We start from the raw sequence: 235,991 nt of genomic DNA on the forward strand, positions 1-235,991 counted from the left end.
CTTTGCCAGACAGACTGGTTCCTCTGGCACCTTTGGCATGATGAGATGTCTGGAGGCAATGGAGTTATTGGCTGTTTCAGCTCTGGCCGCTGCCTTTCCAAGGTCTGGTAATGCCTCTCAGTGTAGGCATGCTGCTCTGGGTCTGTCCTATGGCCTCCTAGGTATTTGGCTGTGCTTCGAGTGAGATCTCTCCTCCTACAGCCTCTTCTGAGTAAAGAGACTATTTTTGGCTTTCCAGCAAGGAAGCAATGCTCAGCCCAGCAGAGTTTTGGAGACAATCCCTTTTCCTTTCACCTCCCTGCAGGATCCCCAGACATCCAGCACAGGCAGGGATTTGCTGCCTTGCCTTCCTGTGTCCAGCTGCCCCTTGAGCCCTGTCCTGGTGTGTTCTGGTCGGGTGAGCCCTGCAGCCCCTGTGGCAGAGCTGGGAAGCACCACTGGCCTGGCCCTGCTCCAGATGACAGGTCTGGGGCTGCACAGCTGTGCTATGGCTCAAGCCCAAACTATTCCAGGCAGCCTGAGGTTGCTGTGCCAGGAGCAGCTCAGGAGCCCCCAGCTGCCTTCCTGGGGTAACTGGAGATGACTGCACTCCTGCAGGTTAAGGGCAGAGCTGGGCTGAGGGAAGCTGGGGCTGAGGGTTCATCTTACTCAGAGAAAGAAGTGGGGGAGAGCTCTCCAGTGTCTGTCCCATACCTTCAGCTGAGGCCAGTGAGCTGCTCCTGCCTTCATGACCCCACGTGGGGCATTGGGGTCCAGTGCTCAGAAGCTTTTGTCAGCCCAGCTCAGGGACAGGCAGGGGGGCAAGAGCACTGCCCTGGAAACCATATCCCTGTGGTCTGCCAGCACCCTGGGCTGTTCTGAGGTTTCCTGCCCCCCAGCCCCTCTGCAGTGGGTGCCTGACAGCCCTGCTTGGTGGGAGGAGGTGGCTGGAGCCCATGGGGAGCAGAGAGATGGACTCCAGCCTCCCTCCAGCCTCAACCCACCCTGGCTCTGGGATTCCTCAGGGCTGTGTCAGACCCCAATAAAGTTGTACAAGTTCTCATGACCTCCTGGCCTTACAGCAGTGCCAAACACAAGTGCTGGGGCTCCTGGAAACAGAGCAGACATTGCCTCTGGTGGGCCTGGGAAACCCCCTCCTGACCCACACTGTTGCCTGGCTTAAACTGAGAGACAACTCTGGGCTGGGCTGGTCCCAGCCTGCCTGGCTCTGTCCAAGCATGGCAGTGCAGAGAATAGCCTGAAAGGCTATTTCCCTTTCTAGGCAGGGAATATACCCTGAAAGGTAAAGATGAGGCTGAAAACCTTCCCTCTTGTCTATAGAGAGCCACTAGAAGAAGCAATCCCCTAGGCTGGCCTGGGACAGCTCTTGGCATGTCTGCTCTCATGGGGAGATATTGGGTGAGCACCCTTGCTTAGTGCAGGCTTCTGGGTCAAATTCCCCCCAAAAAGGGACTCCAAAGTGTCATCCAGGCTGGAACTGGGGTGTGGGCAGATAGCCTGATGCACTGGGGAGGTGACAGAGGTGGGGAAGAAGCTGCTCCTTGGGCTAGATGGGAGTGGCACAAGGGTGGCAGCAAGGGTCACTCTTGCAAGAGTCCTCACATGGGTGAGGACATCTCAGACATGCTGTGACACTAGAGCTTGGTCTGGGATCATCCTCAAAAGCAGCTGAAGCAATGGCTGCTCCAGGAGATTGGTGGAGGCTTCAGCCCTAATCTCCCTGGCCCAGCATGCCTGCAGATATTGCATTGGCAGCCAGTGTGAGCCCCAGAGAAAGCCTGCAGTGTCCCCTGGGGCAATATGGCTTTGGGACTGACATAGGAGACTCCTGGCAGGCACAGACCATGCCTGGCACGGCTAGGTGGGTGCCAGGAGAAATGTAAATCCAAGCACCTTTGGATGCCCATTAGACCTGAGCAGTATGTCACCTGGAGCATTGCCAAGGGCTATAAAAAGGGTAGGGAACTGAGCCGAAGCTGGGCTGTGCCTCAGTATGGGACACAGCTCCCTCTGGTGAAGATGAGCTGTGACAGGCACCGGGCGCTGGACTCCTACAGCCGTCCCGTGTCCTTGGCCAAGAACTTGCAGGGAGCGATCACATTAGCTGGAAGCTGCAGGCAGTGTCAGGGCATCATGAGTTTTAGGGGGGGCTCCTGAAATTAGGTGAACTGCATCATTTTGGGGCCAAAAAAAAAAAAATTCAGCTGAAAATCTGCTGAAAATCACAGAGACTGGGGTGCTCGTGCTCAGCTAATAGAACACAGCAAAGCATTGCTCGCTATCAAGGCACCTGCACGGTGGCTAGAGGCTGGGAAGGGACACTGGCCTTGTCCCCAGCTATTACCTGGCAGCAGGTGGGTGTATGCACAGCCGCCGGTGATGCTGCCCGGTGCAGCAATGCTCCCGCAGGGCTCTGCCGTGGGGAGAGCCTGCCCAGAGCCCACCAGCCATCCAGCCTTCCCATCCAGTCTGTCCCGCTGCCCTTCCTAGCAGGACAGCACACCTGCCCCGATGCTCCGCAGCCCTCCACGCCTCGCAGGCGGACTCGGGCACCCCCAAAGCTGCAGAACCTCTGCGGCGCGGCCGGGCGGGGACAGGAGTCTGTCACTCCCTGTCCCCGGGCGCTGGCCGATAGATGGCGGTGGCGTATCTCGCTTGGGGACAGGTCCCGGGAGCAAGTGTCCCCGTCCCTGCTGGCAGCACCTCGAGACCCCCCCGGGACCCCGCCCCGGCACCGCCCACCTGCAGCAGCCCCGGGCAGGGAGAAGGGTCGTCCCCGGGGAAGTGTCTGTGGGTTTTATTTATTGCCTAGACTGAAGATAGTGGCATGATATCCCGAGAAGGGCTCTGGCAGGACACAGCTTTGACCTTCAGCAGCACTCTGTTCTGGAGAGGACGAAGATTCAGTCCCCCTCTGTGGACAGATCACTCGGATCCTTAGTTGAATCAGAGTGAATCCTTCGTGGGTCACCTGGATCCCTAGTGGCAGCACTGTGCCTGATCTCACAGGAAGAAGAAACTGCTAAAACATACAAGTCCTGTCATCCTGCTCAGTCAGGTGTAGTCATGTTGTGATGCAGTGACTCACCCACGGAAGGGAGGCAGGTCCCTGCCCCTCGTGCTGCAGGCATGTAGTGGGAGAAAGCCTCACTGGAGGTTCCATAGCACAAGTACCAATATTTTTAATTACCTGATCCATGGATGGCAACAGCTTTCTTGGCACTGGAGAGTTTCTGTGTGACAACTCCATATTGCTGTTGCCAGGAGAAGCTTCCAGCATCTCCAGCATCTGATGGCTCCACAGAGCCCTAGTGGCCAAGCAGCCTCAGCAGCTCCCAGCTCAAGGGCTGGGGTGGCTGCAGTGGGAAGCTCTCCAGAGCAGGAGCTGACACTCCAAATAGAGGAGCAAGAGCTGGGCACCACACTAGCAAACAGCTGGGTCTCCAGGCTCCCAACCCAGGCAGCAGGAGGTGGTTATGACCAGGTTGAAGCAGATGAGACCAGAACCCAGTGATGCCTGCCCAGATCCACAAGCAGCCTGACCAGCCTCACTGGAAGCAGGCATCTACCTCTGCACCTAGGTGAGCTCCTTGCTGATGGCCACAGGTGGGTGGTGGAGACAGAACGATGAAGGATAAGAGGGGGAGGGATGACCTTGGCAGTAGAGAGGGACAGAGGAAGGGAAAAAGACATCAGGAAGGAGAGGAAACCAAAGCATATCTGTGGTGTTGCAGAAGGAACAGCACTGCTTCTGTGTGATCCTGAGCATGATGGAAAGGCCACAGAAAACCAGCAATAACTGAGCTTTGGATGGAGTCTCCCTAGGAGCCACTGGACGCAGACAGTTCTGCTCATGGGCTCCTCCTTGTACAGGAAACTTGAATAAAAAACACAGCTGGAGCCTGCACACAGAATGGGTCTGAGGCCTGGGAGTTAAAACATAGCTGCCCTGAAAGTCCCTGCTTTCCTTTAAATCAGTGCACTTAGAGAATCTCATTCCTGTTTGAAATCAATCAGCACCTTCAAAGCTTGATTCCCAAATAGCAGTAAATCCCCCAGTCAACCAGGAAGAAACATGCCCTCTGCCCCTCGTCCATGGCCATCCTTGTCACTCCCTCCCTAACGTCCCTCTGGCTCTGGCACCACCACAACAGGACCATGCCGAAGGAATTTCCACCCGAGATTTCCCTGTGCCTCTCACCCTGCTGGAGGCATCCCGCTTCAACCTGGGCTGTGGGGGACAGTGTGCATCATGGGCGGGTGCTGCTCTAGCACAGCTACGCAGCAACTTCCCTCCATTGTGTCTCCCCTCCCTGGGCAGCCGGTCCAATCTGCAATCTCCCACCATCTCCCTCCCACTGGCCTCTGCCGGCTGTTCCTCCTCTTTGGAGTGTTCCACTTCCGCCACCCTGCTCTGGGCCCTCCAGCATCGCCGTCTCTTTGTGCTGTTTTGTCCTCCCCATCAGCTCAGGAGTTTTGGGCGAGGCTCTGCAGAGGGCTCCCTCCCACTAACCCCTTGCCCTTCCTCCAGTCTGAGCTGGTGGGACAGCTGGTATCTGTCCCAGGAATGGGGCTTGCTATGGTGGACATCTAGAAACTTCCAGCGCCATGTGTCATCAGCCCACAGTCAGGCTCTTGGAACACCCCGAACGGGCACTGTTCCAGCTCCGTGGAGGGACAGAAGGGTCAGGATTGTGACCAGGCGCCAGTGGAGAGTGCACTATGGCTGGGTACTATTGGTGCTGGATCATGCTGGTACTGCCCAGCACCACTTCTTGCAATATGGCTGTGAGGTCCCCGGGTGTCCTTTTGCTCCACAGAACTGTCTGTGCTCTAGAGACTGTGCCTACAGACCTGGGAAGCCTGTCCCATGCTGGGGCTCTGGTCTCAGCCAGGGGCTCTGGGTGCTGCTGAGATGCAGTGGATTTCTCATCAACTGCCATATAGTTTGAGGGGATGTGTTAAGCTGAGAACTCCTCTCACACACCCTGATTTTGGAGGAGCTTCTATTGTGGTTACAGTTCCTCTGGTTTGCATGCTGAAGTATGAACTCACACGGGTCCCCTATTTTTGCAGACAACAGTCTGGCAGAACATGGAGGAAAATGCAACTCCTTCCTATGGCAGAGACAAATCTCTCCAGCCTGACTGCTGCTGTGAAGAAAGCGCATTACCTTTGTTCTTGGCTATCCTGTTTCTACCCACGAGACCACAGGGCCTTAACCACTCATCTCTGAAAGCCAAGAGCAGGGCCTGGGCTTCCTCTCCTGCGACACCTTACTGCCATCCAGCAAACAATCAGCTGGGCGTGCCGCATCCTCTCCCAGCGCCGGCCCCGTGAAGCCAGCCGGCCTCGGGGTGGCTTACGGGACAGCGGGGTGCCGTGCCGAGCCGAGCCAGGCTGGGAACTGGGGCCTGCGGATTGCCCATTCTGTCCCCGCAGTGGAAAGAATTTCTCCAGTTCCTTTCAAACAGCAAACCCCGAAGGTGCACGTTCAACTTCAATTGTGGGAATGTGCGTAAAACCCGGGGTTAGTAACGTCAGCGGTGGTTACCTGCGTGCTCCTCTGCTCAGAACAGAGGGACTGTCACAACACACACAGGGAGGTCACGAGGAGGACACGGTGGGCAGCGCTGGGTCGAGGGGTGGCATAGCGAGCCCCTGGTCTGCGTCCGTCGCGCCGGCTCCAAGAAGGCTCCGCTGGAAACACCTTCGGAGAGCCAGCGTCGGGCAGATGTGCGGGACGGCATGGGAGAGCTACCGGTGCTTTTGGTCCTCCCTGCTCCCCAGGTGTCCCAAACAGCCGGTGCTGCCGCGCCGCTCTGCATGTCCGGCCCTCCCCGGCACGGCTCCGGGGCTCGGCAGGACCCGCACGGCAGAGGCAGGGCCGCGGCAGCGGGGCCGCCACTGCCCCAAGAGCGCCTCGGTGGCGACAGCGAGACCGGGCGGCCCGGGACGGGGCGGGCGACAGGCGACCTCGCGGCCGGTCCTGTGGGACTCGGGGGCCTCGGCCGCCCCCTCCCCCTGCAATCGAGCGAAATGGCTGAACATGTAGCAATAATGCCCCGGCATTCAGGCTACCCGGCCCGGCCGGCCCTAATCAGCGGCCCGCGGACCCCCCTCCTCTTCCCCTGCGCTCCCAGAATGGGGAACAAAACCCAGCACGTTTCTGCAGCCCCCGCGCATAAAGCGCCGGGCCTGGGCCTCAGTGGGGGGCAAAGCGGCCCGTCAATCTCGGCGCCGGGGCCCCTTTGTCCCTCGCCTCCCTGCCACACCTTTTGTTCCCGAATCCAATAAGCGCCTATTCTCGCTACCTTCCTCGGCGGCTCCTTTCAGCGCCGGTCCGTCTGCCACAATGGGCCCGGCTCTGAGCTACGCGGCCCCATTCAGCGCCCTTGGCACGCTCACAAGCCGGCCGGGCCGCCCTGCCCCGCGGGCACGACGCGGCGACCGCCCCGCCGCCGGGCACGGGCCCCGGCCGCTCCGCCGGGCACCCGCCGGTGGACGAAGGAGGATCGGGCGGCGAGTATTGCACCTGGTTTATTGACTGACTGGGCGAGCTGGCGCTGGCAGTGACCGATACAGAGTAGATAGAGGGGCCGCGGCACTGGCGGGCCCCGCCGTCGGCTTTTTTACAAGCAAAGCTGCTCCGCTGGCGCGGCGCGTTCGGCTCCGGCCCGCCCGGCCCGCCCGGCCGTCGCGGCGGCTCCGCGGGGCGGCGGCGCTTCGCTGCGGATTCGCGCGGTCCCGTCCCGCCGCGCCGCTCCACTCCGTCCGTCTCCGGCCCCGCACCGATGCTCGCGGGAGCGCCGGGGTCCCGCCGCGCCGTCCCGCCGCCGCCTCCGGTCCAGGGCGCGTAGCGCGCAGCTAGGCTGCGGGTGCGGGTGCTAACGGGGCCGCGGAGCCGCCGGGCCGTCCTGTCGGTCCGCTCCCGACCCTCAGTGCGTGCGGGCTACCAGGCCCGGATGCCCTGCAGTGCGCCCTGGCCGCAGGAAGGCCCCGCCGCCGGCTGGTGCAACGGCTGGCCGCTGCCGCTGAAACCCCCCAGGCCGCCCACGTTCACGAAGGGGCTGGCGGCCGCCGCCGGGCTGCAGGCGGCTTGCATGGACGCGCCGCCGGTGCCCGCCGGGTAGGTGCAGCCGTAGCCGGGATTGTAGGAGGCAGCGTTGCCGTAGCCGTAGGCGGGGAAGCCATTGTAGGAATAGGGCGCGTTGTACGCCGAGCTGTAGCCCTGCGACCCGCCGAGGCACGGCTTGCCGTCACGGACCAGCACGGGCACGGCCACCCTGCGCGGCGGCGGCGGGGCCGCGGGGCCGCCCAGCTCCAGCGACTTGTCCTGCCGCTGCCGCTTGCACTTGTAGCGCCGGTTCTGGAACCAGATCTTCACCTGCGTGGAGGTGAGCTTGAGGCTGCTGGCGAGGTGCTCCCGCTCGGGCGCCGACAGGTAACGCTGCTGCTTGAACCGACGCTCCAGCTCGAAGACCTGCGCCTGGGAGAAGAGTACGCGCGGCTTCCTCCGGCTCCGCTGCTTCGGCCTCTCCGTCTCCTCCGCCTTCTCCGCTGCATCCAGCGGCTTCTTCAGGACGCAATTCTCTGTATGGGGTAGCACAGGTCATAGGTGCGCCTCGTCGACACCGGGGGCTCGCTGCTCCCGCTGGGCCCCACCGGCGGACGAGAGCTCCGCGCCGCGCCCCAGCCGTTCCCGCGCCGCTACGCGCCCGTCGGGGCACCGCGGTGCGGGAGGGGAGGAAGCGCTTGGACCGGCCGTCTCCGGCACCTCCTGTGTTTGCGAGGGCCCGATTCGGGCGGCGGGGCCGGGCACATTCCCGCACCTCCGGGCCGGCTACGGCTTTACCGCTGCAGCACCGCGAGGAGAGCTCCGAGCCGCGTCGCGCACAGCGCCGGGCACCTGCTCTGCCGCCGGGCCCCGCCGCAGCGGGTGTGGATTGAGCCTAACCCGACCCGTTCCTCCCCCTCCGCTACCGAAATTGCAGAGCGCGGGCCTGATCCTCCGGACTGGGGCCTTGCAGAGGCACTCCCCAGGGAGGAGGAGAGCGAGGAGCGGCGGTGGCAGCCCCGCGACGTGCCCGTCCCGGCTCGACATGGCCAAGGGACGTGGAGCGGGCTTCGCGGGGCGATGCCCGAGGGCCGGGAATGCACCATGGCAAGACAGCGCGTGGCCCGTCCCGGCGGGGCGGTGCAGTGCAGGGAGCGCGGCGGAGCCGATACTCACTTGGGTCTCGGACCGCCGGGTCCAGCTCTTCTCCCGGGCCGGGGGCCTCGCAGGAGCCGCGCAGCACGGCGTGAACGTAGTTGTCGGCGGAGATCCGCGCGTCCGCCTGGCTGCCGGGCGCTGCCATGGGACTCAGGTAGGAGAGCTTTTCCTCCTCCTCTTCCTCCTCGCCGTCGGAGAAGCGGGCGCCGTCGGCAGCCGCCAGCAGGCAGGCAGCGGGGTGGAAGTGGTGCTCCAGGTGGTGCGGGAGCTGGGCCCCATAGTGCGGGTCTTGCTGCTGCTCCAGGTTGAGGATGTCTTTGACAGAGAAGGGTGTGGAGGTGACGGGGCTCGGTAACATCATCGGGGCAGCGCAAGCGGCCAGGCAGTCCCGCGGGCCCGGCGGCTCTCGGGCGGCTGCTCGGCGGGGAGCGCCGCACCCGGTGCGGGGGGAGCAGGCAGCGCCGAGAGACGTGGGGCCGCGCCTGCTTCTGTCTAAGTTGCCTCCATTAGCTCGGCGCTGGGGGTCTGCGTTTTGTTACAGCTTCTGCAGGGACAGCCAAAGGCTCGAGAGCCTCCTCTGCCCCGGGCCGGCACGTCACGGCAAGGAGGGGCCGGGGGCGGCCTCGCCATTGGAGAGAGGGGGAGGCAGAGCCGGCCCCCTGCCCGGCTCCGGCCGCCCGGCCAGAAATAGCAATGTATTAAGGCTGTACTCGGGGAGGCTCCTTCCCCGCAGAGCGCCCCGGCGGCCCGGCACCCGCCCGGCGGGCGCGGGGTCGGTGCGCCGGGGTCGGGGTCCCCGCAGAGAGCCGCGGCTGCCGCCGCCGCGCCCCCCAGTGCTAAGCACGTGTAGGTAGGTAGGGACCCCCGCCCGGGCGCGCCCCGCTGGCCCCTGCCTGCACACGGCTCGGTCCGGCCCCGGCAGGACCGACACGTGCGGCCCTGCCGGCCCGGTCTCCCCGCCCCACCAGCACGGTCCCGCAAGTTCCTCCCGCGGCCCAGGACGCGCAGCGGAGGGGAGGTTCGCCTCCGCCACCCGCACCCCTCCCGCAGCCGACGGCGACCCCGCCGTCCCGGGCGGGCCGTAGATATGCGACGTACACGTAGCCAACCCCCTCCTCATCCCCCTGCACCCCCGGTCCCTCCGCCGGTGCCCCCGCAAGTACCCCGCGACCAGCCAATCTGCAGGCCGGCCCAGCTCGCCGCAGCCGGTGCGACACTCGTTCGCACGGGGGAAAGCGCTCTTCGCCGCCGCCGGATCGGGCCCCGCAGCCTGCGACCGCAAGGCCCAGTCGGGGCCGACCGGGCCGGGCAGGGTGGGCGGCCCGGGACGACGGTAACACGAGGCTGGGTGGGCAGCGCGATACTGCGATCGTCGGTGTTTCCTTTCGTTGTTTTTCGTTTTCTTTCGTTTCGTTTCGTTTTGTTTCGTTTCTCCCGCCGGTAACGGGCGGCCAGCGGCTCCGCGGAGCCGCTTCGCCTCCGTGCCGGCGTGTGACGCACCGAATGAGCTCCTGTCGAGCTCTTCCGCACTGAGGGTCCCCCGGCCACAGTGCCCCGCCGGGCACCGGCTAGCCCCGCGGTGATGCGGGAGATGCCGCGGCCCCTCGGCGCTCCCCGCAGCCCCGGACTTTTGCAGGGGCCCCGAGCCGCCGCGGCGCTGGGAGCGGGTGCACCGAGGAAGGGGCAGGGGGTCCTTGGTGGGATTTTTCGTTGTGATTAAAATCCTGCTGCCCCGCAGGGCTTGGATCGGCGACGAGGGGAGGCCACCGGAGCCGGGCGCGTACGCCGGGCAGGTGAGTGTCCCGGCGCCGGGGCTTCGCGGGGCCTTCCCGGGAGTTTCTCTCGTGTTGCTAACGTCCGGCAGCTCCACCGTTTAGCGGCTCTGTCGGTGCTCTCGTATCTTCGTCTTTCTGCACGCCTCAGAGACATATTTACTGGGGGCGCAGCCCGGGACAGGAGCCCGAGTCCCGCGCACTTTGCCGCAGCTCGTGTATTACCGGTGCCGCAGCGGGGCTGGTTCCCGTTCCACTGGCACACCGCAGCGCTGCCACCACGCACCTTCAAACCCCTCGTCATATAAATACGACGATTCGGTCCCTTCTCGCCGCTCCCCGTGCGAGACGCCTTCCTGCCGTCCGGACTGTGGACGGGGAAGGGCGCCTGCAGTAAGCAGGCCTGACCGGGGCCCGACTCTGCCCCGTGCCACCGGTGCGCAGAGAAGCTCGGCGCTGCCTCGCTGCCGGGATACCCCGAAAAGAATTAGTAACAATTAGCTCCTCATTCGTGTTACATATCTTCTACCGTCCCGGGCCACTCCCGCCCGCCTCGGGGCCCCGGGCCCGGGGAGGTGCAGGCGCGGGGCCCGGTGGCAGAGCCCGGCGAGCGGCCGGGCTCTGCACAGCGCCGCGCTGCCCGGGAGCTCCATTGCGGCCGAGCTTCCCGGCGGGGATAACAGCCTCAAGGGCCGGTGCCCTCGGTGGTGGCGGCCATAAGAACTGCAGGGCCACCGCCGATGTCCTCCTGCCGGTCCGTCTGCGGAAGCAGCAGCCGCTGTGCCGAGGCCCGAGGCCGCGCCCGGCAGGGTCTGGCTCGTTTGGCGCCATCGCTCCCGCCCGCACAGGGATCCCGGACGGGCCGATCGCCCGGCGCAGCCTGCGGGCTCTGGGAGCCCGGGTCGGGTATAAACGATGTATCGGGGCGTCTCCCCGGTGGTACTAGTGGTTCTCCCGCTGGGACCCACTCATTTGTGCTGCTGCCGGCTACACGGACTGCTCGGGGAGCCCACGCCCGACGGAGGGAACAAGGCGCGGCCGGGCCTTTTCTGGGCCGCCTTATCCTCCGCCGGTCTCCCGGTACGGTTAACTGAGCCCGCACTTTCTCCCCATGCCAGCATCCCCTCTTTTGTGGAAACGGATCGGTGGTTTATTCCCGGCTGGGAAAGCCGAGGAAGCGGGGAGATGGTCGGACCCGACCGTGCCCGTACCGAGGCGGCTGGCGCCGAGGAGCACGACCGGACCAGGGCGAGCGGTGCGGAGGTACAGAAGCCGGGGGGAGGAAGGAGCAGGACAGCCCTGGTACCTGCGGCGGGTCTCAGCCCGAGGTGCGGCTGTAGGGCTTTCCCAAGCCGGCTGGGCTGGGGTCACCGGGCTATTAATGGTTATTTTATTTATATCATTAGCGGCGTCCCCTGAGCTCTGTTTACAGCAGGGCCTTGTTGTCCCGGCCGCTTCTGCGCTCTGTTTAGACAGGGGATTATTGTAATGGATGGAACTCGCCGTGCGGATGCTGCAGCGGAGCCAAGAGAGCCAAGAGCTTCCCCCCCGGGCCCGGGGACCGAGCAGCAGCCCCGCTGCAACCGCGCACACCGCGGCGGGCGGGCGAGCGAGGGAGCGAGCAGCCCGCTCCCGCCCGAGGCCCCGGCCGCAGGCGGCTCGGTAGCAGCGGCCGAGGCCGGGGGTCTCTCTCGGGGCGATGCTATCAGCGCCAGGGCTGCTAATTGCTCCATTAGTCTCGCGGGTGCGGAGTGCTGGAGCCGGCCCCGCACTAATGGCCGTAAACAAACAAACGCGCTAATCCGGCCCTGTCTCCAGCCCCCGTGCTCGGGGAGCCAACGGGGCACGGCGGCGGGAGCGCTGTGCGGGCGGCACCCACCTGCCCGCCGCCCCCGGAGCCCGGCGGCCCGCGGGCTGGGGCCGTAGCCGGAGCGGACCCGCGCCGCCGGGAGCTGCCCCCCGCGCCCGGCTCTATTTACACAGAGCCTGCCCTTGTGTAAACGCTGCGCGCCGTGGTTTATCTCAGGGCCCGTCTGGTTCTCGTTCTCTGTCAGCAGCGCCCGGTGAAGGATGGCCCTTTCCCAGGAGTTCGGTCCTGATTTATGTGAGAACCGCAGTGCGCCGGGGACGCCCCCGCACGGCGGGGCCGGCGACGCGACGCGGAGAGGCGGTGGGTCTCGGGGCAGCGATCCGACGCCGGGGCTGCCGGTGGGGCCGGGCCCGTGCAGCCCGCACCGGCTCCGCACGGCTCGGTCACCTGCCAGCAGCGGACCCCGTGGTCCTGTCCGGTCCGGCACGGCACGGCACGGCGCTTCGCCCTCTCCCGGGTCCGGCTCTCCTCTCATGCAGCCCCTCACGGTGCCCAGCGGGCGCGCCCTGAGGGGCTCCGTGAGGAGAGCTTGGGGTGACTCCACTGGCAGCTCCCAGCTCGGACTCACTCCCTGAGTGCACCCACCTGGTCACAGCTCCCTGGGGAAAGGATGGCGTTTATCCCTGCCCTGCCGCTTGCACAGGAATGACTCTTTTTCACAACTCTGAAAAAAACCGTTCTCTGTATTCCTCAGGAGAGAAGAGGGCTTCTGCAAGCAGCGGAGCCAGGTCCAGGCAGGGAATGCAGCATGCTCACCCAGCAACAGGCTGTCTCCATCTCCCACTGCTGTGTCTCGTCTATGCCCAGGCAGTGCCTAGACCATCCTGTTCATTCGGGTCTGTCACTTGACACCTGCCTGCATTTTTCCAAATCCTCAGAACCAGCTGGCTTGGTTTGGCCAAGAATCACCCAACTAATGCCCATTTTCTTGAGAGGTACATCACTGCAAATATCTGCTTTCTTCTTCAAAAAGAAGCTTTCTTCTTCACTTTTTTGCTCCATTGACATTGGCTGATTTACTTTTGCTCACAGTTCTTGCAGGGATGCATGGCTTGGAAATACCTCCTGAAACAAAGCCTCAGTGAAAAATGAATGTGTTTTTTAAAGGTCAGAACCAGATTCTATCATCCCACACATATGTTTTCAAGGTGGGAGGTTGGTTTGAGGGGTACTAGTAGCTGTGTAAAACATTCAGTGTTCAGCACTTTGAAGGATAGAAGCAGCAAATGCAAGGGTGCTGCCCATTGCAGCAAGTGGAGCTCAGTAGGCTTGGACACCAAAGGGGAGGTTGCCCTTCATTTCAGTGCCTGATGGGTCTCTGAAATTGAGGCTGACATGTTGAGCTTGGTGAGAGCCAACCTGCAGGAGCAGATAAAGGTCACCCTTCATCTGAGGCAATGCAGGATAGGAAATGCCAGTGCCAAGGACCCCCTCCTGCCTGCTTTTATTTGGCATCTCTTGTGCACAAAGGATACCCAGGCTTCACAAAGCTACCCTGCTGCACAACACAGCCCCATGACTGTGGACGTGCAGAGGGTAGCAAAACACCTCTTCCTCTGGAGCTGTGTCATACATAAATCACAGTTACTGACGGTGCGATGAGAGGGTCCCCGTGCAGCAGAGGGAGGACACTGCTGCAGGCACACGTACACCACCCTGTTGGCGGAGCACACCCCACAGCCTTTCTGGGAGTACTTTTGCCCTGTGTCTTAGAAGCCATTGCTGTGTGTTTGTGTCCGTGAGGTTGAGAAGCTGAGCTGAAATTCATCCTTCAGCAGAGGCCCAGCACGAGGCTTGCTCACCGCTCACATCCACAGGCCTGCGTACCACTTGCATCCCATAGCGCTTAAGTGGAGCCTAAGTGGACCCTGGGCCTTGTGCTGGCGACCTGCCCAGTGGTGGATTTCAGCTCCGAGCCCAGGCCTGCTGCTCTGATTCATGCACGTAATCCCGCTGAGGTCAGCGGGTTCCATCCTGCTCCCACCACGGCCCGCGGGACAGTTCACACGAGAGTGGCAGGGTCAGGCTCTGTGTTTGCATGTGCCATAGAAAATGGAACAATTAAGATTAAACCAATTAAATTTTAACAGGTCTGGAAAGCGTTTTATTACATAATAAACTGGAGGGATTAGCCGTGTCGGGCTTTGCTGTGTGTGTTCTGGCAGAGTGGTTCCTCGCTGTCCGCAGCACTTGGTGTTCCTCGGGGCTGGGGACCTCCCTGCGCTGCTGCTGAGGCAACACTGGGGGCTGGGAATGCAGCTGCGTGCTGGTTCCTGCTCCTGTCCAGCACTGTCCCCCAAAGCATTCTAGGTGTAATGCTTTTCTTAGCCCAAACAAGTGTTTTCTAGAAGAAATTTTGCAAATTATACTGTGGCTACTTCTATGGCTTCCTTCAGGGAGAGGGAAGCCCTCATGCTTCTGTACAGGCATGCTGGTGAGGAGCAAGTGTCTGGGCTGGCTCTGTGCAAGGTGGTGACAGATGTCTCATCTTGGAAACGGAGCTGATAAGTTACTCTTGTTTAGGGCATCTGCCTGGCAGCCAGTCTCCACTTCTCTCCCTGCTTAATCAAGATTCCTCTGGCTGTTCCCATGCAGATGAAGCCATCCTGGACATGGCTACCCCGGAGCTGGCAAATTTGTGCAAGAAATGGTACACAGCTCTGGGTTTGCCAGGGTGGTTTCAGGGTAATTGAGCTGAAAAAGGATGCAGGAACTAGCTTTGGCAGAAATTATGCTGCAACCTGGGCTGAACAGATGCATAGGGCAGTGCACAGGCCTCTGTGTGGTGGCATTCCTCAGTTCTGCTGGCATTTGTCTATGGGGGCTGACATTTGCTCCGAAGGGCACCCACAGCCAATGGCTGTTTCATCTCCTCAACTGTAATTGCTGCTGACCAGCTCAGGAGCATTGGACACAAATATCGTCTCTCATGCAACAGCCTGCACTGCGGGCCTGAGGAGGAAGATGAGAGTGGGGAAGCTCATAATTTCTGTCTCTTCTGGGTATACATGAGACAAAAGCCTGTCAGGTTCAGCCCAAAGACATTTTGCACTATCCTTCCAGAGGCCAGAGCAGGCCAGCTTCCAATGCTCTCGTGGCTTTTTCTCTCGAAGTAGAATAGCTACTGTGGCTGGAGAGTGTGGCATGTTCAGTGACAGTGAAGGCAAACTGCTCCCTGGCTATAAAGGTTAATGGCAGAGCATGTGCTTGGCCTGCACGTGTCCAATAAATACCCAATCTTTTGTTTTCCTTTGAAATACTTTTTGTATTTAGCCATGGCTGCTCATGTGGTTCTTTCCTGAACCCAAATCCTCACCAACAGCTGCTGTATAAATAGGGCAGCCCCTGTGTCCTGCACACGGGAAGGCAGGTAGGAGATTTGAAAGCTTCTGTTAATAGTTTATCTCTGAGTCCGCCTAATGAATTATCCTGGCAATTACTGTGCAGAAATTGTTAGTGTATCCTGATGATTCAGAACTTTCTAACAACAACTGTGGACTAAACTATAAACTGTTTTTCTATCTTGGAGTGGAGACTTGAGAGAGGACTCCTAATTGTTCTCATCCCCTCAGGGGCCAGAGCTGGATTATCCCACACAGGCTTCTCTGCAAACTTGTTTTTAGTCTATCAGTGGGCCCTTTGCCAGACCAAAGAGATGGGGAACTGTTTTCCAGATTTAAATCCCCCCCCCACCCTTCCACTCCACTTACACCTCTGAGGATTAGAAAGGATTTGCCCTCATGGGGCTTTGGTTTGGGTTTGTGAAGATCTGTCCTTAAAAGCATTGCCTTTTTTGTTTTATCCCTATGTAAACCTGACTCCCAGCTTTACGTAGGGAATGGGCAGAAGTGAAGTGCTGTGTTGTTCAGAGTAGAGATCTCCCCTTTCTTTTGAAATACCTGCCTTTAAATGGCATTTCCTCTTGGAGACAATGGCTTAACATGAAGGACAAGCAGGTGGGGATGGACAGGGGTGGTGTTCCACCCAAGACATGGCTGGACCCCTCCTGCTGTGGTTGCTGTGTTTCAGCCACGCATCCAAGAGGCAGGATGGCTCAAAGGCTCAGCCAAAACACGTCCCTGTGGCAGCACTGATGGGCCAACATGGATCTCTTGATAAGGTTCCTGTCTTGTCCTTATGCTGTTGCTCTCCCAGCACACTGGAGACCATGGGTATCCATCCAGGCATGTCTGGGATGCTCTCCCCAGAACCCATCCTGGTGCTCTCCCCCAAGATCCATCCTGCACTGTGAATGACCCGTGCAGCAATACTGTGTCAGGACAGCAGTTTGCAGGTGCTGGGGCCGTAGCAAAGGTGGTGGGGAGTTCACATGGGGCCAGAGTAGTTCTTCCCTTCCTCATCCTTCCCTTGGCCGGGTGGCAAAAGGCCACACACCGGCCATGCCCTGTCCCACTGGAAGCACTGACGCCTGTCTGGCTGCCAGGACACCCCGCCAGCCCTGTCCCAGGCACATTCCCTGCGCCCAGCAGTGGCAAGTGGGCTCTGTGCCACATCCCAGGGCCGCCTGGGCCCAGGCTCCCTTCTCCAAACATCCCTCCCACCGTGCACCCGTGGTACCCCCGTGGCTCACCCATGTCCGCCCCGTCACCCGCCCTTGCTGACGGTGGGGAAAGTAGGAGCCGTGTCCTTGTGCTGACCTTCATCTGACCTTCCAGTAACGCTCGAGAAACCCTCGGAAAGGCTTTCTCATTGTGCAGCCCCAGGGTTTCCAGGGAATTAGTCAGCAGGCTGGAATTGTGCTCTGTGTATGTGACCCCCCCTTATCCCCCCCTCCTGCCTCTCCCATCCCTGGAGCCGGACCGGTCCAAGAGATATGTTGCCAGGGTGACAGCGAGGTGTGATGGATGGACAGAGAGTGGCTGTGGAGTGGCAGGGCCGCTGGTCAGTAACCCAGAGCTGTGTTTATAAGAAGGAAGAGGCTGTTTCCTGGAGCTAACATAATGCAGCTCTAAAAAAGGCAGGGGAAATACATCATGCGAGGGGAGCGCGGCCCGGGGAGGGGAGGGCCACGGGGAGCTCAGCACCACAGCGAGCCTCCAGGTCAAGGTGCCTTTGACAGGGGCCTTTTTTATAGGCCATTTGCGTGAGAGTTCGCTGCTGTTTCTCTGCAGCCCTGACAGCGGCTCAAGGCCCAGCCGGGGTTTGGGGAGGGTCTAATCTAAACTCGCCGATTTCCAGCCCTTCTCCTGCAGGACCCGCTGATTTATTTGGAAAATAAATAATCGACACTGACTATTGTTTTGTGTCTGTGGAGTGACAGTCCCCCGCCCTCGGTCCCACAGTGGACACTCAGAGAAGCAGGGAGCTGTGGAAGGACCCTGATGCTCAGAGAGAGGGGCTGAGTTCACTGCTGCCATCTGCCCCCAGCTCACCATGCCCGGGAAGGGGCGATTCCTGTGGCCATGGTCCCTGCATGGGGCATCACTCATTGTGCTCATTGTGCTGGACTCAGAGCTGGGGCAGTGATGGCCAACTGGAAAGGCAAGGGAATATCCCACCCTCCTTCCCAAATGCCAGCTATGGCAGTTTTGCAGGTGTGTGAGGCTGTTGTGCCAGCACTGGCATCTCCCCCAGTGTGGAGCCAGGGTGTCTGCAGGGACACACACCTGATTCTGCCACAGCAGTGGGGCCATCCCCATGGCTCATGTCACCTCTGAGCCCTGCAGCCATGCTCCCATTTCTGCTCGTGGGTCTGGTTGCAGGAGAAGCTGCTGTTCCTGGTGCAGCAGATGAAAGTTTTCACTCCCCAGCCAGCAGCGTGGGAGCTGAATCCCCCAGGTGGGTTGGGACCCCAGGGCCTTAATCATCATGACTAATCAGAAAGCAGCACCCCAGAAAAACAGACCCCAATTTTTCCCTATTACCAAAAAAAACCCCCAAAAACCAAAAAAACAACAAGTAAAAACACTCAACCAAAAACCAAAAAATGAAACACAAAATAACCCCAAAACCAAAAAACAAAACACAACCCCCAAAAAACAAAAAGCAAAAAAACCCAACCAAAAAAAAAAGAAAAAAAACCCCAAACAACCAAAAAAACCAAAAACATCTGAAGTATTTCAGAAAAAAATCTTCACACAAAAAAACAGAAAAAAAAAATCAAGGATCATTTTGCTGTAGGTCCCACTGTATTCTGAGTAGGCATAATTGTTTCTACTACAGCTAACAAAATATTTAAATGTTGACAAATTTTTCTTCTTTCTTCTATTACTTTTATTCTTACAACTCTTCAGTGGCTGAGGAAGCAATACTGCATTTAGGGCTTTTCCTTTTTTCTTTTACAAGAATGCTAAAATTTTGTAAAGCTTGGAGTAGGGAATAAATTATTAGAGAAGAGGAGGAAATCCAGCATGAATGTCAGCCATCATCAGGCAGCTTCAGGGCAGTGGAGAAAAAGAGGACAAGGAAAACCTGGAAACACAATGCTTGCAAAGTTCGAACGGCATTCTGCTTTAGAAAACCGAAAGGAAAAAGTTGTTTCAAAATATCCACTGAAGTTAAATGAAATTGGTTTCCATAAAATAGTTGTCAATTTAATTCTTTTTGAGCAAGAAAATTTTAAGCAATTTTTTTACAGAATAAGTGTAAGTTTTATTATTTATTTTCTGCATCATTAATAATTCTACCACAATATAATAATAAAAATCACCAATTTACATTTTTCCAGTGAATACATGGGTTTGGTCCTGTCTTCACTTGTGTGGGAGTAATTTTAAAGTGGAGCCTTATTTTTGGCTGAGGTTTTTGCTTGTCCTGTTTTTCGCTGGAGGAGTGTCCTGTCTTCGATGCTTTCATACTTCCCCTGCTCTAATTCATGCAAATACTGCCACATGCCCAAATTCCTCAATGAGTTCAATATTTATCAGCAAGTAATTTTTTTTCAACCCCGCCTGTTCACTGTCTAAAGCCACTTCCTAAATAAGTATTTGATGAGTATTTGTATATTTAATGTTTGCATTGTTCTAAGTGACTTTCAACATCGGATTCTCTCACCCACTTTCCCTTCAAATTAGCACATTCACAAGGCACTTATATATGAATTTGTATTTGCCTCAGATTTTATAAGGCTGTATTTGGACGACTTGAAAAAAACCACCCAATCTGTATTTTGAAGTTACTTGGTTTTGTCTGACATATCCGTCACAGCTGCCAGTGCAGGGAAAGGCAATCCATACTTCTGGAATCCCTTGTGCTGGCAGGCTGGGGAAGTGCTGTCTGTCCAGGGGCAGTTTGATCCCACTGGTCCCCAAGCAGCTCCATCCCCATTGCATGGATGTCTCAGATCAGCCGTGAGCATGGGCTGGTTTTTTGTTTTGTTTTGTTTTGTTTTGTTTTAAAAAGCCCACTCTTTACTATCGTTTTCATGCCCAGTTCTTGCTGGATTTGTGTCTGCCTTCTGTGGCACCCCGGGACACGCGCTGTCCAGGGAGGAGGCAGGGCTGGGGAGGGGCACAGGGGGCTTGTCTTTCCAGCACTGCAGATTAAGGCTGCCTGGCTCCTCTGCAAGCCTCCCCAGGTGGCCCTGATATTTCTAAAGGACTTGTCCCTGTGCTGCAGTAAGCTCATTAGCTAATTCCCTTATTACGCAGCATCAACTGAAGCATGTGTGTTTAGGCTGCCAGGGAGCCCCTCTCACCTTTCTCCACAGCTTCTCTCCCTTCCTCCTTACCCCCTTCTCTTTGTTTTAGCTAAGAAGGTGGCCTTTTAAAAGTCCCCTTGCCCAGCCATTTGAGGTGCAGGCTCCTCCCTGCCGGGCTGGTCCCAGTCTCGGGGCACCCGCAGTGATGGGGTGGCCACGGGCAGGACCTCACTTACCCAGCATTGCAGCAGAGCACTCTCGCCTCTGCACAAGTGGCTTTTTTGGGGCCATTCACATTCCCATGCCAACCCCAGGCAAAGGCACCGAGGGGTTGATTCAGGCCAAGAGAGGCTTGGGGAGGTTCCTAAGAAGAAGGCTGCGGCATGAAGCAGCCATGGTGGCGTGCTGCTCTTTGCATAGTGACCCTGGGATTTGAGAGGGTCACTGGGCTCTTGCCCCTTGTCCCCTGACCCCAAACCTGTCGAATTCTCACCTGGAGGTGGAGAGCCAGAGTCTGTGGGGCCAAGCCTTTTGGCCTCAAGAATGGAGAGCCTGGGGACCCTGTTCCCTGACTGCCTGCTCCAGGAGAACCCGGTCACAACCCCTGCCTGGGGAAGAGGGATGGAGTGGCAGCCCACCCTCTTCCTTCTGGGGGGCCACACTCCACAAAATCCACCTCGCGCCGGCGCTTTCCGGCCCACTGTGAGAATGTACAGTTTGTGGCTCCTTCATTGACTTTGAAGAATGTCCCTTTATTCACAGTTATTTCCTTTAATCACTGTGAGGTTGCAGGAAATCTTCTTGGAAAATTGTCTCAGATTGGCTGGAATAACTGTACTGTTGCAGGGATGGAAAACTCACTTGAACTTGTTTTCATTTTACCCTAAAAAGTCACTGTCCCCAGAAGGTTCAGATGAATTTGGATAAACATGTGAGTTCTGAGGATGTAGTTGTTGTTGAGCATTTCTTTTCCCTCCCTTTTTTTTTTCCCAAATGAATCTTTGTGGCTTTCCAAGTTCCTGAGCTTTACTCAAGACCAGGGGTGCAGAAGTAAAGGAAAAAGGGACCTTTGACATAAACAGATCATAAACAGACTGAAGACAGGCAAATACATCATTAAGTGACATATGAGAGCAGAGATAACAAACCAGTAAGTGACAGCTTTGGCCATCAGCTAGGAGCTGAATCAACCAAATTTTCCACCTAAGGAGTTCTGTGCTGGCTGACATAGGAAAGACAAGATGTGCTAAGTCTTGACTTTCACAGGAGTTAGCCCCATTTCCACATGACATTCTTGAATTCTTGTGAGTAATGGAGAAATGTGGTCTAGGTGAGTGCGTGGCTACATGAGAGCACAGCTGGCTGGGAAAAGGTATTGGAAGGGCAGTTTCCCATGCCCAGCCCTCAGACAGGGCCTGGCCTTGGTTTAGGAGTAGTCAGTGTTTTCATCGGTGATCTTCACCTGCAGCACCAGTCTGCTAGAACTAATTTCTTGAGAAAGTAAAGAAACCTGAAATAAACCTGTTGATAAGAACAAATATAAGGCTGTTCTGTGAGTTGGGGAAAATCAAAATTGCAGGCACTGGCTGGGGAATGAGCTTTGTGGGAAAGTAGCTGGAGGTGACAGTGTGTCCTGCAGAAAGAGTGAGACAGCAGCAGCCCAAGTGAGAAGAGAAAAATCAGACCAGGACATATGAACAAGGTGTTTGTAAGACACCTGATGTGATCCTGCTGCATTTAAAGAGTGTCAGACTCAGCACTGAATCCCACTTGGGGCTCAGTGTTTCAAGTTGCTGTTCTTGGAGAAAGCCCAGGGAAGAACAAGATCAGAAATTCAGAAAACATGACATACTGGAGAAGGCTGAAGGGTAGCTTAGTATCACAACACAAAGACTACAGGGAAGTAAGATAAAAGTCTTTAAATGCATAAAGCCCTGCTACAAAGTATGAGATAATGGGCTATTCCTTGTTTTCAGGTGGGTAGAAGAAGAAGCTGTAGACTCACCCTGCAATGATTGTGGTAAAAGGGATTAAAACTTGTTTTTCCTGGGAGCCGTCGTCACCACTAGAGGCTTCTTTTAGGAAGAGTTTAGACAAAAGCTCCACCAGGGTTTGATTTGTTTGGGGGCAGGCAGACAGGCTAGGTGACCTTTAAAGGGCCTTCCAGGCTTATTTTTTATAATTCTGTGAATACAAATACTAAAAAGAGGGAAGATCATTTTGCCTGTGGCCAGTCTATTCAGGACTGGTCCTTGCCAGGTGTGTTTTGCTTCACCTGTGAATGTTTCCATTCGCTTTTTTTTTTTTTTTTTTTTTGGTGGTATTTACTCCTAACCATTTTTTCATATTTTTTTCCCTATCCAAATTTTCCTCTGTTTGTATATGTCACTCTGATCCTACTTTTCCTGGAATGGTCATATGCCTGGTGCAGTCTCCTGAAGTGCTGCGATTGTCATGGGTTTAGGTCTTCAAAAGAGCAGAGCAGTTGCCTCTGTTTTGCACACTCCAACACCGAAGCCCTGTGCAGAGACCATTTCTTCCCCACACAATGTGCCATATGTCTAATACACAGTAAACTGGGGCAGACCTCATGTCTCTCATGGATGTGCCTGCTGACAGACTCCTGGTGTTCCAAGCTCATGGCTCACTCCTGGTTTCAGTCCTGTCTCAAGGCCCCTGCGGGTTGTCCGTGGGCTGGCTGTTTTTCTGTTTCTAAAACAGGAGTAACAACTGTCACCCCCCTCCATCCGTGGGATTGCAGATGTCAACTGCCCAGTGTTTACACTGAGTTTGTGCAATGGGAATTTTTCTATGTGTATTAGCAACACGATGTATTTTTACTCACGATGTTTAAGATCAGAGTTAGTCATTAGATCACCTATGCGATCTCCCTGACTGCCTTGTCTTGTTACTTTTTCTGGATCCAAATAGCCTGGGGTTTCACTAATGCACAAAAGCATCTGGTCTGGAGGTGCAAGGCAGTTCATGGTTTGGTCTTATTTAATCACTGACGGATAATCCACCAGCTAATCAGCATTGCTCAGTAAATGCATGTCGTATTTCTTATGCAGGATTGTCTGGCTTTTAATTTCCAGCCATTGATTCTTGTTCTGCCTTTTTTTGGCTGGAATAAAAAGATGTCAGCACATGGTATTTTCTTACTATGAGAGTACTTGTGCATAGCAGTCAAATTTCTTGAGCTTTTTTAAGAAGAAAACAGGTTGAGCTTGATTCTGTCACTGTGGGGTGCATTCTCCTGCAATTGTGTCTTTTCTGTGCCTGTTTTCTGCACTCTCTCTCATTTCACAGAATAATTTTGGCCTCAGGAGCTCTGGCAGTACAGCCCGCTTGTTGGGCCTTGATCCATGAATTTTGGAAATGTCTGAAGATGCAGATTCCATCACTTCACTCAGTTTTCAAGCCACCTTGTGTCTTACCCCTTCCAGCCCATACCTCCCCACTCTGTCTGCAAGGATGCTGTGGGAAATATGGGGGGGTGGGAATCACATTTACATCTCTCATTTCATCTGGATCGTTTTAAAGCAGGACACCAGGCTAGTCACAGTATCTCAGGGTTAGCATCCCATCCTCTGCTGCACAGAGCACTGCCTCACTACTCCCATTTGCTGTACTCCCAGCTCTGGTGCCCAGGACTGCATTTACCATATGGTCCCAGCATTGAGCTCACATCCAGCTGCTCATCCTCAGGATCTCAAACAACCTGACCCTGCCAGAGCCAGTCTTCTGTTAGTCCCTGCCACCCAGAAGGGTAGCCCACTTTCTTTATCAACACATCCAGCTTGGATTTGGCTTGGTCAAAACCCACAACCAGGTGCTCCATCTTTTCTGTGACTTGTAGGGCTGCAGCCAAGGTTGGCAGCAGTGGTGCCAACTCTGAGCTGGCCTTTGCCTGCACTGCTACCTGGAGACCAGTGCTGACACTATTGCAGGAACACCTCCCTGTTGAGAACAACTTCTGGAGACCAGTCAGGATGTAGGTAATGGGTGAGCAATCAATATTAATTAAGACAAATACTTAACCAGTATATTGTTAGGCACCTCACAGATACCCAAGGGTCTGACACCTCACTGTCCCTGTTTCTTTGAAGCCATTCCTTTTGGTCCTGTGGGCAGTTCAAGTCCCTGCTTGAGACACAGTCAAGCCTCTTTGCTCCCCGTTTTCAAGCAGGATTTCCTCAGTGGATCCTAGGGAGAAGCTATGGACTAATAATACCTTCACCATATATGGTGCATTTCATCTTTGGTTTGTGAGTGTGCATTGCCCTGCGTGCCACATGCAGCTGGCGAGTGCAGAATCCAGCCCAGCACTGCCGGCTGCTGCAGAGACCCAAGCCCCGGGTACAAAATCAGGTACATTTTGGCCAGGCTTCTGCTTTTCCTTCCGTGCAGTGTCTACACTGGACGAGTTTGGCCTGTGCAGTGCAATGACTGGTGGTGCTTACGTGTGCTTTTACAGTAGCATTTCAAAGGGCTGGTTGCAAGGAGGTGCATGCACATTTCCTGAATGTCTGGCCAAAAAGCTGATACTTGAGAGCGCCGGGGAACCCTACAGCCCTGCAGAACATGCCAATTTAATGTTCACAAAAGACAGAGTTTTGTCCAAACCTGGGAAACATCATGGAAGGTGCCAGCATTATTTTCCAGCTCCTGGATTTACTTAGTTTTATTTCTCATTCTGCTACTCCATGACCATCCAGCTGGCTTATTCCTGCACTGCATGAGTCCTAGCCCTGTGAGATGTGGTGGCGAGAAGTGCCTCATTTGGGATGGGAACTCAGGTTTAGCCTTTCTCTCTCCTGGCAGCTCAGAGGTGGCCAAAGTGTGAGTAACTGCTGCAGTGTTGGTGTGACAATGATAGGCTGGGGGAGTGCGGGTGTCCAGCTGCAGAGTCAGGTATATTCCCAGGTGCCAGCCGTGCCATCAGGGACACCTTTTGTACAGGTCAGCCTCCTTAAACCTGCCCAAACATGTCAGAGAGTCTAATGGCCAGTCAGGAGGACAGACCCGGTGCTTCCAGGTCTCCTCTCATGACATCCGCCGAGTCCCCTTCCCGCAGTAATCTTGTCCTTCTATCCAAAACAATTACGGAGGGCTTGTTGTTTTTGGCACAGCTCTTTATTTACAAATCCCATCCTGCTTATAGCTCATGGTTTCATTATCCTCTAGATGTTTACAGAGCTCCTTTTCTTAATATTTGTGCCATTATTTTACTAGGGATCCGGGTGAGACTTTCCAGACAGTAATTGTCTGGCTCATCCTCTCCCCCACCAGCTCCTTCTGCAGAAGTGCACATCTCTCCACTGTCCCTGCCAGCCCAGGGCACCCAGAGGGACAGGGATGGGCAGGACTGCGGGCAGTAGAAGAGAGTTGCCCTGTTCTGAGGCTGTGGGGAGGGATGTGCAGAGGGAACAGCTGCCCTGCTGCACCCTGCTGCCCATAGGCCCTTGCTGCTGCACCTGGATCTCTGATGTCCTCTTTAAACTTTGTGGTACTAATGAGCCCCTCCCAGCCCCCGCTGCCCCTGCACCCCTGCACTCCCCTTCCTTAGGCTCAGGGCACAGGTGCACATCCCAGGCTGGGGCACTATCCCCTCTGCAGGCTTTCAGCTGGCTGGGGACTGCGTCCTGGGAAGGCAGACAGTGGCAAACCTGTCGCTGGGATTTTGGGGTCATTAGCATGGTGCAGACGTGGGTCGGCGGCTTACGCTGTGCATGGCTCTGATGCTGGTCCCTGCCCCTGGGCTGTCTGTCACAGGGGCTTGTTTAACCTTCTTTGCAACAATATCACAGTCTTTAATCTGTTTATCCTCATAACCCTGCTATGAGGTGAAGGATAGTTATCCTCATTTCAGAGGTAGGGAACCGAAGGGATTCTTTTCAAATGTAGATCAGTGTGTAATGATGCAGAGATAAAGATTTTAAAAACATGCCTGAGACAACAGGCGTATGGTGTGTAACTGAGCTGTGTTTCTGCAAATCCCATTAAGTGCCTCAGCCTTTTTCAGCTGATGCTCTCTTGGGGCAGACCTGACACGGGAAAATGCCACGCAGGCTCCAGCCTCCTGGTCCATGAGTGTGACCCAGGCAGGGCAGGGGGAGACAGAGCTGAGCTCACACTGCAGTTCAGTACCCTGGGTGTGCTCCGGGTGTGTGGGGCTCCAGGCACTCACACCTGAATTACACCAGTGAGTGCATAAGACCCTCGGCTGTGTTTGGGAATGAAACCTAAGGCCTGTTTGTACTGCAAATGTGCAGATAAAAGTGTGAGGTAGGAAATACAAAGGGGTGCTTGTACAGCATCCCTCTGGCTGTGCAATGCAGCAGGGCCAAGATGCTGAATGAGGAGCAAGCAGTGACAGCGAGCTCTTTGCTCTCACTGCTCGGCCAAATCATATGGACAGTAGATTTGGTTTAAAAGCCCGGGCTGTGGTTTCTGTGCAGTGATCCTGGCAAGAGGAGCTCCTGGCTGCTGCGAGGGCCTCTCCCGGTGGGCTGGCCAGTGGGGCTGGGTGCAGGTCTCAGGGCTGCTCCTGGGCAATTGTTGCTGTGCCTGTGGGAATGCGGCAGCTCGTGCAGTGAGGAGGTCAGTGCCTTTGTCTTGCTTCGGGGAGTTTATCTCTGCGGATCTTGCCTGCTTTCCTGGGTCAGGCTTTACCTCCGCTGTTATCAGCAAATGCAGGAACAGCCCGCTCCAGAGCCGGGCTGCTTAGGAACCTCTCGACCCCCTTGCAGGGGGAGGCAGCACTTTCACATCTCTCCCACGCTAATGGACACCCAGCAGGCCGGCGATGGGATGAGATGTGCCATGCCCTGCGGTTGCTGTTCCTCCTTCCCCACTTTGCCAGCGCCATTACCGTGCATCCCGGCGGGGTGGGATGCAGGCAGCAGTGAAGGAGAAGGGTGAAGGAGCTGGCAGAGCCCTGCCTGCTCTCACCTCCCGCTGGGCTCTTCACCACAAACACGGGACAAATCAGCAGTGGCAGCTGATTCCCCCTTCTCCGCTGGCCTGCCCTGTCCCAGTGCACCCTCCCCTTCTCAGCAGCTCCGTCCGGACCCCTCCAGCTGTCTCCACAAACCCAAACCATTAGCATTTCCTGTTCAAACATTTCCAATAAATAAATGGAGACATCATGCCACAAGCCCGCAAGTGACCCAGAGGCGGGTCCAAGGCCGGGATGGACACGACCACCCAGCGCCCGACCCCCTGGCTGGGCGCCAGCCCTGCCTTTGTTTGAATTCCCGGGTGAGTAAGCGCTTGGCTGACGCCAGCTGAAATGCTGTAAGAAATTATTTTTGATATTAAATAAATTGTTTTCAGTAAATCTGCTCCTACACCAAGGTCCAGAAGCTACCCGCAGCACTGGGCTCCTTGCAAGAGAGCTGGACTCCCTTTTCTTGTCCTTGTCCTGGCTGTACTGGGGGACACCCTGTCCAGAGGGGTCCAGCTGGGCCCAGCTGTGCTGCAGTTGCCTCAGCCCCATGGGTACAGCTCCCACAGCTGTCCAGCAGCCTGGGTACACCGTGGCAGAGCAGCTCCCTGCAACACACCCAGTGTCTCTGTCCCAACATTTGAAGCAGGCTCACTGGTGAGAGGGCACAGGCTTGGCCAGGAGGTTTCCTGCCTTTGGGAATGGCACCTATCTCTTCATGCCAGATGTCCCAAAATGCATTTTCTTTGTTGTGCTGAAGTCCATGCCCTGACATAAAAGTGCCTGTCCTTTCCCCTACTGGTCTTCCACACCTTTAGGAAACCACCTTCAGTGCACCAGGGTACCAGGTGTCAGTGCCTGAGCAGGTCACAGTCCATGGGTCAGTTCCCTGACATCTGCCACCAGGTGCTGATGCAAAAGGAAAAATTAGGGGAAACTCCTGAGTGCCTGTGGGAACGAGTAGGCACAGAATAGGCAAGCCATGAGTGGTCCATAAGCCAAGCTAGGATTCCTGGGACCCCAGAACTAATGAATTTTAGAGAAAGAGCAAACCTCTGGCTGTGCCCAAGAAGCTGCACTAGCAAGAGAGGTTTGAGCCTGATTATGTAGGTTCTCCTTTTTGGGGTGCACAGACTTTGTCCTTGCTATCTTGGGTTGCTCTCTGGCTTTGAGGTGAAAGCAAAGATGAAGTTGAAGCTAACCAAGTTCTGTAACGGTAGCAATTAGGAAAAATACCAAAATACCAGGAACATAGCTTTCACTATTTTTTTTAATGTATGTTTTGCTGAAGCCAAAACTTCCTGTAGGAACATGATGTTTAAAGGAAAAATTTTGTTGTTGAAATTTTCTGAAGCATTTGAATGAATTGAAATATTCTTTGAAAGAGAAGACAGATATTCTGCTCCAGCAGCATTCATTCAGTGGGGTGCTATGCTCTGGCTTTATAAAACCTCGGAAATTGAAATGCAGTGAAGCCACATTTTAAATAAGTTGTTTTATGGAGAAACAATAAAATATCTTCTGATTTTGATTTATTTCATGATAGAGCTTTTGCTTTGCTCCAGGGAATCTCCTGTTTCTCCCACCCACAGCATGTGAGAGAGGAGGTGGGATGACATGTCAGGGAGCAGGGTGCCACAGGCACAGTGCCCGAGCAGACAGCCTCTGAGCACCCAGGTGTTGATCCATGGTTCAGCAGACTGAGAACTGATGTTTTTGTGCCAGTGGGTGAGAGCCCTGGCACTCCCTCTGTGTGTGTGCAGGGGCTGGCGGGGCAGGAAGACAGGAGGTAGATGCTGCAAGGTAGCACGGCCGGGAGCTCAGATTCTGGGGCACCTGCAGGGCTGTGCAGGGCTCGTCCCGGGACCCAGGCTGCTGTCAGCGCCCCGGTGCAGCAGGGAGGCGGTGGCAGGGCCCTGTCCCACCCCCTGACGGTGCCCCCGGCAGGACCTGCAGCCCCGGCTGCCACCAGGGCCCGATGCCATCAGCACTCGCAGGCGCTGACAGATGGACCCATGGACCCAGCGAGGGGCTGGCGGGGGCCGGAAACTCCTGCTCCCTTTTTATCTGCCCCTCAGCCTGCTCTCTCATCTCCCCGTCATGCTCTGTGTCTCGCCTGGTATCTCACGCTCCTATTCCTGTGCCTTGCCGGCTGCTGGGGGCTGCCCAGCCTCACAGCACCCTGAAGCCAGGCACAGACCCGAGGCTCCTGCATGCCAGGCACAGTGTGAGGTTCTATACCACCCTCCCCTAGCACCTGCTGGGCTTGGTACCTGCAAGCACCACAAGCTCTGAGCGAGGGAAGGCACCACAGATGCCCCCATCCCGTGTCTGCATGCTGAACATCAGCCACAGCAGCAGGCAGGTGCCTGGGACACGGCTGCATGGCTGCTGTGCATTGCAGGCTAGAGTGGGAGGGAAGGATCAGGCCCAGCTCAGCATTACTGTATGCTCTGAGGTCAAGGAGCCTTGCTGCTGTCTTCCTCAAATGTACTGCCTGTTCCTGGGCCAGGGTACAGTTAGGTACCAGCTCAAAACTAATCATGAGAGTTTCACTTGGCTCTCATGACATCTCCAATCCCCACTGCTCCATTGCAAACCCACTGTCCCTGCTGGGCAGTGTGGCAGTGGAGGGGTCAGGATCCACAGTTAATGTAGCTGCCCCTAAATGCACCGCCAGAGATCAGCTAATCTGATAATTACAGCAACAAAAGCCATTTAGACAAACCATGACCTGACCTTCGGAGCTTGGAATGAAAACATTTTACCCTCCTCTGTCTGGATCCTGCACTGAGAAAACATCTGTATTTGGAGGATGCTGGGAAAACAGCCCCTGCACGGCACCCGCTGGGGACAGCCTCAGCTCTGCTCCGTGCCACACACTGCTTGCACCCAGCCTCAGACTGGGATGGGCAGGCTGCTAAACCCTTGCTGTGATGCCAAGATCGACAGTGTCCCAGTACTGGACAGGGCACTGTGGAGAGGATGAGGCAGAGGCCAGAGGGGTGTGAGGGTGACTGTTGCTAGAGGCAGTGAATGGGATGGGGTCAGTGGAGCTCACCCTCATAAAAAGGGCTCTTTTCCCAAGACCACGTGAGGCTCGATGGTGTGGGGAGGCCATCGCCTGGTCCCCAGTGGTCCCTGTATCCCTGCAGCAGGCTGAGCTCTGCCGGAGCCAGGCTGGCTGCTGAGCCCCCTGCCTCTGGCTCCCAGGAGGAGCTGAGTGTGGGGGGCCCTGTCTGCATGCAGCGTGGCCGTATGTGCCCGGGGGCTTCTTCGCTCTGTGCAAGGTGTGCAAGCTTTCCCACTGAGTGGCAGGTCATTGCTGGCTGTCAGTCCAAGGCAGGAGATGAAGGGAGGGATGCCTCAGGGCTGGCTCCCATGTTCCTCCCGCTTTTACATAAGTGTTGGTGGCACCCTTTGTGTAGGCTGAGGAGATGAAAGCTTAGGGCCAGAGGGATCTTGCTAACGCAAAGCCACCCAGCTCGGGGGCCCGACAGCCTGCTGCTTTGTCTCTTATTGTCTCATTCTTGCATCTCTTCCCAGCGGAGTCCCACTCCGTGCTGTCAAGGGCACGGGACACCGGCTGAGCCGGAGGCACCAAGCGCACTGGCAGGTAACTCCTGCTGGTGTTACCTGGTGTTCCTGCTGGTGCTGTCAGCGACCCCAGCCTCACAGACACAGGCAGCTGCACAGACGGTTTGCACCAGACTGGCAGCACTGAGCTCACACTGTCCAGGAGCTCCCGAGGAAGGGGAACAAAATGGTGCTGATTTGGGGAAACTGCATTTTTTTCCTGCAATGAGCACTGCTCAGCCTGCTCTGGCAGTTTCAGGCAGCAGCTTGGTGCAGCCAGCTTGGCAGGCAGCACCCCTGTGCCTTTGTGACTTCCCTGTTCTGCACTGGGAAAGCACTTGGCCATGTCCCCAAGTATCCCAGTGCTCTTTGGAAAGTGGTAGGATTAGAAACCAGTAAGTGCAGTGAGAGCCTGATAGTCTGGGGACTCCCTAGCACTTCTGTCTGCTCCAGAAATAGGATGCTTTAAGCAGCCTCTGTCTGTTTTTCCCATTGCAGCATTCCACTTGTGCAGTGCTTTACTCTTTGTGAGCAGAAAACATGACTCACCCTGCAGTGGGCTACCCCCAGATCCCTCTGATGCCCTTGTTTTCATCAGCTGCTTCCTTGCCCAGCACTGCAGTATCTCTCATTTAGCAGAATCCACTGATCTTGAGGAATCCGAGAGTTCCTCATCCAGTTGGGATTAGAATTAAGATTAGGGCTATAGTTAAGGGTAGAGTTAGGTTTAAGGATAGGGTTAGGGTTAAGGTTTGGATGCCCTGACAGCAGCTTGGCCAGGTCAGGTGTTTACAAAGATTCACATCTATTGCAGAGAGCAGATCTGAAGCTCTTCTGGGTTTTCCATGCAGCTTTTTCTCAAGGTTTGAAAGAAATTTTGTCCAAGTTGGACTAATAACGTCAAAAGGGGGCAAAGCTTTGGTCTAGGCTTGCTGTCTTGCCCCTCTGCCTTTCCCATTATTCTGTTTTCTCTGAAAGCTGAAGTGCTGGCACACTACTGTGCCGACAGACAGCTCTGCCTTTTCCCCACTCTCACGCTAAGCAAAAAGTACACTGGGCAGTTCTTCCAGGTGCTGCCCGGAGCCAGGGGAGGTGAGGACTGTGCCCCTGGGCTCCCTCCTGGGCAGCCGGGCTGTGGAGCCACCTTGGGCATGGGAGGGGGGCAAGGAGCCAAACTGGTTTTCAGAGGGATCTTGGCTGGGTTAACAAAGGGAGTGTTTTAACGCTGGTTGTCTGCAAAAGTATTTGAGGACAGCATGGCCTTTCCCGTCCTGTACCCCCCACGTTTTATGTCACGAAGGGAGGTATGTGTGGCGTGTGTCAATTTGTCGGGGCTGTTATTCCTTCCCGTTTGCCTCAAAGCCTTTCCCAGACGTAGCAGGGTTGCGGGTGGATTCTCACAGACTTCAAAAACCACTCGACATAGGTGGCAGATTCCTAACGGAGCCGGCCACGCACCAGGAGGCACCGACCCCTCTCCCCAGGAAGGAGTGGGGCCAGCCACGGGTGGGATGTTCGAGCAGCCCCAGGCCGGGCCGGGGCCATGGGTGCCGCTTCCCGCAGGGGTTACGGGATGAGCGCGGGATGAGCGCGGGATCAACAGCGGACTCGGCGGCGGGATCGGCGGCGGGATGCGCGGGCCGGCTCTGCCCCCTGCAGGCACCACCCGGCACTGCCGCGCCCAGGAACCCCGGGGGTACCCCCGGAGGAGCCGCAGAGGGCCAGGGACATCGTGGGAAAGCGCTGTGCCTGCGCGAAGGGCGTGGAGTTGGGCAGCGAGGCGCTGCGAGGAAGACCCCATGGATCAGTGCCATGTCCCGAGCTAAGCAGTGGTAGCGGAGACCCTCACAGGTGACCCTTGTTTTTCCCCGGGGCTAGGAGGTTCTCGGGGGGAAGCCCACAGCGTCTGGCCTGCAGGTGACTGTGAATCAGGGAAGTGCCTTTGGAAAACCCACTGTCCTCACAGCGGTCCGTGTCCCGCACCCTGCATCCCGTTACTGCGGCCCTGGGATCACCCCCGCCCGGACCCGTCACACCTGGGCACGGCCCCCCGACACCTTCCCGCACTCCCCGAGCATCCCGGCACCATCCTGCACCCCGGGCACAGCACCCCGGGCACAGCACCCCGGGGCTGCGTTCAGCCCTGATTTGCGCTCCAGGGTTGATCTGCAGTTCCAGGAACTGTGCTGTGACCCCGAGCACGGCACCCCCGAGCACCGCCGCAGCGCAGCGCTGCCTTGGGCACAGCATCCCCCGCAGCACCCCGTACTGCACGGGGCATTCCACCTCGGGACCGCCCCGCCACGTCTGTAGCTGCGGGAGTCCCGCAGCACCGGGCTCCGCACCCCTGCTGGCAGCTCTGCACACCCGCCCGCGGCCGCAGGCCCGGCCCCAGGCAGAGAGGAGCGGAGGTCCGGGAGCACGGCCGGCCATGGGCGGGCCCGCGTCCTCGCGTCACCGGGCGCGCTCCCGCCGCCACTGGCCGCCCGCGCGGCGCCCGGGACAAGGCGGGGCCGCCGTTGGCTGGCGGCGGGGGCGGGGCCCAGCGCGGCGCGCTGATTGGTCGCGGCCAGCGGCGGCCCCGCCCCGCCGGTGAAGGTGAGCGTCTCCTCCAGCGCCGCGCGCCGCCCGTTCCGAACCGGAGCGGACCGGACCGCTGTGCCTGCGCCGCCATGGCCGCCTCCATCTTCGCCGCCGTCCCCCGCGCCCCGCCTGTCGCCGTCTTCAAGCTCACGGCGGATTTCCGGGAGGACGGCGACTCGCGGAAGGTCAACCTCGGCGTGGGCGGTGAGTCTGTGGCTCGGTCCTGCTCGGCGGGGCCATTCTCCGCGGTTCGGGCCCGCCGTTGTCTTTGCGGCGTCTTCCGCAGCTGCTGCAGCGGCCGGGCAGCGGTGGCGGGCCCCGAGCCCCAAAGGTCACCGGGCCGCGGCCAGCGCCCGGCCGGGCGCGGGGGAGCGGGCAGGCAGCGAGGTCCAGCGGGCGTCAAGGTCGTGGGGCAGCCCGGCCCGGCCTCAGTGTCCCGGGCATGTCGGTCGGGGAGCCGGGCGGCGCAGCGTCCCCCCGGTGCAGTAAGGATGGCTCTCCCTTCCCGCAGCCTACCGCACGGACGAGGGACAGCCATGGGTCCTGCCGGTGGTGAAGAAGGTGGAGCAGATGATCGCCAACGACAACAGCCTGAACCACGAGTATCTGCCCATCCTGGGCCTGCCCGAGTTCCGGGCCAACGCCTCCCGGATCGCCCTGGGTGATGACAGCCCTGCCATCAAGGAGAACCGGGTACGTGGTGGACGCGGAGCACTGGGGTCCCTGGGGTGTCTCTACAGCAGATTGAGTAGAAGAACACAGATGTGTAGAGGTCCTGCATTTTTGCAGGATTTGAGAGTTTCTCAGACATGGTCTTTCTTGATTGTAGCTTGCTTGATGAACCCATGCACTTGAAACTGTTTGTGCAAGGAATTGTGGTTTTAGGAAAAAACTGAATATAGCCTGTGATTGGAATCTGTGTTTTTCTTCAACTTCATTAGTTTCCCCACAGGAAACCCAGATCAGATAATATACCACCTTTCCTGAAATAAACTACTAGCTGAGATTCTGTTCTGTGCCAAAATGTAACAAGGATGGCAGGAGTCTATTTATAATGGTAGAAGTTGTCAGGATAGGCCTGAGCACTGGAGGAAGTTGAAGACCACTGGAAGGGGATGGCATTTTGACTCGGCTGACCCCAGCCCACAGCTGGGATCCTGTCTCACTCTTGCAAGCACCTCTGTTTTCTATGCACTGATAGTGGTGCTGACAGATGTCTCTGTTGCAGGTCGGAAGTGTTCAGTCCCTGGGCGGGACGGGCGCTCTGCGGATTGGAGCAGAGTTCCTGAGGCGCTGGTACAATGGCAACAACAACACGGCCACCCCAGTCTACGTCTCTGCTCCATCTTGGGGTGAGTGCTGCTCTCAGGGAGCCCTGTGGATCAACAAGTGAGGGAGGCACAGCCTGGCTCCTTTCAGGGGCCTGGGCACTGAGGGAGAGGCCTTCTTGTATGTGTAATGGGAGATGCTGGGGCTGGAGAATACAATTCACTGGAGATAGGTGTGCTTTTCTGAGAAGTTATTTCTTTCCTCAGAGAACCACAATTCTGTGTTTATGGATGCTGGCTTCAAAGATATTAGAACCTATCACTACTGGGATGCTGCTAAGAGGGGTCTGGATCTCCAGGGGCTGCTGAATGACATGGAGGTGAGTAAAACTGACATGGGATGGGCTGAGCTTGGTGCTGTACTGTCAGTATCTGCAGCTGGCTAGGCTCTGGTGTACTGTGCTGGGAAGTGGATCACTGCAAAAGAGGCTGTTGTTGCCCAGAGCAGCTCCAGGCCTCTCCCTGTGCTGTGTGTGCCCAGTCTTGTCCATGTGTGTATGTAACCAAGACATGTTCTGTCCTCAGAGCGCCCCAGAGTTCTCCATTTTCATCCTCCATGCCTGTGCGCACAACCCAACAGGCACAGACCCTACTCCCGAGCAGTGGAAACAGATTGCTGCTGTCATGAAGGTATGGGCTGCTGCTGGGGCTAAAGCAGTGCTGAGGGGGCAAATAGCTCTTGAGCCAGCCACAGCATTTTCATCTGAAATGGCCTTTGGGGGAATGGCATGAGATGTGGCAGAAGCTGAAAGAGTCCCACAAAGCTGGTGTTGAAGGCTGAGGTGGACAACAGAATGCTGGTTGTCTATGCTCAGAGGAGAGATGCACTGCAGTTCTTGTGCCTCCAAGTTCTTATTTTCGTACTCTGTGGAATGGGCCATAGTGAGATTTATCCTGCTGGAAAGATTATCCACAGGCAGGTGCTGGATAGTAGCATATGAAGTGGTGCACTTTTTGTGTCCTCAAATGCAGTTTTCTCCTGCATTAACTTTTATTGACCGCTTTAGTCTTTCTATAGAAAGTCTTTCTATAGTCTTTCTGTAGTAGAAAGAAAGTATTTCAGTCTGGTGTTGCTGGACCATGTTTCCTTTGAATTTACACAGAAATTCACTGGTCATTTTTTCCCTCCTACGGGTACTGTGCTGGGTAAAAGATGTTGGGAGGGGATTTCCCTCTAACACTGTTCCTCCTTGCAGCGCCGGAGCCTGTTTCCATTCTTCGACTCGGCCTACCAAGGGTTTGCCTCTGGCAGCCTGGACAAGGATGCCTGGGCTGTGCGATACTTTGTCTCCGAGGGCTTTGAGCTCTTCTGTGCACAGTCGTTTTCCAAGAACTTTGGGCTCTACAGTGAGTGTCTGGCAGTAAGCTGGCCCAGTAGCATCATACCCAGACAGATGGGGCTGGCATGCTGAGTGAGGGGTGGGGAATTCTCTGCTTTGCCACAACGTGTGGAACCAATGGCTCACATCTCTTGGCTTGTCCACAGATGAACGGGTGGGGAACCTGACCGTGGTGGGGAAGGATGCAGACAATGTGCAGCGTGTGCTATCCCAGATGGAGAAGATTGTACGCACCACTTGGTCCAACCCTCCCTCCCAGGGAGCGCGCATTGTGGCAACTACACTTTCTTCCCCGCAGCTCTTTGATGAGTGGTACGTGTTGCCAGGGCCCATGGGAGAGGGCAAGGGAGGGAAGCTGTCTCCCTGAGTGTCAGGCTTGGCCAGATGGCTTCAAACCGAATGGGTGCCCATCCTCATGCTCTGCTTCCTGCCTGCTGCAGGAAGGGCAATGTGAAGACAATGGCAGATCGGGTCTTGCTGATGCGGTCAGAGCTCCGGTCTCGACTGGAGGCCCTTGGGACCCCAGGCACCTGGAACCACATCACAGAGCAGATCGGCATGTTCAGCTTCACAGGGCTGAACCGTAAGTATCAAGTGGCCTGTTGAAGGGAGGATTGGGTGGGGACAGTTTTGCTGTGGATGAACTAGGCTGAAGCAGTCCAAGCAGGAATCTCTCGGTGTCACTGGAGCTTTGGCATCACTGCATCTGTGGCTGGGGAGGGATGAAGCACCATACAGTATTTTAGTGGCCAGTTGCTTGAACTTTGTGCTTCTTGTGAAAGATTCAAGCATCCCTGACTAGGTCTTTGGGCTTTTCTGAGCTGTGGGTCACTGCTCTGACCTGATGTCCAATTGTTTCCCCAGCTAAGCAGGTGGAGTACATGATCAAGGAAAAACACATCTACCTGATGGCTAGTGGGCGCATCAACATGTGTGGTCTAACTACCAAGAACCTGGACTATGTGGCCAAGTCCATCCATGAAGCTGTCACAAAAATCCAATGAAGCACATGAACAACCAAACTTACATGAAGTCACCAAAGCTATAGTGTGTAGTCCATGTCTTTCTCTGCTCATGGCTTGCCTTTTCCCACACCTCTTGGGGTTTAATAAAGATGGGAGCAGTAGCTCAATCAGGGATAATCGTCTTCTGACATTTTTTGAGTGGTCCTTGCAATATGGTAAGCCAATGCCCCCAGGAGGTGGGGGCAGCATGAGCCACCTTGACTCTTGTTTCACAACAGCAGCCTAGTCTCCCGGCTCTTAGAGCTGCATCTTTAGCACGTCCAAATCAACTCCACATAACTGATCATTTTGATCATGGCAAAGTCTGGTGCTGGTGCAATGCACTGTGGGATAACAGCACAGTGGTTGGTATCTCACATAGAACTAAGGTCACTCAGTAGTATTTTGGAGAGGGGTAAAGCTGTTGCTAGCTTCCTCTCTCCACCCGTCCCACCCCTTCCCAATTTCTGAGCCTTATACGAGCAAATATTTGTAATTGTGATAATTGCTTCTTTGTGTTGCTGACATGAAATTAAATGAATGCTACCCTTGCCTTGTGTGATGTCATGTCTTCAGACCATAGGAACCTCTCCCCAGGCTGAGATTAAAGCCTCAATATCCTGGTTTGTCCACTTTACTCACTTTGTTTCAAGGCTGTCCCTTTCTCTCTCAGGGTATGTTGCATCTCTGATGATCACAGCCACCACTGAAGGGGGAGTCTTACCAGGAGAGTGTTGTTGAGAGCTCCCTGTGACTACATGAAGCCAAACAGTTCTTCCTGTATTCATCTTGTGTTCTTTCTGCCCCGCTGCCCTGTGCTGCCCAGCTCATCCTGTCTGCCTATGTGTGGTTGCTTTCTGGATGGTGAAGTGTTTCCAGCCATTTGGCCATCCCCCGCTGTCCCAGGACTCCTGGGCTGCCCCTCGGGTGTCAAAAAGCAGAAATCTGTTCATCCTTTTCAGCAGGCCCCTGGTGAACCACCATCTACTTCCACTGGCTTCAGCGGGGCCTGCCAGCAACAGCCTGTTTTTCTGGCACTGAAAAAGAGCTGAGACCATCTGTTTCTGCTCTGCAGTCACTGCAGATCTATTTGTGAGCTGACAGAGCAGCCTCTTGACAGGATCTTGTGAAGAAAGGGGACAGCTCCTTTCCTTGTGTCAGGTAGCAGTAGTCACTGTTACCTTGATGGATTTGCTTGTGCTGCAGATTAGACAGAAAAAGCTGAAATGATGCCTTATTGCCTTGTTGTGTTTGTAGAGTGCATGGGGTGTCTTGTTCTTTTTGGGTTAGTATTTATATAAGAGAGTGGGCCAGAGGCAGCCTTTCCTCCTCTCTGTACGTGGGGATGTTTTTCTCTTGGTGTCCATTCACAACAGGGATGGTGGGGAAGTGGTTAAAAGGTAATTTCTAGCGGTTATCTCAGGTGGGTTTAAGAAACCAATTCTGCTTTTGTTATTTATGATATTTGCTTACACTTCTGTCCTTACAGACCTCCTGGTGTGAAGGCTGGCGCACCCCTTGTGATCTATATCGGTGTTTTGCTAGTCTTACCAGCCTTGTTTTTCTTAGCAAGTGACCTAAATTTCTCCTTTTCTGTGGTGTAAGCTCATTACCAATTATCCCATTTACCATGGCAACAGAGAACAGATTATTCCTTTCCTCTGTACAACAGTTTTTTATGTATTTGAAAACTTCCTCTCTCCCCTTCACATCCTTCACCAGTTCAGATTAAGTGACTCTATTTCCTCAGCTTTTGGGTGGGTTGTTTTCCAGCCCTTGCTTTCCTCTGACCACTTTTCCATTGCTCTGTGTTTCCTTAGAAGGGCAGTGCCCAGACAGGGCTGCAGTTACTCCAGCTGAAGTTTTATCAGCATGGGTGGACTATGAGATTTCTTTCATTATCTGTCAAGCTGTACTCCAGCACGTGTATCCCACTATTGTGTTTGCAATGACCTGATATTAACTCCTGTTTTTCCCCAGTCCTTGTCTGCACTGCTGGGGCTTATCTCTCTGCTTGCCGAGTGCTCTCCTGGCAGCAGGAGTGACAGAGAGCCCAGCTTCATGGCGAGAAATTGGGCAGCACTTGCTGACCCGTTCTCTTGCTCCCTTCAGTGAGGCTGAGTCCTGCTCCTCCAGCCACCTCTGGCTCTAGGTTTGAGGGCAGCCTGTCCTGGTGGAGGGCTTGCATCTTTCCCTACACCCATGGACACAGAGAGGGCATCGCTCAGGGAAAAATCACTTTTAATGTTGATATTCCCGTTGCGTTGAGCCTCTACAAAAACTACTGACTGGTCTGTCCCACCCCGAAGTCTTGGTGCGAGCCTCCCTCACAGCAGCAGGCATGTGTGGAGAGGAGGATGGTCCAATGCAGCATGGAGAGGCCTCCCCAGGGAGGGGGCTGCACTCGGGGGTGAGCGGGGCTCCTTGCCCTGTGCCAGGCAGGGCTTCGGGAGTGCTGGGCTGTGTCGATGGTCAGCGTGAGCGAGGTGCTGCAAGCGGGCATGTCACACAGATGTGTGCTGGGGCCCTGAGCTGCGCGTGGCACCCCCAAATTGCACATTCTCCTCACGGTGGAGACCACATCTTGCAGCAACCAGCACTGCGGGGCTCCGGGCTTCGCTGGGATGGGGATGGTAGATGATGTTAAAGGGCAGTTCTGGGTCGCGCTGCCCCTCCCTGCACTGCTTGCAGGGATGCCGTGACAGACACTTTTTCACCTTTCCTTTTTCCACCTCTTCCTTGAGACCAGATGCTACCAGGGAGCGGCTGGGCAAGGGCCCTGGCACTCCAGCTAGCTGGTGCAGGCTGCCTGGGTGGTTCAGCCCTGCCGGGGGTTCATCCTTTCTCGCCTGGGGATGGGGCTCTGCACAAGTCCTGCAGGGAGGGGCGGCACAAGCGGGTGGACAGGCAGCGAGCGAGTGCAGACCTCCTGCTGCTGGACACGAGCCTCATGGCAGGAGACCCCCATGCTGCAGACCTGGAAAACATAAATACATCCTGGTGGAGGTGGCCAGAGCTTGCCCTCCCCGACCTGCTGCTGCTCAAGCCTGCAGCACCTTTGCTAGCCAGGCTCAGGGGTACATTGATGCAGACACAGGTTTCTAGTGAAAACATGAGCCAAGGTCTCACTTCAGTTTCTGACATCCAGTCTGCTGTTGAGAGCAGACCCTACTCCATATTCCTTTAACCTGCTCCAGCCCCCACCAGCACACCTGCATGGGCTCCAAACCACCCCATTTGGCTTTGTCGCCTGAAACTTGATTTTACACTCTTTAAAATGAGTGACCTCCCACTTGCTGGGGAAGGAATGTTGCACCAAGAGGCAGGTTCCTACCTCCAGTCTGCATGGGCCTCCAGCACTGTGCTCTGGCCACGCTGCTGCTCAGGTGATTAATGGGGCGAGATTGGAGCTTTCCTCTGGTGACTTCTCACCTTCTGATGATGTCCGCTGCTTGCGCCCACCTGCAGCAGCAAGGGTGCTTAGGGCTGGGGTGCTGGGAGCCAAGGGTGCTCAGAGCAGGGGTGCATAAGGCTGGGCCAGGACCTAGTGGCTGGCTCTGCCTGAGCTAGCCCTAGGTGGTTTTGCCTGCTGCTGAGGTACTGACAGGAAACTAGGCTGTCCCCTGTCCTACACCAGCCCCATGCAGGGTGGGTGTCCCCAGGACAGGGCTGGGGAACAGTGACAGAGGCAGTGGGGTGCCAAGGCAGAGCTCTCCCCTGCGTGTGCCATCCCTGGGTCAGTCACTCACTGAGGGATCTCAGCAGCCTCTTGCCCAGCGCCTCCTCAGAGCTGCTCGGTGATGAGCTGGTCCCGGCCTCTCTGCCCGGGGACTCCACTTCCAGGACGGTCCCGCAGCACTCACTGTCTGCAAAAGCCCAGCATGGCTGCAGCGCCTCCGGGCACCGAGGCCTCGCCACCCCCGGGGTCAGGTGTGTGTGCCCCCCGGCCAGACTCACTCTGCCGCTTGCTGTTCTCCTCGTTGTCAGCCAGCTCCTCCTGGATGAAGGGGATGCCCTCCATGCGCAGGAACACTGACTCGCTGGGACTGCGCAGCCCCTCAGAGCGGCTGCCTGCAGGGACACAGGGCAGGGAGCTGCTGTGCCCTGGGGCAGCACGTGGCAGGATGCCAGCCATGGCAGCAGGTCCAGCTGCCAGGGACCCCGGAGGACAATGAGTGCAAGACAATGAGGAATTACACGCCTGCACACTGGCAGCTCTGTGGATCCACAGATGCGTGTATGCGAATGCCTGCACTGTATACGAGCCCCACTCCATGTGCAACTGCATCCCAGAGGTGGCGTGTGCATCATGCCAGAGGGTCCCAGCACAGACCCCCCTAGGGGACATGCAACGTAGCCTGTGGCAGGGAAGGAATGCTGTTGGGTGACTCACACATGATGCTGTTCCTCTCATTCAGGAGGGTGGCAGGGTCCTCCTTGGGTGTCTGTGGGGTTCCCCGCGCAGTCGAGGCCTTGGTTGAATCCCTGTCGAAGGCCTCCATGTCGGGGGACTGGGGTGAGCTGTCCATCCGGCTGGCCACCAGCGCGTTGTGGTACTGCTGCCGGGTCACCTGGGCACACAGACGTGCACCCAGCTCAGTGGGCACCGAGCCCCACCAGGACCTCTCGGAGACTTGGTGGCTCCAAACCTCCAGACAGCAGGAGTAAGTGCAGGACTCCTCAGCACCCATGGGGCACCCACCAGGCTCCTGGGGCACAGTGGGGCAAGAGGGCACCTGGACAGGGGTGGCCAGGGTGGGACAGTCCCTGCCAGCCCTGCCCATACCTTGACGAACTGCACGTCGCAGAGGATGTGCACGGAGTAGTCGGGCGTGTAGATGTTGTTGCTGCTGCTGTGGAGCTGCGTGCTGCTGCCTCCATAGTCCTCCCGGTTGGGGGACTCAGAACGGTTGAGGCCACTGCAGCGTGACGGTGACCTGTTCACTGCAGGAGGGGACAGCAGACAGGCAAACACTCACTCTCGCTCGTGGTGTTGCTCGGGTTCCCAGTGCTGGTGTAGGGCTAAGGTGGATCAATCACCTCCAGCAGCTCTTCCTCAGGACACAGGGCTGGCAGGGGCCCTGTGCTCCTCAGTGCACACCAGCGTGGAGCCCATGCCAGGTCAGCCCCACACAAACCCCAGGGACTGGGCAGCACTGACCCGGTGCCAGCAGCAGAGGTTAGGGCAGCTGCCTGTCACTGACAGCTCTCCTGTTAACGCTGGCCCTCTGCACCGCGTTTGGCACAACTTGTCCTGGTTGCAGCTGGCAGCCTGAGAGTATTTGCTTAACCTGTCTCAAGGGCATGCTCCTGTTCACCCCAACTCTGACAGATCAGAGGGAGAGGCTGCCATGGCAAGCTGGCCTGTCACTCACGTTGACAGATGGCCTCTGACACACGGCGTGGCCTCTGGCAAACAGGATGATGGATTTTGTCTAGTCAGTGATTTATTAGGGAACAAGGGCAGCTTGTTCCTTGCATAGGTGACGTTGTGCTGACTTTGCTTTGCCTTTTTATTACCCGGATCAGCAGAAAGCATGGGGGGCAGGGCAGCAGGCATGCAGGGCTGCAGGTTACTGTCACCAAAAGCAGCAAGCCAAAACCCTAAGTGCTAAGTGCAGGAAATTACAGGAAGTGCACACCAAAGAAAGCCCAAGCTGTCCATGGCTCCCCCTTGTCCCTCCCATTCTTCCAGAGATTTGCATTGTGCTGGGGAGGCTGTGGCAGGACTGCTGTCCCCAGTCTGCCACCAATGCTCCGACCAGTGAGGGGCTGCCCAGGAGTGCTGCGGGTACTGCCCAGCATGCAGGGTGGAGGGGGCTTAGGGCACTGTGGACAGGGTGCTGGAAAGAGGCTGTCCCATGGTCCCTGGCCAAAGCCATGCCTTGTTACCTGGAGAGCCAGCCAGGGAATCCCCTCTGCTGAAGGCGAAAGTACGGGACACTGAGACAGGCACTGCAGAGAGAGGGAGGGAGGAGGAGGGAGGGGACCCAGGGGAAAGGTGAGGGATGGAGGTGAGGGTGGGATACAGACCAAGAAGAAGAATGAGAAAAAAAATCATGTGCCAGCAGTCCTGGGCTGAGCTCCCATTGCTGTCTCCAGCATCCCCTCCCATCCCTTTTACGTCCTCCTGCTTCTGCTCTGGAGAGGTGCTTGTCAGTCCTGGGGACAGGGCCACCAGCAGGAACACAGACTTGAAAGTTGTAGATCAGCACGTTGCTCTGTGATGAGGTAAGGGGAGGTGAAGCTGGCAGGGGGGGGGCTGCTCCTGCCAGGCCTGTCTGCAGAGCCACACAACTTCCTAGAGCCCTGGCACGGATAGAAAGCATCTTTCCCCCATAGGTTAAGTGCCAGCACTTGGCTCTAGCCCTTTACCAGCCATTGCCAGGATAGGGGGCATTGTGGTCAGCTTATGCCACCTGGGAAAAGGGTGGAAGCTAAATCACAGCACTTGGCATCTGAGATGCTTCTGTGTGTGCAAGCACATGGCAGAGAAGGAATATGCTCTGCAAAAGTCTCTGCCCCAGCCCCACAGAAGCTCTTCAGGGTGATGCAAAGCAAAGGAATTCATGCCAGGCTGCCTGCAGCTCCTTGCAAGGTCCTGGGTGTCAACAGCCTTCAGGTGATGCCAAGAAGAGGCACCCACTGAGGGCTGATCCTTGCAGGAACTGCAAGAAGGATCCTGCATCTGGGGCTGCCTGACCCATTGCCATAGAGAAGGTAAATCATAGACACTCACTTTCCATGTTTTATTACCATGGGTTACAGCAGCAGTGACAATTTCTAGGGCAGGCCATTCCCCCTCCCAGTGCTTGCTGCCCTCCACAGCGTTCCTGAGGGAACGCATGTCACAGGGGATGGGGGAGCACAGAGAGACCAACACACAGGGTGAGTGATGCACTCCTTAACACTTGCCAGTCTCTGCTTTCACCACTACCACTGCCCGCCTTGAAAGCAGTGGAAGATGTGAGCCTGCTGGCTGCCAGCCCCTTCCTCCAGCCATTGCCATGATTCCCTCAGCTGCCAGCCCTCCTGCCTGAGGTGTCCTGCCCTATCTCCAGCCACCGTGCCCGAAGCACAGCTGCAACACTCGAGGAACTATCTGCTGCCTATGTGATTAATATTTTAAAATTGCTTCAAACGTAAAACCCCCAGGAATTCCTGTTCCGTGTCCTCCCCTCAATCAAAACCTTCTGCAAATAAAAAAGATACCAGCAGGAAGCACTGCCCGGAATGACCTTGTCCTGATGGGAGCAAAGGATGAGTTGATAACCACTAGTATTGACTCCCACTGCCTGACCCTCCCACAGCATTTTTCACCACACAGCACAAATGCCAAAGATCAGCTGGAGATAAAACAGTTACAATACAGTTAATTAATAACAAATTCTTAAATGGTCTAGGTTTATGTCTGAATTCTCAGCCGTAATACTTCACTCACACTCCTTTCTTCTGGGTTTTCCTTCAAGGAGGAACGAGGACGCCAGTCTCCACCACAGTGGAGATGCTTGTCATTCTCTGCCTCTTAGCCTGCTTCCTTGCTGGCCAGGGGTGGGACACAGGTCTGTCCCACTGCAGGCAGGAATGGCTGCATGGCAGAAAACACCTCCTGGCACTGTCAGGCGTGAGCACTGGAGCAAAGGAGCCCTGAGCAGCAGTGTCCCGGCAGGCGGCACTGCAGACATGCATGGATGTTCTGGCACAGCTCCCACTTCTGCCCTGCCTGGCCCAAGGCCCGTGGGCAGCACTCACTGCCTGGGTCCTAGTGGGCTCGTGAGGATTGTCACCTGGGATACAGGACATCGGGCCATCCAGCAACACCCTGGCACAAACTGGCCATTTCACTGATTTCCTCTGTCCAAACCAACTGCACTGAGGACACACAGCGAAGAAGGAATGCTCACTGAGGGGTTAATCCATCAGTTCAGAGCCAGCCTTTTGCACAGAGGCAGAGCAAGCAGCAGGAAATAGGTGAACCCTAGAGCTGCAGAAAGACTGGGACCCACTGGAGTGAGCCACGTGCCCCAAAAGACTCCCCGTTCTCTTAATGACATTCCTCTTTACATCTCCCTAAAGAGAGAAATTAGTGAGTCCCAGTTTTGATTAGGCAGGTAGAGCATCTCGGCTTACCATCAGCACTGCAGATCTGACTGCAGCATCTGGGGTTTGGATGAGGACTGGGTTTGGGCAGCACCTTGACCTATTCCTGAGCCACACAGGACTAAACACTTGTAGGAAATCAGAGCTCCCTCTTAACTCCTGCAAGCAGAGGATTTGCATCTTAAGCCATCAGCTCTGCAGGCAGGGAATTTATTTGCCCTTGACTAATTTCCCCCCACTACGTGCAAATAGCTCATAGGTAAATCAACCCATCTCTGCAATTCCCAAGCAGCCCAATGCAGGGCCCGTGTACAGGTTGTGCCCTGAGCCTCAGGAAGGCAAATGGGTCTAGAGGTGTTATGCTGAGACCTAGAATAACATCCACCTGTGGGCACTGCCTCTGGCAGCAGCAGCCGTGCTGGGACCCACCAGCAGAGACCCAGAACATGGTAGAAACTTCAAAAGGACATCAAAGGGACCTCAAAGGGACCTCCAAGTCATTCTGTGGGGACTTTGCTACATCAGCCCCTCAGATGTTGTTTCTCTATCTACCTTGGCATAGTCTGAACTATGAGTTGCACGAGGAGAAAAGCCATTGCTCCTCCAGTCAGCCAGTGATGCAGAGAGGTTTTAGGGCCTCAGCCTGTCCCAAAATACTTACGTAGGAAGGAGGATCCTGCCAGGCTTCCCATTTTTCGCACATCGTTTTCTGAAACAACAGTTGGAGGTGTGGGAATAGCAGAGGAAGGGCTCCTGCCCCATGCCCCAAAGCAGGGCCACCCCACCCCATGGCCAGCCCCTTCTCCTGGTGCCAGCTGGTTTAGCCTCCGTGGATGCTGCTGAAGCAAAGACAGGGCCAGAGGGAGCCCACAGAGGCCTCACCTGAGGAGACAACAGCCATGATGGCAGGGACACCATAGTAGGTGAACGCCCCATTCTCAAACCGCAGTCCTTCCTTGCCAACCTCCACCTGCACCTTCCCCTGGAAGGAGGAGGAAAACCCTGTCAGACAGGCACCTCATGATCCTGACCCACCCAGGGCTGCAGGGACCCCTGCCATCCCATACAAGAGGACGGGCATCTTTGCTGACAGAAGCAGCCTAGAACAAGGTGGCAAGGAGAAGACAGGGCCATGCCCTGCCACCTTCTGCTTGCTGCTGCCCCAGGCACCTGCAGGATGAGGACAAAGTAGTCGACAGGACGGTTGCGCTGGTAGAGGTAATGCTCTGCTGCCTTCTTGTTCTTTCGGTCATACTTGAGCTCCTGGATGACATTGGGGTGTTTCAAGAGCCGCAGCAGAATCTTCTCAGAGAGGTAAGGGGACTTGAAAGGCTCCACTTCTAGAAGGGAGGCAACACACACATGCTATGCTCAGCAGGTCCGGGACTGATGGGAACCCCTCATCCTCGGAGCTGCTCCTGCAGCCTAAGCACCCAGTGGCAAGAGGGGAGCCAAATGCAGACCTGCTACTGGTAGGGCACTGGAATGTCCAGGCTGTAGGTCCAGGCACGTGGAAATTGCTCAGTGAGGGGGAGCCCAACCCAGGAATGGCTTAGGGATGCCCTGTGGGGCTGGTGCTGCAGGGCTTGCACAAGGGCAAGTGTACCTGTTGCCATGAACCGATGGGTAGCCAGGAGGAGCTGCGGGGAGATCTTCACCTTCATCTCACTCTCTGAGAGCCTGAAGATGGAGAAATCCTGGGGCTTGCGTCCCCGGTGTGGAACCCGCTCCTTCTTCCGATTGTCAGCTGCAGGCAGAGCAGAGCAGAGCAGTCACTCGCCTGCAGCAGCCACAAAGCTACTGCAGCTGCAGGGCCCCGTGTCACATGCACACGTATGGACAGGCATGTCTTGCTGCAGCCTGTGGCAGGCTGCTGTGGAGCAGCAGATGGAGCAGTGGGGCACATAAAACCTGCTGTGCATCCAGCCTTGGGAGCAGCTCCTGGGGCAGGGAGCAGGATTGTGAAACACACTTATTCCTCAGGAACAAGCCCTGGGTTGTCCTGCCTGGATGCATCACCCAGAGTTGCAAACGAGCTTGGGAACCACCCATTTCATGCCCAACATAGATGTTCCTAGGTCAGGCCCTGCCCAGCCACCCACTGCTGATGGTGGTACTTCTCTATCTTGAACATTCAAGACTCCCTGACACTCGACCAGCATCTCCCCATCATTCTTATCTTTCCCATCATGACAGCAAATTACTCTGGGGAAGGACCACAATTTGCTTTGGCCTGTTTCCTACCCACATCTGTCTGTCTGTCTGTGCAGGCTCCCACCCTGGCTCCTGCAACTGCAGTAGCTGCTCTGGGACACTAACTGTACAGATCTGTCTCATCCAGGATCTCGGACTTGATGATCTCCTCAATGACATCTTCCAGGGTGACAATGCCCATCACCTCGTAGAACGGGTCTCCTTCCCCTTCATTGTTCACCCGCTGCACGATGGCCAGGTGGGACTTTCCTGCAGGGAAAAGCAGAGTGGCAGTGAGACACCTGTCCCAGTGATCCTGAGAGGGGTCCCTGGTGTGGTGGCAGGGAGGTGGGCAGGGTTTGGTGTGAGGCACAGATCAAAGCAGACACTGTCACCCAAACCCACCCCACCTGCGCTAGCCCAAGGAGAAGGGCTGGACATGCAACCCAGCCTAACATGGCAGCTGCTGTCCAGACTGATCTGTAAATGTAGGCTCTTTTTTGGGGCCACCTTCTCTCTCTTTACCCAGGCTGTGAGTCACTCTGTTCAGCTCTTTGAAAGCCTCCTGTGCAGCAATGAAAGGTACATTTTACCAGCTCTTCCTTACCCTCAGCTTCATTGGCATGAAATAACTCTTAACAGAGCAATGAGACAATGTTCTCCAACACAGAAATGTGAAAGTGTCCTTGGCTCTACTGATTTCCCATACCCTCCTGGTGTTTTCTTATTCTGTTGCTAATTATCTTTCCTATTAAATTGCCAGGAACAGCTCCCCCTCATCTTTCTATCCATCACTGTGTAGATCAATACTACAGTTTTTCTTAAAATATGGGCAAAGCCTCCATCTCCTTGAAACAGCAGCTGGTTTTTATGCAGAAACACGCATGTTTGTTTGCAGCTTTCAGCCCAGCTCCTGCACAACTCTTGGGTGAACCATCTGGATACAGACACTGAATACTTTTCAAGCCATCAGCTTGCACCTGAAATTCTTCTCCAAGCCCTGCCATTAACAGGATCTTCTCTATGTTACCTTAAACAAGCAGAGTGGGATCAGGACCATCAGCTACAATGATGGTGACTCCTACTGGGAAGTTCCAGTGTTCCTGGATCACAGTTTCAGCTTCCTCACTTGTCCCTTGTAAGCTGGCAGCTCTGCTGACACATTCTCCAGTTTCTTGGTTTTGGCATACTTGAAACATTTCTATTTGTTTTTTCATGTCCAGCTCTGTAAGCTCTTTTGACTTTTTCAACATCTCCTTTCCTTTACTGGCTGTTCTGATTTATGGTCCTGCTCAGCATCTTGACCAGAACCCAGCATCCAAGCCACAAACAACTTCTGGGTTTCCAGCTCCAACATGTTCTTGGACCTGTCAATGAACAGCACTGGGTTTCTTACTGCCTGTGTGGCTCCCACATCGCTCAGCAGTGCACACAGATTCTGAACCTCTAGTTTTACATGAAACCACCCTCAGTGGCACCACAGCCAAAAACTTCTGCTCCCTCTGTTTGCTCTGCATCCCTGGGGTCTCCTGTTGCAATGCCTGCACAAACCCAAATGTGCTGCAGTGACCTCTGGAAAGCTGCTAACACATTATTTTCCCCAGGGCCTTGGAGCCGAGCTCCTTTAGCACCCAAAACAAGGGCAGGTCCCCTCTGCTATGCAGATGCTTCTGCATCCACTTCTCCCATAAACCCATCCCAACAACCTCTTCTGCTGCTCCTGACAAGGGATATGGACAGTGTTCATGCATAAGGATGTGACAGGGTGTGCTCCTGCCTGGTGCACAGCTCCTTCCTTACCCAAAGTGCCTCCTAGCTTGTCCGTGCAGAGGTGCAGGGACAAGCACACCCAGAGCAGCCTGGCAGTCCCACAAACACGTCTTGCTGGGGATCATATGACCTTCAAATAACCCTGTCCTGGATCTGAGACGAGCAGACAACATTTCTCAGCTGAAGATCAGAACTATACATTTCTCACAGCAAATCTTGGGCATTTTCCACAGTATAAATTCCCTCCTCCTCATACCAAGCTTTTATTGCAAGATTTCAGAGAGCAGCTCACTGCCTCCCACGCCTACAGATTTAGAAATGAGAACATAACATTGCAGCAAGTAGCACTGAGATGCACTTTAAAAAACCGAATCAATAGCTCTGGGGTACTGAAGATTCAGCATGTACTTTGGACTGGGCTATTTCACTCCTTTCATACACAGGTTTGTACATATTTTCTGTTCAGTGGGTAATAAAACAACACAGCATTTAAAAAGAAAAAAGCAGAGGAGTTGGCTGCAAGACAGCAGCAACAGCTACGTTTCATCTTAGCAAAGTCCAGCTTTTGAAAATGTCTCCTTTGCCAAACTCTGCTCCCAAACACTGGGGCCATCTGGTCTCCGACAAGTCCTCGGGTGAGCAAGGAGAGGGAAAAAGTTATTTCTTTTGGCTGAGAGCTTGTTGTTAATGACATTTACATGCAACCCAAAACCACCAAGTCCTTACAGAAAGCTTAGGTGCTACTTAAAGGCAGTCAGAGAGTGATGGAGGCAATTCTTTTTTTGGCCAAACACCTACATCGACAGTGCAATTTACACTCGAAATGTGATTCAAGCTCCATGTTCACATAGCTGCAAATGAGATTATTCAGAAATAACCCAGCACCATTAGCCTGGAAGGAGACCCATGGTTTCACTGTGCTGGGGGCAGAGCCAGTAGGGCTGTTAGAGCACTCCAGAGTTCTTTATTTTCACAGAAAATAAACACTTGTATTCACACTCCAAACCCCCAGGTTCATGTTTCCAAGCTAATACCGACGTTAGAAATGGAGCAGGTACCCAACAATGGAAAATTGTTGCAGTTCAGTGGGGTTGCTGCTGCCCATACCAAGAGGGCTGATCCCAGCCCATGCCTGGCCAGCTTATATCCATGTCACAAAAGCCCTGAATGCCAGCCAGCCCCGGTCCTTTAAGTGAGTGCTGCTCGCAGCTGTTCCCCTCTGGAAGAGGGCTGACATGCTCTGATTTCCCACCTGAGGGACACGAGCTCATTTGCAAAGTTGTGCCCCACCCCTCTGACCTGACTGGGTCCTGTATCTCCTCCCATCAGCTTTTTAACAGACCCCATAAATTCTGGTCGGGGGTTTGCAGGTGCTTTGCCTGTATGGTTATGGCCTGTTTCCTCCTGGGCAATGCTGCCAAGCTTAGCTATATCCTTTCACCCAGCCCTGGGAGCTGCTACACTTGCACAGGAGGAAAAACCGTGGCCTTTACAGCATGTACAAGAATCTGGGCAATGAGATGGAAGCAATGTCTGAGGGAGGTTGGCATAGGGACAGACCTGGGGATGCCAGAGGGGTCACGTTTGCCTCTGCAGCCATTATCCACCAGGTCAGCCTCAGTGGGAGCACAACGGAGGGAGGTAAATCATTTAAACAAACCCCTAAACTTGATCTAAAACAGCTTTAAGAACTGTAAAACTGATTCCAAAAACCGTGCTATTGTAACCACTGGTTGATAGCTCAAATGAGATGAATTATTAGGGTGAGCTGCTTCCCCACTAGCAAGCTGTCACATGTGAACTTTACAGGGCTATGGCTGATGCAGGAAAGCACAGTGAAACGCTTGAGAATCAAAGCCTTGGTTTGGCAAATGCTAGAACAAATGGGCAATTAACTTTCCTTGTGCGAGCAGCTCTGCCGGGCTCCACAGGACTGCTCTCGCACAGGAAGTCTATAGGTGATTAAGTGTCTGCTCAGCATGGGATACAACGGCACTAAATTCTTTATGAGCTACATGAAATCTGCTCTTTTCAAACAACAGCTTCAGTGGAAAGTTAATGCCTCAAAATGCTAAATTACAGAGCTAATATAAACAGCTGAGAGCTTCCAGATGGAGCAAACATCTGAACAGATATCCAAAGCTTTTATGCCCATTTTTAGGAGCCTTGTTTTTCATAGGCACCTAAATGACCTTGGGCTCATGGATCCACCTCAAAACACCTTCCCCAATGAGGGAAAGAGGTCTGAATACATGGAAACGCCTTGACTTCTGGGAAAGAAAGTGCTATTGGGTTTAAATATAGCCCAGACTACTTCTTTATAATTTTTTTTATATAGGTACCCTGCCAGAGGAATGTTAAAGATGTTTTAGCCTTGTCTCTTGTTCCCCAGAATTAACATCTCAAGCATGAAATTAATTTTAATAAATTTTATCGTAAGATCTGAAGTTGTTATTAGGAGATCAAAGGTACAAACCTGTGCCTGAATGATTTACAGCTACAAAATGGAAGAAAAAAAAGAGGCAATTTATAAAAAGGTTGATTTGTGAAACAACATGATGTAACTGAAATCTATTTTCTGTGTGCTTTTCTTCAGAGCTCTTCACAGGGGCTGCCAGCATTTCTGTGCCTTCTTGCTGACCTGCATGTGAAGAAAGTGAGGGCCCTGATTTGAAAACCTTGAACTGGAAATGTGTATGAGTGTCATCCTGTGTTACCACAACTCTGCACCATGGGTGAAAGCACACATTGTGTCTAGAGGAAATGCACATCTAAGCAGGGGGAAAATAACCAAGAGGGCTGCAGGGTCACCCAGCTCTACATGCATAAGAACTATGTAAAGGAAAAACTGTAAATCCTAATCTAAACCAAACTTTTCTCGGAGACAAAAACTTCACCTGCTTACATCTGTCTGTAGCCTTTCTCATATTCTCTTTTTGTGCTTTTCTTAATCCTAAGGAAAACTGTAAAAATGATGGAATATTTGGAATAGCTGATCTATTACCATTGCAGATGAGGAGAAGAAGATTAGGGGGGACATGGCACCTCATCTTCCATGCGTTGTGCAGCAGGATCCTGACCTCCTGGATGAAGTGCCTTTGACAGCTCTGAAGAGGGAAGTGGGTGGCAGGGTGCCCTCTCCCCCAAGGACTTGGCTCCCTTCTTGCTTGCTGAATACCTGCCCAGAGCAGGCCTGATCCTGGGATTATTGGGGTGGGGTAGAGCAGTCCAGGGTTTACAAAGTAAGATTTGGCACAGTTTAGTGGGAAAAGCCCAGTAATGTTTCAGGCAGAATTATAGCATGAGATACTGAGGCCAGTTTTTGTCTATCAGCAATTCCCTTGCTCTCAGCCTGGCAATCACATTCCAGGGGACACGTAGGTGATAGTTCCTGGGTAAAACTGGCTCCTTAACCCATACAACTGCCTTGGGAGGTCATGGCTTCAGGTCATCAAGATGCCCAGCAGAGTGATTATAACACTTGCAGAAACCTCTTGAAGGCTGAGTTAAATCTGAAGCAACACTGTGTCCTAACAATGCCTGTGGGATCAGAAAGATGGTACAAAAAGCATCTGAAATTGTATCGACCCCAACTCCTGGCAAATGTAAGCACCTTCTCTAGCCACATTCAATTTGCAGAAGTCTAATAGAGACTGTGGAGTGTTTTGAAATGTAAAGACACCCTAGGGCAGAGCTGTCTTCCACAGGCCAGGCTGTTTTCCCTGCTACACCTGAAAGTTTGGGCTTTGGAGGATTTATTTTTGGTAGCTCTTAAAAGATGCCAAGCCACAGAAGGCTAATTTGAGTTGCAGCTCAGCCTCTGCCCTGCTGCAGGAAAATGAACATTAAGAGCAAATTTCTACTGTTCCTCTAACAGAGGAAAGTTACTTGCTAAAAGGTGCCAGTGCTGTACATAGACCCCTCCAGGAAATCAGTCAACAAAACCCATAAACAGCCTGAGGAAGGGACAAGACTATGACTTCCCAGAGGCACTACAAAACAAGGGGGTGGCCCTCACAGAACAGGTTCACATGAGGAGTGTTATCACTGGACTGGAGCTGCAACATGCATTATCTTCAGGAAAGGAGGAGAAACAGATTGTATCACCCACAACATTTCACACTGAATAAATGCATAAACCCTTCCTCATAGCTCCACAGTCCCTAGGTAAAGTTTATCCTACAGAAAGCTCATCTGCCTCCCAACATAGCTTTAGCTTGCTAAATATGCTGCAATTATTTTTTTTGGTGTATTAGGTATTGCGTCCTGGGAGCCCAGAATAAAGCCGGGTACTCCAAGGTTTACCAATACAAATTGCCAAGAGATTGTCTCCCAATTTTTTCGTTCCTTCAGTATTTTCATCTTCCTTCACCAGGCTGCAGGTGGTAAAATTACTGTACTGGTATGTATTTTCTTATTTCTATTGAAGGGGGGACACATTTTGTGCAGGGTCCTTAGCACTTCTCAGTTAATGCTGCACAACAATGTATGCCTTCTACAAAAGATGGCAAAATGGGGGTCCAGCCCTCATTATTCCTGAGTTCTTTTTGCTGAGAAGATGAAGTCAAAACCATATTGCAGCACAAGTATTTCCTTTCTTCAGCTGAACCTGTCTCACACTGCTATAATGTTGTTTTTCAGCATGGTTTTTGCAGCTGCCCTGCTCATTTGGTCTGTGGGTTGAAGTCTACACTATTCTCTTGCAGGCCAGATCACCCCTCTGGTGCTGTTTGGAATCTTCTCCGGGTTTTTCCCAGTTCCCATCAGGACGCTCCATTTAACCACCTCTGCAGGAATCACTACTGAAAGAGAAATCAAACAATGGCCACAGCAGCAGGGTTGTGAAAAGGCAGAGGTGAGGAGTTTGGCCAGCTCTGCTGTGATGGTGTGGGGGCCAGGTTTTGTTAACCAGGAGCTCATAGCTGCTCTTGGGTGCCATAACCACACTGGCCAGTGGCTCCCTTGGTGCTACTGATACTGTATCCCACTATTTCATACAGTTTAAATGTTAAATTAAATGGAAAGCTGATGCTACAGGTCTGTGGAAGGTAATCCCTTCCACACAAGGTCCTGCTGGGGGAGAGGCAGTTTGTGACACATCTGTGGATTAAATGCATCTTAATGGAACTACACTCAAATGAGGTTAGTGTGAGCATACCTAGAAACAAAGGAAGAAAGCTTCCCCCAACCCTGCTATAGAAGACCAAAGAGGAAAAAAGGCTGATTGTCTTCATAGCTGGGACAGAACAGCAAGAGAAAAGAAATGCCTCAGGTAAACAGGGATAACAGTGAGATATTAGTGAGTAGGAGACAGAAAATGAAAGTGCTGTCTGAGGTGTGAGCAAAAGTCCCAAAGTTCTGTATTTAATAATCCCTTGACATTTTCAGTAAAAAAGAACAAATGTTTGTGTACTGTGGCAAGGAGCTCTGGCAGTAAAATTGTGTTACTTACATATTATGCCAAAAAAATGACATTATGGGTATAGTGGATGTGGCAGAACATTAATCATTAGTGAAATAGATCAGAAGTACACATTGCTATCCAAGAAAGAAGAATATAAAATGTTATAGTTATTTTGAATAAACATTATAATAATAGAAATAAATAAAAGACACAAAAATTGTTTGAGTAAATTATGAGAAAAGGAAAGAAATGTTGGCTTGTGAGGGACATAAGGAGCTGGAGGTGATTATTAATGCCGATCTTTACCAGAGACTTTAATTTCCTAGAAAGAGGCTGGACTTTATCAGTGGGAGCATTTGCTGTCCTGCAGGCACCTTGGAAGTGTGAAGTGATGAATGCCTTCATTAAACACTCGCTGAGCCAACAAGCAATCAGCCTACTTTAATTAGTGAAGGTGTCTCAGAAGACCTGGCCATGGAAAGCAACCTTGATTGGATCAAACAGGATATTTCAGCATAATTCAAATGGACACAGAAAATGAGACAGTGATAAAGATTCTTAAATACAAACGGGAAATCTTTATTTTAGAAATTAAATGGTCAAGTGAACAGGGCTGATGCAGCAGTGGATGGGAGCTGGGAGCTAACATCTGTCACAGTGTGGGATCCAGTACAAGAACCTGTATTTAGAACTGGAAAAATAGAGTTTAGGAGGGTTCAGGGCTGGGCTAGGGGGTAACTATTTGCAAATTCAGGGTGCTGGGGGTGACCAAATGCCTACAAATAGAGAAAAGATGAATCAGAAGAAAACATTGATTCTTGGGAAGACGATTTGGAGTAAGAGCTGGAATTGCTAAACACCAAGCAGAGTTACATACAAAGACCAAAGGTAAGGCTTTTCAGCCATGTAGCTTAGAAAACACAAGGAGAGGTGAGGAGGCAACAGGAAAAGGGTTTAGGGAGAGCTCTAAATAGGGGCAGTAGCAAAACACCCCAGAAGGCCACAATGGCAGACGGATATAAAGGAGGAAGAACCTGAAGTGATATGCCAAGAGTTTAATAGAACACACTTAAAGAAGGATGGATAATCTTCATCTGAAATGAAGACTAGCATATGAAAGTGCAGGGCAGGTAGCAAGGTTTGTTACCATTCCCATGAGCTCAGGAAGCAGCACACACCAAACAGCTCTAAGGAGGGCAGAGGGGACAGCAAGCAAAGGGCAGGGCACTAAGCAACCACAAGTCCATTTTTATAGGTCTATTGATCCAAAGGATACTAGGTTGTAGAAGAAATTTGGAAGGGGAAGTGTGTCAAAGTAAATCAGATAAATTGCAGGGGAGCCTGACCAAGGGAGGGTGTTCCAAAATCATCTGACATTTCTAGACAAGAGAGGCAGAAGAGACCTCAGGTGAACTTCAGTGCTATTGCAGGAAAATACAGTTAGGAAGGAACTGCAAAGCACATAAGGAATTAGGAAGACAAGAGACAACTGGCATGGGGGGAAGTGGGTGGGCATGGACTACTGCAGCTCACCAAGGTTGAACCCAGAGAACAATCTCAATGCTTTTGCTAACAGTCTTGTATAAAAACCATGAATTTTCTTATTTTCTCCATTGAGAGTCTCCAGTCCTGCTGAGGGCAGAGAGGGCGGGTAGTGGTACACAGAACTTCTCCACCTGCGATCCTGAGTGGTAGTGGGAACACAGCTGAACATCTCTGGAAGAAGATGCTGACCTGCGTGTATCTGATGAGCACATTCCTGGCACACTGAGAAATGTCCCATCCTCTCCTCCTCCCACCTCTAAAAACGAGCAGGAGATGATGCACAGAGAGGCTTTCTCTGTAATGTGGAGTAGACCAGGTTGGCCTTTCTCACATGATCAGCTCTGCCTGCGGCAGAGCAGCACCAGGCAGCCCAGGAGGCAAGCGCTGCCCTCAGGCATTACATAATGCAGCCTGTCACTGCTGCAGCCACTGCTTAGACTCACTCACCACAGTATGACGTAGTGAGGAACACGCGGCAAAACACAATTCCCAGTGGGAGGGAAAAACACATGCTGTGCGTATTCTCAAGGTATGGTTAATGAAATACAGCTCTCAGCATCTCTCGGGCTGCTGGCAGCTGCTGCATTATGAATGCTGTCACAGCTGCAAAAAAAGTACAGCTCTTTTTAACGGCTTAATCTTTTCTTCTTCCTTTAAACCACTTGCATAGAAACACTTTATAGACCTCCTTCTCACTGCTAAGCTGAAAACGTGAAAGCTAAGTAATGAGAAGTGATTTCCTGTCATAAACTCCTTCACACAAAACAGAGCAGCGAATGCTGTCAGGGCAATGGTGCAAGGCAGGTACCATGCCCATGCTGCCAGGCCACTGCAGACACATCAGCCCGAGGGACACGCTCACCTGCTGAGCCAGCAACCTCCGAGGCCAAAGGCTCTTACAGTCTTCATAACATCACAGGTACATCAAGGACTGCTGGCCCTCAATCCACCCGGGGATGTTCCACCAGGTGACACCAGGGCCATCAACACACCAGCACATGCAGGGACCAATTCCCCCCAGCATCCCTGGTACCTGCCACATCCTGCCAGGAGGCCATGCGGGGCTGCCCGTGGAGGCTGCTGACCTGGAAACCATTGGGGGTGCAGAGGGGTGCAGGGAAGCCCGAGGGGGTGGGGAGGGTGGCCCGGCGCCCTCACCCTTCTTGAACTCCTCAAGCAGCGTGTCGAGGCGTGTGTCATTGAAGACGCAGTGGAGCGGGCGGCGGTAGAAGCGGGTGACAGTCTGCAGGGGAGTGCAGTCATCAGGGTCGACAAAAGCCAGGTCTTTGACAAAGAGCAGGTCGACGATGTTGTCGCGCCGGTCACCCTCATAGACTGGGATGCGGGTGTAGCCAGATCGGAGGATCTCAGAGACGGTGGCGAAGTCCAGCACAGCATCGGCCCGGAGCATGAAGCAGTCGGCCAGCGGCGTCAGCACATCTTCCACCACCTTGGTGCGTAGCTCCAGCGCGCCCTGCACCATGGCCAGCTCCTCCCGCACCAGGTCGCCGTGGGGGCCAGCGGCTCGCAGCGTCTCCAGCAGCCGCTCCCGCGTAGAGAAGACGCTGAGCTCCTGCCGCAGCGCCCAGTCCAGCAACCGGCTAAGCGGATAGCAGAGGGGGAATGCGGCCAGCATCAGCAGCCGGGTGAGGCAGAGCGTGCGGGAGGCGATGGCCAGCCCGTGCCGCGAGCACACCGAGTAGGGCAGCACCTCGCCGCCCAGGAAGACGGCTGCGGTGCACAGCAGCACCGGCAGCCAGGGCGCTCCCCGCGGCCCGCCGGCCGCCGCCGCCGGCCCGCCGCCGGGCAGCGAGGCGCAGAGCCAGCCGGCCAGCGCCGCGTTGGCCCCCGCCTGCCCCAGCAGCAGCGTGCACAGCAGGTAGGTGCCGCCGCCGCCGCGCACCGCCTGCACCCGCCGCGCCTGCTCCCGCTCGGCGGCCGAGCCGCTGTTGCGCAGGACGCGGAGCTCCAGCGGGTCCAGCGAGAGCAGCGAGAGGCGCAGCCCGCTGAACAGCGCCGACAGCCCCAGCAGCAGCAGGGCGCCCAGCGCCCGCAGCCATCCCGCCTCGGGCAGCGGCAGCAGCCAAGTGCCGAGCGGCGGGGCGGCCGGCTGCACCCGCAGCAAGAAGCCGCCCGCAGCACCGTGGTGCGCCCAGGCCCGCCCGTCCCAGGCGCACAGCGAGAAGAGCCGCCCGCCCGGCGCCGCCGCCGCCTCGCCCTTGCGCGGCTCCCGCACCCGCACCTCGGCCAGCGCCGAGCCCGCCGCGCCGCCCGAGCGCAGCGGCCCCACCACCTCCACGTCCGAGGCCCAGGCGCTGCGCTCCCGGCACCGCTCCGCCGGGCCCCGCGTCGCCGTGCTCCCCGCCGCCGCCTCTTCGATGAAGACCAGGCGCGGCTCCCGCTCTCCCGCCGGCCCGCGGCTGCCGTTGCCCTCGGGCGGCGGCTGGAAGTAGAGGCGCAGGAGGAAGCGGCTGCCCTCCGCCGCCTGCACCGCGCCGCCCTCCAGAGACACCCGGCCTGGCGTCGTGTCCTCGGGCCGCAGCCCCAGCAGCCAGGCGGCCCCGGCCGGCGGCCGCGGCGACAGCGAGAAGAAGAGCAGCAGCACGGCGCCCCGGCTCCGGCCCCAGCTGCCGCCGCTGCCGCCGCGGCCCGGGCCCGCCGCCGCCGCCATGCCGCTGTGCCGGCACCGCAGCGCCCGCCCGCCGCCCCGGGACTGCAGCGGGGAGCCGGCACGGCACGGCACCGCACTGCACGGCGCGGCGGCGGCACACGTGGGCCGGGGGGCGGGCGGCCGCCGCGCCACGTGCGACCGGGAGCCGGCCTGCGGCGCCCCGGCGGGAGGGGCCGGCGGAGCGGGGCCGCCAACCGGGGCGCTACGCGGGGCACCGAGGAGTTCGCTCACCCGCCCCGTGCGGGAGCATCCCCGCGGCGGGCGGCACCGCGCGCTCTGTCCGCACCTGGTGAGATGCTGGCGGATCTACACCGGAGCACATTGGCGGGGATACCGGGCAGCCCCAACCCCGGCAGCCAGAGTGGGCTGCGGGCCCGAACAGCGAGCTCTGCCCCCAGGTACCCGCGGCCGCGCTGGCTGCCGATGTCAGCCCAGGGACACTGCCTGCGGGCTGCGCCTCCCCTGCACTGTGCGGTTTGCTGAGGGGCTTCTGCCAGCAGTCTCTGGAGCTGGAATTCGCATTCAGCCTCCCTCTGTTATCTGTCCAGGCCCCACTCTTCAGCTTTTCAGTTCAAATTATTTCCCTTCTTTCCGTGGGAGTGGTTTGATTGTTTGTTTGTTTGTTTGGGCTTTTCTTTTTAATGGAGGCTTTTTAAAGTCGTTAGATTTGCAGTCTTTCTAGGAAACAAATGCACGACACTGTAACTACATTTATTCTCATGTCTAGACCTGATGGGGAATGTTGCTAGGGTTTATCAGCTTCAGAAGTATGTGCTCAAGAATGCACTTAGGGACTCTCTAAACTTTTGTGTCCTCTCTGGACCAACATTCACGACAAACTTGAAACGAGGCTGGGGAGCTGGAAAGCACTTGCTTACAACTGCAACAGGCTCAGGAAGCTAGAAAATGTCATGGAGGTAAAGGAACTGCCTGAAAAATTCTGATTATTCACTCGTTATTGTTCCTATGAAAATAGGTCACTTTCTGTGTCAGTGTGTCAGCAGGCAGACAGGCATGAAAGCTACCAGGGGGATCTGTGCTCCTTTCTGTGTTACGAGACACTCTTCTCTCTCTCTGGGAGAGGCAGCTATTTTTTTTTTTTTTCCAAATGTGATAAATTCACTGGGTGTTCACGGGGCTGTGTGCTGCTTCACAAGCTCTTGCTGATCTTCCTCTTTCTCTCTCCCCTTTAGTACCGCTGGGGAAATATTACCTGATGCTCTACCTGGGCATGATTGATGAAGGAGCCAGCTGATAAGCTACTTGTGCAGACCTTGCCCCAGGTTATGCTACCTGAGGGACAGATCTCACAAGCTGCCCTAAAACAGTACCCAGAACGACTCGGGACCAGCACAGCCTGCTTCTGCCTTCCTATCTGCAAGGTGAGGGGGATGAGCACATGGCTGCTCCTTCCTTATTAGGACCTTGTGGGAACTACTGTCTGACATCACCCCATATTTTAGCAAGGGAAGGCTGTCATCAGCCCTGAATTTCTCGCAGGCTTCTTGGTGTGAGACTATTGTAAAGACGGTTTGATTTTCTGCATCGCTGCCATAGCTTTTTGTATTTCTATTTGGGAGCTGTGTACCCATGCCAGTAGTTACTCATGGTTTTTAACTTGCAAGTTAGATCCCTGAAAGGTTTTCTAGTGATAAGTTTCTCAGCATAAGAACTGAAGACTGTCAATTACAGACGTGCTCTTTTTAGTTAATTAAGTATTTGGAAAATATTCTTGTCCACAGTACCCTTATCACTAGAAATCCCTGGACAGCGGTTTGGAAACCACTGGTCTAGCCTGGAAGACGTGGGAAAAAAACATGGCAGTGCTGGAGAAGGAACCACAAGGTGGCAATCTCTCGCCGCACTTCTACTGGCAAAATAAAGATCTGGCCAAAAAAACCCGCGGACAGTAACTGTGTAAAGCTGCAGAGGCAGTTAGTCACATCTTGTATCTTCCAGAGTCACAGCAACGTTCGTTTTAATGCTGGGTTTTCTCTTCTGAACGCTTTTCCCTTTAGTATGAGAATCTCAGTCTTCAGGAGCTGGCACTGTAGGCTACTCTTTGCTGGCTTTTCCATCCTTTGCCCTCAAATAGGCAGCAGATGTTGCTTGTTAGATTGCTAACTACCGGTGCTGCTTGCTGTGCCTGCAGGCAGAGCTACTGTGTGCCTGGAGAGAAAGTTTCCTCCTGCTCTGGAGGCACTGTCTCGCTCAGGGCATTGCTAACCTCATGTTATACTGATGTACAATATAATGGTTGCATCAGCACCCTGCTTCATGTGCTGACATGCCTCAATGGGAGCAAAATCACCTGGATGTTAGGACTAGGCAGTGACCTGCAGGTTGAGAGTGTATTTGGTCTTGAGGGGACTGCAAAGCCATGGTGACAGTGGCTCCATTCAGAAGAAGATGTGGCCAGAGGGTGTAAAAACTCAGAAGAGAAATAATGCTCAGTTTAAGGTAGAGCCTCTCTGGTCCTGCAGTATCAAACACCATCTGTTGCTATGAGCTCCACCTCGATCAGGACATAGTTGTGTTCTTGCCAGATGTTAGCTTACATGTGCTACATGTAAAAGTAAACTGGTGTGAAAGCTGTGGTCAGATGTGCTTTCAGTAGGATTTGCCCTGCATAAGTGACGACGTGCTAGCCAGCCTCTTGCTGAGAGGATGCACTCCAGAAGTTGCAGGTGTGTGGTTGGAGTGTGTTCAATGAGTCAAGATAGGAAATATCTTCCAAAGCTCCAAATAAGACAAAACAAACTCAGCTTTAGCACATGCTCAATTGATTGAGTCTTTGGCAAAGTATGACATGAATTTGCAGTGTTCTCACTGAGGCCTGTCCTGGCTGCATCCTGCCTGCTGAGTCCTTCAGCAAGCACAGCATAGCTGTCCTTCTCTTACGCTGAACTTCTTTTACCTGTTCTTCCCTAACTCTTCAATTAGGAATGACAACCCGATTCCCACTCACCAGCACTGCTCAGGTTCTGCTGTACACTGTATCTGCCACCACTGAGGTCCCTCTGCAGCTTGTAGCACAGCCTGCAATATCCACAAACCTGCCAGTGGTGACTTCTCTTGTCACCGCTGTCCTCTTCCAGCTCTGGCTGCTCAGGTCCAGACAGGACTGGAGGAATGGGAAGCATGGACATGGGGAGTTTCCTAAAGTCTCTTTACATCACCTGACTCCAAGGTCAGAATTCAGAGTCTGGGAGGCTGTGGGTTGCAATTCACTTCCTTCCTGGTTGATGGGAGCCCAGGGGCTCTGCTGTCCGCTGGTCCTCTAGAAAAGGGCCAGGAGCCACCAGGGACTCCTAGTGGGGATAGAAATGTTAGCAATCCAAATCATGATGGGAAACAGAAGGAGCAAAAAAAAAGAATACAGATTTTCTTTTTTTTCTCCTCAGAAAGCAGGAGGAAATTTAGCAAGGGCAAGGCTGGCTTCTCCTGGAACATATGTGCAATCTGATTGTCACTAATGCTCTATAGCCAGCTTAGAGAAGATATTTACCCTAAGTAAGTGAAATAAGCGCTGTGATGTGGGATATATGATAACTTCAGAAGCAGAAGGAATAAGACCCCAGGCAAGACAGCTTCAAACAGTGTCTTTTTTTTTTCTTTCCTTTTTCCATCTCTAAGTCTGTGGTGTTCAATTAACCCTCTTTCTCTATCCTGGCCATGATAGCTGCAGCTTTGCAAGGCTTTACCCAGCCTTCTGGATGATGATGTGTTAAGCACTTGGTTTGTGATAACCAGTTTTCTCCTGAAATGATACCAAAAGTCTGCTGTTTTGATTTAAACTGTTTTCCAAGCATTTTGGTTAATAACAAAAGACAGTCCACTCCAAGAGAATCTAGCTGGAGGAAGCCATGAAATTTAATTCATTTTTGCAACTTAAATATATAATCAGTGACATATGGTAATAGTAAATACAGGGGGAAATGTCGTTGTTTCAGTCAAATTTCTGCATTCAGTCAAAACCTAATAGTTGTAACATCAAACTGTATTTTCCATTGAACAGGAAATAAAGCATCATTTTTTTCAAAGAAAATAGACATGCAATTGCATGCCTATTACATTGCTTATATAGCTTTTATTTATAGCTTTCTCCATTGTTGCTATTCTAAAGGACTAACAGAAGGGAAACTGGAGAGTGAAGATACAAGGCAATACCCAGTTGCCCGTGGTAGAAAAGACAAAGATGTCTGTGCTATGAATGAATACACTCTCCCTATAGTTTTTTTCTGGGCAATAAGCTTTTGTGCCTGGGTTAGGCGCTCTGCACCTCGCCTCTCACTTCTGCTGACGTGCCAGCCCTTAAGCAATGCTGAGGATGAGTTCCTGTAAGGGCTCTGGAATTTATGCAGAAAGAACATTGTTTTTTCTGGATTTGAGAGCTTTTTCTGGGCAATGGAAGCAGGGTATTTGGTTTAAAGTCTATCTGGCATCAGCCCATTTCCTCCTCCCTCCATGAGTACAGGTCGCTGATGAACTGCTTGCCTTTCCCCCTCATTCAAGTGGTGCTCTCTTCTGAGCCTCCAAATTTTGTGGTTCCTTATGGGCATTTAACTCTATTTCTACTTCATCTATTTGTCTGGTTTTCAGGTATGACCCATAGTTTTCTCCTCTTGCTCTCTAGCCGTGAGTTTCATGTATTGCTTCTGATTTCTGTAATGCACACCAAGAGTTTGCAGCTTTGATGTAGCTGATTTGTCCTTTCTGTCTGTAGCAGTGCCATGCTCAGATGTCTGGATAGAGCTGGTGATAGACAGCTTATTTGCCCTATGCAAATAAATACAGAGGACAGGGGTTTACAATTTTATCATTACCTGAAATATTCCAATTCTTTTCCGTCTCTCTCACTCCAGCAGCATCTCTGATTTGAGAGCATTTTGGCTGCTGTTTCTTCCCCTGAGCTCCATCTCCTCGTTGATTTCTGCACACAGTTCCTTCCTTTTTTTCATAATTGACTCGTTTGCTCCTCCAGTCTTGCACTTCATCCATCTTCTTACTTCCCCTCTCTGATCTAATTCTCATGTCCGCTTCCTCCATTTTTGCTGCTGGAATGTAAAGCATTCCTCCAGAAAAATAGAAGGTCGCTGTCAACTTTTACCATCCCCCTCATATTCCCTCTTCCTTCACCTCTATCATCTCCCCCAGATGGTGGGACAAATACTCACTTGCATTCATTCTTTGGCTTTAAAATTGTCTTTCTTTTTCACATGATGATGTGAAACAGGGATAATTCTACACATTTCTCTGCTGTTCAGGGCTGGGCTCAATTTGAGGAAAAAAGGTTTCCGAGGCTATTGTGGTCTTCAGGGCACTGCAGAGCTCCAGTCTCACTGCTGTGTTCTCACTCTGTATCTCTTTGACTGTGACAAATTGCTGCTGCATTTGCTGCTTCTCAAGATACGAAAGACAGAAGTGAAATCAGACCTGGCCGCTGATGAGTACAGAGAAGTTAATGGAGCCAAAAAGCATTCTCTGTCCAAGGGCATTACTGTACACTGAAATGTTCTCAGTCATTATGTAGATTTTTTTCTGTTTGCTGAGGAGGCACTGGGCAAAGGGGATTTCTGTGTGCTGAGATGGCACCTGGTTTGAACCCCCAGAGCAATTCCTACAGCTTTATGGAAATCGTGTATATCAGTCTTTCAAGGACCTCAGAAGTCCTGCTGGGAGTTGAACACTTTGGGATTTCACAAGTTCTCTCCACGGACAAATCTGCAGAACCAGGGTACCCTGGGCTTGTAAGCATTTTTGAGACCATGCATCAGAAGTCAGATAAAGTAAAACAATAAGGCAGATTAAGGAAAACAATAAATGCTGTTTATTCCAACGGAGTACATGGTATCTAACTTCTCACAGAACTGGAAATTGAGTTACAAAAACTGAAAGAAAAAAATAAAATCCTTGATTGGCAGCTGTTTAAATCTCTGTTTCATCCCCCCAGTGGTGTGCCAGCTAGGGAGAGCCCACACTCAGAACCTTTATGGCACCAGTGCTTCTTTTTGTCCCTGTCCCAGCCACCTTTTTTTTTTTTTTTTAACAGGTTTCTTTATTATGCAGCTAGTGAGAACAGATTGACTCTCAAAGAAATGTTCTCTATTTTCCTATGGCTAGATTTGGAAATACCAGCTTGTGTTCCTTTCACACTGGCAAAAATGCAAAGACAACATTGCCAACTGTGCTTTTCCTGACCAGGCTGTTGGTTTTGATCGATGCCTTGACTTTTGCACGTATGGAGGGAGGAAGCTCTCTCAGTGGGCTTGCTTTCCTCCTGCTGTGGCTGAGCTCCCTAGCCAGCCAGTCCTTCCAGCTCAGACAGAGGTATTTGCTTTTTACAGAACTTCCCAGGTCACCTACATTAAAGAGCAATGTGTGGATACTGTATTAAATCAAGCAACTGTCCTGTGTCTGTTTGATCAGGTTAGACATGATACATAAACATACTAGAAAATGGTTTCAGCAGTGGAGTTCAGACTGTGCAACACCCACCTTGAGGCACTGGCAGTTTTAGGAGGTTGCATTCCAGACGTTAAAGCTCTTGTAGTGAAAATGATAGACACTGCATTGCAGAAAGAGCAAAAAGCTCAGTAAAAAGAATCTGTCATGCAGCTGTATGCTCTGATGATCACAGCTTTACCACATACACTGGTCTTGCTCTTCTAAGAAATTGTCATACCATGCTACAGGGGCCTGAAAAGAAAGTGTACTTTTGGGAAGTATGGATAACACTCTTAATTTTCACTTGCTGAATTTTCTCCTTGCTGGCTTCTTTTAGAGCATCCATAACTCAGATTTACTTGACAGCACTACAGAAACAGACATGGTTGATATCTTGGGAATCAAAGACATGATGATTTTTAAGGGCTGTCTAGCCTGTTTTATCCTTCCCAGCCTAATGGAGGTTTGTTTGGTACAGGACATCCTCTGATGATAATAACTTTCATCATTTATGAGCAAAGTTTATTTTTTAGTGAGCTAAAAATGTTCCTCCTAAGGAGATTTCCCCCATTTTCTTTTGGGCCAATTTGTATAGCCTGAGATCTGAGTTTAGATTTCCATGGTGCTTTTTCTTCTCTCTCTCCCACTCTTTTTTTTTTTCCCCATCTGAAGAGGTTTCCTCTGCTGAAAACCTTCAACAACTGCTCAGACCATTTACAAGAAGCACTTTCTCAGGCAGTAGCTCTACAAAAGAGAGGAAAAATCGAAGTGACTACCTATAATAATGAAGTTAAATGTAGTTTTAAGTGTTTGTGAACTGAACTGACTGAAAGGGTGCCAAATATTTTGCAAATATATACAAAAAGACAGGCCCCTGCTCTAATCAGCTTGTAAATTAAAAGGAAAGTACATTGGCAAGAGCAGAAGAGATGATATGACATGCTTTAAATAGTTTATAGGGAGCTGGAGAATTGTTGTTTATTTGGTGATGTTGGGAAAATATTTAATGTGCTTTGGTTAAGCTCTTTATAGAAATGCTTCTCCTCCCCCAGTTTTCTTTTCCAATGACTGAGTTGGAGATTAAAACCAGCAAGTTTAGAGTAGGTGGAAAACGGAGAAGCCTATTTCGAAACTGACAAAACCGCGAGTAAATCTTTATAGATACTTTTTATGTGAGTCAGGCTTTCTAAAGTAATTATCGTAATATAAGAAAGGATCATCGCTTCGCCGCCCCTGCGGACGGCGAGCCAGTGTCGCAGCTGGTGTAAATAGCTGCTATCTGGTGTGCTATGTGGCTGGGGAGGAGGTGGCCGTGGGCCCCCCTTTGCGGCTTCCCGGGCCATCCTCGAGCTGCGCCGGGCGGCAGCGGCGGCTCCCGGGACTCCCCGCACCTCCGCTGCTGCCCCAGCGCTCGCAGATAACCAGTTGTTAGCGTTTAAAGGTTTTCTGTAGCAAGCATACAATTTATTGAAAAAACAGACCAACAAACAAAAAAGCCCAAACCACTTTATTTTTAGATTTAACTTGCCGCTGCTGGAGTCAGACCAAAGTGGGGTGCAATTGCATTTCCGAGGACGCAGGGTTGGGACAAACTCCCGGTGTTGGTTTGGAAAGCTCAAATAGGTAAATGAATATTTCCTTTAACGTCGTGTTCCCAGAATTTGGAAGGTGACTCCGGCATCTGGGAGGTTTTTTGCCTCTTTCCCTGCTGTTTAATGTTGTTGGTGATATCTTCGCAGATAAATGACTTCAGTGCATCCGGAGTTTGCGTTCAAAGCAGAGACTAATTGTGGGGAACATTTCAGAATAAACACATTTCTTTCCGAAGTAATGTGTTTGTAAGGAAAAAATAGATAAAAAGGAGGTTAAAGTGGATAATTTGTTTAGTTCTTGTTTGTGTTTTTTCCCCCCCTTTTACTACAGAACACACTGGAATTTCGTTTGAAAATAGAACCATCCTTGGAGGGAGGCACGATACAAAATTTCGGCCTGCAATCGCAACAAACACACCTGAAGCCTTGCTCACTTTTTCTGAAAGCATAGAAAAAAATTATTAAAAAAGACTTATTTTCTCAGACTTATTAAAAAATAACGAGATAATTTTAAAACTCGTGTTACTCACTTGGAGATGACCCAAAAAACTGCGCAGCTTCTGAAGCGGAGGCTTTAGGTCCTGGGTCAGTTTTAAGTGCTATTGCAAACCTCGGGAGAAGTGTTTGCAGCCGAACACAAATTTCCAGGCTTAAATTGCCTTCTTCCTGTGCTGGGATGCCAGGGCTTTGCACAGCTGAAATTGCACAGCTCTTTTCCCCGGATCCTCTTACTTATTCCAGCGCTCAGAGCCCGCTGCCCCGGGCACCCTTTTGCTGCTCTGGGTCAGCCTGACTGCGCTGCTCTGGGCAGCTTTTTCCCAGGCGCAGCTTGAGCCCTGCTCCCGTCTCCGCTTTGACGGGAGGGTTTCATGACAAATCCTAGTTAGCGTATTCCCTGCTCACCTCTAGCAGAGCCAGAGATATGTTTCATCCATCCTTCCCCACGCGTTACCTCTGCGGCTCCGGACCGCCGCAGCCCCTGCCCAAGTGACCCGGGGCTGGCAGAGGCGGCTGCCCCTTTTGTCTTGAAACGTTTCAAGGGCAGAGAGACGGGGGGAGTGGATATTTCCACTTCAGACAGCACTGTCCGCGGGCTTCACCGGGGCCCAGGCCCGAATGCTTCCCCTCTATGCGGGGCTCCGCCGAGCGCACCGAGCTCCGGGACTGGCCGCCGGGTCACGGGGCCTCTCCCGCCGCCCCTCAGGCCCCGACCGGGGCGATCGGGGCCCGCAAGTAGCTCCGCACGGACACCGGGAGAAGCTGGAGGGGGTTCCCAAGGGCGGGGAGCCCTGCCGGGACAGCGGGCTGCCCGTGCGCTCGGAGTGCCCCGGATCCGGCTGCCCGGGCCGCTCCCGCCGGCTTCCCCAAGGGCGGCTGGCGGGTCCCCGGCGCTCGGCCCGCTCTTGCGGCGAGATTCGTGCCTCGATCCCGAAGCCGCGCTGCTGCCCGCAGCCCCGGCACGTCCCGTCAGCGGCGCTAAGGGTATCCGCAGGTGGGTGCCGGCTCCCCCACCGCGCCGGGCCCCTCACCAGCAGATGGTGCTGCGGCCGCCCCATCCCCGGGGCTGCGGGGCCCCGACGGACCGCACCTGGCCCGGCTCAGCCCTCCCGCCGGCAGCGGCACCGGGACCCCGCATTGCCTGGGCGACACGGGGACTGGGGGGGGGGGGCCGAGAAGCGGCTGCTGACGGAGAGGATGTCCGATTCGGATGGACATTCCTTGAGGCTCCCGGGATTGCCGGCAGCCGCCATCGATCCCCGGCCCGGTGCCACGACCTTGCGCCCAGAGCTGAGAACCGCAGCCTCCCGCACTTCTGCAGTGCGCCGAGCCCGGTTCGTCCTGCCCCGGTCCGTGCTGGAGGCAGAGACGGAGGGCTGGCCCCGGCACGGGGCTAGTCGTCAGTGCCATCAAACTTTGCTGTCCTTTCCACCCCCAATACGGACGTTTCCACACCAGGCATTGCCGCCCCCTTTCCCTGCCGCTGGTCGGACACCGATGGGCAGGCGGGAAAGGGCGACCGGCGGCTCCATTCCCCATGCTCCAGTTGCCCGCAGTGCCCGACGGCCTTCGTGCGAGGACCGGCCGAGCCCCAGCTTCGGGCAGGGCGCACCGAGCATGCAGCGCCAGGGCTCCGGGGTGCTGCCGGCCCCCAGCCCCGCTGCGCCCGTCGGGTCCTGGAGAGCCACCAGCGCTCAGCCCCGAGGGCTTCGCCCAGCGCCGCGGGTGCCGGCGCAGTTTGGAGCTAACTCTTTCTTTCCTCAGCTAGTGTTTGGGTTTTTTCCGGGGTGATTGCCCCCCCCCCCTCCACCCCTTTCCCCAACAAGGGACGTCCTCGCTGCCTTACCATCACTGTAGCTCCTGCAGCCGGCGACCATCTCGGGTCGTGCTGGCCGGCTCCCGAGCTCCGGTCCCCGTCCTGAGCTCCCCGGTGTCTCAGTGTCCCGACTCTATCCCGGTTTTGCGTGGTGTGGGAGCCGAAAACGTCCGCCGGAGCCGGCGCAAAGCGAAAGTTCGGCGCTGGCGGGGCTGCGGCACGGCGGCGGGCCCCGAGCCGAGGGGGTTAAACCAGGAGCCTCCCCTTACCTTCAAAAAGTTAAAAATGTCTGGAGCCTGCATCTCTTAAAGGGGCGGTGCTGGCTGCAAGGAGTCTTGGCACCGGCTACGAGAAAGGCTGGTCAGGGGCGTGAGTTCCCCTCCACCAACACCAAAACATTGCAAAAAAAGGCAGAGCGCCCCACACTTTAGATAAGGACAATTAGCCACCAGCGAGCCCCTGCAGACAGCGAGTTAATTAGGGGTTTCCTGCTCTCCGGCATGCCCTGTCCCAGCTCTTGCCCCCCAGGGCTCTTAGCCCTGATGGCACCTGGGCTGGCCCTCATAGCCACCTTCTCGCTGCCCTCCCAGGCTGGGGACAGGAGAGCACTGCCGGTGGAGAAACCTTCAGGTGTGAAGGGAAGAACTCTCATTCTCCTTGATGTCAACACCAAGAGCCCTGTCAGGATAATCAGTGAGAATTTCCTCTCCCTGCAGCTGGACCCCTCCATCATTCATGATGGCTGGCTCGATTTCTTAAGGTAAGGCAGGAGCCCCCCGGCGCCCTCCCCACGCCGCCCGCGGGGCGCCCCGGCGGCCCCGCCGCCCAGCCCTGCCTGGGCTCCGCGCTGCTGGCGGCGCTTGTTGTGACGGAGGGAGCGAGGCCATGGTTTCCATTAAGATGCACATGTTTGCAATGGAGAAAGCATTTCGGAGACTTATCAGTTATGACTGCAAAAATGTCGTGCTCCCCTCGCTCCAGCAACCGCTCCTCTGCAAAAAGCACAACACGGGGCCGAGGCAGCACGGGGGAGAAAAAAAATTCAAAATCAAACAAAAAACAGCAGTAGGAACGGGGCCGCCTGCCGAGCCGAGCCTTCCCCGGGTCCCGATGGGCAGAGACCGGGTGTCGGCCAGGTCTTCTGAGCCCTCCGCTCCCCGGATTTGCAGTCCCGCGCGGGGGGCAGAGCGGGGCTGCAGCTGCGCTGGGTTCCACCGGCGGTGCGGAGCGGCCGCGGCCTGGAGGCGCTGGGACGGCCAGAAAGGCTTCTCCCTGCTGGGTAAGTCGGGGAGGGAGAGCGGTTCTCCTCCGCACGCCCGCTCCGAGGGTCCTTTCGGCAGCCGGGGAAGGAGCAGGGCGAGGATGCGGGAATGAGCGAGAGGAGCGGAGCCGGGACGGCTCCCGCTTTTCTCCCCTCCCCGGCGGCTCGGCCCGCGGCACGGTCCGTGGCGCTGAGCGCCTCTGCCTCCTGGACGCTGCTGCACTTGTCCGGAGGGCGCCGGCAGGACGGGGGGCAGCCGGGCCCGCCGGCCTCCGGGCCAGCACGGGCGGGCGGGGCGCTCCCCGCTCCAGGGCCGCGCTGCTCGGCCCGCGCAGAGCCCCGCAGCCGCTGGTACCGCGTCGCACCGCCCCGGGCGGGGCAACGGGGCCCGCCAGGACAGCGGCGGGTCCTCGAGCCCCGTGGTTCCCGGTCGTTGGCGCTCCTGGGGAAGCGAGGGCCCGGCCCGCGTTTTCCTCAGCCTTCTCTCTCCTCTCCCCAGCTCCCGGCGGCTGGTGACCCTGGCGCGGGGCCTGGCCCCCGCCTTCCTGCGCTTCGCGGGCAAGAGGACGGACTTTTTGCAGTTCCACAACGTGAAGAACCCGGCCAAGAGCCGCGGCGGGCCCGGCCCCGACTACTACCTCAAGAACTACGAGGACGGTGAGCCCCGGGGCCGGGGCGGGGGGCGGGCGCTGCAGCGGGGGGCTGCGGGAGCCGGGCGGTCCCGCTCCGCCTGCCCCGCTCTCCCCGCGCCCGCCGGGGCCGTGTCGCGCCCGGGCACGCTGCCGCCGGGCACCGGCCAGGGGACAATTGCCGTACCCTTTCTTTCCTGAGAGAGGGGAGAGGAACTCGGCGGAGCTCGCTCCCCCAATTGCCGGTAGATTCGGCGGGTGTCGGCCCCCGGGAACAAAAGACCAGCACCGGGCAACGGGAGTTTTCATATTCCCCCTCCCCGCTGCGTCCTCCGTCTCCCTCTGCCCCCGAGCCCCGGGCGGACAGCGCCGGCCGCAGAAGGGATTTTGCCGCGGCTGCAGGCGGGGGCCAGGCACCGGAGTCCCGGGATGCCTGTGCACGCCTCGTCCCTCGCTTCTCCCGCGGCTCTCCAGCCCTGCCTTTCCCCACGGACCTCGCCGCCGTGCGCGTTTCTGTGCCCGCCGCAACCCCTGGGGCTCCCCGCTGCCCCTCCGCGCATGGTGCCCGCTCGGGGCTGCTCCCCCTTCGAACCGCTCGGCCATCCGAGTTCTTTCCAAAGTCACTGCCTGGCCCCTGCCTTTCCGCTGTTCCCTTCTTCATCGTCTGTCCTTCTCCCCATCGGACCTCAGTACACAAAAGGCTTTCACCTTTCGTGGCTCGTAATTCACACAAAGAAACTGCGTAGAAAATTTAGGGCCGTATTTCCATCCTAAGGCATTTCTTTTAAGAAGCAAAATACCATGTCCACATGCAAGAATTTATTGATTTTTCTCTCTTGCTTGGTTTGTTTCTTTTTTTAAAGAAACAAGCTTTTTTTTTTGTTTCCTACTCAACGACTTACAAAAATTAGTTTAAGATTTTTCCATAAGTAATTTTGAAGGCCAATTAATGCCAGACTGATCCCACTGGGCAGGTCTGTGCAACAGAGGAAATTTTGCAGAGATCTAGTCAGCAGCAGTCCTGAATGGAAAAAGCAGATGCATTTGCCAGTTTTCTGATGGCTCTCACTCCCGCTGTTTCCCTACATAACATCTCTGAGATAAATATCTTTCTATTCCCACACGCAGGCAGGTGGGTAAGTTTTTGTGCTCCATCTTTCACTTGGTCTCCTAGCTGGGGCAATTTCGATGTTATTCTTTGTTTTTCTTCTTGTAACAAATCTCAGTTGAAGGGTTTGTTGTAAGCTTTGCCTGCTGAGATGCACTTCAGGAAAAAATTCTGACCATACTTGCCGCAGACACCTTGTACAGTAGAAATTAAGTGTTGTGCATAAAATTGTGGATGGGACTCATGCAAAACATTTGTAAGAATAAATTTTCCCACCTTCCATATTTCAACAATTTGCAGGAGAGCACTTACTTACTAAATGTCTTCACAACAGTTTTCATGTTAAGGAAGGACTGAAATATTTTTACTTTTTTTTTTTTTTTCACTTTTCCTCGTGGCAATAAAATTGAAATGTAGCAGCCTTCAAAATGAAGCTTTTCATAGAAGTTGTAACCACAGGTCTTAACTTTTCATCACTTAAATATGGAACAGGACCATTGTGAATGTGGATGAAGGAAGGGGAAGACACATGTGGTGTGTATCAAGCATTGGTGTAAATCAGAAAGGTGTGGTAAAAGGGATTTCCTGCCTGGAAGCAAAGCTCTCGTATTTGTTCTTAAGATCTGTGTGCAAACTCCGGGGTCATGGAGTTTCACCCTATTTGGATAAGGGCTAGATTTGCTAGTAGCTCACAACCATTTGTGCTGAGGCTGCACTAAGTGCTTCACTAGAGGGATCCAGTTCTCCAAAATAAAGTCCTGATGCCACCATAGCTCTTTGCCCTGCTGTCCTGGCTATGAGCAGCCACCTTCTCCATTTGGTCCCATTTTTGTTCCCCATCTGTGGCTCAGCCAGGACATGCAGTTTGCTCTTGCTGATGAGGACGTACAGCCTCAACAGACAGCAGAGAAAAACGATGGCAATGAGCACCTGAGCATGGGGGAAGCAAATAAGCATCCTGCTAGGTACCCTTCCTTCTCCCCAAGCTGTCTGGGGTGGTTGGGGTTGTTTTCCATGTCCATGGGCTTTTATATGTCCAGTACCTATTTTCTGAAATTTCTTATAATGGCATGGGAGTGGGGAAGATCTTCTGGGGCTTGATTAGTTAAAAAAGTCAGAAAACATTTAACAGAGAAATCCATTAATTTTAAAGTCTTATGCAGCACCCTAGTGATTTTTAGTGACATGACAAGTGATTATCATTTTTTGCCACTTCTGCCTGTGGGTGCACACAGACTCCAGGCCTGTGCCCAGAGAGTCTGGGTTCTCTTTGCAGTCTCCATGGATGTTCCTGTGCCTTGTGTTCCTCTAGGCTGCAGCAGCTCACAGAGTGCAGGACTGAGAGGTGAAGGGCACGTGTGCAAGATTGCTCAGAGAACTGCAGTTACAAGTGAGTGACTGTGAGTGGTGTTCACATCACAGGCGTTGCACCCCACTGTGTGCTCACAGGCCACACTGGTGTGGCCCTCAGGCATTCAGATGGGAGGCAGCAACAGCAACAGGGCTGCTCTGCATCACCCTTCATGGATCCTGTGACCATGCTTGCTAAGGTTGTAATGAATCTCCATACAAAGATCTTTTTCTGTATATCCCCCTCTGCTACCCTGGTGCTCTTCAGAGCAGGTACTCCTCACCGTTCCCTTTGATGGTTTTTCCTGTCTCTGTGGGGCTCTGGCTTCCTGACTGTCAGACCTCCTCAGAGATTCGCCTTACTCTTCCCCTGCACTTAAAATTGTATTTGATTCCCTTTTAAATGGTCTCAACTAGGTACTCCACCTTCTGAATATTGCTTTTACCTAGGCTTGCCTTCGGGCTCAGCAACCCATTTTTTCCCACTTCTTTCTTTCACAGAGAGTATGGGTTTTCTCTGAGGGTAGTAATAGTTCCCTTTGACTTGTATCTAAAATGTACTTAGTTTTCCTGAAATAAGGTGTCTCCTTTAGGTTTCAGGGTAACTCATTTCTCGTTCAGATTTTTCCTGGAAACACAGACCTGGAAGTATTGTGTGTTACCAGTGGTGTATGATTCCTTTCCTTTGTATGTGTGGACAGCTTCATCCCAGTCTAAACCATTCGGTTTGGGTAGCAGTGGTAACAAAGTGGTGCATGTTCTATGGTTACTGCCTGTGATGCCCATGAAGAGGGTGCATGTGGCAAGTTGTTTCAGCACTGCATATAAAACTGGCACAGCAATTTCATCACTTGCTGGCTGATTTGTCAGTACCTGACAGGGCAACTCCTAAAAGTGGATGCCTATGATAGATGGTCTTGGTGAGCCATACATAGGGTGTGCAGTCCCTGTTGATGCTATAGCTACCTCCTGGACTTTGCTAAATATTAATAGGTCATCTAACGTGTTATATTAACGCCCCACTTATGTGGCACACCGGGTGGCTTCCATCCCATGCAGCCCCTACTTTGGATGGTCGGTCCTGGAGTCCACCCTGTTTGGATAAGGCATTGGCCAGCCTGAGGTTTGTTAGAAACAGAAACTCAGTTTAATGTATGTCAGGCTCTATGGTACCAGGAGGTGGGGCTGTGCCGGAGACTTTTTGACATTTTATGATCAAGAGGTGTAACGTTTTTAGCCTGCGACTTTTCCCTCCCTTAAATGGTGTTTCTCTGCATGTGCCCTGCTGAGTTAGTTTTTTCTTCCCTAGCTGTGCTCTGCGTTGTGTTGTGTTATCTGGAGATGTGTTTCTCTGCTGCCATAGGCACAGGTCTGATTCCTGGGCAGGTACCAAGATGTAAAGATTCATGCTCAGTCTATGTAGTAGGTCTGCTTCTCCTTTTGCTGTTGGGTCTCCTAACGAGCAATCTGTTCAGCCTGTCCTTTCAACTGCTTCACATGTGCCAAGGACCAGTTGGGTCTGAGGAATGGGACAACAAGAAACACTGGTCTCTAGGAGAACAGGCTTGAGCAGCTCCTCTTTGGAGCAAAGGCATGGGTTGTTGTCAGTACAAAACCTCTTCTGAAGCTGAGTTTGCTAAAACCTGACTTGCCTGCTGTCCCGGAGCTTGGTGTTGGAGTGTTATGTGTGTGTGGAGTCCTGGTCTTGTTTCATCAGGAGATGCTGCAGGTCTCAGTGCCTGAACCTAGAGCCCATCTTGGAAGCTCCTTGCTGGTGCTCCAGTATGAGTTTGGTGGGCTAATGTGGAGCCTCCTCACCTGCAGGGTGATCCTCGGCTGCCTCTCACCTCAAAGCCACGGAGTCAGCTTTGGACAACCTGTGGTGACATAGACATTGCTATAGCTTCCCCCTGTGCAAATGTGCTTCTCTCTCCTGTACTCCAGCCTTTTGTAGACTTTTGTAGCCTTTTTATGGCCGAGATGAGACCAAAGGACACTTTGTGTGGCCCTGTGTGGGCCATGGGAGGGAGAGGGGAAGGGGACTACATTTGCATGCTGTAGGTAGTGCATCAAAGAAGTTTCTAAGCTGCAGTGTGTATGGACAGCACATTTCAAAAATACGCTTTTAATTGCTGATAAGTTGCCTCCTTCTATTTTATCTCCTTTTTTTTTTTTTTTTTTTTTTTAAGGGGATACCAGGCATCTGGAAAAATGGCCAATTACAACAAAAAAAAATTACAAAGGCATGTTTCTTAAGCCTTTCATACTAGTTAGGGGATTTTGCAGTATAGTGTGGGAAACATCATGCTATGTAATAATGGCACAGATTTTCTGTGTATTCTTTCAGTGTTGGATCCATCCCTTCAGGCATCCTTAGGTACCCAACACTGCATCTAAGCCTCAAAATTTGTCTGTCAGTGAGAACGTATTTCCACCCTTGCTCAGTCCATACTGCACAAGTGTCTTCTAGGATGCCATGCTGTTACAACATGTGCCAGAGTATTCAGTGGAAAGAAAGAGAATAAACTGTTAAATGACCTGAGGATTCATTTGTGTGGCTACACAGGGGTTGGAGCTGACACCAGCAAGGGATGCTGTTCCCACTCCTCTGCCCCTTCTGGTATATTCCTGCCCTCTTCCATGTCTGGAGCCTGAGTTTGTGTGGTGAGTCAGTTCAGAGATCTCAGCTGACCAAAACTTGATGGTGGAGATGTGATTGCATTTCAGCTTGTTCAGCTGCCAAATTCATTAATGCCTCGTGACCAGGCAGAGGTGTAGAGGACAGTGCTGGCAAAGGAAATCCTGCATTGAAGGCAGATGGGACTGCAGCAGTCTCAGTCTTGGTCAGATTAAATCTTTCAAATCTATGTCCTGAAGGCAGGAAATCTCACCTCGTGTTTCTCTGCCATCAAAAGGGTTGGTTGGTCCCCATGCTTTCTTTATGATCTGTGCACTGTTCTTATGCTGCTTCCCTTGTGCTGGCTCTGGAACATTTCTGATCCTCTTCTAAGCCAGCAGAAAATTATTTCAAGTAAAAAAAAAAAAAAAAAAAGCAACAGCTTTACTGTGAACTTAGTGAACAGGATTATGAGGATGATCATGGGGTATGAGGATACCTGAGCTGGAGAAAGCAACAGAGAAGTTATTGCCATGTGTCTGGGAGTGTCCCTTTGGCTCTGCCAGCTCATAAAACTGCAGTAGATGTTTCTGAATGGAGAGCCATCCTGTGGTCCTGGTAAAAACAAACAAACGAATTTTCCTTTATGCGAGGAATCATCTTCTGTTTCTGGTCACCCAGGGCCCCTTTTCTGTCTGCTTTGTGTCCCTCGACAGTTTAGACATCTGTCCTTTCAGACCTTGAAGAGGAAATAGTTGTTTTTTTCACCCTCCAAGTGTTTCAAACACAGCCCCTTAAGGAGGGCTGTAGCATTTCAGGCATAGCAAGAACTCAATCCCCAAGATGGGAAGATCCTCTGATGTTCTTTGGACTTCTGGGATTTACCAGACCTCTGTTTCTCAGCATGAGCTCCGGGACAGCCTTCTGCTCCCCAATTCCCAGGCACTACGACTGCAGGAAAAGAGCTACAACCTGCTCTGCCTGTCTAAGGAGTCCCAGGGCTTAGCTCTTTCCTTAGAAATTAAAAATAAAATAAAAAGGTTGTAGAAATCACATTACACAAGGTAAGGGAGATAGAGCTTGGACAGGAGATACTTCCAAAGATTACCTGTTTATCTCCACTTTTTAATTAGAAACTGTTCTTCTATAATCATGCATGAAAAGTGCTTTAATAACTTCAGGAAATGGTGCAATCAAACAATTCTGATTTATTAGCTATTTGCTAGTGTATTGGTGACATAAAAAGATTTCTATGGTTAAATATTTGTTTATAATAAGCATCCTAAATTCTGTTTTAAAATTACATATTTTTGTTAGTTTCAAACTTCTTTCCATGCTACATCTACTTTGTATGAATTAAAAGTGATTCATGCAAAATTATATGCATGGGGAAAGATGTGACTTTTTCTACACAACTATCCATTCTAAATTAGCAGCTGACATTCTGGGAAAATGTTCTGAATACACTATGGGTTGGTCTCTGAATACTTTTAGGTAAGTAAAAAGTGAATCTAATGTTAAAGATATTAGAAAATAATTGGAAACACTCAGAGAGCATTCTTATGCTATAAGTAAATTAGGTGCTGACATACTAATCAGTGTAAAGAATATATATGTGAAGAGTAGGATGATGGAAGTGATTAAAGTTGTATCTTTCAGTCATAGAGATTTTTCATCTTGGAAAAAATGACAGACATTATGACAAATGCTATGAGCTTGATGTCACACAGAGAACACAATTTGGGAATGATTATTTCCTTGTTTCATGACACAAGAAAGAAATAGGGAGCATCCAGTGGAATTATCACATATAAAATGAAAAAAGATTACTTTTTTTATATAGTGGGAAATCACTTGTGGAACTCATTGTCAGGGAATTTTTCCCAGTTAAAATAAAAGAATGATACTAATGTGTCAAAAATTTGCCCTTTAAAGACAGACACGATGAGGATGCAGTTTGTGTCTTGAGAAATATTCTGTCTTTCTAAATAAAAGTTGGGTTCCCAATTTCACAATCACCAGGCGTTTTATAATAATTCCAGTAGAGAAACCTGGTTTTGAAGGCATTTTAAATTTGTTGATTTAAAAAGTAAGTATTTTACAAGTAAAAATCATAAGACTTTTGCCTGGTCACTCATAAAACATCTATTTAATATTGGTACTAAAATAATTTCCTTATATTCCATTTTTTGGAAAAAGTGTTCAGGTTTTGTTTGGGCAAAATCGAGGGGTTTTTCCCTTTGGAATTCACTTTTCAAGACCGGAAATCTGAAGCAAACAGTCACCTGAGGAGGATGGCCAGACTCAGCTTGTTGTGGTGCCATGGCAGTGGTGACTCTTTTGCTGGAGCAGTGATTGCTGTGGGCAGTGCCCAGTTTCACACACACAGACAGAGAAAGATGAGTGAGTCACTTCTCCTCTTTACCTTTCTGTCACATCTCTCTGACAATAACCACATCCCTCTGCCCTGTCCACGCAAAGCTGGGACTGTGCCTTCCACTTCCCATCTTCAGGTGCTCAGCTGCAGTAGTCTGTGTCTGCTCCACGACTGGAATGGAATTGCCTGTGGGCAGATGGTGGCATGGGACAGGGGATGGTCACTTCTGGCACTGTGTAAATTCTCGGCTAGAGAAGCTCACTCTGTGCAAGGGAAACCCGGCCCCGGCTGGGAGCTGTCTCTGTGCTGTGCACCGTCCTCGAGGTCTCGCAGCTTGGAGCTTCTCTGCCCTGTAGGAAATGGTTACTGAAATTCCTTGGTGCAGGTGGCTCGCAGAAAGGGACTGGTAGAGCTCAGCTAGTCCTGGGATGCCCGGGAAAGAGCATCACTGCTGTTGTGGGACTCCTGAAGGGTGCTTTCTAACTTGTTCTTCAACATTTCCTTGGTAGTTTCGGTGACCTCCATGGGCGGCGAAATCGCAGGAGCTATCCCGAGGCGGGACAGGGATGTGTGCGGGCGCTCAGAGACAGCCCAGCCTCGGCAAAGCAGCGTCCTCCGCCCGGCCCCGCCGCCTGCCGAGGGAAAAGCTCCGGTGGATCCCGGCCGCTCCCGGCGGGCAGTGACCGGCGCGGGGCCCGAGGCTGTCCCAGGGCTCCGGTACCGCCGGCCGGTGCCCGCCGGCAGGCGCAGCTCACCTGGCCGCCACACGGGTGTGCTCCCGCCATTCCGCTCGGCGCTGCAGGGCCCGGCCCCGCGCTGCCGCCGCCGCGGGCCCCGCGCCCGCCGCCCCGGAGCGCCGCGCCCGCCGGGCCCGGCCGTGAGGGGCAGCCTGAGCTGGCCAGGGTACTGACCCGGCCCGCCCGGGCCACGGCTCCGGCCCGCCCGTCTTTGGGAAACATTTGGCATCCTCTGGGGCTCTCACATCTGGAATTCTTCTTTCGCACTCCTGGCAGAAACTGCTCGGTCCCATGTTCTGCTGAGCAGTTTATCGCCTTTTTTTTTTTCTTCTTTTTTTTTTTTTTTTTTTCTATTTTTTTTTAAACGAGGCTCAGGAAGGCAGTGAGTGCCCTTCTCCTGCCCAGAGCCTCCGGGGTACTGTCCTCCTTCTTGGCTTCCTTGCATCTGTCATTTTTCTTTTTAAGATGTGAATGCTGTGAACTCCTCGCTGTCTGTGTCCCTCGGGTTGCTCTTGCTGAGAATTCCCCATGGCTTTCAGAAGCTGTGGTCTGCCACTCCTCTTCCCTTCGTGCTGCTGGTTCAGCAGTGGTGCAGAGCTGCCTTTGGCTCCTTCCCTGTGCTGGGCACAGCTTGGTGGAGTATGAAGCACCAGGCACTGAGTTCCTTGGTGAGCTCCATATCCCAGACATCTGCCCACAGTTTAAGCTGGAGTAATAATGACTGTGAAGTCCACTTCCATTTTTAGGTCTTGGGCAAGTTTCTTGGGTCCCTCACCAATCCGAGAAGACAGGACTTTGCATGTCTTGCCTCTGCTTTGTGAGTGTCTGCAGTGGCAGCTCTCAGAGAGCCCTATGCAGGTAACTCTCAGAGAGTGCTCTGATTTCTGTGCCCTGCATGCCTTCAGCATCACTCTTCCAGAGGTTTGACTGCATGTGACTTGACATCCTTGTGGTAATCCGTGTCACAGCAGCTTTATCAAAGCACTGCTCCTGCTCTTCATTCCTGTGCCTGCCCTCTGTCCCCAGGCCTTGCTGACAGTGCATGCAGAGCCATCCCTGTGGTCCCCAAAGATGGATGTCACATAGACACACTGCCATGGACCCTGCGCCCTCCAGGGTGCTGGCCCCTGACCTTGATCCTGTGGTTCCTCTACATGGGTCCACATTTGCCCTGGTTTGAGTTTTAGAAGTCATCCATTCATTTTAGGAAACAAACTTGTTTTGACCCAGCCTAGACATCCTTACAGCAGTTTGAAGAGAACTGCAGACAGCATATTGGCCATCTAGTTTCAAACCTGTCTGCCTCCCAGTATTCTCCTCCTTCAGGGCCTCATTGATGTGTTTGGCTTCATTTTACTTAGGGAGTGGGGGGTGTACAACTCTTGCCTTCATTTCTGTAGGAAGGGAAATCCATCACCCAGGAGGTTCATGGGCTCTAGATGACTCCAGCAGCCCATGGCAGCAATAGTCTATCTTGTGTGGGACAGATGTAAGGCTGTGTTTCTCAATCTTCAGTCCTCCCAGTATTTCACACAACAGGGGCTCAAGATTTCATCATTCATTAGTTGGACAAAGGTTGGGTAGGCCCAGGCTTCCTCAGTGCCTACCTAAGAGAACGTTCACTAAAGCACACAGTTGAGGGCTCCATGCTCATTTACTGCAGAGGAACATTAGTGCTTCCTCTTGCTCCATCTAACTGGTGCCCTTGTCCTGGATGTAGAAATATTGAACCATACTTTCATGGTATCAGGATGCTGCCCAGTATCCACTCCTGAGTATGCTAGCTGTGGGTGGAGGAGACAACTCATGTGGATTGAGACCCTACAGACCATGGGTACTTTAATGACATCACTGTTCTGAGCAATCCGTTTTAGACAGGCTTTAGAGAAGCTGTACTAATCCCAAACTATGCAGAAAAGAGGTAGAACACAGCCCGGACAAGAAAGTGTAGTGACTCTAGGATGAGGCTCGGAGACAGGAAGATAATGTGGCTTCCAGTCATCCCCCACATGTTTGGAGGCAGTTCCCTGCCAACCCAAGACATAGCAGAGCTTTGAACCTAAATTTGCTTAACTTGAGATTGGATACCTTGTTAGAAAGGAGCATGGCTTTTGGAAGCAACGTTGGTGTTTCTCGATGTGAGTAACAATAAAGGAGCTGGAGAGTGTGTGTGGAGCAAGGTGGGACTCTCTTCTGACAACAAGCTTCTTCAGCAGCTTCTAGCCAGATGGGAATTGAACCAAACAAAGATCAACCTTGTGAGGCAAAGTGACCTTATGCAATGTGGTGGAAGAATTCCAACTTCAATCCTTGCTTATCAGAGCTGGCCTGAGGTTTTGCAAGATTTAGACACAGCATCTGGTGCCTGTGGATCTGAACATGTTACAGAGTTTATTAAACTCATAAGGGACCTAGCAAGGACTAGTTTGCACCACTCCCCTCCTGCTCAGACTGACAGATCTTACTTGATTCTTGTTCTGCCTTGCTACTCCATCATTCCCTTTTCCCATGAGGTGAGTAGTTCTAGGGTAGGGAATATCATTGTCTTGTCTCACAATATGGCTTAGTGAATGCTCATATGAAGAGAAAACAATTGTCAAATAATCCTTCTGCCTCCTGAATGTCAGGCATTAGAAGGATTCAGACACTTGTTCAAAGAGTCATAAGCCATGCTGACCTGTGATAGCTGCAGTGAGGATAAACAAGGTGAGAACAAGCCTTCTTCATCACCTCTTTGACAGGCAAGGTTAAGTGGAAGCCAGGGGTTACTGGAGTGGGATTTAGTCTTTTCTCATTATTTAGTGTCAAATACACATGTAATAGGGCTGTAATATAAATGTTGGGAGACATTTGCACTCTCCTGCAAGGCAGGAATCAGCATTGTAAGAGAGGAACAGCTAGGCAGGTAAAGGATGGAAGGGTCAGTAGGTTCTGTGAGCATATAACTTGAGCTTTGTGTGGGAGAAAAGGGCACTAGGGCTGGGGAGGGTCACTTGATAGGTGGATCCAAGGGGTTTGGATCCTTTTGTTGGGTTGCTCTTGCCAAGTGATGATTGTGTGACTGTCATGTTGGCTGGACTGATCCAAGCATCTGGTGAAAATGAAAATGAAAGCTGAGGTTTGGCCATCTCCCTCTTTTCTTTCCCTTTTGCTGTAGACATTGTTCGCAGTGACATTGCCCTGGATAAGCAGAAAGGCTGTAAGATCGCCCAGCATCCTGACATAATGTTGGAGCTACAGAGGGAAAAGGCAGCTCAGATGCACTTGGTTTTGTTAAAGGAGCAGTTTTCAAACACATACAGCAACCTCACACTAACAGGTAAGGCTGCAAGACCAGCTCTGGAGCCAGGAGCTGAGTCTGGTTCTTGCTAACTCACAGGTGTGTTAAAATCTTCAGGTTCTTCACCTCTGTGTGAATCAGCATCTCTCTGGCTGCCTCTGTTTCCTACCAAAGTTACTGGGTTTTGGGAGGGAAAGGACCAGCAGGAACTGGAGGGGGACTCATAAGGCCTCCGTAGCTGGCACCTATGCAAACACTCCAGATTTGGTGCCCCTGAACAGAACATTTTCTACAGTCTGACCTAAGCAGAATACCACGGCATGTGAAGTGCTGGAGAAATCTCCCTGCTAACTGTTCACGTCGATGGGGCTGCAGCAATTACTAAATTTGGAGTCCTTTAAGCCGCAGCTGATTTTTTTTCTTTCCAGAGCATGCACTTTGTGTGAACCCAGTAAATATTAAAGAGCAAATATAAAGGGATAATGGCCTAGACAGAGATGAGAGGATACTCTTTTTCTGGCAACTGTTTGTATTATCCAGGGAACAGAATCTCGATGGAGGAGACTGCCACATTTTGGATACACATTTAATGATGCTTGTAAAGGACTGATATCTTCAGGCAGTGAGTGGGCAGAAGGATGGTATTCCAGCAGCCAACAGGGTCCTCTCATATCTCTTCTCCTTATCACTACAGCTGGATGAGCCACAGACGATGGGAAGGAGGAAGAGACTAATAAATCAAACAAGACCCCTTCTCCTCTTGACAGGTCCCTGTGAAAGGCAGGCATCTTATTTTTATAGGAGGGAGGGCCCTGCACTCTGTCTGGGGAGGAGATGGCAAACCCCATGGTGGCCCTTCCCAGCTGCTGGGCTGGGAGAGGCAAACTGGTCCTGCACAGCCTCCCCCACTCTGCTGCCACCCCTATTTCAGTGCCCAGCCCCTGCCTTGAAGCCAGCATGGGTCTGCATCCTCACCAGTGAGCTCTGGCTCTCCTGGGGACATCAGCTGTGCTGGAGCTCTTGGGGACCCCATGGAGGCTGGATAGTGACACCAGCACTGTTGAAAGGCTCAGCCCAGGGGGTCACTGGGTATCAAGGCCATGGGTGTAGCTGAATCACATCATTCCTGAAGGGCCAGCATTTAAATGGGATCCTCAGAGCCGTTTCTCATTCTCTGTAACGTAATCCACTTGGCTGTTTATTCCCAGTACAACTGCTGGAATCAACATTGTCAGCTTTTCCCCTGACAACTTGCTTACTTTCCACTAAACAAACTTCCCTCGAGAAGTGAAGCTGCTCTCCCCTATCCTCCTTCCCTTGCTGCTTCAAAAGCTCTCTGGCATTGCTCACATTTTTTACAGAACCTGCAGAGCAGAGGTGCTACCTGGTTATCAGCTTAGCTCTTAGCCTTTCCAAGTGTGTTTACAGGATAGTTCAGAAGGTTTTAGCTCTAACCCTCCAGGGTGGAGAGAGCAATTTCACCAGAATATTACCCAAAGAACTATTTTAATGTTCTTTAACTCCCTTTGAATGTGAGCAGAGCAACTTCATAATTGTTATGAAGTTTAATCTTTTATTTCATAGACATAGTCTGAGAACATGGTCTCTAGACAGCTAAGCATAATATTTAACTGGAACTCTACTAACTTGTGTAAATATTTCCCTTCTCTGTGATGGATCTGGTGTTTGGGGTGGGTAGAGGGGGTTGTACATCTGTTGCAGAAGGACATTTCTTACCTTCAAAATTCAATCAGACAGAGTTTGCTTGAGGACTTCTTTTTGTTCTGCACAGTGGGTTTGTACAGTGCTGTAGGGAGTCCCCGGGTCATGAGGCAAGGTGCAGGAGCAAGAATGCAGATGTGGTTTAGGCAGTCCTTAATGAAGGACTGAGTTTGCAGGGATGGAGTGTCCAGGAGATCCATGAGAACAGGGCTTCCTCCTGGGGGTCTGTATCGAGGACTCACTTGGCCTCATGCAGTGCACACGTACTGTGGATGGCCTTCAGTGTCCAGCCCAGAGTGGAGCACTATTGAACCCCACACCTGTGTGTGAGAGGGCTCCTACTACTGCTAGTTTTTCAATCCTACCCAAAAAATGTAAATGGACTATCCTGCCTAAAGTCATATGAGAATAAAAGTGCTTTATGATGGGATAGCTCCTGTAGGAGAGCTTGAGAGTAGAAATACTACTGTGTGGCATTTTTATTCCCATATCACTACCATTACCACTGTAGTGATCTGGATAAAAAGTCCCATTCTCTTCCCCCTCACAGATAATACAGTTACATGAACAATTTGAAAGACTGTCAAGCCTCCCACTCTGCCTGCAAGTGTGGGCAATGGATTCTGCCAACAAACTTTCAAGCAGTACCCTCATGGGTTTAGGAATGAAAGCTCTTAGAGTGCAGGGTATGGTTCTGCAGGCTTGTGGCATCAATGTAAGTTGATGGCTTTTTCAAATCTATTCACCAGTTGCACATAATTCCCAGTGTGTTCCTTATTTCAGGCATCAGGCAGGGCTATGTTATACTGGGATTTAAGCTGCTTACAGCAGCAGGTACTTCCAAGGTAAGAGGGTGTCTTAAAATGAAATGTGTGTTTTTGTGCTAAGACACAACTGAGACTGAGTGAAACCAGGCAGTCTTTCTGGCTCTCATTCCTCCAGGAACACATGTGAGACTCTGGCTTAGACCCCTTTAGTTTTTCTCATCGAGCCTTCCTCGGCTCCTGTCTGCAGGCTTTCTCTTGCATCTTGCCTCTGCTTTTTGTATGTGATCTTTCCAGGCTTACTGAGCCTGCCCCCTGACATGAGCAATTGCCTTTGATCTGTGACCGTGCTATTTAAATGCTGTAAAATATTTTGAGGTTTATTAATCTTTGCTGTTTCCCCCACGGTGCTCAAAGATGGGTATCTCGTTTCACAGATCGGCATCTCTCGTGCTCCTTGGTCAGTCCGTGGTAGAGCAGGGGGAGAGTGCAGAGCACTGCCTGCTCTGCTCTGGGAACCAGCCCCCTGAGCTCAGTCTGCCGTGGGACAGGGGAGGAGAAGGAATCTTCCCCTGAAACACTGCTTTGCTCCTTCACAGCTTACAGAGCAGGCAGAGATTCTTTTTGTGTTTTGTATCAGCTGGGCTAGAAGTTGCGGTAGTCACAGCAGGCTCCCCTCCTTTGCAGCCCTCAAAAGAAATGTTCAGGGACAGGAAGGTCATTTTGGAGTCCTGGGACAGTGTGGAGGTGGGGGGGCTGGAATGGAATGCACAACATTGGGCTGGCAGCAGGTGAGGTGTGAGGAATTGCCTGGGGCAGTGGAGACACAGCGTGCATGCAGATTTTACAGTGAGCTCGTGGGGAGTGGGGCAGCATCAGGCCTCAACAGACTAAACCCAAATTCCTCCACCTATGTTGCCAGTTTGGGCTGATGTAGTGTACTGCATTGGTAGCTTAAGAGACTGGACATCCACAGGCTTCTGCACTGTTCTCAAGTAAAGCCTGTTAAGCCTGTGGAAAAGTGTTCAGGTCAATAGACACATGTGAAACACTGGCCCCTCCTGTATTGGCATGAAATGTTAAGTGCAAGTGAGGCTTCCCAAGAAGCGAGTATAGACTACAAATTTCCCTTTGGGATTCCCCATCCAGAGGAAACAAAATAGTGCCCCACTGCTCATTCTGAAACATGGAGAAACACCTTTCTGCTGTACTTTCTGTCTGAAACTGTGACACAGATTAATTCACTGCATCAAGAGACTAATGATGACAGCTCTCTAGCCTGTCCTGCCATACCACATCTGCACTGAAAAGCCAGTGAGGAGGCTGGAAGGTGTGTGGTGGGAGCTCTCCATCCTGTAATATCATACAGCACAGCCTCTAAAAGAAGTGATTAAGGGGGCAGACCTTCCTCGCATGGCTTGCAACGCTCTCAGGTGACCCTCTGTGGTCCCATCCTGCTGAGGGTGTCATCAGTGTCACATCCACTGCACTGAGAGAGACTTTAAGGGACTAAACTGAGATGGAACTGATAGGAACAGAGATGAGAGCTGCTGAAGAGTGCATTTCAATGTCTGTGTCCAACACTGCAATCGGGTGTTTTGCACTGGCATCCCACTACCCCATCAAGCTAATTAGATAGCTTAAACTCTTCCATAACAGCAGTTGTGATCTCTCTGTGAGGTTTTTCCTTTAAAAAGTCTACTTTTGGAGATGTTTTCAGCCACGCAAAGACCCTTTTTGTCCAAGGTAAGTGGTTTGGGGTATGAGTTGGTGGTGACAGAGTGCACACCCACTTTTGAGTGGAACAAAGCAGGGTAGGGGAGTAGAGAGTGTGTGTGGCTACTGCAGAACACATGTGTAGGGGGCACAGAGCAGAGATGGGGCCAGTGTGTCTGCATAAAGAGATTGCTAACGAGATACTGTTCCACAGAAATAAGTTTTTTGCTTCTCCCCAAAGACAGCAAGAGCCCCAGTTGTACTTGTCCTTTGGCAGGGAATCACAGGGCTCAGGTCGAGCACCTGTGACACGTGGGTTTCCTGCACTTGTGAACCTCCCTTGGTGGTTTTGTGATTCCTGCTGAATGCTGTGGCTCTGGGAGACAGTGGTCCTTGAGCAGGACAGGTTTGTGGGGTCTGAGGCCCATCCCATGGAGTGCTGGGTCTGAGAGAACCATGGCTCAGAGGCTGCCCTTGCAAGAGGGTGTGTGTAGGAAGCAGAGCATGGGGTTGGGTGTGCTTTTGGTGCCTGTGCTGCCAGGCAGCAAAGCCACTGTGGTTAGTTTGGAATGGGTTTTATCCACCAGCTACACCAAACTGCATGGGACTGCAGGGTGGGCCACTTGGTGAGATGGTACCTGACAGGGTTGTTGCAAAGGTAAGTACAGCTTCCTTGCCTTTTTGGCATCTTGTTTGGGATCAGCAGCCTAAATGTCCCGTGGTCTGCACAGCAGTGATATGTATCATGTATTTTGCTAGGTGCTGCACAGGGGTGGTCTGCACTGCACTGGCTCTCCAGATTTCCTTCAAGGAGTGTGTCCCCTGGGCTGTGTGACAGGTCTGGGTGTGTCTTTTGGATCAAGCTCTCTGCCCTTCTGTCCATCACTGACCCTTACATTACACACGTTATCCACAGCATCGTACAAAATAGATCTGAAAAGGACCTCAAGAGGGCATCTTCTAGCCTTTTCCATGGCAAAGCTGTACCTGATCTCTGCTTGGGGAAAGGTGTCTGGGAAGAGGCAGTATCTATTGTGTACACTGGTACACTTGGAAAGTCAGTCAAACTCTGGGGGGCTTGAACCCTTCAAAGAAAAAAAAGTATCCTTCAAAGCAAAAACCAGAGTGGAAATAGTTACCCAGAACTTGTCACCTTGATTAGCACAACTGGGGTATTGGTGGAGAAGTCCTGTCAGCAAAGGGAACACAACAATGTCATCAAGTCCTGTGGGAAAGAAGGGGAGAGAACTGCTGTGAAACACAGGAAGCTTTCCTGGGAGGAAGGGACCAGGAAAACTGTAATGTCATTAGAACACTATCTGTACTGAGCCCACAGTTAATGACCAGCAGAGGTGCCAGCCTTCTAAGGATAGTTTGCAGGTGCCTTCTGAGATCTTGGGATCAGATCCAATGAAATGATGCTGGGAAAAATAACTCTTGGAAAACAATCTCGGGTAACTGAGTGTTTTTGTGCCATTATCAGTTGTTTATATGAGCTCATTCTGAAACCAAGTGGCTATTTGTTTTTACTACACAGCCTTCTGAGGGTGTTTGCTGTAGCTGCAATATATTGTGTTCCTGGGCATGTCCTGTAAAGCCTGCAGGCTGCTGGGCTCAGCTGCCAGGCACCAGCATTGCTCAGGATGTGGGGACATCACTGTTAACTGATTCAAATGATGTGGCTTTATCCTTGTTTTGAAACCTCCTGTGATGGCAGTGATGTGCCCTCCTCAGCAGTCAGCTCTAGGGCGTAATTAGCTATATCATTATGGAGTTGGTATTTTTAAAATCTCTCACTTCAGTTTAAGCCCGTGATGGCATGTCCTCTCCCTGTGGACATGGAGAATAGCTTACAGCACTCCTTTCTCTTTGCAGAAATCTTTTACATATTTGAGGCTTGTTATCACGTTTCCCTGAAGACTTTTGTTCTCTGCACTGAACAACTGCCTTTCATTTGCTCTTTTCTCATGTCCATTTTATTTTCAAGTTGAATGACACCTGTGTAGCTAATTCTGCATCTTGATATCCCTTTCTACCTTCTATAATATTTTTGTGGGTCTGTGTTTTTTGGGGTCCCTTGGGCTCTCTGCATTGGGTCTGGGATGTTTTTTAAGTGCATTGCCTTGAAATGAGACCAGTATTGTAGCTGAGGCCTTTATTGACTGAGAAAAGCAGCAGGGTTATTTCATGTACCTGGTGCATGACATTTCTGTCTGTACAATCATGGATTTTTTGCTACAATATTGCTTGTTCATGCCTGCAATTTTGTGTACCATTTCCCATCCAGCTGTGCATTTCCCACATGGAATTTCATCTAGACTATTTTCCTAATTTTCTAATTAAAATGTTGCACAAAACTGGAGGAAAAGCCTTGAGAAAGTAAAGGTACAGAACATCTGTTGCCTCTATCTCATACATGAGACTTGTTGCTCTATCAAAGAGAAGTCAGGTTGCCTTCATGTGGCAGGGCTATTACTTCCAGCCCTTCCTTGCAGATGGATTGTTTGATGATTTCTTTCAAAATTTTTCCAGGAATTGAAGTTATGTTGGCTGGCCTGCAATTTCCTTGGTTTTTCAACCTATTGAACATGGTTCAACACTGTATTTGCCCTTTTCTGGTCTTTTAGAACCTCATTTGTCTTCCAGAAATTCCTACAGATAGTTGCTGATGGACCTCCACCTATTCTAAAACATGAAACTTCTGTAGTTTTCATTCTGCTAAGGTGCAGAACAATAAAAGGGTAATAAATTACCCTTCTACTCTGATTTTTAAAATTGCATTAACTTTGTAGTTCTAATGTTTTCCTTCTTTTCATGAAGTCTGAACCAACAAAAGCATTAAGCATTCCTGCTTTAACTCTGTGAGTTGTTGACTATTGTGAAATTCTGTCCCAATTTATACCTCTTTGCTTCCTGAGACAGCTGTGAGCCAAACCCCTGGGATCCCCTGCCTTCTCTTACCCTAATTAGTAGTTTTACAACTCGTTTTGTGCTGACAGCATGTGTGTGTGTGAGAGAGGTCATGAAGGTGAATCTCTTTTTCAGGTGACACCCTCTAGTCTGTTAAGCCACACTTTGGCTTTCTCATTATCTGATTTGGTTATTGTTTTTGTAACTGTGGGAAATATGGCTTCTTGTGACGTGTTCAGGATTTATTAAATTCAATTTTCTGTCCAATTTAACTAGCCTCACAAGAGAAGATATTTTATAAATTGTGAATCTTAAAATTAGCAGTTATACATACATTATAATATGTAATGTCATTACCAGAACCAGCCAGTTCTGGGTGCTGTGTAGAGAATAAAGAAAACACATAAACCTAACAGAAAACAGATTTTGGTGGAAGAGGGGGAGGGCTGACACGCACTAACAGCTTTGGAAGGGCTTGTGGCGTGTTCAGTGTCATAAAGCAATCTATTAACCTTTTCTCCCTCCTCAGGAGGTGCTGAACTCTTTGGTCTGTCTCTTCCCACCGATGTAGTTATCAAATGTCTCCTGGTTACTGCTGGAGCAGTTTCTGTGGAGCACCCGGCTCTTTCGCTCTGTCCCTCTCTCCTGGTGCTGTTCCTTTGTGCTCATCCACAGCAGCCTGATGGAGCTGCCATTTCTCCTTTGCATGCTTCGAGCCACGGAGGAGTCTGTGAATTACCCTAATCGTACCCCTGCGTTGAGATAATTTACATCTGTTCCCTTATCTTGCTGTGTGTTTACAAAACACTGTCTTTCCCAAACTCCCCTTTCATTTGGAGCAAAATCTCACTTGCCAACCCTCTCAGATTACTGAAGTCTCTGTCCTTACAGAGTACTGTTTTTATCCTGCCACTATTTCCTGTTCTTTTTCAAACAAGTACAAACACTCGTTTTGGGCTTCCCTGCCTATGGTGCTTTCCACCTTCATGGCTTTCCCCAGTTTTTCTCTGTCGATGGGAATCAAACATCAAGGAGACTCCTTCCCAGTTTTGTTCCTGTCGCTTCTTTCTCCTTTTTTTTTTTTGTCGATGCATTCCAGGAACTTGATGCAAGGCGGTGTCTGATGTCTTCCTCTCCCAGAAAATGTGTGGGCAGTTAAAGGTCCCTAATTACCAGCAGGTTCTGTGTTTCAGATGCTCCCAATAAGCCTATGCTTCCGATCTCCCTGGTTTTGTAGCCTAAAGCAGACCCCCAGTGTGCCAGTGTCTGGGCTCCTTCCAGTCTTACGTTACACAGCAGTCTTTAACCTGCCTTTTGTTCTGCTGACTTTCACCCCCTGCCTATATGCTGGGCCCCAAGATCATTCAGAGCTTCTTGTGTGATGTTTCTCATCCTCAGATGAGATGATGTTACTTTTCCTCTTTGTCAGCACCATGTTTGACTCTGACTTTCAACTCCTGGATCTTGCTTTGCCTCTTGCCACCAGGTCAGAAACCCCCTGTCCTCCCACGCTGACATAATGCTTACATGCAGCAGTCAAACCTTGTGGATTTTTCTTCCAAAAGCTGAATAGATTTGGCTCCTCAAGCTTCTTTTGCCAAAGTCCTGTCATACCTCCTCCTTGGTCCTGTGGCCATACATTTCCATCCCAGAGATACAAGCCCTATATTGTTTTCCTGTACGTGCATTATCTTGTGCTTGGCTGAATTAAAGCACGCTTGGTTGGATGGTGGCCATTTAGCCATACAAATTGGATCACAGGATAAATGAAGGCTGTTTTGTTCGTTATTTACTAACCTTCGTTTGTGCTATCTGCAAGATGCCTCTAAGGATCTTGTATTATCTGAATAATTGGTAAAAACACTGCGTCCTGTGGGATGGGAAACAAGCAGTGGATAGGTTTTTGTCTCATTAGCCACTTCTGTCCATCTACTTATTTCAAATTACTTCTATTAATACAAGTCCTTAAATCAAGCTGTAACATCAGTTAGACGGGACTTGATTCTGTACAACATATGTTGGCTGGTAATTAGCTGAGACATGAATATAATGAATTATTGGTAGATTCTCATATTGTCTTTTAATTACGCTGTCAAGTTCTGCTGTCAGCCTGACTGGCTGTTGGTCCCTAGTCAGCAAGTCCTGCCGAAGCACCAGCATGGGGTTAGGGCTCACCTACCCTTCTAGAATTACTTGGCATTCCAAGATTTATTAAAAATTAGCATCAACAGGTCAGAGATCTCCTTAGTGCACTTGGAGGTGCAAATTATCCAGGGTGGGTGATTTAATAGTGTTTATCTAAAGCAGATGTTATCTAATTCATGTCTTGTTCATTAGTAAATGGTGATATATATATAATCATCTTATGATGAATTCATCATAATATTTTTTTAATAAATACAGAGGGCCTATATTTATGTTTTTGTAGTTACATTGATAATTTTACCATGTGCACAAAATAACAGAGCTATGTCTCCTCATTTCCCTTCTTTCCTCTATATTTTCATTCCCACTCATAACTCATCAAGACATGGATTTTTCCATCATACTTTTTAAATACAGTATTAATTTTCTATACTTTGTAATTTGCAGTTGATTGCCATTTCTTTAGCATTACAATCATGGGTTATATTATCTTCTGTTATTGCTATCTATACCACTGCATAAGGATGGGTTTCCTGCCAAAATCCCCTTCCAGCATAGTGGTGGAATATGCTGATTTTAGCCATCAACTAAAAGCAAAACAAACAAAACAAACCAACCAAAATCCCCTTTAAATGTTCCTTTGGTTTCTTTTTTCCAGTATTTTCTTCCCAATAACTAATTTTATTCCCAATAAATATTTTTTCAGCCTGGAGATGTTGAAGCATTTTGTGTATGTATTTTTTGATTATGATCCCACTAGCTTTGCTCAGATACAGATTTGAGAAGGTAGATGCCTATGTGGACAGAGCAGGAAACTGTGCCTGGTGAGTTCTCAGCATTTTTAGAAACTTTTCTGGCTAACTGTGAAATTGTGACATAGCAGCTAATTTTGCTGCAGTTGGAGTATTGCTAGTTTCAGCCCTCCAGCACCATTCCTGTGTCTTTGCTCCCTGTGAAAAATCCCAGGAGTGGTATTTGCATGCTGCTGAGGAGCTTGCAGCCGGGGATCTGGGATGTGGGACTGTGGCACGCAGGATACATCGGACAGACCAAAGCTTTGTGGCTGAGCTAACTCCGGGAGAAAACAGGGAGGCGAAGGAAAGGCATGGCTGGCGAGCCTGGCTTGGCAGGGAGTGATGGGGATAATCTCTGTGGCTGGGATAATCTCTGTGGCTGGATAATCTCTGTGGCCGGACCCTGGCTCCTGCCCCACACTGCTCGGAGGGGGCACTGCCTGCTGCTGGGAACTCCGTTTGCTTCCCGAGGCTTCTTCTCCAGTTGCTCGCTCTAACCCTTTTCCCATCTGTCTGTTCATTTATTATTTACTGCTTTCTCTTGCTCTTTTCTTCGTTAGCTGGTTCCCAGTGCTCCTGCCTCTAGGAAGGGCTGTGTTACAGGGAACACAAGGACAGCAGCAAATATTGCTGCACTGCTTCTCTGCCAGCCCTCCTTGCTGCACGGATGGGACTGTGTGGCATGCACTGTTCATTAAACTGTTTAACACTTTTTCCAAGTTAAGAAACGGGTCAAAATCCTGTAAGTAAGAGCCCCTTGAGTCTTGGAGCCCCCCATGCAGTCCATACTGTGCTTTTTCAGAGGCTCATACTGGGGATGGATACACGGGGGTGGGAGAGTAACGTGAGAAGCTCTGGATATGCATGCTTTGTGCAGCTAAGAGTGGTGGGGGAAAAGTGAGGTTACAAGGTGTTCAAAAGAAATTTTGGATCTCTCTTTACTTCATTAAGTTTTATATTGGATTGCTGTGCCAAGAGACACAATCATTGACTTTTTTAAAGAAATGAAAACCTCTATGAGTTTAAATTTTCCTTTTTTTTTACTCTGATGAAAAGGTGGCAAAAACAAAGATTTTGTAGGAGAAACTGAAACCAGTTCAAATATAATTCTATTAACTAATTAGGGGAACTCTGGAAATGGGACTGAGACTTGCAGGCCTTTTTTTCTTCTCTTTGCTGGGGCACTCCAAGAATTGGATCACCTGGGGAAAGCATGTTTAAGAAATACCAGATGGTCTCTGCGATGCTCCAGCTGTGGACAATCACTCCCAGCCAGGCAATCTGCCTTGCTGTCGAAGCCCTCTAAAACTGTGCTGCCCATTTGTCATGCTTCTCCAATTGCAGCGCTCTGGATAGCTTCTTTTTTCCTTGTCTGGCTCTTCCTTTCCAGTTTTTATCACCCACCCCCTCCATGAGCTAATGTAGTAACATCCCTTCATTGGCTATAAATCCATTGAAGAGCCATATATAAAATATTACTTTGTTAGGGAAGATTGGGAAACATCTGTTTTTTACCCATAAGAGTCAGTCTCTACTTGTCTCATATGACGATGTGACTATTTATATATTTTTAAGAAAAAGAAGTAGAGAAAATGGGATTCCTAGGAAAAACTTAGTGGAGCCTCTAAATAGAGGAAACTGATTCAGCTCTGGGATTTGTTTGGAGGCTTTTTGGGGGGGGCACAGGCCAAGAAATTGCTTAGATGTCTGACAAAGTAGCAGTCATATCAACTACAGAGAGTCCTGGAAATAATTCAATGTTGTATAAGTTTCTAGGTTCCAACACATACTTGCACAGGAAAACTGTGAGTCTATACCATTATGTATTGTCTACTAGACAGAACAGAAACCTGGGAACAGTGACAGTCCTTGGATTAGTGGAAGACTGTAACTGCAGGGGTGTGCACATAGAGCAGAAAAAATGTGTAGCTCTGGAAGCCTTGCATTTAGGTGGCAATGCACCTAATTTATGCACCTGATTTAGATGGTTTGCCACCAGGGCTTGCTGTCTGAGCCTACTGACATCAACAACATCTCTTCCAACCTGCTCAGCCCTACTGCCTTGCTGAGCTGTCTGCTTTTCCTCACACATACTGCATTTAACCTGTGTCTCTATCTCCTTGCTGGACAAGGCTATTGCTATCTGTGAGTGCATGTGTGGGGAGAACTGGCTCCGTCACTCCCAAGGTGACGGATGCCAGAGCTGGATGTTGGGGCTCCATTGTGCCTGCCATGGGGTGTGACAGCAGAGTTTGGGTGGATGTGGGGCCTTGGACTGGTGTAGAAAGGCTGTACAAGCAGCCAGGCAGGCTTGGGACACTTAGTTCATGCTACTGGGGTGAGCTGTAGAGAAAGATGCTCTGCCAGCTGTGCTGAGGTGCCAGGAACAAGAGCAAGTCTGTAAGGAAGGAAGGCAATTGGGAGGAAGGATGCTGCTTTGGCTGAGCTGTGTAGGAGAGAGGTTGCACCTCCAGAAGGCTGCCTGTGCTGCTGTGTACCTTGCCTGCCAGGCAGGCACACTGCCAGTCTCTGAGCCCCTCAGCATGTGAATATGGAAGAAGGAAGAGGAGACATTGTTTTTTTCAGGTGGTTTCAGGATTTGCCACAGCTGCTTTCTGTGCCTCGCAAGGCTGGCATAGAGGAATGAAGTTCTAGAGCCGCTAATGATTGATGGTGTTCCACGTACAATCATAGGATTGTTTGGGGTGGACAGGCCTTAAAGATGACCTAGTTCCAACCCCCTTGCCTTGGACAGGGACATCTTCCACCAGACCAGGTTACTCAAAGCCCTGTCACACTGGTCTTCTTTCCTGGCTGGATTCTATGCCTTCCCCTGCCCCTTTGCTGCCCAAATGTGAGACTCTCCAATTTCCTTTCCTCAGGGTTATGGATTGCCATGTTGGTCTGGACCCAGCTCACCCATATGAGGTGAGAAATGCCCCAGAAGGGACCTCTTTCCTCCCTCTGCCAGCCAGCCTTGCACATCCCACATAAGCCCCACAATGGATGGCTGCCTGCTGTTCTCAGGCTGGCCAAAACCAAACTCCATGTGTGTCTCCCCTGCTGATCCCTCTCATGCCTTTCTGCAGGGCTGTGGTTGACAGCTGTGTCTTCCCTGTGGACTCATAACAGGCTCATGCTGCTCCTTCTCTCCCTCTCCCACACACTGGCTGCTGTCCCCTCCTGCCACACTGGAGCTCAGCCTGTTCTGATGCTTATCTGCCCTCATTGCAGCCTTGTACCCTTCTGCTTGGCTCTTGCAGCTTTTCCTCTTCCAAAATCCTTCTCATCCTCTCTCCCATTGTGAGCCCCCTTTTCTTCCCCCTGCTCAGTTCACTGACCAGTTGTTATTGAGCTGTGCTCCAGCCACCATGGGCACTGGTAAAAACTCCCCAGACCCCACACAACACCCACCTCCACCTGGTGCAGCTCCCTTGTAGCACTAGGGGCAAGCAAAAAGTTATTTTTCAATGGTAAGATATTACACAGATAAGGCTGCTCTCTCTGTAGCAGCTGCTGTATCTTTGTGCTCTCTGTGCCAAAGCCTTTGGTTATCTCAGTTGGTGTGCCAGGTCTAAAATCTGCTGCTTGGCTTTGGCAAGCTCCTATGATAGCAAGCTCTGTACAGCTCTGAGCTTGGGACTGGCATCTGACAGTTTTACAGGTGAACTAAAGTTCCTGTGTTTTGATACTCAGTATAGATTTAGACTTCACAGGACTAAAGAGAAGAGGTTAAATATGAGGTGGAAGCAGATAAATAAAAAGGAATTGGGGATGTTGCAAATAGCTTGGTGGTCATGAACTCCATGGGCAGAGCAGCAGCTGGGAGGACAGGTGTACCCAGAGCCCTGTAAGGGTCAGTGGGAAGCTCTGGTATTGGAAATGGTATTGGGAAGCACTACTGGCCACCATGTCCAATTCTCATGCCAATTTTAGCCAAAAAACTATACGCTTGGGAAAGATTCAGAAAAGAGCAGTAAAAGTAACCAAATCCTGGAAATAGCGTGCTATAGATAAAATTTCACTACTATTCATCTACTTAAGAAAAATTAAAAGGAAAACCATAATGTGCAAATACCAACAAGAGGAAGAAAATATACAAGGGAAATATCTTGAAATATTAGAGAAGAAAGGCAAAAAAGTAAACTATGATTTAGAACCTAGTGCAGAACAACCTTGAAGAAATAATGTGCAGATTTAAAATGCTGAGAATGGTCCTATATAGGGTTATATCCTTATAACCTGTATAAATGTGTGACATGAGTGTTGTGCCTCCTAGAGAACAGGTGATGGCAGGAATTAAATAGTCCTGAAACCAAACTGAATTTGTTAGCCTTTGCTGATAACTTGGCCAATGGGACCTTTCACTCATCTGGAAACTAAGCTGAGCTTGGACTATGGGCTCTGGTTCTCTTCCCATTAAAATATGAGGTGAATTTAGCCCCTGCCTATGCCAGAACCTGCCTGGCCTTGATGTGATGTGCTTTGGTATGAGAAGAAAGATCAAGTTTAGATTAGGGTTTTTTGGACAGAGGAGACTGAATTTAGGAAACCTCAGCTACATTTCCTTGATACAACCACCCCCCAAGGAGGAGCAGATGTGCTGACCAGGACAGCAGGGAGTCTTTGCTCCCTGGCACCAAATCCTTCCCTGAAACAAGATCCAGAGAACCAACTATCTGAAATGTGAGTGCCTCCCCAGGAGGACCCTGTGTTTGATACAGTAGTCTTTATTTTCCTGCTTTATTTTAAAGCTTGTTCATTCCACCTCCCAAAAAAGATTTAGCAGATATTTCATTGAATAACTCGACCTTGGGTGTCCAAAAGTTCATTTATGATCTTGCGGTATATAAATTTCCAGATATAGGGTTTTGACACAGAAATAGTCATCCTTTGATAGAATGTAACAAATTCAAGTTTCAGAAATTATCCTCTTGAGCCATCTCTGTGGTGTTTGGCATCATGACAAGTAATTAGTCAATCCTGAAATAGTCATCAAGCAGAGAAACAGCTTATTTTATATACTGTTTCTTAGAGAGTTAAATATTTCCACATATTCAGGCTCTGATTGGAGTCTTGGATCCTTTCCAGATGTTCAACCTGTAAAGATATTTGAGAACACCAGGACTTAGGCTCTTTCCAAAAAATGATAGATTTCACTTGAATTTTCACAAATGGAAAACCACAACTCCCCATAGCTGCAAAGAAGCAGCTGTCATACCAGGTACGGAGTATGAGAAAACACTTTCTAAAAGCTTCAGGGACTTCCCATTATCTGGAAGTTTTTAGTGCTCTTAAAATTCGCGAGGAAAACAGCGTTTCTTTTCCTGCACAGCGCTGCCTGAGATAATCGGCTGCACCTGTTTGGAAGCAGCGCTTCACGTTGTTCCCTTACACACACCCTTGCACGTGTTCCTGGTAATTTTTCCTAGAAACCCAAGTGTCAACAAATTGGAGCCCAGCATTGCAACTCTGTTCAAAATCCCAAATTGATGTTTCTGAGCACTTTGCCATGCGAAGGCAGTGATCTCAGTGACTGAATCGACTTTGAAGTTTTGAAGTTGAAATCCTGGAGTGTTTGGATACAGGCAAAAATCTACTGAAGAAATCAAAAACACCAAATCAACAGCTCAAAACCTAAAGTTCTGCTTTTTGTTGTTTCTGCTCCATTCTTAAAAAAAAAAATTAAAAAAGAGGCAAATTTCCCAATTGGAAATTGACTAACTTTGGGAAGTTTTTTACTGTGATTCAACACAGGCATGCGTGATGAGAATTTGGGAAATAAGGAGTTAAGTCATGATGATGTAAACCATTGTTTCACATTTAAAATAATAGCACTTGGATAATTCCGAAGTTGTGGCTTCTGCTTTTATTGGCTGAGAGGTTGCCAAAACATGTGTGTGTTGCTCTGAATTGGTAAATGATTCCTATTTATAGGACAGGTGTCTTCTGATGTCCCGAGTCCAGTGTGTTCTGTAATCCTAGATCCTATTTTTGATCTGTATTTAATAATGTGTGACAGAAGGAGATAGGAACCTTGCAGACCAAATCAGGCTTGGAATGTTTTGAGTTTAGCTCTGCCCAGCTCTGTCCACTTTTAACGCAGGCTATCTTTCCATCAGGGTCTTGCCCTTCTAAAATTAATTTTTGTACTTTTCTTTCTGAAACACATAGCCTTTGGACTCATTTACATGCAGCCTCCTGAGCGTGCCAGCCTCTTTCTTTCGTGTTGACTCAAGAAAAAAAAAATGCTTTCTCACCTATTTTTAACACAGCTTTTCTAATGCAGAAACTGCAGTGAGGTAGCGCTACAGGGAGGGATGTGGTGGCACCAAGACAGTCAAGGTGTATGTGATGGCAGTCATGGAAATAAACCTTTGTTTCCACCAGCATCTAATTTAAACTGTGCTTCCCAGCTGTTGGTTTGGGCTATGCCGTGTCACTGAAAAAAGGTTGGATTAGTATCAATTAGTTATGTGACTGTCAAAATCACTCTTTTTCATTATCTTGCAAGCTGCTGGTTGAAATGAATTAAGAATCATGGAATCATGGAATGGTTTAGGTTGAAAGGGACCTTTTAAAGGTCATTTTTTCCAATCCACCTGTCATGGGCAGGGACACCCTCCACTAAACTAGGTTGCTCAGAGCCCCATCCAACCTGGCTGTGAACACTTTTAGGGATGGGGCATCCACAATTTTTCTGGGCAAACTGTGCCAGTGTCTCAGCAGCCTCATTGTAAATGCAGACAAATCTAGTTATTATGTTGCTGATGCATCTGGTCTGGTCATGATATTGCATTTAAAAAAGAAATTTTAAAAAAAAATTTAGAAATATGTCCAAGCTCCTCTTCTATAGAGGAGTGCCGATCTTGGAGCTGGAGGCTCAAAAGAGACACAGGCTGTTGATAGAAGGGAGAGAAATGCAGGTTCATGGGCAGGGAATCTCTTGAGATGCCTAATTCAAGGGAAGAGATGCAGCAGCAATGACAGGGACCAGGATGGAGGGACAGATGGGGTTTCCTGCCATGCCCACTACCCCACCACCCTCTGGTCTGGCCACCACAGAGCCAGGCGTGTTGTTCTGTGTCTGGGATGGAAAAAGCGCAGAGGAGCCCCACCAAGTGTGGCAGGGTGGGTCGGCAGAGCAGTTAGCGAGGAGCAGCTTGCTGTCAGCTGAGCACTGAGGATACCATCATGCCAGAAAAGGAACTGGGTCTGGAGGGAGGTGGAGGGGGCCATGAGAACTGGATGAGAGGCTTGGCTCTCTTTCAAGCAGTTCCTGAAGCCAGATTAGTCCTCTTCGCCAGCTGGTGTGAGACGTTAGGTTTGTGTTATTTCTGGCAGCCCCATGGGGACTGGGAGTAGCTCCATGCCTCGTGTTTCTCTTCCTGAGGACAGGACAGTCCAGAAGCAGCACAAGTTTTGCATTCCTGTCCCCAAGAGATGCAAGTGCCAGTTTGCCCTCAGGTAGAAGGTGTGAGGAAAAGAACCCAAGCTGCCATGCCTGTCTTTCACCTCTGATGCCACCAGCTTCCTCTGCTGGCTGCTCTGGGCTAGTCTGCTCTTCACATGACCAACTGCCCAGGTTTCCCCAGATGTGTTCTCTTGTCTGTCACTGTCTAGCCAGACTTGGGGGAATTCATATGTCTCCTGGCCTTGCATGCTGCTGTGCGTGCACAGAAACTCTCCACTGCCCCATGTCTGGAAGCCCAGATGTGTCCACAGATGCAGGAATTTTGAGGGGCTGCCAAATGTCTGGAAATGTAGGATATGCCCCCATGCATAGGAACCTTGAGTTGTTCCTTGCCTGGAAATCACTGATACTTTTATGTGCAAGGGATTGGACACTCAGGGAATTTTGGATGGGCAACTGTACACGTGTGATGTAATTGCTTTTAGTGCACTTGAAGGAAATGCAGGATCTCAAGGAGGAGTTGGTGTGTGTGTCCTGGTATGCCCACAGAGGTTTAGGATTAGTTTTGTTGCACATGCACAGGCTGCTCTGTACAAGCATGCATACTTTGGAAATCCCTGCCAGACTGTCCTAGTCCTCTGCATTCTCTTACTACAGGGGACTATTTTCCATCAAGATTAGTAGGAAGGCCCTTTGTGTTGTGGTCTTGCTTTGAGGCAATTCCTTTTTCTGCTTGATCTTTGTGCTTCCTTGCTGGGCTCCTCAATCCCCTTCCAGCACAGGTCTCCATGGGGATCTGTATCTTCCTATTCCTCTTTGCAGCAGAGAGGAGCAGAGGGTGGGACAGGGCTGCTCCAAAGTTTGTCTGACATGCTGCTCACTTGCACTTGGGACATGGAAGGACTGGAACTGGCATGGAAGCTGCTGTGTTGACACTGTGGCTTTTCTGGATCAGGATCCCAAATTTTTGTGACAAGCTGGAGAAGGAAAGGGAGGAAGGTTTAATAGTTTTCCGCAGGTAAAACACAACCAAATTCACTGGATTTTACTCGGTGGCATTTTTTTTTGCTTTTCACTTACAGGGCCATGATATTTGGTCCTGACTTTGGCAGCAAGTGAACCTGCTCTCCCAGAGCCACTGCTGGGTGTGATGTGGGGTGGATGCCTCACACCTTTCCTTCCCAGCTGTTGGGTGACATGTCCTGGGTGTGGCTGGTGCAGAAGCTGCCTGAGCCCCTGTTCTAGGGTGACTGAACTCCGAATACATTCCCTTTTTTCTTCTGGTAAACAGATTTATTCTGGCATTCACCCTTGACCACACACTCCCCCTAGTGAATTCCAGGGTTAAAAAATCATGTAGGCTTTTCATAAGAGCTGCCTCACTTGTCGTTTAATGATTCCACCTCTGAACTGGGACCCTGCTGCTTCACTGGCTGCCTTGACAATATCTCATTTGTCTTTTCCTCTTTTATTTAGTTTTTCCTACATTTTTCGCACATTCTGTAGATTCTCCTGCATTCCAACTGTCTTATATTTTCATGCCTCCTTTTATCTCTCTATTCATCTACCCCAGTATAGACAACAGAAATGCTAAGTCCACATAATCTGTAGAAAGCATGAACTGGGTTGTTAGACATTTTCCAAACATTACACTTCATGGAAATATTTTCCTGTAAGAAGTAGAAATGAAACAGCTGTCTCCTGCTCTTTCCTGGGCTGTTCCTGTGTAGACTCTCCTGCCCTCTGAATTTACAGCACCATTGCTTGGACGAGTGTCCAACAGCCAGCTTCAAGCAGTTGTATTTATGATGTGCCAAGCAGTGGTGAAGATGATGGTGTTTATAAGCCTCTCAGATCTATGTGGTGGGATTAACGTACCATGAGAACTGTGCTAAGGCTTCCAGAGTCAGGAGCATTTCACCAGCAGGATTGTCACTAGGAAATCTGGTACAAGTCATGACTGATGACTCACGGCAGACTGTGGGACATGCAGGGATGTTCCTTACTCACACATCCTCCTGCTTGCCCCTGTCCTTCTGGCTTTGTGCTTGGCCAAATGGTAAAACCCCTCCAAGCTCCTGCCAGGAGCTGAGTACATGAAAGAAAGGCATAGGTGCCTCATATAACCCTGCTTGCTGGATGACAGTGGGCACCTGGCTTTTTTTCTTCATTCCCTGGCTTGTTGAAGGTCATGTTGAAGGTCACCTTCCAGCTGATCTTCCACGACTGGCCCAAGCATAGAATGGAAGCCCAAAACCCATCCCAAAACTCTGCTGGGGTCCCTTCTGGATGTGGGCATGGTTCTGCTCCCCCTCCCTAAAGTTTTTATTCTACTGGCCTGGTGCCTGACCTCAGCACATGGTTGAAGATGTATTGGTTGCTAGAGAGTAACTGTTTCTTGAGCCCTATGGAAATTGATGGGAACCTCAATGCATTAGTGGGGTTGTCTGAGCTGGAAAGGTAAATCAGGGAAAACACAGCAAAAATATTTGGCCTGGAACAAGCAATCTTTCCTCTTCCACATGGAGATATGAACACCAGGCTTTCTATACAGAAGTGTGAACATCAGTGTTACTGTGAGCAAGCAGAGAGTAGGCTCCTGAGCAAATGATGGAAAAAGAGAGAAATAGTGGAATTTTTTACCATCTCCAAACTGAGCAACTGGAAAAAGAGTAGGAAAGACCAGAAATTATTTGAAGATTCATTTCCCTTCAGTGTTTTGCTGGAATTGTGCAAGCAGATATTCACAGGCTGTATTCCGAACTGAGGTTGTTCCTTCAGAGCATGTTCTGGCAAAGGAATTTTGGCCATTCTCAACCCATTCTCAACCTGAATGACTGTGTGATGCCATGGGGAAGAAATCAGCTAACAGCAAATCATGGATCTCAGTTTCAGGCAGTCGTTAACTGTGCATTCATTATGCTCCTTCTATATAACTCCCCATATTGCAATACACTGCTTTTAGCTTTGACCTTGATAGGGTGAAGCAGAACTACTCTTGCCCTTAAATGCTGCTCCATGAGAAATGTGGTGCCTTTGTGCATCAGCAGCAAGGGTGCCCTGCTTCCTGGGAGGATAGAATCACTCATAGGTGCCTGAGAAATCCCTCAGCATGTGTCACCCAAGTGTGCCATGGGGATCTCACAACTTGGGAGCTACTCTGGCATGTGAGCTGATGAGTCACAAGTGCAGCTGGGGAATACTAAAGACTTCAAACAGGAGCACATCTGGATATGCACAGAGCACATCTGGTGCATCACAGTTGCTGTATGTTTGCAGCATCACTAAATTGTGTGTCTTGTGTAATGTCAATGTGTCAATGAGCCACTTTCTACCCCTCCTGTATTTTCTGGGGAAACTTTTATCATATTTATATAAAATAACATTTGGGAAACACCTTCCCTTCTTTGCCTCCCTGACAAGGCTTCCCAGGTCACTCAGTGTGAGCAGCAGGAAGGATGGAAGGATGCATGGAAGGGTGAGTTGTGTCAGGAGTCGCTCTGAGCACTCCAAGCCTGAATAACTGCTTGTTATTCCATGTGATGTCCAATGCTCAGGTAATCCAGGGGTGTCTCTGAGAAACATTTGTCAGTGTGTTTTGCTGGGTATCCTAGAGATCCTCTCATGTCTTTGCCAAGAGCTGGTCTGTTGTATCATTTTTCCAGGCATGATACAGCACTTGGCACAGCAGCCCTCCAGGCTTTGCCCTTGCAGAGTCTCCTGAGTTATTCCCTGGGGTGTGGCTGTCCCTGAAAGGGGGGTTTGAAGGTTGACTACTCTACCAATGTGTATCTACATAAAGCAAGGGGGAAAAATCAAGTTATGTACCAATACCAAATTCTTCAAAATGTGCTATCCATATGCACTTTGAGCATCTTCTATCCCTATCCTCTAATTCAGAGCCTCTTGATGTCTTGGGAAGAAATGAGGGATGTGGGATACTCCCTTTTCAACTATGTCTGACTATATAGGATGATGACTATGGTTTCTTGTACACCTGATCACCTTTCTGGGGCAGTTTGGGGGATTTATGCCATCCTGTGTGTACAGATAGACAGTACTTCTCAAAGTGCACTGGGTACATCAACATTCCCAGTCTTGGTGGGAGGGTGGCTCTTGTTCTTCCAGCACTTGCCACTGTCAGTTGTGTTGTTGCCCAGCCTGTGTTGCCCTGCTGCAGTTTGAGGAGGCTGCAGGAGGAAGAAGTAGGGGGAGGCTGGACTGGGAGCAAAGTGATCATGGATGTAAATATTCACAGTTTGGTTTCAAATAAGTAGAAGAAAAAGTAATTTTCCAAGCTTACCTGAATACCAGGGCTGGTTTGACTGGTGATCCAATGATTCCTTGCAGGAAAGTAACACAGATTTTATACTGGGATTGAAATACATTACTGGGTTTGAACAAACCCACTCTCAACTGCTATTTAAGAAGATTTTCAAAACTTCCCTGGTCTTGTACTAACAATGTAAATGAAGAAATAAAAAAAGTAAGTGCAAGTATACTGCTAATTTAAAATAAATATTTCACCTTTACTGTTTTAGAGCATTTAGGAACACTAATTTCAGTTGTTTGCTTCCTACATAATCAAAAAAATGCCATTCTTTCTATATCTGTTTCATGATGGTAAAGTTTGTAAGTCGGCCTATCTCTGTAGGTATCAGAAACATCACACATGGCACTGCCTTAATGTCTTTTTTTCTTGCAATTTCCTGGATTTCCTGCTATGTCTTTGTTGAAGCAAAGCATATTCAACCAGTGGAGAGACTTGTAAGAGAGCCAAATTAATCTTTTCTCCTGAGCTTTGTGAAATAGGTTAAACTAACACACAGTACTCATGGATGTTAAGTTCTGATAGGCACATAAAACGTGAGGCTACTGAATTAAGAAAAAACTGTTGTTCACTGTTTCAGCATCTTGCTGCAATTACATTTTTATTTTGTCTGCTATTTTTTGCCAGGCAGAGATTATCAGAAAATTGAAAGTGAGTTTGATACTGAAATATCTGTGTTACTGTTTGTGCAAAGCTCAAAGTTCCTTCAACACTCGAATAATGCAAAATTCTCAAGCTGAATTTGAGAATACGTAATGCAAAGCACATTAACTTACTGGAGACTTGGGCACAGGAGTTGTTCTTTGATATGCCCAGCCAACCCCAGTTTCCACTGCTCTCAGTGAACATTTCACAGAATATTCTGAGTTGGATGCTTCATCTGATATGACTAATGAATTTAGCCTTCTGAAAATGCTGGCTTCACTTCAATGCATGAAAATGCTTGTGCTTTTAAAATTTGATACTAATACTTTGCCCCAGTAAATGCTCATGTGGGACTCCCACAAGTTGCCCCCGTGTCACTGTCACAACTCTACTGATGTACTACCCTACTTTACTGATGTGTCTAGCTCCTGTTTCCCTATCCTTCAATTTATGACAAGAGCTGCTATCACATAAGTTACTTTATATGTTGGGGTATTTAGCAATCATAGAATGGTTTTGGTTGGCAAGGGACCTTAAAGATCATCTAGCTCCAACTGCCCTGCCATGAAATCTTTTGGGCACTCATGTCCTGTGAAGAGTCAACCAGACACCTTCAGGTCAACCCCTCATCTCTCCCGAATCTCAACGCTGTGGTCTGTAGCTGCAGATCTGCCCTGAGAATGGCCTGTGATGTACAGTCTGAATGAGAAGCAAAAGCCACCTTCTGTAAGAAGTGGATCAAACAGAGGGGCTTTGCATTTTGGCTTCAGCTCTCCCACCACAGAAGAGTGGTGTTAACCAGTCATAGGATGGAAACTGTCGTGAAGGGGCTCAGGAGCAGATATGTGCACAGATATGCCTCAGCCGTCTTCCTAAGCAGCTCTTTGCCCTTGGTCAAACCAGGCAGTGCCTCTGGATGAGTTGCTTTGATTTCAGGAAGGGGCCTCCAGGACTGATGCAAGAAAAATTAGTCCCTCCTTTTCCTCCTCTCCCCTCAGAGCTGCATGTATCCCCATGATTTATGTGACTCTGGATTTTAGCTCATGTTTACCCTGCAAAGAGCCTTATGGCTTCTCTGCTTGCCTCAGTGCTTGCCTTAGCACATTGTTCTTGCTGCTGACAGTTGTGCTGGTGGAGGTTTCATGTGGGAAGAAGGGGGGATGGCAGTGAGGAAGACAGCCCTGAGGAAGAGCTGTCGTGCTGTGTGGAGCCAGTGCTGCCGGCCGGGCTTCCTGAGCCTGGGCAGGCAACTCCCAGCAGCACTGTGCTCCTCAGTGGAAAATACAGAGACAGAGAGATGTGTTAATGGGTCAGGAACCAAACAGGTTGAAAATGTTTGGAGCATTTCTGCAGGGGCTGGAGAGAAGTAAAAATCTGCCTCCCTCATCCCTGGCTGCTACCACTGGTGAAAGGAAACCGATAACTCAAGTTGAAGAAAATGAAAGCTGAGAGAGGTGAAAGCAGCTCCTCGGATGATGTGGGATGCAATCACTACTCTGCAAAAGCTTAATTGCTGGAGGTAACATGCAGAGTTCTGCAAATGGGAAAGAAAGAAGCACAGGGGTTTGCCAGAGGCTCATTCCCATCAGTTTGGTTGCATTTTGTGGCACTTTAGGGAAAAATAGAGCAGGAAAAAGTTGGATCTTCTGCAAGCCTGTGGAGATCAGCAACTTCCACCCAAGCTGGGAGGAATTCTCCAACTCCCAGTGGGCAGAAGAGATTTCTGTGTGAGAGGGGCTTGTGCAGGCTCTGCTGCTGAAAACACATCTTGAAGTAATATATGACTCTTGATGACACCTCCTCAACACTTAGTAAATTTGACCTTTTCTTTCATGTGCCATTATACTGCCTCACATGGCTGCACAGGCAGCTAGCACATTGAATCCAAATTTTACATTTCCAGGCAAGGAAAATGTGCTCTTTCAAATTGAACAGTGATGCTACCAATGGCTGGCTCAACTTCCCTTTGCCTGGGAAGTGGGAGGTCAGTTGACAGGAAATCTCATTCTCTGTCATCCACAATTGCCATCCTTCACACGAAGGCAGGTTTGGTTTGGTTTAAAGCCCTGTGCGTGCTGAGCAGTGCAGGTGTTCAGCCTCTCCTAGAAGCATTTTAGCTGTAAGTGCAGTCTGCTCATCCTTGGTGTTGTTAAATAGCTTTTATAAACACTGTCTGCAAGTGCTCTGATTATAGACGACCTTCCCCTTCTGCTTAGTGTCATCTCATTAATCTATCCATTAGGTGAATAATTCTGGTTTGGGCAACAGAGCAAATATAGAAATTGCACAATGAAGCACATTTAATATACTCAAAAAACTTTTTCTTAATATAAAGCCAATCATTTGCTATTCATTTTTCATGTTGTGTTGAGTATTTACAGGCCAGCACTGGAAACAGGCTGGTAATTTGGTCCTCCTTAATTTTGGCACCTGTGGTTATTTTAGAACTAGAGGCTGTTTTCTGTGGCTTTACTACTCTGTAATTCAATACCCTTTCAGGACCTTAATGCTGCCATTACTAGTAAATTGGCCTCTATTCTGAATAAAACTCTTTATTACATTTGTTTGTTTAATTTTTATTAGAGAAGAGTTACCCAACAACCACAGGGAAGGAATTTCCTAGAAGGTACAGGGGCAGTGCCTGGAATCCCTTTCCCATTATTGCCAGTGTGAGCAGGAAAGCCCAAGTCACTCTAGGGATCTTTAGGGTGCAGATGGTTCACTCTGGCTTTTGAGTAGCCAGGCTGATGGTGGTGGTAGCCCCTCATCCCACGAGTCCCCCTCTGAATAATGATCTTGGTTAACTACTCTGTGCACAACTGGGGGCTCAAAGCTCTGTATGTACTTCTCTACTGACATGGTTTTCATTTTTCCTTTTAATTTTATTTTCTTGAAATTATTGACACTTTAATTTCTTCATCCATTTTTTGGACCCTTTTCTTTGCTCCTGTATCTTGTCTGTTTTTCCTTTGTATTCACCTTAGCAGGAGGAGGATGAGGACTGGAACTGGGGTTCCAAAGGGAGAAGGGGATGATATCTGTGCCCCTTCCTTTGTCTTGGCAACTTGGGAAGATGGGATGAGATGGGAGCAAGTAAATCCAGAAAAGCGTTTCCTCCTCTCTCTGTGTAACATTTGCTCATACTTTTGCTGGTCTCTAGCACACAAAAATTAGTTCTTGTTCAAGCAGCATATGAGAACGAGCATGCAGTGCCTGTTAATGCCAGAATGCTGCCGAATGCTTCCAGCACAACAAAGAGCTCAGACTTGCTAATTTCCAGCATCTCTGGCTGCTGGAAGGGAAAAATCCACCTAAAGCCCATATGTAGTGAAGCTCCTGTTATGTAATTAATGCTCCAGCCATCTGCTCCCAGAAGTTGCTCTGTTTGCTAAAGAGATGGAGGCTGATGTTGCTCCTTGAAGATTCTGAGTTACAGTTCTGCTGCAGACTTTTGCAAGTAGTCTGGTATGTTTGCATAATTTCATTTCTATTTCTCTTGTTGCTGTAATGAAAAGTAATCAAAGACAACATATCCAAAAGCTCCCCTGTAAAGCTGCAGAAATCAGTCATACAAAAGTTAGAAAATACCCAGGCCCATGCACCCTTAATTCAGTTCTGTTGCATATATGCATTACAAGAGTATGTGATCATGTAATTAAAAACTATTGGCTTGGCAGGACCTTGGCTTACTCCTTGCACAGAATAAGATAGAGGACTGCAAAAGAGAGGGAATGTTTACTTGTAGTTAAGGCACTGGTGAGGGATGTGGGAGAACTGGATCCCAACCCTGGCGCTGTCACAGGATTCCTGTGTGATGCTGGGCAGAGCCAATCCCCCTGCAGCCACAGAGGGTGTTGAACTCCAGTATCAGCAGCTCGTCTACCCTAGAGTTTTGAGTGTTCAACTTTCCAGCTAAAAAAACCTGTTAGCACTGGCTATTTGTATAAGATATGAATCTGAATAAACATATGTGCAGACAATTGTAGGGAAAGGATGGAAACCTCTTATCAGAGGTTTTATCCCAGATTATTTCCTTCTGTAGCCAGTCCAGAGCCCATGACTGAGGCTGGCTGTTTTCATGTTAGAGCTCTCAAGCTTTAAGGGCTCTCTGTGTCCAATTAAACAGTAGCATATCTCTTGAATATTAACACATTAAAAGCAATATACTTCCAGCAAAGAAATCTGATCCTAATTGGCCCTGGAATATTTTATTTTCCAAACTGAGCTGTGAGCCATTAAGCTTCCTTTTTTAAGATTAAGCAAACATTACATTCTTAGGGGAAAGTCAACCCAAGCAATGGGGAAAAATAGACTTTCAGACCATACCTGTCAATCTTCTATTTTCTAGTGTTTTGCCCAGAAACAGGCACAGGAACTAATTGACTTCTACCCCTTCTGTCTTTTTTTCCCCTTAACGTAGTGACTCAAATTAAAACAAAGATAAAATTCCAGGGGAAGCTGGCATTAATCAGGATTTGGATTAAATTAAATTAAGCTCTTTTTATTGAACTCAGCAGTATTAGTTATTAAAACCAGAAGGACTTTCCCAACTAGTGTAAAAAAGCAAACAATGACTCATACTGTGGCATAGATTTTATTGGGAAATTAAAATGCTCATTTTCTCTTGTTCTTTCCTTTTTCCTTCTCTTTTTTTCCCCTAACTGCAGACAAACACATGTAAACAACTGCTGGTGAGCCCACACTTGCAGACCCTTAGCCTGAAGCCACATTGTCATTGCTGGCCCTGATCTGGCTCTGTTCATGGTGGCCCCCGATGGTGACAGTGAAATTGCTTATCCAGAAACTGCTTCCACAGGTCTCCTGTGCCCTTAATATCAAAGGGTCAGTTTTGAAGAGTATGCAGGTAATTAAGCCACCTTTAGCAGTCCATAGAGGAAGGTTGTGCCCTGGCAGAAAGAGCACAACAAGCATAATCCTTCTTCTCTAAGATGGGAGACGTGGGTAACTATAAACCAGTCATTTTCACTTGGATAATGAGGAAGATACTAGAACAAATTATGAACCAATTTAAAAACACTTCCAGGATGATAAGATGACAAGAAACATTGGTTTAACCTAGGCCAGTCAAGAACAAATTTGTTTTCCTTTTTGACAGCCATTGATCTGGGAAGGTAATAGTAGCTCTGATATATTTTGACTGTGAGGTAGTACTTGTCTCTAAAGCAAACCAAGGACACATGGTTTGGATGAAATAATTACAAAATAGGTGAAAAAATTATATTCAAAGAAATAAATACCACTAGTTCTCTGTCGAACTGGGAAGAGAAATCATGCAGAAAGCCTCAAGGGCCAAGTCCAGAGTTGTTCAATAGTTTCATTAACTTACTTCATTCCTTCCATTCCGATTTAATTTAGAGGGGTTGCAAACAAGCTCATATCCCTTGTTGATTCCCTGTGGCATGTGTTTGTTAATGAAGACAGCTGAGAAGAAGGAAGATCAGTGGGTGAGGATGTGCAGATCTCCCCACTATTAGGGTGAGGGTGATGTGAAAAGCTGAAGTTACTGATCTGGACTAGTCCAGGTTTAACTCCTCCTTCCACGCCCAAAACAGAAATAAATTACTGAAAGGGCTTGGAAATTAAGAAAACAGCATAAATAGATAGCTTTTCACCAGTCAGCTCTATTGTTTTGCAGATTCAAAGATAAAAGGCTTTGAATATAACATGGCTGGACTGAGGCACTGGAAAATTTAGCTGTAGATTGGTTGGTTGAAAAAATATGTATTTCCCTTGGATGCTGGGCAGTTTTACATTACCAAAGCAGTGGCCATGCATAGATGTAAGGTGTTACAACATGGCTGGGGTAGAAGCAACTCTAGGAGCACAGGAGTCCACTGTGAGATTGTGGACAATGCTCCTGTGGGCAGTGCCTGATTTTTCATTGTCCTTTTGGGCTGTTCATGGCCAGTTCATGTAGCAGTACCTTTTAGCTGAGCAAGAACTAGGCAGAGTCTTGCAATGTCTTGCTGCAGAGGAGCATGCCTGGCCAAAAGCCACCTTTGTGTATCTGCCTGCTCTGGGGTGGTGCGCTCTCAGGTGTCCCGAGCTTGTACATGAAAAAGGAAAATATTTAAGAATCCACAAAGCCTAGGAACATGTGGCACCTTGCGTCTGGATTTCGTTTAAGGGAATTAAGAGCTGATCCTTAGCTGGAATATGAATCAGATCTGATTGTGTCTGTGTTGTCTAAAAGAGGTTGAGTGGTGTGCATGGGCTGGAGCTCAATCTAATGTGGAAAAGTTTGATCTAGAGCTCTGTTTAATTTAATATTTGACTATTTTACCTATTTTAGTTCTGACTCAAAATTCAGTGTTCCTTCTCGTCAGCAGTTGTTTGTATTAATGGAGGACATGTGTGAACCAGAGGAGAAGGACCTTCATGCATCCAGACCTCAGCAAGTCCAGCAGAAATTCATTACTGTGCTCTAATATGTTATTTCTGCTGTTAGAGGAACTGGAGGAGCTTTCCCTTCACCCTGCTGCTGTGATGAAGAGGGAGTGGAAATTAATATCCTGCAACATCCCATCAAATCCCCAAATGCATTCATAGCACTGACTTAGTAATCCATAGTTTTACTAGGTTTTAAACTTCTAATATACTTCAGATATTTTACGTGCTTCAGTAAGTCTATTGTGCTATATTAAATACATGTTAACGAAAAGTTCCATGATTAGTTTTAGTACCTTTTTATATCTAAATAAACACTGACTGAATAAGAATATCTGTATCAAAGCAAGAATTTTCAGAGTGGTTCAAAGAAATACAATTTAATGCCCCTAATAGAATTTGTTTTAATGGGAAACCTCTCTCATTACAATCAATCTTGACTGTTAAGGTCACTAGGCACTAATACAATAATCTTGTCTGTTTTGCATAATAACATTGAACAAAAAAAATCTTATTTAGAAATTTCTGCTTTAAACTCACAGCTTCTGGTTGAACCAGAGCAGATTTTAATAAAATTTTCCATTCTTGCCTTAAAAAGATAACATGTGATGGAGAATCATCCACAATGCAGATAAATTGTTCCAATGATTAACTGCCTTCACTGTATGTATGTATAAAAAGGAGGCTTATTTCTAATGCATACATTTGTCTTGCTTCGTTCTGTCTCTAAAAACTGCCCTGGCTTTGATAAATTAAAATGCAACGTATAATTACCAAAAAAAAGTCTTTTTAACGTATTCCGGTGCTTAAGAGTTGATTGGCATGCTATCTGTCACTAGAATAAATTGAATAGCTTCAAGTTCTTTGGTATCTCGCTGCAGAGTCATTATGCCAGCGTTTCTAGGAGCAAAGCCATCTTCATTCATCTGCAAATTTCCCCTTGCTATAGCCAGATTGAAAGCCTGCATTTCCTGTCCCAAGGAAATCAAAGTGAATAAGAAAGTGAGACTTAATTTTTTTTTCAGAATAAATATGTGAATATATAATCTGTAAGCTCTTTATTTTGGTGAAATTTTGAAATTTTCCGGTGTGCTGTGTGGCAATTAGGCTCAAATACAGAAGATATCAACCTCCAGGTGTTTGGCTTCCTGGGTTTTTGCCTACAGAGCTCCCTTAGGTGCCAAGTTTCTTGCAGGTGTCAGGGGACCATGGTGGCTGTACAGAATCCTCTCATCCAGGAGGCTCCACATGCCCTAGTAAGTTAAATTCATTTTTATAAGTGTGAGAAATGGATCAGGACTTGCCTCTGACCCATAGGGAAGGTTCAGTGGTGAAAAAAACTGCGGCTGGAAAATGCACCGGGGCAAGCAGTTGTTGAGAGGAAGGGGCTTGTGCAGTGCTCAGAGCAGTCTAGATATTAAAACAAAAAGTCCAGTTATAAAATTACACCTCTCCTTAGTCTATACATTTCCACCTCCAACCCCCCAGTTTTCCCACTGCTCTTGTATTTGTGTTCTTCTTCTCTCCATGAAAACAATATTAGGCTCGATAATGCAGCCCTGTCACAGACAGCATTGCAGCAGGCTCTCCTGGGAGGCACCCTGTGAGGCCAACAAAGTGTTGCTCAGGATAAGCACCCTGGTCCTAATTTCATCATCTGGGATACTGTGATTTGTCTTCACAGCCATGTGAGTGATGATGACAGGGTATGCTTGCTACCAAATCACATGAAATTTGTGTTGGAAGCAGCCAGGACCTTGAACCAATGCATTGCCCAGCTACTGGTGGTTCAGGTTTGATTATGACCAAGCTTTTCCAGTGTGGTTGTAGGCACACACCTTGACGTCTCTAGCACCCACAAGCGAAATTTTTATGAACCTCCAAAAGACTGGCCTATTTTACAGCACCATTCTCTCTCCCTCTTGCTATTGTCCTCCAGTTATAAGTTGTATGGTAAATCCTAATTACTGGCACATTTTCCCAAATAATAGGCTTAAAGCAGTAATGAGGGCAATGGCAAGTCTCATTTGAGTGTTCCCCTTCAGCCTTCCCTCCTAGGGACTGCTTCTCTGGCCCTGAGAGGGATGTCCTGCATCTCTTCCCTTTAACAGAGAGCCTGGGCAGGAGACTTGCCTGGAATTGCCAGTGCATCACCTGAAGCCGATAGTGCATTTCTTCCTACTCATTCATCTTAGAGTCCAGGGAATCCATCCTGCCTTGTACCACCCTCTGAGCCCTTCTGGTAATGAGCTCCTCTGCCTAATTACATATGGTGGGACGGAAGCTGCACTGGCTGCATGAGTTGATATTTCCACCTTGAGATTTCCTGGCTCTGCTGTTCCCTTTGCCATTAGGAGCCGAGACCAAAGCTCCCCTGTCCTGCTCAGCTCCACAAGCCCCTGTCTCTGCATCTCTGTGGCTGGTGCTGTGGCTGGACACATTCCTCTGCCTCATCCCACATAAAGCAGGGCTCTGCTGTGGAAACCTTCTCAAGCTGTTTCGTACACATGCCAAGAATTAATTTAACTTTTCTGCTGTCGTCTTATCTTTTTGCCTCAGCCATCTTCTGGCTTTACAGACTCTGGCAGCCTTCCTCCTTTTGATGTGTTTGAAAAAAGCTTTTATTAGTTTTAAAGGCTTTAGTAAGTTGTTTCTTAAAATCTTTTTTATTTGCTTTATTATGCTCTTACATTTAATTTGCCAGAGTTTATGCTTTTTCTGGGGGTTACTTTTTGGGTCTTTTTCCCTGGCGATCTGTGTGGAGCTCAGAGGGAAAAAAAGATTGTTCCTCACACTGCGATGAGATTGTTCTTGGGGATTTGTTTCCTACATAAATGTCCCAACCTGCCCTTTCTTCTTTGTGATCAAAGTCTGCATCCGGAAATCTTTTCTGACAAGTGCTGTAGCATCTCTTCCTTCTCCATTCCCAGCCCAGGATCCCAAGGGGCCAGTGCAGTGCAGAAAAATGTGCAATTACAAGAGGACTCCCGTGTCACCACGAGGGGTGCAGAAATGCATCCTGTCTGCAGTAACACACTCTGCCATAGCCACATCTTTAGCCTGCTTTCTCCATGCTGAAAACTGGCCAGGAGGGTGATTTAGTGCAATGCCTGGATATGGGGGTTACTCCACAAACAAGCCCTCAGTCATTTTTTCTGTCGAGCTGGGCAGATCAGGGGTGTGTTCCTCTGATGGTGCTGAAGGCTCAATCACCTTTCAGGAAAACTCTTCAGTAAAAACCATGTGATGGGCACCATGCACGCCAATCCCATGCAGCCAGAAGTTGTTTGCTGGCTGTGTCTACAGATGCCTTGTCCCACAGCTGTCCCCCACAGTGGGACAGGGGCAGACAGGCTCCTGGCTGAGAGCAAGAAGTGCTGCTGTCACCACCCACACCCACCACTGTCACGGGGTGGCTGGGGCAGAAGATCAGCAGGAACTTCTTGTGAGCACAGCACAGCCAGCCTTCAGCAGTATCAGCTGTGTTTCCTCCCCACTCCTGGCCTCCAGTCTCCTCCTTGATGTGATTTTCTCTCCTCAGCCCAGGACTGTGTATCTGCAGAATTCAATCCTCTGCTGTATCAATGCAGGAATGCCTCTATGACCAAGGTGGTGATGCCTAATTTAAGTCATATCCATCCCCTCTTGCATTTCTGGCCTCAGATTATTCTGGACACTGATTATTTTAGCCCCAGCAGAAGCCCACCTCTGAGCTAGCTGTGCCTGTCTCCCAAGCACCAGCCCTGGTTTAATTTACTGAGGTAAGGTTTCTTTATGTGTAAGTACATATTGCTAATTGTTAATATTTAAGTGCATCTCCTCTTTCCTTCCAAAGATAATTATTTTGCCATTTCCTCAGCCTTCTTTGAATGAACCTCTAGTAGTTTAATGCATGACATTTGATTACCTTTTCATAGGCATATCGTACTTAACTCTAAGTGTTATTAATGTCTATAAAATTGCTCAGCCCTGAAATGCAGTGAAAATGCAATGAAAGCTTTAGCTTCAGTGAATTCTAGACAGTGTGAATCCCAGCAAAGGACTGTGTGTCATGCAGCATGTGTTCCCTTGGGGCAATCACATCCCAAACCCCAGAAATGGTCACAGCCACTGCTTTAAAAAGCTCATGTTTGAGTAACCTCATGCACTTGGGCTGCCCACATTGCCTATGAACCAGGAAAGTACATGTGCTTTTCTCCTTGTTGAACTTGTTAGTGCCCTGAGCAGTTCATAGAAACAACCTAGATAGGCTGTTGGTGCTCCTGCAGTCCCTCTGTCCTTGTTCAAGAGCATAGCAAGGCTGAGGTTCTGCTAAGTGAATTAGCCAGCTTCAAAGACAGCTGTTTTGCAGCAGCAGAGCTGGTGGATGGTCTTTTTATTAGTGTTCACATCACATTTAAGCTGCTTTAAAATGGCAGATTTAAGTTCCAGAAACATGAGGTTTAAGGAGTTTATGCTTTGCAGAAATGCTTACTGAGACCTTGGAGAGCAGATCCATGCTGGTGGCTTTTGTAGTCTTGGAGCAGAGCCATGAGCTTTGGCACACAGTGGCATTAGTGCTGCCTCCTGCCTGTCTGCATGGCTCTGAAGCTTGGAGGTGCCTGGGGGTGGGGACCCCTCCATGGCACGGGTTCCCTGAAGTGACTTCTGAGGGAAGAGAGCCTCCAACACCATAATTCAGTGCCAGCCACTTCAGCACCGTTTGGTTTCATGCTGTTTGGATTGTCGACTCTTGGCATAGGAACACAGTTCTCTGGCAGCCCCCTCCTCGGGCACTGGGGGAGTCTTACTCCCACTGACAGGATCTATGAACAGAAAGTTAAACACAGCCTGTTTTAAGGCTGAGACTTGAGCTCCCACGAGTTTCTGTCACTGGGAAAGGTTTCTCTCACTGAATGGACAGGGTGGTGGGAGAGATGAGGAGGAGAATAGCACAAGGTGTTATGGCATGTCCTCACTTCAGCTTGCTGCAGGAAAAGACAAATGGACTGTGTGCATCCTGGGGATTTAGCTGCCACAGTGCATCTCTCATCCCAGCAGATGTGCAGGCTTCGACTTGCTCAGCATCCAAGTGTCTCAGAGTGAAGCTAACTAGAGACAGACATGAAACTTTATATGCTCAGAAATAAGCGGGGCATCATATGCAAAAGAGTGTTCCTCCCAGGGAAGTCAGGTGTGATGGTATTTGGGATAATAATGATAGGATGGGGAGTCTTGGGGCTGGTGCTTGCAGTGATGGCTAGGGTCTGCTTGGGCACATGGGAGCTGCTCCAGTTCCCCTGGATTATGATACACACATGGGGGTGAAGGAGGGGATATCATTCTGAGGATACCAGCAAGGTTTTACTTCAAGTAAAAGCAAGGTTTTACTTCAAGTAAATTAATGAGTGAGAGACAGGTACAAGTCTTTGGCAGCATTATAGAGGGCAAAAAGAGGACGGCTAGTGAAGATACTCATACCCCAGAAAGCCTGGGAGAAAATGAAGGGATATGGGAGGCTAGATACAAATAGAAACCTCATGCTTAGGAAAACGCTGTGCTTGCTCAGCTGGAGAAAAGTAATTCCTGGGTGTCCGTTTGTGCACTGCAAGCATCACCCGCAGAAGTTCATCCCTGTCAGGATGCTGGTGCCTCCTGGTGTCTGCAGGAAGTTTCTGTTCAAGCAGTGTGGAGGCAGATACCTTCCGTGCTTTGGCTCTATGAGGTTCTCATTGTAACGTTAGTGCTTCCTTTAATTAAAAGTCATGATTGAACTTAAAATTGCTGTTCTGTCCCTGCTGACACTGATGATTGTGAAATCGCTTCTTTGTGTCCCAAGTGTTTCCTTATGCTGCTGAGGAAGAATTGTGCCAGGGACCCCAGGGTCTGCTCCATCCATGTACCTCACACCCACTCTGCATAAGAAATACACATAAAACCAGCCCTGAATCTCTTTCTTTCATGGTGCTTGCCCTCTGCTTTAAAATTAGGAGGGCACATAGCTCTGCTGTTTTGTGACTTACTGATTTCATACCTGTTTCTTAAGTGGCTTCTTTAGGAGATCCAACAGAACCTGTAAAAGCTTTTGTGATGTAACAAGTGCCTCGTGGCCCCTGAATCTTAAACACCCTCTCTGATATCATGTTATTTATTAAGCAACTCATCTAATCTTTTCCAGGAAAAATGTTTCCCATAATCTGCCAATTCATGTTACTTTCTTAATGACTAAGTACTTGCAATTAAGTGGGGAGGTTGGCCAGAATTAAGTTGGAAAGTGTTGTCAAATAAAAGATGCGCAGAAATGACAATGACGCAGTCATCACTGGGGTGTGGCCTTGGCAGGGACGGGCCCCCCAAGTTTCTATGCAGGATGGACAGAGCAGTGTGCTTGTAGCTCATCTGACATGATTTATCTGGGATGTAGGGTGGGTGGGGTTAGTGGTGAAGAGCCTTGAGCTCAGGTTTAGCACTAAGCAGGGCTTAAGTGACAAGTTATTTCATTAAGCTGCCTAACCCTGTGTTACAATGGTAGAGTGACAGTATGAAATAACAAAATGCATCATCATTTAAAAGCAGGTTTGCCCTGAAGTTTGCAGTATCTTGGAGATCTGAGCTTGATTTATCAGTCACTGACACTCTCCCAGGACTCAAGTGCAGCATCTTGGCTTCTCCTCTTCTTCAAACTGCTACTCACAGCAGAAATATGCGACCTGGTCCTCTTCTTACTTCTTCCCCCCATTTACCTAGCCCAGGTTCCCCTAAGTGGGTGCTGGAACATCATGAGTGCCATATCATATCATCTCCTGTCCATATGGAGATCTGCCCATTTTTGTTTCCCCTTAGCTCTGGTTCCCTCATTAATGTTTCTGCTATACACCATCATGAGACAGGGATAATTGGGTGAGTCATAAATTACTGTCTGCTCTGGGAACTGTGAAGTGTGTATTTAAATGCCCAAGAATCTCATCTCATAGTTGATATCTTTGTTCACATGTTGACAGCTCATGATAGTCCAGTTATTCCAGCTGCCCCATATCTGAAGCTCCCAAAACCTTACATCATTGCTTTCACCCTATCCCAGGAAACATTTAATGCTTCACTGAATGGGCAGCAATATAAAAGTGGATCATTTGTTTTCCATTTAAGAAAACAATTTAAAATCTGATGCTTTTTGCTATTGAGTAAAATTCAAATTACTGAGTTCAATGAAGGTGGCTCTAGGAGGTGTATTTGGCTGTGTGGGACAACAGCCTCAATGATGTGATGACCTTTTCTGAGCTTTGTATGGATTGAGGTTTTTTTCAAGGTCCATTTTCTCTGCACTGATATGTGACTCTCCTGTGAACAGGAATGGCTCTTTGGGTGTTGCTGTAACTGGAAGCTTAGGCCCTCTACAGGACAGAGTTTGGTGCAATCTCCATGCTCCCCTGCTTTTCCCTCATCGCTGAGAATTGTCTTTACTCTTTACTTCTTCCCTGGCTGTCCATGCACCATTTGAGACTGATATTGAACTCATTCAATTTGCTGTTTCACCTGGATGAGTGAAGGTGGTGGAGGGGAGGGAGCTCCACTGGGTACCAAGAAGTATTGGGTCCTTCTTGTGAAGGAGCCTTCACAAATTTGAGCAGTTCAGTGTATCAAAAAACAACTAAAATGTGACTTGATTTGTGTGGTCTCACGAAAAAAACCCACATAGTACACTGCAAGGTCTCTTGATCTAATGACTAGAGGCAGAACAAGAGTCAGGGTCTGGAAGCCAAACCCAAAGAATTCCAATTAGAACTGGGACACAAATATTTAGCCAGCTACATAAACTACCTAAGGAAAAGAAAAAAAAAAAGATGGTTTCTCTTCATCTTGTAATACTTTATATTCAGTCTGGCTGCCTTTATAGAAACTATGGTTCAGCCAAATTTGAGTTATTTGGCTCAGCACATGTATATGTGGGTGAAATACTATAGTGTGTGATGCACAGGAGGTCAGACAAGGTGATCTGATGGTTCCTCCTCCTTCAGAGCCTCTACAAAGTTTTAGTGTGGGCAGGATGGGACCAGTTAAGGTGTGAGGCTATGACTCTTATCTATATTCTCCTGAGATTAGCAGAGGGTCAGTGTGTGACCCTGCCTCCTGTTCCTCTGATCTCAAGGAGGATGCTCTGAAGAGAAGCTGAAGGTTTGCAAGCCGTCTATAAAAGTGAATTCCCATGTTTTTGGGTATTTTTTCAGCCAGCACTTAAGCCATGCATGTTCCAGCCCACATATGAGTTTGAAATGCTCCATCGTGTTTTCATTATTTGTTTAAAAATGGAAATTGTCAAGATCTCATTTGCTCTAATTACCTGATATTATAGGGCTTCAGAGCACCTCTTTACACTCTCCAGAATGTGCCCTTGGGATGTGACAAGTCTGAGTTGTGCAGCAGATGCTTTCAGAAGAAAGTTGTTGGCATGAGTGGCTGAAAATAGAAGCTTGTTTACAAGGCTGGTTTTGCATTATCAGCTGTAGTGCTCCAATAATTAAGGCTGTGAACCTAATTAGCTCAACACTCTATAATTCTCTTCTGTCTCTCCAGGGGCTTGTCTGTCTACAGCTCTGTACTGCTTCAGCTTATGCTGGGAACATCTTTATCCCAGGGCAGCTGTGTTCACACAAGTACCACCTCAACTGCCATGAATCCCGAGCTCCTTTTTCAAGTGCACACACCCTCCAAAACATGGGTTTTCTAGAGAGCCCATCCTGGGATTGTTTGTCTGCTTTTATTAAAACCATACAGGCAGAACTACTGATCTCTCCTGAAGCATCAGCAGAACTGAATGATGCCATTGTTACTACTGATTGAGAGGGTGCTTTTACACTGGCTTCAAACTTATGTCTGTTCTTAAGTGGAAAATGTTTTTTAATGCTGAATAATGTAGTAACGTTTCTGGCCAGCACAGCCCTTTTGACAATGAAACATTGCCACGCACTTGAGAACAGCTCATGGCTGCTGCTTTCACCTCTCCCATCTGGGTCAGGTGTCTTCTGGGCAGGTCTGAGCCTGTGCATGGGATGGTGTTCTCTCCATTCCTGACCCAAAGTGTTCTTCAGTGACACCCTGCAGCATGCCCAAGCACATCCCATGGCTGAGATCACCCTGTCCCTGGGCATTGTCTTCTGTGTATTTCCTGATGCTCAGAGCCAACCCACGCACAACTGGGAGATGTTTTCCTTCTTTAGTGCGTGAGTTTCAGCTGTTCCGACTATCCCTGTGTGTTTCCTTCCTGTTTGGACAGACACTTGATACATGCACCTCAAATGGAAAGGGCTGGACATGATTAAACACACCGTCTAGCCACAGGCATAGCTTTTTCACTCTGTCTTCCCCAAGAAGCAAACCTGAGGGGTTGCAATGATATTTAGAGTTTATTTTGCAAGGTATTGAGTAATCCTTTAACTGTTTTGGATGCAGAGAGACAAGTAAGGTGCTCCGTGCTGACATGCTGTGCCTGCCTGTTTTGTGGCTGAGACTTTCTGTGCTAACACTGAGGTACTTTCTATTCCTGCAGAAATACCTTGGCATAAAAACATCAAACCTTCTTGATTTATTTGGAGTTAAAGTTGGTATGTTAACTGATGAGCTCTATCAAAATACTTACATTTTTTAATTCGCTGAACTCCTAGTATAACTGATGTTCCAAGGAGAACTGATGTTCCAAGTTATTAGCTTGCAACATTGACATCTCCCTTTAATTACAGGTCTGTGATGAAAGCCTGTCTCCCAGCGGGTGTGTAACTCTAGAACCTGCAGTGGTTCCTGGGATGTGATTAACAGCTCTGAATCAAGGCAGGATTGTTCCCTTGCTCTGCCTGGGGCAATGCCATTCCCTCAGTGTATCCCACCTCACTGCTGCTCGAATGCAAGTGCAAATCCATGTTTGCTTCACCCTTTTAAAAACGGTGCCTGCATGGTACAGATGTCTTGAAAGTCAAGGTAAAAACAAATGCTGATGTGCTGGGTTTCAGGAGCCCCATCGTTAAATGGTTACATGTGACACAATTGGCAGAACATCAGCAACTAAACCAAACGCACTCACACTCCTTTCTTCCTCAGCCTTGTCCACACTCACTGGGCTTCCTGCTGCACACTACCAGTCAGCACAAGGCTGGGCAGAGTGGCGTTGTCCCCATGAGGACAGTGGGGAATGGGACTAACCTTTTATCTTCCATGTCTGTTGTTCTGGTTCACAAATGCTCCAGTGAGTTAATTGCTAGCAGAGGGAGAGGGTAGGGAAGAGCCATATGCAAAAGAGGAGAGGGATATTTTCATCTGGGACTGAGAGAAGGACAGGAGCTGTGAAGAGTGGTAACACAGAGACCCTGTGGCCCTGCAGAGGGGGATGTTTGTGATGGATCTGTGGAACTGCAGAGCTGGCTGGCCAAGCAGAGCCACAAGGGCAGGTCCAGAGCTGTTATGCAGAGAGCATAAAGGCAAAATCTGCCATACTTATAATGGATAATTTATGATGTAACCCGCACAGAAACAGAGCCTCTCCATTTTGTGAAACAGAATGTCCTCTAGCAAATATTTGTACTTAGCTATTACACACAGATACAAGGAAATTCTTTCAGGAGGGTTTGAGTCTAATAAAATGGGAATGTGTGACCTGGCCTGCATCATTATTTGCCCAGTTTTATCCTTTTGTTATTATTTCCAAATGTGAAATTCTCATTCCTGAAAATTCTGCAGGTGAAGCTAGGCCAACAAAAAACAACGGTCTCCCACAATTACAGGGAACACCTATTAGGGCTGTAGGGAATCTAGCAGTGCAGGCCAGCATCCAGAATGGCACGTGTTCCCAGGAACTGTGCAAATGTCCCTGTCAGCACCCAGGAGCCCCGTGCCCATATGGGTGCAGAGGTGCTGATTGGTGTGGTCAGACCCCCACAGGGCTGGGTAATGTTTGCTCTCAGCCCTCCTCTATGAGCAGATGGGGTGCCTTGGCCAAAAGAGAGCAGCCTTTGGCTCTGATGTTCTGGGATGCAACAGCTTACAGATGGCACCATCCTCTCCTCTTCCAGGATGTAAATCCTCTGGGATGGAGGCTGGGCTATCTCTACGTGCTTGTGTTGGAGTGTTGGTCCTTGCATAACACACAAAACAGAGCTATTGTAAGCACACCACTGGCAAGCTCCAGAGGTTTTTTTCTGCTCTAATGTTTATGATTTTACCTACCAGAAGATCTTCTTTTATAAAATGTGAATGTTCCCACTTCTATGCCTGCCAGATATTACAACTGGAAGAGCTGGATCCTTCAAGTGTGTCCTTGTTTCTAGTTACAAAACCAAATCTGGACACCAGCATACAATATTTGCAAAGGGGTTTCTGCTGGTTTTGTGGCACAGACATGGCAGGTCCCAATGCCTGGTGTTAGCTGGTGGTCAGTGGAGTTGTGGGCTGCATGAGAGCCACGGCTAGCACAGTGGGGATGATGGGGCTGCAGGATGAGGAGCAGTCAGGATGAATGCAATGACTATTTCGCAGAATGTAAACAGCCTTGCAGTTTAATGGCTCTATTTACGTTGATGGAGATCAGGAAACACACTTTGTTATTTTAGTCTGAATAAGCTCGTGCAGATGGTAAGCAGAAGCAACGTGTTTGGAGTTTCTGGTGTTCTCTGACAAGCCAGGTCGCACATGAGTGTGTTAACCTTGCCTTTGAAAAGCTCTTGATTTTTATCAGTTTGCTTACCAAACTGTCACAACAAGGAATCAAACCACAGAAGACTCACATGCTGATATGAGAAATGTGCAAGTTCTTGGTAGTGGAAGAGGAATAGGAGCTTTCTGCTATTTTTAAAATGCAGCAACAAGCCATTTTTTTTTCTACAAACCTTGGAGTGAGCTGTTGAGTGGAGAGACGGGACTACAGGAAGATGTTCCATGCGACAAATTGCTCCTCGCTCCCACCACTTCCAGCCCCCGCAGATGTGCAGAGTGGGATCTGTCAAGTGGCTCAAAAAAACCCATTTTTATTCTATCATTTACGGGCACCAGTGAGTTCTCTCTTCCTCCCAGGGAGAAGCTTCTTGGGTCAGCTCCCCACGAGCTGGTGCTGCAACTGCGAGAGCCGAACGAGTTAAGCTGTGCTTGCCGTTCCAAGTAGGAGCGAAGAGCCATTGCAAAATGTTTTTTCCCCTGTTGGCTCTGCGTGTTGTTTTAAAATTAAATTGGTTCTGGTTAGCAAACAAGAACAGGACAGCAAAATTAAATTTTCTGAGGAATGTTGTGAATCTTGTGTGAAAAATAAACCCCCAAATATTTTTTCCCTCTCTCACTCTTTGGCTTGCTTTTGTCCCCTCTTTGCCTGCCATGTCTCCCACTCTGCTCCCTCCACGGATGTGTTGGTGGGTGGCAAGGCTGGTGTCCTTATGCCGAGGTGCTGTGGAGAGCAGAAGTGGGAGTTAATGGGAGCTGGGATGTCATGGCTTGGCCATGGAAAATTATTTATTTTCCCCTTCTGCTTATTGTCTCAGATCTTCCTTCCTTGCTCCTTTGTTCTCGCTGGGCTCCCAAACCATGCTGTAGCTGAGGGACATTGCTGCTCCCTCTCTGGCAGATCAGTGCTGTGCAGGTCTGGAGAGTACCTTGGACATGTAGAGGACACAATATTCATTTCAGAAGTAGAATTTGACCTATGAAGTGTAACTCAGACCTGTGCTATGACTACTGCTGGCCATCTGCAACACTTCAGTCTTGCTGGAGTTCAGCACAGACTGCATTGGAGGAGCTACACCCACATAGGGTTGTGATGGACAACACAGATTTCTCCCTGTCTGCTTCCATCTTTCTTATTTATTTATTTGTGTGCAGATGGAAAATCTTTGACACAAATTGGCACTCCTCAGATTCTGTTCCTTTGGAAAGCTTCTGCAGCTCTTAAAAGCTTCTCCTCCATTTGGTCAGCCCTGCAGGCATTCACTGTGCACTTCATAAGTCATTTCTCTAGTCATTGCCTCAGTCTTCTGTCAAGTCTTCTTGGATCTTTATTTGTAATTTGGCATGAGTGTGTTCTGAGGGTTGAGCAGACTCTCAGTGTTTTATGTGAGCTAGGACATCTTGCTTTCAGACCTTTGAGTGGCACAGCAGGTTACTCTGAGTTGAGTTTCATCATATTCATCGTGCATGTGATGTCCCAGGGCTGTCATTGTGTCCTGGCTCTTACTATTGCTTTTATTTGGGAAGTAAGCGTCCTGATGCCTTGTTTCTTTGCTGCCCTGTGCCACTGATTCTTGGAGGTGTGGTTGTCCTCCCTGTGCTCTTCACCAGGTATCTCCTCTTGGCCATTGCTGGAGAAGAGAGGCTCAAACAGTCCTCCAGCATGATATGGAGCAATCACTTGGACTCACCTGGCTGGCAAAGACATAGAGTGTCAGTCAACAGGTCTGAGAGATTAAATGTCTCTTGGGAGGCAGCATGAGTCTGCTGAAACTTTGCTTCCAGGTGGCACATGAGGATGGGTGCCTTGTCCCTGTGAGCAGTGTTTTCTGGAGAAGGGATGGGTGTTGGACCTCTTGCCTGGAACAGGGCTGGCGTGGGCAGCCAGGGAGCACTCCTCCCTCACCATCAGACCATTAGAATAAATAAAACAGCTCCTCTCATGCTGGATGAAATCAAGTCTTCTGGATCACGGCCTAAACACGGTCAACAGCTCCTCTGGGCCCTTGAGCTGCCAATAGCTTGCACCTCCTAGTGAGTCTGTCCTTGGGAAGGAGCCATTAGAGGCTAAGGAAACTTTGCAGATCTCCATCCTTTGAGAAGTGGGGAGTCATCACTGATAGGACTTGCAGCACCTCTTGTGTCAGGAAATGGAATGCATAGGAAACACAGTGGTTAAAACAAACCCAGCACTGGTGCAATGTCCCAGGCAATGCCTTCCTGGAGCATGGTTATCAACAGCACTTCCAAAACTCCTCCAAGGCATTGTGGAGGCTGGGTTGCCCTTCTGCTCTGTCTTTGTGGTGCTTAGATTGTATTTGAGTGAAGAGTTTTCCAGATCCTCTGATAGCTATGGGTTTATGCTGTCTTTGCCATCCCAGGACTTGTCAGCACTGGAGGAGTACCAGTAAAATTCACCTGAAAGAAATAATTATCAACTAGGGCCTGACAGACCAGCTCAATAAATTTCCTCCTGCTGCGGCCACCTCTTCTAACACAAGTGCTGCCTTTGTGCCTTTCTTAACTGGATGCCCAAAAGTGCTCTAGAAAGATAGACCCTGTTTCTGTACATATGTGCATAAAATATTTCACATTCCTCCCTTAATCACTAGAGATATCTGCTTCTTCATTGCCATCAGTCTTCGTGATCAAAGCTGCTGTGTTGCACATCAGCATATCACCACCAGATCTGGTCAGTGCTGCTGGGAAGAGACTGAGGCTGCCCAAGTTTGCTGCTTTCATCCTGGGCAGTCTCTGTCTCTCTGTTTTCTCTCCAGGAGGTGATCCTAGTGGCTGACTTGTCCTCCTGGTGTCCAGATGCTTGCCCTGTTTGTCTCCCTGGTGCTGACATAGCACAAGATCATGTGGAACCCTTGGTCTGTGGCTTGAGTTTTTATAATTTTGTTCTATCACCTCTCTTTAAATAAGAATTTTTTATGCTAAAGTTTCAGACTGAGGGTTTGAAGAGCTGACCTGAAATCTGAGTGAGGATCTGTTGAGTCATTTCTGACTGCTGTGAGCATATTTCTCAGTTCACAATGTGGAGCATTTGTCAGCTGTACAATAATGCACAACAAGCCACATTTTGCAGGATGAGGCTTCCAACATCTACAGTCTCAGCAGTAAATGGGGCAAGGTCATTGCTAATCTGGAAAGTAAATGCTTTTGAAGCATTTCCTCTCAGAACAAGACTTAGTCTTTTCTTCCAGCTGCTAACACCTTCCTTCCTGCTCAGAGCAAGCCCATAACCTTCCTGAGACACAGAAAATTTCCTGTTCTCCACTGTTAAAAGCTTTCATCCCTTCTTTGGTGTCTCCCTTTAATCTCCTCTAGCATGCCATGGTGTGTCCATCTGCCTTTCCCTGGGCTCACCTTTTCTTGCACTTCCCTCTCCTAATGCTGCCCACATGGTTCCCATTGACCAAAGGTGGGAGCCAGTGGGCATATCCCATAAGTAATCTGAGTCGATGGGATTTTCAGGTAGAATTATTTAATTAGAGACTGCCAAGCAGTATGGAGGGGAATTTATTTTAACAAGTAGATTTTAATATTCTCCATGAATTTATTTTTCAGCGGAGATTATGCCATATCCAGAAATAAAACCATTTACTTAACCAGTGAGATAGTCAGTTAAACCCTGAGAAATTATGCTTTTTTAGATCAACCTTTATCCCCAAGAATTGTCTCAGAAGGCTGTCTCCTCTGGCTGGGGGCAGAATCCCTTTCAGAGGCTTAACTGGGGTTATTTGTTTAGCTGAGTTAGTTGAAAAGTCTGACAAGTATATTGCAAAAACCTCAGATCCCTCTCCCAGAAGGCAAGCCAATGACACCATTAGCTTAAACCAGCACCTCATATACTTGATTTTAATATGACTCTTTAGCTGCATAGTTTGATGTATTTTCAGTTGAAGGATTTGTGTTTCAGTAGTAAGAGGGGAGCAGGAGGGAGGGCAGTGCTGTAGGTCGCTCAGCAGTTGGGTACACATATTAAAAGCCATGCAGAGGATTTGCTCATGAAAAGAGCTGATGTCTGACATCTAAATCCATTCTGTGAGTGGAGTAACTCACAGCCTTTTGCTGTGTGTTTAGCTGAGTCCCACATGCCACAAGTGAGTCGTGCTCTCCTCTGCCTCTTCTGCCTACGTGGCTCCCTCTGGTTTTGACAGCCACCTCTAGGCATGATACCATTAATGGACGATACTTTGGAGCTGCCAGGATAGCAGCTCCAAACAGTGTGGAGGAGCTGTGTGGCAGCAGTGCCTGCAAGGTGATTGCTGTGAAATTTAACATCCATCCCATCCAAGTCCATATACCTGCAGTGTTGATCCACAGGACTGGGCTGGCTTTGGGTTATTGTCCAGGAATATAAAGAGGTCTGGAGCTTCAAGGGAGTTCACCCAAGGCTCCTTGGATGCTTACACCACCATGAGTCATGCCTGTTCCTCCCTGCTCACCTTGAAAGAATGAACCTGCTCAGGTGATATGTCCACTGCACTCCGTTGCACAAGCTGAGTATTGGGGATGCATCTGTGCCCTGGGGGTAAAGCAATAAATACAATCTCGGTGTATCAGGAGTAAAACCACTTCAGCAAAATACAGAATTATTGTAAGAGGTCACGCTGTTAGTGGCAAAATTCTAGATGAAAAATGCAGAAAAGGTATTTATTGGATACATATGAATCTTCTGTATTTGGCAAAACAATTTGACACAGACTTCGTAGTGATTATTAAGCACTTCTGTGGTTTAGGTTTCCTAAGCGGTCTTTCATTTGTTCTGTTCCTTCTTCAGGTCTGCTGCTCTTTCACACTTCAGATTAATGTAACTAACAGTCATGTCACAGTTAATTGTCTCAATGAAAACTAAAGAAAAGAGCTGTTTCTATGCCAATATGTTGCTTACGCTTTTGCACTGAGTTACCAATTGATATTTTCCTCTTTTTTCCTCTTATTTGTATGTATTTGCAGGGTATTTTCCTGCTGTTCTTTCTGCTGCTCTCTCCCCTGACCCACAGCACAGCTGTTGCCTCTCCATGTCTCACTTGTTGGGAAATGCTGTCTTAAACTCCTTTCCCCAGAGATCCTCTTGACCTATGCCCTGAATTTGTTCAAATTTGCTTTTTTGGAAATACATTATATTTAATCCGTTTTTCTTATTCCTTCACTGCCTTAAATTGCTCGGCTTTTTGGTTTTGTAACCACTTGCACTCAAATTTACTTCAATTTTTGGACTATTAATCTACTTTCTATATCAATAATATTCAAGTAATAAACATCCCCTCCCCTGTTACTTTCCCTTCTCCAGCTCATGCATTCCAACAGCTTGGAGTGTCTGGGACCTGTCCTGCTCTGTCTTTAGCAGATAACATGGTAATTAAAATTATCAGTTCCTACCAATTCTAGTTATTTTGGCTGCTTTAGTCAGACACTCAAAAAGACAGCTCTGTGGGACATCTTCTGTGCTCCTTTATATTTTTCTTGGTCCCAGGAGTCATGCACGGAGTCTGTTTCTCACCTCTCTTTGAACCCCAAGATATTATTCATACAAAAAACCCCAATCGACCCTCCTATTTCCTTCTTCTGTTTCCTGAGCAGGTGACATCATTTCACATCAGCATTCCCCTCCAACAATCTTTCCACGAAGGATGTGTGAGGCTAATTGCTGTAGTTGTTTAAATGTGTCTCGTTTGTTCTCCTGGCACTTATGTGCAGACAAGGCTGCTTTGGCTCTGCAGCTGGTGAAGAGGAGAAGGAGTCAGAGGAGATCTGTCCTCTCACAGCAAATAAATTAGTTCATGAGATCCTAAATGCCCCACAAAGCAGGGGTTTGTTGGCAGAGCTTGGTAAGGCTTGTAGGACAGCAAAGAGCCAAAGAATTGATTGGAAGCTTGGAACATCTTGCATTACTGTGAAGATGCTGAAGACCTGCAACAAATACAGCTTAATGGAAGTGTGTTTAGAGGAGGCTTGACCTTAATCTTGAGCTGTCCACAAGAAACAAAAACTTGGCAGGGCAGGAGTATAGCAAGATCCAGTCACTAGAAAGCCAAAACAGGTAAGTTTGGAGTCAAAGCCAGGTGCCTATTTTGACCATGGATGCTAAATAAGTGCAAAATTTCACACAGGAGTAGGCTGATTTCCATAATTGCAGCAGATTTTAAGCTGACAGTGGGTACCTTTATAAAATATCTGATCTGTCCTGCTGAGGCACTGGGTCTGACTTGTGCGCTTCACATATGTGTCCCAGGCTGCCTGGTGCAGGACATCATGCTAACAATGCTGGCCTTTTCCAGCCATTCATCTGTGCCTCCAAAATCAGGTTCAGACTCCACCCTGTGTGCTTTGGTACAAGATTCCCCCGAAGATTAGCCGGGGAGAGCTCCTGCCAAACCGGGTCCCTCCAGCTGAGCCATATCTGTGAGCCCAGAGGAGCAGAGAGAGCCAGGGCCAGTTCCTTCAAATATTTTACAGATTAAGACCCGGCTGTGGGATCTGTGGGAATCACTGGAGCTCTGACCCCCGTGGGTTGTGGTCCTTGCTGCAGCACTCACAGTCTGAGCCGGTAATTGCCATGTTCCTCACCAGGCAAGCTTGGTCAGTCCCTGTTGCGTTCAAATGCAGCCACACTCGGCACTGCAGACGAGCCCTCTGACATTATCCAAGTGCAGCTGGAGGCATCTATTTTGGCCTTGAAAATGCCTCTTTCTTGGCAGAGCTCTGTGTTTATTATAATGCTGTCTGTAATGTGCAAAAGTACATTTCTGTTTTAACTTCCTTCTTTATGTACTAAAGAGTGTGGTTTTAATTAAGGATTTCAGATTGAAACATTTCCGGTTTTATGTGTTGTTTTTTTGGTTGGGGTTTTGGGTGTTTTTTTTGTGTTTTTTTTAAAGACAGTTTTCAGTTAAAATGTTTCAGAGTTTTGAAAAATACCAGATGCCCAGCTCACAAAGTGTGCAGAGAGCCGCAGTCACTCCCTCTTCCTCCAAGGGAAGTCAGCTGCTCTGCAGAGTAGGAACAGCCAGGGATGGCTGATGGCAAGAATGGGGTCAGCAGGCAGGAGAGGATGAGGAGAGGATGTGCCAGGACCAGGACACAAGATTTCAGCAACCTCCTTGCACGATAGGAAACACTGACTCAGATCCACAAAATAAAGCACCTGACTTTAGTGGATTCTGGGTTTGCTTCCTTAGGGATTGTAAGAGGAGATGGCCAGATCCCTGTTTAGCAGCAGAGTGTTTCTGCTGCAGCACCTGGCATTGGAGGACTTCAGGTGTGCCCCTGCCATCCCTGGCCACCAGCTGCTGTCCCCAGCCATGGGAAAGGCAGTCAAACAACTTGTAAACTGTTTCTGCTGCACATCAACTGCCTAAAAGGAATAATACAAACAAGCCAGATTTTAACTCTTCTGGTAGTAGAACAGCTCAAAAACATCTTATAAAGGCACCCCAAATTTTTGAAAACAGCAGGCGACAAAAATTATGTTAAAACCAGGTTTCTTGAGCCAGTCCCATGATTTTTGTGAGTTTGAGTCATGATTTTTGAATGTTGGGGTTTGGCAACACTAAAGTCCTCAGTTTGAATTTGTTCCCGATGTGGTAGTTCAGCCTCCTCGCATGACTGATCAATGTCACTCTGTTCTGGAGCAGCCAGAGATCTGGGGTGTGGGAGGCAAAGGGCCTGGTACAAGGCTCCAGGTTCTGTGGCTCCAGGGATGCTGTGGGGTGGATCTGGCTTGCATCCCTGCGTGAGGCTCTTCTGAATCAAGCCGTGTGTCTGCCACGTGACAGCAATTTAGGCAGCAAAAAATGGAGTATGGGAGCTATTGGCTGGGCTGAAGGGGATTGGTGAGGTAGATGTACAGCCTACCTGAGCTAAGCATTTTACTTGGATTAAATGAACAAGTTAAAAGCATGCTTTGTACCTGTGCATCTTTCAATCCTATTTAGCCATGCAGCATCTGCACAGGGTGCTGCCCAGCTCGCTTTTTGCAGGGAAGTGCTGAAAACATCTACCTTCTTGCTGCACTGTTACTGCTTCAGGTGCTGCTAGAAAAAGTATTTCTAAAGAAAACCTCTGCCTTGTAACTGTGGCAGCTTGAAAGAACAACTTGGATGCATTTTGCCTCAGCAGCAAGTGATGCACGGGGTTGTGTGGGTTCCCATCATGGCTGTTGTCACCTGCCCTACAGCTGGCAGGAGGAGGTGAGCGTGGGGACAGGCACGGTACAGTTCTTGCCTTCTCGCTCTGCCTTGTGTTACAACATCCAGCTGAACAGCGAGCTATGGCATTATCTGGAATGTACCTCTGTGGGTTTGGGCTGCACAGCGCTTCCCATGCCTGAGAGCTCAGACTCAGTCACAGGAGGTCCCCCTCCATATGGCTGGGGATCAGCCCTGTGCAAGGAAAGTCACCTCTCCTGGCAGCACAGAAATGGCTCATGTTTGGACCCGAAGCCAGCTTTAAACTCCATAAATCACCATTCTCCCATCTGTGGGTAATGCTCTGCAACTGTTCAGGTACCCCTGCCTCAATGCTCTCCATCCCAATGGGATTCACAGTCCCATGCTCCCTGTGAGGTGGCCAGGGAGGGTGTTTAGTCCTCCTATCTGCCGACCCTGTCCATCTCTAGCTGCCTGCCATTTGGGAGCTTGCTGAGTGCTTGAGGAGCTGACCACTTCTTACCTATTTGGGAATGCTTTTAAATTGTTCCAGAAACTGCTGTTTGTTGATAAATCACGGCGATTGCAGAGAAGTGTTTTAACTAAACCATGTAAAAGAAGGAATGAGCTGCAGCGCAGCACTGCCAGCTGTCATTGGGTTTAGAAACACACATCATAGATTTTGTTGCTTTTCAGACAGCTGTGCTTATAGCTGTTCTTATAGCCATATAAAACAGTCATGCTGTCAGCAAAGGTCTGGCAGTGGAGCTGGATTATGTCTGCAGCCATGTTCCCCAGCCTGGCAGGTTTGCTCCCTCCACGTGCATAGGTAAAGTCTGGAGGAAGGTAGCTCTGTGGGATGGGGTAACCTGTCCCCAGAGTCACAGCTTTGCACAGGGTAAAGAGCAAAACTCTGGGCTGTGCCCACCACCTGTGCAGCGTATGGTGCTGACAGGGCTCGTCTCCAGCACCCCCGGTCATTAGGAATGGGTAGTTCCTACACTGAGAAGGGGTTTTGGAGGGTTCTACATCAACCCTGATGTTTCTGCTCCGGAGTCTGGCTAACTGCAGGTCAGGTTCACAACCCACAGCCTGTTCTAGCAGCATCCACAGACCATGCCCTGTCTGCTGTGGTCCATCCTATTTGGACTTTGAAGCTAAAGCTGAGAGTCACGGAGACTGGAATTAGATTTTAAAATTTCCTCAAGAGCAACAAGATAGTGCTATCAAATTTGAAGCTTTTCACAGGATCAATATATAGCTTTTGATAAAACTTCATCCTCTGCTCCTTTTCCTGTGTAAAAGACCAGCTTTAAGTGCCTGGACAAAATAATATTTGAATACTTTCTGCTCATTTTATTTGCATTCCTTTATCCAAAATTGAATGACTCAAGCAAGCTGCTGACTTGACTCACTGTGTACACGCTACTTCCCACCAATCCCTTGTGCAAGCAGTGGCAGTGAGATGGAATTGCCACACAGGCTGTCACCATCTCTTGACAGGGCAAGCTGCCTCCCACAGAGGCCCCAAGGGCACCCAGAAGTGCAGGAACTGCTGAGCACTGAGGATGCTGAGGAGCTGTACCCAGGTTTTCCCTGGAGCAATTTCCATGGCTCAAATCCAGTGATCTGGGGTGGCCAAGAAGATGTAGAAGAACAGGTGGTGCTCAGAGTCTTATTTTCCCTTGCTCTGTTCTTCTACTCCACTCAAACATGTAGCACTCTCCCTGCTCACCTCCATTTCCCTCTGAAACTTTAGAAGATGCTGGATTCATCCTGATCCAAAAGGGAAAATACCTTAAGTTATGCAGCAGGAGAAAACAGCTTTCTTAGCTGTAATATGATCCTGGTTTCTTCCCAGACACCAGACTGGAACAGAGGGTTTGGAAATTGCCCCTCTGGCCATTATCTGAGCTTTACAGCACTTGGAGATTGAACCCAGATCCCACATCTCTTCTGAAGCTCCATGTCAATTTACACTTGTTCCTAGAAACCATTACTGTCCTGTGAGCTCTTTACCATGTGAGGATTGAAAACAGAGCTATTCTGCTCATTTGAGCTCTGTCTTTTCACATGAAGGCAGAGCTCAGGGCTCATTCCTTTTTCTCACCATCTGAGGATTAAGCCCAATCCTGACTGTTATCCAACCTCGATACCATTTACACACTGAACCCAATGCCTATGGCTTTTATCTGAGCCCTTAGAGCATTTGGAAACAGGCCATGCCCCTTGTCTGGTATCAAAAGAATTATATTAATTTGGGATTCATTCCACAAAATGAGGCTGTCAGCCAGACTCCTTAGCAATTGGATATTGAACCCAGACCTCGTGGTTGTCTTCCAAGTTATATGCCAGCTGGGAACTCAGCCCACAATCTATGGCTGCCAGCCAAGCTCCTTATTGGCAAGAGATTGACACCAAGCCCCCAGACTGCTATTTCTATGTGGCAGTGTTAAGGACTAAACCTTGCTCACGTGGTCAGCATAATCACCTCTGCGCTGGCAGTGAAATGAAAAATCTAGTTAAAGACTTGAATGAATATTGAGGGTCGATGTTCAGCTGCTTAAAGACCGGGGATGATGACAATTCCCTTGGAAAAAGGCCCCCTTGATACTCCAAAGGGAATAGCCCCAGATCCCCCATCTGTCCTCCAGCTGGATATAAAATCCAGGTTCTCATTAACACACACTGTGCAGCATTTCTTTGCTGGCTGGCAGTATTAAAGCTAGTTCCTCCAACTTTCAGGTATTCTTCAGATGGGATTAAACTAGATCCCTTTTCTATAGCACCATTAGGCTCTGCCAAAGCACTTCTTGTCACTCAGAACAGACCTCCAACGTTGCACCTTGCCTTGGAGCAACAGGAGAGCCTGGCAGGTAAAGGAGAGCAAGGGACAGTTCTGAAAACCTCAATCCTCTTTGTAGAGCATTAGGAGCCTGACCAGGTAGAGAGATCATTTCAGGTGAAATGCGTATCTGAGACAAGCAAATTTTTCCCTCCAGCCAGCAATTTTGCCCAGGAATTCTTCAGCATCTTTATACAGGGTGGTTTTACTGCATGGCAAAATACTTCAGAAAACCGAATTAAAACCAAACAGCTTCCCAGCTGGGATGGTCGTCATTAGAATGCAGTTTCCAGCAACTGTGTGGGTTTCTTGGTAGCCTTGAAATCTCTAAAATTCTCATTAAGCAACAACTTTGAAGGAATGGCTTAGCATGCAGCTACAGTAGGAAAATCCTCCCATGATCCAGTGGGTCAAGCTGGATATTATAGTGCATATGGACAGTGTGGGATGTTGCTTTGCCTCTGAACTTATGCTGATGGTGAAGGCTGATCTTTGGTACTATAAAAGTGCAGATTGTGGATGGGGGTTTCTGGTTGCCAAGTCTGACACCCTGTCGTGTCTGGGGATGCAATCAATTGGAAGATTTCAAGCCAGTGTTGCAGACATGTCCATGGGTCTGGAGTTACTCTAATTGTCTGTTGCACATCTTCTGATTCATATTTATTTGCTGAGAAAACATCAAGTCCTTGCCACGCACAAGTAGTTTTATCAGGATTTTCATTGCAAGAGAGACAGGGCAAATGGGATTCAGCTGATCAATTTGGTGCCAATTTGTTTGTAAATAAATTTTCCATGTATCCACTTGTTCTTCTGTAAGTGGGAATATCTTTATTTTTCCATTCATTGCTCTGACCAGCCATCTTACTCATCTCTAGTCTGAACAGCCTGTACTGCTCTTTCTGCCTCTCCCTGTAAAGTTCTCTTTGAGCTTCTCTTTGCCAGGTCTTTCCCAATCCCATTGCTCTGCTATCTCCTCTGTGGTGCTCAAGGGGCAGGAGATGCTGCTGGTTTTAGTGCTGGCACCAGGAGCTGTGTGCAGGGATGCTCCAGGCTTGCTCAGAATTTATGGAGAACTCAGAGTTGAGCAATATTTGTAATTAGTTGAAATCGTTATTTCTAGAGCTACATTTCTTTGCTTTACCCACAGAAGGGTTCATCTGTTGTTCATTGGATTGGTCTCTCAGCTAACCTGTGGATTTGGGAATTGTGCTGTGTGCTGCCCACTCCATGCTCAGCTCTTGTCTCACCCTCCTTGGTGCTTGCATACTCTGTACATGCATACATCTGTACAAGAGATGGATGTGGTGAATGGTGGGGATAGAGGGGGAATAGGCTCTTCTTTCCCATCCTTCTGGTTGCCTTCCCAGAGGTACAAAAGCCCCTGGCACACTGTGCCATGTCCTGCCACCCCTCAGCCCACTGACTGATCCCAGCTTCCATCTCAGTGTACATATGAATTTCCACTCTTCATGCTAAACTCTGCCAAAGAAAAATTCCTGAAGCAGAATAAAAAATGTGGAAGACTTTCAAACCCAGAGATTCTTGAACTGTCCCTCTTACCCAACAGCAGTCAATACTGTGCTCTTTATAGAGTCTCTAGTATAATGTTTAATTCAGCAACTACAACTGGAAAGTCTTTCCAATTATTTTAAACTGCCAGAGATATTTTAATATGCCTCAGATTTTGTGTTGGCATGCTACAGAGTTAAGTACCATCCATCTTTCAGAGAACATTAAAATTTAGCCTTGTATAAAAAGAAGAAAAATGTGAAAGAATCCCAAAGGACGTACTTGTCCCTTGAACCCCGCCATCATTTGTGGTTTCATGGACACCTTCTGCATTTTGAAATTATTTGTCTCTCTGTGCAGAGTATGAGATCAATACAAGCAGCTAAAAGTTTTAATTTCTGTGCAGAGCTTCATCTGAGGGCAGGACTGGGAGGAGATCTTCACTGGTGGCCACCCAGCCATGCACTGTGGGGCTATATTCACTCCCTAGATGAGTTCCAGCCTCTGCAACCAACGATGTAAAAGTTTGAGAAATCACAAATATCTTCTGATTTAATTTTTGTGCCAGGGCTAAGTGGCCTCTCTCTGTTTGTCCCAAACCCACCAAGGCACCCACCCTAGTGAGATCCCCCCACAAACACTGCTGCTGGGTGTGAGGGGATGGAGCAAGGGGCTCTGCTGCCTCGGGCAGCCTCACTCCAGCTACATGAGCATCATAAATGGAAGAAGCTGACTCTCAGCACACTTGCACAATTTTTTCTTTTTTTTTCATTATTCCATCTTGCTGAGCTCAAGTGGAACATGAGAGCTGAGCATGTGCATCTCTGCACTGGGCAGAGGGGGAGAAGGAGCAGGGAGAACATCTTATAAATCTAGTCCTGCTCTATTAAGATTCATTCTGGTATGACAATGGCTTTTTCTATTTAAGTGCTTTGTGAAAGCCTTGCCTAATGATCTGTTAGCTGGGTAAAGGTTAAATTCCTGTATGATTTTCTTTGTTTGATGAAGAAAAAACTGCAATTATCCAGAATTCAAAGTGATTTTTAGCCAGCTGTTAATAATACTGCGATTCTTCATGTTCTCATTACTCAAAAGTAATGTTGCCATCCCTAGTCATGGCAGTAAAATATTTATAGCATTTTCTTACGGCCTTATTTGTACATATGGAGGACTGGACATTACTCAAAGTCTTCTAAATAGGCTTCTTTTTGTGCTTTAGCCATCCATAGAACCATTTGGTTTGAAAAAGACCTCTAAGATCATTCAGTCCAACCATTATCCTAATACTGCCAACTCCATCACTAAACTATGTCCCTAAGTGCCATACCTACACATATTTTAAATATCTCCAGGGGTAGTGATTTGACACTTCCCTGGAAAGGCTGTTCCAATGCTTGATAATGCTTTCAGTGAAGAGATTTTTTCTTGTATCCAATCTAAATGTCCCTGGCACAACTTAAGGCTCTTTCCTCTTGTCCTATCCCTTGTTGCTTAGGAAAAGAAGCCAACCCCCACCTTGCTACAACCTCCTCTCAGGCAGTTGGTAGAGAGTGATGAGGTCTCCTCTGAGCCTCCTTTTCTCCAGTCTGGACACCCCCAGCTCTTTCATCTGCTCCTCACAAGACTTGTGCTCACCAGCTCTTTTGTCCCTCTCTGCACATGCTCCAGCACCTCTACATCTTTCTTATAATGAGGGGCCCAAAACTGAACAGAGCACTCAAGGTGCAGCATCACCAGTGCTGAGGGGACCAATCACTGCCCTGGTCCTGCTGGCCACACTGTTGCTCATACAAACCAGGATGCCATTGGCCTCCTTGGCCACTTAAGCACACTGCTGTCATACACTGCCTGATGGAATTCTTGTCATCTAACTGCACCTGTCTGCAATGAAGTGTCCAGTTTTTAAGGCAGTCATCTCAGAGGTGAGAGACATGCCTTTTAACCACTAATTAGGTAGCTTGTGCAAACTGATCATCAAGGCTCTGCCAGGATCACTGGACTGGTGCTTCCAAGTTTGCACTATCCCAAGACAGTTGACAAGAATGAAGGAGGAAAGTGGATTTGGTACCTGCTAGTCTTGATATCAAGAGCAGCCATTTTAACAATCTGGTGTAATGCACAGATAGGTTTATTAGTACTTTTCTGCTCTTTGTAGCTTCAGTGCAGGCTATAGGTCTATCTGTCCTGGGAGACCACTGGGAACGTGCAGGACTGAACCCCAGACATCTGTGTGTTTCTCCTAGCTCACTCCCCTGATTGCTGAGGTTTCCAGTTTGGAAAGTCGTGGCAGAACATGAAATACACGTGGCATCTCTGCGTCCAGGCGCACGGAAACAAAATAAGTGTCATGGGGAAAATATAATTTCACAGTGGCAGGCCCTGTGTTGGGATAAACAGACGTCTTGTTTCCTCTCATGGATGCATGGAAAATCAATTCCCAGTCTTCTGCAGTGACTCCTAAACATGAACCAAGTCCCCTTTTGTAGTACAGTTATTTTGTGCCAGTGAAAAGGCTTCATTTCTAGCAGGGGAACTGCAGGTAACACCTTTTTTGCTATCCTGATTTGTCAGTTTGGGTGTCTATCTTCTCTTTATAGGAGTCTCATTTCAAGTGCAGCTTTTTGCCTGGGGATCTGAAGTGAATCAGTAATAAGTAACTGTATCTCTCTCTAATTCACTAAACATCCAGAAAAGCAGCTAATGTGCCTGAACCACTAGGATGAATATATTAGATTAATCTAATTCAGCTACTTTTCACTCAACCAGTAGCGTTTTGAAAAAAGTTGTGAAAGGGATTAAGAATTTCTCCTCCACATTTTTGCATTCTTCTTCTTTCCATAACCTTGCTGTATTGCATTAAATGTTAGCTATTCAGTTAGCTTATTTCCTGCATCCTCCTTAAAACTCTACTTTTAAAATAAGTTTATTCTTCTCAGACCTCAGAGCTGGCTCTGTATTCACTGAGACCTTCAGTGACCAGAGAGGCAACAGAATAAACATAAACATACAGTGAACAGCTTATCCCACCTGGAGTGAGCAGCTCCCTCTTATCACTGTTACACTTGCACCTCAGGCAGGCAGCAGGGCTACAGGAAAACTTGGAGCATCACTGCTGGGCTTAGAGCAATTCCCTGAGTGTGTGGTGGCCTTCCCTACATCCCTTCATCTCCCTTGGCAAAGGTGATGCATGCTATTACACTGGTGCCATGGCAAGTCTGATGTATCCTCTGTTCCTTTATGCCCCACTTTTTTTGGAAATGTACAAATAGACCCAGAGCAGGCTGCCTAGACCCTTCACTGTAACAACAAATTACTGGAAGCTGACCTAGGGGTGTGTATTTCTCACTGCAGTTCAGTCTAGATAATACCTCAGTTTCTGGAGAGAATATCGTGTGCAATCCTTTGTGTACAAAGCCTCAGACCCCATTAGGGTATCAAACCTAAATGGCTGCTTTGCTGCCCACAAGCCCTGCTCTCCTGTCAGTAGATTGCTTCAGTGTGATTTGTTCTTGGCACTTTCCTGTGGCTGTTGATCATCTCCTTATATTTTTTAAGTGCTGACAAGCAACTTGGTTATTTGTCCAAGTGTTTTTCTGGGACCTGAAGCCAGTCTGCCTACTCTGTAATTCCCAAGCACCTCCTTCCCCTCTTCTGAAAGTGGAGCCTATGGCCTGCCCTCCCTGGCCCCCTGGAACCTCCCTATCCCTGGTGGCTCTTCAGAATTAAGTAGTTGCATCTCCAAGGCTGCTTCAGGAAGCTTGCTGAGTGTCCTGGGATGCAGTTCAACAGGGAGGGATGATTGAAAACACCACAGTTATCTAATAGCTCTCTAACCAAATCTCCTCTTGCTGTCACATGAGTTTGTATCCTGCTAACACTGGCATTAGCTTCATCAGCAGTTTGATTGCTGTTGAGTTTTTAGGGAAGTTTTCATTAAAAAACGGCATTAAATGTTTTGTCTCTCTGCCCTGTGCTAATCTCACACCTCCATAAATATTGGGTCAGCTCTTTCCTTGGTCTCTCCTGTTGCTGCTGGCCAGTGCCCCCACTGCTTATCGAGGCCACAGTACAGGGAGATGCCATCCAGGCACTTTTGGGGCCCACAGATAGGACATAGATCCCAAAAAGCCCTCAGCACCCTGGGAGGGCCTGCTGGGAGCAGGGTTTGGCCAGGCTGTCACTAGTCAGGGAGCTCCTCTCTCCCCAGGCTCAGGGGTGACACAAAGCTTCCCCCTTTGTGTGCAGGACAGGTGTCAGCCAGGTGCACAATGCATGGAGCCTGTAGGTGATAATTGGTAGCACTGGGTTACTGCATTGGGGCTGCAGAGCAAACACCAGGCTGTTGTGGGGTGCAGGACAGGTGGCAGCTCTAGGGTGGTGACATCCTCGTCCACTCCCCAGACACTGCAGGGATCTGGTCTGAAAGAGAGGCAAGGCAGAATAAGCACAGGAAAGGACAAATTTTCCTTGCCAAGAACAGATGAAAAGAGATGTTATAAAGTCACTTGTGTCTGGTAACATGGCCCCAGCTCTGACACAGAGGTGGAGGGCATCCAAGTTTCATGCTGGAAGGAGATGAACCCACACCTGGAATCCTATCCAGGTTTCAAAGGTGAGGTGCCTTTCTGTGGTTACAGATGTCGTGGGGATGGCATTTGACCCTGGCTCATCCTACATAGAAGGCAAGGTATGACGGACAGCAGGATCATTTGAACCCCCTTGGAACTAGCTTTCCTTTGAATTACAAACTGTTTTTTGTTTCTTCCCAGCCAGGTCTCTAGACAAACTCTATAACTTTGCTGACTGCTCTGGCCTTCACCTGATCTTTGCACTGAATGCTTTGCGCCGAAATCCCAACAACTCCTGGAACAGCTCCAATGCCCTCAGCCTGCTGAAGTACAGTGCCAGCAAGAAGTACAACATCTCCTGGGAGTTGGGCAATGGTGAGTGTGGGAACAGGAGAGCCAGGAAAATGGAGCTTGCTGTAGCAGAAAGATACTCAGTTTTGGAAGAGGATACTTGTAGCTCCCAGGATGTTTTGCCAGCATTTTCAGAGGGATTTAAGGGCCCCTGCTGTCAGGCAGCACCACCTCTAAGACTTGGTGTGAGTGGGTGAGTCTCTTAGCTGGACATTTCTCTCAGTTGGTATTAAGCACATGAAATTTTGTGTCCTGGCCGCTGGGCCAGCTCGTCCTGGGGGGCCAGGCCAGCTACTGCAGGGACTTGAATGGTGGCTACAGTGCCAGGGGAAGTGGGCAACCCTATGGGGACAGGAGCATGACACCAAGGTACAGCTCCTTCACCCAGCACACAGCAAAAGGGGCACAAGAGAGTAGGCAGTGGCTGTCATCCACTCTTCAAAGGCTCCTTCTGTTGCTCTGCAGAGCTGCCTATGTCCTCTAAGGAGCTCAAGCTGTGTGGCAGGGTGAGCTGTGTGTCTCTCTGGAAGCGCAGAGGAGGAAGCAGAGCTGACAAGTTTTGCTTGTCTGTTTTTATTTTCTCAGAGCCCAATAACTATCGGACACTGATTGGCCGCTCAGTGAATGGCAGCCAGCTGGGAAAGGACTACACTCAACTGAGAAGCCTCCTGCAGCTTATCCGCACTTACTCCAGAGCACACCTCTATGGGCCAAACATTGGAAGGCCCAGAAAGAATGTCATTGCTTTCCTGGAAGGGTAAGTGGTATTGCATTGATTAAAAAGAGCCCAGAAACCCCTCCTGAGACCAATGTCCTTTGCAGCTCCTTGGCTTCCAGATGTCCAACAGCCTTCAGGACAGGGAGGCTCTGTGTGGCTGAGCCACCACAGTACCAGAGGCTTTGGGACATGGTCATCTGTACTGCTGAAGTTCTGCAGAGGTCTCTGGTGGCATTTTGGGATGGACTGATTGCACTCTCCCAAGTATTTCCAGCATTCCCCATTGTAGGCAGACTGAAGTGTCCACCTTGTTGGGATGTTAAGACAATGCAGTGGTGTGGATGTAGGCTGCTGCAAGCCCAAGGGCTGCAGGGTCAGGATGTGGGTCCTGGCAGCACTTACCAATGTGCACGTTATTATCTCTGAGTCCTCCTGGACAAATTGCTTTGCTCTTCCCATTTAGTGATTTATTCTCCCTGTGCTTTCTCCATCTGTGCAGAGGAAGAGCCTGTAGCAACTTTCTTCACTGGCCAAGCTCTCTTCTCCCTCCAAGGGGGATTGGCATGTCTCTAGTTTGGAAAGGCCAGAGGTGGAGAAGGAATGGTGACAGAGAGGGACGCAGACACCTGGAGGTGACATTGGACAGCTACAGGAATCAGGGAGGTGTGGGAGCCTGCTGGCAGCAGGAGTTGGGTCTGTGTGGCTTGAAGACCATGCAGCAGAAGGGAAATTCCCTGCAGGACTGTAAACAGAAACTCCAGTGCAGAAGGCTGGGCAGGGGGAGGTGTGGAAGGGACTCTGCTGGGAGCAAAGCTGGGTCTAGCATTCATTAACATCTGCAGGAATGATCTGGCAGAAACAATAAACAGCACACTGATGCAGTCCCCAGCGAGGCGGGGAGGGAGCCAGGGCCAGATTCTCAGCTCTGCTGCAGCAGCACAAAGAGACCATAAAGCTGGTTGAACCAGCTGCAACGCCAGCATCCCTCCCACTGACCAAAGTGGGGGAACAGCCTCTGCACCCACATCACGGCTGTCCCCATGCCACATGAGAGCCCCGTGTTTGGGACCACGTGTGGGAGCGGCACAGGGGGAGTTACAAAATGTTGTAGTAGCCTTGATCAGCAGGAAATCTATTAGCGCCAGGAGGAGCAGGCTGAGTAAGGAAAACAATGGGGATGAGAGCCAAGAAGCTATTAGAGAAAGGGAAGTCCTACTGCTGTGTTTGCCCTTCGTGCGCCGCAGCCGGGTCCCAGGGAAGAGGGGTCGGGAGAGCCAAGTCGCACGCCCAGGGTGGTCCAGCAGCTAAAATGTTGCTGGGCTGTGCTTTGACTGACAGCAACCCTGGGAGCAAGGCTGTAGTGCACAGTCTGGTGGAGATAATGGCAGACACCCCATCTCAAATGAAAGAGAAGGTCTGTAAGAGCTGCAGCCCTGTTGATGGGATAGTGGGGGCTCTTCACAAACTCCCCAGCATGCCTGCTCTCCAAGCTCTATGTTCTTTTCTCTACTGCCTTCCAGCATGACTGTGTTCCATGGGTGCTCAAAGAGTTTTGTCTCTCCCATGGAGAAACCTTGTGTCCTGCATTCCAAATCCTGGTGTCTGCAGCTCACAGCAAGCGGCACGTGCCTGCATGGCCTTACAGCCTGCAGGGTCCTGCGGGAAAAAAGCTGCTGGTCTTTCCACATAAATACCCCATTATTACCAGGCAGGGCGTAAAGAGGAGGGACAAATCTGATTACACAAAGACAAAGAGCTAAACGCTCATTCACAGTATTTGGACATGGAGTTGCAAAAGGATAAACAAACAAAGCCCAGTGCCTAAGCTCTTTGACAGTGTGAGCTTTATTCCCAGTAGCTCCCCAAGGTCTCTTCAATACGTGGGTTAGTGCTACCAAGAGCTCTGTCTTCTGTAGCAGCATCCAGAACTGGTCCACAGGATGTGGCTTAGCCTGTGCCTGATGCTGTCACAGCCAGGACATGCCTCTCAGGGTCCCGAACGAGCCACACACAGCAAGCAGGAGAGAGGGGAGAGAATTTAGAAAGGTTCTCTCAAAGGCAAATCTGCCATCTGCCTTGCTAGACCACCATGAGTGGTCTATGCAGTGCTCGCAGTGGTTTGAAGGCTCTGAGTGAAGTGTGAGCATCTCATAGTCCTGATGATGTGAAATTTGCAGTTTTTCTCTTCTTAAAAAAAAAAAAGCAATGAACAGCAGAAGTCAACTATGTAGGAGGATATGTCAAGTGGAAGATTATGCATCAAGACTTAACTAAGGCTGGAGGGGTGAGATGACACCCCTGATGCAAAGATAGGATGAGTGGATTCATCTGCCAGGCAAGCATTACCGTGTTACACAAAGTGAGGAAGTGAGTTTTGGTAGGGGAAGTAATGGAAATGAGCTGAAATGGGACATGAGACCTCAGAGAAGCCCAGGGAGTGTTCTCCAGCAGTAGAAGCTGGCGTTAGATGTTCTCCAGGGAAAGACTCTGGAGACACCTGAGGCCCTAAAACAATCAGAGAAAAGCATCACTGTCAAGTATTAAGTAGAATAACATTTTACTGTTCCATTCTCTGTGTTCCAAACATTTTAGTATGTTTTTAGCTGTTATCTCAAGCAACTAAACTAAACTTATTTTTTGTGCTTAACTTTTGTTCTGAAGTCATGGCAGTGTCAGCATAAGTTGGGCATTTGTATCTGCTGAACACCACCAGGGCTCTCCTGACTAAATCTTTATGCCTGTCCTCCAGGAAATGGTGGGACTGAACCCCTCCTGAGGTGCCACTTTTCTCTGGGGTCTGCTACAATAATGGGCAGTTTGGGCACCCGAAAGTTTGCAACATATAGGAAGGTGAGCATGCTGCCCACTGCAGAGGCTGTCCTTAGGCAGGTGACACCAAGCTGTGCTGGGTGACAGCTGTGCACTTCCCAGTGGTGGAGGTGGGATACAATGAGGGGAGGAGAGCCTGAAGCACAGAAGCTCGGGCTTTGCACACCCTTCAGTGCTGAGTTATTGTCCCTGAGCTCCTCCAGTACCCCTCACGGAGCAATGGCTCAGAGCAGCCACAGCCATCGGTGTCACCCTGGGCTGGCAGGTCCTGGAGCCTGGAGCTGCGCCACTGCTGTTGGTGTAAGGACAGGCTCTGCAGTGGAGAGCTGCTGCAGTGGCTGAGCCTGCTATGCAGGAGGCTAGAAATGGTGTCTTGTGGATGCACAGGTGCAAGAGGGAATTTCTCCAGACACAACCAACAGTTGAGTTTGATGAGGTGTTAATTAGACCATTCATGCAGCCTGAGCTGTTGCAGAGCAGACCATGTTAGCTACCTACTGTGTCTGTGGGTACAGGAATCCCAGAACTGCTCAGAATTTGCTTGGGGAAAAAAATTATGGGATTCTAAGGAATTAACATAGATTTTAACAGCAGATCAGGAATCAGACACAAAGGTTAATGCATGGCTGGATAGCCCATTTGGTGCTGGAAGAGAAGAAACACGAGGAAAAGCTATCAAAAAGGAGAGATGCTAAAATGTGTTAAAGCACAGAACATGTGGTACAAAACTTAGGCTGGCATATCTGGGTGGATTTGGCTCTGTGCTCTCATGACCCATTGTTCCTCAGCTGATGTAGTCCAGCTTTTGCCACTGATAGCTCACAAGTTTCAGTATGTTAACTCCACCGTGGCAGGAGCTGCAGTAATGCCTGCACTTTTGCCCATGCTAGACTGGCTGATGATGCTCTGTGGCCAGTTTAGGTCCTGAGACTGCTGAGCCACCAGAGAAGTGAAAATATTTCTTGTCTGGAGTTACATTCTTTCCCTATTTTTCATCCCACCTATCCCAAAGTCATCAGATCTTGTGGCTCCTTGGCTTTTTCTCTGCCCTCTTTCTTTGGTCCCTTTTTGCTGCTGCAGTCACCATTGTGCACCCACCCTCTGGTCACAGAGCCAAGGCCTCTCCAGCCAGGTGGCAGAAGTAGGTGACAAGGCTCCTGATTGTCAGTCTTCTGCTTGCAAGGCACAAAATTTTCTCATCCTTCATGATTTTACTGCCTCCTGCTCCTGGTTTGTAATGCCTGTGGAGACTTAACCACACACGCGGTTCTCTGTGTCTCCTTTTGGTGATGGCATTCCATAGGGGTCTGAAGAGAGCCCATCAAGCTGAAGAAGCACTTTTGTCAGTGGTGGTGAAGCTCTCCCTCCCTGCCAGCTGTGGACATGCCAGGACTGGGGTCAGGTTAATACCTGACTCAGTCCTCAGCCCTGCTCCTTTCACCCACAAATCAACCCCAAACCAAGGTTTCTAACACTTAACTGGTAGAGAGCTAACAGTTCATGAAATGGCACAAGTTGAACACTGGGGTTCCACCAAGGAAAAATCAAAGTGCTAAAAATGGGAGAGATTTTGGTAGTGTTTTGGTGATAACTGCCCTTGCCTTCTGTCTCTGCCATCATGAGGATGAAGAGGGCTGTGCCTGTCTGTGCAGGTCAGCACGGCTCAGTCTGTTCAGGCATTGGTTTTTATCCAAATAGCAGCCAAAGACAGTGTATGGACAGAGCTTGTTTGTTTAAATTCAAGTAAGAAGGAGAAATAAGTAACTGGAGTAGGTGGTGTCTGGGAAAGGGAAGGACTCTGGATGAATTTTAGGAATGAATGTAGGCATTTTTCCCTTTCTCTTGCTGAGAAGGACTTCTGCCGTATTCGACACAAGGGACTTGTAAACACTGCATTTTTAGAAGCTGTTTCTGCTGTTTGACTTTCTTTAAAAAAAAAAAGTATATCCTTGCTGTATTGTATTACACAAACTACCACAAAGCTGGTGGCACAGACTGTACCAGGGCACTCAACAGATCCAGAGCAAGAATTTTGTCCCAAAATTTAAGCCACAAGACAAGGAACTTTAAATTAATGATACAAAGGGAGGAGCAGGTCACTGCAGCATGAACTCAAGCTCTGGTAGCAACGTATGAGTGACTCAATTCATAAATTCGTTGAAATGAGGTGTGAAGGGTGTGATGACTCATTTTGCAGTTGGTTATATAGCAGGGTCAAGGGGCTGAGATATAAGCAAAAGATTTAACTACTGCTCTTGTAGGAGGAAAGAGTTAATATAGTTGTTGCTTCTGAAATTTAATTTGATTTCTGGAATGCCAGAATCACAGTCACCTGTATAGGAAGAACAAAATGGATAAGAAAAGACATTGATAAGATTATGGCATTGTGTAAGTACACATTGTACCTTAATTCTGATTGCTATCTACAATCTTCGTAATTTCATTTCAGAAAAGATGTAATAGAACCGGGAGGTTACAGAGAGGAGCTGAGGATGTGCATAGTGTGTGGTTTCTTCACATGAGAAGAGATCAAACAGGCCATGCATCTTCAGCTCAGAAGAGAGACAGCTCAGAGGGAGCGTTACTGAGGCCCACAAGCCTGTGAATGGGGTGGTTTGTTCACAGTGCAGAAAGTAGTTTGGAAGGAAGCTTTGTAAAGAAGGAGGAAGGTTATTCACATGGTATGCAATGGCATTGTGCAAGTAATTGTCACAGGGTGTTGTGGAGGCCAGAGGTAGGTGAGTCCCTAACTCCTAACTCCTTGAGCTCCCCCCAAGGACATAAAGCCTTCTTTGCTGGAAGGTTTGTGCAGCCCTACCACAGATCAGGCTGGTTGAAGAAAGGTAATGCTGAGCAGATGGAGAATGCAATATATTGAGATTTATACCTGCTCCCCAGAATGAAATTCATGCCTATCCACTGCAGGATAAAGACTTTGCAGCATGTGGCATTAGTGGGGTCTAGTACCTCTTTCTGCTGCTGCAGATATTCAGTTATGCTGCTGGGACCTGAAGAAGTCAGTAAGTGAAGCCCGGGCCTTAGTGACCCTCACCAGACAACTGAGACATAAGATGAAATCTTTTCTACCCATCACTGTTGGTTCAAAGGGCAGAAATCTGACACCCCGCTCTTGGGATCCACCAGGGCACCACCACAAATACAGGCAGGCCAGTTTTGTTCCTACATTTGAGGCTTGGGCAGAGTAAGGACTCTGTTTTGTAGTTCTTCAGGGAGTAGCAGATGAAATAATCCATGTTTGTAAAGTCCAGCACTCAGGAGTCATTCAGATGCTAAACTACCTGGGTGCCTCTGCAATATCAACTTTGTTCCTTGTGCAGTTGAATTCTTTATTACAGTATTGTTTTGTTGGGGTTTTTGCTGTTGTTGTCGTTTTTTGGGTTTGTTTTTGTTTTTTAATAATTTAAAAGATGAATATCTGCAATTACCTGCATGGGAAAGAGATTTCCAAATGTGGATGTCTCTTTAATGTATCAGGAATAAGCCTAGGAAGTTCCAGAGGCTGGCAGCTGAATCCAGACACATTCAAATGAGAAATAGCGTACTTGGAGGCTAATTAACCATGGGAGCAATTTTCTTAAGGTTGCAGCAGGTGCTCCATGACTGACAAGTATTGAATCAGGACAGGAGATGTGTTCCAAATATCTGCCAACACTGAAGTGAAAGTTGTGGTTCTAGGAGATGTGGTTATGGGAGATGTTCTGGAAGAGGTCAGATTTGACCCATGGTGTCACAATACAGAGTTTGGGTGTCAGTACCATCTTGAGGTGTTGCAGCCCTCCTGCTCCTTGTCCCCTCAGCTCATCCATGACCTGTGAGGTGAGCCCCACCTTGTGCTAGTACCACCATGTCTGGGACAGAGCTGTGAACTTTTACAGCCACCTAGCAATGCCGAATTACATTTTTCTCATTTCTAGCTAAATGCAGGGCCCCACAGGTAGCAGTGGTGGCATGGGATGCTGGCACAGAGCCAGCTGCAAGGGTAAGAGAATTGACATATCACAGAGTATTGGGGTGGGTTGGATTGAAAAGAAACTTAGAGATCATCCAGTTCCAACCATCCTGCCATGGGCAGGGACTCCTTTCAGTGGAGCAGGTTACTCCGTTCTCCATCCAACCTGGCCTTGAACACTTCCAGGGATGAGGCGTCCACAATTTCTTTGGTCAACCTGCTCCTGTGCCTCATCACCCTCAGAGTCAAAAAGTTATTTCTAATACCTAATCTAAACCTATTCTCTGTCACTTAGATGTCCTTATCAAGCTCATCTTCAGAATCAAAACCTCCCTACCCAAGATTCCTATTCCTCTACATGTCTCTGATGTCTTCTGCTTTCTCACCTAGAATTGCTGTCCCAGAGCATTTCAAAGACTTTTCTTGAGGACTTTAACATGTGCCCAGGTTTCTGATATGTGGAAATCCAGCCAGGGGTATTACATGGGCAGGTGTTGGCTGCCACCCTCCTGAATTACAGGGCAACGCTACAGCACTTGCCCCTATTGCCTGCACAGCATGGGCTGAGCTTGTCCCATGGCTCCTGGGAGGGATTTAGTGCACGTGTGCTGCAGGATCAACTGGTGCTCACAGAGACCCTGGTGTGTAGGAAAATGGCAGATTTACCATGCCAGTCCAGCCCATCTGTGGAGCACATGCTCAGGGATCTGAGCATCCCTGGAAGGCTCTGGTTCACTGTGCCTGCGCCGTGCCCCGCACATGGAAATTGCACAGCCCAGGAAATCCCAAATGAAAATTTGGATTTTCATTTGCACTGGTCATTTGCACCAGATGGATCTTCACTGGCCTCAAAATCTATGGATGGAGCAGCACAGGTATTGTAGGAATAAAGGGATTCGTTAAATCCCTATTCCTAAAACAAGGCTATTTAGATACCTGTGCATTACTGCATCTCCACCTCCCCTAGGGTTTCATCTCTTGTTCCTGCAGTAGCACTTGCTGGCTGCTGAGCTGCCCTAGGTTCCCTCTGGAGAGTAGAGACCATTGCCCAAGGTGTCTGGGGTGCTCCAGGAACAGCTCCACCTCTAAAGGCAGGACTTGAAGAATTACCAGGAACTTCATCTTGCAAAAATCCCAACAAAAGGAATAAGGAAGAAAACAGAAAGAAAGAAAAACAGACGTGGAAAAGAAAATTTGAGCTAGATGTGTATGTTTTATCATAAGATTTTAATATTGCCAGAACTAACTGATTTATCTTGCCATTATAGAAGCAGAAGTGGAACACTAAGCAAGCCAGAGCTTTTCTACTCTGTGTTTGGTCTGCACTGTGCTGCTTGAGTGATGCCTGTGCCCTAGGGCAGTTTCTCAGGAACTTTTTATCAAGAGGCTAAGTAGCTTCCTAGAGAGAAGAGATGGGGCATATGGATGTCCTGCTTCTGCTGCTCCAGGAGGTTATAATGAGAGTTTGCTTTGCTTTTCAGTCCCTGCCCAAACATCACTGCAGCCTGTGTGTGTCTTCAAGGGGGCTATAAGCCCTATGGAGATGGCAAGGAAAACCAGAGAGCTTCTTTCTTTAAGTTTGGTCTGCTCATCATTTTGGTCTGTGACAGGAGAGTGCCAAGCTGAGCCTGAAGAGGTGATTCAACAAAGTCCAGGATGGTTTACTTTCATCCAGAATGTAAAGCATTTGAGCTTAGAAAACAAGTTGGGCTAATCTTCAAATCCAATTGCAACATATTGATCTTCAAATTCAATACAGATTGTGTTCATAATTTCAGTTTAGAGTTCATTAGTTCACTCTTATAGACTTTGTGCATTACATTTTATGCAGCAGCCCCTGTAGAGAGAATTTAAAACCTGGGAGCTGGGGTTTTTGACTCTTTTGGCATATTTCTGCAGGCTTAATTTTATACAACAGAAATGCCTCCTCAGCAATATTTGCAAAATTTTCTTTTTTTTCCAGGTGACCAGTATGAGTTGTGGGGAGCTCACACCTCTCCCTATGGCTGCACTAGAGCTGGCCCAGCTGATATTCTCCCCCTGCTCAGCTGGGGAGGGACTGTCCCCAGCCATTGCATTGCCACCAGTCTTCTAGGGTTGGCCCTCAAGAGAGATATAAAAGCATTTCAGAAAGGCTTTTTCATCTTTTACAGAGCCTGGGAGCTGAGCTCACAGACAGCACTGCTGGGCAGCAGAATCGGGGATGCATCAGTACTACAGGAGTTTACAACATGTTATTGTTTTTCCATTTCTAATTGTATCTTTTCCCTCTCTGTCTGCAGGGATTTATTATTGCTGCCTTTGCCAGCATCCTCTTATGCTCCACAGGGTCCAGCTGCCCTTTTGTCCCAGTCTATAATTGACCATGGTCATTAATTTAAAGTCAGAATGATTGTTTCCGAGCTATATTTAGCCTGAAGCTTGGTGCTCTCATTTCAGACCTGATTAGAGGCTCATGTGCTGGAAAGCTGCTGCTCGTCCCTGCCATGACAAATAGTCTGATGGTCTCTCCTCACAAACCTTCCCCTTCCCTACCCTCAGTCATGGGACTCTCCTTGGGGTCTCTGGACCCAGCACCACTCATCCCTGTGTGGAGTTGGGACAGCTGTGACATTACTGCTGTGTTCTTGGAATCCTTGTGCATCAAAAGCAGCCCCAGAAAATACAGCATCGTTTCCTTTCTCAGCACATTCTTGAGCTCAAGCAAATGTCTCCTCTCATGTGTGTGCATTATCACTTCCAAAATGCATCAGCCACACAGTGCACGTTGCACTCCTGCACAGACAACGTGCCTGTCCAGTTGGAGCGTGCCTTTATGTGTTTCCATATCCATGCCCCTAAACATAAGAATATAAGAACTGCTTGGGCTTCCTCGTGGGAGCTGCAGTTTCCCAAGGTTCTGTTTGGATTGCTGGGCTGGGGAACCAGGGAGAGACCCCTGCAGCTACCAGCTCATCTTGTGGTGGTTGCATTTGGTGCCCAAGATTAGGAATTGCTTTAGTTTTGGGACTGGCAGTGTGAGCAGGTGGGCCTGTGTAGCCTCAAGTCTGACTCAAACATGAGCTGTCTGGAAGAGGCATCTTTTTAGTCAGGTCAGAAGCCATCAGGAGAATAATACCCTGATATTTAACCTTGACTGACTTTAACCTTGTCCATGGAAGTGCTGTGGTTAGGCATAGGAATGGAATAAACCAAAAGTACACCCAGGTCAGAATCCCATCAGTTTGCTAATAGCCAATGCCAAAGGAAGAGTCAAAAAAAGGAAAGCACTTAGCAGTCCAGCTTTTCCTCCCTTCCTCAGGAGCTTCCTGAGCGGGAGGTGGCATTTTTGCACCTAATAGCTTTGCTCGGTTTTATTTCCATTTTCTTCCATTTTCCAGTCCTTGCTTGAATGCAGGCATAGATTAAATACATATTGGGGGCTAAGAAGTATCTCCTTTTAAGATGGACATTTCAAACATGTTCTTTAATTGCTATTGAGAGTTGTTAAAGTCACAGAACTTAATACATACCTCAAGATCTTGTTCCTGAAATGCTGTTATGTTCCAAAAGCTCTCCCTACCTGCTCTAAAATGATGTCCAGAGCTCTGCTGCTGCTTGGGTTTCACTTCGTTGTTCTCACCTGTGCTTGCTACAAGCATTTGGATTTATTCCTCCTATTTAAGGACACAAAGGCTTCATTAGAAAGTATTTGTGGGTACAGTGGCCACCTTTGGTATCTTGTGATACAGGATGAGCATTGGTTATTTTAGGATTTCCCCTGTGACAACACTGGGCTTATCTGGTTTCTTCCTCTGTTTCCCTTAGGTTCATGAAAGTGGCCGGCGGCACGGTGGATGCTGTTACCTGGCAACAGTAGGTATTCACCATTCCATTTTCCAACTCTCAGTACACTGATCACAGATTCTAGGAACAGAGCTGATGTGCTCTCTGGGTGTCAAAGGGGCAGATGTGCTACACCCATCTCCTCTGTCCTGCTGAATTTAGACAGGTGAAGGAGGCTCTGCCCTTCTTTGTCGAGCCTCTCAGACAATTACAGGAGTGGATGTAATAACCTTTACCTCTGTAGCTGAGACACAGGATAAAAAAACCACTGCCTGCATACCTGGCTGTGGCATGCAGCTAGCTCTCTAAATGTGTGTGTCCACACCTGGCCTGCCAGGGAAACAGAGCCCTGAACTGGACTGCTGAGTCTCCAGAGGCAGCTAGGAGGACAGGCAGCTCCGGGGATGGCCTGGGTAGTACAACAAAGAGGCAAAGGCCATCTGTGACAGATGGAAGGAACTATCTGAAAGCCCTTTTCCTTTCACCCCAGTCACTGTCTCCTCATACCCACTGGCCTGAATCTAAACTGGTTCATCCAGACAAGGGAGAGGCATCTTAGTCCAATGGTAAATAATAATGCCCTAGCCCCCACTCTGCTTTGTAAGGCTGTCCACAGACACACCGCTGTGTCCTACATGCAGGTGAAGCCCAGAGCAAATATCAGTTAAAAGGGGATGAACATCCAAGATCCTGGCCCAGCTGAGGCTGACAGAGATGCTGTTACCTGTTTTTCCTCCTGGTCCTACAAATGCTGCATTTCAGCAGAGCAAAGGAAGCTCTGAGCTGTAGCACTGAGTGTAACAAGCACCCTGTGGAGGGAGAGGTTTTCTTATTTGAGGGAAAATCCAGAAACATCATCTTCTTCCTCTTATTTCCACCTGCCCCAGTTTGCATGCTGTGGCCAGAGTAGGCTCCCCAGCAGGCTGTGGCTCTCTGCAGTGGGAATGCAAACATCAGGGCAAAGGTCACAAGCACAGCAGTGACCACCAAAACTGATAGCAAGAGGGTTTGTGGGGCAGGCAGGACTCCCTCCTGCCACAGAAAGGACACATTTCAGAGACAAGTATTCACTGGAGGAAAAAAACTATGGTGAGACCATTCTGTTCTCGGAAAAAGTGGATTTGCTGTCATGCTGGGTTATACTTCCCATGCAGGACACTGGCCTGAGCATGGCAGCCAGGGTCTCAGGTCCAGGGTGTGGTTGAGTGTGCTGCCCACAGGTCTTGTTCCCAAGTTGATTCCTCACAGTGAGCTTTCATGAGGTGCTCAGGCTGCTTTGCTCAAGGGCAGTAGTGGGGCCTGTAAATCCATCACTTGTAAAGGCCCTTTGAAGACCTGCTCTTAAGTAGAGCTCAGTGAGGTTTAACATACGAGGTTTTCTTGCAAGCACATCTGTGGTCTCTGTGTCAGTGGGTTAACCTTGGAGGCTTCTGCAGAAGCAACCGTTGGCATCTTAGAGGGTTTTATAGCACCAGACATGACCAGCAACCTGTGAGTCCCATTCCTGGAACTTGGCTTTTCTCTGTGCTTGCCTGGGTGTTTAGCTCCTTGGGTTTCCTTGCCAGGCAGCAGCAGCTTGCTGCAAGGGGGACAGTGGGGTAGCAGAGCAATTGGAGCAGAATTTGTGTTACTTACAGGCTCATGCTGTGCAATGATGATCTATGTGTCATCTGGGAATTTGCTTTTCATGATTACACGATGTGCTGATCGCATTTACTTAGTCCAGGAATTTGCTTTCTGCAACAGGGCTTGATGGCTGGGCCAAGCCCTTGGATGAGTTGAAGGAACAATCTTCCAGGCTTCAGATGTGGAGTTTCATCTGGTGTGCAGGGAATCTGCCTGCATGGCTGCTTTGAAAGCTTTTCTTATAGAATCAGTCTGAAGTGCTTGTCAGGTCTGGTGCTGAAGCAGCAGCTCGTGGTTGGGAGGGCTGGTGCAGCTCCCCACAAGGGTCAGCAGAGCTGAGCTGCTGCCTGCTGACCCATTTCCACTGCAGTGTGCCTGCTTCTCCCCCAGCCAGGGTTTGCAGCTCTGGAGATAGCACTCGTATGTGATTGTGAGGACTGGCAATGGCCACAGCTCTGAGCTGGGCTTCTGTACTGTTTATGAATAAATGTCAAAACAGTGTCTCATCCCTCTGCTCCAAACAGCAAAACAAAACAAAACAAGTTCCTTTGTATCCAAGAAGAAAATTATTAGCAGGAAACTAAACTGCTGTCTAATTTCAAGTATGAGCATTTTGGTTCCAAACCCTAACATTCTCCTGGGATATTGGTTATAAATTTGTCAAATCTGTTATTCCTTTGAAAAGTCTGTGCTCAATCCAGAAAGGGAATTGAGAAGGGAATATATTGCAAGGAGCCCTATTCTCTGTGTGAAAACAGAATATATCTGAAATATAATTGATATAGAAGTGACACTGGGTAGAAATAAGCAGCTCACCACTGAGCCTCACTCACTCAACTGAATATGGTTTCACATACATACATAACATAACTCAGCATGTGAGCCTCCCTCTTCAGAAGTAAAGTGTTGCTGGAGAGGGATGTGTGAATGGCTTCAAAGTGCTCGGGGAATTTCCTCTAAAGGACAGTGTGACAGTGGCTCCCAAAGCTTTGGCATTTCCCTGGTGATTTAGATTGTCATGTTTGGCTATGAGTAAAGGCAGACCCCTTCAGCCTTTGGATGTGGGTTTCTGCTGCCCAGAATCCTCCCCACAGCCATCTCCTTGATCTGCACTGGTGTCCTCACATATGGTGAAGATTCATTGTCCACTTAAACCTGCAGCTGTGCCCAGTTCCATCCCTGAGCACACTCTCAGTCTGCACAGCTGGTTTTTCATTCCACACAGTCTTGCAGTCTTGCACACAGCTCCAAGTTTGTCATGTTTAATGGGCAAATCCTCATGCAACGCTGCCTCTGAAACACAAATTCCTATTACTTATGGGGAGAATAAATGTTTGCATCTTCAAAACCAATGGACATCTGTCCTTGTGGCTTCTTGGACTTTCTCTTCCAAGACAGAAAGTTGCTTGTCCTATGTGGCAAATCAGAGGTGCCAGACACACAGACGTGTGTGAGATGTTGCTTAAAATGCTTTTGCTTGGCTTGGTTTGGGTGACATCTCTTCTGGCCTAGTCACATTGCGTGTGCAGGGGTAGATGCTCACAGGACAGATTTCCCAAAGGTGCCAGGAGAGAGTTGCCCAGCATGGGCACACCCACCAGTGTATATACCAAGGATGTATATTTGGGCTCAACTCAGCCTGCTGCTAGTGCTCAGAGTGCACTAGTAAACCTAAGCCACTGGCAGCTGCTGCCAGTTGTGCTTCACAGGCTGTGTGGAGGAAGGGGTTGCAGGAAGGAGTCTCTGACCCATTTGCACCTGTAAATAAACCTGGTCTGGTTTATTTGCCCACTGGATTGCATTCGTCTTCACTGTCTGATGGAGGGAACAGTTCCTGGCAGCACCATGGCCCTGGCCACTAGCACATTTCCAGGCAATGCCAGGGCAAGGCTGAGGAGATGGCACAGGCCAGGGATGGCTCCCAGTGGTGGAACAGGCAAATGTATCTTGTCTGGGGGTAGAGAAAGGTGTGGGTGTGAGTCGTGCCTCTGGAGCCATAGAACAGCCCCCAATCACTCTTCATCAATGCATTTATTAGTTGACTGGAGGTGGGCAGCACCTCTCATCTGTGCCTGCAGGTGTTTGGAAGGAGCAGGTCACATCCTGCCTCTCTTCTCCAGGAGAAGCAGTGTGGCTGTCCCACATCCTGCGCTGCAGACCCTCTCTCCTCAGGAAGATGTTCATGGCTCGGGGCCACCTGTCAGCAGAGGTGTCTCAGTTTCACAGCTGCAGTGGCAGCAGAGTGTCATGCTGACTGTGAGGATCTGCCCTGTTCAGCATCCCTGGCGGGGGGGTGCCCTAATTCCAAGCAGACTCTCCCTGTAGCAGCAGGCAACAAAGTAGATCCGGAAATTCCTGAGCTTTGGGAAGTGGGCGTTAATGTAATTAACTGCAACAGAAGAAGAGGTCAGATAATAGGGGCAAAGGTTCTCTTTAAAATGAAGGAGGATGTAAATGAAACCAGCTGCCCAGGAATCAGTGCACTGCCTTCATTAAGCATGGTACAATGCTTATTGTCCCATGCAGCGAATCATGGATCTTGCCAGAAAACCATTTTAGATGCAACACAAGACCTGGAGGTGAGAGGACAGAGACATGTAACCAGTGCCCAAATTGCCCCACGTGCTCTGGTGCCTGGCACTGTCCTTCTCTGGGAGCCAGTGGGGAGCTGTGTGCAGCCTGGCCTTGCAGCCTGCTCAAAAACAAGGCCATTTCTGACTGGCAGCTGTGTTCAGCCCTGCCTCACTACTGTTCTCAGCTCATCTTTGTCCCATGCTACAGTTCCACCCAAGGATGGAGGGCCAGGAATTGAGGTGGCTCATTTCCTAGCACTGGCATAAATTCGTGCCCAGCCCTTGGCTGAATCCTTCCCCTGCACCACGCTCTGGTTTGGCCACCTCTGGAGCAGCCCAGTCACCTCCCTTTGCAAAGTGTGCTGATCTCATCTGGGTTTCTATGGCATAGAAGTGAGGTAATGTAAGCTGAGGGGGGAGAATTTGTCTCAGCTTTGAATAATAGGCATCCAAAGTATAATAGGCCACCCAAAAGTGGATGTATGTGGCATTTCCTTCAAGATGTATGTCTCATCTGGGATTTAGTTGCTAGATCCCTCTTTTTCTTGGCTGCCTCTTCTCATGTTCTTGCAGGGTGCCTGTTCATAGAGATGGTGGCATCAAACTGGGGGACTCTGTATATAATTGGCCATATCTATTCTCTCTTGATATCTCCTAGGCTTTAGGGCCAACTCTGTTGCCACGCCATACCCAGAGCCCACTGAAAGAACTGTCAGCCTGTGTTGGAGACAAACAGCTTGTCCAAGAGCTGCATGTGCTCTGCCTCTGCAGAGTCATGGCTGACAGAAACCCCTGCCCACGCTGGGGAGAGTGTGTCCATTCATCTCCTTGTAGGACATGGGAGAGGAAGATGTGAGTGCCATGGCCCCCGGGGCTGGCTCAGCTCGGCTGCCTGGGGAGGTATTTGTCAGTGCTGGATATCTCTGCAGCTGCTGCTGGCTTTTTTAGAGGTTGAAGTGTTGTGACTGTTTCAGGTTGTTGTTTTGTTGTTTTTTTCTTTAAGTCAAGTGCACTGAGTCATTGTAAATACCAGCAAAGCTGCAGCCTTTACTCCAAGGAATAATCCACACCTAATGAGCTCTTCTCCTGCTTTAAAGGCCTGACAGTCATTTGCATTTTGTGGATTTCTATACTGCCTATACTGAGGGCCAAAGCTGCGAAAAGGAAGTGCCCTTAACTCAGTGAGATGAAGCCTACAGCTGGAAACCCATTCCTGAGTAGCCAGGTATCAGCACAGACCTCAGTTCCACTCTCTTCCTCAAAAGCCTTGTGCAACTGCTGCCATTTTCCCTTTTTCCTAGACTGAGATGAAACTACCTGTTGGTAACTGGAGACTTCTCAGACAGATTTACAAGAGATCCTTTCCCATTTTATTGAAGCTTGTAATTGTCTTCAGGCTCTGTTTACACATTCACAAAGCCGAAGTGTTCCCATCTTCATGCAGTCTGGAAATATGCTACCAAGGATTCTTGACACTGAAGCAGGAATACTGATATTTTATTTCTGCCCTTCATGCCTCTACCAGGCTCTGCTTCTTTGGGCTGTTAATGAAGTGTCCAAAAAAAAAAAAAAAAAAAAAAAAAAAAAAAGTGACCATGGCATGTATTCCAGGTATTTCTCTTCCCTGTAGAGTCTGGGCTGTGCTGAGCACAACAGCACCTCCCCAGGCTGCCTCCACAAGATTTCTGGGGGGCAGAGCCTCCTCTGGGTCTGCTGCTGGTCCTCTCCCCTCGGCTGCCTGTCACAGCACACCTTGTGCTTGAAAGAGGTGGTGAGGAGGTACAAGCTTGTCTTTTTTTTTGTTTATCCTGGGCTCTGGGACCATATTGGCCAAGTAGCTAAACCCTGCAGAAAATCTGATGCATTTGAGGGGTCATACACAGAGTGAGGTCTATCTAACTCCATCTTTTCCCTGTGAATGTAACCTTTCTTTTATGTCTTTCAGCCAGTTTTCAGCCCAGGTGATGGGATTTTTAGTCCACAGCAGTCTAAAAAAGTGGTTTCTGTTCAGTTTTTAGTGCAGTGCTAAAATCCAAACATCTGCCATCCCCGGAGAGCACTGCTTTGTAATTTTGTCTTAAAAAGTAATCTGTGTAAACCCCACCACTGCCTGCTGCTCACAGATCTGCTCTCCTCCCAGCAGCCAGCGGTTCGATAGTGTGCAAGAGATCAGAATGATTTTGAACATTTCCTAAATTCTCCCTCGAGATTACCTCTGCCCTTAGCACCTTCCAGTCACCATGGATATACAGAAATGCCACTTGCCTCCTTACCCAGTCACAGAATGTTGGGGTGTGCCTGGCATGTTCCCATGCTTCGCTGGGGACACAGCTGGGACTGCACGCCTGGGGAGGGCTGACAGAGGAGGTTCCTCTCGTTTAATGCATTTGCAAGTTGAGCCTGTAACAGAATTCTGCTCTGGGACACTTAGGGACTTGGAGCAGTGGGACATAAAAATCCTTTCCAGGCACTTGTGCATGTTGCACATGTACCAGGTGCTCTGTCTCAGGCTGAGTTAGCCCTCAGCATCCTTTGGGGATGTTCCTGCATTCCAGCACCCAAGTGAAACAGCCACTACAATTGCTACAGCTGCTCACTGGTGCAGATGAGATGCATGTCGTGGAGAAAGCAGCCCTGGAAAGGTGAATCCACCTTTCCTCAGAGCCCAGCTCTCTAGCCTGTTATGCTTCCCAGCACCCACAGCTGCACCGGGGTCTGCAGGGAGGGAGAAGTGTCTGTGTAACTCTAGTGAAATCCGAGTGGATGTAGATCCAGTGAGGGATGGGAGGCAATGACTAAGCCCCACCAGCCCCAGCCAGAGCTGCTGCTGTTCCTGGGAACCTCCATCCCCCCAAACGTGGTTCTGACATACTCTGGGGCTTGCTGTGGTGAGTGGCTGATGCACAATGCAGATTTGGGAGAAGAAGGTTCATAAAGTTTTATCTTGCAATACCTATTTATTAGAAAAAGGGCTGGCCCACGGGTAGGCCAGTGTATGCTGCAGCAGACATCCTGTTCCATGCAAGACTGGCAGGAACGTCTAGGAGATGTACAAGGGCTGCCATTTCTCTTTGCATGGAGGAGAGGTGACAACCCAAGACACTTCCTCAGGAGGAGCAGGTTGAGATGACCTCTAGACACAGGGTATGTGCAGACAGGACAGAATGCTTCACCTTATGTCCCAGGGCCAGGAGACAGCAATGAGACACCTCAGAGCCTTTCTCTCACACTTAGATGATTCACATTATTATGGGCAGCACTGTAGCTGTACTTCATAAAATCAAGCACATGGAGAGCAGGAATCAGCTCCCTGTATGGGAAACACTCCCTGGCATTCATTGGCCAACATCCCCAACATTCATAAGCCAGAAGGTATTTTTGTGAAAGCAGGACTTCCTCTGCTGGTAATAAGCCATGACATCTCTTGACAGAGGGATTCAGCTGTGGATTTTTCTGGAAGAGCAAGCAAGGAAAGTGTAGGTTGTGCAAGAGTGCTGCAAAGCCTTTGCAGGTACCATTTTGCTCCCAGCCTTTAAAATAATGCCCCCAGAGTTTCACCAGCGAAAGAAATTTTAAAACTTCCCATGGTTCCTGAAGTGCAGGATGCTCAGTGTTCAGGGTGTGTCCACCTTACATCCTCTTTTGGAGACTGAAGCATCTGCCAGACAAGCATGGCCAGAGGGCCAGGATAGGACAGGGTGCAAGCAGAGACTCCTCCAAGCAACGGAAACTTTTTGGTATGGGACAGCAGCAGAACAGGAGGACATGGTTTGAGGGCAGAGATACTTCCAGCTGTCTGACCTTGTCTTCTTATTTCCTTCCAGTTACTACATTGATGGTCGAGTGGCCAAAGTGACAGACTTCCTGAAAACACGGCTGTTAGACACACTGTCAGACCAGATCAGGAAAATCCAGAAGGTGAGCAAGTGCAAAGGGTCTGCAGGGACGAGGGGACACCATGCCTGCAGTGCCTGGCTGTGGCACAGCTCAAGGCCAGGGCTCAGCATTGACCCAGGAGAGCTGGTGTGGGGTAGGGAGGGAGAGTGGCTGCTCCCAGTGCTCCCAGTGCAAATGCAGCCAGCCCTCATTCAGGGCATGGGGTGAAACACCAGGCAGCACAAAGCCTGGCCCCAGGGTGGGATGTGCTGTGGGTTTGAGGGAAGTGGCCACAGGCTGCAGCACACGTGGGCTGTGCAGGTGTGCTGGGACACAGGCTGGATGCGCAGGGCAGGAGCAAAGACCATGCAAAGGCCTGCTTAAAGCAGCTGACTGGCTTGAGGTTCCCATCTGTCTGTTCTTGAAGAGAGAAGCATCTAATGACTGTGAAACTGAACTTGCTCACCAGAACATGGAGAGGAACGATCAGCCAGGTGGTACCAAACTTTCCTGAGCACGGCTGGTGCCATGGCTGCTCAGAAGGGGGTTCCTACTGCCGCATCTTGCCCCACATGCTCACAGTGCCAGGAAATGTTCCTTGCAAAGTAGTGACAGTTGCATCCCCAGAGTGATTCTCACTGGTGGAGAATTGTGACCATTATGAACCAGTGTCTTTTTCCCAATGATCATGTTTTGACTATGTCAAAAAACCCAGCTGTTGCTGGCTTGTGGTGTCAGAGTCCATGGCTCTGCCTGGCTCATGAGTGCTCCTTTCCTCTCTGTCCAGGGGACCCAGCTCACATCTCTAACAATGAGATACATGACAGGAGCTTTGCAGGGTCCCCTTGCTTTGGCTGATAGAGGGGCCAGGGCTGAGACTGACACACTCAGCTGTCAGTCCTGGAAGACATAAGGAACACCTAGTGAGTGAAAAAGGCCTTAGGGACCAGAGGAGATATCTATCCATCTGTCTTGTCTAGGTTTTCAAATCTTACCACTCACCACAATGTCTCACTTGTAATTCCTGCAGGGAGAAACCATAGAATGAGTAAACAATTCAAAGAGGCCCTGGGAAAGGGATGAGAGGGTCAATGCAGCAGAGCTGGAGGAGAGAAGCTGCTTGCTGAGCCCTCTGGCACAAGCTGGGAGTCATCCATGTATGTGGATGATACTCCTGCTGTGGGAGAGGCGTGGCACAGTGGCCAGTGGAATCACTGTGGGGCAAGCAAGAGACACCAGCTGACCCAGCCCCCATGGGTATAATGCCCTGCCAAAAGTGGTGACGTGTCCCACCTCTGCTGCAGGTTGGAACCTGCTGGGAATGATGTGGGACTCCATCCATTCCCAGATCAGAAGCAGCAAGGAGATGCCCTTGGTGCAGTTTAGGAGATGTCCTCACACCCATGTGACAGAATTTGGTGTGCACAGGGCAGGGCTGGGGAAGGCTCTCCTGGGAATGCCAGTGTGGCTGAGCAAAAGCACAGCACTGGGTGCTAATAGCCTCCAGCTTGGCTCTGAGTCCGTGCATCCTGCCGGGGCTGATTAGAGCAGCTGGACTTGTCCACTTCCCTGTTTTATTGCTTCCTCTCCGACCGGGGAAGGTGGCGGGCTTAGATAATTACAGGCAGGATGCCAGCACCTCTGGGGCTTCAGTCAGGGTTGTGGACTCTCACAGGCTGTGAGTGGGAGGCAGCCAGAGCTGGCGTATTTAACATCTTTGAGGGATCCCAGTCCATCCAGCACATTCCAGCGCTCCTCACTAATGGGGCAGGATCCATCAGGCTGCGCAGAGCGTTCCTGGGGCCGCTGGGTTTGCAGACATCTGGTCTTGGGAGCTTGTCACCCAGCCTGGAGAAGTGGGATTGCAGGAGAGGGGACAGGGTGTGGTGCCGAAGGTTGCTCAGGCTGGGAGAGGACAGCTCTGGCCATCTGAGCCCTCCTGTCCCATCTGGCATCTCACAGGTGTCAGTGTCACTGCCAGTCTGCACTGGTAAGGGGTGAGCCAGCATTCTCAGACCTGCATGTCCCACCTGTGACAGGAGGAATCCCACTGCTTTCTCCTTGAGTGCCCACCCACTTTTAATCCATGGGGCTCCAGTGTGTGGCCCAGTGCTCCCACACTGCAGAGCCACTGGGGCTCAGGGGCTCCCGATGGCTGGAGCCACCTTGGAAGGGGGTATGGAGAGCTAAGGTGACATGAGAGGGCAGTCTGTGGGACAGAATGCTTCGGGAGACCACGGGGGAAGAGCAGGATCTGGGACTGGGAACGTGAGAGTACGTTTGGGAGCAGCTCCAGAAGATGCAAGTGGATGTGTGGCAGTGGTAGGAAAGAGTGAGGAACAGCGTCCAGCACACAGCCAAGGTAAAGACACAGAGTGACATGCCATGGCCAGGCAGGCACTGACTGTCCAGCAGCACCATCACCAAAGGTCTCCATGAGTCTTCCCATGAAATAAGAGATATATGCCTTGGCTTTAAATCACAGTTTCACCAGAGTAATTTTGGTTGCTTTTGTCTCTCATGCAGGTAGTGAACACGTACACACCAGGGAAGAAGATCTGGCTGGAAGGCGTTGGCATGACCTCAGCAGGAGGCATGAACAACCTCTCCGATTCATATGCAGCTGGGTTCCTGTGAGTGACACTGGCTTGCCAGCACCAGGGCACTGCCACCTCCATGGGGTCTGCAGGCTGAGGTGCTGCAAAGACACTGCAGCTGAAAAAGGGCAAGCTCCAGGCCCAGAGACCCCCCTCAGGACTCCCTGGCAGCCTGAGTATTGTTAATTTCTACATTTCATACCTATTACCCCTCCTCAGCTCTGCTTTCCAGTTTCTTTCCTTTGAAGCTACAACCATTCCTGGCTCCTGGGGCTTGTCCACTCTCACAACTCTGTGGCCTGGGCATCCTGCTGCAAAGCCACATCTTCAGAGCTGGTTGTGGTCACGAGAGATGGAGGAAGATTATCTAAGCTTTACTGGGGAGCACAGGGACATGCCTGGGCTATCAGGTCTGTGATAGTTGAAGATCTTGTCCAGAGAGTGTGGGAAGACAGGCAAAAGTCTGGTCCACCCTGCTCAGACAGAGGGTGCAGAGTGCTGGCAGGTTGGGGGAGCACCCCAGGCTCTGGGCAGAGGGCTGAGATATTGGGGTGCACACAGGGGCTCAGGCACAGGTTTCGGATGTGCAAGTTGGGCACAGCTGGGGCAGGGGAAGAGACATGCAGACTTGCTGGGGCAGGGATAGTGGGAGCCAGTTAATGCCCAGCTCACAAAACCATCTGGTAGCTTCAGCTCAGGTGCTGGAGCAGGGATCAGGTCGGATGCATGAGAGCAGGTATGCCACTGGGACCAGGCAGTCCTCCCATAGTGTTCCCTCCATGGTGCCCCCACCAATGGTACCCTGGCTCTGTTCCCTCTGTCCCCAGGTGGCTGAACACGCTGGGCTTGCTGGCCAGCCAGGGCATCGACGTGGTGGTGCGGCATTCCTTCCTTGACCACGGCCACAACCACTTGGTGGACCAGAACTTCAACCCCTTACCGGTAGGTCTGCCCAGGGATGTCATGCTGGTGCTGGCTTCTCCTTGCATACTTGGGGGGATTCTCTCCTTTTGGCCTCTCTGAGCTCTGCTGGAAAATGAATTTTCCAGATCTGTTCCTGCAGTGTTAATAGAAGATGTTAGTTCATGTCAAGTGCAACATGTTGGAGGCAGATGGGAGAGCTATACCTCTGTAGCTGGAATTCCATCTAATGCCCCAGGGTTGGTAGCGTAGGAGGGAGGCTGGTACCACTGAGGGGTACCAGGGCAGGCTGGCGAGTTGGAGGGATGGATGGGGCGGGCAGCTGGACCACTTGTGTTGAGCTGGCCCAGGGGAAGCCAGGCTGGATCTTCAGCACCTGATTTCAGATTTCTAGAAACCAAGGTGAAAGCTTCACAGTGAGCAGTGGATTTCATCACTGCCCCACAACATCCCTCACACTTCAGAAACACCTGGGCAGAGGGGAACTCCCAGAACACATGGTGCTGATAAGGAAACCATATGAAAAATCCGGTTAAAAGTAGCAGGTTTCTGTTTCCTTCAGGGGTTACTAAATATACTGCCTTGGAAGCAGAGAGCCTGGCAGAGCAGCTGGATGCTCTGCATCTCTCCTAGAAGGGATTTCTCGGTCCATGACCCAGCAGACACTGCCAGCAGGCTGGAGATCCCTGTTGGAGATGTGCACAACCCTGACACTGTGAGCCTGCCCTTGATGCTGTGCTGGGATCTCAGGGGTGGCTGCAGGAGAGCAAAGTCTGAGGGAGCTGCATCTCAGTCAGCTCTGCCTACTCAGGGAATGAAAACAGCATCCCTGCAACAGCATGCCTGAGCATCAGGCTGGCTCCAAAGAGCAAACCAGTGAGCAGGAGAGCATGGTCCATGCCTGTGCTGCTCTGAGTGTCTCCTGGGGCACCTTGGTCTGCTCCCATATGCAGCCTTCCAGCAAGCATACCTACCAGCTCTGGGGGCCCATGGGGGGAGCCTGGGGGGCTTTGAGCTTTGTTTGAGATGAACCTGAGCTTGCAGCTAGCACTTGATGGATTTCTCCTGAAGAGCCAATTTCCCTGACTAAGCCACATCATTCCCTTACCCAGGGGTTCAGGGCCCCCAGCTGGATGGATGCAGGCCAGCTCCTGCCTGCTGGGTGCACGAGGGTAGCAGATGGCTGTGGCTGGGCACAGCAGGTCAGAGGGTGGCCCATGACCACCTCTCCTGGCACAGTGGGGCAGAGGGTGGCCCATGGCCATCTCTCCTGTCACGGTGGGTCAGAGGGTGGCCCATGACCAACTCTCTTGACACAGCAGGGCAGCATCTCCAGAGCAGCTGGAGAAGCAGTGCAGTTCAGAATGGGATTAAAGCCAGGGAAGAAGTTAGAGGAATAAACCCCAGGCTGTTAAACACAATGGAAGTCTTTAACTTGGATTTTGCTGTTGTTTTAAAGATAAGTCTCTCAATAGTGAGATGCCAATCGCTGTCATGATTGTTTCCTCGCTCTCCCATGTGCTTCAGCACTGATCCCACATCCCACCACTGTTCTCCTGCACAAACTCTGGCGAGTGCTTCCACAACCCCTTTCCTTCCATTCCTGTGCTATAAAAGAGCCAGGGTGAAAACCGACAAAGGGTTTAAAAGCTGCAAACACCGTAAAGCCCAGCAAGACCGGGCCGTGACCTGCTCCGGGATAGCAGCTGCTGTGTTCCCGTGGGAGCTATCAGGAAGATAAAAGGCGCTGGCTGTACCTGCGCGGGGCCGCGGCGCTGTGAAATACAATCTGCTCATTAGCTGCCATGACAAAGAGGGTTCCGCACGCCGGCTGGGCGTGAGGCAGCTCTCAGCTGCCTGCTGAGAGAAGGGCTGCACCAGCACGGCATCAATCACAGCTCCAGCTGGAAGCTCCTCAGGGAGCTGCGAGCCAGGGCTGGGCTCCCCATAGCAGTCTTTGCACCTCCTTCTCCTCCCCTGCCACTGCTGATGCCTGCTTCTCCAATACAAGGATGGTCTCACGGGGCAGCAGTGTGGCCCACGGGCACCGAAGCTTCACAGTGAAACTGGGAAGGTGCTCACATCTCTGCTGGGCTTCCCACACACAGCTGATTCATGAGCTAAGCAGCATCTTGTGTCTTTTGGGACATCTTGCAAGAGACATGGCCATTGTGTGCCCCTCCAGGTCCTTCACCCATGGAAGGGCAGCTTGAATGCCCATCCTTGTTGCCAGAATTGCCTGTCCACTCTCCCTTTGAGCTCAAGTGTTTTACTGCCTTGTTATTTTTGAGATAACATTTTCATGTATGGTTGGAGTGCTTTTTCTTCGTGAGTGATTGGGGCAGTCAGCTGTATAATAGTCAGAGAAGCCCTTCAAATAAAGCCTTTTGCAGGTACATCACTCTGCCTGCTTGCACTTAAACCTGTACATGTGTGGGAGTAAGGAGTGGGGGGAAGGAGGGCAGGAGCAGCACCAATATTCACTCTTCACAGGGCAGTGCCTTTGAAATGCTGATCCAGCGTTTAGTACCTCTAGGATCATTTCAGGTATGCAACGTACATACTCTATCTCTCTTTCCTTAATATCTCTCTGAAACAGTCCAGAGGGAAGCAATACATTTATTTCACTCCAGGCAGGCGTGAGATTTCTCTTCAGATTCTTACAGAATGCTAAAGACGTTTTTCAATGCTCTTTCACGTGGTACTCACCTTTTTTTATCCATCCTTGGTATTGATTTCTGCTCCTTTAATGTGCAATGCTGTAAGGTTATATCTATGCAGAGAAAAAATTTGGGCATATTTCTAGGCAGGGCTTGAGGAACACAAACCCCATGGAAAAGCCAAAGCTGTAAACCGACTTCCATTTCCTGTGGCTCCTCATGGACCTTCCTCTAACGATTATGGGCGGGGAGATACAGAGTTTGGTAGACACACAAATTTTTTTTCTGCATATAAGCTTCACATGCAAGATGAGAAAGTCCTGGAGGGATCAAGGGTGAATCGACAGCAGGGGCTGCCTGCTCAGCTGTGGTGGTAGAAGACAATATGATATTGTCTGTGAATTGATGGCGTCCTTGAGAAAGCATCACAGCAGTACAAAGGTCTGTGCCCAATGGTGCTGTGATCAGATGCTTGGATGCTGCGGGTGATTTTTCACCTCCTTGGCTTTGCCCAAAGGCACTGAGGAGAACTCAATGGGAAAGAACATTACTGTCTGTCCTGGAGGAGGGAGGACCCTGGGCTCATAGGGCCTGTCTGATCTGTCCCGGGCAGCTCTGCATTAGGGAATGGGTTGGGCCCCCCAGTTTCCAGGTCCAAGGAGGCAAGGGACCCTCCGGTGAGGTGCCAGGAGCCGGGAGCGGGTGTCCCGGCTCCACTCCCTCCGGCTGCACGTACACGCTCCCCGGTGCTCTCATTAGCGGAGCTGGCTTGGCAGGAGGCGCTGCTAACTGCAGCTGAAGGTCCCAGCCTCCCCAGCCGGTCCCTGTCCCGTCCCTGCGCTGCACCCGAGGGGATCCACCCCGGGCCAGGGTGCGCGGGCTGGTGCTCTCCCACCTGTACCCATGCCCACCTGGGGGTTCAGCGGAACTCAGCCCTGCTGCTGCATCCCGCCATCTGTACATCCACCACCGAGTCACCGCCCCAGCTGCCAGAGCGGGACTGTGGCTGCTGCTCCCCCCGCGGGGACCCTCGGCTGCAGGTCACTGTCTAGGACAGGGTGGTCAGGTCGGACTGCAGCGTGCCAGGCAGGTAGAGTCACGGTCCCAAATCTGGGCGTGACGGAGGGTGGGGAGAGGGAGCAGGTTCAGTGGAGCTTGCACACACATACAGCTGTTCCTGGTGACGATAAATGTGCTGCGCTGGTGTCTGGCACCCCCATCTGCCCTGCACGCTGGAGCACTGACTCTGGTGGGAGTGATGCCTGCAGACAGGGAAGGGGTGGGAGAAGCAAGGATTGGCAGGAACCGTTGTTAAAGGATGTTTGCTCTGGCCACAGATGGGAGGCATGAAATCTCGGGCAGTTCAGGTCTGCGTGGGGGAAAAGCTCTCCCATGAGATGTCAAGGTAAAGCATGGTCTGCTGAGGGGCAAAGTGGAAATGGTGTCCTGTGGAAGTCTCCCAGCGAGCCTTGGCACAACTGTCTGGAGCAGGTTTGAGCAGAGCATCCGTTCCACCACCTTGTCCTTTCTATCATGTCTCAAGGGCTGAGGCATTGTCTGCTGTCTGCATCCTCTCTCCTTCCAGGAGTTCCAGGTTAGCTCTGAGGATTGTTGTATCTGTGAACAAGGAGACAGATTTAAAACAGCTCAACTCTGCTTGCTGTCACAGTGGGTTAAGGGGCCTTTCCCTCTTGGTGCACCAGAAAAAAGGTCTCTGAAGTGCATATGCATGGAATCTTAAATGGATCAAAGCCATGCTGTTACTAGCAGCTCTGGCACCCACCCATTGGAGCTGCAAGACATGTGCAGAGCTGGAGCTGGTCTGTTCCTCCTGCATTGGAGTCTGGGGCAGAGACAAACTCCATCTGGCACTGGCAGCAGCAGCTTGGTCTTGGAAGGAAGGACACAGCCACGGCTCACATCTCCCAGAGGCATGATGCTAGTGCTAAAGCTGCCCAGCTTGGTCACAGAGCCAGCCCAGGGCTGTGGATGAGGTGGGACAGAAAGACCATTCCCAGAGTGGATTGGTGTTCTGGAAGAACAGGAAACAGAAAAATTGCGTTTGGTTTCCAAGCCCTCTGATCTGGCAACTCCGCTCCCTTCCTGTAGCCTGCATTGCCTGGACCCTGTTAGGGAGAGGTGATGACAAAAGAGAGATTTGGCTCTTCCTCCATCTGCTCAGATCCCAAGAAGGTGAGGAGGCCACTGGCTGGAGCCAGGCTGTGGTGGGCAGTAGGCAGGTGTCACGTCCTACTCACCACTTTCCTGTTTTCTGGGCAGGCTGTCCCCTTATTGCCACTGACGCCTGGCAGCAATTCCTGTGGCTGCTGCTCCCACAGTAGGAATTCTGCTGTAGACCACTGGCTTGAGGAGAAAGCTGCAGGAAGATGTAAAGGCATAAGGCAACACAGGAAAGAGTGGTGTGAGATGAAGTGTTTGCAGCCGTTAGAGCAGGAAGGAAGAGGATCAGCAACAGCTGCCCGGGCAGGGATGTCAGCAGCTTCAGAGGACTGGTGGCGGGGCACCTGCTGGGACATGGCCTCAGCAAGAAAGGGATTGGTCAGCTCGGCCATTCCTTTCATAGGTGGAGGTGTCTGGATCAAAGCAAAGGTCTGTCCTGCCCAGGAGGAACAGAGCAGAGGGAGGAGGCAAGGGGCCACTTTGCTGCAGCATCTCTGTGTGCTGCCTCCTCCTCTCCTGCTGCTGCTGGTGCCACCAGCCTCTGGCAGGTCAGTCTATTTAAAACCCCCTTGTTTGGGGTTAGAAGGAGCCTTGCCCCCCATTCCTAGACCATCTCTGGAGTGTCCCCTGTGGTGCTCACTCACAGACTCCCCAATACAGCAAATGTTGTAGGAGACTGCTTAGTTCTCCAGAACCTCCACACAAGGAGAGGGCACACATGAAACAGCAAACAGATCATGTCCCTGAGGGTGGGGGCAAGAGAGTTCGTGAGGGCAGCATTAGTGTCTGAAGCTGATGATTTTGATAGAAAATGTTGTTCCCTTCAAGATGAGGTTCTGCCCCACTCCTCTTGTTCACAGGACCTTGCAAAGGGTTTGGCTGAGAAAACCTTGAACTCCCACTTAAGAAGCACATAAAACTCGGGATAATGTTAAAAGCAGCATTATCCAGCCTTGCTGGAGGAACAAGCAGCTATGGCTTGAACAGGATGTAAGGACCTCCGCAGGGAGAAAGCTTTGGATGCTGAGAATCTCTTTAATCTAGTGGAAAAAGAAAGAACAAGCACCACTGGTTGGAAGCTGAAGCCAGACAAATTCAAGACAAAAATAAGGAGTGGGATTTTTAACAGTGCAGATATGTAACTGCTGGAACATGCTCCCTGGGAAGTGGCAGCTTCTCCATCCCTCCAAGTCTTCACAATCACTACTTTTCTGTAAGATGCTTTTGTCCAAAACAAGCCATCAGGCTCAACGAAGGGATAAAATAGCAAAGCCCTCTGTCCTGTGATGCTCAGACCAGCCAGTCCTTATCTCCACACAGCTTGCTTGGACTGTAGAAAAATGCAGATGAAGGTGCAAGAATGGAGCTGTCTGTAACAGGCTGCTGAAACTCGAGTGTATCTAAGGCACAGGGGAAGAACTTGGGCAGGAAGAAGCAATAAGAAGCAGAATAGGGTGAGCAGCAGCCAGCTGATGCTGCTGGTGACTTAGGAACATAAAAGCCATGCTCTGGCAGCCCTAGCCAGAAGAGGTTGTGCACCATGGGCTCACAGCCTGCTTGTTTGAAACTCAGCTGCCTTTGCTGGTTACAGTCCCCAGGAGACTGAAGGGCTATGGCTCTTTTACTCTGGCTTTCTGGTTATGGAAAAGTCTTCTCACACATGGAGAACACAGAGCTGAACAAAATCAGGTGGCAGCAGAGCTGCTTTGCTCCCTCTAGGAGAGAACAAAGTCTAAAAGTTCTGCAATGAAGTAAAATGTGCAAAGAGATCAAGTAGGACCCCCTGGGCTTTCCCTCTCTAGTGGAAAGCTTGTACATTTTCACTGGCCCCACGGGGCTGGGAAGATGAGGCTCCCTAAGCTCAGCACATCAGCTCACTGCACATAAGCACCCCTCCTGCCCACAAATCAGAGGTCTCAGACAGAAGATCTCCTGAAGCACAGGAAGGCTCTACCTTCAGGTGCTCCTCACCTGCAGTACTGCTTGATGGGTCTGCAAAGTAATTAAACCAAGAAAGATCCCTCGATTCCCACGGGAATCCCATAATAACAAACCAGATTCCTCTCTGCTATCCTTCCTTTACTGCTATAGCTGTACTGCTGGCTCAGCCCTTTTGGAGGCTTCTGTGACTCCAAAAGACAAATCCTTTCTGCAGTTGCACTGGTTGGAGCAACCTGTCTCCCTGGACATGGCTGAGGCTGCCCCTGACAGGGTGTCCAGCACCCCACTGCACGTCTTTGCAAGGGGTATGTGGGCACTGTCAGCCTGGAGAACTTGCTTGCACAGAGTGTGCCACATGGGAGCAGGTGTCAGCTGCTGTCAGGGGCTGAGAAAGAGGTCACTGACCAGTGGAAAAGCCACTCTGGTTGCAGCCAAGCTGGGTTTCAAAAGCAACTATATCCCAAGCTCGTCCCATTTGAACAGGAGCTGGTAGCTGCAGAAGCCCATCAGCCCTGGCATGATTATGGCTGGGGTTCACTCATGCCAGTGGGAGGAGCAGCCCTGAAGCACCAGCTGGGAAAAGTGTCCGCCCTCAGCAGGTTTGTTTCAGTCATGCTAGGTATGTGTGTGTGTGTGTAATTCATCATCCAAGTGCTTGATGTCACCAGCTCCTGGTAATTCATTGCAAATAACATGATTTTGGCCCCTCAGACCAGTGGATTTGGGATGATGAGAAAAGCTGCAGCTGTCTTCAGTGCTTCCCTGCAGTGAGCTGAAGAGCTCAAGTGCCTTAAGGCCAGTGCTGGCACTCCTTTTTCAGCCCCAGGTCATTTTTCTGGCCCTCCTTTGAACTCTCTTTAGTATTTTCACATCCTTCTTGAAACTGAGACTTTGGAGCTAGCTTTGCCAGCAAGGCAAGGTAAAAGCATTGCTCTCCCCTCACCTCCTGCAGATGTTGAAGCAACACAGTGGTCCCCACACTGCCCTGGAGACGTTGACTGTGCTGAAATATTGCACACTCAGCCGTGATCACCTCATACTTTGCAGAATAGCTCACCCTAAATCACTGCTGACTGTCTTACCCATCCCACGGCACCTGCAAGGTTTTTCTCAGAAAAGCTGTGTACCCTTAGCTGCACCAGAAGCTCACACAACATAGCCAACACTTTTCAGAGAGACGATCATCCGTCCTTGTGCCCAGCTTGGGAGATGCTGAATGGCACAGCTCTGCCCATGAGCTATCATGGCAGGAGCCTGGGGCTTAATGTTCCCAGCTCTGCAGGGTTATTCAGAGCATTCTTGGGAAGAGCATGTGCTGAGATGTGAAATTTGGCAGCAGCTGAGGCAGGTCATGGGGCTGGGCAGGCTTCCAGGACCCCCACATTACAAACCTTGCTGCTACTGAGCCTTGAGAATGGAGGGCACTGATGTCAAAGCAGCAAATCCCTGGGGACCACCCAGCGCAGAGAGGTGAGTGCTCAGCTGGAGGCTGGGATTGCTGGTGCCAGCTCGCCATGGAGGCAAGACCACTGAGAGCCCTGAGCAGAACAGCTCTTGAGATCCATATGGAAATTCTGAAGGCAGACACAGAGTGTGGCTTCTATCACTCCCGTAATTTGTGGGTGAAAGCAGCATCTCATCAGTGGAGAGGAGAGGAGGTGAGAAACCTCAGGAGAAAAGACCTAAAAGCCTGAACTGACTGGTAGCTCAGGACACCAAACTTGGTTTTAACTCATGACCATGGAGCTAAACACTGAAGTTTGTGCTTTTCTTTGTTCTCACTGCAAACTCAAGTAGTTACTCATCTAATGACTCTGCTAATCAGGGTGGCTCGCCAGAGAGACAGCAGTACTGTTTCTCCTGCCTGCTATGAGCCTGAGCAGCATAGGCTGGCACTGCTTCCCACAAAATCTCAGTGCAGGCAGGGACATCCTCAGACTGCAAAGCAGCCTGACCATCCAGCAGGGTCAGGGCCAGAGGCATGGCCTCATTGACAGACCACATAACCAGCATTGCACAGCTGCAGCTCGTTCTCCCTGGGAGCTCTGGCCTTGTGGCTGAGCTGTCTCAGGCTACTCAAGCCTCCCTTCACGCTCCCATCTCCTTTGGGGCCCAGAGTTTCCAGAGGAAGCACTTACCAGGCTGGTGTGGCGCAAAGCCCTGTGGTTTTGGCTGGGAGTAGCAAGAGGAGAACAAAAGGGTGCTTTTCCTCCAGCATTATGCCAAAATCTTGCCCAGAAAGTGAGAAGTGTGTCTGGATCTCCCTTTGGCAGACCAGCTAAGTGCTGATGGAACAGATCAGCTTCTGCTGAACTGGAAAGAGCATGGGGCTGGCACTTCAATCTAGCTGCTGGGTTTTCACCTTGTGCTGGTCACTGGTGCCCCACTGCTTGGTTTTATATGCTGACCTCTTTACCCAAAATGCATGTTAACAATGGGCTGTGTGAGGGCTCCCCATGCACAGGATGGATAACTGAGTCTATATGAGATATCTGCACATCCACTCACCCATTCTGCCCTGAATCCTGGGGGCCTGGAGACTCCATTCCCAACCACACACCCTTCTGGGATGCAAGACCCCTTCATCACACTGTCCTGACCATGTAGGGCTTTCCTGGCCCTTCCCAGGCACTGTGCAGAGCCACAGGATGCTTGTTCAGCACTCATTTCCTCCTCACAATGCAGGTCAGCCCTGACAGGCAGAGCAGCCCCTGGTGCTAGTGTGACCATCACTGCTGGACATTTGATATTGCCAGCAGGGAAGGGGGATCATCCCTATTGCCCTGGGGCACATAGTCCCTCTAGGACATCCAGTCTGGGATGTTCAGAGGGTGTTTATGTGCGTGAAGATGACTGAGCACCCACAGGCAGCACTCAGAGAAGCAGGGCGAGAGGCTCCATCTCCCCAGCATCACCTGCTGTGCCTGGAGCAGCAGCGGGGCCAGAGCCCCATCCTGCAGAACAGGAGGCGAGGGTCTGAGCCTGCCCTTTCCCTTCCCACAACCCTGCTTCATTTACCACACACCTCCCAGCTTCTGCAGCGGATGAGTGGGGGGCCCTGCCGCAGCAGCCTCCGTCACCACACAGCCTCACCTCCCTCCCCGGGGCTTGAGGCCCATCCTGTGTGCTGTGTGAGGCTATGCCCTGCGGGAAAAATACTGTGTGGTGACTTAATTAAGGCTGCATCATTTATGTATGTGTGTAGAGTCTGAGCATTTCCTCTTTCTTGAGTGCTTGGCTTCCCCATGCTCCACAGGAGGCTCTAAAATGGGAGAAATACCTCTGGGAAGCTGAGCACCCTCAGCGGTCCCAAAAGCCAGTGTGCCATGAACAAAGAGCAGGGCAGAGTTCTGATGTGCTCCAGCTCTGTGTAGAGAGTGGGGGAAGAGCCTGCTCCACAGACATCACCCCCCTGTGTGCATCATCTGGAGCTGGTGTGCAGGTCCACAGCATGGCTATGTGTTAGTCCATGGGTAAGTGTGGACGTGCCCATGCTGCTCCCCAGGCTCTGCAACCTAGCCAAGATCTGAGCTCCTTTAGATTGTACCCGTGTCTCTCAGTATGGGCAATGTATTCCTCCCTGGATCTCTTTCCTGGAAACATTCATGCCATTATGGCTTGGACTGCACAAAAAAAAACTCATCCCAAAGCAGACATCTGGCACACAACACTTTCACCCCAACAGCCAAAATTTTGCTAGGCTGCAAGCAGGGGAGCCAGCCTTTCCTGGCCACGCCCTCTGTGAGTAGGGGGGGCTGTTGTGCTGCTGACTGTCCCCTCTGCCCCCCAGGACTACTGGCTGTCCCTGCTTTACAAGCGCCTCATTGGTCCCAAGGTGCTGGCGATCCACGTGGCCGGTCTCCAGAGGAAGCCCCGGCCCGGCAGAGTCATTCGCGACAAGCTCCGGATTTATGCCCACTGCACCAGCTACCACAAGTAAGTGCAGCAAGGAAGGCTGAAGATTACAGGGTGGGATAAGTGGTATCCCCAGGAGACCAACAAGGACATGCTGAGGCAGGTTGGTTTCCCAGAATATTCACTCGGGTGCTGCTCTGGCCAATGTCACAGTGAAGGAAGAGTGCAGGAATGGCCTGGGATGCCGCCGATGAAAGTCGTGGCAAGCCCGCGCCTGGGAACGGGGCCGGGTGGGGCCGGTGCAGTGGCCTCCGGGCAGCCTGGGCAGCAGAGATCAAGGGAGTGGATTTCACACGAGGGGCCCCGGTCGGTCGGGTTACCCGCCGGGCCGCGCTGCCGGGGAGCCTGGCCTGGTTATTGTTTCGCTGATAAGGTCTTTGAAAGTACCTCGGCGAGCCAGGGGGGCGGCCACCTCCTCCGCGGACACAAGTTGCTATTGTGGAGGAGGAGAGACTGTTTCTTTACACAGTCCAGATGCTTTCAACATGCCTCCAGCTCGGTAGGAAACCTTGTCCAGTAACTGACAGGTGCAAAGTGCTTTTTAGCCTTTGTTTGGGGCTGCCTGATTCGGCAGGGACAGAGGATCAGTGTCTGGACCTGTCTGTCAGGTGCCTGGGGTGGTGGGGGCAGACGCCACTCACGCACAGAGCTCCCCTCCGTTCTCAGCCTCCTCCTTGCAAGGTTGGGAGGGAGGGGAGGCTCTCCTGGGACTGACACTCTGTCCTTCGCCACCCCCAGTCTGGACACCGTGGCAGCATCCTCTTGTGCCGTGTCACTGCTGGCTGAAGGAGGGGGGTTGAAAGGTGTCTCCACAGAGCCATGCTTCACGATGGGAAGGTGGCATTTCCCTGTGAAGGGTCAGCAGGATAGTGAATCTGGATGTCTGCGCGAGGCCAGTTCTTGCAGACACCCCCCCAAACCCCTTCTTGGAGGCGATGCTCCCTGGGGACATGGCAGTGTAGCCCTCATCTCCCACTCTCCCCTTTGCAGTCACAACTATGTCCGGGGATCCATCACCCTTTACATCATCAACCTGCATCGCTCCCGGAAGAAAATCAAGCTGGCAGGGACGCTGCGGGATAAGATTGTCCACCAGTACCTGCTGCAGCCCTATGGCAAGGACGGGCTCCACTCCAAGTAAGTTGGATGCTGGTGGCTGGGACTGTCCCATCCTCAGTTGCCACTGCGCTGACTCTCTCCTGGTCCCACAGGTCGGTCCAGCTCAACGGGCAGCCGCTGGCCATGGTGGATGACGGGACTCTCCCCGAGCTGAAGCCTCGCCCGCTGCGGGCCGGCCGCACCCTGGTCATCCCCCCGCTGACTATGAGCTTCTACGTGGTGAAGAATGTGAACGCACTGGCCTGTCGGTACCGATAACCTGCGGCCCACAATGGACTCGCCAGCCCCACTCCTGCCCCTGTGCACTGCCCAGGTCACGCTGCCTCCTTGGCAGCCCACGCAGCCTCGTCGTGGGATCGTGCCGGGCAGCTCCACGCCATGCTCTCATCCTCACCCCCAGGATGTCCTCCACTTTGGCACCGCTCCTGCCCTGTGACCGCAGAGCCCTGGCCACCATCCCGCCAGAGCAGCGCGACAGCAAGTTTGCAGGGCCTGCCACCCTCCGTCCTGTGAGCTGCGAGAAGCACCCGGGCTCTGGTGCCCACTGGCTGCAGGGAGAGTTGGGGTGCTGAGCCCCGGTTATCCCGAGACGGACACCCTCCCCGACCCCCTGGTCCCGCTGCCCCTCGGGAGGACCCCTCCAGCAGCCGGACCCTCTTCCCGGAGGCGGACAGTGCTCTGGTGCAGCAAGCGCATGGAAGCAGCTCCCTCTACTGCCGCCGGGATGCCGCCAGCCGGCCTGGCCCGCCGCGAGATGCACCGGGCGGGGCGGGCCGGGGCAGGGGAGGGGAGGGGGCGCCGGGGGCCGCCCCTCGGGCTCCGCGGCGGGAAATGTCGATAATTAAATTATACATCCCGGAGCGGAGAGGGGCGGAGCGGCAGGCCAAGAGCGTGTCCTGGCCGGGACAGTGGCAGTGTCGCGGGCAGGAGCAGCTGCGACGTGCCCAGGCGCTACCGGAGGTGTAATAAAGTTGGGCTCTCAACTGCGCCGTTGTCTTCTATCCACCGCGAGCCGAGCCGGGCCGGGCCGGGCAGGGACGAGCCGGGCGGGCGGGAGTGGTGCGGCGGTCACACGGTACAGTGGGCACACGGTGCGGTGCCCCAGTCACACGCTGCCGCGGTCACACGGTGCGGTGTGGCGGTCACAGGGTGCGGTATGGCCGTCACACGATGCCGTGCCCCGGTCACACGGTGTCCCGGTCACACATTGCGGTGCCGCTGTCCCACGGTGCCGCTGTCCCACGGTGCCGCTGTTCCACGGTGCGGTGCCACTGTCACACAGTGCAGAGCCGCTGTCACACCGTGTCCCGGTCACACGGTGCAGTGCCGCGCCGGGCCGCTGGGGGCGCTGCGAGCGTGGGCGCGGCGGTCACGCGCGGCGGAGCAGGAAGCGGCGCGGGGCGGGTGGAGCCGCTCGGTCCCGGTGCCGCCCGTCCCGGTGTCTCCCCGCCGCGGGCCATGCGCTGCGTCCTGATCGCCAGCACCGCGGCCGAGCTACTCTTCTACTGGGCCGATGCCGCCTTCCTCCGCCGGCTGCGGTCGTCCCACGCCGGGCAGGTGGGGCGGGACGGGGCGGCTCGGGTTCGGGTGCGGGGAAGGAAGCGTGGGGTGCGCGGTCGCGCGTGGGCGCTGACCTGGACAGTGTGGCACAGGGCCCGGCGCTGGAGGACAGCCTCAACACCCTCTTCGCCCCTCTCATCATTTCCTGCGCCGCGCTGCTGGAGAAGCTCTCCGACACCTACACCTGCTTCGCCACCGAGGGTGGGCGGCACCTCCACGTCCTGCACACGGTAGGACCGGCACCGGGGACCAGGGACCCCTGGCCGGCCCCTGCCTGACCCCGCTGCCGATTGCAGTTCGGGGACTGCCTGTACATCGCAGTGAACGGCGACGGGACGCAGAGCGAGGACGACCTGCGCCGGACACTCTTCGTGCTGCGGCGCTTGGTGGAGGCTCACTGTGGACTCGTCACGCTCGACTCGCACCTCATCCGCAAGGAGTGAGCGGGCTCAGACAGCGGCACAGGCTGGCATGTGGGGTTGCTGGGGTGGCTGTCCCGAGATGCCTTCATGCAGCACGGGGGGTGGAAGTGGGTGTCTCCAGCTGGGAGTCCCCCTTCGCAGCAGGATGGGCTGCAACTGGGTTTTGGTGTGTCAGTCCCACGGGGGGAGCTGGGTTTTGGTGTGTCCATCCCACGTAGGGAGGTGACAGCCACCTATGAGTTTACACTCTGTGACGGCTGCAGGTTGCGTCCGGCTGATTCGGAGCAGCGGGAGCGTGTGTGGAGCCTGCTGCGGGGCCTGCTGGAGACCTACACCCACCTGCGGGAGGAGGACCAGAGCTTTGCAGTGGAGGTACCAGTGCTCTGGGCTGTCCCACTTTTGAGGTGTTCCAGGGGTGGGAGGGTGCATGGAGTTCCAGGATGGGGACTTTAGGGCGGCTCCCTGGAGCAATGGAAGGTCAGACCTGCCCCTAGGACTGCAAGGCTGGGTCTGAGAGAGCCCAGCAGCCTGCCCTCCTCCTGCACCCCAGGCCGTGGAGCGGCTGATGCATCCTCAGCTGTGTGAGCAGTGCATCGAGTTCCTGGAGCGACAAGTTGTACAGTACATCAACGCCAGCCCTGAGCGTGGTGGGGATGAAGTGGGCCATGCCTTCCTCCTGGTACACACCAAGCTGCTGGCCTTCTACTCCAGGTGTGCCCAGCCCCACCACTCTCCCCAGGTCAGTCATTTGTCCTCCCAGCTGACCCTTTCCTTCTCTGGCCTGCAGCCGCAACACCAGCTCCATCCGTCCAGCCGATCTACTTGTCCTCATCCTCCTGGTTCAGGACCTGTACCCCAGTCAGAGCGCTGAGGAGGAGCTTGGCCCACAGGTGCTTCAGAGCAGGATTGGTGGTGCAGCAAGTCAGGCTGCTCCCATGGAGCGATGCCTTGATAGCTGGGGCTTAGGGGTTTTTTCCCTCTTTTTGAAAGCCCACAGCAGGGAATGTTCTCCCTCAGGGACCCAAGAGAAGTGAGAGCATCCCTGTGAGCGGCCCTGGCTCCCATGGAGCTGCAGAGAAGGACTCAGATGACCAAGTGAGTCCTTGAGATCAGGAGCTGCAGGGTGGGATGCTGGAAGGGCTGCCTGCATTGCTCCTATTACTGACCCATTCGTTTCTGCTGGCAGGATACAGATGATCTCTCTGCGCCTGAGGTCTACTACACACCTGAGCCCTCGCCAGGCCGGCACAGTACAGGTGAGTGCCCAGCTGGGCAGCAGCCATACCCCACACCTCCAACCCTGCAGAGGCTCTAGGGCTCTGAGGAGGGTTGGAAGGGTGCCCTGCCATGTTCTCTGCAGGCAGTGAGAGCTGGTCAGAGGGTGCTGAGATGCTGAGCATCGGGGAGGTGGATGCTGCAGATGTCCAGGTAAGCACAGAGTCCTGCAACACCTCCCAGCTCCACACCTCATGAGCCTGTCCCAGTGCCCTTTGCAATTCTGGTCCTCATCACTTGTCTCTTGCTGAGCTGCAGCTGTGGGTGCCTTGTGTCCCCCATGTTGTGAATAATTATGACAGCTCTGATCTCCTTCTCTGAGGCATTGCTTACAATGAGCTGGCAGCAGAGAGGGAGTAGGGCTGCCTCAGGACAGTCCAGTGTCTCCCTCTGCTGCCGTTGGGCTTTCTGGGCTGCTTCCCTAATGGGTGCTGCAACACCTCACACGCTGCAAGCAAACACTGGCCTCGGTTTAAGGCATTTGCAGCCTTTGTCTTTGCAACAGTCTTTTCTGCCACTCCTTCGGGGTCCCTGGACACTTTCCTCACTGCTAATCTTTTGCTACATGGCTCCTCCAGCTCCTTTGGTTCTGTCATGCCTGGTTGCAGCTTTCAAGGCAATGCTGCATCCTTACAGAGCATCCTTGGTCTGTCTCATCCCCACAGGGGACTGAGCATCTCCCCTGTTTTCCCAGATGGCAGAGGACTTGCTCCAGACCTTGGGGCCTCTGGTTCCTGAAGCTTCAAACCCCAGAAGGATCTTTCTGGATGCCAGCCTGCGGGAAGGTTACTGCCCCTTGCTGCCACACACCGTGCACTGCCTCCCGCTCTGGCCAGGCATTTCCCTTGTGCTGCTGACCAGGGTGAGCTGCCTCTGAGGTGAGGGAAGCTATGTTGGACTGAGTCCTGCCTGATTCACCTCTCCCTTCCCTGGCAGGGCCCCATGACCCAGGTGGCTGTCACCTTGTACCAACTGCTGGATGGTTTCTTGGTGCTGGAGAAGAAGCTGGAAGAGGGACCAGAGGTGGGAGTCGCACGCTCCTACCCATTCCTCGCTGAGCTGCGGCAGCGCATGGACAAATTTGTGAAGAAGCTGAGTGGACAGGACATCCAGGTAGGAGTGGGGACATAAGGATCCTGTCCTGTTTTCTCCACAGCCTGACACAGTCCTGTCTCTTTCTAGTTGCAGAACACCTGGTTGGACTTCAAGAACAAGATATTTTCAAGGAGTGAGCCTGGGAGCTCCCTAGAGTGAGTAGGGGGAAGCCAGGGAAAGTCTCTGGAACAGGCAGGGACCTTTCCCAGCCTGGGGACCAGCACAGCTATCCCTGCAGTGCTGGAGACCCAGTGTCCAAACTCAGTGCTGTCTGTGTCCCCTGGCTCAGGCTGCTACAGTCAGTGGCCAACGTGAAGCGGCAGCTCTGCTCCGTGTACCGCCAGCTCTTCCTGACCTCTGCTGGCCACAGCCTGTCCCAAGGGCTGCGGGACCGGACTCAGAAGCTGATGAGGTGAGAGCTTGGGGATGGTAAGCATCGCCAGGGGGCTGCCCCACACCCAGCTGTGCTGGGGCTTGTGGATCCTGGCCTCTCACTATGCCTCTTCTCGGCAGGGAGAAGCTGCTGGACTGGCGGGACTTCCTGCTGGTGAAGAGCCGGCGCAATATCACCATGGTGTCATACCCATCTCTGCAGCTGGGAACCCAGCCTGGCAAGGGGGTGTCCCTAAGGGGGTAGCAGATGGGGGAGTGGGACCCTGTCCCCCAACACTGGGATCAAGGGGAGGAATGTAGTGGGCAAAGGTGGTTTCCCCGAGGTTCAAGAGCAGTCCTGGAAGGGCACCAAAGTTGTTGAATACCCTTAACCCATCCCACGTACCTGGAGGACTTTCCTGGTCTGGTGCACTTCATCTATGTGGACCGCACAGCTGGACAAATGATGGCACCATCACTTAGTGTGACAGAGAAATCCAGCTCAGAGCTGGGCAAGGGTCCCCTGGCCACCTTCATCAAGAAAAAGGTACTATTCATGGGGTAGGTATGGGATGGGAACTGCAGAAGAGGGTGGAAATTGGAAGGTTTTCTGCTTAGGCTTCAGATGCTCCTTGTCCCCCAGGTCTGGTCTCTGATCACGCTGGCCCGGCGATACCTACAGAAGGGCTATACAACGCTGATGCTGCAGGATGGCGACTACTGCTGCTCCTACTTCCTCTGGTTTGAGAATGAGATGGTATGTGGGGTCAGGAAGGGGCCCTCTGAGCCCCTCTTTCCCTGGGGCAGGGAGAAGGGCTGTAGGTATAGCCAGCTCTGACTCCTCAGTGGTCCCATCCCAGCTCCTGCACTCTGCTGTCATTTCTCCCCAGGGCTACAAGCTGGAGGTGATGGAGGTACCAGTCCTGTCTGATGATTCTGCTCCCATTGGGATGCTTGCAGGGGACTACTACAGGTGTGCACTTATCAGCCCTGTGGCTCAAAGGGAGCCCTTTGGCACCAGGGCTCGAAGCTGTGATGTCACACGGGTCCCTGTGAGTGATGCCAGGATGCCAGTGTTGTGGTGTCACTGGAGTTGCACCAGCCCGTCTCCCCAGCCTGGTGCCATCGTTTTGTTGTGTCCTTGCAAAGTACTTTATAAAGGGAAGGTAGTTAGAAAGGGGCTGCCTGTCTGCACTGCACCTGACAAACCCGTCTTCTCCTCTCCAGGAAGTTGCTGCGTTATTACAGCAAGAACCACCAGGCAGAGGTAGTGAAGTGCTATGAGCTGCTGACTGTGCACCTGGGTATCATCCCCTCTGAGCTCGTGGTCCAGCAGGCCTACGACTTGGCCAAGCGCCTCTGGGAGCCATCCCGCATCCCTCTGCTCTGAGCTGCCTCCAGCCGCCTTGGGGCCAGGATTAAAGTGGGTGTATGGGTGTTCCCAGAGCCTGGGTTGCTTTCTCAGTGTCTGTGTGCCACGCCATGGATTGTGTCTGTAGACAGTGACAGGCAACCTTCCCATCCTCCAGCCTGGCGAGGGCTGACACTGTCCCTTTTCTTGCTTCCCATGATTTTCACTGCCACCCAGCAGCCTCTGGGTATAGGTAGAGAGTGGAGCCAAGAGGTTGTTGACAAATCACTGTCTTGCTGAAAAGTGCATTTCCAGAGCAGGATTTATAATGTTAGCTTGGCATTGCTGCCAGGCTTTGGCCAGAGATCAAGATAGTGTAGCCAAACCTGAGTGGAGCAATGGTCTAAGGTGCATCCCCCTTCCCCCTCACACCCAAATGTGGGGTGCACGGCCCTCAGAGGTTTGGCAGGCTGTGGGGAGGTGCAGCCCATCCTGCACCCCCTTCCCACCTCCCAGGCTTCCAGGCACCAGTTTGCCACAGCTCTGAGCTTAGCTGGGTACAGCGAGTAAATCCTGAGGCAGCTTATGTGTTTCCCAGGCACGTCTGGGCTCAGTGCACGTCCAAACCTCAAGTAGAGCTGGGAATGGGGCCAGCCCTAAGGGACTGAGGCAGCCACTGCCCCTTGTTGCTCCCATGCCACTTGCTGGAGCTGGGGTGGCAGTTCAGGAAGCACTGGACCATGACAGGGCCTTTGCCCCATCTTGCTGAGCCGGAATTTGCCCTGCTGAGCAATAGTGCTGGATTCAGAGCCAAGCTCATCCGCAAGCTGCCCCTTTTCCTGCTGCTTTCAGGGCTGTGCTTGGGGCTTGCCTGCTCAAGGGGGGGCCGAACTCCCTCTGTCCTGCCGTGCTTGGCCCATCACCCAGCCACGTGCATCTGGATTATCCCTGAAGCAGAACAGGAGCTGGGGAAGGGGGGCTCCAAGGCCCCCGCCTGCCTGCACAGAACGTTCCTGAGTACCGGCTGGGGAGCTCCCGGCTCACTGCTGAGCCCCAGGCAGGATCTGTCCCCTCTCAGCCCTGGGGCTCGTGTCCAGCCCTGCTGCAAGCCCCCAGCAAAACTGTGCCAGGGTCAGCGCCTCGCCGGGGACAGCGCTGGGCGGGTGCCCCTGTCCTGACCGGCCTCCCGCCTCCTCACGGCCTTGCCTGCCCTGGCCCCTTCCCTGTGCCCGGAAGCCCTGGGAAAAGTTCCGCCGTGAAAGCAAAGTCCAGGCTGCCGGGCGCAGGGCAGCCATGGCCAGGCGCTGCGGGGCGATGGCAACCGGGCTCCAGGCAAGACTGAGCCGGCTCTGCTCCTCCCGCTGGCTGCAGGGCTGGCATCTGTCCCTGGGGCCGTCGGGAGCACGCTCGGCCCATGCCGGGGCTACAGCCCAGCTGCAGAGGGAATACGACGCGGTGGTGATCGGGGCAGGTAACAGAGCAAGGGAGCAAGAATCGAGCTGCAGGGACCCACATCTGCCCTGCCCCCAGGGCAGGTAGCAGAGGAGCAGCTAGGTGGGGACCACAGTAGTGCTGGGCGCATTGCAAACTCCCAGACTGCTCCTCATGCCTGGGACAACACAGGGGTCTGGCACAAATTGCAGCCCCCCAGCATATAGAGCACTGTTGGAGAATCTTCCTTGAGCACTTCTGTCCCCCTCTGCTGCACCATTAGGGCCAGGGCTGTAGGGCCGGGGGAGGATGCTCCTTGTCACCTGTATCCCCGTGTTTAAAGTCTGTTATTGGGGTGGCTGTGGCAGCCCCATGCCCCGGGTATGGCAGGGTGCCCTGTGCTGTGGGCCTGTCACCAACACTGGGCTCTGCTCATCTCCCTCTCTTCTTGCAGGGCACAACGGGCTGGTGGCAGTGAGTACCTAGAATGGCGTGCTGCCTATGCTCCATCCACAGGGGACAGCAAGGGACTGGGAAGGGTCTGTGCTGTGGGCGTGGGAGGGCTTTGGTGGCAGTGTCCGTGGGGCTGGGGGTCCCACAGCCCTCCCTAGGGAGGGGAGCACCATGTGCGGGAGGGTGCTGGCGTTGACAATGACATCCCGGCTGGAGGGATGGGCAGTGTGTGCCGTGCTCCCCACAGGCTGCCTACCTGCAGCAGGCGGGGCTGCGCACAGCTGTGCTGGAGAAGCGTCACGTGCTGGGCGGCGCGGCTGTCACGGAGGAGATTGTGCCAGGTACCCCTGCATGCCCCTTGTCCCCCTGGCCCTGGCCAGCCCTGGTGGTGGACATCCCCCACCACCCCACATGTTCCAGGGTTCAAGTTCTCCCGGGCATCATATCTGCTCAGCCTGCTGCGACCACAAATCTATGCTGATCTGGAGCTGCAGGTACTGGCACCCACCCTTTGCTGGGCTGCTGCCAGGCTGTCTCTGCAGGGTGGGTCATGCAGTGGGGACATCCCTGTCTTGCAGCGACATGGTCTGAGGGTACTTGCACGGGACCCCTACTCCTTCACCCCACTGCTGGAGGACAGGAGCCCTCCTCGCTCCCTTCTGCTGGGACATGACATGGCGCAGACTCAGCAGCAGATTGCTCAGTTCTCACAGAAGGATGCCCAGGTACCACCAGGGACAGGCATCTGGCACAGCAAAACCCAGGAAGGGCTGCCCTGCCCCTGGACTGTCAGGGATGCTTCTGGGTGGGGTATCCATTGCACCCACCATGGTGCAGTCCTTGTTGTCCACCCTCTGTCCCCTTCCAGGCCTACCCTGAGTATGAGGCATTCATGGGGCGCATGGTGTTGGCCCTTGACCCACTGCTGGATGCCCCTCCAGTGGATACAGCTGCCCTGGGAAAGGGTTCCCTGCTCCAGCAGCTCAGGAATCTGCAAACCCTGAAGCCCTTGCTGCAGGCAGGTACGTATGGGGTAACAGCGAAGCCTGATAGCAAGGCGTGTTTGCCAGCACTTGGGATAGGCAATGCAGAGCCTCCTCAGGAGCCCAGACTGGGCTGGCAGGCTCTGGTAGGCTTATTCACCTTGGTCCCACTGACTGACCTCCAAACCCAGCTGGGCACCAGTAGCCAGCCCTGGCACAGCCATGCAGGTCTCACACCACCTCTCCACCCCCAGGGCTGGCACTGGGACGGCAGCTGCCCCGCTATTACAAGGTGCTCACAGCTCCCATCTCCAAGGTGCGTGTTGGCAGTGGTGATGTGGAAACACCCACTGCCTCTCCTGGCTGCCAGGGTGCTGCAGCAGCTCCCCAGGCAAGCCTGGCATGCTCTCTTTCTCCTGGGCCAGATCCTGGATCACTGGTTTGAGTCAGAACCCCTGAAGGCAACTCTGGCTACTGATGCAGTAATTGGAGCCATGGCTAGCCCACACACCCCCGGCAGTGGGTGAGGGTCCCTTCCCCCTGGGGCTCATGCCTGCACTGTCCCCCTTTGCCATGCTTTATGCTTGGTTCTGCTGCACACCCCGTGCCCCGCCCTCCTGCCTCTCGCTCCCACTGCCTGCTCAACTTTGCCGGGTGCCTCAGGGGTGCTGGGCAAGGGGCTGCCCCCCAGCCCTGGCGTATGGCTCTCCTGAGCGGCCCCCACCTATCCCTTCACTGTTTGGACACCTCTGTCCCCACGTTGGGCTGAGTCCTGGCTGGTGTGTGTTCCCTGTAACTGAGTTGACATCCTATGAGGTGGCATGGTCCCGTGGGGGAGACTGTGGGGGCTGTGGCAACATCCTTACTAGCCATGCAGGGGACAGATCCATCCCCTCAAGCAGCAGCTAATCCAAGGTCCTGCTACCGCAGCTACGTGCTGTTGCACCATGTCATGGGTGAGCTGGAGGGACGGCGGGGAGCCTGGGGCTACGTGGCAGGTGGGATGGGAGCCCTGTCCCAAGCCATCGCTCAGGCAGCGACTGCCCGGGGAGCCCACATCTTTGCTGAGAAGGTACGGGGTGTCTGGGAGAGGGGAGCTGCTTGGCCATCCCCACCGACAGCAGGGATGCCCTTGGTAAAGTCTTGTTCCCTACACGTGCCCAGGCAGTGTGCCACGTGCTGCTGGGCAAGGACAGGGAGGCACAGGGTGTCGTGCTGCAGGATGGGACAGAGGTGAGGAGCAAACTGGTGCTGTCCAATGCCTCCCCCCAGATCACCTTTCTGGAACTCATTCCTCAGGTATGGAATGCATGGGGCTGATGGGGGCTTGGCGTGTTGGAATCACTCCATTCACACTGCCTCTCACAGCCAGCCTCTGCACCCGTATATCCCACCCCAGGAGCAGCTGCCGAAGGATTTTGTCCAGCGGATCCGGCAGGTTGACACATGTTCCCCTGTCACCAAGATCAATGGTAGGTACCAGCAAAGACACTTCTGCTGTCATCCCTGCTGGAGGAACACTGGTGTCAGGCTCAGCAAGAGGCTGCACCCCACTTGCTACATGTCCCCACTCCATGCCCAGTGGCAGTGGATCGGCTGCCCAGCTTCCTGGCTGCCCCCAATGCCCGTGATGGCCAGCCTCTGCCCCACCACCAGTGCTCCATACATCTCAACTGCGAAGGCACCCAGCTCCTGCATCAGGCATTCACTGAGGCTGCCCAAGGGCACCCCTCCAGCAGGTAGGGGCCTGTACTGGCACACCTTGGTGCACTGGGGAAGGGACAGGACAGTCATGGCAGTAGATGCTGGGGAAAGAGGTGTGGAGTAGCTGGGTCCCCCTGTGCCTGCCCAGTGGTGTGTTGCTCCCCCAGGCCCATGATCGAGCTCTGCATTCCCTCAGTGCTGGACCCAGGGCTGGCCCCGCCAGGCTGCCATGTCGTGTCCCTGTTCACACAGTACACTCCATCTGTGCTGGCAGGCGGTCGGCCCTGGGACGAGCAGGCCAGAAATGCATATGCAGACACAGGTACGTAATGCACACACAGACCCTGGTAACACCTGGAGCCATGGAGCTGCACAGGAGTTTGCTACCATGTCCTCCCAGGCTGCCCACCAGCAGTCCCTTCATCTTTCTCTAGTGTTTGACTGTATTGAAGACTATGCCCCAGGATTCAAGGCATCCGTCATTGGCAGGGACATCCTGACGCCACCAGACCTGGAGAGGATCTTCGGGCTTCCCGGTGGAGTGGGTACCATAAGTGTCATCTCTGAGCATCACTCTGGTGCCAGTGCTAGTGGGCACACAGGCCTAGGCCAGGCCCTGCTAGCTAGCTCACACGGAGCTCTGTTGGCAGAACATCTTCCATGGAGGGATGTCTCTGGACCAGCTGTACTTCGCCCGTCCAGCACCATTCTACTCTGGCTACCGGTCCCCAATTCCAGGCCTGTACCTGTGTGGAAGTGGAGCCCACCCTGGTGAGAAGAGCTGGGGGCCAGGACCCTCCTGGAGGCCTGCAGAAGGAAGAAAGGGGCATATGGAAGAGGTGCACCACCATTCCTCATTTCTCCTTTCTTGCAGGAGGAGGAGTGATGGGAGCAGCAGGACGCAATGCTGCCCAGGTGGCTGTCAAGGATTTCAGGCACCTCTGATGAGATTGGTGAAACCGATTTCACCAACAAAGGGTTGCAACAGCAGCATGCCCTACAGATGCCATGCAGAGCCCTGCCCATCCCCAACTTGCTTCCCCAGCACCTCAGGGCAGCAGCATCTCCCAAGAGCTGGGTGCAGGCTGGCAAGGTCCCTCGCACTCCCAGCTGCTATCATCACTTTGAACAGATGGCTGCTCCCAGCCTGCCACAACCCAGCCTTGCCCCAGTGGCTCCTGGACCCTGCATGACCATGGCAAGCCTCACTCAGCCCCGGTCTGTGCCCATGGAAATAAACCCTGGCCCGGGCTCTGTCACGAGCACTCTCTCTGTGGTTTTTGAGCAATTCATGCAGCTCCTACTGTGCCATCCACACTTGCTGGTGATGCAGCTTTGAGGGAGCTGCCAGAGAGGACAGGCACATTTCAGAATAGTGAACAGGGACAAACAGCCTGTCACCTTCTCCTCTGCTCCTTGATGCAGGCTCAGGTGCATGCAGGGCTGTTTGTGTGGAGTTCCCCAGCTCCAGGCAGGTCCAGACCATCCTAAGTACTTATAACAAGCAGGGAGCTGCCTGGAAACTGTTTTGGTACCCGAAGTCCCCAAGTGTCCTCAGTCCCCCGGCTCTTGGTGGCTGTGTGTACAGCAGACACGTGTCCAGCAGCTCAGAAACCACAGGAGCCAAGACTGGGAGCTGCCCCCTCTGCCTCACACATGCTCCTAATTCCCGAAGGAAGCTTCCTGCACGTGTTCTGGCCCCGTCCCTCCGTCCCCAGGGCAGATGTTCCGTGCTGGCCACTCCTCAGTCTCAGCAAGCCCGGAGTGTGCGCCTCAGCCGGGCTGCTGCTGGGAGCGACCGGCTGCAGATTACAGAGCTCACATCCTCTCCCCTGCCCTCTTCCTCTGCCAGACAATACTCCCGATTCAGCCGCCCGCCTCGCCTCCTGCCGGGCCCTAAATACGGTGCTGACAGGGTGAGCTGCTACACCTGAGCTGGCTGAATCAATATTGACCGGCCAGGAATAGTCCCGCAGCCCTCTGAGAATAGCCCCGCACGCCCGCCCGCCGCCCACAGCTTCCCGCGCATGGGGCTGCCCTGCTGCCGGCCGCGTATTTTTAGCTGCTGCCGCTGCTGGCTGCCCGGGATTGCAGGTGCTGGCACCCAGTAAGCCCCGAGGGAGATGAGGGGCTCATTGGCTGACACCTCGGGGCAAAGGGGGACACCTCCAGCCCGCCACGATCACATGAGCTGCAGAACACAGTGCCCGTACTGCTGCGAGAGGAGGCTGGCAGGTCCCAAATGGGGGAGAGCCCACCAGCCCCCTCCCTCACTTCTCTCTTCTTGCTGTACCCAGGAGCAGAGGCAGAGCTGGGAGCGGGACCCAGCACTCGCCTGCCCTGCACCCCTGCCAGCATCTGTCGGGGGAGGAGTTCGGGGGAGGCTCCTGGCCTTACACTTAAGCAATTGATCTCCAAAACGTCGAGACGAATGAGTCACGGGCTCCACTGCTGGCCCCAACCCTGCTCTTCCCCAAAATTTTCCGTGGCCTCTGTTCTGGGGCTGGCCGGGGACTCACATGGCAGCAGAGGCTTCAGGATATGCCCTGATCTCGGCCAAGGCAGAGGGCTGAGAAGAGAGTCCCTTGCGAGAGGGACCCAGAGCTGTGCATCCCTGCGCACTCAGAGGTGCTGGAGGTCCTTGCGAGACGTGGCGATGAGCTCACGGGCTATTCCCGGCCGTGTTGATCCTGGCTCCTCCCGGCAAGATCCGGCTGCTTTGACTCCAAACAAACAGTCCGGTGGCCACCGGCACATTCCTGGCCGGTCTCTGGGCACGGCCAGGGCACTGGGCTTCCTGTTTATCCCCATCCCACGGCGGGGCACGGCGGGCGTGTGGGCAGCTGGGTGCCCCGGGGACTGGCGGCACCCCAAGCCAGAGGTTGCTCCCGGGGCAAGTCGGAGCGGGTGGGGCATCATCAGTCTCCACGTGCCACGGTGCTGGGCTAAGCCTGAGGACCCTCACAGCCAGCCTGGTTTATGGATGGCACAGGTGATGCCCGAAGCCTTGGTAGAACTGTGCTCCGGGCTCACGGTACGATCCCATAGCCTGCCGTGGTCCCCGTGCCCCCCTAGTCCTGGCCCCACTGCAGCACCTCCGGGCATCCTGTGCCTGCGTGCCCACTTGAGTGAGTGGAAGGTACAAGGAGTGTCCCTAGCACAGCAGTTCGTCATCTTCAGAAAGTCCATGCTGTGCCTGGCTGCGGGACAGCTCAGTGAGGGCAGCATCCCTGTCCGAGGGAGTTTGGACTCGGGAGAAGTCCAGCCTACGGCAGGTAGGGTCTACACGGGATAGCTCGGGGAAGGACAGGGTTTGGGATAGGAACAGGTTCGCCCCAGTGTGCAAAGTGAGGCAGAGTAGGGCCGGGGGTGGGCAGGGAGCAGGGCTGGGCTCCAGACCAGAGGCGGGGAGGCGGGGGGCCCCCTCGGGTCGGCCCACCCCGCCGCACCATAAAAGCGGCTGCAGGCGGTGCCCAGCGGGAGGCAGGAGCTGCGGGATTCACTGCACTGCCGCGAGCGCCACCGCTGCGTCCCCTCTCCACCACCGTGTCCCTCGCCACCGCCCGTCCCGCACCGCTGCTGGTCCGGCACCGCCATCCCTTGCCAGGGTGAGTGTCGGGGGTTGCTCCGGGAGGGGAAGTCTGGGCGCATGGAGGGGGGTCAGCAATCCCACCAATGCTCTGAATGAGGATGCAGGGGAAGAGGTGAGGTGACCGGGACCGGGCTGTGTGCAAGATGGGAAGAAGCCTTGGTGTTCAGTAGAGAATCCAGGTGGAGGATACAAGGGGGCTCTGCGGGGCCCTCACCCACGTCCCGAAGCATGGGCCAGACAGAAAGCAACAAGAGCACAGGGCAGTGTTCTTGGGGCTGCCCATGGCTGTCGGTGCCTGGGAGGGCTGCATCAGAGCTGGGTGACGTGGTGACGGGTGTAGGGCTGGGGTATGCTGTGAGTATGGCCGGGACCAGCCCATGCATCCCCCTCAGTACAGGGACAGGGATGTCACCATCGTGCAAGAGGGCATGATATCCCTCCACCATTGCCCAGCTCCTAGGGCAGAAGGGGGCTGCAGCTGCACCCCCAGTCTGCCATGGTCCCCAAGGACTCATTGTTGGGCTGTCCCTAGGTATCTCACCCACAGAACCATGATGGTGATGCCAACCGGCGCAAGTCACATCCTGCTGGTGCTGTTGCTGTGCTGGGTGGCCTCCAGCAGGCAGGAGCTGTCCCCGGTGCAGCTGCGGCTGGGGGGACCACGGGGGCCAGCTGGAGAGGGCCGGCTGGAGGTGCTGTACCAGGGCCGCTGGGGCACCGTGTGCGATGACGGCTTCGACTTCCACGTGGCCACCGTCGCCTGCCGACAGCTGGGTTACACCGCAGCCATCACCTGGACCCACAGTGCCACCTATGGCCAAGGGGAAGGTAGGGGGCAGGTGGGGAATGGGGGCAGGGGATCCTGACCAGGGCAGTGTGCTTCCCGCTGGCTGTGGGAGCCTCCCCACAGGACTGTGGGTGCAGACAGCTTGCAGGACACACTGGATGGGGCCTATCCTTATGGGGATGCTGTGCCCCCAGGCCCCATCTGGCTGGACAACGTGCGGTGTGCAGGCAGCGAAGGCTCCCTGGCAGAGTGTGTCCACAATGGTTGGGGTATCAGTGACTGCCACCATGGAGAGGATGCTGGTGTGGTGTGCTCAGGACAGCGCCTGCCTGGCAACTCCCCCCAGGCTACCACCTCTGGTCACCTGGGAGAGGTGAGTGGGGGCCCATGGCATTTGCCTGTGCTCAGCGGGGTACACCAGCGTGACTGGAGCAGGTCCCACTAATCCTTCCCCTGGCCCCTTTTCTGAACACCCTGCCCTTGATGCTGGAGCCCCACATCCACCCCATGCATACCATGGCAGGTGTCGGGACTAACCCTGGAGGAGGTGCGGCTCAAGCCCATCCTGGCACGGGCCAAGCTGAGCATGCCAGTGATGGAGGGTGCTGTGGAGGTGAAGCACAATGGGCGCTGGAGGCAGGTGTGTGATGCCAACTGGACCAGGAACAACAGCCGTGTGGTCTGCGGGATGCTGGGCTTCCCCCGGGAGAAGCACGTCAACACCAGCTTCTACCGGTAGGGATGTGGGAGACATGCACTGCACCTGGGATGTGGAGCAGTCCTGGCTGCACATGGGGACAAGAGACTGGAGGAGTGGTCAGAGAAGGGCTGCACATATGGGTGGGTGTGCAAGGTGCTGGTATGGCCTGGCCATGCCTGGATCCCCTTCTTGGGCCTTTGACAAGTGTCACAGTTGGGCTCAGCAGCATCCAGTCGTCTTTGGGGATGGTCGCCATCATGGCTGGCAAAGTGTGGGAGCAAGGAAAGGAAAGACAAGTGTCCCTTGGTCCCTCCCACCTCGTCTCAGCCTGCTACTATAAATACAGGCCATAATGAGCCCCTACCAGTGCCAGGAGTCACACAATCCCGTTGAGACATACGGTACAGACGGGCTTGGCACAGTAATTGCCAGTGGGGAGAGAATATGACATACCATGGGGTCTCCATCAGGAGGGCAGAAATGATGGGGCAGGGGGTTCAGAGTTGGGCAATGTTAGCATTCTCCCTCACCTCCTGATTCTGTACACTCACAGAAAGCTCTGGAACAGGAAGCTGAAGGACCCCAACTCCAGGTAGGACTCAGCACTGGTCATGGTGGGTAGGGCACCTTGGATGGGCACCCAGCATGAGCATTGGGTGGGGGAGAGTCTCTGGCACCCAAGCTAACCCTGGCCCTTCTCCTCCTCTCCCTTGGCAGCCTGAAGACTCTCAGCCAGAAGAACAGCTTCTGGGTACACAAGGTGCGGTGTCAGGGCTCAGAGCCCCACCTGGCCCGCTGTCCTATACAGGTGGCCCCACCAGCCCCTCACCAGCACGCCTGCCCCCACGGCATGCATGCCATTGTCAGCTGTCTCCCTGGCCCTGCCTTGCAGAAGGGCACGGGCAAGGGCAAGAACAAGACCACCCCAGGAAAGGTGAGCCTTTGCAGAGTTCCACACCCTCCCCCACCAAGTCCCAGAGCAGCACTCAGCCACCCCATTTGCCCTTGAGGAGGGGGCTGGCTGTGTCCTGGGGTTGCTGACTGGCTGCTCCCTGTACCCAGGTGCTCCCAGTGCGGCTGCGAGCGGGCACCCACGCTGGTGAGGGCCGGGTGGAAGTGCTACGCCACGGGCAGTGGGGCACTGTGTGTGACAAGCAGTGGGACCTGGCTGCAGCCAGCGTGGTGTGCCGGCAGCTGGGCTACGGGACAGCGAAGCAGGCCCTGGTGGGAGCTCGGATGGGACAAGGTGAGGCAGGTGGTACAGCATGGACTTGGGAAACCTCTGGGCTTGGAGGGGTATAATGGGGAAATCAACTGGTGTGATGTGTCCTGCTGGAGAATCCTGGGATGTTCACCCAGCTCCAATCTGCCCTGAGATGAGGCTACTCTGTCTGCTCCTGCCATGGGCGGCCCCAGTCCCATAGAGAATGCCCAGACCAGGGGAAGGAGGATGAGGGTCCTGGTCCAGGATGGTCATGGAGCAGGGAGCACTGACCCTTCCTGTGCTTTAGGTCTGGGACCCATCCATATGAGCAATGTAAGGTGCACTGGCCATGAGCGCTCCCTGGGTGAGTGTCGCTTCCAGGATGCTGAGCAGAATGGGTGTCAGCACGAGGCTGATGCTGCCGTCCGCTGCCACATGCCCTACATGGACTTCAAGAGCCAGGTGAGTCCCTGCCTCCTTCCCAGAGCCTGTTGAACCCCAGCCCCATTGCAGAGTCCCTGCTCCCCAAGCTCTCTGCCCAGTGCAGATGCTCAGAGCAGCTCTGGGGTGACTGAGGGGATGGGGGAACACAGAGCGGCACCCTGATGGGGTTTTGCAGGATGATCTGGTGGCAAAATTGGTCTTGTAGGGAGGAAAGGAGGAAGAGGAAGATGAGAGAGACGTTCAGCTGGATGTATGGGACTGCTTGTCCCATTGCAGCATGGGGTGGGAGAGCCGGGGGTCTGCACCACACTGTAGCTCAGCCCCTCTCTGCCAACAGGTGCGGCTGGCTGGGGGCCGCAACCCCGAGGAAGGCGTGGTGGAGGTGCTGGTGCCAGTGCAGGGGAAGCTGCAGTGGGGTGCAGTGTGCGGTGCACAGTGGGGCCTGAACGAGGCCATGGTGGTCTGCAGGCAGCTGGGGCTGGGCTTTGCCAGCCATGCCCTCCAGGTGAGTGGGGTACCAGCCTGGGACCAGAACTGCAGGGGTCCTGCAGGATGGATAGCGTGGGCAATGTGGACAGGGCTCTGGGATGGGACGGGAAGGGGGATAAATCCTAGAGGAAGTGTTACGGCAGGAGAGGAGGCAGGGGAGGCAGGTGGGTCCTGGCAAGGACTGCTCCAAGCACTGTGCTCCTTCTCTGTTCAGGAGACGTGGTACTGGGCAGGCAGCCCCGATGCCACCCGGGTTGTGATGAGCGGGGTGCGCTGTGCCGGCACCGAGCTGGCCCTGCAGCAGTGCCAGCGCCATGGCCCTGTGCACTGCCCCAGCGGCGGGGGACGCTTCTCGGCGGGGGTCACCTGCACTGCCCGTGAGTAGCAGGAGCCCATGGGGTACTGCTGGGAGGGAGGCCCCCCTTCTCCTGTAGGAGAGTAGGGCGTGCGATTGCAGGGTGGTAATCACTTTCTCAATCCCTGGTGATCCCTTCCATGCCAGATGCCCCAGACCTGGTGATGAATGCCCAGCTGGTGCAGGAGACAGCCTACTTGGAGGACCGGCCCCTGGGACTGCTGTACTGTGCCCATGAGGAGCGCTGCCTCTCCCGCTCTGCTGACAGCATGCAATGGCCCTATGGCCACCGCCGCCTCCTTCGCTTCTCCTCCCAGATCCACAATTTGGGAAGAGCCGATTTCCGACCGAGGATGGGGCGTCATGCCTGGACTTGGCACCAGTGCCACCGGTGAGTGGCCCACAGGCAGGGACTGGTAGGGACCTGCCCCCTCCCTTGGCCAGGCAGGGCATGGTGGCACCCGTCCCCAAGAGGCTGTCCCACCCGGAGTAATTAACAGCTTCTGAGCCAGCACTGTCATTACGGCTTTATTTGGCTTCAGAGTTGTAATTTGCTGAGTCCCTGGCTGCTGCCCTGCCGGAAGTTCTGCCGGGGTTGCCTGGGCCAGCCCCGTGCTCCCTGGCTGGGCACTGTCCTGTGCTCAGCCTCTGTCCCCACAGACACTTCCACAGCATCGAGGTCTTTACCCACTACGATCTGCTGACACTTAATGGCTCCAAGGTGGCCGAGGGGCACAAGGCCAGCTTTTGCTTGGAAGACACCAATTGCCCCGAAGGTAGGTGTTAGCTGCAGAGCTGACAGTGGCCCCCCATTCTGCCCCCGAAGGGGGCTCTGTCTGTGCCTCCCTCACCTCCCCTCCTTGCTGCAGGTCTTCAGCGACGCTTTGCCTGTGCCAACTTTGGTGAGCAGGGGGTGAGTGTGGGGTGCTGGGACACCTACCGCCATGACATCGACTGCCAGTGGATTGACATCACCGATGTGCCGCCAGGCAGCTACACCTTCCAGGTATTGCATGGAGGGGTGGGGGACACCAAGCTACCAGATCTCAGGGCTGGGGAGTCCCCTCCATGAGCACCACAGCATCCCTCACCTTGCACATCAAGGTGCTGCTCTGTACCCTGCTGTGCATGCCACAGCCCTGCCTGGTCAGGGCATAGCAGAGGTGCTCCCAGCCCTGCCCCTTGCCGTCCCCAGGTGGTTGTGAACCCTATGCATGAGGTGGCTGAGTCGGACTTCTCCAACAATGTGATGAGGTGCCAGTGCAAGTATGATGGGCAGCGTGTCTGGATGCACGGCTGCCACACAAGTAAGGAGGGACAGGAGTGTAGGGGCTATGGCAGGCAGGGTGAGGGAAGTGATGAGGCTGGGGGTGTCACAGGTTTCTTGTGCCCTCACACGCCCACCCACCTCCACAACATTGCTCTCCCCAGGTGATGCCTACGGTGCTGACGTGGTGAGTGATCTGGAGAGACGGGAGCGCCTGGCCAACAACCTCGTGTGAACCCTTGGCATTGGCATGGTCCCAGCAGCGCCACAGGAGAGTTCGACTCCCACGCCCCAGCCCCTGTGCCCTGGCAGCAGTGGACTGAGCTCAGGGACTTGCAGACTTTTGTATTTATTGATGCTGCTGCAGAGGATGGAGATGAGCGCCAGGGCTGGCAAGGAGTGCCTGGGCGTGCCAAGTCCTGTGCTGCCAGCAGGACTTGAAAGAGTGGCCCGAGTACCACAGCAACCCTCACCTCCCCAGCCCCAGGGCCCCCCAGGACAACTACCTCAGCCTGCCCAGCCCCCCATGCTCCAGCAGACTCAGGACAGTCCCCGGCCACTCATGCACCAGTCCTGTCTTCAATAAAGGTTCTATGAGCTGGGAGCAGGGTGCTGTTCTGTGGGACAGGGGGTACTCCCTTGTCAATCCCAGCATTACCTCCTTCTTTCTCTCCACTCTCTCCCATTAGGATCATAAAGCCAGTCCCCAGCTGGGAACAACTTGGTCTTGGCAATGTGTCCCCAGCCAGACAGTGTTCCCCCTGTGCCACCCAGGGCCACCAACTCCCTGGCTGTCTGCATGTGGCTGGCATCACGCAGCTCTGGCTTGCCATCAGTGGTCCCCATGGGCCCTGCAGGGCAGCCTGGCCCTGAACTGGCTAACCCTGTGCATGCAAAAAGACCCAGCCGGCTCTGTGGCAACACGGGCTGGCAGCCAGCCCAGAAGCCACTGTGTCTGCAGCTGACGTGCTGGGCTTTCCCAGGCTGTCCTGGCAGCTTCCCAGACATGGGAGCTGTAGTAGGGCCACTCTGTCCCTCAAAGCCCTTGGTTCTGGGCACAGTGTAGGGACACAGGGTGCACTGTGCCTTTGCTCTCTGTTTCTTACCTCCCGTGGTTTCTATCTTCTTTCTTACAACAGGAAATAAAAGGGAATGTCACCAACACACTCTGTACTGGCTGTTCCCCAGATTGCCAGCCACGAGGCAGTGCCACTCCTCTCCTTGCACACCTCTGTCCATTCCTGTCCCTCTATCCATTCCTGGCAGGCACTAGCCCAGGGTGGGGGGCTGTCAGCACCCACTTCGGCCCAGGATAAGTCAGGCTGCACCCACACGTGATGGTCCCTGCACGTGGAGTCGCCGCTGGGAACGAGGTGATGCACTGGAGGGGCCCGAGGCCAGAGACCGTGGCAAGGCACGTGCTGGTGGAGGCTCACTCGGCCAGGGCCGGGCTTTGAGGGATGCCGGATGGCGGGGAAGATGTTTTCCACATGAGAGCAGCTTTGTGCCCTGGAATTTCCACCGGCCAAGCCATCAGCATCCGGGAACAGCAGCCGAGATGGCTCCCAGCTGGCAGGGCTGCCGGATGGTGCAGGGGCAGGCAGCCACCACCACGGGGTCATGACCAGCTCCACTGCTGCCAAGCTGGGGGACAGCCAGGGGACACAGGGCAGCCACATGAGCTCTTCAGCAACCAAAAACATGCAAACTGCTGGCAGTGGTGGCAGAAAAGCATCATCCCCATCCTCACCTCCTGTGAAAGGCCCCAAAACCTCAGAATCTGCAGAGCTACAGGGTGGGAGCGCTGGGACACATAGGGCTGTTTTTCAGGTGCTGAGAGATGATGCAAAGCAGAGCCAAAGACAGGTCTCAGGTGCCAGCCCCCACCCGGGGGCAGGGCAGGAAGTCCCCAGCCTGCCATGACCGGCAGCGTGGCCACATCACAGCCCCGTGTGGGGCCAGGAACACGGCCCTGCCCAGGCTCTGACAAGGGCCCTGCTGTTCAGGGCTGCAGCTGCTCCGCGGAAGTAAACAGGGTCCCTGCCAGCACATTCCTGCCCGATCCCTCCTGCCTGCACATCCCCCACAGCCGCCGGGGACACCCAGCACCTGGGAGGGGTGGACATCCCCACAGCAGCGCGGCCCGTGCGCAGCTGCCCCCGGCACACACACCCTCCCCCGGTATGAAGGGAACGGGGAGCCACCACCCAGGCAAGCAAATAAAATAAATGGCATTTATTAGCAAAATAAAGAACAGAAACTCTCACTCACAAGGCCCTGCCAGGTGGCCAGGGCTGCCCCACACAGTCCCCCATGCTCTCTGCTGAGCTCCCTGCATCTTGCTGTTGTTCCTGCTATGGCTGGCAGCCTTGGGGCCTCTGCCCTGGGCAGGATGGGCAGTGCTGCCTGACAGCAACAGCATCCCCCCAGCACCAACCAGCCCACGTGCTGCTCAGCTCTTTCGGTGAAGCAGCCCAGTGCTTTTTGGACACAGTGCAGAATCTGTCCCAGCTCTGACACAGAGTGCTCTGCCTGCCTGCAGAGAGGGACATGGGCTGAAAGTGCAGCCTCCTGGCTCAGTCCCGGCCCTCCCAGGCATCCTCCCGCTGCTTGTTCTCCAGGCGCTTCCTCTCTGCAGAGAGAAGAGGGTCAATGCCACATCCCTACCACCTCACCTCCCTGTGAAGGTGGCTGCAGCCCCCACTCACCCAGCATCCTGTGAGAAGGAGCATGCATGAGGAAGGCCCTCCTGTATTGCAGCCCCTCCAAGCATCCAAAACTCACCTTGAGCTTCTTGCAGCTTCCTTCTCTCAGCATCTCGTTGGGCTGGTGTCTGGTTGCTCCGTACCCCCAGGGCACCAATCACAAGCCGCCTGGCCAGGACAGCTGATGTTTCAGGGCGCTCCTTGGCTGGCTGCAGGTACTCTGTGAAGATGGGGACATTAGTGGGCATTCTGGGAGGGACAGGGCAGCCCCCACACGTGTGGAGCCATGCTGCCTGCCCCATCCCTCCCCAATGATCAGGATGATGTTGCAGCACAAGCACGATGGCACAAGCTGGCACAGGGCAGCACCACTCACCAGCATATGCCCTGGCTTTGGCTTTAGAGGCGCGAGTGCCCTGGGAGAGTGGGCGTGTCTTCACCATCAGGTGCTTGGTGCTGAGGGCATCTCGTGCTGCAGGAAGAGAGCATCATATCCACGTGCAGGGTCAGCCCCATGCCCAGGATCTGGCTGCGGGAGAGGGATGCCTACTCTCTGCCCATCCCCAGCTGAACCAGGAGCTGTACCTGTTATGGGGCTGGAGAAGATACCCAGGGCATGCGTATCATCCACCCACTTAATATCAAAGCCTTTTTTCCTGCCAAAGAGAGGGAAGGTAAGTGAGGCATCGGCAGCCATCTGGAGCAGAGCCCAGGCAGGGAACCCCAGCACCAGGGACAGGGCTGGCAGACTCACTGATAGCTGCAGAAGATGCGCATCAGATCCTCGGTGCGGAAATCCGAGGGGAAATCGTAGATCTCGATGACGTGGGGCAGCTCATCATCACTGATGTCTGGCACAGCAGGTTCAGCCCCATAGTAGTTGAAGCGGGGTGACTGCTGGCTCTCCTGGTGCTTCTCACCCCCTGAGAGCTGCAGCAGTAGGAGAGGCACAGCACTGAGCAATCCATGCCCACCTACCCTAGAGCAGTTCCCAATCCATGGTAAGTGCTCCCCAGAAAGTTGTCCAGGCCCCTGCACCCCACCCCAGTACTGCAGATGGATTCATGGCATTGAGAACCCGGAGTTATCAACCAGGGCTCTCACACCATTCACTTGCTTTTCCCATTACCAGCATCCCTTCACTTGCCACGCTCTACGGCCAGATCAGGGATGTGGTAGGAATGGCAGGGCTGAAAACAGCACATGCATCTCCAAGCACACCCCTCCTTCCACAGTGATGTGATGACCTGAAAGACTTTTGGGGAAGGACAAGGAGTGGGATAGTAAAGCCAGGAGGAAAGATTGATGCCTCTCTGCCACATGGAAGCACCAGGCTCAGCATGCCCTGGCTGCAGCACATGCACTGGAGCAGCCTATCAACACCCCAGATGCCAAGATGAAAAGGTGCTCCACTGAGGAGCAAGTTCTGCTGGTTAATCACCTGTGCACATAAAAATTTATGTTTTATTTCTCATTTGAATTTGTCTGACTTCACTTTCCAGCTGGCAGTTCTTGTTCTGCCTCTCTGCTGGATTAAAGAACCCTCAGTCCCTGGTCTCCTCCCCATTACAGCACTTACTGATGTTAATCAAGTCCCTTCTCAAATCATCTTCTTGATAAAATGGGTTGGGCACCTTTATTACCTCACAGCGGGGTACTTTCTCCAGCCCTAAAAGATGATGGCTGTAGAGCTTTCCTAGCTTGCACATTTTTCAACCTTTATTTTAAAACACAGGCAGCAGCCTCCTGCTGCCACAAGACAGGGGTGCAGCCACCCCTATTTCCTCTGTCCCACACAATTGCCAGTGCCAGTTGGCCACCCTGCACCATGCTCTGCCCAGTGGGCCACCCTGCATCGCTCGCTGAATGCTTGCTTTCCAAACCACGCTGTGCCAGTGGCCAAGGGGATTCACTGCCCTTCTTCAGCTGAGACACCAGGCCAGGTGCAGTCCAAAGCCACTGGCAGCTCCCCTGTTCCCCCTGGAGCCGGGGCTGGAATGATGCTAAGAAATGGGTACATAACTCAGGTGGGTTCCCACCCCAATCCCCTAAGCGATCACAGCAGAGCACACTAAGACTGCAAGGTTAGAGCCCATAAATCCCAGCCAGCTCAGTCGATAAAAAGTGCTCATTCCAACAATTTTATGGGGAAGATGGATTCATGGCAGGTAAGGGGGTGCTGCCATAGCGGCTGGATGCCGGAGGAGGGTAGAGCTGAGTTATGGAGCTCAGGGAGAAGCCAGCACTGCCAACAGAGCCTCCTGCCCTGCCATCACCCCTGTGCAGGGCAGCACACTCACCAGGTACCCTGCACCTGCTCCAGAGAAGCAAGGGAGACATTCCCAGGCAGGATAAAGCCCTACGGTGCTGCTTGAGGGAGCAGAGCACTCAGGTAGTGCCAGGCACCGGGAAGATGATTAGAGAGCAGGAGCACAGAGTGCCGGAGCAGTCCTTGACCTTCACAAATCACAGGGTGTGGCGGGGCAGGAAGGACAGGAGCCATCTGGCAGCAGGGCTCAGCCACAGCATGTGGCAGGCACAGCTCAACAGGTCCCCCAGCACTGCCAGCACACAGCATGCCAGCAGCTCCCCAGCCGCGGCACAGGGCAGGGAGTGGGAGCCATAGTGGAGTTCCCAGCCCTGGCAGGCATCCTGGGGAGGGTTCGCTGATGGATGGACAGACAGATGACAGGGAAAATGAAGCCTGTCCATCACATCTCGCTGCTCTCTAAAGACACACTCCTGCCAAAGCAGGCCAGAGGGGTCTGTGGCTGCTCACTTACACCACAGCCCTGGGTACACAAGCACCACGGCCCCTACCATGCTGCAACGCCTGATGGAGAGTCCACAGAGCCTGCAAGGAAATGGTCACAGTGCTTAATTACTCTGTGTTCAAACTGATTTCTACTCGGAATTTGTCTGGTTTCAGCTTCCAGCCAACAGTGCTCACTATGGTGTTTTTTCCCTGCTAGATTAAAGAGCCATCCGCTATCAGAAATCTCTCCTCCACACAGAACGTCATAAATCTTGCTCTCTGCCAGCTATCTGCATTGCATAAAGATTCGGTTACGAGGAAGACGTTACTAATTTTCTTGTTCTTTTTGTTAATTAACAACAGCTCCATCTTCCCGAGTGCCTGAGCCCTCCCCAAGCAGCTCCATCCACCTGCTGAGAGCTCAGAGGGCTCAGGAAGCACAAGGCATCATGTAGGAATCTGCTGGGGACAAAGATGGCAACTTCTGATAAATCCCTATTTCAGCTTCTTTTTCACCCATTTTGGGAAGCTCCTTGGAAAGCTCAAAGTTGTCTCAGAGCTTGTGCATGGGGGAGCCAATACAGATTCTCCTTGCAGTGAGAACCTGTACTGCACAGCACAACCTTGCCCACAGTATCCCATGGCTGCACCATTACAGGGATCCTCCCTGACCTTCCCCCCTTGAGGACTAAGCCATGCCCATGGCATCAGCCCACAGAAAGCCAATGCCACCTGCAGCAGCTGCCTCAGAGCAGCAGTGCTGTCCTCCTCGCACCAGCACTCACCACAGCCTCCGGTCTGGAGGGTGGGACACAGTGGCTCAGGGGAGCACAGCCAAGGAAGGATGGGAACACCCAACGCCCTTCCACATCCCCCCAAATGCAAGCCCTGTGTGTCCCACCGTTTCAGCACAACGCCAGACTCCAAAAGGACGTATCAGCCCAAGCAAGGCCTTGAGGACAAGGTGGGACCTGTGCCCCTCAGTAAGAGTGCTCTTGAGTTAATCTGATCCCTTCACAGACACTGTTATTAAGGCACCACCCTCCTTCACACCCTGCTTCCAGCCAGGGGGAGGCAGACACTGGATGTAACAATATTAACATTGCTTGTTTCTTCAGGTACATTAATGTCATTTGGGAAATTACCAGTTTGATGCTACTGATTTAAAATGCAATAAGGGATATCCAGCCTTGCTGCAGGAGCTCAGCTTTCCTCATGAATGGCAGCAAAACGGTGTGGGTCCTAGCACTAAGCAGCCAACTGTAGTAAATTCAGCAGCATGTGTGCAGGAGGGAATGGCAATGAGCCACAGCTGATTAAGAAGCCATAGTTTTGAGGAAACATCCCGTTGCTGTTTCAATGGAATCCCATATATCTCAGCCCATTTCTTTATCACCTGCCCTGGTTTCATGAGGGTGCAGTTGCAGTTTACAGCACTTCAGCAGGTTTTACTGGGCACACTTTATGTACTACAGAGGGACGACCAGTCCAGCCTTCCCTAGCAACACTGGATGGGATGGGACAGATGTGGGAAAATGGAGATCCCAGGTGTTTTGGCACCACAGAGGAAGGCTGGCTCTAAGAGCAGGCAGCACAGCCAGCTAGGCTGACCGTGCCCTGGGTGCAGCCCACCCCCCTCATGCACTCACCCCAGAGAACAGAGGAACAGACATCTCCCACATCCCAGCGGGCACCAGTCACCACCCCTGAAAATCCCCACAAACAGTGGCTTGCAGAAGTACCTCCTCCAGCAGGCGTGGGTCCAGGCAGTCCCCGTCATCATTGAACAGCATATCCCAGCTCTCCTCAGCACCTGGGCTGGTCTGGCTCAGGGTTTCAGCACTGGCACTGGTCTGTCCTTCCTTAGAGGAGCTGCTGTGGAGACCTCTCTCTTCCTTCTCAGCCTCCTGGTGCTTCTGCAGCGAGCCCACATCCTCATCTGGCCTTGACAGCTCCTTGGCCCAGGATGCAGGTGAGATCCCCTCCATGCCATGGCATAGCAGCTCTAGGGGCGGTGGGGGCTCACACCTTTCCAGAGGTGCTCCCTCCCACGGGCTGCTCTCAGCACTGTTATCTGTGCAGGCTGAAGTGCTGCCTGCTTCCTCTACAGCAGGCACCAGGTCATCCTCCCCACTGGGCTCCCCAGCACCAGCAGTGCTCTCCTCCGTGACAGGCAGGAGCTGGGATGGGCTGCCCATGTCCTGTTGTGGAGTGTTCCCCCCTGGCAGTACTGGAACATCGCCCATGCTACCTCTCAAGAACACAGGTTCACAGCTGGCTCCTGGTGCACACAAGGTGCTCTCCCCAGGAAGCTCAGCTCTGCCTCCCCACATCTCCTCTTCCTCTGGTACCCTAGTGGCACAACCTATGCTCTGCTCTGCCAGAAGAGACCTCTCCTCCTCCTTCTCCTCCTCCCCAGCTTTCAGACCCACTGTCTCCCCCCGCAACTGGGGCAAGCTGCCATGGCTGCCCACCCCTGCTGACTGCAGGGCAGGTTCTCCCAGGCTTTGGGAGAGGTCCCCAGCTGGATCTAGGGTGCTGTCCCCCAAGTGCTCCAACATGTCACTCGGGCCTGTCTGACAAACCACAGTTGGGCTAGCAGCAGGTGTTGGGCTAGTGGGGTCATCCCCAGGCTCGGGGTTTGCCTTCACAGTGTGGGCACTCTGTGGGGATGGAGGATCAGGCTCAGTCCTTATTATCCTGTGGCCGTGGCTCAGCTCTCCAGGTTCTTCATGAGATGCTTTGTCCTGCCTGTCCCAGGGCTGAGCAAGAGCTGGATCTGGGCATGGCTCACAGATACTGGGTGAGGCCTCCAGGCTTTCCAGTGCAACAGGGCAGCTGCCTCTCGTCCTATGGCTGTGCCTGGCAGAGGCTATCTGCAGCTCCCTTGGGCCAGCATCCACCTTGTTCTCCCTCCTTGCTGCTCTGCCTGCCTGTGTTCTGGCACGGGGGCTTTGCCTCTGCCGCTCGCCACTGGCCCAGCCTGAGTCCTGAAGCAGGCGGTGGTTCTCAGGCTCCTGGCGGTGCCCAACCCGTATGTCACCTGTCGCCTGTGCCTCTCTCTCCCGTCGTGCTTTGGGCACGTAGAGGGCCATGTCGGGCTTCCTGCGGCGCACCCGGCTGCCCTCCGCCTCCTGCTGCATGGTGCCACCACTGCCTGCCAACGAGAGAACAGTGTCACTGTCCTGCCCGCAGCCCAACAGCCCCACAGCTGAGTGCACAGTGAGCAGCCCCTGCCCAGGTCACTGAGTCAGGGTCCCAGCACTCACTCTTGCTCCCTCAGTAGCTGGCATGCAATGATGGATTATGGAGCCCCAATACTGCCCCACAGCAGCGGATCTGCAGAGAAGGTTTGGGGCCTGGAGCACCCCACAGCTCTACAGCCTTTGGTGGGGCGCATCTGGCTTGGGGGAAGCAGGGAAATCTTGACAGAATCACTAAGGCACCTTCCCCGCTCTGGCAGCTGCTACCTGGGACCCTCAAGCCCGAGGGACCAGTGTCTGTAGCTGAAGCAGAACACTGAGACCGTGCACTACTCAGGCATCAAAACCACAGAACAACAGAAAGCAAACCCCAGTGCAGGGATACCCTGGCGCAGGACCCTGGCATGCTGCAGCCCTGCTCACCTGCTGCCCTGTCCCGACCGAGATTTATTTTTCATCATCTTTGGCAGAAGCAGGCACACCGCAAGCGGCCAGGCCCCCCTGCCCCTATAAATATGCATCAGACAGGGTTTATGGAGACGGATGGTGCGGGGGGCTGCACTGTGGTTGAGGGGAAGGCAGAGTGGGGCTGGACTGGGGCCCCATGATTAATCACTGCCCACTCCGTTTAGGGGGATTCATCACAGGCCGCTGTCAGGTAAATCACTGGAAAAACACCTCTTCAGTAATTAATGTGAAGTGACGGATGGACAGCCCCTGGGCCCATTAATCTGGACCATCAGCGCCGAGCGAGATTATGAATGTCAGGATGCATAAACTGCCGGCAGATCAATAGGGCCAGGAACCCATCCAAGGCTCTCATTTCCGAGGCACCTCCGGTACATTAGCCTCCCCTCCACACAGCCCCTGACCGAGGCGCGAACGCTCGCCGTGGCCCCTCATCAACAGCCAGCAGTGGTGCCGGGAAGGCGAGGGGAGGCCAACCACTGGCTGGAAAGTGGCTGGGGCTGCCCATGCCACATGGCATCATCCCCTCTTCCTGATGGATGGACAGACCATTGCCTTGGCACGATGGATGAGTCTCTCAAGGCTCTCTGGAAACCGCTGGAAAAGCCCAGCAGGGCATCACCCCTAGCATGACCGCGGCACCTGTGCCTGCACCTCATGCTGCGAAGGTGGGCAAGAACACGAGGTGCAGGCACGGGTACAGTGGTGATGTTAAGCACCCTCCCAGGGCTGCCCCAATCATTTTTCTGTCTCTGTAGCTCTTGTCATTTTTTTCCCCCTCTTTGATACACTAATTTTGCTGGCAGAACGATCCCCTTTATCTTTATCGACCGCAAGAAAGGAATGTATCCTACAAACCTTCCAAGGACTGGATTAGTCATTTTTCAACACTGAGGCATTATACATTTTCTCACCGAGTGGCAGCCCGAGTGCCAGAGGGGAGGGGGCACTGGAGGCACCCCCACCACCACCAATTCCAACCACAGATAGCTTCCAAGGCACTGAAGCATGTTCTGCTAAAGGACTTTTCCCAGCCAAGCCCAGAGTCCCAGACCATGGCTCATCGCTGAATGTTTTGTGGGGGTCAATGATCTCCTCAGGCTCTCCTTCCTGACAACTTCCAGCACAGGGAGCAACCAGAAGCAGCATTGCTCCATGCACATCCCATGTCACCTCCAAGAGCCTTTGCACATAGGATTTATGGGCTCCTCAAAAGCTTGCCATTCACCTTGCCTCACCCTCCAAAGCAGATGGTGCAGCATTAGCCAGACGGCTGGTGCTGGGAGCATCCTCTCCCTGCACAGCTTTGCCTCTGCCTGCCATACACTGTTGAGGAAGAGCTGCTTCCTGCAGCCTGGGAAGCACAGGAAGATGGTAGATGACCCACACTGGCAGGGATGCTGCAGTGCTTTGTTTTTTCCCCACAGGGCAGCACAGCTCCTGCCCCCAGCCTATTACACACTTCATCGATGCCACAGCCACGGGTCGGTACCGACTGATTTCATGCTCTGGGAGACAGAGCAATGGCCCTGGCTTTGGGTCTCATTCACACTACGCTAGGCAGGGAAACCCTGCCACTTCCAGAGTCTGGGACCAAGCTTGCCCCACAAAGAGAGTCAGCAACGGGCAGTGCATTCCCAAAAAGGCCTATGCTACCCCAGATGTTTTATGCTGTCCTGTTTTATGGACCTACCTAAAAAAACAACTCAGCACTCTGGCACCAAGCAGGGAAAGGCCATGGTACCATGGTAAAAGTGGTGATAGGAGTGCTGCCAAGCTGTCCGGCATGTAAAGCCCACCAGCCCACCACAACATAGCCTGGCATGGCCAGGAGGATGCTGGATCATCAGCCAATAGGCAGCCAAAGCTCCCTGAAGGCACAGGCTCCTCTTGCACTGTTCCCAGGAACACACTGCTCACGGGGAGCTTGTGCCCATGGTGTGTGTTTGTGAGGTCTCAGACAGCTGCCCGATCATGTGCCAGCCTGTGCTCCTCCTCGAGCGAACATCTGCAGCACACACAGGCAGTGTTCTCCCTGATTTCTCTCCCTGTCCTGTCCAGGGAAGAACCCCACAAATAAGAGCAAGCCAGCCACAGTCCTGCTCAGGGAACCTAGGAACAGGCATGGATGCTGGGCTCTGGTGCTGATGTGGAACATGCCAGTTCCTGGAGAAGTCTCAGTGCCACACAGCACCCTCTCAGCAGGCTGCCGCATTTCCTGGCAGGGAGCTGTATTTTTAGCCTTCGAGGTTTCTAATTCCACTCAATCCATATTCCCACTGAGAGAGTAGATAACCTTAAAGCCTTGACAGTGAACAGAGGTGGCAATACTGGGGGACCAGGAGCCTTTGGGGACCTCACGCAGCCTTGGCATGCAGCTCGCACACCACAATGTCACTCTTTACAGCCTGCAGCAGACCGGGCTCTTTGAAGGGGAAAAAAATAACCACAATAACAAGATTAATAAAAAGGCAGGTACAAGGAGATTCTAAACAGCTCCACTGGGGAACCTGCCACTTGCAGGACTCATCCCATGCCAGGCACGTGCCACGGCACACTTACCAACTGCACAATACCAGCCCCCAGCAGCCTGGGCAAGGACTGCCAGAGGTTTTGGCTACCCTGCACCTCTCTTGCTCTCAGCAGAGCTCCAGCCCAGGCCACCTGGCTCAACAGCAGGCAACAGGGCCAGAAAAGGACCTGGATACCTGGTAGAGATGGAGCAAAGGCACGAACACAGTCACGGGTACAAGGCAAAGTAAAGCATTCAAGGAGCCAAGAGCTGCATTCTATCCAACTCCTGCCTGCAGCCCTGTGGGCTTTAAGACATCCTGTCCCCTGCTGCCAGGAGAAAGAGCTCTCCAGCAGCCACAGCAAAGACTGGCTATGTGAGGAGGTGGCAAAAGCGTCAAAGGTACTGAGAGAGATTTGAATCGTGCCTTTCACTTGCAATACTCTTAGGAGACACCTGGAATAGATGCTCTTAGGAGATACCTGGAACAAGAAAAGGGGAACATTCCAGATAGGAAGATGATTTGTAAGTCAATGGTGTCCCCTCACAACTGCAGGGGGGCAGGGGAGAGGAACAACAAACTAGCAGGAGTTAACAGCCAGAATGCTAAGGGGAATACAAAGGACTTTACAAATATACCCAGGCAGAATCAGCACAAAAGTGAAAAGGTCTATTAATAAACAAGGAGGGAGAGAAAATTAATGATGGCTCAAAAATAAAGATGACTCAAAAGGGAAAAATCACTGTTTTTAAACAGAAAAAATGCAAATTAGGCAGAGGCCTTGCAAAAACAGCTGCAGGAAAAGCAAAAACAGCATGTCCACACAGACACAGTCACCTGGCCAGCCTTGCCAGTGCGGAGGTGAACCTATTAACCTGCTGACACACAGTCCGAGAAGAAACCAGGGCCCTAGTGATGGGGAGAGCAAACAAGGCACTGATTTTCTCTGCAAGAAAGAACAACAAAAACAGAGCTGAGAACAGGATGAACCCTGTTCCCATCTCTAGTGCAGAACAAAACTGGCAGTTAAAGGAGCCTGCGTACCAACACAATGAATGAGGGACCCTGGCTTGCCTAGAAGAGTTATTTCAGAAGAATCGCTGGGCAAAGCTTTTTGATGAGGCAAGCAAGAGCCAACTTAGCTGAACTTCAGGGTCTTGTTTTACACCATCTCTCAAACTTTTACTTGTCTAATGAATTGTCATTAAATTGGCAGAAGATACTGAGCACTGAGCTGCTGTAAACACTATCCAGAGAAGACACTGTTCAAAGATCCAAGAAATGGAAGTAGGAAACAAAGCAAGACCCAGCCTGAGGAAATGAAGGTTAAATAACCCAAATTAGCTACTCAGGGAGCAAGAGCAGCCTGAAGAGCAAGGCCCAGAGCCCAGGAGTGCACTTACACCAGAAAGCAAGCAACTGGGGTGACCACCCCAAAATGTGCATGAGGCGTATCTGGTCATCAGCATCGTGTCATGGGCCACTCTAGGGCTGAGACAGCCCCACAGCAGGCAGCACATAGAACCTCGCAGGTGGTGTGAAGGACAGACGAGGATGCCAGGGGCCTGCAGGCAGCCATGAAAAATAGTGTCCAACACCTGTGAGCACCCGACACCTGCTTTACAAGGCATGGCAGACTCCTTGCACTCAAGGGCTGACACATCGCCCTGTGACTCCACGGTGCGGAGAGTTTTGGGGTCTGCAATGTGCCACGATATCCGGGTATCCCGGGGCTTGCCTGCCAGCGGGCTGGGAAGGCGGGACTGCAGGTGGGGATGAGGGCTGGAACAGGGCGAGGGAGGCAGGGCTGGGAGAAGGGATGGGAGACAGGGATGGGACGGGGGATAAAGATCAGGGCTGGGGCAGGGAGCAAGGATCAGGGCTGGGACACCAGGGGAGGGAGAGCGCCGGGACCGGGCAGGCTGCGCAGCCCGGGCCGCTGTGCCCCGGTACCGAGCGCCGTGTCGGGCCGGGCCGTGCCGAGCCGTGCCGCCCGCCAGGCCGCCGCCTTTACCAGTGGCCGCGCCGGGTCCCCCGTCGCTCCGCGCCGCGCCGCGCCGCCGCTTCCGCCGCGCCGGGCCCGCCCCGCCGTGGGGAGCGCCGGGACCTGTAGTGCGGGACCGGCAGAGCGGCTCCGGGCCCGCCCCGCCCCGCCCCGGCCGCCGCTCCTCCCCCGCGGCCCTGGGCGCATGGGTGAGCCGCCGGCGCCGCCGGGCACCCTCGTCCCCACGGCACCGCGGTGTCACGGCGGGCCGGCCTTCCCCGCCACCGCCCGGCAGCCGCAGGAAGGGGGTTCCGTGCCTGGGACGGTGGTGGACAGAGGGAGGGAGCCGCGCTCCCGCCCGCGGCTGGCCCCCCTGAGGCTGCCGCAGGTCTCCCGTTACCGTGCAGCGTCACACACCGGGCGGGGGCCGTGGTGCTCTCTGTGACCGGGCGGGCCCATGTGGGGACACCGCTGGGCAAGCTGGTGCGGCCGCCCTGGTTAGTTTGGCTTTTGGACAGCGAGTCTCGGCGCATTCCCCACTCCAGGACCTCCTTCCTGCCGAGCCCAAGCTATCCGATGCGATTCCCAGCCAGCTGTTTCCCAGCCAGATTCATGGTGTGGGTACCGGAGAAGAAGTGACCCGGGAAGAGGAATGTCCCGTGGTGTGCACGCTGCCTGTGCCGGGACCGGGCATCTGGGAGCCAGAACGGCTTCTGCAGCTACCCCTAGACAGTGAAGCTGCCGAGGGACAGGGACCGGTCACGGGCCACCCTGGCAAGGTGCCACTGAGGCATCGCACGTGGCATCCGTGAATGAGGCTGTGCCAAGCATCTTATCCCTCCTTAGGTGCAGTCACAAGGCTGGGACTACTGATGCATGAGGTCTGGGATACCCTGAGGTACTCGGACCTTCCTGACCGCCCAGCGTGGGTCCCACTACAGCCCCAGGGGCTCAGACTAGGATAGGTCTAGTCATCCCACCTTAGACAGGTGCCCCTGCACAGGACAAGGAAAGCTCACATCAGGCAGGGCCACGCAGCATCCCCTGGGGAGTGGCCCCTATTCCAGCCTCATGTGGCACACAAGGGACCGTGTTCCCTCTCACAGGTAATCGATGGCAGCAGATCCTGATCGCTTTCATTATTATTATTTTCTTATGCATGTGCGCACAGGAGATTTATCGCCAGCTATGGAGGCAAAATCAATTATTCATGTTATAAATTAGAAAATGATTTATGTTTGTGGGACGCCAAGCAGTGTGGAGCCCCTGGCCGCGTGGGAGCTGGGTTTGTCTGGGAATGGCACCAGACAGCCCCTGCCAGCATTTACCTGGTTTCTCCATCCCTTCTGTTCCTTGGGATGCCCCCATCCTACCACAGCCCCAGGGTGACCCAAGGATGGTGACTGGCAGGCAGCATCCATTCTCTCCCACTCTGTAAATCCAGGTGTGAGAGCACGAAGAAGGCTAGGAACTGCCATGACCTGGTCACCCTGGCCAGTGCAACAGAATGATGCTCCACAGCAGTTTCCATGGCAGCAGTAAAACAGTCCAAGCACTGCAAAGTGTGGGCTGCAGAAGGACCCCCTTCTTTTCATCCACTAGAAACATAATCCCATGTCCTCTCCAGCCTCTGTGTCTGTGCTCCTGGTTCCCTCAAAGGACACAGCGGTACCCTCCAGATTGCCACCCATGGCAACAGAGACCCATTGCGCTGCTAACACCCCCATGCTCCCCAGGAAAGGGCAGATGGGTCAGGGCATCCCACCTGAACTGGTCCCTGAGCTACCCCAAAACAGTACTGTAGGATTTGGATCAGCTTCTCCTGGGCTAGAGTGGTCTTGAGGTGTCCCGAGAATCTTCCCAGGCATGGAGATCCCTCCCCCTAAAGGCTGACTCTAGTTTTGCGTAGAGCAGGGTGGCACTGGGCTCCCACTGCTCCCAGTTTTGGGACAGGAGGTGAACTGCTGCTGCCTGGTCTGCCCCCAGCACGGCCATGCCCCAGGAACTCAGCCCAGTGTTGGTGGGAGCTGCAGTATCCCATGGCTCTGCATCAGTGGTCCCAGTACCTCGGTGCAAAAACCCACTGCCCGTGACGTGCACCCAGCAGGAGTGAATGCCGGGAACCAGCCAGCCGCTCTGTGCTGATAGCTGGGATTGTTCTTGCTTCTGAAAAGTCTTGATCTAAAGCTGCCATGTCTGTGCCTCCCAGGGGACGGCAGAGCAAGCCGGGAGTTGCTGCCTGGCTCTCCTTGTCTGTTTATCTGCAGCTGCATCAGCTGGGGCCATGGGGAGGAGCAGGCTGAAAGGAGCAGTGTGGGAAAGAAAGGAGCTGTCGACAGCCCCGGATCTGGGACTGATCTGAAGTGAGCTGTGCATCCAGCTCCTGCTTGCACAGCACCGACTGGCTTGAGCCCTGGCCCTTGGGGTGGGAGGGACATCATGGGGCACCCTCAACTCTCCCTGACCAGCCTTTTCTCTGTGAGCCCTGGAGCCTCTTCCCAGCCACCAGAGAGCCTGTCAACTCCTATGATTCCTGGGGTTCTCAGGGAGCTGAGAACTTGCTGGCTCAACATACTCATGGGGGTGTCAAAGGAGGCAGGGATTTTGGCTCTTCCTCTCTGGCTCCTTGCCAGGGTTTGAGCAGGAGGAAGATGGACAACCAGGCATGGTCCAGGGACAAGGAACCATCTCGTCCACAACCAAGACTTTTGCATCCATGTCAGACTCCAGACAGTCTCTGGGACCATACATGGATGCAGAGGGGTCCCTGGTTGCTCTGCTCTATTCCTAAAGGACCCAGACAACCCAAGGAGTTCAGAGAACTGCCACCTGGAACCCCACCAAGCTGTGGGCAGACAGAAAATGAATGAACCACATTCTGGGGCTGAGCACTGCCTCAAGCACCTTGCTGCACCCAGGTCCCAGGGAGCACAGGGCTGGCCCGTGTTCATGTGAGCATCCCTCTGATTTATTGCTGCAGAGCAAATGCTTACAGCGTGGTTTTGGCAGAGAAAAGCTCTGGGGAACGGCAAAGGGTGTGCAGGAACAGCAGGGGAATCGCCTGTCAGCTCCATTGTGCCAGGGGCATGCAGAGCACCCACAGTCCTGGGTCTCTCTCCCATGCTTGACTAGGGAACACACTCAGCCTGTGGGTAGCCTGTGGGACTGCGGAGAGCTTGGGGCTGGGGTGAATTAGATCTGCTTTGCATTATTGCACAAAACACCTGGGGACTCAGCAGCTCGTGACAGTGCTGTATAATGCAGGGAAGCAGGCAGTGGTGCGGGCAGACACTGGTGCTGCCGGTGGCTGGCAGGCAGGGAAGTGGTACTAGGAGTGTGGGCTGGCTGTGGAGGGGGGAGCCGGGTTCTCTTACTCCTTGTTCTCCTGCACATCGACAATGAATAGGCACAGAAGGCAGTGCTTGTGCTGCAGGAATCAATATTGCTCTGGGAGCAGCCCGGGTGCTCGTCCCTGCACTCCCATGGGAGCCATCCCCCAGCATCTCTCCCACAGCTAGCACAGTAGTCTCCTTCCCCCTACCGCATTGCTTTCCAGCACTCTGAGCAGGACTGGGCAGCAGCAGGAGGTGACAGCACCGGGGTTGGGGAGCTTGCTCACCTGGATAGCTTGGCTCCTTTTGGAGGTGGGGGGAATGCAAAGCAGAGGCCTCTTGTGAGGAATCCAGGTTTTATACCAACTCGAGTTGGCTCCCATCGGCGCTGTCACAGCCCGCTCTGTCGTGGGCCATTGTGCCATAGTCCCTACAAGGTACCAGGGCGCTGTGGCTGGCTCTAGTAGGCACAGATGCTGCCAGGAGGTGATTTCTGGCCCAGCAGTGTTCAGGGATGTTGCAGCCTGAAGCAGCTCCCAGTCTCGCCCAGTGCTGGCTGTGGCAGAGCTGCTGCATCCAGTGCCAACCCTGCCCCATGGGAAGGAACTCCGCTGCTTTTGATGAGCTTTAATTGATTCATCAATGGGATCTACTTGGAGCTGATAAATCTTTCAGGAACACTGGCAGAAGAGGCTGAGCTGTGCAGCCTGGGCATTCCCCTGCCTCCTTACAGATGTGTGGCTTCTCTGAAGCAGCTGGCTGCCCCAAGTGTGTCCTGCCAGCCCCAGCTGGCTGAAAGCAGCACCCCAGGCTCCCCCTCAGCCTGTTGGCTCTTTCCCAGCCAGGGATGCTGCCTGGGAGGGCTGCGGCACAGTCTGATGCCTCCACCCTGCTGATATCCCTTAGCCAGGGAGCCCCATCCCTGTGCTTCTGGGGAAGGACATCATTGTCCTTGGCTGAGAAGAGCTAATGGTTCCTGGTTGCATCACAGCACCAGCCAGGTCCTTCTTCTGTCTTCCTATCCCCTCTCCTGGCATGGGACAGGGCAGTCCCTGGGTTGGGCACTGCTACTGGTGCATCTCCATACCAGACAGGGCTCTGGGATCCCAGGGGGACAAGTACAGCTGGTCCCACAGGTCCACGTCCTGCAGAGGGGTGGTGGAAGGCTCTCACTCCTCCACCCTGTGTCCCAGCAGGTAGAAGGGAAAGCAGGGACAGGGACTGCGAGGTTGGAGGCAAGCACAAGCGGATCCGGTTACAGGCAGCACGGGGCAGAGAGATAGGCAGAGAACAGCAATGCAGCAAAAAGGGCTTTTAGTGATAATAAATAATTAACATTTCTAATGATGTCCCGGCGACAGGAAGAGTCCAAGCAGGGACCCGAGGGCACTGTGCACGGTGACAGGAGAGGCCGGGACTATGCGAGGTCCAGGGAGGCTGTGCAAAGACAGGGGCTAGGCTGGGAGAGAGCTGCAGGACTAGGGATCCCAGGGCAGGGGCTGGGCACCCCTAGAGACCCCCTGGGTGAGCAGTGGCTGGGATCCAGCATTCACACCATGCTGTTGCCAAGGACGCGGGAAACCTGTGAGGAAGAGGACTGGAGGACTAGATTAACCAAACTTGGGGGTTAACCTGACTTCTGTGATGGTAATGCCTGCCCAGGGTTTGCCATGCCCAGCGAGCACCTGAAAGTGCTGGCTGGAGGAGGGGCCTGGGGAAGGGTGCTGGGAGGCAAAAGCTCACAAGGAGCCACTGGGATGAGTGAGAGTCGCCAGGTCACTGCCAGCCATGGCACAAAGAGACCCCCACGCTGAGAGGTGTCCAGGGGACACAGAAATAGTGCAATGGTCTGGGATGCAGGACCAGAGAGAGAGGATGTCTGTGGGCAAGACAGGAGATCAGACACTGTGGGACAATGACAGAGAAGGGACAGCAGGGAGAAGAGGGATCAACCAAGCAGCCATCTGAGCATGGGAGTCCATCACTGTGAGCCACCACACAACGGGTATGCGGAATGGGAGACGCAAAAGCAATCCTAGGAGGAACCACGAAGGCATTTATGGCAAGACTGGGCACTTGCTTTCATGCCTGCATGGGGCCCAAGGGACCTGCCTGTGCTGGAGTCAGCTTGGAAGAGGATCAGAAGTATCATGGGGCTGCCAAGGAGGCAGAGCCCAGGAGACCCATGAAGGGAGGACAGCGACTCATGCCCAGCACTGTGCAGGCTGTGGGGAAATGGAGTGCTCACTATAAATACATCAGCAGGGTAAACACCAGGGAGGAGGAGAGCTATTTCAGCTAAAAGACAACATTAGCACAGGAATAACTGGGGATAAATTATCCATGAATACATTTACAGTGGAAATTAGACCCTCGGAGCAGGGATGTCCCAGCACAGCCCCTCCAGAGAAAAAAGCAGTGCCAGGCAAGAGACAGGATCGGCTTGGCAGCTGAGGGATCCCGCAGCGCATTGTGGTGGCAGCATGTGCCATCTCCTTGTGTTAAAAAACAGCAGGGGTATATGATGGGATGAATGCACATCACTGCATGCACATGTGAGTATAGGTGTGTGTGTGTGTGTGCATGGTCTGCAGGCACGTTTGGGTGGCACCCTGAGTGCTCACACAAGTAGATGGGGTGGCTGCACACAGACTGTTCTGTGTGTGCGTGTAGGTGTTTGCAAGTGTTCTGGCAGTGTGTCTGTGTGTGCTGTGCACCCACCAGGCTGTGTGCAGGTGTCTGGCCCTCATAATGCTCTAGAAAGGGGAATGACGGCTCCAATGAAGTATCCTGGAGTTTAGTGCCTTCAGTCAGCATTCCTGTGCTCACCTGCACCCTGTTTGATTGCACCATCTGGAATTTGCCGGAGAGGACATTTGCTGGGTAAGTGCTCTATGAATCCAACTGATCCTGGGCGGATTCCTATCACTGATCCTGGGAGGATTCCTATCTTGCTTCCAGAGCAGTACTGTCCCTGCAAGAGCCATGGGGGTCACCTGCACTGCCGCCACACAGGCTTACTCTGCTTGGCAGTGCCAGTTAACAGCCCTGTGCCACCCCTCTGCCCATTGTAATGCAAGCAAGGGGAAGATTGCTCCCCACCTTCCTGCTGCCTTCTCCCCAGGGAGAGCCTGGGGTGGCAGATGAGCCACCAGGAAGAGGGTCACCAGGCATTAGGGCTGCTAGCTTTGAGAGGGCCCCCATTCCCTGGGAGCTGGGTTGGCACGGATGAGGCCCCAGGAGCAAGGGCCAGGAGAAGCTGGGACATATTAGTCCTGGGGATGGGAAAGGGGGGCCCCAGATGTGGAAAGAGCTGGCTAGTACTCATGCTGGCCCCAGCTCAGCAGAAGAGCCTCCCCTCGCCTTTGTGCATCTCTCGCTGGAGTGCAGCATCTCCCTTCCCCCCGCAGCGTGTCTGGCTGCTGCTCGCTCTAATTTCCTGTGCATTGTCCCCATCACCGTGCCACCACTCCCTGCACATCCCACCCCCCTCCGTGCACCACACTGCCAGGCTCCCTATGCCCCAGCGCCTGCGCCCTACCTCATTGCTCTGCAAATGTCCCTGCGAATGTTCTCATGCATCCCAGCTCGTTTCACTGATGCTCTGTGCCTCCCTCTGCAGCCCCTTGCAGAGAGCTGTGTCCCACCCCAAGATGTTTGCCCCTTATGCCCCCAATGTGAATGTAACCAGAGGGGTGGGAAGGAGGCATCTAGGCCAGCAAAGGGCCCGGGGACTGGTGCAAGGCTGTTTCTTATGGCCATGGCTGCTGTTATGCCAAGGTGCCTGCTGGCTGCTCTTCTCCCCCAAAGAAATATCCTAGGCTGCCAAGGTGGGAAAGGGAAAGGCACGGAATGGGAAAGGCACGGAGGAGCTCCAAAAGCAGGTATTGGGGAACACCTTGCAGTCCTATGAGTGGAAACCACTCCACTGGGTGCCAGTTGCAGTGGCTGGGGGGCTGCAGCGTGCAAGGCCCTCTCGGCACACGTGTGCTGCTGGCGCACAGCAGGCGTGCGCTCACGGGGTGCCGTGGGGTGAGCACATCCCTGCGGACGCGGCGTGTGCACCTGCATGCGCGCACAGCCCCGTGTGCCCAGCTGTGCCCATCATGCAAACGCCGATGCACACGCACGGCTGTGCAGCTGCACGTGCACACCGTGCTGGCACACCGCAGCCCTGCCTGCATGTGCATGTGCTCGTGGCCAGAGCCAAGCCTCGCTGTGCTGGCATGCTGGGTTTAGAGCCCCAGGGAGCCAGTGTGCCCAGTGCCATTCACAGTCTTGGCATGCTTGAGCTGGCTTCCTGCCGGCGTGTATGTTTTCTGTACCTGCCAGTCACGGGGAGGGCATTGGGAGCCAGCTTGCAGTTTGTACAAATAATTATCCGGGTGGTAACCAAACCTGGGATGAGCAAGCAACTCAGCAGCAGGGATGCTCGCCCTGAGCACACATGCACTCATGCAAGGTGGCAGCCAGGCACTGGGGCTGTGGACACTGGCAGGCAGAGCATATCTGCTGCGCTGGAGTGCACGGGTGCGCACCAGCACGGCATTGCACATGAGTGGCGGTCACACTGACATCACAGTCTGGTGGGTTTGCTTGGCATCGTGGCTCACCATGACAAATGCAGAGAGCAGGTGTGGTTCCTGCCCCACGGCAGTGCCCTATAGCAGGTTCCCTGGGCCTGGATACCAACATTCTGGCTGTGAGGACCCTGCAGCCAGCAGCCATGCAGCAAGCCCGGTGCTCAGCCAGGCACCCTGCAAGAGGAAGTCATCAGAAATGAAATAAAGGGATATTTGATGGCTGTATGGAAGCACCTTTGTGCGAAACAATCACTGGTACTGGAGAGCTCTCAAATCTAGCAGGGAGAGATGAACCAGGAGCAACAGGCAGAAGCTATAGCCAGACATGTTCAATGAGAAATAAGGGCTTTAGCAGAGGAGGTGATTAGCCACTTGAAGCAGCCCGAGTGGCATGAGTTTCTGTAGTTCCTGCTGTCTTCCAACATATCTCTCCTGCTGTCTCTCACAGTGGCCACAGCCTCAGACTCTGTGCTGGGGCACCTGTGAATGTGCTACACTGGGGTGATCTGGTAGCCTTGTCAATGCTGTCCCAGTCCCTTCCACAGCGACTTTGTGCTGCCAGACACATACAGAGAGCTCTGTGCTCAGGCTTGCATAAATGCGATCCTGCCTTAGGCATCCACTGGCTACAAGATTTTGGGCAAGTCAGTGCCTTGCATGACATAAGGTGGAGCCTTTCTTGGAGTTCGGACTGGCTGCCAGGGCACAGCCACTCCAGGGTCCCTGCAGAGAGAGGTGGTGACTGTGCAGGGTGATGACACAGGCAGGTGCTGACCCTTCGGGGTGTGGCTTAGATTCATAGAACAATAGATTGGTTTGGGATGGAAGGGATCTTAAAAATCATCTCGTTCCAATCCCCCTGCCATGGGCAGGGATGTTGCCTACTAGATCAGGTCACCCAGGGCTCCATCCAGCCTGGCCTTGAACACTTGGAGGGATGGGGCACCCAAAACTTCTCTGATCAACCTGTTCCTGTGTCTCACCGTTGTCACTGTAATTTCCTTCTAACATCTAACCTAGATCTCCTCTCTTTTAGTTTAAAACCGTTCTCCCTTGCCCTTCCAAGGAAATAGTGTTGCACCAGCTCCGTTCTCTTTCCTCCTCCTGTGCCCGAGCCTCGCCGCCCCCAGGCCGGGTCAGCCCCCTGGCTCTGCTCGGTCCATCACACCAGCTGCCCTTGCAGGAGTTGGGGAGCCGTGCCCAGCCATGCCCCGACTGCTCCCCACCCAGCACCCCCGGAGCGACTGCAGCGAGCCGGGACACACTGCCCGCCGTGGCCACGCAGCTCTCTCGGCCGTGGCTCCGGCCTCCCGGGACGCGTACTCCCCCTTCTCCCGGTGCCCGGGCGATGCTCCCGGTGCCACCCGGCAGCAGCGCGGGGCCGGACCCGGCGGCGGGCGGCCCCACCCCGCGCTCCCCATTGGCAGCGGCGCCCCCGCCCCGCTCGCCGCCGCCGCCGCCGCCCGTTCTTAAGGCGCGGCGCGGCCGGAGCGGCCCCGTCGGGAGCCGAAGCGGCGCAGCCGGAGGTGGGAGCGCGGCGAGCGGCGGTGCGGGATGCGCTCCCGCCGCCGTGGGGGCGCCGGGCGGCCCCCCTGGCCCGTGAGTAGCGGTGTGGTTTTGCTGCTCCGCGAAGTTTCCCGGGGACTCCGGGGCGGGGAGGGGCGGCTCTCAACTCCGGCACGGTCACCGGCCCGGGGAGAAGTTGGTGGAGGGCGGACTGGGACCGAGGGCACGTAGCCTGTCCCCGTGGCGTGGAGGGGATGCGGGGTAGTGAGAAGGGAGGGGGTGGGAAGAAGGATGGGATGGGTATGGAAGGATGCTGGGCTGGGAGGACCGTGCTCACGAGGCTGTACAGTGATGGGGGGTGTGTGCTGGGACTGGGGAGCCCTGGCAGGGGCAGCAGGACTGTGAGCAGCGAGGGATAGCCCCTCTTTGTAGCGGTACTTGTGTTTGGTCGTGGCTGAGCCCTGGAGGAGCGGGGGTCACTGGGGAAAGGGGTCCAGCCATGTGCCTGCCTGCGTGGGAAGGGGCTGGCTGTGTGCTGGTGGGCCTGAGCCCCTCAGGGACCTGGTGTCCCTTTGGGGTGAGCTCAGAGGCTAAGGTGACTGCTCATCTCCATACTGCATTAGCTGCTGCTGGCTGAGCCTCAGCCTGCCAGGTCCAGCACTGAGGAGTCCTGCATAGGAGGGACAGGCTCGCAGCAGTGAGCAGACGTAGCATCAGGACCCAGGCTCATGGGCTTTGGCTGGAGCAGAGGCACTGCAGGATCTGGGCTGGGATTGAGGAGCTGTGGAGGGGCACTGCTGGTACTCTGGGCAGCCGAGCTACTGTGGAAGAGGAGTCTGCTGGTTCTGTGGGACATCTCCTGCCTGTCCTCTGCCCTGGCAGGTACAGCTGTGGCACCCTTTGAATGCTAGGAATGAGAATATGATGTTACTGGGGCACGGGCAGCAGGGTGGTGTGAGGTGCTGTGATGTCACCATGTTGTCACCGCTTTGGGGTGCAGTGAGGCCCTCGCTGCATGATGTCAAGAAATGTCGTAGCGGTGCTGGAGGTGACCGTGGCCCAAACCAGGATGTTGCTGCAGTGATGGAGCATGACATCACTGGGGTGTGTGGTGTGGAGGACAGCAATGTCACGGTGACATGTGACATGGAGTGGCCACACAGGGACCTAACACCCACCTTCCCCATGATGTAGACTAGGGGCTGGGGATGTCCATGTGTGTACAATGAGGAGATCTGCGGACAGCATCTCCCCACTTGTGGTAAGAGGTCTGGGGCACAATCACCTGCCTGTCCCATGGTTCCCTTTCCAGTCCTGTTCCACCTTCCCCACTGGGCACTGTTAGTCGTAGCAATGCATGGGCTCAGATGAATCCTACACGCTGCATCTCTGCCATGGGGCCAGCACCCCCCGGGCTACCTGGCTGTACCCTGATGGGTGCCTGTGGCATCCTCCCAGTGCCTCTGCCCCTGCTTGGCACCTTGGCTTCGTGTCACTAGCGATACTGAGGGAGTGCCCTGGGGTGACCTTGCCACCAGATGCCACCACACAAGCCAGGATGTGACTCTGCTGGAACAAGATAAATTGAGGTCTGCCCTGCATATAGGCAGAGCCCCAAAGCCTCAAAGCTCAGGTGAAGCTTCATGCTGGGACTGTGGTTCTATCAAAAGCATTCTGGGAATGAAGAGGCCCTTCTGCATCTGGCATGCAGAGCCTGAGTCTCCCTCCCTTCCCAAAATGGCCTGGCTCTGGGCTGAATGTCCCTTCCTCATGGCACCAAGCACCGGATCCACTGGGAAAAGCCTTTTGTCTCCAATCAGGAACATTGTTTCCCACTGGAAAAGCTCCATCCAACTTGGAGGAATTTCAGCTGCAGCTGGATGAGGTTGTGGGGGGGGGGCACCTGAGTAACAGTCCAGGCTCTGAGGAGTGGGAGCCGGAATGGGGAAAGACAGGGAGTCTGGCCAATGGTCTAGGGACAGCCACCCATCATCTGGCTGTGGCTGGGAGTGAGGCAGCACTGCTCTGCAGGGCCAGGGGCTTATGTGGCAGCCCTGCACCCGTATGTCCACAATATCAGTGGCTCTCCCCCATGCTCGTTTTGGTAAACCTGGAGTGGGAGTGTAGTAAAGGCTCCCCCGCCTTCACTGTCTGGCACTGCAGTGTGACACCCAGGGGCTTTCCCATCCCTGAACAACCCAATGTACCCTGTCCCCATCACGTCTTGAATGGGACCCCTGCACCAGAGAAAGATCCAAGCTCCTGCCTCTCAAGAGCTGCTCCAGACATTATGGCAGGGTAATGGGCACAGTAAGAGAGATAGGAGCAGCACAGGGTAAAGCTGAGGATACACACACATCTACCCTTGAAGCTGTGCCCAGGGTAGAGATAGGGTTGAAGAGGAAAGGGGAGAAGACTGGTGCAATGGAATTCAGGGCTCTGAGTGGTGTGGGCAGTAGGGTTAAGGTTTCCTCTGCAGTTGGAGAGCATCCCCTTCCTGCCTAGCCATGTGGGCCTGGAATCTATTTAGTAATGGCAGGGGAATCCTGGCCCCTAGAGAGCCGTGGGACCATTCCCATCCCCCGGGGAGGCAGCAGCAGGCTGTTCTCCACAACCCAGTGGGTCTGCCAGGCTCTAAATCTTGGGCACCTTCCCGTCTTCAAGCTGAGCATATGTGGTACCACACATCTGCCACAGATTCCTTGGCTTGCTGTTGGAGTCCAACAGCACAGGGATCACCTGGCAGTGGGGTCATTAACTCCTGTACAGGGGAACTATTCCTGGTCAGGGAGGGCAGTCCTGCCCAGGAAGGTGGCACAGTCACATGAAGCAATGTCCCCTTGCAGGCCAGCTGCCCCAACCACCCCTCCAGTTTGAAAGAGTGGACTAGGCTGCTTTTTCTCCCAGCTGGAGCGCAGGCATGTGGGATCATGCCCGTAGCCTGGGGAACACACAGCTCTTTTCTGGGCTCTTCCCCTCTGGAGGCAACTGCCTGGCCTGGGATGAGGTGTTGCCCTCCTGAGTGCCTTGTTCATCACCTGTGCTACAGCCAGGTCAGAGCCAGTTCCAAAATCTCTGCAGCCTTGCCAGCAATGCTGGCAGACACTGTCCTCCGCAGTCCAGGTTAAATGAGCCTCTTCTCCCAGTCTTCTGTTCCTCCGAGCATCTTCTCATGCTGCATCCCTGTGCAGAAGCCTTCCCTGGCCAGGCTGGAAAGGAGATCATCCTGCAGAGACGCTGGGAGGAACAGTTCCGAAGGATGGAGGAACCGAGGCGCATGGGAGTAACCTGACAAACTATCCTTGTGTTCTCCCTGTGAACTTCCCCAGCTCTGAAAGACCAATGAGACAGAAGACAAACTCCTCAGGCCAGTGAATGTCTTCTTCCTCTGACCCTGCCAAGGGATCAGTGATTGACATTTTAGCTTACCAGGACCTTGAATGTCAGTGGCACCTTAGAGCAGAGCAAGCTGGGCCTGAGCCCAGCTTTGTCAGCACCCCACAGCCCTCCTGCTGCCTCTCCAGTCCCTCTAATAGGATGGGCTCCCAAGGCTGGGCTGCTGCTCAGCCCCAGCTCACTGGAGTATGATCTTGTCCCAAGGGTGAACAACATCCAGGACATGATGGGGATGCCAGAGTGACAGTGCCCAAAGGTCAAAAGACAGGGAGTGTGATGCAGGCTGGGGTGCTGTGGCAAGAGGTGAAAAGAGAGTGTCTCTCATGCAAGGACAGTGGGGCTGCTTGGGCATCATGGAGCGGAGTCTCCTCCTGGAGCTGATGGGTTGTAGGTCTCTCCCAGGTGTCCAGGATGCTGGCGTTGTGCCTGCTGTCCCTGGCCTGGCTCAGCGAGGGCTCCCAGCGCAGCGAGCCCATGTTTGCAGCTGTCACCCACCGCCTTCTCCCGCCTGACTACGACAGCAATCCCACACAGCTCAACTATGGCGTGGCTGTCACCGACCTGGATGCCGATGGTGACTTCGAGATTGTGGTGGCAGGGTGAGTGGTGCACCTAATGCCTCAGTGACAGCAGGACTCGTGGCCCTGCAAGGACAGGAATTCCTCCCTCCTCTGTGGTCTTGTGGCCAGCTGGGAGAGTTTGTGTACAAAGATGGGTGGGTTGGGGTCTGCGTGCACCCACCAGTGACTGTGTGTGTGTATGTGTGCACCCACACAGGGTGTTGATGCCTGCTAAGTGCCTGTGTAGGACCACGTGAGGGCCCCCATTGCTCCCTTCTCTGTGGGATGGTGGCAGCTGCCCAGCAGCCAGAGTCCACCCTGCAGTGCACAGCCAGCATGTCCCCAAGCCATCTCAGCTCCGCTGACAGGACTCAGCTCTCTCCGGAGATTCAGTTAATTGGCTGGAGGTTTTTTATAGTCCTTTATTGGAGTGATAGCTGGGAAGGGCTGGCAGGAGCTGGGGAGGCAGGGAGCCGTGTGCTGTGCAGCCAGTGCCCAAGTGGGGCTGGACACAGAGCAGCTGCTGCCAGCAGGTCCAGTCCTGGTCAGGAAAAGCAGGGACCATGGTGTAGGCTCTGTGTGTGTCTGCTGGCACTGCTGTGAGCTGCTACTGCAGGGTAGCTGTGTACACACCACTATCCTCACTCCCTAAAAAGGCTTGCACACATAGGTATGCCCACCTGGAGAGTATTCTTTACTGTCACAGATCCCATCCATCTGGATGGAGGTACTACGGTGGCAGGCAGTCTGTCTGGCCCTGCTGCTGCTCTGAAAATCACCAAGGCAGGAAAACATGGGCAGCACTGGGAACCCTGGAGGGGTCTGGGCCACCACTCCCTGCTGTGCTGAGTCAAGAAGGCAGCTGGAGTTTTGTAAGCAGTCATGGTGCCCATTGTATAACTTGTTTACTGGTGCATTGGGCAGGAGCAGGCAAGAAGCCAGTGGGATGCACCGTGCTGAGAGGATTATTCTTGTGGGCTGGTTTCCTTGCCCTGGGAAAACTCTGCAAGCAGGGACCTGCACCCCATCCTGTACTGCTATCTGCCTGGCCCCCACTGCTTCCCTGGTTTTCCCAGACATGGGGTGCCTGACAGGATCCTTGGCCTCCATGAACCATGCAGGTCTCTGCAGTGCCCATCATGAGGAAAAACCAGTATCACACCTCATTAGGTGATGAGGGATGAGACAGGGGCTTTCATCCCATCCCCAAGCCTTGGGAAGCCAATACCCCTGCTTACACTCACAGGTACAATGGCCCCAACCTGGTGCTCAAGTATGACAAGGCACAGGGGCGGCTGGTGAATGTGGCAGAGGATGAGAGGGGCTCCCCGTACTACGCACTGCGGGACCGGCAGGGCAACGCCATCGGTGTGACAGCCTGTGACATCGACGGCGATGGCCGTGAGGAGATCTACTTCCTCAACACCAACAACGCTTTCTCTGGTGAGCCAAGCTGGCCTGTGAGCCCCAGGCACGGGGGGAGCCCCCGGCATGGCTGCCTGCGACCTTCGGCGTGTGAGGGATGTGTGCGGGCTGGAGTTAATTTCTCAGTTGAGTGGCTCCATTGATTGATGGCAGCACGGGTGGGACACTGAGCCCAGCCAGCCACCGAGTCAGCACTTCCAGCTGCCCATCGCCCTTTTCGTGGCACCCCAAGTGGGATGCAAGATTCCTTCCACCCCCTCGAGTGTCCTGTCACAGGGACCCTGCACTGTAAATCCCAGCTGTGCCCTGCAGCAGTTGTGCCCTTCAGTCTCATGGCTCTCCTCTGCCTGATGCACCAAGCCAAGTCTAATCCTGCCCTTCTAGTGCTATCCCTGCTCCTGGTTTGCCTGTCGTGGGAACAAGACTTACATGCTCCAGGCTGGCACTGGGAATCCCCAGAACTCCCTGGCTTGGTGCTCCAGCCCAGCTCTGCCCTGTGTCCCTGACCTCCAGGCAGCAGATCTGTCTTCCCAGTGCTCCTAATTACCCGGGCTGGCAGTGGCTGCTGGCACACCTGTCCCTAAATCAGGCTCTGCCATTGGTGCTGTCACAAGCAGTGTAGCTCGCTGACTGTGCCTGCCACTGAATCGATTTCTTCTTTTTTTTTTTTCTTTTTCTTTTATTTTTTTTTTACACCTTCCTGAGGATGATCTACACGGCTGTGCACCATTGGAACATATTTTAGCTTAATGAGTTGATTCTTCTGTGTGTCTCCCAGTGGCCCTTAAGGGTCATAGGGCTCTTGCAGCAGCCCAGCCCTATGGCACTGTAGGGGCCTGCAGGGACAGCAGATATTTGGGATGCTCTGGAAAAAGGGTACCTTTTCCACAACCGCCCTCGTTGCCAAGCACCCTCCTCAGGAGGAGGCGGGGTGCTGGAGCCCACTGACCTGTGCTCCCTTCCCCAGGCATGGCCACCTACACAGACAAGCTCTTCAAGCTCCGCAATGGGCGCTGGGAGGACATCTTGAGTGACGAGGTGAACCGGGACGTGGCCAGCCGCTTTGCCGGGCGTTCCGTTGCCTGCGTGGACCGGACGGTGAGCAGGCAGGGTTCTGCAGACAGGAGCATCTCTGCCCCCTTTCCACTCCCAGTGCCCCTCCAGTGGAGTCCTGGAGACCCGTTTTCCTTGCCCATCCCATCCCCTGCTTGGGCCAAGGGTGCCCCTCAGCTGCCTGTGTACTGTCAGGGCTAGCAATGCTCCCAGCTGTAGAGACTGTGGATGCTTGTCCACACGGTTGCCACCAGCTGATAAACGTGCCTGTCGAGGTGATTTATGTTCCTGTCACCTGCTCTTTCTTCGTCCTCCTCCTCCAGCAGTTTGTTTCCAAATGATTATCGCTAAATCAGGGTGCAGGAACTGCACGGGACAAAGAGGGCGGTGGAAATGGGGAGGACCTGGCACACTGGGGATGCTGGGAGGGGGAAAACGTGCCCCGTGCCAGCACTGTGACCAGAGAGCTCCTGGAGGCAATGGAGCACATCCCTATTCCTGGGATGCTTTTTGCCGTGGGCTTTGCAGAGCTCTTGCTCAGTGCACAGTAGCAGTGCCTGCTCCCACGGAGCAGTAAGAGCATTCACAGCAGGCATCCTGTGGTCCCCGTGGAGATGAGTTATGGGTGGGTGGGTGCTGAGGCGGTGCTGCCGGCTGCAGGGTTCCGGCAGGTATTCCATCTACATCGCCAACTATGCCAGCGGCAACGTGGGCCCCCATGCCCTGATTGAGATGGATGTGGCTGCCAGTGACCCTGCCCGTGGTGTCGTGGTGCTGGTGGATGTGGCCGCCCAGGCTGGCGTCAGCAAGTACACAGGTACACCCGGCTGCTGTGGCCCTGCGGAGGGGACGGGGCGCTGCGGGGCATGGCGAACGTGAGACTTCGCTGTGGCAGGGCAGTGCAGCCGCAGGTCCGTACCACGCGTTGGGCTGCCTGACTGCCCCATCTAGTGGCAGCCCCACGGCCCTTGGAAGAGAGCAGGACCGTGGGATGCGCGCCTGGCAGGACCCCTGTGCCCACCGTCACTGAGGCTAATCCCTCCAGAGCTCACAGCATCCACAGGGCAGGCAGCGGGGTTCGGAAACGTAGGCGTCGGGGGGAACAAGCCCGCCTGAGCCCCTGCTGCCCCACCACCGTGGGGACTGCTGCGTGCCCCAGCGGTAAATTGTCACTAATTAGGAGTGTTGTCACCATGGCGATGGCAGTGATTAGGGTTGGGAGTGACACAAGCGACTGCCAGGCGCAATTAGCTCCTGATTAGAGGGATTGGAGGTGGGCAAGAATGGGACACTGGTGGGGGGTGCTTGGGAGAACCGTGTGGGCAAGACTGAGGGAACACGGGGAGCACAAACTCGCGAGGAGCAGCTGTCCCCTCACCCGGGCTACTGTCCGCAGGGGGCCGTGGGGTGGCCGTGGGCCCCATCTTGAGTGACAGTGCCTCTGACATATTCTGCGGTAATGAGAACAGCCCAAATTTCCTCTTCCACAACCGGGGAGACGGGACGTACAGGGACGTGGCAGCTGCTGTGGGTGAGTAAGGGAAGCTGGGGGGAACACACAGACGCTGACGACCTCAGGGCAGGGGTGGCTCTGCCTGTCCCTGTCTGCACTGGATGAGTGCGGGGTGGGAGGACGGGGACACACAGCTCTAGGGACCCAGAGCCCCACTGACCACTGTGCAGTGGCTGAGATGCATCGGGACATCTATCGGCACAGGGATGTAACCCTGCGCGTGGAGGACCTGTCTGGGAACGATGGAGCACATCCTAGGAGATGTGCTGGGGACAAGGAGGCAGGGAAGGGTTCCCGTCTCCCCCTGTGCCCTTGCGGTTCCCCAGGGCTGGATGACCCCTACCAGCACGGACGCGGTGTGGCGCTGGCTGACTTCAACCGCGACGGGCGAGTGGACATCGTCTATGGCAACTGGAACGGGCCGCACCGCCTCTACCTGCAGAGCGGAGCTCCTGGGCGTGTGCGATTCCGGGTGAGGGCTGGCAGCCCCCCGCACTGATGGCTCTGCCACAGGGGCTGGCTTCACTCTGAATTCTCTTTGAGCCAGCGAGGAGGGGACCAGAGGCATCAAAGCAGGACCCAGGTGTCCTGCTTCCTGTGCCTATTGCCAGGCTATGCCCATGCAGGACATCGCCACCCCCAAGTTCTCCATGCCGTCCCCCGTCCGCACCGTCATCGCAGCCGACTTCGACAACGACCAGGAGCTGGAGGTTTTCTTCAACAACATCGCTTACCGCGGTTCCTCCGCCAATCGCCTCTTCCGGTAGGAGCCCGGCGGGGCCGGGAGCCTGCACCCTGCTCTGGGAGTCGAGCAGCCCTCACAGCACAGCCAGGCTCACAGGGCTCCTCTCCAGCAGTGCCACGGCTCGGGCTCAGCTCATAAAAGGCATCGTGACTGAGCCCTTCCTGGCATCATTACCAGTCACTGTGATCGTGCCTGCAGCAGCCCCTGGGGTCCCCAGCACCACTGATTAGCAGCCGTGTGGAAGCTTGTTCATGGCTCCTGTTAATTGTGGGGGTCAATTCCTCATTACTTCTGTGTAGCACCTCCTTGCCTAGTGTGTAGGGCGGTGGGAACTGGCTGTCTATCCAGTGCTTGCTCCCGTGGGTGGGTAGAGGACAAGGGTTTTGCAATGAGCCCTTTGGAGACCTTTCCAGGTTCCAGAGGGATGCAACAGATGATGCTGCTACTCTGCAGTTCAGACCCAGAAGCTTTTATGAAACTCCTGTTACCCCTTCATGGAGTGGGGACATGCCAACAGGCAGGGGATAGTCACATCCCTCATCCACACCCTATATCCACCAGGGCTGTCACCCCTACCATGATTCTGCAGGAGGGGACAGACATGCCCAGGAAGGTTCTGAGGACTGCAGGAGCTGGTATTAATACCCTGTGTGTGTCCTCGGCAGGCTCATCCGCAGAGAACACTCAGACCCCATTGTGGAAGAGCTGAATCCAGGGGATGCACTGGAGCCCGAGGGACGGGGCACAGGTGGGTCCACCCCACTCTGGCACAACACTGCCTGGCACTTTCTATAGCTGAGGATGCTGCATGCCTGGCTGAGTTATCTGCCTGCTCCCCACCAGGCTGGGGCTCCCATCGCCCAGGACTGTCCCCATGCTTTCTCCCTCCACCCATACCCAGCCAATGGTGCTATCTCCAGTACCCCTGAGGTGCTCTTGAAGGACCCTTTCCTGGGTGTTCACTGCTAAAAGCCAATCTCTGCATCTGGGAGGAGGTCAGGTAGCTCCCTGTGACGCACAGCCCTCCAGGCACTGCCTGTCCCCTCCACTGCCCCGGTTGTCAACGCACCGGATTACAGAATGCCAACCACACTCCTGCATTATTGTCACCCCATCTTCCCTTTTGTCTCTGTGTGGCCGGGAGTGCTGCTGCTGCCAGTGGAAAGCCACAGCAGAAGCAAAGTCTAGTGCTGCAGACATAGGGCCAGGCCTCAGGCACAACATGATTCTGTCCTTGCAGGAGGTGCAGTGACAGATTTTGATGGTGATGGGATGCTGGACCTCATCCTATCCCATGGCGAGTCCATGGCACAGCCAATCTCCATCTTCAAGGGCACCCAGGTGAGTCAGGAACTCCTCACATTGTACCTATCCCTTCTGTCCCTCCCAGCTCAGTCTCTCTGCTCCCTCCTCCTTTGCAGGGCACCAACAACAACTGGCTGCGTGTCATCCCCCGTACCCGCTTCGGGGCCTTTGCACGGGGGGCCAAGGTTGTGCTGTTCACCCGGCGCAGCGGGGCCCACCTGCGCATCATCGACGGTGGCTCCGGCTATCTCTGCGAGATGGAGCCTGTGGCACACTTCGGACTGGGTGAGCTAGGGGGTCAAGGGGCTGCCTCCATCCTCAGCCTTCCCTGGTATTCCCCAGGGCAGGGGCTGTGTCTGCTGCACCAGTGTCCTGCAGCACAGTAATTGTCCATGCCTGTCACCCCAAGTATGGTAGGGTCTGTGCAAGGCTGTGGGCAGGGTACCCACCCACTGCAGCTGTGCTGCAAGGGGCACCTGCGCCCTTCCCCATCCCCTGCCTGCTGCTTTGCCCAGGCAGTAGGGCTTTCCCTTCCCTTTAACTCTCTCCTGGTGCAGCATGTCCAGCAGCCAAGCCTGCAGGGGTGTCCCTGCCCCACTGCAAGGTCATCCCGTTGTCCCCATGTACGCCCCTCAGAGTACATCCATGTGCATGGGCTGTCAGTGTGGGCACCTGGAGCTGGGCTCAGGGAGCAAGGGAAGACTTTGCCCCTCCCATCCCTACCACCCCGCTGGCCTCCTTTCAGCCCCTGCCCACCCTGGAGACCCTCCCTTTGATGGGCTGCCCACCTGCAGGGCATGACAAAGCCAGCAGCCTGGAGGTGACTTGGCCAGATGGCCGTGTGGTGTCACGAGCTGTGGCGAGCAGTGAGACCAACTCTGTCCTGGAGATCCCCTACCCTCTGGATGTGGAGGAGCCACTCATGCCTGCCCCGCTGGAGGTGAGGGCCACGTGTGGGTGTAGGTTGTGAGACTCTGGGGACAGAAACAAGGGGTTCTGCTGGCTCAGTGGCTGCCCACGGCTGATTCCTCCCCCTTCCGGCGGTCTCTGCTTCTTCCCAAATGCAGTGCGGGCAGGGATTCTCCCAGCACGAGAATGGACGCTGTGTAGGTGAGTGGCTGCTGGAAGCACAGTTGTGCCTGTACCCAGGATGCTGTAGCACAGCCCCATGGGGGACACTCTGAGAGTGGGAGGTGGCTGCCTGCCACATGGCTCAGTGCCAGGTACAGCTGCCTGGCCTGGGAATGGGACAGCAGTACAGCTCCAGAGGGGCACCGTGGTGTCACAGGGAGCAACAAGAGAACTGTGCTGGGGCAGGAGGCATGGCTGGCATGTGGCAGGATTTGTGCTGCGGCCATGAGTGATGGTGGGGCAGCAGAGATGCAGCAGAGTGGCTGTGGCCATGCTGTGAGCCTCCTGGGCAGAGGTACAGCTTATGCATGGCTACCGCTGGGGCAACTATCCAGTGTGCTGGGGGAACTGGAGGAGCTGGCAGCCCCCAGCTCTCTGCCCAGACATCTCATACTGAGGACCCTCTTGCAGACACAAACGAGTGCACTGAGTTCCCCTTCATCTGTCCCCGGGACAAGCCCATGTGCATCAACACCTATGGCGGGTACCGCTGTCGCAGCAACAAGCGCTGCAGCCGGGGCTTTGAGCCAAACGAGGATGGCACAGCTTGCGTGGGTGAGTGATAGCTGGGACACCCTGACCCCATGCCAGCTGGCATCAGCCCCAAGCACCACCTTGGGATGCTGTCGCACCCTGACAAAGGCCAGGCCATAGCCTGCAACCTGTGGGATGGCATCCAGCCACCTCCACCCTGCTTCTGTGTCTGTCCGTGCCTCCCACTAAGCTGCTACTGACTCCCCTTCTCTTTCTCTTTTTCTCTCTTGTTCCTTCTCTCCTTCTCTGTGCAGCTCAAGTGGCCTTTTTTGGGGGATATCCCTCTGCTGGGAGCTGGCCTGGGCTCCCCCACAGTGCCCTCCTCCCTCTAGTCCTCGGACTCTGCCTTTGTCTCTATGCACTTTAACCCCTGCCCATAACATGCCAGAGCAGCCTTGGTGGAAGGATGGGCTGGCCTCTGCCTATCTCTCTTTTTCTGTCCATGTTGAACCACCCTGGAAGTACCGGCTGGGACATACTGGGGTGACCTGCAGTGGGATGGGCACAGACCTGGCTGTCCTGTGCACCAGCTCTGGGAAAGCAGCCCTGGGGCAGCCTGGCAGTGCCCCTTCCCTCCCACACCCCACTGCCCCAGTGCTATCCCTGCCATGCTGGCACCTCCCCGGTGGTCTCTTGCTCCGTCACCTCGATACCGTACCATGTGCCTGCTGGTTTGGCCTGCGACGTGTGTGCTTTGCCTGCCCCCTCTTCGGTGACGGGAACCACCTCCCCAGCCCTGCAGGGGCAGGATCCTCCTGGTCTGTTTTATAACGTATTGACCCTACTGTTTGGAGTTGGACCCTGCTTAGTCCCAACAGTCTTCCACCCTCTCTCCCAGAGAACCCCAAATAAACTATATCCCATCTATTAACCTAGTCTGCTGAGCTCGGCAGGGTAGGGCTGTGCTTGTGCTACTGCCCACCCTGCCCTGGGGCTGCACGGGGAGGGAACCCAGGAGGGGAAGCATTCCCAGCCTAACCCAGTTCTTCCCACCCCGGGGCTGGGAGTTGGCTGGAGGGTAATGGTGCCCCTGGCCCAGATCTGCACTGGGACCACAGCAAAATGTGCAGCTCTGAAGGGGCTGGGGTGCAGCAAGCAGCCCCAACAACAGGGCTGTGCTGCTTTTCCCCCCTGTATGCTAAAACCACACACTGCTCTCTTTACCCCTACCAGACATCGACGAGTGTGCTCAGGGCTTGCACAACTGCAGCCAGCTCTGCACCAACACCCCTGGGGCACACACCTGCCTCTGCCGCCCAGGCTTTCGTCCCCTTGATCCGGCTGCCAGCCGGTGCCTGGGTGAGTACTTGCAGTGCCCAGCCACCTGCCCCTGCCAGGCTGCCCTGGCAGCAGGCAGGATCAAGGTGCCCAGTTGTGCTCACAGCCCTAATGCTGGGGGACAGAATGGACAGATGGACAGACTGTGACTGTGCAGGAGTTGGTGGAGTAAGGACATCTGCCACCCAGCAACTTTGGCACCAAGCAATGGCAGGATTACTTGCCTTTGTGTCCCAGGTTCACCCAGCCCTGGAGCTGCCCCTCTCATGCCCCCTCCATCCCTTGCCCTGTTCATGCCAGACACTCCCTCTACCCTTGGCACAGCTCTGACTTTTTCCTCTTCTTTCCCAGACATAGATGAGTGCCAGGCACAGCCTGGCCCCTGCGACCATATCTGCCACAACAGCCCTGGCTCCTTCCACTGCCACTGTCACCACGGCTTCTCCCTGGGTGCTGGTGGACGCTGTCAGCACAATTAGCCTTCTCTGGCACAGCAAGGTGTTCCCTGCTACCCCCCAGCACTGTGCTGGTACCAACTGAATAAACCCTTTCCTGCACTGTATTCCTTGTGTGTCCCTCTCCCAGGGCCACATGATTTCTAGACAGATCTATCCCTACTCCCCTAGACTGCCTCCTCTTCCCCATCCCCTCCCTTCCCCCATGCTCATCCTTGTGGGGCTCTGTGCAACCCGGTGTGTGCCCTGACAGTGTTGTCCCACTCACCTCTCCAACACAAGAAGATGCAGGGTAGGCAGTAGGGGAAGAAGCATGGGGTTTATTGAGGAAGGTCTCCATGCAGGGGGCGTGCTCCAGCAGGAACTTTGAGGCCAGGGCCACCCCACAAACCCATCATGACTGAGCCAAAAGGAGTTCCACAGGGCAGAGCCCTCCCTCCAGGTCCCCAGGAGAGAAATGCCGACTTGGTTCAGCCCTGTACCCAGATAGGAATTCTTCTCCTCGGGGTGCTGGATGTCACAGGGACCCTCCTATTTCCCCCTAACTAACTCTGGACCATGAACCTCCACATCTTGCTGCCAAGCTCAGATGCCCCTCGAGGTCCCCTCTTAGAGGCCAGGCTGAGAACTGGGGTGCTGGTGGCAGATGCATGCAGGACACGTGGGCAGGGAGGGACTCATCGGTGTGAGAGGAAGGGTCCTTATGGAGCTGCTCCACTGGGCACCCTCCCAGCATTAGGGCAGGTCATGGGGCAGAGTAGGCAGAGAGCTGCTGGCAGCTGGGTACAGACAAACTCTGACAGGACTGGGCAGGGAGCCTGCTCACCCATGCCACAGCTCAGCCTCAACTGTGCCAGGCCATGAATGAGCCAGGGACCATGGCACAGGGGCAGCATCATGCCCACCACTGCACCTCTCTGGCCTGGACACTGGGCTGGAGAAATACCTGGGTCCAGCTGGGGATGGCAGCAGGTCATGCAGGGAGCAGAAGCAAGTGCCCAGTGTCATGGCAGTGAAGGATGCTGCTGGAGAGGATGAAGTGCCAGACGGGGAAGGGGGCAAGGAGAGCAGCAATGGGGCAGCAGATGGAGCAGAGCTGGGGTGAATGCACAGCCCATCATGCAGAAGCGGCAGCAGTGCATTGCCAGGCCCCCTGAACGGTGGACAAGCAGCAGCTGAACCCACACCACAGCACTAAGAGTAGGGTGCCCCAAGTGGGGGGTGCAGCAAGAACGGTCAGTGTCTGTGGGCGTGGGGTTAAGGGTAAGTGTTCGTCCCCTGCCAAGCGCTGCCTGAGGCTTTGCCAATCCCAGTGCTCCCCAGTGCGTGGCGACAGGGACACTGCCAGCTGGGACTGCCCGTAGCGGGGCAAGCTCCTTTCTCTTGCTGCAGGGACGGCAGCACCAAGCACATGGAGGGCTATAGGAGCCCCTTGGCAACAGTTCAGCTCAGTGGGAAGCACCTGGGATGCCCCAGCACCAGTCCCTGCCCACAGTGGGTCCAAGCAGGGGCAGACCCACTGCGGGGGACAAAGAGCAGATGGGGGTGGGCAGCCCCACTGCGTAGCCCCGGCCTCCCCCTCCTGCTCTCCCCGGGCTCAGAAGCGGGTGCTCTGGTAGTGCAACCTGCGGAGCTCGGAGAGGCCACTGTCCCGGCAGAACGAGTCCCTGCAGGGACCCCCTGCCAGTCACCGGCCCCCCGCGCCGCCCCCGCCGCCGCCGCTGCTGCTGCTGGAGCTGCCGCTGCTGGAGCTGCCGCTGCTGCACCGGTCCTCGTAGATGGAGATCTCGATCTGGGCCCTGCTAAGGATCATCGGTGATATGTGCCAGCTCGATTACCCTGCACCCACGCCCAGTCTCCCTTCACCCTTGCCATCCTCCAAGCACCCCACTGCCAAAAGGATACAACCCTCATGCCACGCTCCAGGGGGTCAGTGAGCAGCAGCCCCCGTGGAGCATAAATCTTCTCATTCTGGTCCTGGATGTACTTGGAGATCTTCTTCAGGACCTATCAGCACAGGGAGGGACACTCAGGGTCTGCCAACATTGCTGTCTACTCTGGCCTCCAGTCCCATGTTCCTTGTGACACCCCTGAGCCATCCCTGTGCCCATCCCTGAGCCCTCCCCTGCACCTCAGCACCTTCTCATAATGTGTCTCCATGCAGAGAAAGATGAAATAGGCAGTGGCACAGGCCAGGCACCCCTCGAGGTATGAGCTGCCCCCAATCTTCTCTGCCTCAGCGTAGAAGCCATTTAGAGTTTTCACAGTTTCCTCAAAAAGTTGCCGCTCAATCTAGGACAAAAACCAAGGTGAAAAGGAGTCTGGCCAGGGACTGGCTCCCTGCACCGTCTTGTCCCCATTCCTGAGGAGAGCACTTAACCCTCTCCTCCCTGCCCAGCTGATGCCTCAGCTTGCAGGACCCTGCCCACCTCCCACCCTGAGACCAAGACGTGCTGAGCCTGCAGCCTTCACCAGAGCCTCCCAGTCCCCAGGAGCACCAGAGCCCTTGCACACCAGCTAAGGCAGCTGTGATTTCATGCACCCAGCAGCACTGGCTGGCCCAGGGCCATACAACACCCCAGAAGTCCCCACACCTTTAGACCCTTCTTCTATCTGAGCCCCCATAGCACACTGACATAGGGCATCCCCCCACCCTGACAAGCTCTCAGACTCCCTACCCGGCTCTCCAGCTCAGGTGGAAACTTTGTCTGGAACTGGCATGTGGTCCCATCACTGTAATCCCGCTGCACAAAGACCTTGGTGGCCAGGGACGCGCTGCGCCGCAGCTCCTGCAGGCTGTGCACCTGGGGACAGAGGGTGAGACAGGGGGGCTGCAGCCAGGGATGCTGGGCATCCCTGCTGGAGGTTTGGAGGCCAGGGGAGCAGCGCCATTTCCCCAGTGTCAGGGGCTGCAGGCTCACACACACCAGGGCAAGGAGCACAGCTTGGTGCTGGAAGTGCGAGGTGAGGGGCGAGGGTAGGATGGCGGCAAGGGGAGGATGCTGTGGCAGCCGCCTGCTTAGAATGAGGATGAGTGCGTGTGCTCTCGTCCCGGGCTGGTGTGTGGTCTCACCCTCAGTGGTTCCTGCAATGCACGAGCGTTCATCGCCAGTGGGCCACGGCCCGAGAAGGGGACAGCGCCCTGTCCCCAGCTGTGCCCCAGAACACAGCCAACACAACAGCTCCCAGTCGAGAGGATGGGAGTGAGCCGAGCAGGAGCAGGCACTGGGCACTGGGCAACAGTGGCACAGTGGGTGGGCAGGCTGCAGTGGGGCATCTTCAGGAAAAGGACCGGCAGCCACGGCAGCCGGTGCTGAGCCCTGATTCCCCACAGGGTGTGAGAACTCGTGCCAACCCCCGAGCTCCAGGTTGTGAGGCAGCTTTGGTGGCTGGAGAAAAGGATGGAGGTGCCTGGTTGTGCCAACGGCAGGCATCAGGCCCCTCCCTGCGCTTCCCCTGGGTAACATGGGGCTATTGCCTGCTCTGTGCCCCACAGCCCGTCTGACGCTCACCCGCGTCCCACCCACGGCGTCTGGGAGAAGAACCCCCAGTCCCATAGCTCAACCCAGACACGCTCCAGCCTTCACCAAAGGCACCCTGCACCACCCTGCACCCCCACACCCCTTCAGGCACCTCACCGGCCTTTCTGTGCCCATGGAGTCCCCAACCCCACACTCCCCTCCCCACGGACCCCAGCCCCACGCTGTCCCCTCGCAGCAGCGCAGCCCCCGCGGCCGGACCCCGGTCCCTGCCGCGCCCAGCCGGGGCAGCGCAGGGCGGGGGAGCTCCGCCGCAGCCCGGCCCGGGGGTGCCGCCGCCGGGTGTCCCCGCCGTGCCACCGCGCACCCACCTCCGTGGCCATGGCGCGGCGGGCGCCGGGCCGGGCTGTGCCGCTCCGGGGGGACCGGACCGGACCGGCTCCCTGTGCGGAGCCGCGCGGGGCCGGGCGCTGTCCGCGGTGCTGCCGAGCCGAGAGGCGGAGGCGGGCCCGGCCGCCCCGTGTGCGCAGCCGCCCGGTCCGCCGCGGCCCGCCCCGAGGCACCGGGGATGGGCGCTTGCCGCTACCGGCACGGAGCCCCTGGAAGACGCGGCCCCGGTGCTGCGGACGGAGTAACCGGCTGCCCTGGGGCTGGCCCCGGAGAGGGGCTGCGAGGGAGGGATGCTGCCGTGCGTCCCGGGGGTCTGACACGGCGAGTGCCGGAGCCCGGATCTCTTTGGGATGCGGCTGTAGGTCCCTGGGGGGAAACCTGGCTGCCCAGGGGGAGCTGCCGGAGGTAGCAGAGGGTATGAGCGGCCGTGAGGCTGGCCCAGCAGGGATTTGGAGAGTCGACCGTGGGACTGGCAGACCGCCGTGCCAAGGGGCCTCATCTGAAGCTGTTTGTTTGCGAAGGAGTTGCAGCTGAGCAGAGCGCGGGCAGACATCAAAGAGCAGAGCTACCGAATTCCCTGTTATCTCTGCCCATTGACAGCTCAATTGGAGCCGGAGAAATGCCAAACGGGGGGAACAGAGGCTCTCCCGAGAGGCGAAGAAGGGGGGCTCCCAGCCGGGGCTGTAGTGGGGAGAGGGATGCAGTAGCTGGGCACAGGGCCCTGAGCAGGCAGGAGAGCAGCCAGCCTTTCCCTCAGCCCCTGGGCAATGCTGGGGGCAGTGCAGGGTCCTGCTGGAACGTCTGCTCTGGCAGCGAACATGGCTAACACAGCTAATACACAGCTAACACACGGATAACACACAGATAACACACAGATAACACACAGATAACACACAGATAACACAGCTAATACACAGCTAACACACAGCTAACACACAGCTAACACACACAAACACACAGATAACATACAGATAACACACACAGCTAACACACAGCTAACACAGCAAACATGGCATGGCCAGCTGCCTGCAGCACAGGGGTAGCTATGACTGACTCCTGCTCCCTGCTCTGAGCACCAGCCCAGGCTTTGGGCAGGGCAAATAGAGGCAGGACCTTGGGATGGTTGGTAGGCAGCCTCCTTTCTCCAGAGCATAGCAGGGTTTGTGACCAATGGACTAAAGGACACAGGCAGTCAGGGACCCCAGTTGGAGGGCTTATCTTCCCCACATACACAAAGTAATGGATCCCACAGCTTTTGGGGAAACCTGCTGCTCCCAGGTTTCAGAGCAATCCTGCCAGCCCACACTCCAGAGCAGTTCGGTACACCCTGCCTTGACTGTGCCACAACTCCAAGGGACACCCCTTGAGAGGGTGGTGTGTGAAGTCTCCCATGCACCCAAACACATGCCTGCACATTGGCACAGGCACTCGTGCATGCACTCAGATGCCCACATCTGCCTGCACACCCCATGAACCCCAGGCACACACCCAGGTGCACGTGCAATGTGCTCACACACCTAAGCCTGTCCTCAGATGTCCTCCAACCTAGACCCTGCATCCCATCTCCTTCCTGTGCTGCATGCCACTGCCACGTCAGTGCTCGCCTGCCCGCCTGGCAGGTCCTGCCGGTTGCCATGGCAATCCTGTGCCTGCCAGGAGATGAAGTTTCCTCTCCTGTGCTGCAGTGAAGGGCCGAGAGCAGCTGGGGGGATCAGCTCTCCCTGCCACCCCAGGCTCTGCCCATCATCCCACATCCTGTAGTGTTGCCCCAGGGTTGTCTCCTCTAGATATACCAACCCAGCCCAAGCAAAGGACTTTTAGTTCTGGGCTCCATGTGCCTCACAGGCCATAGGGAGCT

At 52.6% G+C, this 235,991-nt stretch overlaps 10 protein-coding genes and 1 long non-coding RNA gene across 22 annotated transcripts; 7 read left to right on the forward strand and 4 right to left on the reverse strand.

The window, feature by feature from the left end:
• Positions 1-6,952: 6,952 nt before the first annotated feature.
• Positions 6,953-8,610, reverse strand: NKX2-3 (NK2 homeobox 3). Its single transcript, XM_014885923.2, has 2 exons — positions 8,234-8,610; positions 6,953-7,593 (listed from the first exon to the last, which is right to left on the reverse strand). Exons 1-2 carry the CDS (start codon positions 8,574-8,576, stop codon positions 6,953-6,955), a joined length of 984 nt encoding a protein of 327 aa, XP_014741409.2. The 5' UTR covers positions 8,577-8,610.
• A 23,907-nt stretch (positions 8,611-32,517) lies between these two features.
• GOT1 (glutamic-oxaloacetic transaminase 1) lies at positions 32,518-36,788 on the forward strand. Its single transcript, XM_014885972.2, has 9 exons — positions 32,518-32,769; positions 33,077-33,258; positions 33,794-33,917; positions 34,101-34,213; positions 34,419-34,523; positions 35,090-35,240; positions 35,380-35,545; positions 35,674-35,816; positions 36,098-36,788. Exons 1-9 carry the CDS (start codon positions 32,655-32,657, stop codon positions 36,235-36,237), a joined length of 1,239 nt encoding a protein of 412 aa, XP_014741458.1. The 5' UTR covers positions 32,518-32,654; the 3' UTR covers positions 36,238-36,788.
• A 1,673-nt stretch (positions 36,789-38,461) lies between these two features.
• CNNM1 (cyclin and CBS domain divalent metal cation transport mediator 1) lies at positions 38,462-57,920 on the reverse strand. 2 transcript variants are annotated; one of them, XR_015805170.1, is made up of 13 exons: positions 56,408-57,920; positions 46,657-46,800; positions 45,944-46,084; positions 45,508-45,677; positions 45,220-45,319; positions 44,999-45,046; positions 42,130-42,192; positions 41,024-41,181; positions 40,631-40,808; positions 40,195-40,308; positions 39,987-40,099; positions 39,572-39,699; positions 38,462-39,214 (listed from the first exon to the last, which is right to left on the reverse strand). XR_015805170.1 is itself a non-coding variant. In XM_088169195.1 (13 exons), exons 1-12 carry the CDS (start codon positions 57,918-57,920, stop codon positions 39,620-39,622), a joined length of 2,826 nt encoding a protein of 941 aa, XP_088025321.1. In that variant the 3' UTR covers positions 38,462-39,214; positions 39,572-39,619. The 2 variants fall into 2 exon arrangements, 1 of the variants encoding a protein (XP_088025321.1); XM_088169195.1 differs by having other exon boundaries at positions 39,987-40,103.
• A 222-nt stretch (positions 57,921-58,142) lies between these two features.
• LOC148223033 (uncharacterized) lies at positions 58,143-66,475 on the forward strand. 2 transcript variants are annotated; one of them, XR_015805171.1, is made up of 2 exons: positions 58,143-59,302; positions 59,663-66,475. It is a non-coding gene; the product is annotated as an uncharacterized LOC148223033 (long non-coding RNA). The 2 variants fall into 2 exon arrangements; XR_015805172.1 differs by having other exon boundaries at positions 66,291-66,475.
• A 2,104-nt stretch (positions 66,476-68,579) lies between these two features.
• HPSE2 (heparanase 2 (inactive)) lies at positions 68,580-175,253 on the forward strand. Its single transcript, XM_088169196.1, has 12 exons — positions 68,580-69,033; positions 70,034-70,191; positions 81,510-81,671; positions 139,436-139,609; positions 140,171-140,342; positions 150,910-150,957; positions 158,951-159,044; positions 161,529-161,635; positions 162,427-162,541; positions 173,093-173,238; positions 174,208-174,354; positions 174,429-175,253. Exons 1-12 carry the CDS (start codon positions 68,774-68,776, stop codon positions 174,592-174,594), a joined length of 1,749 nt encoding a protein of 582 aa, XP_088025322.1. The 5' UTR covers positions 68,580-68,773; the 3' UTR covers positions 174,595-175,253.
• A 456-nt stretch (positions 175,254-175,709) lies between these two features.
• Positions 175,710-180,506, forward strand: HPS1 (HPS1 biogenesis of lysosomal organelles complex 3 subunit 1). 4 transcript variants are annotated; one of them, XM_088169197.1, is made up of 18 exons: positions 175,710-175,893; positions 175,989-176,126; positions 176,193-176,335; positions 176,582-176,690; positions 176,869-177,029; positions 177,106-177,208; positions 177,309-177,413; positions 177,505-177,574; positions 177,679-177,746; positions 178,288-178,455; positions 178,530-178,706; positions 178,776-178,843; positions 178,978-179,100; positions 179,202-179,266; positions 179,462-179,607; positions 179,704-179,817; positions 179,951-180,033; positions 180,288-180,506. In XM_088169197.1, the coding sequence occupies exons 1-18, from the start codon at positions 175,795-175,797 to the stop codon at positions 180,448-180,450; spliced, it is 2,103 nt and encodes a 700-aa protein (XP_088025323.1). In that variant the 5' UTR covers positions 175,710-175,794; the 3' UTR covers positions 180,451-180,506. The 4 variants fall into 4 exon arrangements, with proteins under 4 accessions (XP_088025323.1, XP_088025324.1, XP_088025325.1 ...); XM_088169198.1 differs by having other exon boundaries at positions 177,336-177,413; XM_088169199.1 differs by having other exon boundaries at positions 175,752-175,893; positions 175,989-176,097.
• A 1,020-nt stretch (positions 180,507-181,526) lies between these two features.
• PYROXD2 (pyridine nucleotide-disulphide oxidoreductase domain 2) lies at positions 181,527-186,244 on the forward strand. 2 transcript variants are annotated; one of them, XM_088169202.1, is made up of 16 exons: positions 181,527-181,882; positions 182,297-182,316; positions 182,543-182,636; positions 182,716-182,789; positions 182,874-183,020; positions 183,164-183,317; positions 183,533-183,594; positions 183,704-183,801; positions 184,209-184,350; positions 184,443-184,577; positions 184,678-184,750; positions 184,861-185,017; positions 185,150-185,304; positions 185,417-185,527; positions 185,633-185,753; positions 185,857-186,244. In XM_088169202.1, exons 1-16 carry the CDS (start codon positions 181,705-181,707, stop codon positions 186,173-186,175), a joined length of 2,040 nt encoding a protein of 679 aa, XP_088025328.1. In that variant the 5' UTR covers positions 181,527-181,704; the 3' UTR covers positions 186,176-186,244. The 2 variants fall into 2 exon arrangements, with proteins under 2 accessions (XP_088025328.1, XP_014741406.2); XM_014885920.2 differs by having other exon boundaries at positions 181,662-181,882; positions 185,417-185,523.
• Positions 186,245-189,002: 2,758 nt separating this feature from the next.
• LOXL4 (lysyl oxidase like 4) lies at positions 189,003-194,422 on the forward strand. Of its 3 annotated transcripts, XM_088168614.1 has the most exons (15): positions 189,129-189,402; positions 189,556-189,734; positions 189,794-189,796; positions 189,885-190,096; positions 190,615-190,653; positions 190,779-190,995; positions 191,124-191,307; positions 191,573-191,727; positions 192,047-192,214; positions 192,413-192,575; positions 192,701-192,944; positions 193,214-193,329; positions 193,423-193,559; positions 193,749-193,860; positions 193,985-194,422. In XM_088168614.1, the coding sequence occupies exons 1-15, from the start codon at positions 189,129-189,131 to the stop codon at positions 194,053-194,055; spliced, it is 2,274 nt and encodes a 757-aa protein (XP_088024740.1). In that variant the 3' UTR covers positions 194,056-194,422. The 3 variants fall into 3 exon arrangements, with proteins under 3 accessions (XP_088024739.1, XP_088024740.1, XP_014741401.2); XM_088168613.1 differs by lacking the exon at positions 190,615-190,653 and having other exon boundaries at positions 189,003-189,402; XM_014885915.2 differs by lacking the exon at positions 189,794-189,796.
• A 1,618-nt stretch (positions 194,423-196,040) lies between these two features.
• Positions 196,041-207,541, reverse strand: R3HCC1L (R3H domain and coiled-coil containing 1 like). Its single transcript, XM_014885999.2, has 7 exons — positions 207,479-207,541; positions 201,023-202,437; positions 197,280-197,455; positions 197,111-197,181; positions 196,902-196,997; positions 196,605-196,745; positions 196,041-196,452 (listed from the first exon to the last, which is right to left on the reverse strand). Exons 2-7 carry the CDS (start codon positions 202,421-202,423, stop codon positions 196,397-196,399), a joined length of 1,941 nt encoding a protein of 646 aa, XP_014741485.2. The 5' UTR covers positions 202,424-202,437; positions 207,479-207,541; the 3' UTR covers positions 196,041-196,396.
• Positions 207,542-216,886: 9,345 nt separating this feature from the next.
• CRTAC1 (cartilage acidic protein 1) lies at positions 216,887-230,371 on the forward strand. 3 transcript variants are annotated; one of them, XM_014885916.2, is made up of 16 exons: positions 216,887-216,962; positions 220,668-220,864; positions 222,072-222,268; positions 223,218-223,348; positions 223,964-224,120; positions 224,700-224,834; positions 225,143-225,288; positions 225,443-225,579; positions 226,227-226,309; positions 226,802-226,902; positions 226,983-227,151; positions 227,661-227,806; positions 227,934-227,976; positions 228,409-228,552; positions 229,705-229,830; positions 230,161-230,371. In XM_014885916.2, exons 1-16 carry the CDS (start codon positions 216,918-216,920, stop codon positions 230,286-230,288), a joined length of 2,085 nt encoding a protein of 694 aa, XP_014741402.1. In that variant the 5' UTR covers positions 216,887-216,917; the 3' UTR covers positions 230,289-230,371. The 3 variants fall into 3 exon arrangements, with proteins under 3 accessions (XP_014741402.1, XP_088025329.1, XP_088025330.1); XM_088169203.1 differs by lacking the exons at positions 229,705-229,830; positions 230,161-230,371 and adding an exon at positions 228,786-229,402; XM_088169204.1 differs by lacking the exons at positions 216,887-216,962; positions 229,705-229,830; positions 230,161-230,371 and adding exons at positions 217,493-217,751; positions 228,786-229,402.
• Positions 230,372-230,564: 193 nt separating this feature from the next.
• On the reverse strand, positions 230,565-234,257 carry GOLGA7B (golgin A7 family member B). 2 transcript variants are annotated; one of them, XM_014886004.2, is made up of 5 exons: positions 234,115-234,257; positions 232,943-233,068; positions 232,404-232,556; positions 232,170-232,271; positions 230,565-232,056 (listed from the first exon to the last, which is right to left on the reverse strand). In XM_014886004.2, exons 1-5 carry the CDS (start codon positions 234,124-234,126, stop codon positions 231,952-231,954), a joined length of 498 nt encoding a protein of 165 aa, XP_014741490.1. In that variant the 5' UTR covers positions 234,127-234,257; the 3' UTR covers positions 230,565-231,951. The 2 variants fall into 2 exon arrangements, with proteins under 2 accessions (XP_014741490.1, XP_088025331.1); XM_088169205.1 differs by lacking the exon at positions 234,115-234,257 and adding an exon at positions 233,192-233,787.
• Positions 234,258-235,991: the final 1,734 nt, after the last annotated feature.

The sequence above is a fragment of the Sturnus vulgaris genome, chromosome 8 (genome assembly GCF_052056855.1).
Source record: "Sturnus vulgaris isolate bStuVul1 chromosome 8, bStuVul1.hap1, whole genome shotgun sequence".
Classification (NCBI taxonomy): domain Eukaryota; kingdom Metazoa; phylum Chordata; class Aves; order Passeriformes; family Sturnidae; genus Sturnus; species Sturnus vulgaris.

Bases quoted from the DNA above. Each gene is read 5' to 3' on its own strand.
- NKX2-3 (XM_014885923.2), bottom strand. From the start codon at position 8,576: ATGATGTTACCGAGCCCCGTCACCTCCACACCCTTCTCTGTCAAAGAC. The intron at 7,594-8,233 runs GTGAGTATCGGC...TACCCCATACAG, and splicing joins CCCGGCGGTCCGAGACCCAA to AGAATTGCGTCCTGAAGAAG.
- HPS1 (XM_088169197.1), top strand. From the start codon at position 175,795: ATGCGCTGCGTCCTGATCGCCAGCACCGCGGCCGAGCTACTCTTCTAC. The intron at 176,691-176,868 runs GTACCAGTGCTC...CCTGCACCCCAG, and splicing joins ACCAGAGCTTTGCAGTGGAG to GCCGTGGAGCGGCTGATGCA. The intron at 178,456-178,529 runs GTGAGCTGCCTC...CTTCCCTGGCAG, and splicing joins CCCTTGTGCTGCTGACCAGG to GGCCCCATGACCCAGGTGGC.
- GOT1 (XM_014885972.2), top strand. From the start codon at position 32,655: ATGGCCGCCTCCATCTTCGCCGCCGTCCCCCGCGCCCCGCCTGTCGCC. The intron at 33,259-33,793 runs GTACGTGGTGGA...TCTCTGTTGCAG, and splicing joins CTGCCATCAAGGAGAACCGG to GTCGGAAGTGTTCAGTCCCT. The intron at 34,214-34,418 runs GTGAGTAAAACT...TTCTGTCCTCAG, and splicing joins GGCTGCTGAATGACATGGAG to AGCGCCCCAGAGTTCTCCAT.
- CNNM1 (XM_088169195.1), bottom strand. From the start codon at position 57,920: ATGGCGGCGGCGGCGGGCCCGGGCCGCGGCGGCAGCGGCGGCAGCTGG. The intron at 45,320-45,507 runs GTGCCTGGGGCA...TCCTCCTTCCAG, and splicing joins ACTTTGTCCTCATCCTGCAG to GGGAAGGTGCAGGTGGAGGT. The intron at 40,809-41,023 runs GTATGGGCAGGG...CTGTGTGCCCAG, and splicing joins GCGACGTGCAGTTCGTCAAG to GTGACCCGGCAGCAGTACCA.
- GOLGA7B (XM_088169205.1), bottom strand. From the start codon at position 233,731: ATGTTACCCAGGGGAAGCGCAGGGAGGGGCCTGATGCCTGCCGTTGGC. The intron at 232,557-232,942 runs GTAGGGAGTCTG...TTTTTGTCCTAG, and splicing joins CACCTGAGCTGGAGAGCCGG to ATTGAGCGGCAACTTTTTGA. The intron at 232,272-232,403 runs GTGCTGAGGTGC...CTGTGCTGATAG, and splicing joins TGGAGACACATTATGAGAAG to GTCCTGAAGAAGATCTCCAA.
- LOXL4 (XM_088168613.1), top strand. From the start codon at position 189,003: ATGATATCCCTCCACCATTGCCCAGCTCCTAGGGCAGAAGGGGGCTGC. The intron at 190,996-191,123 runs GTGAGCCTTTGC...CCCTGTACCCAG, and splicing joins ACAAGACCACCCCAGGAAAG to GTGCTCCCAGTGCGGCTGCG. The intron at 191,728-192,046 runs GTGAGTCCCTGC...CTCTGCCAACAG, and splicing joins ACATGGACTTCAAGAGCCAG to GTGCGGCTGGCTGGGGGCCG.
- HPSE2 (XM_088169196.1), top strand. From the start codon at position 68,774: ATGCCCTGTCCCAGCTCTTGCCCCCCAGGGCTCTTAGCCCTGATGGCA. The intron at 139,610-140,170 runs GTGAGTGTGGGA...TTATTTTCTCAG, and splicing joins CTCCTGGGAGTTGGGCAATG to AGCCCAATAACTATCGGACA. The intron at 159,045-161,528 runs GTGAGCAAGTGC...TCTCTCATGCAG, and splicing joins AGATCAGGAAAATCCAGAAG to GTAGTGAACACGTACACACC.
- CRTAC1 (XM_014885916.2), top strand. From the start codon at position 216,918: ATGCGCTCCCGCCGCCGTGGGGGCGCCGGGCGGCCCCCCTGGCCC. The intron at 224,121-224,699 runs GTACACCCGGCT...TACTGTCCGCAG, and splicing joins TGGCGTCAGCAAGTACACAG to GGGGCCGTGGGGTGGCCGTG. The intron at 225,580-226,226 runs GTAGGAGCCCGG...TGTCCTCGGCAG, and splicing joins TCCGCCAATCGCCTCTTCCG to GCTCATCCGCAGAGAACACT.
- PYROXD2 (XM_088169202.1), top strand. From the start codon at position 181,705: ATGGCCAGGCGCTGCGGGGCGATGGCAACCGGGCTCCAGGCAAGACTG. The intron at 182,317-182,542 runs GTGAGTACCTAG...TGCTCCCCACAG, and splicing joins GGCACAACGGGCTGGTGGCA to GCTGCCTACCTGCAGCAGGC. The intron at 185,528-185,632 runs GTACCATAAGTG...CTCTGTTGGCAG, and splicing joins CGGGCTTCCCGGTGGAGTGG to AACATCTTCCATGGAGGGAT.
- R3HCC1L (XM_014885999.2), bottom strand. From the start codon at position 202,423: ATGCAGCAGGAGGCGGAGGGCAGCCGGGTGCGCCGCAGGAAGCCCGAC. The intron at 196,998-197,110 runs GTACAGCTCCTG...CTCTTCCTGCAG, and splicing joins CTTCTCCAGCCCCATAACAG to CACGAGATGCCCTCAGCACC. The intron at 196,453-196,604 runs GTGAGTTTTGGA...TTCTCTCTGCAG, and splicing joins GAAGCTGCAAGAAGCTCAAG to AGAGGAAGCGCCTGGAGAAC.